Genomic DNA, 257708 nt, shown 5'->3' with positions numbered 1-257708 from the left:
TTTTTGCCTCCTTTACGTCTATATTTACTGATATTATCATTCGAAATACTTATGCAGCCCCAGAATCTCATGTTTTAATGCGATTCTGTAAACTGTAATTTTTTACAACCTTGTTTATAACCATGGCTGCAGTAAAAAAAAAAATTCACATGAAAGTAAAGATAATGATAGCACAGTGTATGTGAATATGAATTCTGCCCTTTGCTGCACCTGTCTCGCTCAGCTGTTGCCTCATGCAGACGACTGAATCAGGATACAGAGATGATCAGTCAGAGAATCTCAGATCTACCCAGAAAATGGGCAACTGTTGTTAGATGGCAAGTCTGTTTTTATAAACTCTATGTTTAGTCTACTCAGTGAAGTCAGACTACATCCTCTCAGCTGTTTGCGGCCACTGAGGATGAATATTGAGAACATTCTTGGCTTTTTGAATGACCTCATGAAATCATTTCATAGAATAGATAGAGACTTTTTCTGGACGGATTATGAGACAATGGGTCCCTGGGCACAGGGCCCCACAACATCTGAGTCGTGAGTAAAGCACACAAACTTTGCGGTTCTTTTGTGTCTTTTTGTAGTCATTTGGGTGTCTTTAAGGTCATTCTGTGTCTTATTAGGGCCCCTATGTCTCTTTGAGATAATTTTGTGTGTTAAGCCAGGTATACACTGTGTGATTTTGGGCTGCCCCACACGAAAGATGATCATCGTGACAGAAAAGTGCTGATATCTTTGGTCATGCCTCTTAAATGGTGTTCCTACGTCACACAGAGAGAGATTCAAGGATGGCCGTTGTCGAAGGCTTCTGACATTGTCAGAAACTGGGGACTGACCATCGCACTGTGTGACTGCTGTTACGACCCATGTCAACTAACCAACCAATAGAATCCATTTACATTCTCCTCCTCCTGCTCTTTTTCTGACACACATAAATGCCACTATAGAAAGGGCTCAGTTTTTTTGATCTTGCGTAGTGATGTCGATGGACATACATCATAGCCTGCAATTCAGTAGGTGATGTCATTGCACAGTCTGCATGCATCAGACTGACGTCGTACTCATTTTTATTAAGATCTATGTCGCAGAGTGTAGCTGCACTAAACTTATAAGATTGCAAAAATATCACAATAGCTTTATTTGGTTATTTTGTGTCACTTTGTAGTAGTTCTGTGTCTATTTGTGGTTGTTTTGTCCATTGTATTTTGTAGTTATTTTGTGTCTGTGTTTTCTCTTTGCATGTGTTTGTGGTCTATTTTTGTTTCTCTGGGGGCATTTTGACTCTTCTAAGTTATTATATGATAGTCTGAGTGGCATTTTGCAGGTGGGGGGGGGGGGGGGGGGCAATGACACTTTGAGCCCAGTAGGCCCATTCAGTAATCCATCCACAAGCCTTCCAACGATAAAAAATGTTGCACTAATGTGGCTGTTGGCTATGATTTTAGACAGAGAAAAAAATATAGCAAGAGTAAAATCACAAACATGTGTTTGTTCGCACAGTATTTCATGTTGTTCCAAAAGTAAATTCCCTATTTGATAAGACAGAATGATTTCTCCTGTTTAAGTACCACTTCAAATGCTAATGTAAAAGTAACGACATAGGCTTAAATGTTTTTCAGATGCTTTCATCAGCTGTTCTGGTACGAGGCTTTAGAGGCCTTGAGAGGCAGATTTCTTTCCAAAGAGGACAAAATTATATGTCTGGAGTGTTGTTTTTTTTTTCACTCCAGCAGCCATGAAAAAAGGAAATTCATGTCTTCAGAACGCCACCACAGTCTCAAAACTCCCTTAAATATTAGAAGAGTTTGTTACTGCTGCTCTCATTGCGCTAAGAATGTCGTCAGATACACAAAATTAACTCTTCTTTATGTCCTTTAGCTCTGTGTTAGTGTGTGAGCGCATTTATTTTCCAATCTGAGTCAGAACGTTGTAGCTTTTCAATACTGTCTGGACAGAAGGAGAGATTTGTGACTACTTTAATCAAAGTCAGCATATTGGGCCCTGGGCTATTTTTTTACTGTGCCAATATGTTAAAGAAAACATCATAATGGAGCTTATTTTCATTCCCAGAATGCCACAGCAAATCCAGTGTGCCATCACAAACCTCCCCTGAGTCCTTTAAATGAAAGGGCTGTTTATGATAATTAGGGTCTAATTTCAACTCAAAATCAAAACCAGTGCTTTTCTGTCAACGCGAAGGCAGATAATTCATGCTGAAGATGACAACAGCATAAAATACTATACCAGCAAATTTTAGATGTACATATTTGATCCACATGATTCATATGCACAATATTAACACCAATTTTCCAAATGTTATACATTTAATGGTGTTATTTTTTTCTCATTTGCATGTTAAGGGGAAAAAAAAGATATTTTCCAGCCATGTGATCCTAAAACCACATGTATTACCTAACACCAATTCGGTTCCAGTGCAAGAAAAGAAAAGCAGGCAGAAATGCAGTCTGATCTGGGACTAGTGTTTTTCAGTGCCAATCACAATTACAAACATGCCAGTCTATTAGAGCATGGGCTGGCCCAAGATTATCAAAATATTTTTCTATTGCTGAGCCTGCCAGTCAAAGTCCAAGACAAGGCTGATGACCAGGACAATATCTGAAATCACAGCAAAGCAATATGATGAGAAATTGTTATATTTTACCCCTGAAAGTCTGCCAGGCGGATAGCAACAATAATCTGTAAAACAGACCAAAGCCTGAGCAAGTGAAGGATTATTTTAGTGGACATATCTAATAGCATTGGACTTTCGACTCTTGGCACTGAGTCATGGATCCATATTACAGACGAAGGCAGGTGCATGAAAGGGAAGGCGATCCTAAAAATATCCCTGAGGATCCTCCTAGAGACTGGAAGACACTTAGTGTGTCCTCAGGCACCGCAGACGTGTTTCAGTGTTTCATTATATACAATGTTTTTTAAAATCTCTAAAGGGGGATTATTGGATCAAATAATTAATTTATAACTCATGCATTATAATAACAGATTATGCAGAGGTGTAGTGGTAGTTGATGATGTATACTGCTAGTTAGATGGGTATGTTACAGAGGAGAAAGTGGACATAGTCTCCTATATCCTATAGTCCTGTAAATGGCCACTGAAAAAAAGGTGTTTACCTCATATCGTACCTGTATATCCACTACACCCATGAGAATATGATAGAATTGCGCAGAATATATTGTTAAAGAATTCATACCCTTTCAGTTTTAAAACTACTAATAAATATATTACTTATAATCTGATCTATTTTTCTTCTTTAGTGGGCCTTCTTCATAAAGCATTAACATCTCTAAAATGCCATGTCAATTAGCAGCTCAGCTGTTGTAATTGCCATATAAAACTCATCCAGCCTGGCTGGAGCTGGACTCTGTGCTGCTGCTGTCAAATGACACATCAACAGTTTACAGGGAGGATATACGATACATTATCAGGTAAACACTTCCCTGTCTTGAGCCCCCCAGACTGTGAACAATGCCTCTAGGGCTTACTGGGATTATCCAAAGTATCTCCCCTCAAATAGCATGCTCGCCTTAAGTTGCTACAACTCCTCCCAGAGCAGGTTAGGCTCACCTGTGTGTGTGTGTGTGCGCGCGCGCGCACACACACACACACACACACACACACACACACTAATGTGTGCAAGGTGACAAGAGCCTCAAACTGTTTTTGCCGTTGCATGTTGTCCCACAACCTGCAACAGGACAAATTGAGACATCACAGATGAACAGGACACTGTCACTGAAATCAGAAATAATAATTTACTTGAAGAGCAAATATATCTCCAGATTTCAGCAATATTTAATATTTTAAATACTCATAATCTTACGAAGTCAAAAGACACTGGATAAAGAGTGAGGCACTACATGCTGTTTTTTGTTTCCACAGTGGTCAAACACACTGTTCATGAGTGTCATGCAGAGATTTAATGATGTGCCCATCCAGTGAGCTTCATCTGCATCTCGTCCATGCATTAAATGGCTTCTGTAACATTACCAGTGGGGAGACATTTCCGTGGGAGCTGCCTGCTTGTCCATCACATCCCATATAAAGGCGTATCAAAAGTCAAATGTTTGGGAGCAACGAATCGCAGAGCAGAGCCTTAAAAAACGCCCGGGCACCCACACACGCCCCCTCCAAAAAAGTATTGGATGTCTACAGGAATCCGGTCACCCCCCTCTTGAAAGTACATATTTGACAGGGCACAGTCAGGCAGAGCCTGCACTCCAGCTAAGTGTTCAGTTAGGCACAGACGCCCTAGCCGCACTCCCACTCTCTCCTTGCTTTTCATTTGGACGTTTTGTGGTGCCGAACAGCAATAAGCAGCCATGGATGCCATCAAGAAGAAGATGCAGATGCTCAAGCTCGACAAGGAGAATGCCTTGGACAGAGCTGAGCAGGCTGAGGGAGACAAGAAGGCAGCAGAGGACAGAAGCAAACAGGTCGGCTGATTTTTTTTTTCTTTTGTGGAAAATCCCAAAGATCCATAGAAAAAGCAGGAATACCAGCAGCAGTGTAAGGCTGCTGCCCTTTAATGGAACGCCTCCTAAATGCGGATTAATTACTTTCACGGAGAATCTCAAATAAGGATTAAATTAAGAATCCTTCCTGATTTTTTTTTTTTTTTTTTTTTTTTGATGTTAGAAATCCTTCTCTCGGCTGTTTTGGTGATGTAATTATAGCCTCGAAATTATGTTTATAATTTACAAAATTGTTTCACCCTAAAATGAATTATTGCATGTTTATTTAATATTCTGTTTAACCTTATGTTTTTTATATGCATGTGTAGTTAGAGGACGATATAAGAGAGTTGGAAAAGAAATTGCGCGTTACTGAAGACGAGAGAGATAAAGTGTTTGAAGAGTTCCAAACTGCTGAGGAAAAGCTGCTGACCGCTGAGGAGGTCGCCACCAAGGTATCGGTGCATGAGCTTCCCTAACTTTTCTTTTCTCTCTTTTTTCCCCCTGTCCTGTCCTCTCCTGTCCCGTGTGTGTGTCTCTCTCTGTCTGAATGCGCTCTTTGCGCCTCGTGCGCGCTCACGCCACTCCTCGCTGATCACCTCTGAAACTGTCTCGGCATTGACTGAAACTCGCCTCAGCTTGAGGACGATTTGGTAGCTCTGCAGAAGAAGCTGAAGGGAACTGAGGATGAGTTGGACAAGTACTCCGAGGCTCTTAAAGATGCCCAGGAGAAACTTGAGCTGGCTGAGAAGAAAGCCACCGATGTAAGTAAGGAAGGGATTCACAATGGCACCACTCCTGCACCACGCTGCTTCACACCTTCATTCTCTCATCACTGTGAGTGAGCGACAATTCAACACCACTGAGATATCACACCTATGTTCATTCAAACTCCAACATCAAAGTCCAATTTGACTTTTTGGCTCCAATTATCCAATTACTGTTGAACTGTCGCTCTTTTTTGATCACATGCACTATCACTTACACGTCTGTCCAAAGAAGGGTCATGTTGACCCATTATTTAAATCAAATCCCATAATGTCTCATAATATTTTTCCTTATATTGTATAGTCATTTTATGTATTTTGTCCCATTTGTGCCCAGTCCTATAGCTCTAAGGCTGAAAAGTCTTTTTTCACAGTGGAGTAGCCCAATGCGCACTCTAACATGGAGCGCAGAGAGCGAGCGCCTGGATAAATATAGCCCACTGCTTTATATGGTCAAGATAGAGCTCACATCTGCGGGCTGCGCTCTTTGCTTACCACAGGGGAAAAACACTGTTTCCTATCAAAATGATCCAGGAAGCGCACTAATTAAAAAAAAAAACAAAACAATAGCTCATCTACAGGAAACATTTAGCCCTTTAAAACTTCACGCCTTTTACAAATATTCCTTTGAATCCTGAGCTTATTGGTTTGATTTCTTTCAAAAATATGGAGAAACAAAAAGAAGGAAATGAACAACTTGGCAAGAAATCGCCTGCAAATTGTAAGAAACTGGTAGATTTAGGGATTTTTTTTTCTAGGAAAATACATCTAGAAAACTATGTTTATAAGTATTACAGAATTTTTATATTTTACTTACTTCCCCCAATTCATTTTTTAAATGTTTTTTTTAATTATTTTTAATTTATTTATTTACTTTACTTTTCTGAAACATTACGTTTGTTTCTTTTATTTTTTGTTAATTTTCAGGTAATTTCCAGTGTACTTTTTCCTATTGTCTTGCTAATGTTGGGGGTCATTTGTTTTTAAGTTGCTCATTGCCTTCCTCCATATTTTAAAAAATATGGGGGAAATATCTTTTGAAATATTTTCCCTTTTGCCCAAAAAAATAAGAAAAACTATACAAGTCATTTAAATGTAGGCATTTCAAATGAAACAAATACACCTTAGGTTCAAATAAACTTCTTTTTTTCACTACAAATGACCCCGTGAATGAGTTAGGGTGGTTCAAGTGCAGCAGACACTGTTCACAGGCGTAAATCAGGGGACTCAATTTACAGTGTGGCTTATAAGTGGCCTCAAGGATAACTCGTTGTCATAATCCTTTAATTGGATTCCCTCGAGACCTTATGTGACTCCTTTATAGTGAGTTTTAGCCTGTCACTTGATCTTTTATTCCCTTTAGTTCTATATATAGATGTCGTTTTTTTTCTTAATATTCCTATATGGAAGTTTAAGTTTGGCTGTAGTGGTCAAAAGAGTTTAACTACTACTTTGGGTTTTATGGCCTCGTTTTTCCCCTTTCATTCTCTTCTAGGGTTTTTCTGTGATATTTGCAAAGTCCAAACTGTAGTCTGTAATTACTGCATTCAGAGCGACTTATTGAATGCCCCTTTAGAAGTCTTTTTCTGCCATGCGTACTGCTCACAGTTGACCCGCAGAGAGCGCTGTGGCTCTGTTAGTCCACTCCAACCTTGATTGTTATAACAATGTGTTGACTGGTTGTGTTTTTATCATGAAAAAAAACATTGTTACTGTGCATCGATTATTGTGACATTTTTATTATTTCAAGGGGGAAATGTAGGCTTTTGTCAAATCATGCAGAATAGTTCTTTTATTTATTATTTTTGCGGTGTATTTTGAAATCAGCAGCACTTCCTGGACAAATGATTGCAAAACGCGTCTCTCCAGAAAGCTCGCGCACCTCTTCACGCAGCATTTTCAAGCACCATCAAGGACGTCATCTCGCTCCTTGGTCAATTTCTCGGAAACAGTTCGCGGTGAAGTCTTTAGTATATAATAATAGGTTGTACGGTGTAAACAATGGCCGGGGCTACATCGCTGGAGGCGGTCAAACGAAAGATCAAATCGCTGCAAGATCAGGCGGACGGTGCTGAAGAGAGAGCCGAGAGATTACAGAGGGACTTGCTCGCGGAGAGGAAAGCCAGGGAGCAAGTAAGCGTGTTTGTAGCGCGTGCTTATCAAATATGGAATCATCATCTTTTGGCCTTTCGTGTGTGTGTGTGTGTGTGTGTGTGTGAGAGCGAGAGAGAGAGCTCCATTTGATTGAGATTTCTCGTGATGCGCCGCGGTGGTGCAAGCTAAACTGGCTCCATGCAGTGGCACCAGAAAGCGCACACCATCGGGTTTGATAGCCTGCAGCTGAAGGCTAAAGCGCTTTAATTGAGAGCGTCAGGCCGCTGAAGTCAAAGCTGTTCACTGTGTTGCCTCACATCCCGTTCAGGGTTGCACATGCGTTTTCCTTTGATGCACCTTGCAGATAACGGTCCCGTTCAACCTGCTTTCCAGTAACTTCCGTTTATTGCGTTCTGCAGGTGAAACATTTGACACATTTGAATTAATATTTGCAGCAACCAGGAAGTCACATGTAAACCGTGGCAACAGTGAAGGTGCCAGGCTGCACTGTGCAGCTCGTGCTCTTTGACTTGCCCATATAAGGACAACAGGACTACAAAAGAGTGTGAACATAAGCAGCGGTTATCTAGACGGGAAATCAATCTTTCTGCAGGAGCTCAAAGCAGTCTGAGCATATCTCAGGCTGACAGATGCTCTTTTTTCAAAGAGGTGTTTTTAAACGGACTTGATAGCATTGCGCCATTTTATAGGCTATTAGTGACTTCAACCCAAGATTTACTTGAGATGCACTTTGATCCACCTCTGCACAGGAAACAGTCAAACCAGTAGTGGCAGTCTGCTTTCACTGAGCATTTTCAGGACAGTGTGAGTGTAGTACCTGTTGAACAGAAAGCAGAAGTAGCTACAGGTTTGCATAATCATAGAAAAGGCTATCTATATGTTGTAAATGTGATAAGTTAACCCTTTGAAATCTTAGAAAATTGGCTTGATTTCTTAAATTAAAAAAAGAGCAACCAAAGAAGAAATTAGCTCCAAATTAGTCAAAAATTCATGAAAACTACAAGAAAATTGCATGGAAATTGATTTTAAAAAGACAAAGTAAAAAACAAACAAACAAGACTTTGAAAACTGGTTAAAAAAAATAGAATAATTCTGTAACAAAATTTGAAATATGAAATTATGATAATTGTAGTTTTCTCTACCATTATATTTTTCCCCTAGCTTTAATGTTTTTTTTAAATGTCTTGCAATTTTTGTAACATTTCTTATCAAGTTGCTTAATGCCTTTTCAAAAAGTTAGGTCTTGCATTCAGTTTAAGTTTATGTGTCAGGGTAAAAGAATATATGTTGAATTTAGATGCATTTCATTTCATAATTTGCATTAATCTTTAACCCATGGAAAGAGGGCAATGACAAAGAAATAAGACAAACAAGACTTGGAAAAGTGCTTAAAAATTATAATAATTCTGTAATATAATTTTAAATATGAAATTCTGATCATTATAGTATTCCCTACTTTTTTATTTTTCCCCTAGCTTTTTGAAAAAAAAAACTTAAATCTGCTAATTTCTTGAATTTGTGTAACATTTGCTTTTAACAGATTTCCTTATAAACAGTTTTTCTCAGAGTTCAAAGGTTAAAATACTTGTGAGGGGCGTCTGAAAGCAGTACAAAAGAAGTGTTTCAGGCTTTAAAGGGTTAAATTATGCTTTAATGACTCCTATACTTGTGAAGTATCTGGGGAGGCTCCTCTGTGGTTGTATGTGTCATGTGAGCAGTCATTTACAGTTTAATTGTCCCCCTTTGACGTGAGCCTTGTTAATGTTCTCTCAGGGGCCTGGTAATAAGGCGGGGATCTTCTGTCAGCTGGGGACATTGTTATCGTAGACATAGTCAACAAGGAGTACAGGAAAGACTTCAGGGAGGGCTTTTCACACAGAGACACTTTTGACCCCCAAAAAATTCCAATTCCCCACTGACTCATTCACTCTTTGGGCTCAAGTGTTCACTCTTATCAGTTTTTCAGGTTTTTTGTTTGAGACGATGCGCTCCAAATTTTCTCCTGACATGCTCTTCCTCTCTCCCTAGGCTGAGGGAGATGTCGCTTCCCTTAACAGACGTATCCAGCTGGTTGAGGAGGAGTTGGATCGTGCTCAGGAGCGTCTGGCAACTGCCCTGACCAAGCTGGAGGAGGCTGAGAAGGCTGCTGATGAGAGCGAGAGGTGGGTTCTAATGAGCAGCGGAGACTCAGTCCCCTGATGTGTGCAGGGGCCAGGTGGCAGGGCTGTGTTTACATCTCTTTCTATGGAGCACAAGTGGGGCCTCTGTGCTGCAGGCGCTCCACAGACACACGAGCAGTGTCAGATTGTGCAGTCATTTCCTAACATTCCAAAATTCAATATTTTCCGCTTCTTTCAAGGATATTTTATGAGGATATATGAAAGATTTAGCAGCCAACACATCTAGACATGTGTGTTGTCAGGGAGATTAAAGGCTGTCCAGTCACAGCTCCTGACCTCTAACATCCCTTGACTTTTTTTTCTCGCATACAGAGGCATGAAGGTCATTGAGAACAGGGCCATGAAGGACGAGGAGAAGATGGAGCTGCAGGAGATCCAGCTCAAAGAGGCCAAGCACATCGCTGAGGAGGCTGACCGCAAATATGAGGAGGCGAGTTTTTCAGCCTCTGCCAGCCACCCCAAAACACTTGTGCAACGTCAAACGCACAGTTGCCCGTTCACAAAGTCAAGACTTGTCACAGACTTGTTACAGTTATTGATAATAGGTGGATTTCAAAGATAATTGTTAAATAATTTCTTAATTTGTTCATTCTGTATAACTTTTTATATGTTGTATAGTCCAATTAGGAAGCATTTAACCTAAATATGACAACACTTTTTTATAAAAGTTTAAGATAACATTTCGTTTTAATTTAGAATTTAGAGGCTGCATATAAACATTAGATAAAAACACACCACAATGTAACTGTAAGCAAACATTAGCGTTTATTGACCCATAGGGCCTGCTTTAATATTACACACACATATCGCTATGCGCACAAAATGAGCTTTTCAAAATCAAGCTTTTCAAAATCAAGCTTTAAGAAATATTATACATTAATATTATTTTCTACTTTCATTGAGTTTATTTTTTTCAACCAACATTAGTCCTAATCATAAATCATCAAATATTCAGTAATTTTAGACTTTTAACCCTTTAAATGCCAGTTTTTTGTCATGATGCCACTATGCTTAGATAGAAAAAAAAAACACAAAAAGAATGATTTTCAATATACTACATGCTAAGTAGGTTATTATTTTTCAATGATCACAGCCTGGGATATGTCAATGATTAGCAGCAACATTGAGTTTTATACATTATTATTTTATGCGCATTGTCCAATACTCACACTCTGCAGACAAAATGCACATTTCAAAATCAGGCTACTGAACATATTATACATTAATATGATTTTCTACTTTCATTGAGTTTATCTTTTTAAAACAAAATCCAGCCCAATCAAAAATATCAAATATTCATACATTTTCAGAATTTTAACCCTTTAAATGCCAGGTTTATGACATGACACCACTCTTATTTTAGATGAAAAATACAAACCAACACAAAAATGAATCATTTTCAATATACTACTGTACATGCAAAGTAGTTTTATTTTTTATTTTTATTATCATAGCCTGGGATATGTCAATGACTTTGACAATGACTTGATTATGACATTGCACTTAGTGGAAATAGCATGTATTTTCTCCATATGCCAAATATGGTATTTTTATGGCTGTTGGATCAAAAATGTCAGTTTGAATAGGTTTCAATGGTGCATTTTTTACACTTAATGGTATGAATATCACAATTTAGTTTCCACAGTGTATTTTAGACTTATTGTAGGAGCTGAGCGGGTATTCCAAGATTAAACAAAAATACACAATTTTACCAAAATGTATGCAATATGCATGAACAGAGTCAAAATAACAGAAAAATATGAAGAATGAAAAGTGCATAAAATGCACCAAACAGTCCCTTAGTTAGGGAGGTTAATCATATTAGAGAGGTACACTTTCACTTTGATAAAAACCTTAAACCACATCCTAGCTGTGTCATAGTCATCAAGTATCGGTTGTTGTAACACTTTGTTGTGCTGCACATAAAGGTCGCCCGTAAGCTGGTCATCATTGAGGGTGACCTGGAGCGTACAGAGGAGCGCGCTGAGCTGTCAGAAAGGTAAGATCTTTCACATTTCACGTGCACTCACACTTGTATGTGCGCTTGCATTCCACCATTTGAAGCTTTGAGCATTAATACCAAAAGTATCAGCATTTGTGTCCTGAGCAGTGTGTCCTGTGTTGTTACTGTGTGTGCTGACTATTTGCATGCTCTCCACGGTTGGAATGGTTTTGGCTTGTGCACGTTTGCCACACCCACTAACAGACGGGCTCGGAGAGCGGAAGATGAGCTAAGGGTTTTGGAGCAAAGCATGAAATCAATAAACTCCTCAGTCACACAGGTACTACAAACAAAAAACTAACACTTTTATCTTTGATGAGTGGCTCTTCCCACTTCGATTCATGCTGCTGAGTGTACCCTCTGCTTTGCTTGCTCTGCTTGTTCTTTTCCTCTTTTTTTTTTGCTCTTTTATTTTGGGCATGTTTCACGCCTCTAACATGGCAGAGACTGTGTAAGAATAACACCTCACCTTTTAGAGCAGCATGAATTTGATGCTAAAATACCATTTGCTAAATTTCTGATTTTACTGTAAGCCACATCTTTCTGTATGAGTTGCTATTCTCACATTCCTGCTCTGTTAAGGCACTTTTAAGGTACTTAGGGTTCCCTCCTGGTTTAATCCCTGTAGTTTCTTATTTATCTTGTTTCCTCTCCCCCTCTGTCTTTGTTTCCTTCATCCTGTTTTGGTTTTCTCCATCCTCGCTTCCCTCCTTTTTTTCCCCACCCCCATTTTCTTCTCCTTTGCAACCTTACCCCCTCGTCTAAAACACCAGCAAATGCTCTGAGCTTGAGGAAGAGTTGAAAACTGTGACCAACAACCTGAAGTCACTGGAGGCCCAGGCTGAGAAGGTAAGCGTGACCTTCCTGCAGAGTGCGTGCTGTCAGACCCCTCGGCTCCCTGTTAGAGCGGGTGGACGGGGAGCAGAAGAGCCTGGGGAGCCAAATTTTTCTTTTTTCATGCTATCTATCTGTGAAAATGAATTAAAATTAGGGCTATCAAACGATTCATTTTTAAAATCACAGTTAGTCACAGACTTTCAATAGTTAATTGCCGTTAATCACATTGCATAGCATTTTAAGAATCAATACAAGATATTCCAACAATAAAGCCGCACCACCCCTCCCCCACTTCTCTTAGCCAAAGTTGAGGAATAATTAAAAATAATAAATATGACAACCACATAACAACACATATTGATTAATAATAAGTATAATGACTAAGATAACTTAGTGTAAAACAGAGGAAAAAAATGGGGGAAATGGGGATACAGTTATTTAAGATAAAATAAGTGATAATAAAAAAAAATCAAGAAAAAATATCATTTAAAAATAAATGAAAAATTAATTAAGAGAGAGTAAAGTCTATACATACCAGTTGCTGTAATGTATAGTAAGCTGATTTTCAAAAGATTCAACTGCTATTGAAGGTAGATTTATTTCATTTGTCCATCATCTCAGCCCGGTAGTCGTTCTCTGGAAAGTGAGATCAGGCTGTTTACATATTTGATCAGAGGCTGCCAGTTACTGTAAAATTGGTCAGTCAAACCCTTTTATAGAGAATTCTTGAGGTCAGAGGTCAAGGAAACCCTGTGAAATAAGCACTCTGTTTTTCCGTTGACAAAATTTAGCCTGAATTTGAAGCATTATTTAGTCCCCTTACTGAGAGGCTGGTGGGACCTGTTTGGCACCACTGAATTTCGTAGGTTTTCTAATTTAATATGATACTAGTATAATCACTCTTACTTCAAAATGCAGTGCATTTTGATAGGAAAGGCAGCCGGCGATTAAAAAAAATTAACACGTTAATTATGGACCTTAATTTCATCGTGATTAATGCATTAACGCTGACAGCACTAATTAAAATTTGTTTGATTGTACTAGGATATTCATAGCTTGAATCCGTACCCAAATGTTTGACACCTATCATTCTTTTTGTCCCACAGTACTCACAGAAGGAGGACAAATACGAGGAGGAGATCAAGGTCCTCACCGACAAGCTGAAGGAGGTAAAGTTTCACAGACTCTTTATTTGGAGTTGCTGGCTGAGTCCAGAATAATAAGTCCCGGCTGCTGCATCACACTGTGAGTGTTGGACTAACTCATAAATCTGTCTCTGTGACACAGGCTGAGACTCGTGCTGAGTTCGCTGAGAGATCAGTAGCCAAGCTTGAGAAGACCATTGATGACTTGGAAGGTATGACTTTTTTGAATGCTACTCTGGTTATATCTTTAGCACTTTTTTTTGTTGCTTTGCTCTTTATCTCTTCTTCTGCTCCCCTCTTAATGCCATCATGGCTCTTTCTCATACATCATTCTTTTGTTGTGGGGACTCTTACCCTTTCTTTATGAAGGGTACTTGATTTGTTTCAAGCTAGGGAAGAATGGCTTTGAAGTTTATCAGTGATATCAGGCCTTCATGTTGATTTAGTGTTCAAGGACTCGTGAGTGCTCATGGCTTAGTGAGTGAGAGTGAAATGTGCCGGAGGCTTTTTCCATGACTTTTGTTTCACTTCCATTCCATCATTTTCTGGTGTAACTCTGTTTTCCTTTTTTCCCTCTTGTTTTCAATTTTTTTTCTCTGTCACTTCTTCCTGTCCTCTCTCTCTCTTCTCAATGTTCTGGATGCTTCACCCTTCACCTCCTTGCCACGTGCTCCTTCACCTTTGCCCCCTCATTCCCCCTGCACTCCCCCGGCCCACCAATAGATGAGTTGTATGCCCAGAAACTGAAGTACAAGGCCATCAGCGAGGAGCTGGACCACGCCCTCAACGACATGACTTCCATGTAATTTTCAACTCGCTGCTCCTGCTTGCTCCGCCGTCACCTTTTCTCCCCCTGCATCTCTCTCCCCTGTACACCAGTTACCCCTCTTCCATCCCCTCCCTTATATTTCTTTCCACCCATCAGAACTAATGCATCCAACCATTTATCTGCTCCTAAACGGTTATGCAGCTATTAGGCTTGGGCAGTATCAAGGTATTAGCGTGGTATTCAGAAATCCTAAAGGTATGGTTTGCAATTTTGTCAAAATTGCAGGCACTCCTCAGTCTGTTAAAACTGATGCTGTATTGAGGCGACGTCTTGTAGTGTACAATATGGGCCACCAGAGGGCAGTCTCTACTGGTGGAACAAGCAGCTGAGCTGACAAAGATGGCAACTGTGAGTGGTGGGGATAATGTTACAAGACCAGTAAAAAAAAAAAAAAGGAAATGCCTCTGCCCTGTTTGGGAGTCTTACCACATAGAACTTTTTTCTACAATCTGTTTATTGAATTTTTTCAAAGACAACAGTTAAAAAAGACGGTCATAACTGGTCAGTGCAGTAGATATGAAACAAAAGCGTCAGTAGTGAAACAGAAGCAATATAAAATCAAGACAGGACTAAGACATGACAGATACAACAAATGAAATCATTACCCAGACCAAGACAAAAACCAAAACTTAGTAATAAAATAAAAACTGAAAAATACAATTACAATTTTACAATGGTGGCCAATTGAAAAAAAAACTTTTATTTAAACCTTCACTGCAATACTGCAAGTGGTCACTAGAGAAAATTGGGGGCCTGGTTTCAACCCAGCAAGACTTGACACTGTAACAAAAAACTGAACTGAACTTAAAAAAAAGCTAGTGTCTGGCCTGTCATAAAAAAAAAAAGAAAAAGGTAGTCAAAATAATAAGTTTCTTTTTACAGTGCAGGCAAACTGTATATTCACCAATGACTCAGCTTCTTACACTTCTTTTTCTTACAGTTACAGTTATCTTTTTTGCTGTATTTTCTTACACAAATACCGTCACATCCGGTCCACCCGAGTGAAATGTCAGGAAGGTATGAAAAGATAGATACCGCCCCAAGCCTAGCAGTTGTGTTTTTGACTTGTCTCAAAGTTTCACGTCTTAAACAGACATTCTGTGTCTGTATCATTGAAGTCCACTTGCAAAAAATGACAATTCACATCGAGTGGTTCCCTCTCCCACTTCTGCATTAGTGTGGTTATGATGATACTGATCTCTCTTTGTATCGGTATCGTTGGTGTTTAAGAATGCTGTAAACTGGACTGAAGTCATGTGATGCATTCTTTGATTTTGTTATTTGATGCATTTTTTTTTTTTTTTATAGTTTTAAGACTTTTCTAAATATTCATGATATTTACATGGGATGTTTTAAAAAAGCAATGCATGCAAATTGCCTCTTGAAATGTTGACCGATAGGAAAGCATTTCACTGAATCTGACTGGCTCACTGTTAGGCTCACATAGGGTTATGAGTGTTTCCTCTTTCCTCTGATACTAACATGGTCCTCTTCTGTTGAGAAGAAAGGCCCCCCATGTGTTTGCGAGATCCCCTTGTTGTTCTGTACTAGATGAAGGTGTCACAGTTAAGCATCACTGTGGTTGAAACCCAAATTTTGCTAAATTAATGTTGTCCCTAAACATTTCTGTGGGAGATTGACTACATGCACCACATCGGTTTGTGTTTTAGCAGAAAGGTCTTGATGTATTCACAGGGGGAAGCTGTTCAACCTCCAGTTTGTGTTTGTCAGCGTTTGCTAGATTACAATGTATCGTCGCGGTGCATTGTGGGTTTGTAGTGTTGTGCCGTGGCTCCTGCGCATCTCAGATTCCTGTAGGTCCCACGCCAACCCCCCTGGTTCACTGTACCTCTTCTCTCCCACACAGATAAATGTTTTACACCTCATCAAAGACGCCTCCTGCCGGCTGAGCGGCACCTGTCCGCTCCTCCAGCCCTCTCTCGATTTCTCCTTTCCTCTCTGTCTTTGCTTTCCTCTCCTCCTCATGTTTCCATCCTCATGTCGAACTTACTCGCAATCCCATCACTTGTACAGAATCCTAGAATCTTTCTGCATTGTGTAAAAAATAAACGTCCTTCCTTCTATGTATGCTGTATCTCTTTACTCTGTCCTGTTTTTTTTTCTTTTTAATTTATTTATTTTCAAGTGGCTCTAATAAAACCAGGAAGCCTTGATTTTATGTTTTTTTTCATTTTTCTTTCTGCATCTCAACAAACCATTAGTTGAGCTTTTACCCTGCTGTCCTTCTTTCTTGTTCTTTTTATTTTCTTCAAACGTTGTTCTGTGAAGCTGAGATATTAGGAATATTGCAGTGGTGCTATACGCAGCACAGAAACCTTAAACAACTACAGGTACTTAACTGAAAGCTGAGCCAAGTTGTCTTCTCTCTTAGCGTTTGAGCCTGATGCATGTAAGCACTTTTCAACATTTAGTACTGTGACAGGAGAAGCCGACTGGAGAGATTTGAGAATGGTAGGGTCGTTAGTGTTGGATTGGGGGTTTTTTGGGGGGAAGATGGTAGTGAAGTTAAGAGTGTGATGGTATACAGAACAGAATGTAAGATTTGTTGAGCTTCATCTGGTTGCTGGAAAAATTGGATGAAACTGCTATCAGTGATGATAAGACATGGGCTTTGTATGATACACAGTATCCTGTCATATATTTAAATAAAAATACAAACACACATTCTGAGTCGTTTTATTAAAGTTATTCCCAGACCTGCAGACAGAGAAAGATGAGCAGAAGTGAGCATTTTTTTCTGATGTTGTGTTTTGAGATGCCAAAGTTCAAATTGGACTGCAGAAAAATTTTAGAACCATGTCCGTAAAACGACAAAACTGAAGCCACAAACGGGTAAACTGTCAGTAGCAGTTTTATGCAGTTCTGATGTTGATCAGCCATATTTAAGCATATGGTAAGATGCTCTGGAGAGAATGTTATGAGCAAAATAGCAGGTATACTTTACTATTTTTTTTTTTTTCAGTTTTGTTCCAACAGATTAAAGATTTAATTTTTAATTTAATTTTTTAACCTGAACTCTATTCTTCCTTCTTTTTTTTGGGAAGTAACTAATGGGAACACCACTTTTTGGAACTGGTCAAATACTGTGCAAGTGGCACTGGCGGAACAGGCTTCATTCATTTACAGCTACTAAAAGTGCTTGTTTTTGCCACGAACAGGCTCAGATTATTATTATGACTGTCTAATAATAGTATTGAAGGGATCCCAACAGAAACCTTTGGGTTAAAGACAAATATCCTTTTAGTTTAACCAGAAACAGCCCTTAAATCACTTTTGGCATTCCCCAAAGGCCATTTAAATAAACAGTAATTTTAGTGTGCATACAGCCAACATATTTTCACATCTAACTGAGTGAATTAAGGATTTATTTCAACAAAACCAGAGTTGGTGATTGTTGGAGGAGTGGGATGATGAAGAAAGTTGGCTTTTGTGACTCATTTCATTTCTGTTGACTTTAAATGAAGTGTGTTTTCCGATTATTAAATGACAGTTTATTTAAATGAAGTCTGGTGGGTTTGGCGATGGTGAATTCTGGGTGATTTCTTGTTTAATCATTAGGATCATACTCTGACGGAAAGGTGTATCATAGTGGGGTCCTTTCTAAAATGTTGTTTAACATTTAATAACAATCTGAGACTGTCAGTAGAAAAAACACTTTTAGTGGATGCACATTGAGGGTGCATATGCCCCAAGTGGTTATACTTCAGCCTGTGTCACAGCTACAGGTTCTCGCTCAATGCTGGACAAATTTCAAAAATTGTTGTTCCCATTAGTCATTAATACAAACATTACCTGTAAAGCTGCCGTTCAAGCCTTTAACCTTTCTGGGTTAAATCTGCTCATCCTCTGTTTTCACTATCCACACTGTCCTTTGCTTTATCTGCTGTAGACAAAAATCTAAATTGCCAAAAGAGAGCATGAAAACACTGTTTTGTGTTATTTAAAGGCCATTCAGATACTGTCAGTGTTTCATAAAGATTTTATCAAAAGCCTCTGGTGATGTGTTCCAGAGCAGGTAGGTATCAACAGGCGTCTTCTCTTTTTCCCTATTTTCCTCTAAACTCCTGTCCTCTCTCTGTTTTCCAACTTGCTCTCTGACTGCAAAGATCGCCTCCACCAGCAACTTCAGAAAAACCGCCTTCTCACTAACGAACTCCGCGTGGCCTTGAATGATGACTAAAAATTGTGTGAATGTTTTACGTTGTTAGTTTATGGTCTTGTGTTCGATATGTGTGTGACAATCTGATCCAGAGCGAGATCCAGAGCTCTTCCGTTTGCATTGTCCTCTACAATGCCTGCACTGCTTGAAACCCATGTTGCTGTTTGTTCAAATGGAATTAGTGCAAATCAGGGATAATTTCAAATATATAATTTTATAGTCTTAACATCCCTAGTATTATAATATAGAGTCATAACTTTTTATGGATTGTTGTGGTGTTTATTTGCATTAACCCTTTAACACCTGGATCGTCATCAATTCTCTTGTGCTTTTCACAAGCGTCTAAACCTCTCAGATCTGAGAAAATTGGTTTTAATTATTTTGAAGAGTTTTGGAAAAAAAAAAAAGGCAATGAGAAACTTGGAAAGAAATATCCCACAACTTGCAAAACATTGCGTCAGGTGAAAAGGTGAAAAATAGTTATTCTACAAAATAAAACATATTTTGGTTTGGTGTTTTTTAGCACTTTCTTAAGGTCATTTTAGTTTTTTCTTTTTCTTTTTTGTTGCTTATTTTCAAGTTATTTTCTTCTAACTTTTCTGTAAATGTCCTGCTAATGTTTTGGCTACTTTTTTGTTAAGTTGCTCATTGCCTCACTTCTTTCATGCCTTTGAAAGAAACCAAGCCAATTTACTCAGGTGTTGAAGGGCTAATAAGAATTTGTAACCTGTTTGCATGTTGGATTGCACATCATAATATCAGCTTGTTTACTCAGTGTGTTTTTCTTGTTTTCTGTCAGTGAAGTGTCAGTTTTAAAGCACTCACACTTGATCTGAGTGACGCAGCTGAATTGATCATTAACACAAGCAAGCTCATTTTGACTGGCTGTTGTGAGATTAAAACCTTCTCCATTTGATGTTCTAACAGAGAAACTGTCACAAGCTAAAGAAGAGAACCTCGATATGCACCAGATGCTGGACCAGACTCTAATGGAACTGAATAATTTGTGAAAGCACGGTCTGACCCCACACGCACTGTGGTTTTCGGCTTTTTTTGTACTTGCACCTTGCTTACCATAAACCCCTCCTCGCGTACCTTGCCCGTGGTGGAGATGAAACAGCCAGATGCTACTCCTATTGCACCGTCCTGCCTTCAGTGGAACTCGACCAAGGAGCACAGCTAAGGGGAAGCAAAGCTTTAACCATTCCCTTTGATGAAGCCTAAACCGAGAAACGAGATTGCTTTCGCAAGCAAGTTTTTATTCTTTTAATGGTGTCTGCCTTTTGCAATCCTTGAGAGAGTTCTTTTTTTTTTTTTTTTTTTTGACAAGTCATCTGGTGAAATGACGTGCAAGATTATTTGCTACGTCTGCATTGAAGCTGATCTGGTACGTTCCATTCCACCTTGATAATGCACAAACCAAAGGACAAAGTGGATAAATTTTGCACCAAGTTAAACCTCAGCGTTATGCACATTTTCAATTCTGTAAGACAAACTATAATTAAAAAAGATACATTCCCTCCTCCCAGAAACTTTCCTCACAAGTGTAAGTATACATTGGCCCTGTATACTGGTGCTACTCTATTCTTTAAGCAATGACCGGAAATGCTAATGCATTATAGTATATTCTTATTCTCTTATGGTTCAAAATTTTTTCATCTTGTCTATAAAGTATGGTTTCAGTCATCTGGTTGTGCATTTTTAGCATTGTATTAATGTAGATGTCTCAAGTGTTTATCATATCTGAAATGTACAGATTATGAAAATAAATAAAAGCACGTTTTGAAAGTTTTCTATCTTTGTTTGTAATATGTACTTAAGCCTTTAAAACCCAAATTGGTATCAGTGTTCTTGTGCTGCGTTCAGATGCTTTTCACCATCTATTCAACCCCCCTGAAACGTGAAAAGATTGGTTTGTTGTCTTTCCAAAGAAGAGAAAGCATGGAGAAAAAAAAGGCAATGACCAACTGGGCAAGGGACGCGCCACAAAAGAAATACATAAACAGTGACAAGAAAATTACCTTAAATTTAGTTTTTATAAAGAAGGGATTGTTAGTGTTATTAGACCATTTTGTAAAAAATAGGGAATTTTTTTTTCTTAATTTTTCTCAGCAATGTGATGGTGCATTGTATTTTTTTTTATTATATATATTTTATATAATATATATTTTTGTGTGTTTGTTTTTTTTGCTTTTTTTTTGCGTATTTTCAGGTGATTTTCCTGATTATTTTTCTTGGTGATTTTTTTTCTTCATGTTTCCTAAGATTTTAAAGGGTTAACCTTTCTGTTCTTCGTGACCTGAATTCCATGTCTTAATAGATTTTGAAGTGATTTATTAATTCCGCATGCAATGCCAAAAAAATAATATTTAACAGACTTCATGTTCCCTGCAGAGGTGTAGAGAGTGTTTAAATTTGGATCATTTATTGCATTACGCCTGGCTTGTTTTTGTGCTTGACCTTCTGTTTGACTTCCAGCTGGGAAAAATCATGGTCATGTGTTTCTCTGGTTCACTGGAGCTCACTAAGCACCACTGGACCATATCAGTTCAGTTTCAGAATAATCAGGCTGTGAAGCAATAGTGGAAAACAATGTATTTAGCTGAGTAAAAATAACACCATATTTGAGAAAAATACCAAACGTTCTTGTATTCAGTTTATGCAGAGTAAAAGACTATATGCTGAATTTAGATGCTTTCTTGTGTGGAATTATTTTTCATTAAACTTTAAGAAGTGTTGGTGTAACTTATCAGTATATTGTTGGATAGGTTATTTGAATTCCAATAATATGGGGCTATGACCTTATCATAAACTATGGCTTTATAAAGGCCTATATATTTCACATGCTATCTTCTTTTACTCAGTAGACATCAGTGCAGTTTAACATTTTGCTCTGATATGTAGTGGAGTGTAAAAGCTTACAGAATAAAACTGACTGCTAAAGTTTGAAGGCACAGCACCTCAAGACCTCACAGAGCCAGAGAAGAGAGGAAAGACAGGTAAGAGAGGTGATAGGTCATTCAAGGGAAAGCTGCAGGTGCTGGCAGAAGAAAAAAGGCTATTGTGTTAATTAGGAGCTTAAAAATCTATACAGGTTTGCACTAATGCCTGACATAAGCAAAAACATCTTTGGTTACTATTTGTCATAGAGCTTAAGGTCAGTGGCTTCTTAAATGGTGCTTTAAATGTGCTTGGCACAAGAGGCCACTATGTGGGGATAGCTCTATGCACAATGTGCAAATAAGAGAAGTTTGCCTTCATGCAGAAATCTGTTCATTTTGTCCATTTTTTTCCCTTCAAACGAAGAAATTCCTCTCAGTCGTGACAACACAAAAAATGCCATGCTCAAAGCCTTTGGCTGCAGCCGAATTGAAGGGTAACATGTTGGCATTGTATGTTTCTACAAACCACAGATACTGTACATTTCAGTCCTCCATACAATTTGGAAGTTATTGTGTAGGCCTGGTGGACCTACCTGGCTAGTTGGGAACCTTCCCACAACACTGGCAAACATTAACTACAAGTTGCAATAATGCTTTTAAGGAAACATTTTGATCTAATGCTACAACGTTTTAAAGATGTTTATCATTTCAAATAATGTCCCTATAAGGTTAAATACTGACTAAGACATAACGATATAACTGCAAAATTCTGAGGATGTTTTGTTGATGTTGAGAAGTGACAAATCATAGAATGTTCTGTTATGACATTCCCATAATGTTACATGAGAACGAAGGAAGAAGATTTTCAAAGCAACACTCAGAACATGTTATTGATTCAATGAAAATTTAATGTAATACGACATGTTAAACAGTCAATCGGTCATCTAAAACAGTAGAAACACAGCATTCAAGTGTTGCCAAATAAACACACACACACACACAGACACAAACACACACATATTTATGTGTGTTTAACATTCATAGTATTTGAATATAGGCTCCATTGTAGCTTTTTAACCCTTATGGGCCCTTTTATTATTATACACACTCTTTGCTTTGCACTGTGCACAAAATGCTTTTTCAAAATCAAGCTTTAAAAAATATTAGGCATATTAATGTGTTTCTACAATCTATGAGTTTATTTTTTTAACAAACATCAGTCTTAATCATAAATATCAAATATATATTAATTTTCAGAATTTCAACCCTTGAAATGGCAGGTTTTTGTCATGATGCCACTATACTTTTAGAGGAAAAAAAACAAAACACAGAAATGATTTTTTTTTTCTATTATTATTATTATTATTATTATTATTTATTATTATTATTATTATTATTATTATTATATTATTATTATCATTATCACAGTCTGTGTTGATTTGATGATTTGCAGAACCATTAATGGTAACAGAGCACCTAGTGGAAATGGCATGTATTTTCTTCATATGCCAAATATGGTTTAAAAAAAAAAAAAATCATCAGGTGGAAAAAAATTCCAAATGCCAAGTCAAATGCCCAGGATGACACCCAAAAATAATAAATGCATGTTTTTATGATTTGAAGCTCCTGACCCCTAATATTCCTTGACTGATTTTTTTTTTTTTGCCACACACAGAGGCATGAAGGTCATTGAGAGCAGGGCCATGAAGGACGAGGAGAAGATGGAGATCTAGCTGAGATCCAGGAGTCTGACAGCAAATATGAGGATGTGAGTTTTTCAACCTCTTACAGTCACCCTAAAACACTGCTTGTTTGATCTGTGATTCAATCTGTGACAGAAACTCTGTGACAGACTTGTTACTGTTATTGATAATATGTGGATGTCCAAGACATTTTTAAATAATATATTAATTTGTTAATTCTGTACAACTTTTTATGTTTTTTTTTTTGTCCATTAGGAAGCACCCAAATATGACAACACTTTTTTGATAAAAAGTGTAATATAAATATTTGTGTTGCTTTAGCATTTATAGGCAGCATTTAAACATTAAATAAAAAACACACTATAATGTAACTGTAACCCTTATTGACCCTGCCGGCTTTCGTATTACACTCACTCGCTCTGCACACCAAGCTCGGTGTGTCCTTAGACACACAGGACACAAACAAGAACTTTTAAAAAAGCTTTAAATGTTGAAGAACAAGCATTTTAAATGTTTCAAGGTAATGAATACTTCCATATTGTTGCTGTCTCCTATTTATCCTTAAAAAAAAGACTATGTGTTTATTAACTGAGAGAGCCTTGAAAGTGAATTTCATAGTATTTGAATATAGGCTCCACTGTAGCTTTTTAACCCTTAGGGCCCCTTTAATTATATCACACACTTGTATCGCTCTGCGCATGCGCTTTTCAAAATCAAGCTTTAAAAAATATTATACATTAATATTGTTTTCTACTTTTATTGAATTAATTTGTGAACCAATATCAGTATTAGTCAAAAATATTTAATATTCATTGATTTTCAGAATTTAAACCCTTTAAATGCTTAAAGCACTTAAAGGGTTTTGTCATAATGCCATTATGTTTTTAGATGAAAAAAAACAGCAAAAAATTGATTATTTTCAAAACAATACATGCAGATACAGATACAGATACAGTGCACCTAGTGAAAGTAGAATGTATTTTGTTCACATACCTAATATAGTAATAAATAAATAAATATATAAATAAAATCATATCACCAGGTGGAAAATAGAAAAAATGGCCAATTACAAGGCAAAACCCTGAATGACACCCAGAAATAGTACAATGCATGTTTTTATGCTTTGATGGCTGTGGGATCAAAAATTGCAGTTTGAATGGGTTTCAATAGAGCATTTTTGCTGTAACAGTTTAGTTTCCACAGTGTATTTTAGACTTATTGTAGGAGCTGAGCTGTAAATTCCAAAATTAAACAAAAATGCACAATTTTGCCAAATTGTATGCCATATGTATGACGACAGTCAAAATAATCGAAAAATGTAAGGTGCGTAAAATGTGCCGAACAGTCCCTAAGGTTAATGTGTATTACAATAAGCTAAACTTGACTTTAATACTTTGTATCTTAAATAATATGATGGTCCATAATAAAGTTTAAAAAAAAAACCTCTGTGACCTTACTAACCAAAACAAAATTTAAGGGAAAAAAATCAGTTTAGTGTAAACGTGGATATTTTCTGCACTTCTGTTTAAAAATAACTTTTAGAGTTACAAATATATGGTACCTACAGTTTAAATGTCCAGTGTGTAGGGTTTAGTTGCATCTTAGGTTGCAGAACTGAAATTTCTCTATTAAAACAAAAAGAGTATAAAGCTTTTTGAATTTTTTTTTTTTTTTAAGTAAAAAAAAAACCCTGAATCTTCTGGCTGAGTATATTTATTTGGCTACATGTATCTCTGTATGTATCTAGCTCTGTGCATCTTTCTGAAGCTGGTTTGTTTATGTTGTTGTTTATTTATTTATATTTTGGTGGAAATCACCAGAGGTGCCATGATATAATGTTATCAACATAGTAAGGTCACCATACAATATTATTATATTACAGTATATTGTTTTTGTAGTTTTGAGATATACTGAGTATTGCAATAACATACAGAAACATATAATATCTGTTTCAGCTGCAAACATTTATTGCAGCAAAATATGTAGTGAAATGAAGCAATTGATTTCATTGAATTAATTATTCTAGTTAGCTTCTAAAGTTTAATTTGTATTTGAGGACTCCATAGCACAGGAGTTCCTCCATATGTAGCTCAGATACAGCCTAAACAGCTCATTCTAAGGTAACAAAAACACAACAGTTCCTATTTTCATATGATTATAAACAAGTGAAATATAGTTTAAAATATTATATACCATTTCTGCTAGTAGATGCCATTAAGTCTTACACAACTGACCTTTAAACTTTGTAGTCTGGGATGAATTATGGTGAAGTATCCTCCCTCGCTCGATTTTGTCTGAGTCGTCATTTGATTAATTTGGTCTGGATCGATGATGCAGACGGGAAGCGGGTTGTAAACTGTAGACTGGTGCTGATCAACAAGCGGCAGTTACCGCCAACAAAAGGCAAGAGGAGTAGCACATCTAACAATGTCGCGGTTGCTTTTGCCAAATCGTCTTTGTGCCAGATGTTCCCCACTGACAGCGCGCGGGTCTCCTCTGTCGACACCGCGAGCCGCAGCGCGAGACAAGCATCGGCTGTCAGATGTTTTTATTCAACAGCAAAGACGATGCGTCGGAGGGTCAAGCACAGCCTATTTTAAGTACAAGTCAAAGTCCAGGATTTGGATATGTGGAGTTGGTGTGGGGTTTGCAATAGCTGTCGGACTGAAATATCGCGCGGACACCGCCGACAGCTCGTTCGACGACAGAGTGAGAGAAGAACCGAGTACTGATCGATACAGCTATGCCGTCAAAGTTAGCAGAGACCTTCTGGAGCGGATAAAGGTAAGCGATGAGGTACGCATGGATCTTACTGACCACTTTGCCTTTGCTCTCTCTACAACCCCGGCACAATGATGAATCACCAGTCTTGGTGGATGTTCATTCAGTTGTTTAATTTTGTGGAAAAAAAAGCAGATCACAGAAATGCCACAAAACAAAAGTCTTTTTAAGTGGCAACTTTATGGCTTTAAGCAACACTAAAAGAAATCAAGAAAAAAATTGTGGTAGCCAATAATAATTGCTTTTTTAGATCAAGCAGAGGGGATAAAAATATGGAATCACTCAATTCTGAGGAAACAATTATGGAATCTTGAAAAAAACGAACTTTCTTTCTTCAAGAAAAGTTTTCTCAGTTTTTGCTCTATGGCAAGATGCATCATCATCTTGACAAATGTCATCATCCCCAAACATCCTTTCAATTGATGGAATAAGAAAAGTGTCCAAAATGTCAACGTAAACTTGTGCATTTATTGAAGATGTAATGACAGACATCTTTCCAGTGCCTTTACCTGACATGCAGTCCCCTTTCATCAATGACTGTGGATATTTGCATGTTTTCTTTAGGCAGTCGTCTTCATAAGTCTCATTGGAACGGCACCAAACAAAAGTTCCAGCATCATCACCTTGCCCAATGCAGATTCGCGATTCATCACTGAATGTGACTTTCATCCAGCCATCCACAGTCCACGATAGCTTTTCCTTAGTCCATTGTATCCTTGTTTTTTTCTGTTTAGGTGTTAATGATGGCTTTCATTTAGCTTTTCTGTGTGTAAATCCCATTTCCTTTAGGCGGTTTCTTACAGTTCGATCACAAACGTTGACTCCAGTTTCTGCCCATTTGTACCTCATTTGTTTTGCTGTGCATTTTCTGTTTTCAAGACAAATTGCTTTAAGTTTTCTCTCTTGATGCTTCGATGTCTTCCTTGGTCTACCAGTATGCTTGCCTTTTACAACCTTCCCATGTTGTTTGTACTTGGTCCAGATTTTAGACACAGCTGACTGTGAACAACCAACATCTTTTGCAACATTCCCTGATGATTTACCTTCTTTAAGAAGTTTGATAATCCTCTCCTTTGTTTCAATTGACATCTCTTGTGTTGGAGCCATGATTCATGTCAATCCACTTGGTGCAGCTCTCCGAGGTGTGAGCACTGTTTTAATCTCAGACTAATGAGCAGATTTAATCTGATGCAGGTGTTAGTTTTGGAAATGGAAATTTACAGGGTGATTCCATAATTATTTCCTCAGAATTGAGTAAGTCCATAATTTTTTTCCCTCTGCTTGATCTGAAAAAACAATTGTTATTGACTACCACAATTTTTTTTTTTTTATTTCTTTTAGTGTTTCCTAAAGCCAGAAAGTTGCCATTTTAAATGACTTTTGTTTTGTGGCATGTCTTTGATCTGCTTTTTTTCTACAAAATTAAACAACTGAAGTAACATCCTCCAAGACTAGTGATTCCATCATTTTTGCCAGGGGTTATATATATCTTTTCCCAGTTTAACCTCAACGTGTGTGCGTGCGTGTGTGTGCGTTTTCTCTCTCAGGCTGAGGTCGGGGCTCCAGGGATGCTGGTTGGAGTATCTGTGGATGGTGCTCAAGTCTGGAGTGAAGGTTGGTGCCTTAAGTGCTTCAAACTGACACAGTAATGTTACCTCAGCATGATTTTGTGTTTTGGGCCCACCATGTTAACTGGTGCATCACCAGTTTGGCTGACCAATAAAATTTAAATTAATGTTGGTCGACATTTTGGGTTGTGACACTTTATGTCCATGTCCAAACAACCTTTAATCGCAGGGTTCACATTTTCCAGGCATGAAAATGTCATGAAATTCATAGAAATTGTCAAAAGTTTTGGAAAAGTCATTGAATTTTGATGTGTGTAATGAAACTGATACTGTAATCTTCAGTGGATGATGTTCCACGTCATATAATATAACGGCAAATGTATTTTCTGAAGCTATCGACATAACATTGCTCTAGTATATGCTGATGTGCAACAGCATTTTGTTTACCATCACTTTCACTTCTCTATTTCCTTCCCTTGTTTCATCTCTCCCTCCATGTATGCCAGCGAACTGAAATTATATTTGAATACCTTTTGAATGTGATATCTTAAAACAACAACAAAAATGTCAGGCAAGTTGGAAAAGAACATCTTTTATTATGGGTCCTTGAAATTTTGAAAATTTGTCCTTGAAAATGTGTGGGAACCCTGGAATTGCTGTTACTCTTGCTAACATAATGCTAACATTTACACAAATGAGTCAAGCAAACTGGTTGGGCCTTTGCATCACCATTTTGGCTGGTCAAATGTTTGCTCACATGACAAATTAATACTGTTGGGAACTACTGAAAGTTCCTACCCACTCCAGTTATTGTGCAACATTTGCCAGTACCCCCCAAAAAATGTTATGTCACTTCTGGTCAAAGCTGAATGAAGCTTGCCAGTCAAATCAGCAGTGGCCCAGCATTGACTCATGAGAGACCAAGGAACAATAAGTAAAGACATAACAGACAATTACATTTTAACAGACAAATAACTTTTAAGCTTTGGCTCTGAACACAAGAGGCTCACTGTGAGCTGTCAACTTTTGGGGTAGACTGTTTAATTTTGAGCTCACTGGGCAAAAAACAAAGCCCATCATAACCATGGACTGGGCGAAAACTAGACTTCCTCACCTCCTCTTGGCTCTTTTTACAGGCTTTAGAAATTCTAGGCTGTGGTAGGAAACTAATGCTGCGAACACATAATCTGTAAACCGTCTGGCAGATGGCAAACTGGATGTCATTCTAGTGAACGAGAGCTGGGCAGTAAAATTAGGCGAGATACATTTTTTTAAAACTTTTTGCCGTCCTCTGGAACGGAATTTTTAACCAGATATTGCGTACACAACGACAAAACATGACCAATCTGGAAAACGAAAGGTTGATAGTTTCTGTCCAACAACACCTGGAATTGTATTATTGGAAACTGAAATCCTACCAAGATGTTACAAGAAAAGCAGACATATGGTAGGTGATGAATAATGAATGAATAAATGATTGATGATTTTTTTCACTTTCTTTACATTTTAGAGGAAATTTTACTTTCTTTGCATTTTGGGGGGAATTTAACAATCATTTAAAGTTTGCAAAATAATATAAAGCGAAAGCTTCCTTTATATCTATGTATATTGCTATAATAATTACATAAAATAAAAGACAAAATAATGGTATTATTTTATGGCTATGTAAATTGCTACAATAATTACATAAAATAATCAACATAATAAATGTATTTCTTTATGGTTATGTAAAATGCTACAATAATTGCATAAAATAGTTGACAAAATAATTTAAATAATTTATGGCTATGTAAACTGTTACAATAATTCCATAGAAAATAGATGCAAAATAATTTTATTTATTTTAAGGCTATGTAAAATGCTACAGTAATTACATAGAATAATAGACAAAAAATAATCGTATTTATTTTATGACCATGTAAAATGCTACAAAAATTACATACAATAATAGACACAAAATAGTTATTTATTTTATGGCTATGTAAATTAGAACAATAATTACATAAAATAATAGACCATAAATATTTTTATGTAATACATTTTTTTAATTTTTTGACACATCACCATAGCAACCTGAGCAGTAACCCAATGTGTATTGTATTTTTGCTGTTCTGCCATTCCATTAGAATTTTTGTCTTTTTTTCCCGTGCCGTCCAGGAGGTGTCGCCGGTGTGCCATATTCTATGTGAACACAGCATAATTCTTGTCTGGCAATAGAGAAAGAGAGTGAGACAAAAAAAGGGGGCTCCATGAATTAAATAAGATAATTATGTATGTGCTGGTGTTCATGTGCTGAGAGGGGCCTAAAGACCGAGGGTTGCTGTAAGAGGAGAGTGTATTTTCAAATTCTGCCTTTTCTTTTTTTTGCCTTTACCAGATTTTTGCCTACCTCAGCTTTAAGTGATTAAGTGACTGTTTGGGCCATAAATTAAGCCAGTGGATTCATTTTATTTACTGAGATGTCTCACAAATGTAGTGATTGTGGGTTTTCACAGTTTATATATTAAACATATTCTTCTGAAAACACATTGACATTCTTATATGATTATATATATGATGATTCTTTATGTATTTCAGGGATCGGTTATGCTGATTTGGAGAACCGTGTGCCATGCAGCCCCGAAACAGTGATGCGAATTGCCAGCATTAGTAAGCCCCTCACATCTGCAGCCGCTGCACGGCTGTGTGAGGAGGGGAAACTCGATCTTGACGTCCCTGTTCAGAAATACGTCCCAGAATTTCCCCAGAAACAATTTAATGGACAGGATGTAAGTTACTTAAAGAGTTAGACTTTTCTTGTTATCTGCAATAATATTACGCTGTTCAGAGCTCACACGCTTATCATTTTATTTCAGGTCACAATAACCCCCCGTATGATTCTGTCCCATCTGAGTGGGATACGGCATTATGAGAAGGATGCAAAGAAAGTGAGGGAGGACAAGGAGAAAGCGAAGCGTCTTTTAAAGCCGGAAAAAAAAGAGGATGAAAAGAGCTCATCTGAAAACAAAGATAAACCTGCAACAGAACAGAACAGTAAAGGCAAAGAAGCTGCTCAGGCTCCAAAGAAAAAGGAGTTTGAGCACGAGGAGTACTACTTGAAAGACAACTTTGAAAGTGTCACTAAGGCTTTGGACCTTTTCAAGGACGACCCACTCATTTTCAAACCTGGTAAGGCACATATCTGCTCACTAAACCATTTAAATATTATTATTATTATTTTATGTTTATTTAAGAGGGACTCAGCATATTAATGAATATCAGTATAAAATACTAATGTAAATATGCAGGAGTTAGCAGGACTGCTAATGTACATGAGTAGTCCCTTGGCAGGTAACAGACAATAGCAGTAAAAGTAAGACAGAAAAAGGAAAGGGGTGCACAGCTTACTTGGTGGAGCAAGCACCCCATTTACAAAAAGGTTGACACCAGGTGGGTTCAATTCCACCCTTGGCCCTTTGCTGCATGTCATCCCCTCTCTCTCTCCCCCTTTCACACTATTTGTCCTATAAAAATAAAGGTAAAATCGCCATAAAAATAATCGTGAGAAAGGAAAATAAAAGAAATTAAGAAAAAAAGAAAAAAACAGATTCATACAGCTGACAAAAGTGCAGTAACAACAATGTAAACTGTATACCATAAAGTGCAAGGTGCCTTATATATGTGCAGTTGGCAAAATTCAGTACGTGCTGGTTGTGTGCATATATCAGCCAAGCAAATATTATACATTGTTAATGTCTTGCTGTGTAAGATTAATTTTTTAAGATTTTTTTTTAACCTTTTTTTTTTTTAACGACTGGCAGGTACCACTTTTCTGTACTCCACCCACGCCTTTACTCTGCTCAGTGCTGCTGTAGAGCGAGCTGCAGGACAGCCCTTCCTGGATGTCATGACTAACATGTTTCGGGAGCTGGGAATGCTCAATACCGTGCCTGATGAGAACGACCCTATTATTTACCACCGCTCCAGGTAATCCGTCTATAATGTCCTCAATGTCAAGTCACAATTGAGTACGGGGGAAATCTATGTTTTGCAAGCTACTAAAATTAGTAGTTACAGTTAAAGGTTACTTTTCTCAAAATTAATTTATTTTATTAATCACTGCCTATAAAATTGATAAGTTGCTGGTTAAAGTAACTTTTGCTCCACTTTTAAATATCAGCTTCAGTACTCTTATTAATAGACTCATAGCACCATTATTTTAGTGTCACTGTGGCTTATTGTTGTACGACGGCGTATTAGGGCCATTATACATTTAAACAAAAAACAAAACTGGGGGCACTATTGTGAGAAAAAAACCCTCAGAATTTCCAAGATAAATGTCGTTCATTTGTGAGGAAAAAAGTTGAATATCCTTTGAGTTTACAAAGTCAAAAGTTTATGAAGTTGTACATTTCTTAGAAAAAAAAAGTCAGACAAAAAAGGGGTGTTTTTTTGTTTTGTTTTTTGGGGTCAAAGAACCACTTCCCTTCACTTTGGAACCTCATCACCTCATCACACAGATGCTGCCACCTGACATGTATTATGCCTTCAGTGGATGAATTTATCAAATTAGACTTTGCAGTTGGATTTATCAATAAGGAAATACTCCTGATTTTAGTCCAGAATCACTAGATTATCAACGGACTATGAAGAGACATTGCCCTAGACTAAGACTATTCCAAGGAAAACAACATACTGGTTTGCAGTGTAAAATATCAAAACACATTTATGTTTGGTAACAGTAGTATTTAGTATTTTCTCTCATATTGTCATCTGTAGCTTGGTGTTTAACTCATTTATTATTATGAAGGTAAAGTGGGGTCACATATTCTGACATTCCTCTAACTGGGGAAAAAATCCAGGGAATAATATGCATTTTTCTGCTATGATTAAGCCTCTGAAACCTGAGCAAATTTGGCTCAGTTTCTTTAAAAATTTGGGGAGAAGGCAACAAGCAACTTTAGAAGAAATGATGCGAAAATTTGCAAGAAAATTTTTAAATCTAATTTTCTAAATCTACTAATTTCTTGCGATTTGTAGGACTTTTCTTGGCTAAGTTGCCCATTGCCATTTCAACCTTGTTTTCCAAAGAAATCAAACCAATCCAAAGGTTTAAAAACTTATGTAAGGCATTTGAATGCAGCAAAGGAAAAGTGATGTTGATCCAGCCTTAAAGGGTAAGACAGATGTAACCAGCAATGAGCCTGTTTAAATTTCAGTAATTGTAATTGAGTTATTTAATTTGAAAAAGTGAGATGTCTAGTTACCGTTTAAGTAGTGGAATTATTGTAAGCTATTAATCCTGACACTGGTAATATCAGTCTAGGCTTTTGTAGACACCTGTTATTTCTCTGAGGTTGTTTTGATTGCTCATTGTTTGTTTTTTAAGTGCACATTGTGATAAAAATCCAGCAGTGAGTCCTTATTTATCATTTATGCACCTTTTAAAGATTTTATCATCTCAACAAGAAAGGACGTGTTGTGAACTGCCCGTACGTCGACAACTCCTACAAGTGGGCAGGTGGCGGCTTCCTTTCCACCGTGGGTGACCTGCTGCTGTTCGGTAATGCTCTGCTCTACAGCTACCAGGTGGCTCACCTAAAAGACACCAAGGGCTTGCTCCCCGGCTTCCTCAAACCCCACACCGCCATAGAGCTGTGGGCACCAGTAGACAGGACAGAGGCCAGCTGGGATAAGGATGGACTGTACGCGCAGGGCTGGCTGGTGGTGGAGAAACTACAGAAATATGGCCAGTGCAGGAAGCGCAGGCACTACGTATCACACACAGGAGGCGCTGTGGGAGCCAGCAGCGTCCTCCTGGTGTTACCCAGTGAGGAGATAGATGAGTGCCGAGGACAGACCCCGCTCCTCCCACAGGGTGTGGTGGTCAGCATCATTACTAACATGCAGTCTGTGGGACTCAACAGCACAGCCCTGAAAATTGCGCGTGAGTTTGACAAAGCCAGAAGCTTGTAAGAGTAAGTTGTTTACAGATATGTGTGGCTATTATTTTACTGAAAAGTATTTCAGATAAACCGTAGAAATTTTGATAATGCTTTTAAATAATTTTATGAAATCTTAAACGTATTTTCTATACATTTAAGATGAATTTTAAACATAAACTCTGCTTCATTTCCATCACAGCACTTGGCAGGGAAGCCACACTGCCACTAGGTGGAAGCAGTTTACTACATTTCTACCACAAAAAGAAGGCCACAGATTTTTGGTGTCAATTTGCTGTCTTCAGAGCCTCATGCACTTCTACCTCCTTAAAGCTAACACAACAGCATCAATATAATATATTTCTGCATCTGGTAGAGATGGAAACATTTCATACACAAGAGAAAGATGTTTGTTGCTTTTTAAAGCAGCATTGTACAACTCCAAAGTCTACGTCACACGTAATGACTTTTAGGGCCCACCCGAAACAGATATTTCCTTGTTGTGACATGACACGACATGACATGTATGCTGTGCAGATTGCAAAGCCCCTTGAGGCGATTTGTGATATTTGGCAATACAAATAAAACCGGCTTCACTCGACACACTTGTGTGTCAGTTAAATACTGTCACTCTGTCAATAATCAACAGGGTGACTTTTTCAGTGTACTCAGTGTCAAAACTGACTTTAGTCAAGAGCACAATCCTGAGTTTGTATTTGGATTAAACAAAACCAGCAATGAGTGTGCTGCAAAGCTAGCCCATTGATGGTGAATAGAATTTTAAAGAATAACTGAGCTGTCAGCAGTCCAAGTTCTTTTCTTTTTTTTACCTCCAATTGGTTGTCGGCAACTGTTAGAGAATCCTGGAAGTCCATCAAAATGGAAAGACTAACAAACTATTGTCAATGCGGCCCAACAAGTTTTAATTCTGTCCTAACCTCGCTGAATTGAAGCAGATTTGATGCCACTATTTTCATTAGAAGCCTCCTGGGATCTCCTGTGCCCCTGTTTTTAGATTTAAGGGGACTGATGAATGGCTTGGGATACGCTAATTATACAGACTCCAACACAGTGTGTCACTAAGTTTGCTCCGTGTTCCTGCATGTCCAGCTTTGTGAGAGCTAGTTTTGAGTTTTAAAACTGCAGAGTGAAGATATTTTTGAAAAATTAGGTCATCCTGGCTCGTCCTGGCTGCATCAAGTGGCAATTATGGTTTAGGGTTGAGATTAAATTTAGGATTAGGTTAAGAAAAGGCTAAAAGTTGAGGGTGGGAATGAAGTGCTGATGTTGAGTGTTGCGCATGGAGAGTGACTAGTCCAATTGTGTGTGTGTGTGCGTGCATGCACGCAGTCTCACACCACTAATCACACAGTCAAATCATTCAGTAGGGATCATTGCATATATTTACACAATTAAACAAAATATTTACCAATAGCATATTGACCATATTACATAACTGATACAAGGGATAATTTTGTAAATCCATATTTCAAGTTCAGTGTTAATAATATTTCACAAAATAGATATATTTTTTTACATAGTCCAACTATGCTTCATAAATACATTTCAGGCAAAGCACATAGATTGAAATGTGATTTAATATGAGTAACACCAGTGCCAACTTCATAGCTGTGGTAGCAGTGCTACAGTGCAAGGTGTGATTCAATTCCCACCCACTCACACTTGTTTCACACCGTGCGTGTGTGTGTGTGTGTGTGTGTGTGTGTAGGTGTTTCTGTGTGTGTAAATGAATCACACCTTTCTGTAGCAAACGGCATGGACTCCAGAATTCTCATGAGACAATTAATTAGCTGGTCACCTGGCTTTAGATAAAGGCATCTTTAGCATTTTTGAACCTTGCATGTGACACTCATCTCTGAGAATTCTGTCATCATCCCACATAGCAAACAGCCAAAAGAGAAACAAGTGTGCATGAGAAGAAAGGTCATACTCTTGGTTTTACTCTCCAATATTGTTGCTGATTGTTCTGTTGGCTCTGCTGCTTGGCTTTCAACATCCTGCGTGTGGACATAAGCAATGGTTATTAGCTTTAAAAGAGTACATTCTGGCTGAAGTACAGTAATACCAAAAAAGTATAACATAAAACACTTTCACATCCTAAATGCAATTTATACACACTCGAGGAACGTTTGAATCTGTAATGTACTTACTTGTATATGTAGTAGATAACAACTGCCAGCATCACTAAGACGAATAGGGCAACAATGACCACGGCTGCAATTAACCCTGCCTGCCCTGCATCAGTGGAGCTGATTAAGAGCTGGAACTGCTCACATCGGCTGCCTTTGTTATTCTCATTGCACCTGATTTTTAAGATACGACGTAGAAAGAAATGTAGGCAGACTGTCAGCACAAAGGAATTTTTTCAGCAGCATTGTCATCTTGTGACGTCAACAACATAAAAGTTAAAGGTTTCTGAAGACTCAGAGACAACTTTTTATATTTTACTTACACACAGGAGAGTGTATTCATGGAAGGTATTTTATAGCATGTCCCTCCATTCATGCAGTAGGTGGCTTCCTGCCCATTACAAGGGTCTCCGTGATCTACACAGACATAATAACATTAAGATAGCTCTAACAGGGCTCTCACTTTAAAAAATTATTTGTTTCTTCAGATGAGTTTTTACTATTACCTGCCATCATTTGTAATGTTTTTGGCTGTTTCCTAAGAAGACAAGAAACATTTATGTCTTAGAAAAGGAAATAATTTCTCACCACTTGAGGAACGCATGGGATATCCACAAGTGTCAGATTCCAGTAATGAAAGCAAAGTGGCATATATAAACAGTTTGTTGAATATGAAAGGCATTGTGAACTAATATTGCTTTGTCAGAGGAATAAATTGTCACTGAGTGATATAAATCAAATAATGTGTCCTTACCAGCTCGTATTATCCCAGCTTTTGGTAGTTAGTGCAGGTTCCTGCGGTGAGTCATAGTGACGCCTCACAACAGCTCCTAACTGCTTTTTGTTGGACATCTAAAGACACCGTCATGTGGGCGTGTGTTCCTCCCTTGGCCTAAAAAAATGTTGTGATTGCAGTTTGTCCACATTGTAAATGGCGAGCTAAACGTTAGGATACTACCTACTGATTGCAGGTAATTTGTTAGTGTGTCATAAATGATGTCATTTAATGGCATGTGAGCTATACATAGAAAGCTAAAGGAAGTTTTAAGAGTCTCCCAAGCCTCATTGTGACCATTTTGACATCTGTGTGAGAATTTCCGATTAAAACTGTGTACACTACATTGTGTTGTATTTTCTGGAGGTTTAGTTGCATCATGCGATCAGGCACAGGATTGGTTGAGGAAATCACCTGTTGTGCATGTGAGCTGAGCGTGTCTGGGTTTGGTAAGAAACAGCTGAATGATTGGTATGCAAAGAAGGCATGAATGGAATCGTGGGGACTTTTTTTGTAGTCTAACAGCACATCACACCACCTCTTTCAGACGGATAATTACTGTTGTAAGCACAAAACCGTTAGTACACTCATCAACTGGTCATTCTTAATTGTTCTAGTGGTGGAAGAAGTAATCAAACTATTTACCTCAGTAAAAGTAGCATTACAACAGTATTATATAAATTATTCAAAATTTCACCTAAATAAAAGCTTTCAAAGTATTGGCAACAAAATATAAAGACCTCTTAATGCAAGATGGCTACTTTAAGTGTTGTTATTGTTATTAGGCAACAGTTAAATCATTGTATCATCGTGTGAGTATTAAGCAGTACTTTAATGTTGGTTTTGGTCACAGTTGACCTAGTTTTAACTACTTTATAAACTGCAAAATCTGAGAAATATATCTTTAAAAGTAAATGTAGTTATTATTCCAAAGCTATGTTTGATATTAAGTTTATAATTTAGTAGCATTTCTTTATCCATTAATTAATTTATTAATGTTTACAACTGCAGACTTGATAAACGTTTGTAAGAGAGCCAAAAAGGGGCTAAATTGCAATACACAAAATTGAAGGAACTGACAGCAAAGTGACAGATGGGTAGTTTGTTATGTATATATAACAAACTACCCATATATATATATATATATATATATATATATATATATATATATATATATGTAGATATATAGATATAGATATGTGTGTGTGTGTGTGTGTGTGTGTGTGTGTGTGTGTGTGTGTGTGTGTGTATATGTATATGTATATATACATATACATATTGGCTTAGTTGTTTGTTTGGATTTTTTTTTTTAAATTAGTTCTCGTTCTTGTTTATAATAAATACAATAAAGCTTAACTTTTTGGACGGTCCCCAAATGTGCTAGGTCTGGCACTGGGAATGTGCTGAAAAACTTTTTCAAACTGCATTGAAAGGATAAAAAAACACTCAAAGATATTTTTAATATGCTGGCAACCCAAAAGGTTCTGCCTTTAATAACTGATTTTTAAGCCATTGTTAAATTATTTTTAGACCATTGTCAAAGCTAGTAGTCACAATATACACTATAAAATCGGACAAGGAGATCTTTTAAAAAATCTAGGAAAGAGATTGCCTTGAAAAAGGTAAATAAATGTAACTGTTCTTATGTTACTTTAGCTTATATTTTTTCTAAGTGAAACTTCAGAATATCAAGGAAGTCAGACTTCACAAAACAGTTGTGTTTATTTGAAAGTATTTAGGAAACTGTTTAATAAAGTAAGCGCAACAAAATTCTAAATTCTGTCTCAACATTCTTTACACCTTGAGACAAGTATTTGTACAAAACAAATGAAATTATACAATCAAAACAAATCCACTTTAATAAAAAAAAAAAATATTCAGATTAAACCTTTTTCTCTGACTTTACTAAATATATATATATATTCAATCAAGATTTAGACAACTTCAAAATACATAATATTTTTCAGTTAAGTCAGACTAACTTCGTTTACTTACACTTAAAGTTGCTATAATTTTGAAAGAAAAGGTTAATTCACTAATCACTTGTAAGTTACAACAACTTCACAAAATTAAGTAAATACAACATACATAGTCAATTTAACAATTAGGAACAAAATATACATAAATTAAAACTAAAAGTCCTATTAACCTGCAATTATCAAAGCAATCAATTTGCAAGTTTCCAGTTTTTTAAAAGTAAGATCAACTTGTGAGTTTACAGTGTAAAAAGGTCCCTTACTAGTTGATATTACTCAAAAAGAAAATGAGGAAACTGATTGCCTAGAAAAAAATAAGTAAATATTACTATAAGTCTTAATTTATTTTTACTTTATATCTAATTGTTAAGTTTGCTCAGAATTTAGTTATATACCTAATTTTGTGAAGTTGTTGCAACTCAAAAATGACAAGTTTAATTTCAGTTTTAGTATATTCAGTAAACCAGCTTTACTATGCTATATATCTGTGTTCTCCTGGTTGCAAACAAGTCAATCATATTTGTATTTTTATGAAACAAGTTGACACAACAGGACTTGGAAATCCATTAACTTGAAAAACTTTTGCTTTATATTTAAGTGTTAGGTTTATTTGAAATTGAATTGTGAAGTTGTTGCATCTTAAAAATGGCACACTTGATTAAATTTATCTTTAAGTGTTTGCAACTTCATCAATCTAATAAATAAATATATAAATCAAGTTAGTCTGACTTAACTTGATCGTGACAATGAGAATTTTGCTAATGATGAAGTTAGAAGATCTGCAAGTTGTTTTGTTAACATATTTAAGAACATACAAAAACGACTGACTATTTTGCAACCAGCAGAATACAGATACATGGTGCAGTCACTTTGGTTTACTAAAGTTGCTAAAACTTAGAAAAATTGATTTAATGAAACTTGTCAGTTTTAAGCTTCAACAGCTTCACAAAACCAAGTAAATCTGACAGAATTCTAAGTAAACTTAACAATTAGATATAAAGTTAACAAAATTAAGATTAATAGTTATATGTACTTATATTTTTCAAGGTAATCAGTTTCCTAGATTTCTTTTTTTAGCAAAACTAACATGTCAGATTTTACAGTGTAACTTCATAAGTTACGTCAGACTAACTTGGTTTACTGAGGGTGCTAACACTTAGAAAGAACACGGTATTTGTACTTATTAAGTTAAGTAAAAACAGCTTAATTTTAATTAAACTTACACTTAAAAAAGATGATTGTTAATTAACTAATTACTTAAATTGGTAATGCGTAAGTTAAGTTTTCTCAACTTGATTTCCAAACATTTGTGTTAATCAACCTTGATAAGTTGATTTGAAAAAACTTAATTCATTGGTGTTACCAATGAAAGTTTTTTTTTAAATGGTTAACAATTCTCTTTTTTAAGTGTAACAATGAGATATAAAGTAAGCATAAATTAAGATTAAAAGTCACATATACTTATGTTTATAAGGCAATCGTTTTTTCAATGTTATTTTGGGTTCGATCATCTTGTCAGGTTTTACAGTGCACCGACAACACAGATGTGATGTTGCTATTCTATTCTCCCGTTATCCTTATTATGTGGGCCTAAATCCTGCGCTATATTTTTTATCAAGTATTTAAATACCCATCTGGGAGTGTCACAGTGACTGCAGCCTGATAAATGACATTAAATACGGTGATCTAATCTCACCACAGAAACACTTGAGGTCACTGTAAGAGTATTAGTGATTTCCCCCCCTTTTTTTCGTGCGGGTGGGTTGTTATCGCGAGGAACTCTGAAGCTCAAGAGGTGAAGTGAAGCGAGAGTGTTTTTCTACGTCGACGCTTCCAGGGTGGCACAGAAAGAGGGACGTCTGCAGGCTCTTGTGGCTTGACATGAGCATAGATTACATGTATGCTTTATTCATGTGTGTAGATCTATCCCGGTTTCCTCGGGGTTGACGGCTGCTGCTCGTCACACATCTGTAGCCGCTGGAATCCTGTTTTCAGCACCTGGACAGCTCCCGGTCGAGAACCTCTTCCTTCTTATTGTCGGGCACATGGAGTCCCTGGTGTGATTGTGGGGGAAGCCCTGCAAGCACATTATGCCTCCCTCCGAAGATGTCGTTACCCTCCTGATTCAGTGACAGCCCTCTGTAGCTACGCTGAAGGATGCTGCTTTCAGTCCGGAGTAGGTGTTTTCGTCGTGCGCTGTCTTCTGAGAGGCGATACGGGTGCTTGGCCAACGCAAATTTAAGGGGAATCGCAGCCTACACACAGCAAGATCTGAGCTTCCCTCACACTCATCATCATCATCATCATCATCATCATCATAATCGGCGAGAGGGGAGATATTACCATCATCACTGCGAGGGCAAAGGAGTCATGACCACACTTTACACAATGTAGAAAACGGAAGAGGTTAGTGTGTCTCTGTGCTTCTTTGCGATTGAAAGAGCGCTGATGCGTTAGTGTTGCTTTGAACACGAATGCGTGGCCTCAAAGCACAGTGGGAAATGTTAACAGCACCATAACTGTTTATGGAGCTACGACTTGGTTGGAAATGATTGCATCTTGATGGATGCAGAAGACAGAGATAACCCGCTTGTTTTTTGTGAAATGAAATAGGGAAATAAAATGCTGCCATTGTGGACAGCCACCTCCGCTGATGATGCACTTACTGTAGACTGCTTTCCTAACAATAAGTGGTAGATTGTTAAGATTGTGGAATTCAATTTCTCTGAAATTGTGACTTAGTCTAGAAACACTTTGTTCTGCAGAAACGATTTTTGATCCCACTTGCCTTTCTGTAAGGTGAGCACCTTACAGAAACTGAAGCACCTTATTAGGAGCTGTGGGACTTTGTGTTCATCTTATAGCCAGTTCGGGTTTTTTTGTCCTGATTATTGTGCTATAGGTCACATTTTTTGGGTGTTGCAGCAAAACAGTGTCACTATCAGCACTTGAATGACCTGGGCTGATTTATTATGAGTAGCATTTAATCTGCTGTGCTTCACTACATTACTTTGCTGAGGTTGTGAATGCTGACTCCTCACCTCTGACGGTGTTTCGCTGTGCCTCACACACACCATCCCAAATCCATTTGGGAGATATTGTGTTAATCACAAACAATAACGCAAATATATAATCATTTCAACTTATGTCTCGTTAGCAGCTTCAGTGATCCTTTTACTTTTGCAACACAGACTTTGTCATTTTGTAATAGTGAACATGTCATGTGAAATGCTCCTGTCATGTCTGTTCCCTGCAAAGCAGCTGGAGAGGGCTTTCACTGAACAGGGCTTGGGCATCAATGGCTCTCTATCCCGTGGCACAAAGAGCTAGCATCCTGCTGTACTTGCTATGCAAGAGGTGTGATGTTCCTTAGCCCCTGATTCACAGAGCGGAGCGTATATTGGAGGAGATTTAAAATCCATTACGGTTTAGTGCTCCCCAGGAAATAGTCGAAGCTGAAGTTAGGACAGGGCGCCTTCAGGAAAAGCACACGCACTGATACTTCATTGATAATTTTTCATGCATTTGTTGTATTTCATGATTTTGGGATCAAATCTTCATTTTTGACCTTGAAAACAGCTTTGGCACAAAAAAAGAAGTTGCTCTGGAGCCACCAATCAGCTCTCAAAATCTTCCCCAGCAGATGGAGTTTGCCCATGATTTGCTTGTACTTGGAATTAAAATTTAAAAAAAAAAAATTAAAAAATCACTTGCAACTCGACTTGGACTTTAACACAAATGACTTCACTTGGACTTAACCCTTTACCTTGAAAAAACTTGATACCAAAAAGAGAGTCATGAATCAATTTATTTTCTGAAGCAGCTGACCTTTTCTTTCAGCTCACTGTTCTTTCCAAGTGAGATGACACTTGATTCTCCAGATTGACTTTGTCTGAACCAATCTGACAGCGTCTATTTAAATTGCAGCAGAGAACAAACATTATACATTACTCAGCGCCAGTTGGAAAAAAAAATAGCAGAGATAATTTAGTTTCCATACAAAACTATGCAAAGGTAAACCGAAAAAAAAGAAAACTGAATGTAAAACATGGCCTGAAATTTTTAGGTGCAGTTGCCACAACTTTCAACAAATTTGTTTTAACAAGCAAATACACATTTTAGAAAAGCATTCACGTCTTTCTAGATCAAATGGTATCGCCTTGTTATTAAAATGGCATTACATTTGGTAAAGAGCACAGTATGATTCGTTTAGGACTTGAAACTGAAAGTTAAGGACTTGGACCTTGACTCAGAACCTAAGCATAGAGACTTGGAACTTACTTGGGACTTGCAAAACAGTGACTTGGCCCCACCTCTGCTAATCACTGTTTATTTTTTATGTTTTCCATAGGTGTGGTAGGAGCCAGCTCTCTGCAGTGGTGAAATCACATTTCACACTTGGGGTCATTTAGTGTGAACGTCTATTTGCAGCAACAAGACCTCAACATGAGCAATCCCCAGTAAGTATATCACCCGCCAGAGCCTTGTTTGAAACCATCTCTGAGTGAGTGTGAAATCTTAAATCTCTATTTATAAGCACGCTGTTTCATGCAAAGGGCGTCTCTGTGTGGCAGGATATGATTAGCAGAATGGGACCTGCATATTCTAATGCCCCCCTTCCTGCGAATGACTTTGAACAGGGATCAGCGGGAAAGAGGAGCCCGGCCGCGTCCGGCGTCTCAGAGTGAGTGAGTGAGTGAGCGGCCGGCCATCTCCAGTCTCCGCTGGCATCTCTTAGCATTCAGGAGGGATGTTCACTTGTCATCTTCTCTTATTAATAATTACTCTGTGTGTGGTCCTCCAGACAGCCCCAGCAGTCTGATGACAGCTAGGGTTGGGGCTAAGAGAAGGGAAAAGAGGTAACAGGGGGAATGGAGTGGAGTAGAGTGGAGTGGAGTGAAGGGTGAATGCAAAATGGGTTCAGTCAGCTGCGTCTTCTGGTTAAAGGCACAGGATGCTGCTTCCAACCAGCAGAGATCTCTGTGGGCCTCAGACCAGCAGATTAGTGCAGCTGATAGTTCAATCCATTTTGAAGGGGAACATTGGTGCAAAACATCTGCACCCAGATAATGGAGAGAATGTGTTGACTGGTTAGTAGTACAAAGGCATGATTTAATGCTGCAGAATGCCAGCGAATCTCTGTGAAGTGACAGATGGGAAACTCTCATGCAGAGAGAGGTCTTTGGAGTTATTTTCACCCCTGCTCTCTTGACTTGATGCTGCTGTAAATCCCTTCTCTCTCGCTCTCTCTGTCTCTCTCTGTCTCTCTCTCTCTCTCTCTCTCTCTCTCTATCTATCTATCTATCTATCTCTATCTGTAGCCCTGTCGCATCTCTGCTGTGGAAACAGTGGGAGGCAGCATGGGAAAATTATTAGATGCTCAAATACAACAAATTCAAGGCAATTTATCTTACAAATTTCACATAATTTAATTTAAAAAAATTATCTCTTTCTATGTCTGAAGTTTACATAAAATAAACTGTTTGCTAAGAGAAAATTAAAACCCCCCAAACTGAAACAGCCTTACAAGCACAAGTTTTAACACACAGGATGCAGAAAGACTGATGAGATAGTACTCTTACTATTCGGTCTGTATAGAGCTGTTTTTAGATTGATTTATTTATTTATTTATTTGCATTCAGCACACAAAGAGTGAACAGCACACACCCCGAGGAGCCCAGTGGCTTTGAAACGGGTCAGCTAACATTTACTGTAACTAACCTCAGTGTCACGTGGTCCAGTGCCATGCTGCTGTTAATTTCTCTCCATAATGAAGCCCACTCACCAATCGCTAGAATTTAGTCTGTTGATTAGCATGTCATTGCTAAACAGCCATTGTTTATGATCCGATTTTTAAATCTTCTTTGTTGAAATTTACAGATGCAGTCTTCATTTTTATGTTTGTCATAGATTTTTTGAAGAAATCTATTGATGAGACTTTATTGATTAAATTCTTTGAATTAATTATATTGATTGATTTTCACATCATTTTTAATTATAAGATAATTATTAATAATAAGATCATATTTACGAATAAAGGGCTCTGGATGCCATGCAATACATTTCCAGTGCATGCTATTAGTTATTTAAGCTAAAGTGTAACATTAAAGTAGCCTGTTATTCAGTGAAAGAAACATAGATTTTTCAACTGTACTTTCCTGATTTCCTGTACTAAAATAAAAAATAGTTTTTTGTTTTCCAAAACATGGAAACACAAATTCCTCTTTAAGATAATATGTTCAATTACTAAATTACATGGGCTTAAGTCTGGCAATAATCCTTTTTTGGCAACAGATCCCATAAAAACAAAAAACTAACAAACAAAAAAAAAAACAACAAAAAATAAAACTAGCAATTAATGGTTCCTAACAACATATATTGTCTAAAACAGCAAATATTGTCCAAAATCTGATAGTTATTTATCTTGTTTGTGTGTGCCATTGATGTCCAGAAAAACTATTTTAAAAATCATCAGTGTTACGCAGGATGAATCTGGGCGCTCTAGATTATACTGAGTCTGTCCTGTTGCAGGAAATACTAAGCAGTGTATTAAAAATGAAATTATATATTTCTGACCCCTTTTAAAAACTTACCTTCTCAGTGGGGATGAATACTGTACACTTTTTTTGACAGTAAGAAAAATGTAAAATAGTTACTTCCTTACCCTTAAAATTGTTCCTGTGTGCATATACAGCAGAGTTACATGTAGAAGTTACATACTTGAATGCAGCTGTTTTGATTTCTGCAGAGTAAATGTTAATGTTTTATAGGTTGACATGGGCAAACACACTCCAACAGCCCAAAATGTTGCCATAAGGAGATGTGCTGCAGCTTTAGAAACTTTGTCAAAAAAGACAAATACAAAAATCAAAAAACAAGTATGGAAACTTGCTGCAAATGAGAAAACGGGCTGCTGAAAGCCAAAACAAACCCCTAAAACAAATGCAACAAGAAAAAAAAACAAATAAAAAATCCCCTGCTGCATATCCAGTCAACACAACATGGATATGCAACACAACTTACGTTCTCCAGACCTCCAGGGGGAGCATTTAACAACTGATTGTCAACACTGTTGGTCTAATACAATATTTAAAAGACTAAGGCCAAATGCTAAAAAAGGATGCATACCTTTTAATGAAGCCTCTTAAGTCCATTTTTCTTCCCACTTGAAAAACAAACGCTCTCTCGTGATCTCTCTCTCCGGTCAAATATCTAGCTGTTCCACTGAACTCCCCCCCCTTGGAGTCTCTAGAACTTTGGTTGTGTTGACTGGTCATGCAGTGTTTTTCTGTTTCATTTGTTTTGGGGGTTTGTGTGTTTTTTACTTTGCATTGTTTCTCCATTGCAGCATGTTTGTTGTTAGTGGATTTGTTTTGGCATTCAGCAGAATGCTTTTTCATTTGCAGCATGTCTTGTTGATATATTTGTTTTGGATTTTCATATTTGTTTTTGAATTGGCACTGTTTCTGAAGGGGCCGCATATTTCTCCTAGTGGTTTCAGACTGTGGCTCAGACTTGTGGCTCGTTTTCTCTTTTCTGCTACCGTAGTTTTAGGCTTCGTCTTCTCTGCCAGCTAATTGAGGTGATATGGACACAAAACGACAGCTGAAACATTGTCTCTGTTAACAGTAAAAAGGAAGACTTCAAAGGCCAACAAAACACATTCACCCTTCATTGATGCAGTGGGATTGTGTAATTTCCCCTTGGACCTTGAAAGAGCAAGCGCTGCCTAAAAGATCTGATCTTACAAATGTACCACTGTGTCGGGAGCCTCTGTCAGGGCTTCTCCTGCTGCTGCTGCTGCTGCTGCTGCTGGGGAATCTGGACAGTGCCCATTTAAGTGATTTGGCACATTGGTCTCGCTTTCCTGATGATATCAGGGCAGTGAATTGCTGTGCACCAAGGAACAGCCAAGTGTCCGTATACAAACTTATTGGGTAAGACAGAGTGGCTGGGTTGTAGACAGCTGGCCAGAAATACCGTGACAGTGAGCACTCAGAATGACAATGATACGGATGCCCTCTGCAAACCACCAGTTCATGCTGAGGCAGCACTTTCAATGCACTGAAGTGACAGGAGCAGAGTATTTATTGCACAGAAAAGGTGATTCTAGATATAATGTGACAAGCATCAATCTAACCCTTTGTCATCATGATAAAATAGATATGTTAAACTAGATTTAATCATTGTGTGTTGGAATCACATCATACTGGACATAAACTGTTGTCAATACTACTGATATGGGTTCTGTGCAGTCACACCTCAGTGCTGAAGGTTGAGTGACTGTGCTGTAGGACATGTCAGCTACAGTTTCAGTGGGAATTTGAAGCAAAAACCACTCAGCCACAACTGCCTCTTATCCCAAAAGAGTATTATCTGCTGATACAATACAGAGAAAAATCCAGTGCAGATGTCATTCATCTTGCACTTTTCTCAGGCCTGAGTCTGTCTAAAGAAGTATTTCACTGTTGGAAAAATTGTCTTTTCATAAAACTGGGCTGTCTTTGCAGTAAAGACCAGATAATTTTTCACTGGTGCTATAAGATTTGAGAAAACAGTGAAAAAGAGTTGTGGCATTTGCTTTTCCTTAAGCGGTAGAAAACCTACAACAACCAGAATGCACTGAGCTGCACCTCCCAGTGATGGATGACGTAATGATGTAACGAATGATGTAAAATTTTTTCCCACAAGAAACAATATGGTGGCTGGCCATTAACAACTATGGTAACAAACGAATTACAAATAAAGGGTAAGCTAAAATATGTATCTAATTAGATTCTGGGTGACAAACAGGCAACACAAGGCAGGTTTCCATGACAGATTTGCAAAAAATATAATAATATTTTCAATTATTCAATTACAAGGTGACTGTGTTTCCACTGAGTGATGTTCTCCGACTTTTTCTCTGGTGATAAAAGACCAAGAAGCATGGTGATGGATGTTCAAAACATTGACATTTTTATTTCTATTGCAGCCACCATACTAGCCGTCATTATTTCCAATCCAAGGCAATGTAGGCGTGTTTTGCGAGTGATAATGGAAAGGCATGCCCCTTATACGTGGGAGCAGCCACATATGAGGAATTTCTGGGAGCTGATAGGCCATGATTTCACAGAGGAATTGTATATTTAAAATTTCCACAATAACACCTCTTCTAGTTCCTGTTGCATCATGCCTGATAGAGCCAATTCCTACTGACAACTGTATAACCATAGCATCATGTGACCCAGAAAAGCCAAAAAAGTGCATCTATTGCAGTTTTGCAAAATATGGCTTTTTCAAATCCCCTGAGATAACAGGAGTACGTTATATTTGCAATTTCAGTTGGTGCAATTTGACAGCAACAGGTCTTGGATCAAAATTATAATACAAAATTAGCACTGCCTAGTTTTACCCTTTGATTTCAGTATTTTCAGCCACCATTTTTACAATGACATTAATATTACTGATAATGTTAATAGTATAGTGCTCAACTCCTGTTCACAAAGTCTTTCATTACAGTCAAACAATGCATTAAAATGTGTTTCTGAAGACATTTTAGAAGAAAAATATAAAGTGCAGCAACATAATCTTGTTTTTTATTCAATTAGCGCTGCCTAGTTTTACAGTTTGATCTGGTCTCTGTGGCAATGGTGGGAATTTAGAGATGCAGAAATACAATCTGTTGTTTGAGCAACAACCATAGAGCTAACATTATATAAATAGCGGCAACAGTCCCAAAGCAATCAATGAGCTGAGATGTTGGCTGGCATGATGCGCTGATAAGATGGAGGGAAGTTTACCATTTCATTTACGACCCACATTATTATGATACAAAGCTAGTTGAAAATCAACAAAGTATCCCTTTATCAAAATAACAAAATGTATAAAGTAAAATACAAAATATTATGACTTGAACACATTCATTGAGCTTTTAATGTCTTTAATTGGAGTTTAAAATTATACTGAATTTTTCCAAAATATATTTCTTCTTTCCGTAAAGGAAAGGGGAAACAATACATTAGACATAACATCAGCAACAACAATAACTGTCGGAGTCCATCACAACCACAAACAACAGCAACACATACAGCAAGAAAAAACCCTACTAAACAAAAACAACTTAACAATAATGATTGTTTTGTTTGATTTGGTTTGTCGTTTCCATTCGGACCAGCACTGCTCCTAATGACTTATAATAAAATAATCTTTAGTTGAGCCCATCAACAAACTTCACAAAAACGCAGAATTCATCAAATCATCATGTCAATTTGCCAAACACAGGCCATCAGTAATGGAGTTTATCATATGTATCAAGTCAAGTCAATACTATTTATAAAGCCCATTATCAGAGGGCTTTACAGCCTGCGACATCTCTCTGTCCTTAGACCCTCACATCGTCTAAACTCCCCAAAAAAACCCTGTAACGAGGGAAAAAATATGATAGAAACCTCAGGAAGAGCGACTGAGGAGGAGTCCCTCTTCCGGGATGGACAAACATGCAATAAATGTTGTAAATAACAAATCCCATCTAATATTATCAGCTCTAACCATCAGAAACAATTTCATCATTGGAACAGTTAAACAACATTTCATCATTCATCAATTATATTGAATTAAAAAAAGGGATTAAATCAACTCTGATTTTAGTCTAAGTCTCAAACTGGTTTTAATCTTGACCTTACACACAAAAATAAACAGACTCAGACTCTGACAGTAAATTCGGCCCCATACAGTTGCAGAAGTGAACAGATTATGTCCTGATGTGTCTTCGGTCAGCATTTGAACCTCCTTTATGTGCGCTGGTGTAAGTATTCAGAGTAAAAAGATATCATTTAGTTTAACTTTATGTTGAGCTCAGCAGTATTGGACTTCAGTGGCCTTTGAGTACCTTTCCTCACTGACAGCTGCAGGAAACTGAGGCTAGAATAGATTACAAGTGAGATTCATTTAAACTCCAGATCTATGGAATCATCGCATATTGCCGAGAGGATGTTCTATTGAAAATGTCCAAGAGAAAAAAGGGTGTTCTCGCAAGTTTTTCCGAGAAATGTGTCTCTGAGAAATTAGGGTGTTAGTCAGCTAAACTCCCAGCTTCAGCTTCAAATTTCTGCTTTCATAACACCTTCTGGTCTGTACTCTTACAGTCATGGGTTTTGGACTACCTAACGCTCCAGCTACATTTCAATGGCTTATGAACATGGTGGTGAATGGCCTTGAAGGTTGTGCTGTTTACCTGGATGATGTGGTGATATACAGTGATAACTGGGAAGATCATTTGAGTCGCATTTATGCTTTGTTTGAACATCTTGTTGAAGGAAATCTGACTGTAAATCTAGCAAAATGTGAGTTTGCTAAAGCCACTGTAACATACCTTGGTAAAGTTGTCGGTCAGGGTCATGTGAGGCCAGTTGATGCTAAGGTTTCAGCTGACGGTGAGTTTCCTGTTCCGAATACTAAAAAAGAACTGATGAGCTTTTGGGCCCAGTTGGCTTATCACTGTTTTTGCCGCAATTTCTCGACTGTTGTGGCGCCTTTGACTAATTTGCTTAAGGCAAAATCGAAGTTTATTTGGTCTCAGTCTTGTCAGCAAGGCTTTTGTAATGTCAAAGCTTTGTTGTGTTCAGCACCTGTATTGTTAGCTCCCCGCTGTGATCAGCCGTTTACTCTTCAGGTTGATGCAAGCCGTGTCGGTGTAGGTCCAGTTCTTCTTCAGGCTGACAAAAGTGGCATTGAACATTCGGTTAGCTTCTATTCCAGAAAGTTTAGTTCTTGTCAACTGAATTATTCTGTTGTAGAAAAAGAAGCGCTGGCAGTGATTTTGGCTTTGCGTTATTTCCATGTCTACCTTGACTCTGGAATGCCTATACAAGTATTAACGGATCATAACCCTTTCACATTCTTGAACTCTCTACAAAATCCAAATCAGAGACTCATGAGATGGGTCTCTGTTCTTGCAGCCATACAACTTGAACATACAATACATTAAAGGAAAAGATAACATTTTGGCTGATGCTTTGTCAAGAGCACACGTTTAAGTCTCTTTAACTTTGCTTACATTCTCTTCAAATGTTACCCTGTCCTCTGTAGTCTTTTGCTTTCCTTCCTCTTAAATTGCTCCCAGGGGCCAAGGCTGCTGAGGTTGGAGATGCTAAGTGTGAAAGGGGTGGAGTTAAAAGTTTGATGGATGCTTGGTTGGGGTTATTAGTATCAACTCTTATTAAATATAACCCTTTGACCTGCAAGATAAAACTGCTGCAGATGTTCAATTGATTATTCTGGTTTGATTTTTATTGGCAACTTTAGTGCTTGATCGGGCCCAGGGTAGGAACCCTGTCTTATGGGGGGGGGTTGACCTTCAATGTTGTTTTTTTTTCTGTCTGCTGGCTCTGATCTCTGTCTACAGGTAGTTGGGGGAGGAACTGATTATAAATGCAGCACACCTGAGCAGGCCAATCACAGGAGGCAATAAAGCAGACCTGCACACTCTGCTCGCTCTCTTCCCTGGCATGCAGACTGCTACAGATTTGTTTTTCTATTGTTTTGCTGGCTCACATACCCATTCACTTTCATACACATTCAACACAGCATGCATACTGATATCCACCTGTAACTTTTGTTAAACTTTATTGATTTGCTTAATTATAATATATTGTTAAACCTTGCCAACCATGTGTTGTCTCCCGCTTTGTCACACACTATTGAGCCAGGTTGTGACAAACCTCATCTTTTTTTTTAGTATTGTATTCAACGTAAAGAGTTATTATGCCTGTCATGTTGGGAGCAAAGGCTGTAAATTGTTATAGTAAGAACTGAAAAGGAGAAATCACAGCAAGCTATTCTATTTTTATATATCTATTGATCGCTGCATGATGACTTGTAACGATGTGATGTAAAAATGCTGGGGGAATAACTATGCATCGCTATTACTCTGGGAAGTCAGTCCTCTGCAATAATTACACACAAAGAGGAAAAAGACTATTCATCTTTAAGGGACAGTTCACCCAAATTAAATCCTACATTTTTTCTCACACCTGCAGTGCTTTTAATCAATCTAGATTGTTTTGATGATAGTTGCAGAGTGTTGGAGATATCAGCCGCAAAGATGTCTTTTTTCTAATTTAATGGAACTAGATTACACTCGGCTTGTGGTGCTCAAAGCACCAAACATTTCTTTTGAAAACCTGAACAGCAATGTCTCTTTCCTGAGATTGTGATCCAGTCACTCAATAATCCAGACTTTTTTGTGAGCAGTTCTATGTCGGACCTATTTTCTTTGTGCGTTGTGGTTGCAATGGTGTTTGGTCCTGCCTGATGCCTACTACTACTGCCATTACTATTAGTCATACCTTCACTTTTGTGATACAGTTATCATTATTATTATTATTATTATTTATATTTTTTTTGCCATACACATAAACTGCAACATTTGCATGTAATATACATACTATCATACATTATTATATCTATATTTCTATATGTTATTGCTGCTATTATTGTTACTCTCTCTCTGTCCGGGGGTGGGAGGGCAGCAAGGTGGTGTGTTGAAAATTTTCTCCCTTGGTCTGTTAGCAGCTTTATTTTGTGCTTATAGCATTCTAATATAACCCAGCAAGTTTGTGTAACTACAGTCTTGACACGTGTCTGTGAGAATAATACCATGTAAAACAATGCCAGGCCAGCATTTCGAAACATAAGCTAGTGTAGCAGCATGTTTTTGTGCCTTGTGGGCTTCATGGTAAGCCTTAGCTCTTACTTTGTATGGGTGCAAGATTTCCCCTGAAGCCATTCATGCTCTATGTTAACCTTTCTGCTTCCTTGTGGCGTTTCCTAATATCACATGCCTCTGAAAAGATTCCAGCCTTTAGCATGCTACTGGCTGTCCTAGCCTGCATTTGTTGAAGGGAGCAGGGTGTTCAGATGTGAAGCCTCCGCTCCCTCCCCAGGATGGCAACCAGCCACTCCACTGGGCTCTGCACATAATGGCTCCTGGCCTGCTCTGTGATTGTCTGGAAATGTGATTTTGATGCACTAAACAGTTTGTGTCTGTCATGACTGATTAGCGTCCTTGTTGCGGTCGGACGGAGGTGCCAAATCCACAGACAACACTGGGGATGCACAGGCGTGTTTTTGTGGCGAACATGTTAATATATGGATGTTTGACCCTCAAGCTAAACACCACATCCAGCAGGATACGCATAACTAAAGGATCAGATATTTAAAGGGCGGAGGCCAAGGCATTTTATGTTGAGAGGAGAATAACAGTTTATGTTCCATAAGACAATGTAGTTCAAGTGATTGTTGGTTTTCTTTGAGAATAACAAAATACCCTTTCAAGTGAGTCCATTAAGAAGCTATTAAAAAAGAAGTAAGTCAGGAAAAAAGACCTACTTTCCTTCGCAGCCCTGCCTACATTAACATTTAACATGTAGGAGGGACTGCACAGTGATCTTCTACTAACCGTCTCCTCCCTCTCTGTGTCACCTCCAGCGCAGAGGTTGTTGAATTCACCAAGCCAATGGCCTTTGTTCGCTCTGTCTTGTAATCAATGCCTTCCTCCACTGTTAAGCACTGGAGTTATTGATGTCTCCACACTGGCTGCACTGGGACGGCTGCCAAGCCGTGTGAGACTCCTGTTCCAGGGTGACTTCTCCTTGTCTGCTATTGGCTAAGCCTGAAGGATCACAGCCCTCCCGACGCATTTAAGTTTCAGAACCTCAATGGCAGATAAAATGACACTTTGTCTGGTTCTGCCAAATATATATACCCTCACAGAGGAAATACAGAGGATAAATCAAAATCAGAAAAAAATAAGCTTAGAAGTTTTTTCTTTTTGTGCCCACTAATATAATTTATCCCATTTCAAAAATGTTGTTTTGGTCTAGGATGATATTGGTAGTTTTTGCATTTTTTGACCAGATGTAAACTCAGCCCAATCATCAGAATACATGTTGGCATTGTACATTTTTGCAAAACACAGATATGTTACATTTGTGTGTTTTTATATATAGTGAATATGTTGAAAGTTTAAGCATTGTCATGTTTTAATTTTCAGTTTTATGTTGCAACATCGTTATTGTTACCACGTGATTAGGTTAAGGCACAAAAACACTTGGTCAGGGTTAGATAAATATTATTATTTGGCTTAAAAAACATGGTTTGGTTGCTACAAATAGGGCTAGAAATGTGCTGAGCTGCTGTTGTTAAAGATCATTAAAACATGGCTGGATGTATCTCAAACTACTATTAAAAAACATGCTTTTGGCTTACAAACACTGTTGCATATGTCCCAAACTATTGTTAGAAACACCCACTTTTGTCGCTAAACACACTTGGATATGACCAAACTATAATGACAAATACCCCACTTTTGTTGGTCTCAAACACAGTGGTCTTCTGCTGTCTCCTGCTTTGGCAGCTGTCCTGTCTGTGCATCACTCAAGTCATTCTGAAAACCAATGAATGCTTTATGAATGTAGCTTGGACAAATGCAGAGTATACTACATTTGCAGTTGAAGGTGACATTCATATGTTTTTAGAAAATGTTCAATATTTCCATATGTATGGAGTGCAAGTTGAGATATTTACTGTGGGTTGAGCCATACTTGACTGCATCCTCTGCTAATGAGAAATGTAGATCAGCTTGTCATCACTTGCCAGGTAAATGTGCCCTTGTTGAAGGTGCCAGTAGACACTGGAAACAAGGAATTTCACACCATGTTTGTGTTTTCATTCATTCATCAAAATTAAGTGTAGTCCCAGCAGTTATAAACACACTCTGCTATCTGGAGCGTTTCCCAAGAAGGTGCACAGGCTAATCCAAATAAACAGCATACTTCTTTACAACCTTGCACAGCAACCTTGCCATCTTTGTGAAAGACTTAACACACCCCTACACACTGCGGCAACATGCATATACAAATTTTAGCTATGGTATAATGAGTTAAAACATGGAAACCCACCCATGGGTAATACCACACATCCATCCTCTGACTCTGACGCTGCTCTGGTTGTGGTTTGTGTGTGTTGCAGGGCTCCTACCCAGGCTGGAGCCTCAGAGCTGGAGGTGATCTCCCAGCAGGTGGAGGAGGATAACCAGTGCGTGGCCCCTGTCCAGCTGGTCAGCTTTGCCTACAGAGACTTGCCTTTGGCCGCCCTGGACATATCCCTGGCTGGATCCCAACTCATCTCGAACCCAGATGAAGAGGACAACAGAGAGGGGTACGTCCCACAAACTCGCTCCAGCACCTCCTTTCACTCTCTGATATTGCTTGACCACAGAATTTCTAGCCCTTAAATTGATCTGCACATATATACAGTATATGTATTGGAAAAATAGCTGATTGCTATTTTCTAATGTATCCAGGCTAAAATAACATAATTTAATGATGTTTTTCTAAATATGACATTTAGTTTTCAAATAAGTTTGTATCCCCTGAGATACTTGCCCATTTATGGTAGAAATTTACACTTTCCTCTTTATTGAATAATTCATTTGCCAACTTTTTCAACATTTTATAAACAATTATTAGTTACTTTCTTTCATGTTTTGCATTTAAAAAAAAAATTAAACAAATTTACCCACAAAATATTATACACATGAAAAACCTAACATGTATCTCATGGCCTTGGCCTTTGGTCATGTAGGCTTACATTTTGGATTTTGATCCAAATGATGAGTATATTTTTGAAAGTTGGCATGAAGTCACATGACCTAAGTAGTTGACCTGTCTCCCACTTCAGTGTCTCTAATGATATGAAAAGTACCAATTTATTGCCCCTCCCCCCTGCAGCCTTTTTAAATGACTGTGTCTCCTAGCATACAGAAACTTAAGGGCAAGAGATTATTTTGTTATTAATATGAAGTCATAAATGGTTGAAACAGCAACTTATGTGTTGTCATGTAGAAAACAAGGCACTGTGATTAAGAAAGCTCAAGAACAGTTCCATTGTTTGAGGCATATCAAACATCACACATTTTGAGGACGCTAGGAGCAAAGGATTATCAATCAAATATTTTTATGATTCATTAACATACTGAAAAGCCACAAAATGTAATTACATATTGATTAGTGTTCCTGATGTTTGTCATCACAGTTAAGAGGATACTAGATATATGGTGTCTGAGACGTTGTCCCTGCTTGTTGAGCGAAAGTGCTACATCCATAATTAAGGCAGAATCGCAATTACTACAATCTATAATCTACCCTGGCAGAGAAAAGCTCTGCCATCACTCTCTCCATTACTCGTTATTGCACATGGTAATTACACCTGGCGTATTGAATCACCCCTCATTCTATATTAGAGCGCTGGAATGGAGGGATATTTGGCGACAAATTTATTAGTGTCACCCTGTTAAACGGACAATGTCTCCACTGACGTGTTCATTTCAGCTCAATGACACAGCAATTTCTCACAACCAGACAGGCTTCTGCTCATAATGTTGATTCCTGGCAGAAAACAAAGAGTGTTGTTAGCGTTGTAGCTTTCCTGAAATGTCAGAGCCCCGTGGCGCTGCTGTTTCTGTCCACAAGGCCTGCTTGTTCAGGTTTCGTGTTGTTTTCTTATCACCATATCGCCGTGCTGCAGGCTCAGTCCTCTCAGGACAGGACACGCCCCTGCCAGAGCACCCCTGTAGCAAGTGTCCATGGCCCTCCACTCAGGAAGCGTGACTCACAACCCTTTGGCTTGCTGCGATGCTGGCATCCATGCAGAGAAAGTCGACAAACAGCATAAGCTTAATTAGAGCATCCGGCATTTCGCCATCCAAGCCCTGGTGTGTCAGCTGACCACGTCCGGCTGGACTTTGCCTGGTCTGGCCTGGTCCGGGCTGATGGCTCTGTGGGACAGAGGGCAGGGACAGATGGGTCCTTTCCCAAACACCCACTCTCTTATCGTACCTCATAGCTTTTTTTTTTTTCACTCCATCTTGCTCACAAAAAGGGCAGAAAACACACACGTAGCAATGCCACAGCAGAGGGCAGGATCTGGCACCCTGGCAAAATTATCATCACACTGGACACTCTCATATGGCACCATATGACACCCTGGTCCCCTGGGATTTGGCATTGCACAGTGGAAAAGTCATGCAGTGCCAAGACATGACTCTGAGGGATTTATCAAGTCAATAATGTCTGCGAATGCTCTTTATCATGAAGGCTGCGTTCATTCTGATCAGAGAAACTCCTCCAGCAAGCTTGAGAGAATTCAGCAAAAGAAACAATGTGCAATCTGATACCCATGTGAGCGTTATCGTGTCATTCAATGAGCTTTTTAGATTAGAAATACCTGATTTTCAGGTCAGAGGCATTCCAAGACAGAGCCGTCATCGCAGTTTCACACAAACATCCGTCTTTTGGAAGCACCCTTGGAATAAACCAGCTCGTCGCCACAGGTTCTGGCTGCCTTTGTGACTCATGTGTAACATCAGAGGAATGACACAAAGGCGGGATGTGTTGTATGCTGCGACATTTGAAATTAATCAAGACTATCAAAGGCCCTCATGGCAAAGCAATGAACTCACTGATTCACTTTCCTCTGTCGGCTCTGTAAACCGTTCCTCTCTTGTTTATTGGAACGGGTAGTCACGGAGACTCCTCTGCATACTAGAGGCTAATTTTAGCACTTTGTAAATGATTGTGTATAAGAATGTAAACCCACTTTCATTGTGTTGCAGTGGCTTTGTGCTTTGATTTTACTGATTAGCAGGACAGATTGCTTTATCAAGCTATTATGTATTACATTTCAGAGATATTTTTATGTCTTAGATATGTCATATTGTTGACATAACTCTATCCTGTTATATTAGATATATGAGGTGATTTTGACTTCAATTTGATCATAAAAATTAGATTTGGTCATGTTTATATTGATCTCTGGTCAGTGCTTTAGTTTGAATCTGGACATGATGAGCGTTAGGTCAAAATAATTCTAACAGTCAGTTTAGAGAGAAAGGGCTCATTATTAAATCTTTGATGTTAAGGTTTTGTTTTGTTCCTTATGGTTGAGGGGGAAAAAAGAGAGCTGAAGAATACGCATTTAGTCTTGCATGGCAGCTTCTCATGGCTCTTTATCAGGAGACGTGGGCGATCATGTAGGAGGTGGATGTTCTTGCGGACTACAAGGGGCACACACAGTCCTTGCAGATTCTGTGCAGTGGTGAGATGGATAGAAATATTAATAGATTTTGGCAGCACCATCTTCTCCAGAACTTGCTGGAAAGTCCAAGATGAGGGCAGTGTGATTTCACATCCATCTTTGTTCATTTAATTATTATTATTAGAATAATTTGAAAAAATAAAAAATCAAAGTATTATCATATTGTGGATTTTTAAGATATTTAAAAAATGGAATTTAATGCTTTTTCATGTTGCTATATTTTAATTAAATTATAGCAACCTAACCAAAATAATAGAGCTAATAGATGTATGTAACTAGTGTGACAACAGCTGTTCGTGTTTGTGCAGAGCATAAACAAAATGACTTTTAAAATATTTTTGAACTTCAATTTTTTTTTAAATATTTGGTTAAAATTTGGAAGCAACATAAAAGAGTGTACATCTGTTGCATTCAGTGTTTTAATCAGAGGTTATTTACATTTGCCAAAATTTTGTTTGGTATTTCACCAATATTTGCCAGTTTAGCACATTGGCATGTGCCAGATTTACTGTACCTCTCACTCCCACTGCCGCTCTCTTTATAGAGTGGCCTTTCCCCTGTCCCATGCGCGAGCATGAACACCCCCTGTTGCTGATTGGATGGAACAGTGTTGTGAGGCTCGCACCGAGCAACTTTGTTTGTTTCCTATTTACAGAGCCAGGGTGTATAAACACGGGATACTTTTTCACTGCACACACAGGATGGACATCTAGGAGAAATTTGGTAAAGCTGACAAAAAATGATTGGATTCCATTTGTTGACTGCACCTCTCACCTTTTAAAACCTGCTTTCAGATGCTTTTCACAAGTATGTAAACCCTTGAACAGTGAGAAAATCGGTATGATTTCTTACAAAAAGATGGCAAAAAAGGTAATAACAAATGAGGAAAAACACAGCTCACACAAAGCGGGGCTCCAATATTCCAAATTATTTAATGCACCAAGATAGACATTTCGAGCACAGTTTTCAAAAAAATATTTTTAAAAAGCTAGGGGTAAAAGGCAATGTAAAAACTATATTCATAATTATATGTTGCAATTTTTTTTAACTTATTTTTTTTATACTAATTTCTTCATAATTCTGTCATTTCTTCTTTTGTTACTCCTTGCCTGCCTCCCATATTTTTGAAAGAATTCAAGCCAATTTGCTCAGGTTTCAAAGGGTTGAGTAACTAATAAGATTTGATTTTTTAATTTTTTTATCGGACACTAAATTTTTTATGTCTGAAAAACAGTGCAGCAGCAAGGTGGTGTGTTGAGATTTTTTCCTGCCTTAATCCTGTGACCTCCATACAGGGAGGAGGCTCCTGGAGAGCATCTCCCTGACTCGCCCCCGTCTCTGGACCTTGTGCTCCACATTCTGCACTCGTCCTGTGTTATCATCCCCAGATCAGCGTGCTGCCCAAAGCAGCAGCAGCATATGCAGCTCATCTCCAGGGGCCAGGCTCAGAGGTGTGAGGCACCGCAGCAATGACAGATGGTTCATATGGGTCAACCTGCTGCTTTGACTGGAGGAGAGGGGAGGCGGAGGAGATAAAGAGAAGGATGGAGTGAGGACAACCCTCCTCCACACTTTCATTCACAAAGCTGCCGGCTGCAGATCACACAGAAATGGCGCCATTTGATGAATGTCATATCAGTCCACGTTGGACAGGAGCGTGGGATTAACCCTGGGCCACGTCGCATGGTGACAGCCACAGTTACTAGCTGATACGGGTGAAATTTCGGACATTGAATAAGCTGAAGTGAGTCCAGGCCAGTTAAGAGGGATTAGATTACTCAGCATTTTTGTCTTTTTATTGCGTCATTTTGTTTTGTCTTTTTTATTTTACCTTTTTATTTTGTTGTTTTATTTCTTTTATTTTCATTTCTTTTTTATCTATTTTACCTTTGTAATTTATATTTTTTTAATTATTTGTCGCCAGTTGAGGTGGTTCAGGCATCTATTTAGGATGCCTCCTGAGCGCCTCCCGTAAGAGGTGTTCCGGACATGTCCAACTGGTAGGAGGCCCCATGGCAGACCCAGAACACGCTGGAGGGATTACATATCTTGTCTAGCCTGGGAACGCCTCGGGTCCCCCAGGAGGAGCTGGAATGTGTTGCTGGGGAGAGGGACGTCTTGGGTGCTCTGCTCCGCCTGTTGCCCCCGCGACCCTACCCGGATAAGCGGAAGAAAATGGATGGATGGCTTATTATTTGTGGTTTTATTGCTTTTATTGTTTCTATTGGATTTTTTTTGTTCTATTTCTTTGTATTATTTTAAAATGACATTATGCATGTGCATTATTTGTTCTCTGGTTTTAATTTTATCCTAACTACCCTAGCTTCTTATTGCTTGTGTTCAATAGGACTGTTTTACTTTCCGGTGTTGTAATGTTATCTGTGTATCCCATTTCTGCTTTGCATTGTAAACTCTGTTTTTAAAGGTGCTATAAATATAGTTGTTGTTGTTAATATTATTAATATTAGTTTTATTATTAGTATTATTAACAGTGCCCAGACTTTTCCAGTAAGATAAAGTTCTCTAGACCCTGAACTGCATTTATAAAGCAGTATGTCAACATGCGCATAATCAAACCTGCAGCAGTTTGACAGGACTCAAGGTTGAAGTATAATGGAATAATTAGAAAAATCTAGCCTGCAGAATATAGCGCTGACGGACCTCACCAGGGTCTACTATGAATCTTGGCAGCCTCAATATTTCATGGGGCTTTGGAACAGCAGCCATACTATACCTGTTCTGCGTTGATGGATGTCTGAAAAGAGAGCAGGATTTCCATTTTCTCCCCCCTCTGACTCCATTTCAAACACACAGAGGAACGGTCCTCTCCATCAAATTGGCTCTCTTGCCCGGCACCATGTGCGACACAATAGATGACATTTGAGTGCGGGGTTTGAGGGTTTGTTAATATTCACAGACATGCAAAGTGTGAGATTGCTTTTTAGGCTGAGAGCGAGAGAGATCAAGTGTCCTGGTGAAAACCCATTTATCAGGGACAGCTCGTCTGCTGCTCCGCACATGGAGCCCCATCCATCTCCATTTGTGTAGTATCTGCGGCCCATTTCTCAGGCAAAGACCAGATCCGAGCCCCTTCTGCTAGGTTACACCGTGGTGTGTAGGATGCAAGGAGTGGACAGCTACTTGGAAACCAGTGGGGGAAAAAAAAATAACTACATTTTCATAAGAAGAAGGAAAAATGCTTATTAGTCAGGGAATGCCACAGCCTAAACTTTAATTATTGGCATGTGGAATTGATTAGGCCTTTTCATTTTATTTGTTAATTTACCACAAAAGTATTTGCTAATCCCCCAGGCATGAGACTGCGAGAGATTAATAGCGATGAAATGTAGAAGTAAAATGTACAATTGATTATCTATGATAACTCCACTTTATTCAGCATATTTCTTGCTTAGCTGGTTTTCCTCTCTCAGGGCTTCTTTGCCTCTTTTGGCTGTGATAACACAGATGACTCAGCATTGGTTACACAGAAAAGGATTTAGCCAGTAGTTATGCTGGCATTTGTCTTGATTTCCAAGCAATCTAGGAGGATGCTGCATCTGTGCTTTCTCAGGACACACAAGCTCTCGGGTGGAAAAAAAAAATTATTTATCACAGATTAAATGAGTAAGTTAGGGCAAAAGTGTAACGTAAAGAGTTTGGGAAGCCTGAATGGGATGAAGTCCTCCAACCTCTGCTGTTCAGTAGCCTGCAGGAGCACAGTTGTGGTCCATTTTCCCCTGCCCGAGCCTGCTGAGTTCAGCAGATTGGTGTGAATTGGTTGAAGTTTATACTGGAGGAACCACGGGGCGATATAGTTATCAGTGCAGAGAGAGAGTAATTGAGAGGAGACAGAAAACCTGAGTCGAGTAGTATCATTTTTAAAATGCTGCCGGAGTAGTATCTGACATTTTCCCTTACACCTTCAAAGGGGATACATTCAATTGAAAAGCTTTTCCCCAGTGCTCACACGTTTGTAAATAACAGTCAAAGAGATACATGAGACGTCTGCTGCTTGAGGAAAGGACATAGCTTGTCCGTGTAATCTATAAAATGAGCAGAGGTACTTCTCAAAACATATTTAGGTTAGAATTTTTTAAAATCATACTTAAGGCATGTCCTAACCTGCCTCATAAGCTGCCAAATCAAAAAACTGAGCTTTTAAGAGGACAAAAGCGCAGAGAGAATGAAACGAAAACTGTGGGATCCTGACACTCAGTGTACAGCGAGCAGTGCTGGATGAAGTATTCAGATCCTTCACTTAAGTAAAAGTACTAATACCACACAGTAAAATTACTCTGTTATAAGTAAAAGTCTTGCATTTAGAATGTTACTGAAGTAAGCATGATCAGCAAAATATACTTAAAGTATTAAAAGTACCCAATGCATAGAAATCTTAAAAAACAAAGAAAACATGACAAAACCTTAAAATTATTTGAAAAAACCAACCTAAAAACTCTACAGTTGGGAAAAACTCCAAATTTGCAAACTGCAAAAAAATTTAAAGTAAATAAAGCTATCAGATAGCTGCAGTGAAGTAAAGACTACAAAAATTATCTCTGAAATGTAGTGGAGTATTAAGTAAAAAAAAAGTATTAAGTTTAACATAAAAAGAAAATACTCCAGTTAAGTACAAGTCCCTTAAATATTTACATAAGCACAGTACTTGAGTAAATGTACTCAGTTGCATTCCACCACTGACGGTGAGCAGCAAGTGTTTTGCTAATTTGACCAGACAAACTCTAGAGTTTGACATTAACTATTACTCTCCCTCTCTGGGACCTGCTGATATCTTGTGTTTTTAGCTCGCTGCAGGCATTTTGTTAGTGTTTCAAAAAACTGCATGAGACTAGCATAAAGTGGGCATCTCTGGAAAGGGGAGACTCATGGGTACCTGTAGTACTCATTTTAATTCAGATATGTTTCCGTCAGAGGTCAAGGGACCTCTGTAAAATGACCATGCTGTTTTAACATCACCATGAAATTTAATTTTAACTTGGAGTGGTTTTAGCCCCAGAGCCCCAGAGAACTTAGACAGTGTATTCTTTAGGTCTTCTAGTTTCATATGATATCAGTATCATCCCTTTAGCTTCAAAACTCAGCCCGGTACAGCCTCTTAAAGACAGGAATGTTGGCAGGCAATTTAACATGATAAATAAATAAATAATAAATGATGTAAACCTTTGTCGTTGCAATTAATGCATTAACGCTGACATCCCTAACTTAAGATTTTTTCCCTAAAAAAATGTTTTTCTTTTTTTTAACAAAAGCATAATTTTCAGGCGTGCTTGAATAAATGAATGGCTGCCAGGCACAGCGGTCTGCGTCTTTGCCATGTAGAATTTTTTTTTTGAACTATTAGCATGATTAACAGTTGTGGAAGCAAAAGTAATTGTGTGGCAGCTGCCACAGGTCTGTACCCTAATGTGCTGGAGTTTTTCACCAGGCAAAATTTCTCTCTTGTAAATGTGCAATCAAGGCATCAATCAAGAGTTCCAATCAATTATTTAGAGGCCTAGTGCAAATCGTTCAGAGCGACACTATTTTAGGCTTTCCTTTGCAAACATTCTGAGGGAGAGGTCGGTGTTTGTAGCTATTCATTGCTTGTTGGTGTTTGTGTGTGTGTGTGTGTGTGTGTGTGTGTGTGTGCGTGCGTGTGTGTGTGTGTGTGTGCACTCGCGCATATATATAACAGGGAACATACTCATCGTTACACAGTCACCAACAGGGAACGGCAAAACTAACAGGGGACATTTTTTAAGTCCCCACTTGGACATGCTCTAAATCATCATAAAATCATGTGTTATGGCCTCTGGTGAAATTTTTCAGATTTTGCCAAGAGGGGACCAAAGTGTGTGTGAGTGTTTATATCCATATTCAGAGCTCTCCCTCCTGGTTGGAGCTGGTATTTGAACGACCCATTCACACACGTCGCTTTTAACCAATAAAAAGGTAATCGAAAAAAACAAAAATGAGTGAAAAAAAAACGTGTCAACGCTCTGCAACCAAGAAAGGGGCTTTTCAATATAATTAAAGAATTAATTTAATTGACACCAAGATAGGACATTTTCCGAGAGGGCCCACATGATTTATTCAAAAAAAAAATATATTTTTTAAACTTTAAGCTAGTTTGTAAAAACGGGGGGCAAATGATTAAAACTATATTTCCTAAAAATTATTATTGTAGATGTTGCAGAATTTTTGGACATTAATAACTTATTTTATATATTACTTTAATTTCTTCATGAAAATTTTTCTGGTCATTTCTTCTTTTACGTTTAGCTCCTTGACAAGCCTGCTCTTCCATTACGTTTTGCCGTACACCAAGAAGGAATTCAAGGCCAATCTCTTTGCCTCGACATCATCCCGCACAAAAAAAGAGGTTGATGGCCGCGAGGAATATTATCCGCGGATTTGATTTTTTTAAATTTTTTTTATTTAGGCGGACACTAAATTTTTATGTCTGTAAAAAAAATAAAAAGTGCGGCAGCCAAAGGTGGGTGTGTTGAGATTTTTTTCCTGCCCTATAATTCCTGGTGACCCCTTCGGCGCTATACTAGGTCCGTGAGGAGATCTCCTGGGAGTAGGCTATCTCCCTGACTCGACCCCCCAGAACCCTCTGGGAACCCTTGTTGCTCAAACATTTTCTGCCCCCAATCGTCCTGTGTTATCAAAATCCCCCCAGATTTCAGCGTGGCTTGCCCCAACAAGCAGGCACAGCATGCTATGCAGGCTCCAATCTCGCTGGGGGCCCAGGGCTCAGAGGTGTGAAGGGCACCGCGCGCCTCTCTGTAGACACGTAGAGTCGTACCAACTCTAGCGAGTCTCCTCAATCAAAGAAGTCAGCACTCTCTACGACTAGCCTCCGCGAGCATCGGATAAGCCACAGACCAGAGATGACGGCTCCACACAGCAAGTAATACAAATTCACTAAAACGCTCATAGTACGAACAGCCTCAGCAACAGCAACGCAGACGAGCAAACACACTTGCTCTATGAACCACAATTTGCCAGCCGTATACACATTATCATTCTCCAACTGAAATACTGTGCAAATGACAACAACGCATTGCAAGATCAACAGCAGACAAATAGGCGAGCCAATATTGATCAGACAATGTAAGCATCCAATCACACATACAATATCCACACTATTGTTAGAACAGAATAGTTTTTAGCGGGTGATTAACCCATGGGCCACTCGTCATGGTGACAGTGCACAGTTACTACGATACGGGTGAAATTCGATAAGAACACACAAACAGTATAGATCAAGATATCATCGAGCTATATCGCTAGAGAGCTCTCTGCTGAGAGAGAGCCGGACATCTATTTCATAAACTACAGAGAGAAGAGCGTAGCTTGTCTTGACACTCGTGTGCGAGCGTACTGAGCGCTTGAGTAACATTCAGACTGAATGCTCTGAGACGACGTATCGCGGTAGACAGAGGGACTAGTGAGGTGAGCTAGAAGGAAAAATAGCGAGCTGTCTCTCAACTCTCTATAAAAGTGTCATAATATCAAACTCTACTCTTCTCGTCTCTAGCTAACTGTCGCGATTACGTCTCTACAGTTCAAATACTTCACTCCGATGTTATACTATCACAATCTATATAATCAGATGTAATCTCCAAAACATACCTAGGTCTATCTATATGCATCCACATGTTAGATATCGCTCTCTATTGAAATACAATATATCAATTCACACACTCACACAGATTCATCATTCTACTTCTCTATAGACACTTGCGCTTCTACATTGTCTTTCAATATACTTCCACGAGTCAGTCAAGTAAATGAGAGTATTGCGAGTAGAATACCGTCACTTTGAAATAAGTAATTATTTCGTGGATCATGTCCGCTCCACAAACTTGATATCTAGCGCATATAGACATTGTACTTGCTTATATATGAAGAGTTTTCTCATTACTAGCCGGATGACCAAATTATACATTTCGTAACACATCTTGCTGCTATTGCTGTCACACATTGACAGTATGTGACTCTCGAGAGAGGCAGCCGGTCGTCTCTCTCAGGACTTTGTCTCGCGGCACTATGCACATTACACAGGGGACCGTAGACTGAGTGGAATACACACCGTGGAGACTTACATCTTTGAGTGTATGTCTGCGCAGGAACACTGGGATGAACCCTCTATGTTGGGAGGTGAGGGCAGCAGTGTAGTCTACACTTCTTGTAGATGGGTGACAAGAGTAGAGGGAAGATGTAGGTTATAACTCGGATAGAGGTTCAACTTTCCAGTAGTCTCGCTGTTGCCCCGCGAACCTACAAGGATTAATGCGTGCAATGTAGGTCAAAGTGGTCTAGGATGTTATAGCACTAGTTTATGTCTCTTGGTGGAGAGATGTGCAGGGATTAGTATCTAATACATCTCTGCAGAGGCACTAGATACTTACTCCTGGAGATCATTACTTTTACTCTGGTGTACAATATCATCTCGTAGTAGATCATTCGTGAGTAGAGATATACGAGCGAGAGACCAGAGTCTTCAACTTGTGATTTAATATGACAATTATGCAAGTGCATTATTGTTCTCTGGTTTCATTTTTATCCTTACTAACCTAGCTCTTAGTGCTTGTGTTCAATAGGTACTGTTTTACTTTTCAGGTGTTGTAATGTTATCTCGTGTATTCCATTTCTGCTTTGCATTGTATAACTCTGTTTTTAAAGGTGCTATAAATATAGTTGTTGTTTGTTAAAATATTATTAAATATTAGTACTTTATTATAGTATTATTAACATTTTTTTTTTTTTGCCCAGACTTTCCAGAAGATAAATGATCTCTAGACCTCTGACTGCATTTATAAAGCAGGAGGTCAACATGCGCATAATCAAACCTGCAGCACAGATAGTCTCTATATTTGTGTGTGCACTCCAAGACATACGAATACAGTTCACTGACCTCGGGTTGCACAGAGTCTACAAAGTAGCACAACATAACTGTATCATAAACACAGCACATACCACGCCGTACACCAACACACATATCGAGAGGTCTCTGAGCACATCTTTTATTACCCCTCTCTCTCAACTACTACCGAGCGCGGACCCTCTTGCGGCATTGCCATCAACGCCACTACGTGAGAGGACACTTCTTCTGGTGATCCCCAGAGCGACACACTCACCAGCATCACCGATCTATACTTGTTTTACTGAGATCCTAGTGTTACAAGTATGGACGCATACAAAGTGTCAGAGTGCATGATAGTTATACGCTGACAGTCAGCTTTCAGTACTCTCGAGCTCTGCATCCTTTTCAGTATGTGGACTCAGTTTATCGGCTCTTACTCACTATATCGCTCGTGTGGCGGACGTGTGTGCTGTAATAACTGCACTCAAATACACAGGGTAGAGATCACTCTCTTGAACTCGGGTACTCATCAATGGACACTTGTGCTCGTGTCTACTCACAAGGTATCTAATTGTGTCTGTGATGCAGTTATGAGTGAGAGATGTAGCAGTGGTATGGTTAGGCACGGCTCATCTGTTAGCATCTCTATAGTTGCAACACACGTGAGGCGGTGCTCTGGCTCAGTACTCACGAATTGGGATGTGGATGTCATATGTGGCATTTTTAGAGGATGGATGGCTGAGAGCGTGAAGAATGCATGTATTATAGTTAAGGCGGGCAGTGGCATAGTATTGTCTACCATACATGAGGTGAGCTCTATGATCTCGGATAAGTACTAGACGTTGGTAGCAGGAACTCGATGGTTGTATGGGTCGTAAGTGCAAGCAAGTTTTAGACAGAACACAATCTGATACAGCGGAGTGAGTCGGGGCGCATTGGTATCTGAGTGTGAGTGACATAGGGCATGACACTCGATTGGACACGAGACACAGACGTACGGAGTATGGGTGACACAGGGGATCGCGAGTTAAATACACAACATAGAAACGCAGGCACACAGGAGTATAATGACACGCAGAGTGAGAGTGCAGCTCAGGATAAGCGAAGTGTGTGAGTAGCTATAGCACAGAGATGTAGACAGGAGGATATGTGGTGAGTGATGATAACGATTCTGTATGTGGTACTGGGCACACTGTTAGTTCTTATGAGGTACACATATGCACACTGAGTGTATGACAGGACAGTAGTACATTCAGGATCTTATAGGTCTCTATGATATAGAACTTGGATTTCTGTCCAGGGGGGGGGGAGGGGGGGGTGAGAGATCATAGGGTGTGGGGGGGGGGGGGGGGGGGGGAGTGGGGGGGGGATGGGTGGGGTGGGGGGGGGGGGGGGGGCGGGGGGGGGGGGGGGGGGGGGGGGGGGGGGGGGGAGTGTTGGGGGGGGGGGAGTACATGATAGGTGACACACACACGACAGAGTGGTGGGGATAAGACAATTCTGAGGAGACACAAATCTATTAGTCTAGGAGAGTGGGAGAGTCTAGAGATTATAAATGTTTTGTCTCTGGCACTCTATGGGAATATATGGTACTTTTCTGGGAGAATGTAGGGGAGGCAAGTTAGTAGTCTTTTCTGTTGATGATGGTATCTTCTATATATGATAGGATCTGTAGATTGTTTGGGGTCATGAGACATAGGTCTATGTCGATACTGAGTTTTCTTGTTTTTAGTCTTTTCTATATTTACCATAGGGTTGGGGGATTGGGAGGGAGGTGAGGGGGGATAGAGAAAAAAGGAGTGGAGAGGGGGGGAGTGGTGTTATAAAAAAAAATGATGGGGGGTATATGTTGTGTGGTGTAATGTGATATGTGAGATAGTCAGGATTTTTTTGAGGTTTTTTTCCCCATATTTATAGTGCACTCATTTTTTTTCCAAAAGGGTCTATGATCGTGGGATAGGGGTCACCTCTTCCCATATTATTTTTTTTTTTTTACATCCTTTTTTGGGGTCTTGGTGTTATGATTTTTTCGACTTTGCGGCTATCTCTCTATACTTTGGTCTGGGGGGGGTTTATCTTCTAACGGGGGGGGGGTGCTTCTATCCAGTGAGTCCCACTATTTGGGGCCCCATTGTATACTGCCCCCCCCAGATAGACCCCAGTTTTGGTTGACGATGGCAGTGAGGATAAAAAAGGGAGGGAGATCGGAGGGGGGGGGGGGGGAGGGGTGGGGGGGCAAAGGGGGGCGCTGTGACTCAGAGGCAGGAAAGGTGGTTGGGAAAAGGGGAAAAGGGGGGAGGGGGAAAGTGTGTGAAGGTTAAAGGTGGGGGGAAAAGGGGTGGTTGAATACATAGGCCAGGTGGTAAAAACGATGATTAGGGGGGGGGGGGGGGGGTGACGGGGGGGAAAAGGTGGGGATAGGCGGGACTGAGAAGGCAAGAGGGTGGGGGGAGGAAAAAGTGGGGGGGGGAAGGGGGGGGTGGATTAAAAAAAAAGGGGGAAGGAGGGGGGGGGGGGGGTGGGGCGGGTGGTGGGGGGGGGGTGGGGATAGACGGGGGGGGGGGGGGGGCGCAGGGATTAAAAAAGGGGAGGGGGCGTTTTTTCTTATTCGGGGGTGGGGGGGTGGAAATGACGATGTTAAAAAGATTGAAAGGAGAGGGGGGGGATTCTTAAGAAGGCTTGGAAAAAAAGAAAACAAAGGGGTGTGAGGATAAAAAAAACCGGCAGGGGGGGGGGGGGGAAAAAAAAAGTGGGGGGGGCGGATAAAAAAGGTGACGGGGGAAAAGGGGGCGTGGGGGGGGAAAAAAAAAAAAAAAAGGCTAGAACGGTGGGGGGTGCGACAGGGGGGGGGGGGACAAAAGCTTAGGAAGGAGGGGGGGGGGGATAAAAAAGAGGGGAAAAGATCTGGGAAAATCTTAAAAAGTAAGCCTGGTTCATCTATGTGATTATCTTGCACACAGTAAAATAGGGGGGGATACACAAGGCAAAAAGTCTGGGGTTGGGGGGGGAAAGGGGTCGGTGGTTTGTGGGGGTGGAGATGGCTAGAGGGGAAAAAACTCGAGGGGACGGAGGGGGACATAGCAGGGACAGGGGGAAAAAAAAAAGTGATGGTTTTCTGGGATAAAAAGGGGGGGGGGTGGCTATCTTGTGTGTATTGGGTAGGGGGGGCACTACAGCCGAGCTGGGGGGAGGGGGGGGGGGGGGGGAGTACAATTTTGTTTTGCTCATGTATGTGGGGGGGGGGGGGGGGTGCACAGGGGGGGGGGGAGTGGGAGAGATGTGTGGGGGGGCCTATATGGGACGAGTGTTTGGGGGGGGGGGGAAAAATAATTACAGCAAGGACTCCCGCCATGGCCCCAAGTGGTTGTTTGTTGGGCCAGGGGGATTGTGAAGGGTAGGGACATAGGGCACAGGAGGAGGCGAAAAAGATGGAAGGATGCTAGAGGGGAGGGGGGGGGGGGGGGGGGGACACAACACACATCTAGGGTGGGATATGGATGGAATGATGGTGGACACATAAGGGGGGGGGGGGGGGGGGGGGGGGCGTCTACACAGGAGTTGTATGGGGTAGGGGGGGAGGGGGTACTTGGGGAATCTAGTCGGCAGGCATCTGAAAAAGCGTCTGGAGGTTTAGGGGTGGGGGGGGCAACCAGTATTGACGGGGTTATGAGTGATGGAGGGTTGGGGGGGGGGGGGGGAAGGAAAAATTGGGCCAATGAATTGTTATTTTTTGGAGTATGGGTGACTTTTTTGAGACCCCATCACGACCCACTTGTTCTAGAATAGGATGGAGGTGGAGCCCTTTTTATTATCTTAATTCCCCATCTTTAGGGTATTGTACCGAACGGTTTAAAGCCAAAATGGAGGTTTCAAAAAAATTTTTCCCCCCCCCCCAAAAAATACATTTTTTTTTAATAATAATTGGGGAGTGGCCCATATATCATATTAGGGGTGAGGAGTATATCGTAAAAAAAATCTTCTTGGGGGGGGATGGGGGGGGTGGGCCCCCTATTCGTTGCACCCCTGTGTGGGGTTGGGGACTAGGGGGCACTTGTTTTTTTGAGATCAACTTAAACCCAGGGGGGGGGATGTTTTGGGGGGCCCGGGTGAGTGGACATGGGTGGGAGGGGATAGTAGTGTGTTTCCTGGTGGGTGTTGAGTACACACTTTTCTCATCGTCACGGGGGTTGTCTTAGCATGGTTTACATTGATGTGTGAGGTAGTGGGGGGCCCAAAGTCTTGAAACAGGTTACATCTTTATGAGAGGTTAGGTTTGCGGCAAATTACCCCCATGATTGGGGTTTTAAAAAAAAAAACCCACACTAGGTAGGGGCACTAAGTATGGAGTAGTTTGTTTCTGAGTTTTTCACTCTAGAACTTTTGGAATCTCTTTGTGTTTCTTATTTAGGGGGGATAGAAAATTTGTCCCCTTTGGGGGGGGCAGGATTTCTTTTTCAGTTTTTTATATTTCCCCCCACCCCCCCAAGTATGCCCCCAGGTGGGGCGTATTGATTTTGGGGGGGGGGAGTTCATTAGGACATTAGTATAGTGGTTCTGGTTATTGTTAATTAAAAAAAAATTGGGTTGGTTATTGGAATTCACCTGTTGTCCCCCCAAAAGGTACACGGGCACCCATCCCAAAAATAAAAAACTATTAGGCATTCTGTGCCCCCCCAGTAGCTTGCAGGTGGTGCGGCCCAGGTGGTTTTGCTAGTCCACCTCAGGTTCAGAAGGGGTCATCCTGGTTCTTTTTTTAATGAGGTGGTTTGGGGGGGCCACTCCCCACCCCCCCCCCCCTTTGGTGAAGTTTTTGATAGACGGGTTTTGTGGGGGGAGTGCGGGGGGGTTGTGGGGAAGGCCATCCTTCTGGTTTGTTTGGGAGATTTTTTTTTTATTTTTACAGTGGGGGGGGTGGGGGGGGCAAAGCCAACAGGGCGGCGATAGGGACCCACATGAGTGATATGTTGATGTGACAACAGAGGGGGGGGGGGGGGGGGAGGGGGGGGGGATAGTGGAGAGAGTGACATGGAGACTGGGGGGGATCGGGGGGGGTTGGGGGGGAGGGGGGTTTGGGGGGGGGGGGGGTGGGGGGGGGGTAGGGGTAACAGGGGGGGGTTTGACACAGGGGGTTTTTGGAGTGTGGGGGGGGTCAGAGGGGGGGAGTAAGGGAATAAAGGGGGGACATTTAGAACAAAGATGTGGAGAACGACTAGTACATTTTCAATGGGATTGTTTTTTTTACACTTTCTTTTTTTTAGGGGGCCTTGGGGTAGAGTATCGATTGATAGCGGCGGCATGTTTGTGATAGTTTTTACCTGGCTTTTTGAAATTCAGGGGGCCACCCCACCCCCCCCCCCAGAGTAATCCACCCACACTGGGGGGGGCCCCACCCATCCTTTCAGTTGGAGGTAAAGGTCACTTTATGGGGATAAGTGGGAGGGGGGGAGGGGGGTACAGAAAAAACTAGGTGGGGGCCCTCCCCCAATAAAGAAGTCGATGAATACAAATAATGGGGAGTGAAGTTTGGTGGGTGTGACGAGGGTGGTGGAGAGATCTTGGGGGGGCACACACACACACACACACAAAAAATGAGGGAGGGTGACAGGTGGGGTGGGGGGGGGCGAGGTTGGGGATCTGGTAATTGGGAGGATTGTTTTGCGGGGGGATTGGAGAGGTGGTCAGGGGGGGGGGGGGGGGGTGTGGGGGGAGGGGGGGGGGAAAATTAAACCAGTTTTGTGGGGTTGGGGGGGGGTGCATCGGAGGGGGGGGGGAAGTGGGGGAGTTGGGTGGGGGGAGGGGGGGTTGTGATAAAAATAAGGAGGAGAAAAAAGAGGGCTGTGGGGTGGGGGGAATGAAGCGCGACAAGGGGGGGAGGGAAAGATAATCATGGGGTCGTTCTTCTATACAGGGGGGAGATATTATCTAAAAATAAAGGGGGGGCGGGGGCAGGGGAAAAAAAAAATGTGAAGGGGGGGGGGGGGGGGAAGACAGGAGTTTTTTTCTGGGGGGGGACGAAAAAAAAGGAAACTAGGAAGGGGGGTGGAATAGAGAACACGGGGGGAGGCAATGGATGGCGCATTCAAATGGGTGTTGTGGGGGGGGGGATACGATAGTGGGGAGGGGGGGGGGGAGTGTGAATGAAGTGTGACTCGACAGGATGTGTCAACACTTCATCTATATTGCTAAGTTAGTGAGTCTAGATGAAGATGAGTGCGTGAGGATTGGGGAAGTGAGGCACACAACTGGGCTAGAATCTCTCTGATATTGATATGAGTGTCATGTGGAGATGTCAGGATATACACTCGGTGTAGTTGTGTGCACATGTTGACATCTCTTAACACGAAAGAGACTAGAGATCGAGTGGACATCTGTGACTAGAGAGGATCTTATGTCTTACTCTTGGTGGGGGGGGAGGGGGGTTTAGGAGGAGTGGACGAGGCGGTGGAGAGGTGATATCTGTACAGGTTGGTGGTAGATGAGAGCGGAGAGATTGCTCTCTATGTTGGTGATGCTTGTAAAAGTGGTATTAGCGAGATGAGGGGTCACAGGTTGATTGACCTTTGGATGGAGAGACACGAGCACGCACATGAGTGATCAGGCGTGCTGGACACGGTAGTGACAGGAGGAGTGTCATCACGCGGCGGTAGGGATAGGCACACACAGGTCAGATAGTATGAGAGGAGGGAGAGGGAGTGTATAGTGGTAGTCGAGTCGGAAGCAAGAAAGCATAGATGTATTTGTCTCAGAGTGACAAATTGGGTACGAATTGGAGCTTCATACACATAGAGGCGGTGTGCGAGAGGTGGTGATGACATTGACTCTATAATCTTGGTGAGACACAGTGTGATACTCTCTCTGTGTCTGTGGGCATAGGCATATCAGAGAGGGTAACGTAGGGAGTATAGGTGATTGAGGGTGATGAGGTGATGATGGGTCTATACGGGAGGAGATGGTGTCAAATGGAGTGAGAGTCTATCTTATCCTGTAGAAGATTGATGCAGTTCTATGGTTCTTGGAGTTCTGAGATGATATATATCAGAGGATCAGAGCGGGACAGGTCTCTTATTTGAAAAGAACACACTTAAGAGTGTGCGAGTCGGATGAGTGATACAGTGGTGGGGGGATAATGGATTTTGGGAGAGCAAGGGGTTTGGGATGATTGGACATGATTTAGATTGTGGGAATTGTCATTGAGTGAGGTGTCTGAGGAACGTGGATGTTCAGTCACAGGTGGGAGCTGGATGTGGGCGATTCATACACTGTATGAGAGACATAGATGGAGAGTGAGGCACCATCGCGGTACTTTATGGTCACTCTATAGAGCATGACTCTGTGGAGTATGATCACGTGGGGAGTGGTAGGTGTGACGATTTGATATTCTTTGAGGCATCAGATATACAGGACAAGAGAGAGGTGATGAGTTAGGATGTCGGGCTAGCAAGGAGTGGATTAGAGGTATGAGGGGGAGATGGAGTGGGTGTAGGGGGTTGGGAAGACTGGAGTGATGAGAAGTGGTGAGAGTGAAGATAACGGAGAGATGACGAGAACTGGTGAGCAGGTAGTGAGGTCGGGTGCATAGTGTTCATGGATAGTTGTCGGTCGTCTGTGGGGGCGAGATAGGAAGGTCATCTACACACAGACTCTATGGAACATGATTCACACAAGTGGTAACAGCACTGATGTCTCAGCAGTATACGCGTGGTCTAGGGAGTCTGGAACGTATACATTAGTTAGATGTTAGGAGGTTGGTTGGTTGGGGAGGGCGAATGACGAATGGAGTCTAGGAAACATGAGTGATGGAGAGAGAAAAACTGGGGCACACGATGAGGGCGTACACATGGAACACTGCACACACACAATCACGATGGTACTCAGTGCGAGAAGGTCAGCTCGTGAGACAGATCTGGTTGGTCTGAGTGAGTCTCGAGTCAGACACTGTAGAGTGTTATCTGGTGCTAGGTAGAGGTGAGGACTTCGACGGTTAGTATATGTTGTGTGGGTTAGCACAGAGTGCGAGTGTGGGTAGGTGTGGATTGTATGGTCTGGACGACGCGTGACACGGTAGATAGAGGCGATTATGTCTGTGGTTCTTACAGATGTGTTTATAGTCTGGTTGGTGTGTGGGTTTGTTAGGGGGTGTTGGGGGAGGGACGTGGGGCACTGCGGGGAGGTGGAGGACATGAGAGTGAGGGACACAGGGGAACTGATGACAGCAGGTTGGGATATCAAGAGCTAGTGGGGACACACAGGGGAAAGTTAGTTTATATAGTGTGCAGTGGATAGTGGTTTGCAAGGACACTGTGTTTGGAAGAAGGGTACACTAGACACTAGAGTGTGACACATTGGGGGTGAAGCGACAAATGTGAGTTCATTGTCTATGACGTCTGTAACGAACCTCAAAAGTAAATTTTCAATTCTAGTTTTATATTTTTAAAATGACTGCTAATAAAGGTTCCCTCTTGGATAGTACACTTAGATAGTCCCCTATTATTCATGTTCGCATGTATGTGTGTGTGTGTGTGTGTGTGTGTGTGTTTGTCTTTCAATTTTTGTCTGTCAATCAATACCTCGGATAAGTTGATAGAGTCTTTCAGACTCATTACTTCTGAATGAATGAATTTTCCCTTTGCAGCCCTTTCCCTTCTGTCTCCCTCCATTTCTTAACTCACAAACATAAACAGAGCACTGCCTCTCTGATCTAATTTCCATTTAACTTGTAACCTAATGAGTTTACGTTGTGTTTTATCCCATCTCAATTACAGGAGACAGTATAATGAGAGAGATGCTCCTTGCGATAGGCTCCCCACCTCACTGAGAGGTTCTTAGCTGGGGCCGGAGCCAGAGCTCTGTCCATCTGTGTGAAAGGGCCCCGACAGAGCGACCAGACACCTTCCTGTGTGCCAGTCACACGCCTTTGTCAGCTCTGTCCTGTCTGCCATTCCGCTGCAGCTGGTGTCATGTACAGCATGACACCAGCTGCACTTCCATCCGAGGTCACTATTGATCAGACTCATGATCTAATCCCCTCGGTCTGCGCTGCTGTCGAGCGCACTTCGATCCTCCCTCAGTAGTGCAGCTGCCGGCCTGCTGATGTCTTTATGAACCTGTCCACAGCACATGCCACCCAGCACCTCTCATTTCCTCCACACACAATGTCCTTAACAGCATGTGTGTGTTTGATGTTAGCCCGCGTACGCACATATTTGTGCATGTCCAATCCTGTAAGGTATTGCCCGTTCGATCCGCACCTGCGGTGACCCTGGGAGAGGGCGAGGTGATTACCTTCCTCGGCTTGCTCCACCGCCGAAGCCACCTCGCTTCCTCATAAATACTTCAGGTCCTCAGCGTTCAAGGTTTAAAGTGATTTTCCTAAAATTAAGTTTCTGCGCTTGGAGTAATCCATCACTGCCATTTACTCTGCTTCCAGACAGGGTTTTTCTTTACAGGTTTATTAAATTAATACCTTTTCTGCCTGGCTTGTGGGAGAGGTCTGAATGAATTATGATTCCTCACAGTATGAGTTAAATTTTACTTTTCAGTCCTGAAGGTAAGTGAGGTGTCTCTTGGAGTGTGTGGCTGCTCATTCCATCTTTTAACTAATGGTCCACGAATGTCTGGTAACTGTGCGTTAGGTGTATCATTAGGTAAATGTTTCTTTTTCTTGGCTGGCCTCCGCTGGCAGATGGGGTTTGACATTGTTCCTTGGGAACAAATCGGTGCGAGGAAAAGTCTCCATGGTACCTGCTAATGATACCATTACCCTCCAGCACCTCTTTGTCACCCCAGGTGTTGAGCTCCTAATCTGTTGGCATTGGCTGGTACTGAGAGTTGCTGCAGAGGGCTGAGTGCAACGGTTAGCCTCTGGGAGAGCACTGACACAACGTGGCCGAGGTCCAGCCTCTCTGCTGACCTTGGTGAAGGATGGAGACGGTGTGTGGCTGTGCAGAGATTCAGCTGCAATGCAAGCTGACACCAATTTATAGGATTGCCTTGCTCTTTTTCACCTTAAAGGACAATTTTATTCTTATGTTGATATATATATATATATATATATATATATAGTTTTGGCTGTGATTTCTATTCGCCAAATTCATTGCTAATATTTGGGAACATAGTGACATTGCAGTCCTGGGCCAAGAAATAAGAGACTATCAGACACGTTATCAACGAGCCAATATTTTTTGGAATTTAATCCAGATGTAAGCGTGCCTGAAATGTCAATGATAACCCCTCATTGTAGAAGTACATTTACACCAGAAAGTCAGGCAATAAACTATGGCAGATCATTATAGTAAACAATTTGGGTAACGGTTTTATCGTTCACCTTTGTTTTCTCTTGTATATACAGATAAAATGACTCGATGATTGGTTGATTGACACAATCAGAATCAGAAATACTTTATTGATCCCCGTGGGAAATTGTGGTTCATTACAGTCACTTTGATGCCAGCATAGAGAATTAGTCGAAATAAGTACTTGCACAAGTATGTAAAAATATAAATAGAAAAATAGAAATACAGTAATAGTTAACAATTAGCACTAATATGTAAGTATTTAAATGTTTTAAAATAAAGTATGTATAATATGTTGAGTGTGCAAGTGTGTGAAAATATAAAAGTAAAGAAATACAGTAATACACAATTAGCACTAATATGTGAATATTTAAATTATAATATTGATAATGTGCAGGGTGTATAAAGTGTGTATAATATGAAACTGCTTTCTGCTCCATAAGCAACTATTCTACTGATTCAAGCTAAAGCAAAAATACCAAAAAATCCCCTATTTTTTAAGCTCCTAAAATATGCTACTTTTCATTGCCTCATACCCTATATGGATAAAAGTATCGGGCCACCTACACATTAGACCTACAGGAACTTTTATGACATCCCATCCTAAATCCATAGGCATTAACACAGAGTTGGTCCCCCACTTTGCAGCTGTATCAGCTTCCACTCTTCTGGGAAGAAGATTCTACAAGATTTTGGAGTGTGTCTTTTGGAATCTTTGCCCATTTATCCAGAAGAGCATTTGTGAGGGTCAGACACTTATGCTGGAAGGTCAGGCCTTTATGGACCTTGCTTTGTGCACTGGGGCACAGTCATACTGGAGCAGGAAAGGGCCTACTCCCACAAAGTTGGAGGCAAAGAATTGTTCAAAATGTCTTGGTAAGCTGAAGCATTAAGATTTCCCTTCAGTGGAACTAAGGGGCCGAGGTCAACCCCAGAAAAACAACCCCATAGCATTATCCCTCCTCCACCAAACTTTACAGTTGGCACAACGTAGACAGACAGGTGACGTTCTCCTGGCCAGACTCGTCCATCAGACTACCAGATAGAAAAGCATGATTCTTCACTCCACAGAACATGTTTCCACTGCTCCAGAGTCCAGTGGTGGCATGCTTTACACCACTCCATCCGACGCTTAGCATTGTGCTTGGTGATGTAAGGCTTGCATGCAGCTGCTCAGCCATGGAAACCCATGCCATGAAGCTCCCAGTGCACAGTTTCTGTGCTGATGTTGATGCCACAGGAGGTTTGGAACTCTGCAGTTATTAAGTCAGTAGAGCGCTGATGACTTTTACGCTCTCAGCACATGGCGACCCCACTCTGTAACTTTATGTGACCTGCCACTTTGTGGCTGAGTTGCTGTGGTTCCTTAACACTTCCACTTTGCAATAATATTACTTACAGCTGATCATGGAATATCTAGGAGGGAAGAAATTTCACAAACTGACTTGTTGCAATGGTGGCATCCTATTACAGTACCATGCTCAAATTCAGTGAGCGCTTTAGAACGACTCATTCTTTCATAAATGTTTGTAAAGGTACAGACACACCAAACCAACATCAAAGAACTAGCAGCAAAGAAAGCTGACAGTCATATGTGGCATATCACGTTGCCTGTGTGTTAGTCAAAAAGTTGCACTTGAACACACCCCAAGAACAGCAACTGATGGGCAACTAGCATGTATGTTCTGTGCATGTGTGAAGGAAGTAACTGCATTCCAGTAGACGGCAGTCACCTGAAATCAGCATTCAAAAAGGGCAACCAGACAACTGTTTTGATGCTAGTTGGTCTCATTAAAACCACAATCCAATGTTGAAAGAACAAAGCATATTTACCGTGCACCAGACCACAAACCACTAGGAAATGCGTCTGCTAAAGGGCTCAGGGGCTAAAGAAAATCAAGCCAACTTTATAAACAACTGTATTTCGATCTCACGCCCTCTTGAAGTTAACCTTTTGTTTGCTTTCCTCACTTCCGTTTCTCTTTTCGTGCACTGAACTGAACTCCCACATCACAGCAACTAGGGCAACAGACACGTACTAATGGCGAAATATAGACTGACGGCTAACTGTCAGCTAGGTGTGTCAGGGCCATATTATTTTCAATATTTTCTGTCCATTTATAGACTAAACAGCTGATCAATTAATTGAGAAAAGAATAGCCATACACACACAGTCCTCATACACACTGATATATTACCTAATTATCCATGATTATAGTAGTTATAATTAAAGTTATGTAGTTATTTATTTGCAATTTATTATTTTTTATTTTCCCTATTTTCTGAATGATTACACAATGATTTATGTATAAAACCATGTTAATGTGATATATGTGCAGTGTCCTCATTCCCCCCTAAAAACACTCGTCACCCTGATCTCTCGCTCACACACACTCTCACACTCACACACTTGTCCATCTGCATATATGTTTTTGCCATATCTCTGTTTTGTTTTGTTTTTTCACATTTCTTATACCCATCGGTTAAAGCCTTAGCTGTATTCCCCATTTTGTTTTGTAATGTTTTGCTGTCTTTAGTTTCATTTCATGTGTCATTGTATGTCTCTCTTGACTGTTTATATGATGTTGCATCTGTTAAGGCCCAAGCACGAATCAACCTGACAGAATGACCTACTCCCCATTTAACCACATTCATGCAGGTTGTGGTCTACTCTAATAGATTTCGTTTAACGGTGTAGCCTTTGTGCAGAGAATTTTGATCAGTTTCATCAACAGGAAACTCGCCTAAAATTAATCAAGACCACATTTAGTATGCGTAAAGACAAAAAGCATGCTCTGATCAAGGAATGAACTTGCAATACAGAGTCCCATTATCCTTTCGTCAGCCACACAAATCTGTTGTATGATATGGGAGAGAGGAAAAGAAAACATCGTTCTGCTTTTCTGGGAGCTGTTGTCAATTCTCTCTCAGCTCACAAGCAGCCCAGCAAGTCACATAGGCTGGCTCCTCCCCTTTTTCCCATACCCACACAGGCACACCGTAATGAAAAGCAACTTGACACATCTCCAACTCCAGCATCTCAGGAAATACTATTTTACTGCTGCATGCTCTATGTAGGTAGAGGTGTGAGTTCCCGTTCATTGCTGCTTGCATCTTAGTTTAGCTTAGCTTAGTTAGTTTTTTACTTTTTCTGTTGTCACTGTATTTCACAATAAATAAAAAACAAAAAAAGAACACAAAATCCTAAAACGAGAACTTTTTTTTAACATTTTACACAAACAAAAAACAAACAAAATTGTGCCTAAGTTTGGACATCTTTCATATTAAGTCGCTACGTTTGCAAAGCATTTAACTTGATAAGTGCAGTATTAGTATTGCCAACAGGAATGATGGCCAAAAGACAAATAAGACCCAAGTTATAATGAGCCGAAATGATCCTTTAACTCAATCTGCATCTTCCTCTGTTCTCTCTTTCTCATTCTTCCTTTTCCAACTCCCCCTCCTTCCTCCCTGGCGCTCTCTCCAGTTCACTTTTGGATAAGTCCCAATGCCTTTGAACCGTCTGCACCCCGCTTCCTCTCTCAGTGTTTGCCTCCTTCATTCTGAGCCCAACCAAGAGGAGAGTAGAATAAATTGCATCCACTTTTGTCCTCTGACAGACATTGCCCATAGCCTTCCTCCTGTGGGGGACAGGTGACAACGGATAGCTGCTATTTTCAAAGGAATGCACTGCCTTTCTCGGTGTTGCTTCAGAGAAAGGATAGCCACCCCTCACACACACACCTTCTTTCCTACGTCTGAGTTTGTAAGAGTGCCTCTGAGGAGTGTGTACGTGGAATGCAGAGCTGTGACAGGAAGGGAAAGCCCGGTGTGCCTCCTGGAGATTTGTCATTATTTATTGACCATAAATCCCCAGGAGTCTTAGTCAGTCACAGTCTCTGATTGGTGGGACTTGAGGAGAGCAGGGATGGATTTAAGGCAGGTCTTACACTCACATCTTTAGGCACGATGCACCTGGACAAGGAGCAAGCACAGGACGAACATTGGGACACTCCAAACATGGAAATATAAAGCAGTGTGGAGGAAGGTATATAAAGCAGTAGCTGCTGAAATGGTAACTTCAGCATTTTTTAACCTGGAATCTGTTTTCCCATGTTTTTGTGTCTAGTTGACTAATAGGAACAGTTTTTGAAGCTGTCCAGTTTTGAGAGAGAGTGCTACAGCCGACTCAGATTGTTTTTTTAAGTATCTTAAGTGTCTCTTTACTCTTTTGCTTGATCTGATTTGTTTCTTATTGTGTATTTTTGTCTCTTTATTGCAAAATGCAGTAATAACAGAACAAGTGAAAGCAGGTGCAGAGACATAGAAACAGACAAAAGAAATCATAAAAAGTGACACAAAGACACAAAATAAAAGAACAGACAGTGTAGAACATTAAGAAAACAGAATTTAACAAAAACAAAAAGGGGATAAAACAAGCGTTCAGTTTGGGTATGCAGGATGAGGCAAAAAAGATATCTAGCAGCAACAGTGTATACAGATAGGTGTGTGTGTGTGTGTGTGTGTGTGTGTGTGTGTGTTTCTTATTGTGTGTAAAGGCCATGACACACTAAATGGCAGATGGAGAATTACTAGAAAAGCATCGCCAGCAAAACATCACCAGCAAAACCATTGTTTCCTTATGACACAGTGTGCCTGTACGGTGCTCCTCTCTTTATGCAGTGCAATGCTTTTGCGTTGCTCACCTATATATACCAATATTTTCACCTATTCTGTTCAAGGCGCCGAGTCGCACCGCTCGTCAGTGTCACCATTGGCCACACACAAGCAGTATGCATATGTAGCGTTGCTCCACAGGTGCTCCTAGCTGTTTTTCCAGATCCCTCCAAGGTGTTTTTGGAGCAGTAACACCTGCTGCAATGCGTCGTGATGTAATCAGCCCCTAACCCGACATCCTAGAACTTATGATGACGAAAGCCCCCTGCTGTGTTGCCTCACAGCGCTGTGTGTCAGCCAAATAGTTGCACATAAACACACTAAACCAACAGTGAACAAAGCACATATGTTCTGCAACTGTGTGAGAGAAAATTCCCCTTCATACCAGCAGACTGAAGTCGTCTGTAATAGTCATTCAAAATGGGAAACTGGAAAACCACAGTAACACTAGTTAGCCAGTTAGCACATTAACAACACAACCCAATATTGAAAGAACAAAGCTGATTGTTGCAGACATATAACACTGGAAACACGAGTAAGAGTTGAGTAGAGTAGTGTCAGGAATAGTTTGATGTGATGAAGTAAAGAAAACAATGAAATGTTATCTAAAAGATTAGAAAAAGAAAAAAAAACAATGGTTTGTGCAGTCTTGAGCTGTGCCAACAATTAACATGCTACACTTCACCTATCTTAGACGTTATAACAAACAGACTGGATCAAGGGAAGAGTAAAGAGACACTTCAGACACTAGTTACAATCTGAACTTGTATGTGGCAAAATCACTTTTTAAGAACATACAGTGACCGTTCACAATTGCCCCATCTGGTTGACATTGTGGGTGTTGCACAGCTGACACCTGCAGCCCTCTCTTTCTCTCAAAAAATAATTTTTCATATCAGTCACTTAGAAATAAAAACGTAGGCAAATAGATTCCAAGTTAGAAAAATGCCAAAGTTACCCTTTAACCAGTGGTCAGATTGGCAGATTCAGATGTCAAACCCAAGTTTCTCCTCATTCCTTCGCTCTGATGAACCAATCAGCCACATGCAGCTGCACCCTCCAGATGGTGCACATGCAACCCCACTGTCATGCTGGCAGAGCTCCATCATAGGTCAGCCGTCATAGTCAGTCGGTCATTCAGAGCTCTAACAAAAGTAGAGCTGGTGAGCCGACAAACTACCAACCTGGCATTTATCAGTCTGTCATTTCTCACTCAGAGATCTGTCCTATCACCCAGTGAAGCAGCAGGGAGGGGAATTATACTCCCTAACTCTCCAGAACCACGTTAAATTGACTGTGAGGTTATACATGCGTAATATGTCTAAACAAACTTGGATACTGGCATCTTGTGTGAACACAAAAACAAATTATTTAATGCTTGAATGTGGATTACATCAGACGTCATGTAATCTGCTTCCAAAAATAGGCAAAAACAAACTAATGGCTGTTGTAGTAAGTAAACTACACTGGTGCACCAAATGAGAGCTTTAATTGAATGAGGAGGGCTGCAGGGAAAAAAAAGTTTTATGAGGAGATGAGAATAGGGGCAAAAAAGTAATGACACCATGAAACCATGAAAAGAATTTCCACATATCAATATATCATCTCAGTGCCAGCAGATCGAGTATTTATGCTTCACATTAATGCTTAGCGTGAATTTATTTCAGCATGCATGCTCTGAATTTGTATGCAGAATAGTGCCCTCTGCTGAATTTTTTTTAAAGGAACATTGACTGATGGGAAACAGAGCAAAGTCAAGGTTGAATACACCTCCCGATTTGTGTATCTTGACGTTTCTTGTGTTTTATTGATTTGACCTTGCATGCTGCCTGTCAGATCTACACTCTTTGCCAGTACTACATTTCAAAATAACACCACAACAAGACCCACCATTTATCTTTGCACCCCCAGCTCTTCTAACTGCCTCTTCTTCTCCTCTGTCTCTCACCTCCCGCTCCCCCCCTCCGGTCAGGTCGAACTGGCTGAAGCCATGCTGTGGGCGAAGGGCAGCACTGTGGCAGGTGTGTCTGCTGTCGGCGGGCTTCAACTGTTTCCTGGTGGCCTGTGTCATTCTGGTGGTGCTGCTGCTGACACTGGAGCTGCTCATAGACACCAAGCTGTTGCAGTGTGAGTAGAAGACACCAAGAAAATGTGATGCGTGTGGTTTTTAGGATGTGATGATGGGATTCGTTATACTCATTGTTTGCAGTCCTGGCTTGCAAATAGCATCCTTTAGATGGGGGAAAAGTGGAGTGCACAGCAAAATTGTTTACTAATTGCTATAAAAAGGCATTGGGTCGATGCAAGGACTTATGGACTCACTCTTTTGTTATAGATCTTAAGAACTTAATTAGCCCAAAGACTAAGCTGCACATAGAGCATGTACTTGAAAAAAAATCTCACAGTACAAGAATCGATTTAGGAAATGTGAACTTTACAGATGAAGGTGTGTCTTAAATTTATTATTATTATTTATTATTGGCTTTATTTTATCATAGCCAACACAGTAAAAAGTATAGCATGTCATCCAAAAATAATTTTTAAAAAAACTTCATTGTATATTATGTTGTCCAACAATCATCAAAAACATCGTAATCTAATATGTCCTCCAAAAAATATAAACAATTTCATATTATGACATTTTGTCCAAAAATGATTAAATCATGCAATATGTTGTCCATAATCATCAAAATTTTCTAACATAGTATGTCATCTGAAAATTAAAAAAGACATGACATTATGATATATCATCCAAAAATCCTAAAAAATGTCATAGTATAGTATGTCGTCAGAAAATCATCAAAAACGTCATAGTTTAGTATGTCGTCCTAAGATCATAAAAAATGTCATGGTATAGTTTGTAATCCAAAAATCATCAATAACCTCATAGTATAATATGTCGTCCAAAAATCTTCAAAAACAACATAGTATAGTATGTTGTCCAAAAATAATCAAAAATGTCATAGTATAGAATGACGTCCAAAACTCACAAAAAACTTGATAACATGGTATGTTGTCCAAAAAATGATCAAAAATGTTATAATATAGTATGTCATCCAAAAATTTAAAAAGAAATCATATTATGGTATGTCATCCAAAAATAATCGAAAACGTCATGTATAGTGTGTCATCGAAAAATCATCAAATACGTCACAGTATGGTATGTCATCCAAAAATGATGAAAAATGTTTTAATATAGTATGTCATCCAAAAATATAAAACACATCATAATATAGTATGTCATCCAAAAATAGTCAAAAATATCATAGTATAGTAAGTCCTCAAAAATTAATAAAATACGTTATAGTATAGTCCAAAAATCATCAAAACACCATAGTTTAGTATGTTGTCCAAAAATTATCAAAAACAACATAGTATAGCGTCTTTCAAAAATCAAAAAAAATGTCATAGTGAAGTATGTCATCCAAAAATCATCAAAGATGACATAATATAGTAAATCATCAAAAATATCATAGTAAAGTATGTCTTCCGAAAATCATCAATACCATCACACTTTAGTATGTCGTCTGAATCATAAATACAGTACGTCATATTATAGCATGACATCTAAAAATCATCAAAAACGACCTGGTATAATATGTCTTCCAAAAATCATAAAAAATGACATATTATACTATGTCATCCAAAATATTAAAAAACATCATATCATAGTATGTCGTCCAAAAATCATCAAAAACGTCATAGTATGGTATGTCCTCCAAAAATGATCAAAAACGGCATAGTATACTATGTCGTCCAAAAATCATCATAAACATCATAGTATATTATGACATCCAAAATCATGAAAAACGACATAGCATTGTATGTCACCTAAAAACTATCAAAAACAAAATAAAACAAAATGTCGTCCAAATATTATAAAAAATTCATAGTGTAGTGTGTCATCTAAAAATCATTAAAACGTCATAGTGGAGTATGTCATCTAAAACCCATCAATGACTTCATAGTATAGAATGTCGTATATATATAAAATACATCATACTATAGTATGCCAAAAATCATCAAAAACGTTATAGTATAGTATGACGTCCAAAAATCATCAAAAATAACGTAGAATATGATGTTGTCCAAAAATAATCAAACATGTTATTGTATAGTATGTTGTCCAAGAATCATCAAAAACATCATAGTAAGGTTTGTCATCCAAAACTCATCAAAAACACCTTAGTATAGTTTTTCATCCAAAAATCATCAAAAACGACATAGTATAGTATGTCGTCCAAATATTATAAAACACATCATATGTGGTCCACAAATATTCAAAAACCTCATACTATAGTATGAAATCATCAAAAATCATCAAAAACAACATAGTATAGTATGTCATCCAAAGATCAGAAAAAAACATCATACTATAGTATGATGTCCATAAATGTTCACAAACATCATTGTATAGTATGTCGTTCAAATATCATTAAAAAAAAAACGTCATATTATAGTATGTTGACCAAAAATCCTTAAATACATCATAGTATAGTATGTCGTCCAAAAATCATAAAATATGTCATAGTGTAATATGTCGTCTTAAACTCATCAAAAATGTCATAGTAATAGTCAAAAAAATCATTAAAAACATCAAAGTAGCGAATAAAAAGCGACATAGTACAGAATGTTGTCCAAAATCATGAAAAATATCATAGCATAGTATGTTGTTTCCCCTCCTCTGTCCCACCTTTCCTGTCTCTCTCAAACTGTCCTATAAAATAAAGATAAAATGCCCCAAAATAAAAAAAAACCCATAGTCATCCAAAAATCATAAAAAAAAAACATCATAGCATAGTATGTTATCTAAAATTCATCTGAAATGTCATTGTATAGTATGTCATCAAGAAATCATAAATAAGTCATAGTATAACATGTCATCCAAAAATCATCAAAAACATTATAGTATAGTATGTTGTCCAAAAATCATCAAAAATGTCATAGTGTAGTATGACGTCCAAAAGTCATAAAAAAAGTAATAATATAGTATGTCACCTGAAAATCCTCAATAAAATCAAAGTATAATATGTCGTCCAAAAAACATAAAAAACTTCAAAGTATATTATGTCGTCCAAAAGTCTTCATTAACGTCATAGTATAGTATGTTGTCAAAAAATCAAAAATGTCACAGTATAGTATGACGTCCAAAAATCATCAGAAACGATGTAGAATAGTATGTCTTCAAAAAATCATCAAAAACGACATCATATAGTCTGTCATCCAAATATTATACAAAACATCATAGTATTGTCTGTCGTCCAAAAATCATAAAAAACAACTTAGTAACGTATGTCTTCCAAAAATCATAAAAAATGACATATTAATATGTGGTCCACAAATATTCAAAAACCTCATACTATAGTATGTTATCCAAAAATAATGAAAAAAAACTACATAGTATATAATGTCCAAAAACTATAAAAAATGTCATAGTATAGTATGTCGTCCAAAAATCATAAAATATGTCATAGTTATATGTCATCTTAAAATCATCAAAAATGTCATAGTATAGTGTGTCTTCCAAAAATGGTCTTGACTAAAAGTAACTAGTTAAAATAATTGTAACACAAGTCCTCATTGAAAGTTAGTTACTCAGTAAGTTTTTCTTTGGAAGAGGTCTCGTGTTGAGGTGAAGGTTTCATTCTTAGTTAAACACATGTTGTTAAACAGCTCATATATTGTTATTAAGTGCCACCATAATATGGATGTAGATTAACCTGCTGTATCCTGTGGGGAAAAAACACAAATTTCTTCCAAGTATAAACATTTATGTGTTTGCATTGGGTTAAACCTTGGTTTCAAAACTCACACAATAGAGTGACACACCTAATAAAATTCATTTTCTTTAAGTTTGAATTCACCAGACTTTCTGTCAGCCAAGGTGACTGAGTTATTCCTCTGTTTTGTAATTATTAAATTAACCTCTGAATACAATTAATCCCTTAACATATAAACCCTTAGATAGACAGGCACATATGATTAACAATAACAATTTTAGGAAACTAATGAATTTCTACTTTTATTACATAGTGAATTTTCCTAATTTCCCTAAAATATATCCTTCAGTTTTCAAATCACAGTTTCTGAAATGCATTGCCCATTCGAGATACAAATTAACCCTACACCTCTTTTTTTCCCAAAGGTTCATGTGCCACTTGTTATACATATACAGTATATTTTAAGACCATTCAAATTTTGTGGTTTTATGTATATGCACATGTGCTGATATGTTGTCAGTTCAATGAGTCTGTATGCACCTGAAGTTCTGATCAGTGGTGATCTGGGGAATATCATCCACCTATTAATATTCCACAGTTAACACAAAATGTCAAGTGGTCATAACACCAGTGTGATCCATATCATCCCATTATCACCTTCACCTACATCATGTTGCATAGTGGACACATCCTCATCCTCCATAAGTGGAGGGTCAGAGGTCGCAGCCTGTTGAATGACACTGAGTGAAGAACACACGTGGCAAAGATGTCGCTCCAAATGCATTCAAGCCTTTGCTGTCCCCCTGGGACTGACTAGACAGGGCAGACAAAGGAAAAGTAAGACAAATGCATTGAAGGAGATTAGCAGACAAAGAAATCAGGCAATACAGAGCTGGCTGCTGGAGAGAGTGTGAGGAGGACTTGAGGAAGATGAATGGACTGATAGACAGATCACTGAACACGCCAAACAAAGACAGATGGGGGCGAGAGGTGGCGCGTGAATAGAAATGCCTCAGCTGACAGCCTAGTGCTGTTTCAGGCTGTCCACAATTAGCTTGATGAATAGTTGGGAAGATACATGCATGTACAGGCTATGCAGGATTCATGTTTATGTACATGTTTATGCATTAAAAACAAATCTTTCACCATCTGATATCACAGAAACGATCCTTAATGTAATCACTTATTCTGTTTTACTCCCACAGTTAATAACGCATTCCAGTTTGCCAGCATCATCCACTGGATCAGCCTTGCCATTCTCTCCGTGTTCTTCACTGAGGTGAGTGTCTGTCCTCCCCAACACAAAAACAGTCTCACTTACAGCTGATGCAGCGGCCTGTCCATTAATGCATGTTGTGCAGTATGTGAAGTACACTGACAGATCCTCATTAGAATACTAACAGCAGCATCGAAACGCCCTGTGTCCTCTGTCACAGTGTGATTCCATTCTGATTAGTGGAGGGGATCTTGTGAACGGCTTCATTTAAAGTGTGCTTAAAGGAAGTGACTACAAAATGGCACAACAAAGACCTACATCTGTATTCTTTAAAAAAACAAAAAACAAACAACTTGTGTAACTGCTGTTGTTAAAGCTGGCACATTTGTCCCCTCTCAGGTTATTCGATAGATCCGCAGCACAGACACTTTAAAATGCAGATGAAGCTTTTTTCTGCTGCTAGTTTTAAAATAATTTCAAGGCCTCAGGTGTGTTGTATTGATTACCATTTTCTCTTCAGCTGGCCACATTTGTCTTAGTTCCCTACACTTGACCAGCTCACTGCTAACTTTTGTGTAGTTTTACTTATCAATAAAAGCAACCCCTCCTCTGGTGATGCATCGAAGGCGTGGAAACTGCAGGGAGGCTGGTTGCTGCTTCAGTGTAACCTTGGATATGTGAAATGAGAATGGGGGCTCAGGGATGGCAGAAGAGGAACAGAGACAAAGGGAGAGTTGTTAGCCCTGTGCGGCCCCTGCTGCGTCAGCAGAAGGAGCTGAATGCTGTGTCTCCAATTGTTTGGATGAAACTCTATCGTGCCACCTGTGATGATTATGATGTCATTGATGAATTACCTTTGGAGTGATGAAAGAAATCTGAATAGCAACTGGAAATGCCATTTAGCAGGACTGTCAGGTTTATTATTGGATGTTACTACCCAGCGTGCGTCATGCAGTCTCACTCTGTTTAGCCATTTTCTTCCATCTCATCCTGGGCGTGACCTTCTCTCTGTCTCCATCTCTGTCCCTCTGTCTGCCTCAGACGGTGTTCAGGATCGTGGTGTTGGGGATATGGGATTACATAGAGAACAAAGTAGAGGTAAGCTCCCAAGGGTCCCATTAGTCCTGTTACTCGGGGCCCCTTTCACTGCAGTGTCATTCTCTCAATGTCATCCCACAGAGGAAGCTGCAGACGTAACAGTGGCTGTGTGTGTTTGTCTCAGGTGTTTGATGGAGCTGTCATCGTCCTCTCTCTGGCCCCCATGGTGGCCTCCACAGTGGCCAACGGCCCCAGCAGCCCCTGGGACGCTATCGGTCTCATCATCACACTGCGCATCTGGAGGGTCAAGAGGATCATCGATGGTGAGGCTGGGAGGGGCTGGTGTCCTCTGCGTCCTGTCCTTTGCTGTCAGGTCACAGAGATATACTGTATACTGCAGCATGCTCTCTGCCAGATCAGCTGCATTCAATCTTGAGCGTCTTTGCGCATTTTTTGTCGTTTTCAATTATTTTAAGGTAGGATATCATCTGCCATAATGAACCTGTGGTTTAAATCTCAAACTACAGCTGCTAAATGCAAATTATTTATCATATAGGTGCACAGAGCATTTCAATTATTGGAAAATGCTTTTTTTTAACAATGTTGCTCCCCCATGTGGGTTTTTAATATATTACAGTATATGCAACAAAAATACAACACCACAAACTAATGCTCAAAAGCTACCCACAAATTGAGCAACTTCTGACACACTCAATAAAAATTTAACATGACTGAATGCAGCATCCATTTTCAGTTTGTGTTAAGGATGAAGGTTGTAGTTCCAAATCATGTGCTTGTGAATTTGTGAATTTTCATTTAAACAAAACAGTGACTTTTCGATACTTAAAACAGTGTGTACATTAGTACACAAGCTTCAGTATCAGCTTAGGGACAGTAATTTCAATGAACTGTTAAGTTAATATTAATATCAGCAAAAACAAATGTAATGTTTCTTTTGTGGGAAAACTGACTGTAACATGATTTGTTGTTTCAGCCTACGTGCTACAAGTGAAGGTGGAGATGGAGCTGGAAATCCAGCAGTACGAGAAGGCCAAGGCGGTGAGGGAGGAACAGCTTGACCGTCTCACCCAGATCTGCCAGGAGCAGGCCGTACGTCCTCCTATCTCTCTATCTCCTACCGGCTTACAGTCTACAATGTAACCAGCAGAGGGCAGCAAAGCGCTCAGCAAGACAGACACTCAAAGAGGCATAAAAGACACTTAAAATTGATCCCAGGAAATGATTGTTTTACAAAAATCTTGTGGATATCAGATAGCCAGTGCGGTTCATTTTCTGAGAGCACTCTAAATGGTGAATGGCCCTGCAGTATAGTCCCTTTATAGTCAGTTTTGACCACTCAGGGCACTTTCACACATTATGAGTTAGTCATCCATTCACACACAAAAAGAATGGGGAAAATTTCCCCCAAACTATAGTTGTAATTATTAAAATTATATGTTTAAAATTATGTTAGAGAAATAATATGCATATGTTCTTTCTCTTTCTTTCTATTTTAGTTTAATTTTTAGGGTTTTTTTTTGTAATTTCTTGCTAATTTGGGTAATTTCTTGTTGAGTTGCTCATTCCCTTCTTCCATGTTTTTGAATGAAATCAAGCTCAGGTTTCAAAGGGTTAAGCTTACTGTGCTTTATACGTAAAGGTTGACTGTGATGTAATATGAGAAGCGAATGGAATATTAGCAAGCAGGAAAAAAGGTCTGTGTTACTCTGAATGTCTTAAGTTAAATAAGTTCTCCCATTTGTCTTTCTTTCCTCTCAGTTTGAAATCAGACAGCTGAGGGCCCACCTTGCTCAGCAGGACCTGGATCTGGTAGCAGAGAGGGAAGCAGCCATGCAGATCCACCATATGTGGGGTAAACAGAGCAGTAGTTTCCAGGAGGTGGACGGACTAGCCCCAGGGGCCTCTGAGCATCGTGGACCAGCCAAAGCCAGAGAGCCTGGGGGGCCTGCAGGTAAGTGTCCAGAACACCCACCTCAATTGTATTAAGGCTATCAAAGTGTGGACACACAGGGGGGATCTAGGTTGTGCTTTCAATGATGCATCGTGTCCACACGATGTGGACGGTTGACTGCAGATGTGTTCTCAGAGCCATTATTATTCAGTCATGTTTGGAAAACAATTGAAATGAGAAAATACTTACTGATTGATAGCAGCACAGGGTTCCCAAGGGGCATTGAAATCCCTGAAGGTTTGTGGACTGAAATTAGGGGGGAAGTCTTGAATGTTTTTGAAAACCGATATAAATTGAAAGTGCTTAAATTTTATATACCTTGTGAGAGAATAGGTCTTTTTTCCCCTCCCAATTTTGGTTATAGTGAAATCAGTCTTAAATTCCACTTGCTGCGAGCTGTAGGAACCCTGATTGACACATTCAGGTCTCTCTCTCTCTTTCTCTATATATATATATATTTTTTTTTTTTTTTTAAGATCATTTTTGGGGGATTTTTTCCCTTTATTGATAGGACAGCTGTAGAGTGACAGGAAATTTGGGAGAGAGAGGAGGAATGACAACCAGCAAAGGGCCACAGGCTGGAATCAAACCCAGGTCACTGCAAAGGCCTCAGCATATGGGTCACACACTCTAGCAGGTGAGCTAGAGGCCACCCTGAGTCTCTCTATTTTTAATTGTCTCTGAGATCCTGTGAAGTCTGCTAGTTTGCATAAAAATTCTCAGTGTTGTAACAGTAAATATCCTTGATGTTCAATTAGGCCTGGAAAGTCCTTGCAAAAGATCTTGAATTTGATGTTTCAGAAGTTGTGGAAACCCTGGCAGCAACCTGATCTGTCAGAAATAACCGAATAGTCATAATGTGCTGAATATGTGTAATATATAGAGGCTAGTCTAGTTTGAAAGTAAGAAAAAAAATGAAAGTGGTACAGCATATTTCTTCAAACCAGACATTTCTGCAAATAGTAAACAAGCCTTTGCTCCAAAGATTCAAGCTGGAGGGTGGGACAGTGTATTAATAGTGTCCTCTTCTCAAAAACATTCATCTCATAATCCACATCAAAATTCTGGGGCCACACCTAGACGGACTATAAACCTTTCATAGCGTGACAGGTCATAACTTACACAACTTAAAGCAACAAAGCGCCGTCTGTGCAGGTGAAGTCAGGGCTCAAAACACTGAGGCTTTTCCTTTATCATAGCTATAAATCATCATGTGACCTGCCTCACATCTGAGCCACAGTGTTTCTACATAGACATCCTTTTAACTGGATGTACTCAAATAATATTGATCATGTGGAGATGGTCCCTGTCGCAGTTCAGGTTGAACCATGAGCACCTCCTCTTGGGACATTCATAAAATGAGTATGTGAAACCCAAACATGAATGAATATGAGCCATTCAGCAGTCCTGTGGGACCTTGGACAGCACTTTAGAGAAACACTTGACTGATTTAGGACCTGTGAACCACATCCACAATCGTAAGTGTTGCTCAGTAATGCTTAAACAAATTGTTGATTGATCTTTGTATATATCAGCAGTGAAATAAACAGTTGTATCGACTGATTAGTTGTTTTAATTCATTTATCAAGAGAAAGTGGAAAACGTCTACTCATTCACCTTCTGTAATGTTAAGATTGTATGCTGTACTGCTTTATATGGCTGTAAAATGAATGCCTATTTTAAAGACCTTGATTGCCTTTGGCTCTGACAACATGCGATTCGATTTAGCTGTTTCACTTTGTTTTACATTTTATTGATTCAATGATTAGCTAAAAATTAAAATAATTCGTTGTGTTCCAATATTTCTTTATATATATTTATTTATTTATAAAGTGACATTTAACTTGTCAGGACCCTATTTAAAATCTTTAAGCAGTATACAAACATGTAAAATGATTAAACATTAAAAAAAATAGTCATTGTATGTCATGGCAAAAAAAGGCAGTGTGTATGTAAAAATAATACAGTATGTCATAAAAATGTAAGAAGACAAACATAGTCACAGTATAGTATGGAATAAAGATGATTAAAAGATCATACAACAGTATGTTATAAAAGTGTGATAAAAATGTCAGGGTATAGTATATCATAATACATAGTAAAAAGTCATAGTTTCAGCATGTCAATTTTTTTTATAAAAAAGTCAGTGTCATAAAATAGCAAAAAAGTCATAGAATATTATGTCAAACAAATGTTTTTTAAAAAGTTGTCATAGTAAAGTCACAAGTCATACTATATTTTGTCCAAAAAAATGTCATAATATGGTATGCCATAGAACTGCAAAATAGTACAGTAGTACAGTATGTCATACATTGCAAAAATAGTCATGGGGTGTCATAAATTTAAAATAAATAAAGTCATAGTAAAGTATGTTACAAAATTGCAAAAATATAGTATGTCATAAATTAATAAAGTCATACTATGGTATGTAAAGGTGTAAAAAAAAATGGTACAATAAAGTCATACTATGGTATGTCATAAAAATGTATAAAATAAATAAAGTAAGTCACAGTAAACTATTTAAAAATATATTTTAAAAAGTCATGAATGTCAGACAAAATGTAAAAAAAAAAATAAAAAAAAAAAAGTCACAATAGAGTACGTCATAAAGAATTGTAAAAAAAATTAGTTTAGTTTGTCAAGAAATGTTGAAGTCCTACCATACTGTCAAAATAAGAAACAAAGTCATGGAATGTTATGTCATGAAAATGTAAAAGTAAAAAAGTCCAAGTTAACTGTGTAAAAAAATATATTCAAAAAAGTCATAGTATTGTGATAAAGTGATAAAAAAAAAAAACATTCAACACATAGTATGTCATACAGTGATTAAATAAATAAAGCCATAGTATAGCGTGTCATAAAAATGACATTAAATCATACTATATAGTATGCCAATAAATGTTAAAGAAAAAGGTCATAGTACTGCAAAAAAGTCATAGTATAGTTTGTCATAAAATGTAACAAAGTTATAGTACGGTATATTACATTGCAAAACTATAACATGTCATAAATAGGTGATTTACAAAAGTCATACTATAGTATGTCATAAAAAATGTAAAAATAAATAAACAAATAAATAAATAAAAAACAAGTCATACTATACTATGTAAAATATATTTTTAAAAAGTCAGAATGTAAGAAGAAATGTTTAAAAAAAACTGTCACAATAGAACATGACATAAAACTGTGAAAATAATTTAGTTTAGTTTGTCAAAAAATGTACAATAACATCATAGCACACTATCATAAAAATAAAATACCTAGTTTACAATGTAAAAATAAATCAACATATAGTATGCCAAAAACATGTTTAAGAAAGGGTCATATTACTGCAAAATTTCATAGTATATATATGTCATTAACTTGTATAAAAAATAAAATAAATAATAGTAAAGTATGTCATAAAAGTGTAAAATAAAGATATAGTATAGTATGTTAGATATTTGCAAAAATATAGCATGCCATAAAAAGGGGATTTAAAAAAAGTCATACTATGGTATGTCAAAGTTTAAAAAAAAAAAAAAAGTCATAGTATACTATGTAAAATATATATATTTTTAAAAGTAATACAATGTGAGAAAAAATGTTTTAAAAAACTAGTCACAATAGAGTATGTCATAAAATTAAAAACAAATAATTTAGCATGTCAAAAAAAAGTACACTTAATAGCATACAGTCATGAAAATGTAAAGTAAAAAAACAAAGTCATGGAATATTATGTCATAAAAATGTAAAAAAAAATAAATAAATAAAGTCATAGTATACTATGTAAACCACCCAGAGACTCCAAAAAAGCCAGGTACTCTGAACTGCTGTTTGGTGTATACACACAAACAACCATCAGAGACCTCCTCTTAGCTACTTGCAGCCACATCGAGGCAACCCTCTCGTTCCTCGGGAGAACTCCAACATTGCGGCGCTCAGTCAGGGGCTCGTGAGTATCCCCACATCCACCTGACGCCTCTCACCCTGGGCAACTTGGAGAAAGCAAGAGTCCAGCCCCGCGTTTGGTTCCAGAGCCAGAGCTGTGCATAGAGGCGAGCCCAACTATATCTAGTTGGTACCACTCCACCTTCCGCACCAGCTCTGGCTCTCCTCACCAGAGAGGTGCATTCCACATCCCCAGACTGAGTCTGCAGAGTCAGGTTGTTGCTGCCAAGTTGTAGGGATTCTAAATAATTGAAAAAGTTACTCCTCACATACTGTACTGTAAAACAATTACTATGATTAACCTTTAAAATCAAGACGACTTACATTCAGTGGTCATTTCTATCCTCTCCAGATCACCATGGTCAAGATGACATGAACAACTACATCAGCCAGTACTACAGCGAGCCAAGCAGCGGTGAGCATTGTCAACATCCTGCTTCACTCCTTCATCAGTGCATTTAGCATCGCAGCATTTTAAGGCTCTGTGCATTATGTGTTGTTATTGCAGATATGGGGATCCCAGACCCCGCCCGAGTCATCACCACAGCAGCCATAGACGTGCACCTGCCGAACAACCCCAGCCAGCTTCCCTCTTCTTTGGTGAGTGCAGACGCGGTGCCGTCCAGTCGTTTACAGCGCACCGGCAGCTCAGTCAGCGAAGCCTCCACCACCACAGTATCTCGCAGCAGCTTCAGCGCCCGCCAGCACAGTATCAGCAGCCACACGATGGGCTCAACCACAGACTGCAGCTCCACGGTGCGCGAGGCCTCCACCTCCACAGATTACAGCGACCAGCGCTGTTACCCTCCACCCTACAGCAGCCCTCTAGCCCTGGGCACTCAGCCACGAGGAAGTCCCAGCGCTGTGATGCAGGAGCTGCTCTCCTCTTTGTCCGAGAATGCCTGTCTCACCCAGAAGGGCCTGGACCCTGTCAACCTTAAACCGCCTAGCCCAGCAGGATCCACCAAAACCAGCCCCGAGCTGGAGCACAGGGTCAACATCTACAACAAGAGGAACCAGGAGAGCAGAGTTGGGCTGCACTCAAAGCCTCTCATCCATCTGCAGGGCAACGAGCCTCTTCTTGAGGAGAAGTACAGGATGATGGAGCCAGTAGACGCTCCGGTCAACCGTCTGTCAGAGACATAAGACTCTGCCTGACATATGGAAGTCGCTTGTCAGATCAACCGCAACCGAACGCTCTACTTAACTCTGGAGTTTGTGGGGAGTCACTGGCACATAAACAGTGTGTCATCCTCTTTCTACTTTTAGAACTGAGAGGATGAACTTGCTAGAGCAGCACAAAAACAGAAGGCATGAGAGAAGCAGATTTGTTATCAGGCACCACTTATCAGGAATTGACACTTACAGGAAAACTTGAGTTTTATGAGAAATTTTACCAAAAGAAACCAGCAACAGGGCTCTAGCCCAGAAAAATAAAACTGGCTTTTCATATGTTGTGGTTTAAGGGGATGGTGCTGAGGGCTTAGTTCCTCTGATACACTTTGTAGGAATTGGAGACGCTGAACATATGACATCATGTTTTGGACAATGACAAACTGTGATTCACTTCCTGCAAGCTACACGGCATGGATTTACCACAAGTACAGGTGTACCGGCTGTTTTGATAGTCAGTCCAGTGTCTCCAAACTCACAAAGAACAGTCCTCTTTGATGGGACTGCTGCAGGGTACATTGGATCAGTTTCTTCTTTCTAATCTTTGTCTTTCTATATTAGCAATGTTAACATTTTTATCTAAATTCTATGAGAGAGAAAAGAGTGCAGTAAACTTCTGACTTGGTGATTCAGAGCGTTTTTATCCAGGTGCCATGACTGGAAACTGATCAAAACCCAGCTGAGTCTGTGTTTACTGAGATTTTGCAAACAGCATGTCCAACACGCAATGAATTAATTGAAACGCTACCTGCACATGATAGATTTGACATCATTCAGGTCTAAAATATTACCTTTTTATGAATATAACATTTGAAGGCTGTGTAAATAGTTCAAAATGGGTTAATCACAGCTACAAACAGTGAGGAATTCAAAGTGGAGCTACAATAAAAATGTTAAAGAAAATTCTAGCATGAACCTAAAGGATATGCCTCTTAAATATTAAAACTAACCCTGTTTATTGTAATGTCAGCAGGTGTCTAACTTGATTTTGGAGAGACAGTACTGCAAAATGAATCCAATAAAGAGAAAACATGGCAAAATGAGAACCAGTTATTAGTTTTCTATTTAATACTTAATTTTTCCAACAGCATCTCAGTGAGTACACATCCTCTACTTCAGCACAAAGAGCTACATCTTACAACTACGTCAGAGGTTGAGAGGCAAGTCAAGCATTCCCAAAGATGTCGTTTGCTCTACCAGAAAATTAAATACAATTACAACACCTGCATTGCTAAAGGAATAAAACACCTCCCTCTGGTAAGTACAAGCTTATTCATTTATATTTAATACATTTACAGTATTTATTAAAAACTGGCATTTGTTTCTAGATTTATAATGTCGCTGTGTTTCCAGTCAGAGAAAAGATGATACATTATTTCTGGTTACTAACACACACAGCTTTAAAAATGTTAAGGCAGTGGCTATGGGAGCCTGTGGGTGCTCTCTGTAGTGTTCTTACTGCAGGTTTCCAGCTGTGTGGTGGAAGTTTGTGGGGCCTTCGTTTCTTTCCTCACTTACTCAGTTCTGCAGTCATCTCAGGAACAGCCTGAAGAGAAAATAGAGACAAATATAATGACATGACATTTGTCACTGACAGTAAGGCAACATCAAACAGAATATGTTCTGTTTAAGGAATACTTCAACTCCAAAATGATCATTTGTAAACCAATTACTCACACCGTGTTGCTTTTTTTTTTTTGCCTCCCCTGAACGAAGTAAAGTATCAGTAAGCAAAAGGGGGGGCGCAATTCACAACAACTGAAACCGAAAAAACTGAAGTACAAGCAAAACTAGCTGATCAAGGCAGCTGTTAGAGCAGCAGCTCCTGTGTTCAGTGAGCTTCAGAGAGCACACAGAAGCTCAGCTCCTGTTGGAAAGGACTGTTTGTGAAGTATTGAGTGTACTACTAGATAAATGAGATTTGGATTATACTGCGTTAATCGTTTGTGAACTGACCTTTTGATAAAATTTTGCTTAACGCAAATGCCTTTTACTCCAATCTCTAAAGAATCTTCTCCGTTTTTGAAATCTTTGTTCACCCAAATCATGCGAGAAAAACAACATTTTTCTTCACAAATTTAACATAGCATGTTGGTTTAGTATTACTTTAACCCTTTGAAACCTAGGTAAATTTGCTTGAATTCCTTCAAAACATGGGAAAAAGGTGATGATCAATTTAAGTAGAAATTACCCAAATATTTGCAGAAAATTTGCAAAAAACTACAAGAACTACTACATTTTAAGTACATTACTAAAATTACTATTATTTTTCTGTAAAATAATTTTAGATTTCTAATTCTGATAATCAGTTTTCAGGACATTTTTCCTTAGCTTTTTAAAAAATAATTTTGTAAATCTACTAAATTCTTACAATTTGTGAAACATTTCTTCTTCAACCCAATATCTGAATTTGTTCAAAGGTTTTAATACTTGTAAAAGGCATCTGAACGCAGCACAAGAAAAGTGATGTGGATCCAGGCTGCAAAGGTTAAGCATATACTGCAGGGAGTTTGCTGCAGTCCTGAAAAGTCAAACTGCATGTCTGTAATCACTCCAGTGTTCTTAAAAACGAAACATTTGTTAACTGCACTTGAGTACGCTGTGGACATCTCTTATACTTTTAGATGAATTTGGGTTCTACATTAACAACTGCTGATATCACTTGATATATTCCCAGCCTTTACATTTGGGGATAAATGTTCTCCAGCAACTGTCATTTTCATCCCCAGCATATTCCATAAAATAAGATTAATGAGATTATTACACAAACCATTGTGCATGCTGGTGCCTAACAGTATAAATGAGCATACTGACTTTCATCTAAGGTTTATCTAGACCGCAGCAGGCTGCAAACATTTATCACATTGTGTCCAAGGTTGACAAATGCAGAGCAATATTCTGCAGAGGGGGAATCTGGTCCATAAATTAACACAGTGATTGTGCCAGTCGTGTACTTTTTAAGGAGACAAATTCAAAAAGCCTTGTATTGTAAATATGACACAAAATTATTCAAATGGCTCTCTGTGAGATGAGCAACTTCAGAACTGAGTCATCAGTCACTGTCTGTCTTGTTAGTCCGAGGTATCAGCTGTCCATTTGGGGGGAAAAGTAGAAAGCCCATCCATTTTAATCAGCTATCTGAGGAGTGATCACATGTAAGGTGATCTCATCCAGTAGGTCACAACTCTGCTGCCACTAGCTATTATTACTAATCACTTCAACAGAGTTTGTCAGGACACCTGGGCTGCTCATGCACTCTGAGAGGCTAAATAAAACATGACCAACAGGACACACATGAAAATATAACCTACTAGCCTTTCACAAGCAGCACTGGACTCCTGTGTTAGTCGTGCCAACAGTCCTGGCTCACTATCCTCAAGTACCAGCCGCATACAAGAAAGCAACTAAGCGTGAAAGAAGCCTAGCGAGTATAAGCTGAACACAAAACTGAATCCACCTTTTAAGTAACAATTGATCACTTTTTATATAATCTCTAATGTGTTTCTATCTTAACTGCAAGCTCCACCATAAACCCCCTTTGATTAATTCAAGAACTTAATAATTTAGCAGTTGCACATTTCCATTAGGGGGAATAAGGTATCGTGCAAAATTTATCAGTGAGAAAGCAAATGTTATATTTTGACTGTCAGTCTGGCCTCTTGGGTGTTAAACCATACAGAGAAGGTGCATGAGTTGTGTTTTTGACTCACTGATCAGTTGTTTCCCAGTGTAAGATCATAGTGACATTAATGCAACAACATCAATCCCAAACACTTACCTTGAAAAGATCAGCGACCAAGCCGTAGTCAGCCACCTGGAAGATGGGAGCCTCTGGGTCCTTGTTGATGGCAACAATAGTCTAGAGAAAAAGAAAAAGAAAACTTTTTTGCATTCGTACGCAACAGAATTATAAAGTAACTGCCTGAAATGTCTCTTGCTTAACCAAACACAGAGAAACAATGACCATTCAATTAACCCTTAAGGACTGCTTGCTGCATATTTTGCATTTTTCACACTTTTCATTCTTGAGTTTTTGATAGTTTTGGCTGTGTTCATACATATGGCATAAGATGGTGTTTTTTGTTTAATTTTGGAATTTCCAGCTCAGCTCCTTCAATAAGTCAAACATACACTGTAGAAACAAAATTATTACATTCATACTGTTAAGTGCAAAAAATGCTCCATAGAAACCCATACAAATTGCATCAAAACATAAAAAAATGCATTGTATTATTTCAGGGTGTTGGAATATGTAATTTTTACTATTTTCCACATGATGATGTCATGTTTTACCAAATTCGCATCTGGAGAAAATACATGCTTTTTCCAATAGGTGCACTATCACTATCAATGTTGCTGCAAATCATTGACATATCCCAGGCTGTGATAATAAAAAAAAAAATCTACTTTGCGTGTAGAATATTGAAATAAATTCATTTTTGTGTGTTTGTTTTTTACCACGTAAAAAAAATTGGGGCATCATGACAAAAACCTGGCATTTAAGGGGTTACAATTATGAAAATTAACAAATATTTTATATTTGTGATAAGGACTGATGTTGGTTGAAAAAATAAACTCAGTGAAAGAGTCATATTAATGTATAATGTTTTTTAAAGACTGATTATAAAAGGGGATTTTGTGTGCAGAGCGGTATGAGTGTGAGTATTTGACACTGCACAAAAAATGTTTATGTATAAAAATCAATGTTGCTGCTAATCATTGACATATTCCAGGCTGTGACAATCGAAAAAACTTCTTCTTAGAAACTTCTTTTCTAATCATGTTTTTTTTTTCTCATCTGAAAATATAGTGGCATCATGACAAAAACCTGGCATTTAAAGGGTTAAGGGTATGAAAATGAATGAATATTTGATATTTATGTTTAGGACTGACATTGGTTAATAAAAAATTAACTCAGTAAAAGTAGAAAATAATATTACTGTATAATAATTTTTAAAGCTCAATTTTAAAAAGCACATTTTGTGCACAGAGCGATAAAAGTGTGTGTGCGGGCCCAAAGGGTTAATAAAAATTGAATTTCAACATATGTAGAATGTCAGAAGAAACATCATAGCAAAGGTATGGTATGGCAAACAGAGTTATGTTTGTGGGGGAAGTCTACATATTCATATTTGATCTTACTTGGTACTAATTAATTTGTTGCAAGGCAACATTTGTTTTTACAAATTTTGTTCTGCCAAATGTCTGACATCAAACTCAAGACAGTCAGGCTACTTGCAGGGTAACTTTGATATTTTTCAACCTGGATCCTATTTTCCCATGTGTTTGTTTGTGTTGTCTAATTGACTAATGAGGACAATTTTTTTGAAAACTGGTCCACTTTTCAGCAAAAGGGCTTCAGATGGCAGCAGTAAAACAAGGTGCAATGTCACCATTGTATGTGTTCCCACCATTTTAGAAGGGCTTGTTTTTCTACAGACAGGCTCAGATTATTATTCCAAGTGTCTGACAACTTTTAGAAAAGATCCCTACAGAGACAGACCTTTTTGTTTAGGTATAAGATCCTTTTTGTTTATCTACTAAAAGCACAGAAATCATAATCACTAATCCGACCTGACTTATGTTGAACAGTAATTTTATTACCATAAAACACACGTCACTGAAAGTCAACTGACACAAAATAACACAACAAATAATGTCTTAGTTCATCTTCAAAGTTTCAACAATCAACAACTCGGGCTTAATTGAAGCAAACCCTTAATTCCTCCATTAAGATGTGAAAATATGCTGGCTCTATACAAGCTAAAATCACTGTTTATTATACAACAAATAGTTCCAACCAAGAAATCTGATTGGTCCACAAGGCATTTAGAATATGCTCAAATATGCATGACAGCACACCTTCCTCGCCTCTAAATGAATTACTTCACCAATTCTTTATCTTTGCTCTTAAGGAAATCATATAGTCATCATACCATTTCAGGCAGGGGACAAGGGACATTCAAGAACAGTTTTAACTTACATCAATATCTCTACATCAAGAAGCTGATATTACCTATGAGAGATACAGCTGACCAAATGATAAGTAACAGCCAAATCACATAATGTGTAAACTATAAACTAAAACAAAGACAACCTTAACCAGCACAAACCACCATGTTCTCACTGCGCACATTATAAACACTGACACAAAGTGACATTTGCCTGAATTAATGTAAAACAGAAAAATTCACTGAAAAACTAATAACTACTCAGTCAGATCTAGGCATGATGGGAAATATAGGCTAAGTGATTTAGGACTGCAATGAAACATTGTTTTTGAATGACTAAATAGCATCAAGAGGCAGAACGAAGCAGAGTATTTCGTTAGATAACAACAGGTTGTGAATTCTGGAAATGATGATACCTCTATCTCTTTTAATTGATTTTGACTTTTGGACTTTACCATGCTCTTGAGTTATTGGATATGTTTGTCATCCTCTGACATCCTCCATCAGCTGTGCCGTGACACAGAGCTATTAGCTTTAAAATACAGGTAAAGTTTGCAGATGTATAAGGTACATCTGTATACCTAAAATGATTTTTTGTCAGCAGATTCGTAACAAGACTGAGTAAACTGAGCATTTCTGTGTTAATATCTGGTGTTTTTACTTAGTCTGGGATACCCCACGATGTCTAGAAAGCATAAGCACAAGGTGGCCAGTGGACTCAGCAGGGACTAGAAAATGTGTCGGTTGCAGGTAACTACTAAGGGTTTTTAAGAGCTGATTTAACAATTTGATTTTGTTGGTAATAGTTGTATGATTGCAATAGTATATTAATATTGCTTTTAATAAATTGAGTCTTGTGGAATTGGTGATAGCAATTGTGTAGCTTTTTCTGCCTCATCAAAAAATATCGTTCTCTTTAACAAAAAGTTTATCTCCAAAGGGATTCTTTCCATAATGCTGTCACACACTTATTATAATAATCTGGGCGTGTCAATGATAAAAACAAGCATTTTAAACATAAACATAAACTGACAGGTGAACATACATTGCAGCCTGTTCTGCCACTGCAGTGCAATACTGGACCAGTTTTAAAAGTGTTGTTCTTATTCAACATTAGAACATGAAAATATGGGAAAATAGGGTCCAAGTTAGACAACACCACACATACCCATTCAGGCTCACCAGTTTTCAGAAAATCTATATCAAAAGTGGAACACTGTTTGATTTAATATATGAAAAAAAACAGGCAAAAGAAATCGCACTGGGGGAAAAAAATCCTCAATGGCACAAAAGGAGAGCTTGGGAAATCCCTTCATGTGGTGCAGTGACTTTACCTTACTATCCTTCATGCCAGCCAGGTGTTGAATAGCTCCAGAGATACCAACAGCAATGTACAACTCCTGTGGACACAAACAGAGGACAACAAAACCAGTGTTACTTGCTTGTGGACATGAAGTGTGATCTCAGGCCTGTGGAAAAAGTATACGTCAGAACTACAGCGCAGCAGAGCTGACTGATGGTTTAATGACCACGGGTGTAATCTATCAGAGGGTGCTGGGGCGAGTGTGCAAAGGGTCAGCCCCCTGCATATCCTGCCGAATCCACTGTAAAAAGCAGCTCGGTCATATGAATATTTTAGTGCTTATTTTATGTTGCAGCTGAAGTCTCAGAAGAGCACAGCATCAATGTGTGACCATAATAGTATATATAATAGTAATAGTAATAGTAAATTGGTATTTTTTCCTGTTTTGTTGCATTAGAACCTCTAATTTAATTTGATTTGGATTTCATGCAATGGACCAACACGAAGTAGTCAAAATTGGTAAAATTAAATGAAAAAAAAACAAACTGCTTTTTTTTAATTCTTAACAAAAAAAAAAAACTTACAAGAGCTGTGTGCATCTGCATTTGCACCCCTAATTATGAAGACCTTAAATAAAATCAGCCAATTACGTTCAGTAGTCACATCAATAGTTAAATGAAGTCAACCTGTGGGCAATACAGTGACAATTACTAATGCAAAAAAATAAGAAAAACACAGAGGGGTTAGTGCTTTTGCAAGGCACTGAACATCAATTTATAAAGTACAAAATTATCTTGAGATGATGAAATCTCACAGGAGAGGGCCAAGCTTGGTGGTTTCAGCCATTTCACCTTTCCTTTTTTTTTTAAAAATAAATTATAATGTAATGTGTGTGGTTAATACAGTTTCTTCTTCACATACGTTTTTACATCATTCCTGGATCAATTGAATCAATAAATACATCTCTGGATTAAATCATCAGTAGACAGAATATTAATGTGATGGCAATTGATCAGTATATTTTTATTTTACTGCACTCCAACACTGCCAAGCTGTTTTTAAATACACTTTTCAGACTAACCTCTGTTCAAAAACACTTGATTCTGATGTTTACACAAAATTTTGTAGCAACAAACAAGGTAGGAGGGCATGCACATTCAAAGGATACTGAAAAAATTAAACAAAGGTAAGAATCAAACAAAAGATCAGATCACACTGTGCTTAAACCACCCAATAAATTTCAATTTTGCAACGTTTCGATCAGAAGTCGATAAAGGCACAAGCACATTCATTTTTTAGGTGATTTCACCGTTGCAAAATTTTGCAAAATTAAAATTTATTGGGAGCTTTACATACAGTGTGCAGATCTTTAGTTTGATTCTTACAGAAAATTTTGTGACAAAATTGTGGCACTTTATTCAACAGAGAAGAGATTTTATAACATGCAGACATGTAAATAAAATGTGATTCTATCATTTTACTTGATGCACATTTTAGGATTGGTGGGGTAAATACAATAAACTAGATTTAAATCATATTTAATCTACTCAGGCAAATTCAACAAGCTTGTCATAACATTTAGAAAAATCCAATTTGGACAGTCTGGCCCGGCCGGAGACTCTGACCAGACATCCACTGCACTCTGCTTTAATGGATCAGCTAAATCATTTAGGGCCCTAAATGTGCCATCAAGTACATTTTGCAGGGCCTAATGTGTGGATAATCACAGCTGGGCTAACCCGGCTGAATCACATAATGGGAGGTTAACCTTTTTAAAAGGGCAGAGCGGCCGCCCTGATCATACTGAACTGGAAAGCATGCTATGTGAAGGCAACCAGGGATTTGTCAAAAGCAACAGATTTGTCCACTCTGACCTGAGTAAAAGCATTTCCTGCCTTGCAACAGGATTTTCAAGTTAACATTTTGCTATTTGAAAATGTTGTATTGATTATTTGCTTAAATTTATTATATAAGATAAAAAAAAATCCACAGTAATACTTCAGAAAAAATGAATAACTTACTGGTGCTACAATCTTGCCTGTCTGTCCGACCTGCATGTCATTGGGGACATACCCAGCATCCACCGCTGCTCTGGAGGCACCAACTGGATAAAGACCATGCAGTAAAAATCATACGTAAGTAAAAAATAAAGTAAAAATGACAGTGGTTAATACAATATGAAAAGCTTTTCCTACCTGCAGCATTCAGCTTGTCAGCAAGGTCGTAAAGCAGCTTGAAGTTATCTCCACTCTTCAAGCCCCTTCCTAGGAAAGAAAACACTAGATTATCCTACAGAAGTTTTAAAAAGTACACATGCTGATGAATTCTCCACAATGCCTTCTACAGACACAGAATATGGCTTTGCAAACAAATTGTAACATTGCTTTAGCTATAATTTGACATTCAGCACATAAAAAGATTTCTCACCTCCTGACACCACAACTTTAGCGCTGGTCAGCTCTGGACGGTCGCTCTTTGTCAGACTCTGCTCCACCCACTCAGAAATTCCAGTGGGAGCAGAAGCAGCGACTGCAGTCAACAGATGAGAGGATCACAAATTACAAGGGGGAACATTTCATGAAAAAAATATTTGGAATGATGAATAACATTTGTAGTTGTTTATTTGTGGTTATCTGTTATTGTCATCATGAAAACACCATAAGTGGCTGAACAGTTACCTTAGTATAAAACATACAGCAATACTTTAATATCAGTAATATCAAGTTATATCTTAGTATGCACTGTCTCAGAGCTCTGTGGATAATTCTGTAAGCTACTGTACCATCTTCTGATGCAGCACTTCCTCCCTCTGTTGAAGCAGCCTCAAAGGATGTCCCTCTGACCGTGAAGATTTTGATTGGCTCATTACATTTCACAGTGCTGAGTGCATTCCCTATATAAACAAATTATTATTAATATGCAGTATTTAAAAAGCACAAAGAAATCATCAATGCATATCTGCAAAAGTAAAAACTGAGTAGTGCTGAAGTTACACCTACATTATATCAAAGAGTGCCAAATCCAGGCAACATGATGTAACACTTCTTAGCAGGTCAATACTACTTAAGAATTTATATGGGAAAAAAACGTGTCCTATTTTACTGTAATAACAGGGCTTACCAGCATAAATGGTTCTGACAAAAGTGTCTGGAGACTTGATCTCAATGATATCAGAAACCGGAGCAACATCCAACTTGGCGGCCACTCTGGGAAGCAGGTTCTGCAGAACAAAATGATGAATATGCAGGAAAATAAGCACTGATCAAGCTTTTAGACAGATCAAGAGAGGAAGGAAGGACTTAAGTTCACAGACCAACAGACTGACAGAAAGTTTTGTAGATTAAAGAATACTGTGTAAAATTCGGATATTTGAAGCAGCTTCTAAATTTTCAGAATTGATGTGTATATGGTACAATGGAAATTTATCTCCTCTAAGTGATCAGAAATTACATAAATGCAAATTATACAGGAAGCATTCTTATTCATGACTTACCTTTCCAAAGGCGGATGCACCGGCACAGATGTGGGTGAAATTGAATTGCTTTTGTGTTTGCAAGATAAGTGGAGTCAACTCCTCTGTTGGAAAAAAAGAGATAATCCAAAAGTCAAAACACGTATCAGGCAATAGCTGCCTATGACTGAAACTGAGCGATTTCAAGCCAACTTTAATATGAGCAGGGAGCAAAAGAAAAACTCTTCCCTCCCCCAGTCATTACTGCCCCCAAGCGAGTTAAGCACTTCATCATCCAACTATGAACATGTGGAACTGTGCAAATATGAAACATTTTATTGCTACAAACAACAACAGATACGTTGAGTATACTGTATATTTGCATTAAGTCTGTTTCATGTTACATACCTGGCAGGGCACCTTTGTAAGAATCATGTTGGGCGACCAGAACCTTCTTCACACCTTGTACTTTGCTAATTTCCTCCACAACCTGAGAAGACAGAAAACTATCAGATGTATCAAGGTTTCCTGGTGATCTCCTTTGTTGTCTTCTTATCTCCATGTATGTTCAACCCTTAGGGACTGTTTGGCGCATTTATGTGCTTTTCAGTCTTCATTTTCTGATCATTTTGCCTGTGTTTATGCATATGGCATAAGATGGTGTATTTTTGTTTAACCTTGGAATTTCCAGCTCAGTTCCTACAATAAACCTAAAATACTCAATGTTTGCTTTTCAAATGTTTACATTCATACTATTAAGTGCAAAAAAAATGGCATTAAAACCCAATCAAACTGTAATTTTGATCCCACATCCACCCAAGCATGAAAACATGCACTGTATTATTTCTTTTTTTATATACTTTATATACTTTTTCCCCATACCATTTTAATACAGCGTTTCAGTTTGCAATTTATTACACAGAATTTTTTCAGTCAAAGTCAAAATATATAATTAAAGACAAATAACAAATATGTCTGCCTTTTTTTTAAAAATACGAAAGAGGGGAAAAAAGTTGAAGACATGCAGACAATTTAACAGAACTAATGACTACTAGATTCTAATGATAAGTTAATCAGTAACAAGGTCACCTGTTTGTTTAAATATAACAGGGCAGTATAACCACCTTTTGTCAAACACATCTTCCATATTCCTTATTTTCTGGGTCACTTCCTCCAGTAATTTTACTTTTTGAATCATTTTATTTCATTTCATTGAGTCTGGAGGGTTGGGTTTTGTTGAAGAAAATCTTGTTCTCTTGATGGAGTGATGAACAGTGAAGTAAACTTAATAAATAATAGTATAAACTCGATGTATACTTAAATAAACTTGACAAAAAAAGAACTATACTTGTATAACGAAAAGAACTCTGTGAGCCTCCATTGTCCTTACTTGAAAATATGTTTATTACACAAATCTGATCAGAGAAGCTTTTAGCACAACACATGTACATGGACAGAGACATACCAAAAACTTAAAGGAACAGAAGAGTAACTCAACTTTTACTACTACATTTTATGTGTCACATAGTTGTGCCTGACAATGCAGACAAAACATCGACAAGGTCTCGCTCTGGCAGTATCTTAAAACACAGACTTAGTGGAGACAGTGAAAGACTCTTAAGTCCTGATGGCATTATTGAATCATATCACAATGTACAGGTACTCATGAGTACATTTGCATTATTAGAAAATAATTATTTTCTATGACAGGTATTTTCCACCCTTTGGTAATCTGTCTCAGTGCAGTGATTCTCAAGATTCTGAACAGATATTTTTCATCTTGGTAGAGAATAGCTGGGGGTATCCAATTAGAGGATGATACGCTCTACCTCTGAGCCACAACCGCCCCAGTATAAGTGTGAGTATTTGACACTACACAAAAAATAATAATGTATAAAAAACAATGTTGCTGCTTATCACTGACATATCCCAGGCTGTGATAATGAAAAACAATAATCTACTTAGCATGTAGTATATTGGAAATCTTTCATTTTTGTGTGTTTTTTAAACTAAAAACAAAGTGGCATCATAACAAAAACCTGGCATTTATAGGGTTAAAATTCTGAAAATCAATGAATATTTAATATTTATGATTAGGACTGATGTTGGTTAAAAAATGTACCCAATGAAGTCAGAAAAAATGTCAATATATATACTATTTTAATTTTTTTTTTTTAAATGCGGGCCCGAAAGGTAAAATACACTACTCACATTCCCCAATGTGCTGTGCTTTTGTTTGTCCACATTTTAATGTAGTATGGTCAAGCTAAATAATATCTACTGCATATCACAATACAAAATGTTTGGTGATCCCTGAAGCAGATCAACCTAAAGTAGCTATGCCTACCTGAGCGCAGTTTGTTCCAGCAACCAGACAGGACACCTCCCCACCCAGCTTACTGGCAGCAGTGATGGCATTGAGGGTGATTGGGGTCAGTTTGTCATTGTTGTGCTCTGCAACCACCAAGGTGCTTTGAAACCTTTGGAGGACGCCCGTCTGTTGGAGAAAAAGTCAACATCTCATTATTCAATGCACTCACGCATCAGTAAATCAAAAGATCTGGTGATACTGCAATTTAAAAGGCTCAGGGCTGAAGAATAAGGATCGACCAACTGACTGGGGCAAGTAAAATGCCACATCAGGCTAATAAAGCTAGATACTAACTTTTCTGATCAGGTAAGTGGTAAAAAAGAATTGACCACATTTGTTTCTGTAGCTAATGGTGGAAGTAGCTCAGGAGTGAGCCATCTTGCTTCCTTCTCATCCCTGTTGGGAGTTGCACAACATGCAAAGAGACCAATCAGGCACTATGAGCTGAGAGCAAGTGAGCACTTTATTAGTCACAGAAACAGAACTTCAGTTTGGTAGAAGATGTGGACTCCAATGACATATTGTGCAGTTTGCCACAAAAAGAGCAAGGTGGATAAAATTGGGTCATTTATCAAGACAATCAGCTCAAGTCTTTGTTGATGTTTGATAACCACAAATTGATTAAAAAAAAACAAAAAAACAATTTGCATAGGGGCAGGTCAAAATTACCTTTGGACAAGATGATTTCTGACCAACTTGCCAAACTGGGCAAGTGAAAAAATAAAACAAAAACACTGATATTGAACCCTGCAACCTGCCATGTTTGAGATAGTTTATAGACATTGCTTAAAAACTTTAAAACTATTGTATGGATTAAAAACAAATAGCTGTATGTCATTCTTTGGCAATACCAACACGTTTTTCTTGATCTTGATAAGACCTCTTTCTGCCTGTTTGACAAATTCACAACACAAAAAATATTCACTGACAGAACATGTTTAGATTACTGAGTTGCCATTTCTGCTGGCATGCTTGACCATTGACGTCCGCATGCGATCATGGATGTGGTTAGTAAAGAGTAGTTAAATTTTTGTACTTTAATATCTTCTCCCAACCATTTGTTTTATATGATTACACGGTGTTTCATCAAGTTTTAAGATTACAAACTGCGGTAGTGTACACATAAATTAATGCAAACACTCTAACGTAACAGTGCAACCTCTGTGACAGCTGCATCAGGTTCTGTCAGAGTAAAACAGGATATTACCAGCCTCACCTGGACAAGACTGAACACAAACAGTTTACGAAGGTCATTCAAATAAAGTCAAACAATTAAGAGAAAACATTTAATACCACATGATAGCTACTGCACGTCTTGCGGGAGTTTACATCTTTTAGGGGACACTTTGGTCACACCTGCTGTGTCAATGACCGTTTCACAGTTTTGTAACGGCTTGTCATTACGAGGTTTCATAACTGCTAAGCTAGCTATGCTAACACCAGCTAGCACTAGCGTTAACTCAAATACAAAAACTTACTGTATTCTTGTGATATCACGATGTATATATAGAGTTGTTATTAAGAGTAAGTCAAATGACGCGGTAAAAACACATGAAACTTATGTCACGGCTTGCCAGACAAGCACTTGGGTGACGTTAGCGTCCAACTCCAGTCAGCTAGCACGCTCGCAGCTGGTGCAAAGACATGCATGTTAGCAAACACGCGTTTCATGCTGTCAGTCTGCCATAAAACACTCAAACACTGTCTGTGTGTGATGTTAAGTTATCACTGTCACCCTCTTACCAGCTGTTTTAGACTCGTTTTGTTGAAAGCTCTGTTCATCTTCGGACCCTTGTGGTTGCTCGCTCCTCGGTGCTGCAGGAACAAAACTGTGTCAAAGGTAATGTGTGTTGGTGAAAAGTTCTCGCGAGACCAAGAACGATAACTTCCGCTCATCTCGCTCTCTCTTTCTCTCTCTCTCTCTGTCTCTCTCTCTTTACCCGACAGTTATCTTGCAACAAAATCAATAATTTTGAAATTAAGAGTAGCTTGATGCTTTATTGTGTTTTAAACTGTACACAGCCTTTTTAAAATTAGATAAATAAATAAATACGTTTCAAATTTGGATTTATTCACGATTCATTGTCTCTTAACATAGTAAGGAACTCATAAGAGGTCCTCTGATGATTGTTTTTGGGTCCAATTTCTCCCACACAGACTTTGGAAAGTTTATTTTACCTAGATATATTTCTTTTTCAATTATACTGCTTCTGTTGCAGCAATTGTAAACAAGCAGCAATTAATGACAAGCAGCCTACATTATTAACTGTCAATAATGTTACATAGGCCCATCTGCATACATTTAGTTGCAAATTAGCTTACTAAAATTGAAAATCCAATATGTGAAAAAAGAGCTTTCCTTGTCTGAAGGTTTTTTTTTTGTGCAGAAAGTGGCTAACATACTACAGTCACAACGTCACAAACTGTGGGTGTAATTAAATCAAATATTTCATCTAAAAATGTAAACATTTTGTCAAAACAATTATTTTACGGCATAATCTCTCTTTTAATACTAGGCTGTATTCAAAGAAATATTTGAAAGCCTGCACAAATTCTTTGGTATGTTGGATTCAATTTGATATAACTGGCTCCTCTCTCTCTCTCTCTCTCTCTATCTATCTATCTATCTATCTATCTATCTATCTATCTATCTGTCTATCTATCGCCCTCATTTCCTCTCTTTCTTTTACTCTAATGACTAATAAAGGCTGACGATGGAATGGTCATCCATCGAGTCCATTATATTTGCAGTATATATTGTTGTTCAGGCATTCCATCAGCTATCACTTGCATATAACCTATATACCGCAAGTGTGCGAGTTTATAGATAATCCATACGCAAAAGGAAAAAAAAGATCTAAACCTATGCCTGCCGATAGATACTATATTGGTGTATTGATCGCTTAAATGATGTGTTCTCCAGTAGAGGGCTCTCTACAGTAGATTATTGGTTAACTATTCAAGTTACTATCACAGAAAGAGAACAACGAAAACAAAAGGAAAACCCATAGTTTGTAATAGTTTTACAATTAACACTCAGACTCCTACCCCCCCCCCCCCCCCAAAAAAAAAATGAAATAATAATAATAACAATTACAAGTTAAAAGATATTAATATCGTTATTATTATTATTATCATTATTACTATTGTTGTTATTGTCATTGTTATTATTAGTAGTAGTAGGCCTAGTAGTAGCTAGTAGTAGTAGTAGTTAGTAGTATCAATGATTATAATAGAAGTAACAGGCAAATTCATTTTTCATTGCCAACAAAATCAGAAGCAGTGATATTAAGCATTTTTACATATTCAAATATTCAACGTTGTATCATGGAGGGAATCACACATGATATGGATTTACAAAAAAAAAGATAATCAAACAAACTACACTATAAAATACGCATCCTACTGATGAGGATAAGCTTGCCCGAAACATAACGCATCATGATCCATAAACCATATACATGTTAAGGGTATGTGACGCAAAGGAAAAAAAGAAGCTTTTTAAGTCACATTTGATATGGCACAGTAAATTCCCTATAATTGTCTGTTGGTTACCAGGGTAATTGCTTTCACTGACAGGGAAGGGCCGGCAGCTGGGGGGGACAAAAACACGAGAAAAATACTCTCACAGCCAGTCAGTCCAAAGAGTCGAGAAAGAAAAAAAAGCGCAGGGGTCCAGAAGCAGATTTGCATGGCACCCTCTCCTCGGACCAACAGAGGTCCAGGTTTGCAGACGTCACTGGTCGAGGATCTTTGTTTTCTCTCCACCTCTCGGTGGAGGAATACAAGTTTATCATCCAGCCAAGGACGGGACGGTCTCCTCTGCCGCTCCTCTCCTCCATCTGTCGGCTTGCACTGGGCTATTTCTCCTGTATGGTGGATATTCTGCTCAATACTTCTTTCTTGGATGATATGGGGGATCATTCAAAAAGTAAGGCAAATTCCTTTTTCTGTTTCTACATACTGTAATTTTGGGTTTGTTGTGAGTTTAAAATTTTATTTGTAACTCATAATCGGCGCTTAGTATTTTGAATTTGATGTTTAATTGCTCGATTAATTTGCGGAGTAGAAAACTGAAACAAAGGCGTGATCCACAGACCTATCCAAACCAAAAAATAAATAAATAAAATAACTTTGAATTTCCATATAATAGAAACTTATATTGTAACTGTGCTTCTTGTGCGTTTGAGGTTACTTGGTGATATTTTTAGCTCCCGTGGCCTTATTATAATAATTCTGTAATATTCCTGGAAGCACGCACATGTTTGTTGCGACGCGAGCGCAACATTTTCTCTCTTTAAGGTGAAGGGGTGAAAGGGGGTTTAACAGGGATGTCATGGGGATTAAAAGAGCGCGCACTGTGTTGCATTAACGCATTCCCCTCCTCACGCAGAGAAGTCGGGAATCGCAATGTGTGTGGGCTGTGGAAGTCAGATACACGACCAGTACATCCTGAGAGTCTCCCCGGACCTGGAATGGCACGCAGCCTGTCTCAAGTGTGCAGAGTGCAGCCAGTACCTGGACGAGACCTGCACTTGCTTCGTCCGAGACGGAAAAACTTACTGTAAACGAGATTATACAAGGTAGGAGTGCAGCAGAGTTTTTAGTATTTTTTTTATTCTCCTGCATTTTAGAGTCAGCGTGCTGGTCCTACATAGTTAATAGTTTAATATAGTTCATTTACAAATGCGCAGGGTGTGCAAAAGTGCACAAACATCACCTGCAGATTTTTTGTTGCATTCAGATTTTTATTATTTTCTGTGAGCAAAATTCACATTTTTTACGCTTCTTTAGACATGAACTGAGATCAACATCAAATTAATTTAATTCAACAATAACTGCAAGACACCAACGCAGTCTCCGCGCTCCTTTTTCAGGTTATTTGGCATCAAATGCGCAAAGTGTAACATGGGCTTCTGCAGCAGCGACCTGGTGATGAGAGCTCGGGACAATGTGTACCACATGGAGTGTTTTCGGTGCTCGGTTTGCTGCCGTCACCTCCTGCCCGGGGACGAGTTCTCGCTGCGGGACGACGAGCTGCTCTGCCGGGCGGATCACGGCTTGCTGGTGGAGCGGGCCTCTGCAGGGAGCCCGCTCAGCCCGGGGAGCATCCACAGCAGACCGTTGCACATCTCAGGTACGAACGGGTTTATTATGGAACTAAATGCACTTTAAAATGATCTGCATAGGCCTAAAACTGCGCATGCTATATTATTATTATTATTATATTATTATTATTATTATTATTATTATTATTATTATTATTATTAACATGTTCATCAACACACCTTTCTTGCAAAAGTTTAAGCAAATTATTTTTAGGCAAAATTTAAACAAAATAAAGTGAATTATTGTCTTTACATATAGGCCCAGCCTAAAAATGATTTTCGGGGCATTCTGGAATTTTTAATTTTCATTATTTTTATTTTTGAATTTTATTTTATTTTTTGTTTTTCTATTTAGTTTTATGAAAGGCCGACATATCGTAGCCTATTTTTTTGGAAAGCATTATGTGAGAGTATAAACCTTACAGCAGCCTAGCAATATGTGGTATTTCTGTGGCCTTATATTTAATTGCAGGTGTGATGTGATTAATTGTAAATACATGCTATTTGTTGCTTTATTTTCTTAATTGAAGATAAATTTTCAGATGTAAAGAATTTATTTTCTAATGTAATTCTTACCTTCGTCTCAGAACCGGTTTCTGCCCGTCATCCTCCTCATCATCGGAATCACGTCCACAAGCAGTCCGAGAAGACGACCCGGGTCCGGACGGTGCTGAACGAGAAGCAGCTCCACACCCTGCGGACCTGTTACAACGCCAACCCGCGACCGGACGCTCTGATGAAAGAGCAGCTGGTGGAGATGACCGGCCTGAGCCCCCGGGTGATCCGCGTCTGGTTCCAGAACAAACGCTGCAAAGACAAGAAGAGGTCCATCCTGATGAAGCAGCTTCAATCTCAGCAACACAGCGACAAAACCGTGAGTTACCTTATGAGTAATGTGATTTTATACTTTCATAATAAAACTGAAAAAATCATCATCATTGTATTAGGCCTAGGCTACACTCGTCTCCCATTTTACAGTGCTATTTTGGCAACAAATTCTTTTCAGAGCATTAGTAAATTAGAGTAAAATGTACAGTGCTTCATTGCCCCACAAAATGCTGGTTTAATTTTTCTGGCTAAGAAGGAAAGAAAACAAGTGTGTTGGAATAATCAGGGAACCAAATAATGTTCATGAGCTGTCATTGGCACATATTGCTCGACAAACTAAGAATTTAATAATTAAATAGTAACGAATAGTGCCAGAGAAAAACCATGCAGAACGTGGAAAAACTGTAATCAGGTTTTGTTTTTTTTACAGAAATTGCTGACAGCACAACATAAAGACAATTTAAACGGAACATTGTAAACAAAAAAGGCAAAAATATAAGCTTCACAACACTAAAGAAAATAATATCACCAAAACAACCGCTCCCTTATTTCCCATTATAAATATATGTTACGCTTTCATAAATCAGAAAACGATTGTAAATTGAATCACTGGAGTGAAATGTTTTTGATTTGAAAAACAATTCCGTTTTTGGCAAACAAAAACACACCATTAAACCCACTTTATTGTATAATAACTATTGCAGAATTACATTTAGGCAATTTTACTGGCTCATATGACTTTAATAGAGATTTTTTACAGGGTGGAGGTTAAGTCAATGACAGTAAAGTTCAATGATTTTTACACGTTTTTTTTTGTTTGTTTTTGCGCAAAATTGGCTGTTGGATCTTTACAAATTATAATCTTCATTTTTCTCTGCATCATGGGGATGAACAGCAGGACATCTTGTATCCTAACTACATCACTTGTCAATATTTGGGGCAAACTGAGTGTTTTCGATACTCCTGCAGAATCTGCAGGGCCTGACAGGCACACCTCTGGTGGCAGGCAGTCCTATCCGGCACGATAACACCGTGCAGGGGAATCCTGTGGAGGTGCAGACCTACCAGGCTCCGTGGAAAACCCTCAGCGACTTCGCCCTGCAGAGCGACCTGGACCAGCCCGCCTTTCAGCAACTGGTAACATCACATTCGATAGATTATACAAAATAAACTGGAAATATTAGAGCTGCCATTGAAAATGTTGCAAAGGGAGACTGACAGAGAGGACAATGGAAATATGGATTTGTAAACTTCAATTTGGCCTGTAGCCTAATAAAGAATAATCCAGATAGCCTAGAATTAATAAACTGATGTTCTAAGTAAAAAGATTGTGATGCTGGGCTTCGTTTAAAAAACGTTTAGAAACTATTGTGTCATCTATAATACTGGGACCTTTGATTTCCAAGAGATTCAAGTGCAGACAAGCTGTCTCTTGCACTAAAGTGTTTCTCAACCTTGTTGGCCCCCCAAGTGGGGTCACTCGATATGCGACGTGGTCTCATGAGATTTGCAATACTGATAAAATAATTTGTTTTTACATGTTTTTAATGGATTGGCCTAAAACGTGAAAAATGTATATACATATATAATTTTTTCCAAATTCATTTGGAGCTATCTACTGGCTCTGGATATGAGTACTTTCACATGTTGTCATGTCTTTAACTGCCCAGCTAGCAATTTTGACTTTAAAAACGCTCATTCTCTGTTTTTAAAAACATGAATGAATGATGAGTTTTTCTAACGTTCAACTAATATTCTCTATAAACATCACAATACATCACAATTATCACAATACATTTTCATCTTTAAATACATTTTCTGAATGTTGCTCTGAAAACGTTTTTCCTTTGTAAGCATATAACATGGGAACCTTTTCTAAAAAGAGCATTCTGTCACCTCTTAACGTCACAAAAACATCCTCAGAATGTTGCAGTTATAACGTGCGTCTTTAATCGTACAGGAACATTATTTGAGATGATAAGCATCCTTAAAATGTTCTTTCAACATTAGATTAAAATGTTTTCCCTGAAACATTATTGCAACTTGTAACGTTAGCCAATGTTGTGGGAATGTTCCCTGCTAGCTGGGTGGGGGTCATGAAAAGTTCGGCACAAGCAGAGATAAATTGTTAGGTCAAATCACCTTTTTTTAAGTCTTTTGTTGTTGTTGTTGTTGTTGATGTGGCTCCCTGTGTTTCCTCCGGCAGGTGTCTTTCTCTGAGTCGGGCTCTCTGGGCAACTCCTCGGGCAGCGACGTGACCTCTCTGTCGTCTCAGTTACCGGACACACCGAACAGCATGGTGCCGAGTCCCGTCGACACGTGAAGAGGCCTCGAGGTCAGCTGGAGCTACCCGAGCGCGCACCCGTTGTCCTCTCCAGGGGACGCGCAGAGACCTCGGTGACATCCAATTAAAGCAAAATGAATTTAAAAAGGACCCGGATGGATTATGCACGAGGATGCATTCAGGTGCCGACTGGAGGAATTGGAGATCTGACAGGACACACAGCTGATGGACAGCTAATGGGACCCTCTGTCATGATGCCAATGCCTCAAGTGGCCATCACGTGCTGCATATGTTATGGGATTCAAGCACGCGCGCCTCTGGATGTCTGAAGGTTATGTTTATCAGGAACTGAGTACATGTGCATGATTTGTAAGTTTCAATATCGACTCTTGTAAATTAATGAACCAGATGAGATGCGCTTTGTTCGCGTTTTCTCTAGAAAATAAGTTATTATTATTTATTATGAGGACAAACATAGCCGATCTTATCAATAAAATTAATAGTTCTAAGTGATTATTGCATGGAAATCAAATTTGTTCCTTCAAACATAAGGATTTCTTCTTTTTAGATTATAGTTGGCAAAATAAATCCGATTTGAGGTAAAAAGAAATGCTGCTAAGATACTTGGTACTGAAGAGCTGGAGGAAACGCATAAACATACACATTTTGGGCATTCAGAAATGGAATATTCAAATGTTTATGAGTGCCTTTCTATGCCAGTAAGCTGCAGGCTTCACTTTGCAAAACCCTGCTTATATTTAGGCCAGCTCAATTTCTGAGCCCAGTGGATCAGTGACTGATGGCTGACAAGGTATTATTAAGCATTTGGCCCATGTGTCAAAGGTCGCTGCATGTGACACACTAGGCTGAGCTCTGTTTAATTCCCCTCCTCATATAATTTTGCTTTTTTAAAATCATGCCTCCAAAATCAAAAAGTCAGGGGCTATATTTATGAAATTTTACATAATGTCCTGTTCCCATCATACAAGGTTAAACTGGCCTTATTTAGAAAAATGTCACAGTGCCATACCAACCTGAGGCCCATGCGTACAAGTCTAGACAGAGGACAGGCAGCGGCGGCCGCTTATCTGCATCTGGCATCACCTGCAAAGGATACACTGAATGGGCCCAAAACAAAACGCGCAGCCGCGCGCGCACTGCTGAGGGGACTCCCAGCCCGCGGACGCATCCTGGCGTGTCTTGAGTTTATTTTCATTCCAGTAGGAATCCTGAAGGGCAAAATAGCCGCTGGACAAAAAGAGCATGCAGGTCAAACCGGGACTGACACATGACACCTCAGCAATTTGTTGGGGAGGATCGGCTTCTATCAGAGAGGGAAGCGGAGACGCATTGAAATTCAAAATCCTGTTAAGTCTTTAAGACATGCTCAGATACTCATCTTTAAACAAAGCAACAAATAGCATTTTCTTCTCAATAAATCTGAGAAGAAAGGTGCCAGTTAGAGAAACAGACCGGGCTAGAAGCAACACACGTTCATTATTACTCGCGTAATAACACGTCCGAATTTGAACAGGAGTCTAACGTGTTGGGGACTTTTACTCCCAAATGTTCATCATCAACTCTGCCTTCAAACTAAAACCAAAACCTGATGAATGCTTCAACAGTTTCATAGTGTGTAAAATGCAAACAGCAGTTTTGTAACTGTGATTATTTCTTTTACTAAAAATGTCTTTAACTTCTTTCTAAATTCTGCCTGGACAAGCGCGCACACACACACACACACACACACACACACACACACACACACACAGAAATACGTTTCTTTGAGATTCAATATTGGAATTTGAAATTTTGGAATTTTCGACAAATTGCATTTGTACATGAAATCATAGGGAAATCATAAGGAAATCTTCATTGCCATAGGAACTTTATTTCATATGATGAACGTAAATAAGTCAATAAATTATATTAATTTGTAAGTGTCTAACAGAGAAAAAGAAAGGAAAAACATGGGAACATGAAAAATATAACTCTCAACACAAGTTTGCGCTCAAGGCAGGTCATGGAACTGGCGTTATGTAGACTAGAGAAAACATTCTGAATATTCACATTCAAAAATGAGAAAATACAATAAATTAACACATACAGTTTTGATGGAAACACTTGGCATATTATAAATTACAGTATAAGTAAATGTTTCAGGTTTAGATCATCACCGCTTTGAAAGCGGATCCATTTTCTCTCTACAACAGGAACAAAGAGAAAAACAAATGACTTGTTTAGAGATGAAATGGAATAGCTGTGCATGTGCTCAAACTGCAACGTACAAACAAAACATTTTGTGCAAATTCCTCATAAACATCAGTCTGATTTCAAAGAAATCAAAACTGTTGCACCAACATACCACAGGATAAGGCTTAACAGTCTTTACATTTGACAGTATGGAGAACATATCAACTCGTGTGCAGACTTCAAGTCAGTAAAAAGAAAAACAAAAATCCCCAAAAAGCTCCTCGTGTCACATTTCTTCTGAAGTGTTTATAGCGTGCTTATCTGTTTTGAAGACAGTGTGCAACTCCATCACTCCTCCTGTTTCTTGAGAAAAAACTGCAGTGCTGAGTCCCACTGATCTCTTGGAAAGCGGTTCGACAACTCGCAGTAATCCAGCGGCTGGGAAACTTTGCACATCCAGAAAAGAAAAAATACATTATACCACGGTTCAAAAAGAAATCCAAATTTGGCAAATTTCACTCACACAAGTGCAAAATTTGTGTAGAGAAAATACTTTGTCTCAATACGCCTGTGCATTAATTATATTGGAAGCTATGAGGGAACCTACCTGTCAAAAATAGCTGTTTTTACACGAGTCAACCAGTTTTTTTTACATAATTAAAATAACTTAAAAATAAAACAAAAATGAAACCTAATATTTTGATATGCATTTGATACAATTATTGGAATAACTTACCTGTGTGCTTTGTTTTGTTGTCGGAATCTTTTTCATTTGCAGCACAGTCCTGCAGGAATTAATGAGGAGCATTACTTCAACAGTATACTGCAAGTACTTGCTGTGTGCACAAGTACACGCAACAAGTACTTTCTCATCTAAGATTAGTTAAACCTTTGAGCCAAAAAGAAAAATGTTCAAGCAAAATATAAGGGTGCAACTATCATTATAACTTAGTAAATAAGCTGAATGTTTCTAGTGTAATGGGTGATAAAGAATCCTCCTCTGTGAGGAATGTTTCCTGAGGTTAACTCAAATACGAGGGCAGCAGGGCAAGACACCATGCATTATTGCTTTGTTTGAAAGAAACGACAATAGCTTGTCTCCCATTGAATGGAAGTTAATCTGTGTCTAAACAGTGGTGCTTGCAGAGTGGTGAGGGGCGGGCTGTCAGGGGAAGATGAAGGAGACAAGCTGTTTACTGGGAGTTGCACCAGTGGCAGGTAAATCCACTGAGAAGGAAGCCATTTATCTTTGTAAAAAAGATGGCCTGTTACAGATTCACCAGGGCCCACATGAGCGACGTTAATCAGCCGGAGCAAACAAGAAAGATGTGAAAGAAATATAAAATCATTATTTATGTATGGGTGTTTTCTTTTATTTTATTATTTAATTTAACCTTTATTTAATCAGGTTGGTCCCACTGAGATTACGAATCCCTTTTTTAAGACAGCAATGAAAACAGAGGTGCAGACAGAGACACAAAGGGAGACAAAATAGAATTCACAAGCACTAAAATTTGAATTAAAAGAGAACTATCTATGAGTCAATAGAGAACTTTCTCAGAGTCAGTTGTACATCCAGGCAGGCAAAAACATCCACATCTTACACAACATTTAGATGCATGAAACTGTCAAGACAAAGAGGATGTTTTTGATTAGCAATGATTAAATATTTCATATTTTATTCTTTTGATAACCTGTTTTTTTGATGCAACAATCCTGAACTTTTTTTTCTTGGCTTGTCATTGTCATACACATATATCTGTGTGTAAAATAATAATCGCTTTGTGCTTGTGCATGTACTGCGATCATGTTCCCGTGTTTACCTGGATGAACGTAGCCAGCAGCACACAGCTCATCTCCTGCTGCAGAATGACCTTATTTTGGGAGTTGTTGTAGCAGGCCGAGATGAGGGAGGGGAAGAGCACTCGGATGAGGCGCGGGTGGCTGAAGTACTGGAAGGGCAGCTGACACAGTTTCTGCAGCACGCTGGGCTGGCGGCCAGACTGCACGATCACCTGGAACACACAGGGAGCGGGGCCAGTCAGTCACAGAGCCAGTCAGCAGCACTGCTGCTTGTAAATCACCGCCCTGTATCCCTCCCACATGTAAATCTGCCACTAAAACAACACACAAACAGCCATTAGGAGGAGACCTGGGGGGCACAGCCTCCCACCACGCAATTATGGGCTGTAAAACACAATGATGGGATGTTTTGTTGTTCTTCCTTTGTAGCAGAGCTGCTGTAACACAAGAGGGAAACGTGAACTGATGTCATTATCAAAACTTCACTTTCAAGTTTTGTGTCAAGCAACACTGGAGGACAGTCTGTGCAAAAACTTGTTACCACCCCACAGGAGTGCAGCTCAGGTTGAGAGGGCATCCACAGTGCAGCGAGGGGGGGGCAGGGTGAGCAAACCTCCGCCAACAGTGTGGCCACCCCCACTTTAAGAAATGAGCAATAACATTAATGGTATTTTCACTCTGCTGACATCCTGCTCTCCATCACAGCCCGTCAATCACACACCATCACATCCGGGGCCACCGGTATTAAAAGCTAATCACTCCCAGCTTCATATGATTAGAAAGGGGACGGCTGCAAGAGAAGGGGTCCCGGCCTAATGCTCTGGTCATCTCCCCTGAGCCTGGGAATGAAGAAAAACCAAAAAAAATCACTGCACTGCTTTAGAGGTACAGACTACAGGAGTGGAGAGCTCAATGCCAATGGAAACCAGAAGGGCAAGGTGAGGTCCCCAAGTCACTGTGACATAAATTCACCAGATTTACAAGATTTTAAAAATACACTCTCTAATACTCTTCCACCGGCTTTTCCTTTGATAGTGCACTCCAAGTTTGAGCAGCAGGATAAACAAAGCGATAATTCATCGCTTTTATCAGTTCAAGGTGAAGCTTCTCAGAGCCGCCGTCTACAGCGACGTTCAAAGGGACACAAAACAGCGCCACTTCCTATCGCCCTCTGTTTAAAGGATCCATATGCGCGGGTCAAACAATCTGAACTTTAATGCATTGCAAATACTTGAAAATGTGAAGGGCACTGAATTTGTCAACTTGAAATGTAAGAGTTGATTTTTGAAGCTCAAAAAAAAAAACCCCACAAACTTTCTTTACTGTACTGAATTAAAGGAGCAGTGTTTTAGATATGGTGGCATCCAACAGTGAGGACTAAAGATTGCAACAAGCTGGAACTTCTCCTGTCTGCTGCGTTCATTGTTCATTTCTGTTTCTTCATCATACTGGGAGAGGAATTATCGGCAGAGGTCTCTTTCTCTCGAAAACAAACACTGTTTGAAACCTGTAAAAACATTGAATGAGGCAGATTTAGGTAAAAAATAAATAAATAAATAAATAAAACCCCCAAAATAAAACAAAACAAAACAAAATGAAATAAAATAAATCAAAACAAAATAAAATAAAATAAAATAAAATAAAATGTTTTCCTGACGCTGCTCTTCGTGAAGAGGCTGATAACTACAGTGGCCAATGCAAAAAAACATATGGTCAGTGTCTGGTTTGTCTGTTCTGGGCTACTGTAGAAACACGGTGGTGGGGGTGCCCAGTAGCTCACCTGGCAGAGCTTTAGCCACATGTATAAGGGCTACAGTATGTCCTTGCTGCAGCAGGCTCAAGTCCAACCTTTGCCCTTTGCTGCATGTAACCCCCTCTCTCTCCCTTCTGTGATATGACTGTCCTGTCATAATAAAGGCAAAAAAGCCCAAAAAGAATCTTAAAAAAAAAAAAAACATGACGGTTATTATTTTCAGTTAAACACTTAAAAAACACACTTATTATATTCAATTTTTGAATTGAATTCATTACAAAGATGTAGACCTTGCTGTGAATATGTGTGTCTAACAGTGAAAGAACAAAATCCCCACAGTTTCTCTGACTCAATAAGTGTTTTTCACAAAGGAATGTGGGACTCGGACAAATTCGTCCACTGATGGAAGGAAAAAAAAAAGAGGCAAGCTCTGGATGTTTTCAAAAGTAGAGCTGCTTATTTTCAGTGCATGTAGTTTTAGCATTTTCATGCTCCTCTCCACTAAATCCGACATCATCATATTTATCTTGTCTGTTGCAACACTGCCCAAAGACAAACTGGCATTGGAGGGGGGTCATAAATTCATGCAGCTGAATTCATTAGAAAACCATGATTCTGCAAAAGCTAAAGATTCATTCTTGGGTTTTAATCCAGAATATTTATGGTTCAGGTATCATAATTTAACACCATACCAAGTGCTGGATGTTGGAGCCGGGGCTCTGAGAAGATCCAACCCACAAATCACCCAGCGATCTCATAATCCTCCACTACGCACAGCTCCATCTTCAGCTGCCTAAACAAATTGTCTACCCTCAAGTGCCTGACACAGAGAGACATAAAACAAAAACCTGGTGGCAGCAAGACTATGGAGGTTACAAAGACACCCAGGTCCCCTGCCAACTTTCCACGCCTCCACCAGGTGAAGAGCAACACCAGAGCCTGGAACAGTTTCCAACCAGAGATTATGCCGCAGCGTTACCTCTCCCGGCTCCTCAGCTGAAGTATCTGCTGCTCAAAGCCTGACATCATAAAACTAACAACAAGCATCTGAGGACATGCATCTGGCCACGAGCACAACGCAGACCCAGTAAAAACTCAAGTGTCTTGGCTGTTCTGTTCTTTCTTAAGTTCAGGGACCTGGCATTTTCAAACAGCGCCCAGTTTTATGACGCCTCCGTTACATAACTTCCTCACTGTCCTCAATGACAACAAAGAGTGTGTAAAGTTAATGTTCCGAAACGCAAACAAAATCCTGGGAAAAAACGGCATCAGAGCGGAAACCAAAGTTAAAGCAGATTTAGGAACAGAAAGGAAGTATGAAAAGACACAATCTGGCAAAAAGATCTAAATTGTAACATCAAGGTTCATGCATGGAAAGACACAGTGATACAGGACAGTTTATTAGGGATGTCCAGGGTAAATTATTTATAATATAGTCAACAGATTATTGGTCTAGCTGTTTGTTGGGCCCAAAATTTGGCATTTTGCTGACTATCTGTATTGGCATTGTATTTTAATGATGGCAGATAAAAAAACTGATAAATGAAAAACTTTGTGCATTACACTCAACCAACATTAGGGAAGGCAGTCTGCTATTCATGCAAAGAAAGTGTCAACATGGGAGGAAATTTTACTTTGTAAAACCTCAAGGAGCTATCTTCATTCATTGATTTTTTTAATTTAAAATTTAACTTAACTTAAAAAAGTTGCAGGGAACTTGCTATATATGTTAAAAGTTTCAGTTTCAATTAAACATTTGCTGAAGACATTTAAAAAAAGTTTGTTATATTCCAAATTCTAAATTTTGACAGAAATATTTTTTTTTACTGTAAATGCATATTGGTTCCAAATATCGGTTACTGGTCTCATTAAGTAATAATAATCCATATCGATATCGGCCCTGAAAAGCCAGTATCGGTTGACCCCTAATTCATAGGTATTACTATACACCATTTAGACTTGACAAAATGGGTTTGATATAAAACAACTTATGTTGGAAATGTAATATAGAGGAAGGAACCTTCTTACGTTCATTGTGAGAATTTGATTTTCCTTTCTGGAAAGAGGTTATTATTGGAAAACTGAGTGGCATGAAAAATCCTTACCAGAATCACACCGACTTTTACTGTTTGGAGCCAGGTCAGACGTAGATGGTTATATTGTTTATACTGAAGTGTCTGTTTTTCTTCCTTCATATAGACTAAAACTTCAATGACAAGAACGGAGACGAAAAAGAGGAGGCAGTCATCATCCAGCCGTGTAATAAAGTGTAAATCTCAAATAGCATCATCAGCCTGTGTGCATGAGGCTGCAGCACAGAAGCAAAGATATGTTATTAATTTCTTAATGCAAAAATATAATGAGTGATTTTTAATGAGACACAGAAGACACGTGACAATCTTGAGAGGAATCTCCATTCATGGTAGCACCTAGACAGCCCAAACACCTCAGGAGGAACCAGCGTCAGGGCAGGGCCATATATCTGACACTCGAATCCACAAGACAAACCAGATCCATCAGACTGGAACTGCCTCACTGATAAGACAAGCAGCACAGCGCAAACAACAAAACAAAGTCAGTTAAATTGCCTCTTTACATTTACAATGGCTGATTGAGATGCCTTGCATAAATCACCTCTGGACGACGACGCAGACATTGACATAGACCCTCCAACTTGACTTCTGAGGCAATTGTCAGTTGTTTTAAAATCCTGTAAAAACTCCCTGTTTACACAATGAAGCTTACTAACTCTTTATTTATCTCTATGAGCTGACGCTGTCATTCCATCGCAGATCTCCCCTGCTGATAATTCGGCTCTGAAACTAACCTAACGACCGTGCTACAGACAAATGGAAACTCCTCGCTGAAAGGTTTGCAGGGATAAAAATGTCCTCAGCTTCACTTAAAGTCAGTTGGACCTGCGCTCACCCTTGAAGCGGAGTGTAAATCATCTACCGAGGTAACAATCAGGCCCTCTCCTGCCAGTCGCTTGAGAGCGTGTCTGTCTGTGATACTCTGCCTCTGTTTACTCTGCTGGGTGATACAAAGTGTGCATTCCCCCGCTGCTGGCTCCCTATGGTCTGCACGAGCTGCACTTACCCTGCAGGCAGTGAGGGCTTGGCTGTCTTGGCTGTAATGGACTGCTGAAGGGAGCGTTTCAACATCAGGTTAACAGGAATTACAGGCCTAAAGCTCGGCTTGGGTCTGCGGGGCAGAGGAAACGCCCTTGTAGAGAATGGGAAGAAGGGGGATGACCCGCAGATAAGGCTGAGCTCTGGAGATGTGTGTGGGATATGCACTACAGAGGTAATCCAAAGCTTGTGATGCTTTTATGAAGAAAACAGTTAACATAATTTAAGCCCAGAGGAGCCAGGTAATCTCGGGAGGCAGTGAAGGTAAAACATTACACTTTTGAAATTAGCTACCTGAAATTATACATGCGTCTATAGGCAGGCTTCCATTACAGATTTGTGAAAAAAACTTAAGCGATATTTTCAAAATGTCGATAAATACAATTGCGAGATGACAGTGTTTACATTGAGTGATGTTCTGCAACTTCTCCTCTCAGGATAACATTCCAGGAAGCATGGTGATGGATGTTCATAACATTGGCAGCTTTATTTCTATTGCAGCCACCATACTAGCCGTCATTATTTCCAATCCAAGGCCACGTAAGCGTGTTATGGAGTGATAATGGAAAGACGAGCCCCTTATACATGGGAACGGCCACGTATGAGGGATTTCTGGGAGCTGATAGTCCACAATTGCATAGAGGAAATGTGGATTCAAAACTTCCGGACAGGGTTCACAACTTCAGGCAAGTGGGATTTAAGACTTTTAAAGACTCTTTTAATGCCACATGAATTGAAATTTAATACCAATTTTTCAGTAGCCAATATTGAAGCAAAAAAACCCAAACATGTATCGACATCAATTACTTGAGGTTAAAGGGGAATTTTCTTTTATTTTTTCCATATTTTTTTTAAAAAAATGACTCTTACCCCCTACGTATTTTGAGCTTTTGCAATGCATTGTCAGACAAAAAGGTCAATCCTACCTCCAATATCTAAGCTTTTGAAAGATTGATTTAAGACATTTTTATGCAAATTAAGGCCTTATTTTTAGATTAATGAATTCAGTGCCCTTCAAGACTTTTTAAGGATCCGTGGGAACAGTGCTTTCAGATGATCCGCTCAACTTTTGAAGAGTTATGTGTTGCAATAACACATCTTGTAGCTCCTGCTGCATCATGCCGGAGGGAGCCAGTTCATACTGACAAGCAACTAGCTATAGCATCAAGTGACCTAGAAAAGCCAAAAAAATGTTTCCATTGCAGTTTTGCAAAATATCGCCTGAAATACCACCTCATGCAAAAATTAAAAACTTTTTTTGTGATAAATGGGAGTTTTTCAAAATTAACCTGTTTCCATTAGACATATTCTATATTCGCAATTTCAATTTGCACAGTTTGGCAGTAATGAAAACCTGCCTTGTGTGCCTTTTTGTGCTTGTAGCTCACTCTGCCTGCGTGTGTGTGGCCATTTTCCACACACTCAAAAGTTTTCTTAAGACTTCCACACTCTCAAATTGCTTTCCTTTCTAAAATAGCAAGCAGGAGTCACGTGGGTTAACGTGTCAACAGTTTACAATTAAAGTCTCGTCAGCTCAAAGATTCAACATCCCAACACATGATTCACAAATGAATCACTGTATCCAAAGACAGGGAGATTACCGGCGCATGTCTCTTCAGGGAAAAAGGAGGTACAGTTACATGTCAGTTGCAAAATAGGTGTCATTTGCTCGGCTTTTTTTGTCAAAAGGTCTTTACGGACGCTCCCAGCAGACAATGAAACATATGGCTACACGGCTCAGTGGCCCCCACGAGCAGAGACACACTTGAAAAACACACAAGCCTACATATGTCACTCTCCCAATGGCTTTTTGTGTGACAAGGTGAATTATTCATGCCCCGCAGAGCAGAGGGAATACATCACTACGTATAGTGCTGCTTCAAAGTTCTGCTTTTTATGAGCAGCCTTATTTCTAGAGCACACACACACACACACACACACACACACACACACACACACACACACATATATACACACACACACATATACACATATACACACACACACACACACACACACACACCCACACACACACACACACACATACACACCACACACAACACACACACACACACACACACATATACACACACACACACACACACACACACACACACACACACACACACACACACACACACGATATATAATATATATATATATATATATATAAACAAATATATATTATATATATATATATAAACAAAAGCTGGTGCATCGACAGTGAATCAGCAGTCTCCGCGACCGCACAGGCCTCGGGTCGGGCTGCTTTTGTGTCCTGCCAATGCTTACATTAGCTTGAGAAAAGCTCAGGCTGCTCTAAATATTCTCCTTAACGCCATCCATCTTGGTGCGGAACTGAATGGACGCATTCCAGGAACTGGACCACTGGCAAAGATCAACTGTGTGTGGAGGTTGTGCGGGATCTTGTTTCCCAACAATATATACTTGAATTTTAAAAAACTAAATCCTTAAGCTGTAGGCAATGTGAGAGGATTTTTTTGTTGTTTTTGTATTGGCAGTGCTCTGGTTGTGGAGGAATGAATTTTGCATCAAATTAGCAATGTATTTTTTTTCCCCCTCCCAAATACAGTCAAGCATGACTGCTCTGTTAGCGTTGCTGCGGTTGTGCAAAGACTAATCATCTGTCACCCACTTAATTTAATCATCAGTCCTCATTCAATTATTCAATCTAATATGTAAATTGGATCTACACCAACAGATGCTAATTCTGTCCATCGGAATAATTAAATTGCATAGAAACTGAGAACAAAGGAAAAGTGCCATAGACTGGAGGAAAATCCGTTAATTAGAAGTAAAAATCTTCTAAATGAGAATAAGTAATAAGCCTATAAATTGTGGTGATGGGGGTCGACTGCGAGCGTGCGGACATAAATGACATATCAGAGGTTTGAGACTGAAGCGGTGGCTGCTGCCTGTGTGGGTCAGGCTTAACATAATCAAAGCCCAGCCAACTGTAGCATGGCTAATCAGGGGCCCGGTAGACAGGCCATGCATGACAGCCAATTACACAGCAGCCAGGTCTGCTCCATCACATCCTGCTCACTTCCACAGAGCCCCCTAAGTAGTTGTAACACCGGGGCCAGCACGCCGCTCTGCTTTACCAGGAGGAACAATGGGTCACTCTGTGGCACAATAGACGACACAGACCAAAAAGCAGCAAGGTGCCAAGTAATGAATCTTTGAACAGGTGCTTTTTGTTACGATTACAAAACTACACCTACTTTTTTATGACAAATAATACATGAATAGAACAATAGTAAGATGATATTACCACCGGGCTCCTTTAACAGCAAAAGTTTCACCACTGAAAGCATTAAATGTAACTGAAAGAAATAAACCGTTAGCAGGCTGATAGATGTGTTAAATAGATTAATGTATTATTATTTAATATTTGATGGACAGAAAATTAACAGGCAGCTACTCTGATATCCAAGTATTTGATTCTACGTTCTACAATTATGAGGATTTGATGCTCATTTTTATTAATATATGATGTATAAATATCTTCAGGTTTTTAGACTCTTGGTCATAGAGCTGCAACGACTAATTGATTAGTTGTCAACTATTAAATTCATCAGCAACTAATTTAATGATTAATTAATCAGCTTGAGAATTTTTTTAGGAAAAAAAAGTCAAAACTATCTGATTCAAGCTTCTTAAATGTTAATATTATCTGGTTTCTTTGATAATCTACAACAGTAAACTGAATATTTTTGAGTTCTGGACAAAACAAGACATTAAAGAACGTCATCTTGGGATATGGGAAAAACTAATCATTATTTGTTTTGTTTGTTTTGTTTTTGTATATTTTATTTTTTTCATTTATTTGAACTTCTGGTCTGATAAATAAAAACAAATACAAATCACCACTTTTGGTTATTAGATTGGAAATTTGCCATAACATTTTCTATTTCATATACCAACTAAATCAACAAAACTTTTAGATTTTTTTTAAATACTAAAAACAACTTTAACAAATAATATATTTTAATGTTGAGAGTGGTTTGGTTTTGTTAATTAAGAAAATGTGAATTTATTTCTGTACAGTAAGTGCAGGTTGAGGCTGGTTTACCTGGTTGTCCGGGTGGTTGATGGTAAAGTATCCCACACAGATGATGACTTCGTGCAGCAGCTCTTCAGACGAGTGCTGGGTGCAGTACCAGAGCAGCGAGCTGACGATGTGTCGGAAAGCCAGAGACAGGCCCTCAGCTCCTAAAACCGACTAACAGATCACAGACATAACATGTTAGTGTGTTTAGCAGTAAATTAAGCATAAATTGTTCACAAATGCGATTACAGAGAGCTCAATTCAATAACAATACAAAGCAATGAAGGACTATATGTTTTGCTGGTGGGAACATACATGGTGTAAGAGTATAAACAACTCAAGCGGGGTCCCAACATAAAATACCCCAATCCCGCTCGGAGATGAGATGCTAGGAGCAGCTCACAGACAGTATTTATTAAACATGTCAGTGTGACAGAGCACCATAAGATCATCGCTAGTTCGCTGGAAGTTTGGGTAGCATTGTAACGTCCATAAAGGCAATACCTGAGAAGCTAAAGGCTGTTTTCAAGCCTCATTATTACATATTAAACTCACTTAATCATGTAAGCAAATGCAACAAAAGCAAAATGTTATTTAACGAAAAATAAATACAAAAAATGAACTCGCAGTTTAAAAAGGAAAACAGGAAAACCACTAACCAGGGAGGGTAAACTGCATTACTGGTTTTTATTTTTGAGGATTACAGATTTGATGTTACATATTGTGCCAAAATGCAACCACAGCAAAACCCAGTTATTTATATTCCACTACATCCTTCTGAAATTCCTCTCTAAACACATTACTGGGAGCTGATGCGGCAGCCGAGAGCATTAACAACCTAAATTCTGATCATCCATCCACCACAACACATATTAGCTGGTGCTGCGGGTAATGTGAAACACAAGGTGATTACAACCCCCCGCTCCAAAAAAAGGAACGTTATTTAAAATGTTCATAAAACTCCGGCGGTGAAATGCTTTCATTTCCAGCTGTTTTGAGTTGGCTGAATGTGGCGGGCCGATGAGAGGAAGCTGCTTCAAAGTAATTACCACAAGACATTAAAATAATTAACAGCATTCTCGTGCCTGCTCCCGTGCCTTTCCGTCTATGTGGTGACTTAGCACAGTGAAGCTGTCGGCCTCTCTCCTCCTCAGCGTGGGTAATGTACGGCCCTGCATACAGTGATAATCACTCGTGCTCCGTCCTAACTGCTGACCCACCGGGCTCCATTCAACCCCAACAACTGACCCGGGGTCAGAGGGCTCTGCTGTTTATGTCCGCAGGTCAGCTTTGTCCTGAGGAGAGTAACTCCTCTTCTAATGGCTCTTAACAAAGGAACTGGCATCAATCCGATCATGTATACAGACTTATTAAAAGGGAGCATAATTTAATTGTTTGTAAGCATTTTTATGATAGTCTGCCGTTTCTAATAAGGGTCAAGTCATTTAAATTGCTCTTTCATCTGTTTATTCATTACCACAGGGTGTCTGCATGTGTCAAACACTTAATCTCATGCTTTTTTATACATTTTCGAGGTAATTTTCAACTAAATTTAAGTCTGATTTTTGGACAAATTATCTTTTCTAATTCAAGAATCGCAGGTAAGTATAAAAGCCAGGGTTCCCACACAATTTAACTGACAAATTTTTAAAAAATGTTTCTACAACTTTCAAAGGACCCATAATTTAATTTCAATGACCATTCAGAACATCTAACATGAACAGAACTATATAGTATACACCAGATATTATTATTATTGTTATTATTATTATTATTATTTATTATTATTATTATTATTATTATTGGCACTTCACAGATAGTTAAGTTGGCGCATTGTTTAATTTGTCAAAAGTGCATATTGGTGCTCTGAGAGACAATTAAATGCCTAGGCTGCCCACGTCAGTGGCTCCATCTCAAAAATGTGGTACAATTTAAAAGTAGAAGTGGTGCAAGAGGATTGAAACATGTTTAATACCACTGTCACAACATTATTTTTCTTGTCCCATTTGCCTGACATTATTAAAACATCAGATTCAAACTCTATTCAAACATTGTTCCAGCTACCTGATGACATGGGGGGAGACGAAATGCTGGGAAAAATATAAATAAATGTACATTCACAACAACGTTACCTCAAAAGCTACAGAAAATAAGTTTGCTGTTATGTTAGATTGCATAGAAGGTTATTTGCTATTAAATTTCATGCACACAACAAAATTTCATGACTCCAAAACTTGCACAGATTTAATGACTTCCATGACTTTTCCTGGAAACAATAACAATGGAAAATGAGATGATGGAATTCCATGACCGTGGGAACCCTGAAAGGTAAACAGTATATATGTGGTCCCGGGCAGAGGTAGATTTAATGTAGGAATATGGCTAATAGAGTGAGTTTAATCTATATTATGCCAACAGGTAAGTTCAAGTATTAAGTAAAAAGACACTATAAGGTTTGGTAGCAGGTTTTAAGATTGGTGACATCAGAAATGTGGACTTTCATGTAGAAGAGTTTGACTTATTTTGAAAAATTAAAAGACTAATAAATGAAATTAAATAAAATGTTTAAATGCAATTAAGAATTAAAAAATTCAAATTCAATACTATTTAATGACTTACAGGCCTGATATTTGCGAACTTGTGTTAAAGACCTTTTAACACTTTTTAAGCACACACCACATGCCAATTCATTAACGTGGACGTACCAGCTATTTCTCCTATAAACCATGTGATGTGAATGTCATTCTATGAATAATAATGCACCTACAATCCAGAAAACATGCTGACACAAACAATGGAGAACTCTCTAAAAACAAAAAATTCAAACCTTTTGTCTTTAAAAGCAAAATCTGCAAGATCTCCGAAGTTTTTTTCTCATGTGTGAAAAGTGAAAACAGATTATATTTTGGATAATACCTGGAAGGCAGAAAGGTCAAGCAGGGCAAAACTGTTGAGGAAGCGGATGCCTTGCAAAGCCACCTGGATGACCCCGGGGCCGTAGGGCTCCTGACTCTGGGAGGAAGACTCCGGCGAGAAACTGTGCAGCAGGATGCAATACAGAGTGTGCACCACTCCCACCAGGTCTGTGGACTGCAGCAGGGCTGTCAACCCAGTCGGGTCCTGGCGTTTATTGTCAAATATACTGGGAGCACTGGAGAGGAAGAGAGGCAAAGTGTATGGTCAGTAAAACTAAAACTAAACCTAAAGTGTGCAAAAACTAAATCTTTGTGTTCATCACATCAGATAGCACTGGAGTCTTTTTTTGTGCCCTAGTTCTGCTGATGTCATGCAAAAAGACAAATGTGATGATGCATGTGAGATTTGAACGTAGTGGTCCTTTGCAGTTGCCTGAAGTTTTTGAACTCCTCTTAAAAACGGCATAGTATAGCATGTGGAAAAAATGGTTGAAAACTTCATTGTTCCAAATGTCAACAATAAGTCACAGTATAGCATTTTGAATTATAGTATACAATGTGAAAAAAAGGGTCCACAAAGGGAACATTAAAAGTGTAAGGACAGCCTCTAGCTCGTCAGGTCCAGTGTGCACCCCAACGTGCCTAAGGCACTATAGCAGGGTAAGGGTTAGGGTTAGGGTTGGGGTCAGGGTCGGGGCTAGGCTTAGGAATTCATAGTTTCAAATGTGAAAAAAAAATCATAGTATAGTACTTTGAAGAAGCTTTTGGGGTAGAATTGCAAAAGAACAATCTAAAAAATCAACATTTAAAAGGTTGAAAAATGGCTAACTATAGTGGGGTAAGGGTATGGAGGTGGGGCTAGGGTTAGGGTTAAGAATTCATAGTTTCAAATGTCAAAGAAAGTCATAGTATAGCACTTCGAAGAAGTGTTTAGTGTAGAATTGCAAAGGAACAGTCCAAATGGTCAACATTTAAATGGTTAAAAAAAGTCATACTATAGTATGTTTCCAAAATACCATACTATGGCCAAATGGTTGAAAAATAAATTGTTCCAAATGTCCAAAAAAGTCATAGTATAGCGTTTTGAAGAACACTATAATATAGAATGTGGAAGAAACTGTCCAAAAAGTCAACAATTCAATTTTGAAAAAAGTCATACAATAGCATGTAGTAAAAACGGTCAAAAAAGTATTCGTTCCAGATGTTGATAAAACTTATGGTACAGCATTTTGAAGAAGTATAGTGTAGAATTTCAAAAGAACAGTCCAAAAAGTTAACATTTAATACTAAACTGTAATGTTCTGTTCCACATGAACTGATTTTGGGTTTTATATAAAGTACAAACAATGAAAGTATGACATGAATGTAACAATATGGGCACCCTGGAAGAAGAGAGAGATGACTGGTTGATCTGTAGACTTTAATCAAACATAGGTCAGAAACTTGTGTTGGGTGCTCATGGAAAATGGGAAGCAGCAGGATAAACAGGTATGAAATCCAGGCACTTCAAAAATGTGAAAAACGAGGAGGAATTACATTACAATTTATTAAATGTGGCTAAATTATTTTTAAAAAAGCCAACTTATTTCGACCACTGCCAGCCTTCATCAAGTTTGTTTATTTATTATTATATAAATTATATTATATATATATATATATATATATATATATATATATATATATATATATATATATATATATATATGTGTGTGTGTGTGTATAAAGTCTTATACCCAGCAGAATGAATGGTTAGGTTTAACTTTCAATGTGCATTATAAATAACCCAATGGTGTATATTATATATATATATATATATGAATGTGTTAGAATGTGTAATGAAACTATTATTTAGTACTGCTGTTATTTTCATTATTGCATTTGTTTTGTTCTCTCTCAAACATCTGACAGGGGAAGATCCCATTATATTGTTGGACAACAAATTCTGTACTTTCGGAACTCTTCTAAAGAAGAACACAGCTGCTTCTTTGTTTTTAAAAGATATTTGAAAAATAAATAAAGTTGTTGCTGGAAAAAATGAACATCAGACTTTTCTCTCACTGCAATATCGCAAGACTGAGGATGCAAATAAAAGTCTTAGAAATAAAAGGATTTTAGATTGAGCTTAGATAAGAGATACTACCCTGTTAGAGCTGCTGCATACCTGACTTAACTGACTGCTGCAAATGGAAGCGCACCAAGTTTAAAATGTGTTGCATATTCACATACTGGATCACAGCTGCTCCTTTAGTTCATCTACTGCTCTTCACGTGCTTTTGTATATTTATAGGATCACAGTTTTTCAGTTTTTGCATGCAAGGAGCTTCAAAATCTGTTCCACTTTCTTGACTTAACTTGTAAAATTCACCGCCAGCCAGTTTGGGTGCAGCCCAAAAGTGGAACCTCTGAGATTTAAGTTCAGCTCTTCCGCTCCCACTCCAGCTACAGTAAACACAGTAATGCCGTGACGTGAAGCTCATGGCAGCGACTTCAAGCTGGCGAATAGTTTTGAGCTGCCTGACAAGGTGCTGAGTGCTCTGGCACATTTAATCAAGGCCCGCCTGAGAGGATTCAAGGTGATATGTTTGTTTGGTTCCAACAAGATGCCACCTTGCTGGTTAAAAGGGATTGGTAACATCATCCTTTCATTGAACATCACATTCAACAACAAAGCTGGGGATAACGCTGCTTGGAAAGAGGAGGTACTTTGGACAGAAGCTTGACAGAGCTGAGAAAAGGCTTTAGTAAAGTTCCAGTTTTTTTTTTCTTTTAAGCAAATTTGTCACGGTTAGAGCTCCAAAGCAAAGACATTTAGGTGGAGAATTCAATCTCAGAAAATAAACAATTACAACATTTTTAAAATTACATGAAATAGGTTAAAAAGTATTATTTAATCATATCAGTGTCTGCAGGGTCAACCGGACTACAAACTAAACATTACAGCGTTATTTGAAATAAAAAACCTTGCAATGCTAAAGAAAAGGTTATTAATTCTTTTCAGTCGCAATGCAGAAGACTCTGGCAAAAACCCCTCAGCTCAACGGCAAGACAATTTAAGACTACCGCAGCAGCACCGGCTATGATTTGCAGCCATGTAGAATGGAGGGTGTGTGACCTCTGGATGGAACCTACAGTGCATGCTGATACTTGATGTTAGCCAACAGGCTCTGCATGAAATATGCTGCTAGGCAAGAACACAGCCTCCTAATGCCATTATAATCCCCTGACACAGCAACTGGCATGGCCCAAATATTCTACAGGCCCACTGAGCATTCTTATATATGACACACGGAGAATCTTGGCAGAACTGAGCTCGCTGGCCGCAGCGCTGATCATAACACTGGTCTCATTAAACCTGCAGAGTCTGACGCCATGTTTTCTCACAGATATTCAGTGACAAACATGCGGTCTTGATGTAACCGTCTGCTAGTGGGCTGGTGTGAAGCAGCTGGTTGTTGTCACTGCAGCACCTTGCAGCTGGCAAGGTGCTGCAGCGCACTGGGCGACACTTCAGACGCTATGACAAGATGGTGGAGTAAAGAGGTGGAGTTGTTATGGAAGAAAACAAACTGATACCAAGTAGGGCTGTGCGATATGACCAAATACATTGTCTGAAGATAAAACGTAATAAGATAAAACATCTATTGTTTCATATGATGTTATACTGCTATACTATTTCGTTTAAGTCATCTGATAACGCTTTGCATACATCCGTGTGGCCGAGGGGGCATCTACATAATACACACCACCAAAAAAGATGAACATGGAGGAGCTGGAAAGCAATAGTGAATGTGGAGATTAAGCACGAGACACTGACACTGACTGGCCTACAGAAAACGAGGAGGAGCTCGTACCCAAAAGAGGGACTCCTTTTGTTGTTGGCATGGTTTGGGTATGAAAAGTCAGACACAGATCCAATACAACTTGCAAATACTATTAATGTATGAACTGGAGAGCTGCTAGTTTGTTTGCAGCTTACAGAGAACAAATCATCATGTTTAATGGCGCTGCCATAACAGCTTAACTTAATGAGTGGTAGTGGCGGTAGGTAGTGTGAGCAGGTGAGGCTTTGTGTTTTTCTATCTGCAGAGCTCTTATCGTGACTATTTAGTCCCATTTTGCGACCACGGAGCACAAGTGCAACTTAAAAATCTTTGCAATCTATAAACTGGAGTTTGTTTCCAGCTCGCAGTGCATGAATCCTCATACCACAGTTACAATTTAACTTTCTGCTAACGCTAACATCCAACTGCTGACCGGAAGCTTCTAGTCCACAGCAGAAACACCAACACTTTCGGCCGGAGACGAGCTGGGTCCTTCAAAATAAAAGCACCATGGGTTCTCCTTTGATTTATCTAATTATAACAATACTTTATCTAACTTTACTATAACAGTGCTTTATTGAACTGTATATATTAGCATTATAACAGTATTTTATTAAGCTTTATTACAGTAGTTTATGTAACTTTATTACAATACTTTATTTGTAACTATAGTTTATTTAATAATTTTGTATTTTAGTATTTTACAGCAGTTTAGAAGAGATTTCAAAATATATATCGTGTATCGCAATATAGCTTTAAAATACTGTGATATTATTTTACAGCCATATCGCCCAGCTCTAACAACTAGATTAAAATGCATATTTTTTTTATTGCAATGTATGGCATCAAAGCATATCTGGCCCTGCGGCCATGGTCAGCATTTCTGCTCCTTTTAATCGCAGTAATGATGTCCCTTGGTGTGACTGTGTGCCGCCTCTGTCAGCGGCGCCACTGAACCTCTCTGAGTGGAGGTCACTGTAGCACACGTGGGTGGGCTCCCCCCACGCTGCAGGCTAAGGTTTATGGTGAGTGACAGAGCACTGGGTCAAGTAGATGCCTATCTCTATCTGCAGTAACGACAGCTTAGCCAGCTAGCCGGCTGGAGGAAACGACCTGCCGGCTGATTGCAGAGGAACCACAGCCTTTGTATGAGTGTGCGCGAGCCCCGTCTTTATGGATCCTCGTGACATTAAAGAACTGACAGTGACTCAGTCTCTGTCATTACACGTACAGAGAAAGGTGTGTGTGCTTGTCAGGGGGAAGATCACAGAAATGTTCAAAGTGTGTAATAACATAAGAGACATGCTCACCGTCCGGTTACGACAAAACACAGCTTGCACATGCTGTGTAGGAGAGCGGAGGCTTGCTGGAGGAAAGCAGACATCTTCGGGTGCTCATCTACAGGACCTTGGATCGACAAGAAGCACCCGTACAGCTTGTCAATCAAACCCATGTTGACTACATAGCTGGAAGAAACACAGGAAAAAAAATAACATGCAGTGGTTAATGGTACTTTCCCTAAATGTGAAATGTACTATAGGATGGCAAATTCTTTTTTCCTCTTTAGTTTATAAGAAGCTCATATTGCAAAACTGGAAAATAAGCAAGCACCCACACTTCAAAATTGGGAAACATCAATGATATATCACCTGCGTATTTAAAGCACAATGTCAGAAGAAAGCAACACAGAGACACAATTTGACAAGATCTGGAGCTCAGTCTATGACGCTCTAAAGATTGAGTCGCAAATCACCCAGCACCCATTAACTCTAAGGAACCCAGTGTAGCATATTTATCCTGTCTTGTTCATCATGTGTCTGTGTTTGTGTGTGCCTTTTTGGATATGTATGTATTTGTCTGTGGGTGGAGATCAGGCAGGGGTGTGTCTGTTTGTAGTGGACAATAAGAATGTATAAATTTGTGAGTGGGGATACAATATCTCGTGTGACGACCACTGTACATGAATAAGTAACTCAAACATAATTATGTAATGAAATGTAATTTCTTGAGGAAACAATGATAATGTAACATGGATGATGAAATGTACTGTATTCAAAACAGCGCTCATTTAATTAAAGAAATAATTAGAAATAAATAAATAAATATATTACGGGAGACTTTTTTGTGAGAAGCTCATCTCACATAGGCAGACAAAGGCCTTTACTGTGCATACTTCCACAGCTCTGCAGCTGAAAGCTGATACCTCACCTAAGCCCTCCACCCCCTGCTATTACCACGATATCTCCAATTTGTCTTTGCCAATGACAGGTCTCATGATCATGTTCTCTGTACTCTTTCAGCCACAAATCACAGCTAATAGTGTCATTACACGGCTGTTGTGGCCCCTGTGCCAGCCCAGCTCTGGGCCCTTGAAAGTGTGCTGACCTGGGGCCGTCTTCTCATAGCTACGGTATGCTTGGACCTTTGGGCTCAGCTCAGGCACCAACAGCTTACGAAAATCTATTGAGCAGTACAGCTGCCAATCAAGGCTCTTCTACTAGCTGATGAGGTGACTCTGAAGAGGCCTGTCACGATTTCATGTTATTGCAGGGTTTCCCACACATTCACTCATTTGTTGCGAGCCGCCACAACTAAATCATCTGCCGCCACAAATACATTTTTTGAGCTGGACTCTTTACTACAAAAGCTTTACTGCTCTTTACTGCAGGGTATAAGACTTTTCTCTCTTTCAAAAAGCTCCTCTGATCACCTATGGACGAATTGAAAATATTGATCAACCCTGCAAGTGACAAACAGCTGCTGAGGAAAAAGAAAGACGTCATGGAGTGCTCTGCCTACTGCACTGCATTCATGGACCCACAAAAACCTCCAATTTTAGAGAAGACTTATACAAAGGGACACACAGGCATTTAAAAGAACATTGGTAGCTATCCACCACACATACACTGTGGGAAATATTGTATCATCTAAGTTCAGTAAAAATGATCAAGGTCATGTCCATGTAACTTATTTTTACATGCATGTTTGTTTACATTAGAATGTCACCAAAATTGACCATGCATGATGCCAGAATAAAAAGCAGACTTTCTGCTAAGACTTTGACACAGTGCCTTTTTCATGGGGACTGAAGCCTCATTCCCACTAACAACTGGCTTTTTAATGAGAATGCGTACGATCGGCATTCACACCTGGGTCAAATGACTCTGCAGTAGACATGACAACGGCTAGATCAGCATTGATGGCAACACAACACCCTGGTGAATGAAATTATTTCAGCTCCTTAACCAGCGAGATGTAGTAATGCGCAGTTACTATTTATCCGTCTCCTCCTAAGCAACACTAAAACATTATTCCAAGCTAGTCTGCACCGAGTTTGAAAGAGAGACTGAATAAGTCAGAGATATATTAAGAGAAAAAAACACTGAATAGTTTTGAAAGACCTCTGTTCCTGCTGCTGTCTACTGTTTACCTGTTCTCCTGCCTCTTCATGGGGTCAAACTGACACAACAAAAAAACAGTCCCCACACACAAAATCTGACAGAAAGGCAGACTTGTCCACTGCAACAATGTGTCTGAAGGCCGCGGGGAAAGCAGTCTATCTAGCTTTATGTTTTAATTTTGGTGGAAAAGGGGTGTAAGCCAAATGAACGAAAAAAAACATGCTAAGACAGATTACTGTAATTTCTTGTTGAATTAAAAGTTTATGGCTCTTTGAGAGGGTGTACTTGCATTATTCTGCTATTGTATTTTCATTATAACAGTGGCATAAAATGGCCTTTACATGACAGTAATATTGTTTATCACAGTTACTTCTGGGACAACATATCCTCCAACAGCAGCAGCTATTTTTACAGGCGTAACTGCCATGGTTCCTCATTTTACCACTGCCTTGATTCTTGGCTTCTTTCACATACCTTTATTGTTAGACTTGTCACTCATTGAGGTGCTCTAAAAACAGGTGATTATGACCATTCTCAACCTCCACTGCAGGTCATCTGACACTTGAACCGAGTCCCATTGTTTTGACTTGATCCTCTTCCACAACTTTACTCGAGCTGAAAGGATCTTTCCTCACACCGACTGCTTTGTTCAGTGCCTGCTCTCTGTTTGACAGCCTGCTTGGTGGTCGAACTTGCCACTCGGTGCCTCAACATTTCTGACAATGATAGGGGACTAAAAGCACTAAAAATCCAAACAGAGAAACTGGTAATGAGAGGAAAGGAAATGGCGATCTCCTCTCTGTGATATATGGGTTTGCATGATGGGAGAGTGTTGCAAAAGCCAAAAATGTTTGATCTTTTGTCCTTCCTCACGAGCATATACATTATATGAGGCAGTTGAGGTAAATCTTGTGCTCGTACTTGGGATTACCAGTCTGACGACACCATTTTTCTCAGGCCCTCCCCTGTCTCCAGGGTTACGACTGGGTCAGTGGATGAGAGTGGTGGGCCTTTGCAGCTGCTCCGTCCAGATGAATCATTGCTTGTGGGAGGGATGGTGGAAAGACTGCACCCTTCCACAAGTCTTCATCAAGCCTGGCCTGCCTTTCCTCACAGCCCACATTTCTCCAAAGCAGCTCCGACTCCTACAGCCCAGCCCCGCATGGCAAGCTCCGACGCCAGGTTCAAGGAGACCTTTCAAAGCTTTGGAAGTGCTCTGTGTTTATGCTACTTTGTGGCTGCCCCCTGGAAACTGATTTTACTTGAAATGTGGCGCTGAATGTGTGGAAAAAGTACAAGCTGGACGAGTGCCAGAATACACCCTCATTCTCACACTACTCCCATTCTAACAAGACACCAGTTGGACCATTTCCAGGAAATCTGACATTTTGTCAGCTTATTCTTTACAGAAGGCACGCTGTTGAGGAAATCAGAGGTTGACCAACTCTCAAACTGGTGAAGAGGAGTGGAGGAGGGATGTACTACAGGAGGTAAAAAGGTCGTGAGATGAGAAAAAGAGGTGCCATATAGGAGGAGAAGCAGTGTGAGAGTCAATGCAGAGCGCTGGAAAGAAAATACCTGATTAGGTCTTGTGTGCGAGTGTTGAAGGATTCTGTGGCAGAGCTCTTGACCTTGGCATCTGGGGAGGAAATCCATGTGTTTTCGCCTTGTCCAGACTCGGAGATATGCGGCCACAGGGAGCCCAGGATGGTAGCGATGTTCTGCAGCAGGCCTGTCGTCAAACCCTCAAAGACTTGTTTGTTCACACTGCGCCCAAAAATAGATTTGTCCTCATCTGGGACATATAGCTGCAAGAATAGAAGAGAAAAGAATCTTTACTTAAGGAAGTCTACCTAACAGGCTTTAATAAACCTATTAATAAACCTACATTTGTTTGATAAACCCTAATGCTGACATGCTGCATTAGAAATCTGACAGCATCCAAATACCATAAGACATAATAACAACTGTTGATGGCGATATAAACAAAAGACAGGTCCATTTGAAGGGCAACTTTGGTATTTCTCAACATGAACCCTATTGACATTTTTTTTGTTTGTTTGTTGTGTTTTTTTTTTTGTCAAAGTGACTAATGGTAACAATATTTCTTAAATTAGTCCAGTATTGAGTGAGACTTCTGCAAAACAGGCTGCAATATAACCACTCATGCCATTTGTGCACAGTCAGTTAATGGCACTTTTTGCCACTGACAGGCTCAGGTTATTATAATAAGTGTCTGACAACAGACCTGTTTTTGTTGAAGAGTAAGATCCTTTTTTAAAACCATAAACAGTCCCAATTGGCCAATTCTGCCAGACTCCATTTAAATAAACACTTATTTTGGCATTCATAGAGCCAGCATATTTTCACATATAATTAGTTGAATTAAGAGTTTAGTATAACTAAAACAGGATAGGTGATTGTTGGAACAGTGTAAAGAAAAACCAAGATGGTTTTTGAAAGTTTTATTTTGTTTTCTTTACTGTTTACTTATATGAAGTCTGGCAGGTCTGGCAATAGTGACCTGACTCTTCTCCGCTTTGCCCTTTGGGGTAAATTAAGTCAGAAGGTCCAAAACCCAGCACCTAATGATTATCTAGCACTGACAAAGTTGTGTGATGTTGTATGTTGACTGTCATCATAAGTAGTGATACTGAGATTGTTGAATCTCAGATGCTGAGATCGCTACTGGTTATTACTTTGGTTTCAAAAAAAAAAAAAAAAGGGGGGGGGAAGGGGGGGGGGGGGGTTGTGCGGCACTTCTTCTGCCACTAGACGGCAATACCTGTGACCAATCACACCTGAAGCACTTTTTGCACTTACTAAGGGTTTTTTCCTTAAGTCTAAATTCTTGCTTGCGTTGTACGTCGCTTTGGATAAAAGCGTCTGCTAAATGAAATTGTAAATTGTAGAATTGTAGTGATTTAGGGAAGGTTTCTGGTTGAACAAAATGGATCTTATTTTCCCCTGTAGGGATCCTTTCCATATGTTGTCAGAAACAAGAGTAATAATCTATATATAACAGTGGCAAAAGCAAGTACATTAAGAGGATGTAAATTTGTGGTGCACATATGCCCCAAGTTGTTACATTGCAGCCTGCTTTGTGGTCACCATCTGCAGCCCTCTCATTCAATACTGGACCAGTTTTTACTACTGGTCACTGAGACACAAAAACATGGTAAAAAGGGTACAAACTGAAAAGAAAAACAAGGTTATCAATTAACTTTAACCCTTTGAGACCTGAGCAAATAGATTTGATTTCTTTCAAAAGCAGGGGACATGGCAACAAACAACTTAACAAGACATGGCCAAAAAAATAGCAAAAAAGTTACAAAAAATACCTGAAAATAAGTTTAAAAAAAAGTGACAAAAAAACAAAAACAAAAAAACAAACAAGATGACCTAAAAAGTACTCACATTGAAAAAAGTGAAAAAAATATTTTATATTTTATTGTATTTTCTTTTCTATATAAAATATTTTATAATATTCTATTTTTTTGATTATTTTCTAATAATCCATCTTCTTTAAATCTAATTTTTAGGTCATTTATTTTCACATTTTACTAATTTCTTGAAATTTGTGGGACATTTCTTGCCAAGTTAGTCATTGCCTCTTTTGCCCATGTTTTCTAAACCTGCTCAGGTTTCAAAGAGTCAAATTGCTTGTGAAAGGCACCTAAACGCAGCACAGGAAAACTGATGTCCATCCATTTTTCAAAGGGTTAAGAATGCACATTAATAGCCACTGAATGCAAGGATTACCATTACACTCTGTGTTTTTGTTAAGAAAAAGGTTTTCCCCACATTGTTGGCATGACACACAGTTTAGTGAATTTTTCATTCACCATGTATAGGCCAAATATTTGTAGATTACCCTCCTGTGATTTGTAATAGCTACAATAAAACCATATAAAAGCTGTTAAACACATTTCCTCAGCCACATTCATGACAAAAAAAGCTGATGTAAACAAGTCAAGATGTGCCATGAACGAGCTCCATGCTGACATAATGGAAGCCCAAATAAAAAGGCTGTAGTAAGAAATTAAGCAGTGCAGTAAGACTTTTCACATTTGCATTTCCCCACAAACTTCATGAGACACATAAGCAGAGTTTCACATTTAAAATATAGTGCTACTGGGTAATGTGGAGAACCCTGCAAAGGAAAAACCTTCTCATTTGGTCTAATGGTTGGGGTGCATGCTGACAGCATAGGTAAATCCACCGACATTCTCCACAAATCTAATTAAAAGGGTACATGCTCATATGGTGCTACCCCCACAGCTCACACACATGCATACCAGAACATAGACATGTATACGCACTCAGTCAAGCAATAAAACACAATAACAAAAACAACTAAATTTAAAACTTCTGACTTGTAAATGAAATTACAGCTTATTAAAGCATGGTTTTCAGGAGCATGAATAATTTTGGAGTCTGATTCTTAATCCTCATTGAACACATGGAGAGCGGTTAGTTTGTCTCCTGTAGTGCTGTTGGATATGTCAGTCAGCAGAGCAGCTGCTGGGATATGTTTTATATAAACTGAACCATACAGGCGAACCTCTCCCTGTGTGCCCTAAGGAAATATGACTGCTTTGGATTGGAACTTGCTCACTAGAGAAGGAAGCCCCAGAAGAGTTCATGCATGTACCACAACCCCTGTGCCTGTGCCTTGTCCTGTCTCTGTTGTGAGTGTAGGCGGCCCCAGCAAGCCGCCACCGTTAGATGTTTGGAGTGGGCTGATGTTTACAGTCCTTCTTACAGAGTGCTGAAGGATATGGGCTGACATGTCGCCGCAATGCAGCCTGCCTGCCTGACTGACTGACTGCGCTCTCACATTCCCTCAGTCAGGAGGCATCTGTGGAGAGGTTGGGCAACGGTTTGTTACACGCTAAGCTTGTGTCTCGCTCTGTCTTTCATTAACACTGTGGCAGGAACAGACACCAACAAAAAAGACAGGGTTTTCTCAGCGGTCAACGCACTGTATATCAACAGATGAACGTAAAGAAAACAAGGAGGGTCTAATAAAAGGCTAAATGAATGTGTGGATACATTAAATAATGTTAGTTTGATCATGCCTTGAATACCCTTTATCTAAACATATTGAGCATCTGCCTTACATACGGTTCCCACTGTCAAGAAACATGAAGTCCTCCTGAGCCAAAGACAAGGACACAAGACCACGATGAATGAGGCTTGGGTTATAATTTTGAAAAAATCTAGGTTCCCACAGCGAATTGCACCTGCAGTAGGTAGCCTCTTATTTTTTGTTGTGGGGTTGTAGCGAACACAGTTCAGAGCTCTGTGTTATAATGTTAGCTGTTATGCAATTATGTGTCCTAAATTCAGTCAACAAGATCAATAGCCACAGATGTCACCGGTTGCTCTGAAACAGTTGTGATCCTGTCGGGATTCTGTAGAACTTGAGTTTGCCATTGGAATGTCAATTCTGACAACCGTATACACAACAACCAGACATTCTGATGCTGGTAACAGTTTTTATTCAATGTCTAAAGCTTGCCTCCACATGTGTATTGGTTCTGGATGGCTAGCAAACAATGCCACTTCTGTTGCCAAAATGGGCGTGCATGTTTTCAATGACGTAGGCTGTAAAGGGATCTAGGTCTACCAAATTTTAAACTACTTAAATAAAGTCATGGAAATGGAGTAAAATATTGTAAAAAGTTTTGAAAATTCCTTAAAAATCAAATTAAAAATGTGTCGGAACCGTGTTTAGATTAAATTAACTTTATACAAAATTTAAATAATACCAGTCACAGAAATATTGAATCTCATTACATCATTTGTCAAACATCTTGTATTTGATGGCAAATCATGTCTCAGTTATTTGCCAAGATGAATAAACTTACTGTTAACTGATGCAGCAGCAGGTCCATGAGGAGCGCTATCTTGTTGCTAAACAGCACGTAGGAGCAGTTGAGGGGGCAGCAGGAACACGCTAGGTAGTAGGTATTTACAGCAGCACAGAGGGATCTAGCACAGAAAGACAGAAATGTGAAAAATAGTTATTAATCACAAGTTAAAGAAAAAAGAACACACCTCAAGGCAGGCTGCAATTCGTTAAAGAAACACTACTAATGGGATGTAAAGGCCTAGCTGTGGGCATTGACAAGACTATCTGCAGTCATCAGGAAACCAAACACACTCCTCTGTATTTGTGGTTCCTTAAGGGTGCAGTTTGTCTTCACAAGTCAAAGGCATATCTCGCTGACAGCGCGAGTAAGGAAGCTGATTTGAGGAATAAAACACTCATATCAGCTACTTAGGCGGAGACTCCCCTTGCTGCAGCCACCTTGAGAGGAGCGGAGCGCAATCTCAGTCCCATCTTGGCTGAGATGGTGCAGCATTTCCGCTGGAAAGATAAAACTACTCCTCTCAGCAGCTCCTCACAGCCGCCAGGCAGCCCCAGGCAGCAGCGGCCAGTACTGAGGCAGTCAGCGTGCCTCTGTATTATGTCTGCTCTAAAACAAGCCCCAGAGAAGATTAATGCCTCAGATAACTGACCAATGGTTCTGCTGTGACTACTACTCCCCCTCGCCCCCGTTTCATCAGTTAATATTTTCTGACAACTGTATATTTTAGCCATTGGCGGAATGGCGTGTCCTATCTGCTCGCTGGAAGAAAGGAATCTGCCTCTCCAGTGCCTAAAGTAGGCCATGTTTATTTCAACTGGTAAACATTTTGATATCTACCGAAACCTTCACATCTGCTGCGCGTTTTCGGTCAAACCACGTTGGCACAGGAAAGGAAAATAGATTAGGCTGAGGCAGACCCAAGTCTGTCAATAACTTCCTCCACTCTGTGCTCTGCATTTGCCAGTGGGCGGATCAGTCGTTTTGCTGTATCGTTATTGACATTGCAGAGTAAAGCTGTCAGAAATGGAATGTGGTGTTAATGTGAGAAGCACTATATTTCGAGTGATCGGATAGTGTCCAAAAACGACATCAAAGCTCACTTCCGTCCACCTGAAAACAATAACAGAGCCTCTTGCAAATTGTTAATGTCCTACATGGCAGCTATACTGACAGTAATTTTATTAAAGCATAAAGACGGAGAAAAAAAGTTAAGCCATAATGGTTAAGAGCAGTGATTGAGCAGTCTATTTGGAGCAAGAGGTGAGGTAACATGAGATCCGGACCAAACTATGCCGTGTGCAGCCACGCTGCATCAGGACTCAGATTATCCAGTGAACACAAAGATCAGCTTCTATGCAAATACCAAAATGACGACTCAACTGCTTTTCCTTCAAATACTGTTTTATAATTATATGCTTGACACAGCTTATGAAATTCAAGCTGTAGTGACTGACATGCACATTCCTCCAAAGGACAGGAGTTACTTTCGGTGCTTTAAGTCACTATCCAGGTATTTAAGATCATGTGCCTGTTGAGTAAAGTAGAGCACAATAGTCAGGATATCATATGACCTATCAGAGATAAAATGACTGGGCAGGACTGACTTGATTACTGTCAAAGAGCTGTTTCAGAACGGCCAGATAGAGTTCATCCTGGTCAATGGTAGCAGTCAGGTTACACCGGTGACAACTGAGATTTGGTGCTCGCTTCATGATAAATGTTTGTGTCTTTACAAAGTATTCCTGAGAAACAGTGCTGTCACCATTTTTTTTGCTTCAGTCTTTCTTGGAATGCCGCCATACAAGTCACCAAAATGGGATATTCAATCTTCCCTTCAAGAAGTAATGAAGAAGGCAGTTATTTTCTTCGAACTTTGAAAGTTCTGGTAAAGATTTAAGGAAGTTTTAGACCATTAGACTAGAGAGACAATGCAAACTTTCTGACTCAATAAAGGCAACCATGCCCATTCTCCTATGTAATGTTCAAAAACTACAACAAGAGTCAAGGACAAATCATGAAGTTGTGCATATATCATGTTGTTTTGTTTGTTAGATTTGTTGCAGGCCAATCTTGGAATCCCTCGATTATTGTCTTAAGATGATAAAGCCTCTGGGATAGCGGCCCAGGAGATTCAATGTAGCCAGAAGATAAACAGGCCAAGACTTCATCATCTGTGTGCCGTTCCTTGTTTACAGTTTGATTTGCAACTTAAGACAGGTCCTGACAAAATTTCAACTAATTTCTATATACAAATAACTCCATAGGAAGGCAGATAAACTAGAAAAAAAGCGAATAAAAAATCTAAATCGTCAGCAGATAATAGTTGATGGGCTCCGAGATTGTATTTTGGCCAATGGGTTCTGCATTTTTTGCTCGCCACACAAACTGTTTACCTGCAGGCAACCAAAGCCCGCTCAAAACTGATTGGTCAATACTACTAAGACTACAAATGGACACCATGATGCTTCCAATACCAATATTTTAAATTGCTGTCTACAGATTCTGCATGCACATACCTGAAACGCTCACTGTGACTCCTCAACAGGGAGCACACTGTATTGTAGAAGTCACCATGAGGAGCGCTGCAGTGGCAGCAAACAGGTAAGGGAATTGAGAGGGCATCCCTATTAACTGCATACCCTTCTTACTAGGGGTTAACTTTAAAACATAGCAATTAATAACTCAAAACTTAACTCTCTATGAGGGCAAAACAGCTAAACACACAACAGTTTGTAACAATAATAACTGTACATTTACAAAATTTGTTTGTTGAAAAATATTATTTTAGTCACAACTGATACCATGCAAACTATCTTGTTAAATAAAAATTTCAAAACGTAAATGCCAGTTGTCAGGGGATAAAACTAACTATGTTTTGATCCTTACAAATCAACACTTGATAGTCCAGCAATGGTGATGCAGTGCTAAAAAATTGTTTAAATCAGAAATAAATTAGTACTGTGATCTTAAAATCAAAAGTCTTAGATTTAGAGAATCATGTGTGAACTCCTGACAGTAGAATAGGGCAATACAAGTCTTAAGGGGGGATAAATACAGTGATGTACCATGAAACTGTCAGAATCTTTAAAAAACCATGATTCAAATTTTAGGTCATACTGCCCAGCACTACTACAGATTTAACACTGCTATTGACATAAACTTGCCAAACTTACAATGAAATGAAGCAAAAGGTGTGTTAATTCCATTCTGTTTTCAATGTTGTTAAGGTGGTTTTGTAATGTTAAGCCACATTAAACTGTCTTTCTATCTACTTTAGAGACTGTTTGAATAATCTTTCAGATGCAGTTTGACCATGTTCAGCATATTGTGCAAGAGACAAGGAACTGTAAAAGTTAAGGTTTTAAAGATAAAAGTGACATTTAAAAAAAAAAAAGGACTAATAGGAATGTAGTTTTACACGCCAGTGATATTAGGGTTTTCTACATTTTAATTCAAGGAACGGCTGTATTTTCTCTCTACAACCTGATAAGTATATTCTAATTAAATCACTTGACTTCTGTCAAGACAGATCGGGCCCTCTGGCTTTACAATCGACTCACTCAACTGCTCATGTAATGAGCATGCAATTGCTGTGTAACACAGCTAATCAGGCTTGTCTTTGGTCGTCTCTGAACAAATGAGGAGGCTGTCACAGGCATGTTTGAGTTATGCCCTTACACCAGAACGTACAATGAACCATCACAGTGATCTGTCTTTGGTTTCCTCCCACCTAATTGAGCTTGATGAGCACGACACCTGATAGTCCGCCCTCTCTGGGAATCTCGCTATCTCAATACCCCTCAATGACAGCTCCAGTCAAAGATTTTGCGGAACAATTTGTTAAAGTGCCACGCCACCCTGTCTCATGTTACACAAAAAAAAAAAAAATTTTGTGGGGACTGATGTGTGCCAGTCTATCTGAGCGGGTGACATTCCTCCACCTACGCCACAATGGGGTTCTCATTACACAGATTGTGCTTCACATCCCATCCAGTGCATTATCAATCTGAGAACAATTCTGCTTTGAAATTGGACTTGAGAGAGAAAAATAATGAGCGATGTATTCTGCCCACCTACACAAAACAGCTTAACCTCACGCAGCCGGGGAATACTATTTTACCTGTATTCAGATCCATAAAGACATGAGGCCAAGAGGTAGCGGGATGGAGCCCATCTGATCCTGCCTGCCCCCCCCGCAGCCCTCTCGGGGCCCTACCTGGGTGGCCAACAGCCCTACACATGATAAAGTGGAGGCTTGGTAGAAGAGAGGATTGGGTGTACAACTAACCTCTGAATTAGATGCCTAGTATTCAATTATTGGACAATTTTAGGGGAAGGCTAACAGACAAGGCTAAAAGAAAGCATCCAGATTTCATTGCTGTCAGCATAAATCACAATTAAAACCTGTGATCAGTTGCATCACCTCAAAGAGATTTAATGTTTACTCCGCTGATCACAGATGAGGCATTTAACATCTGGTCAAAGCATGGAATAATGTCAATGTATGATCTCTTCTGTGACAATGTGTGTGGCTCTTTTGAGCAATTAGTACAAAAATTTAATATTCATAGAGCTCATTTTTATAGAAATGTGTAGCTTAGAAATTTTATTGACTGTAATAATGACCTCTTTCCTTCGTGTCCATCTCCATCACTTTGGTCTACATTTTTAATTGTAAACCAGATGCAAAACTAGCTACAGGTATAATTGATCAGTTTTTGAGCAAATATAAGCTGATGACACTGGAGTCACTCAAGAATAAATGGGAGGGAAGGAACCACAGCCACCTGTATATGGACATTGGGTGAGAGAGGTCATGTACTATGTCAAACTAGAGAAAATTCAATATACTATAAAGGGCTCAACTCAGGAATTTTTTGATGCTTGGAAGCCTTTCTTACTCACTTTGGAATTTTAAATGCAGATAAAATGTATTTGTAGTGTGTAATATGTGAATAATATTAATTTTCATAATAATATATATAATAATATATTTTGTCCATCTTTCAACACACAGCCATTTATCATAGTAAACGACCAACTCTCAATCCATTTGACAACAGGACAACAAGCATGTAAAAGGCTCTTTATGCTTTTTGTCACTGCCTTGACTTATCAACCCTGAGATCTGTGCTCCTCAACCTGAGTCTCACATTTCTCGCTCTCTCCGTGCGTTTCCTATGTGCGCAGTGGAGCCTGACTGGAGCGACGCTGCAGAAATCTGACCAACTTCCAGATCAGGTTGAGTCCCTGCCTCTTAAACAGGGTAAATTTGTGTTCAGGGGAAGAAAAAGAATCCTAAGCCAAAATAAAAGGTGAGGAGCAAAATCCATTTCCTTGTGCTGTCAAACAATCCCTTCATTCACTGCCATCTAAATGACATTTAATTTGATTCTGCTGTTGATCTCTCCGATACCCTGAGTGCTTCCAAGACATCTACCCTGGCTGTCGTGCCACACTGGCCAGGTATGAAGGGGGAGAAATCTGATGAGCCGTCACACACAGCGCGCGCACGCACGTACGTACGCACGCACGCGCGCGCACACCCACCCACACACACACACACACACACGCACACACGCACGCACACACGCACGCACGCACACACACATACACACACACACACACACACACACACACACACACACACACACACACACACACACACACAGCGCGCGCACGCACGTACGTACGCACGCACGCGCGCGCACACACACCCACACACACGCACACGCACGCACGCACACACATACACACACACACACACACACACACACACACACACACAAACAGACTTTGACAAATGGTGGAAAACATCCTGAAATAAAACCATGGCTAGCAGGTCTGATTTCACAGGATACACCAGGTCATGTGAGACAGTGGTGGAAATACAAATTGGGTTAACACGCAACGTCCAAAGACTCCTAAACTCGTCACCTCTTTAACTGATCGTCACAGCTCTGCTTTTCTTTTTAAATCACTGGAAACTGTCAACATACAGTAAGACCAAAATATTAGAATAGAAACTTCTGAATTCGATTTTTTGCAAACAAAATTAGCATAGATGGGCAGGTCTGATCTATTAGTTTTACATCCAGTACATAGGTTGTTCTTCCTTTCCTCTGTTCAGTGATGCCTATTAGAAGACAGTCTGTGACAAAACAGCTTCAACAACATCATAGTGGTTATACTGTTTATGTCACTCGTAAAAAAGTCTGTACATATGATGAGTATAAAGACTACATATACAGATATCAATTGTGAGGTATAATTTTCTAATTTTAATTTGCTTGTTGTTGGATGAAACGGTTAATGCATCTTAATATAGTGGAGAATTTTATATTCTTATTTCAATTTTAATAAATGCTTCTTTTTTTGTTTCCTTTTTCCCATCTGTGTAACCATTAAAATAAGTGTTCAATTATGAGAAATATGTGGGCAATATATTGATATTATATCTATATCATAATATGAGTGGAGATATCATTTTAGATTTTGGATATGCAATTTCCTCAGTGCTGTATTTTCCCGGTTTTAAAGTAGCTGCATCGCAGTAAAGCGATGTCATTTTCTGAACTTACCAGACTGTTGGAGCCACTTAATTCTATCCTCTTTACTGATAAGTTTTGATCAAAAATCTTTTTTCGCATATCATCCAGTCAGAGTGGGAAATACACATCAAAATGGATGTGTAAGGGTACTCTGCTTGCTCTAATACAGACTCCTCCATCTGAATTTGAACTGAGGCCAATGTGAACCGCATAGAAGCAGACAGACATGACCTTGACCCCTTGTGTTTCTCTCTGTTGTTCCCCTGGACCTCTGTGTGGATGGAACCTTACTTGGCATCCATTACCTTTTTTTTGTTTTGGATCATCAGTATTGATATAGAGGTGCACTCAAAAAGGAAGATGTGTCTACAATTTGATGTATACAGGCTAGCAGAGCAGCTCTCAAAGCTTTGCAATGTCACAGCCATTACATGTGTGATGTTAAACTGCACCACTCTGATCCTGTTTGTTTTATGTCTGTGCCTTTTATCGTTCATTCAAAAAATAAATACAATTTTAAAAAGTTTAAAAAAAGGTCACCTAAAAAATAGAGCTGAAACAATGAGTCGCCTGACAGAAAAGTAATCTGCAGTAAATATTTTAAAAATTGAATCACTGTTTAGGTTAAAAGACATCACCCTAGGCTCTGGGGGCTTGTGACGGGCATCTTTCATAATTTTCTAGAAATGTATTGACTGAAATTAATAATCATAAGCTGCAGCTCTTAATTATATTAGGAGACAGATATAAATAACGATGGCGCTGAACGATTTAAGCATATCAATGTGGATGAATTACTGAGAAAAATAATTAAAATAATGTAAATTATCTTGCTTAATAATTAAATGTGAAGCAAAATTAATTGTGTTCACAAAAGAAAGGCATGCTAACATTTAAGATGTGGATTGTGTGAGATATCAAGTGAGCATCTGAAGTTAATGACAGCGGCTGTATAAACCCTGATCGAGACATTCCAGTGACCACAGGGTTACACCAGGACATTAGTGGAGCCTCGCAGAGGAATTAGCTCATTAATGTAATGGTAACAATATGGAATCAGCCTCCCCAAGGAGAGATATGGCAGGGGCATCTCCGCAGCTGCCTTTTTTGTAAATCACTCAGCTTATCTGGTAGGAGGAGGTGATCAATATGGCAGCATCACTGTAAACAGATAATGTAGCGCACTCTGGGGCTAGCGCCTGTACAGCAGCCCATTAGGTCACACAGCCATCCAGATGACGGATAGTGATAAGTAGACAGCCGGGCTGCATCCTTGTGTTGCATCTCGTCACCAGCCCGACTACACAGACCTGACTGAGGTGCATTACAAGGTTAAAGTGTGACCTCTCATGCATTTAACATGGCTTACAAAACAGAGAAAAGAAATCTGCAAAAAAGATTCATAAAAATAAACAGTCCTTTGGAGAGTGCAGCAGAGTTAACATTTATTTGCAGTCAAAAAAGCCAATGGTAATTTTCTATTGGAATTTGGATCATTGCAGAAAATAAGCTCTGTGGCAAACAAATGTTTGATGCTTACATGTTTTGTTTAACAAGATAATCTTCACAAATTAAAACCACTTTTATGATTTTTGAAGCCTAACTGCAGAAGTAAAAAGCTAACATTAGGCTATTAACGAACTACACTACAGTCATATGACTTAATGTTGCCACCATAAGCAGGCTGTAAAGCCGTGTTCGGCGTGATGGCATTCTGTAGTCTCATGTAGTCACTTGTTAACAACCATTTTTTTTAGAGACACATAAAAGTGTCAAAGTTTATGAGTGAGAATTGAACTCTCTCTTGCCTGCTCAAATAAGGCCATGGTAAATAACACTGAAGCTTTGGCTAAGGCAATGGAAAAGCAAAATTTATCTTAATGAATCAGGTTGGAAATACTTCTTTGATTCACATACTAAATTGATACATCCGTTTCTGCTTTATGTGGATATGTGTAGGTATGTTTAAACATACATATTGAATATATGTACACGCAGTGCATTTATTAGTGACAGTCTTATAAGTATTATTATCTGGGTAAGACCAAATTTTATTTATTTATTTTGTAATAATTAATCAATTAATCATTTCATCATACATATTTCTGTGTTGTTGTTTTTTAAAATTATTTATTTATTTATTTATATTTTAATTAAACGACTTGGACATCACAGGTCATTCTAAGCCAGCCGGGGTGGGGAGGAGAGGGAAGGTTTGGAAAAAAGGTTAACTTTTCTTCTGAAGTGTCAATACCCACAAAATTTGGGAAACACATGGGTACATATGGATGTGATGCGGTTATGTATATATGGTTTATTATTATTCCCTGCACGAAAATAATTAAAAATTTGATCACAAAAAAAATGATTGAGTTGAGATGTTCATGATTGGGGTATTTACTGACGTATTTGTTATCGTAGAACAAAATGTCAAAATCTCTTGATCGTTAACGGCAGATCTTATTTCAGGCATCTAACCAAAAACTCATTAAAAAAAAACAAAACAAACAATAGACTTTGAGAAGGGGAAACTGGGAGTGCTAACATGCTGACTCATTTCCAGGTGTTAGGACTCATTTCTGCATCACTCTATTTGCAAACACAGTTGTAGCCTGAAAAATGTTAATTAATTCACCCTAATTTTAAATTAATTTATGGCACTATGGTTCTACAAGCTCCAGAGCAAGCTGTCTGAATGTACACTACAGAACATATTGTATATACATACATATATGAGGTCAGGATGAATGTCTCCACTGTGCTGGACTGATGTGTTCATCAGGGGCTTATCTCTGGTTCATTTCTCAGCTCTCAGCTGGCAAATCTCTCAAGGGTCCAGCACAGGACTGACTGACAGAGAAGCCGGTGAACTGAGGTAGCAAGCCCGACACTAAACAAGCTACTGAAATAACCTATTAGGCCTTGAACATACCGCAATGTGACTGCTGTTAATCTCGTGCTCGTGTAAAACTCCTCTGCAGAGAAGCTCATTTAGCCATGTGGCACAGGTTTGGTTATGAAAGAAAAGCCAAGCCAAATTCAAGACTGTTTTTTGATATAATTATTCTAGTGTGCAGAGAATCACAAAAGCCTAATCTCCACCTCCTCTGCCTTCACCACAGCATGTCAAGGAGATGCCTTAAAAGCCAAGGAGGTATTATGGGCACTTAAGCCAACACACGGTCATGCATGGATGTGCAAACAACCTCGGCAAACAAAACGCTCTTTCCAAGAAGACAGTCTCTCCATTTAGGATAATATCATTACTTCCAATTCAGAAGTCTGCTTGAAATTCCCTCAGATTACAATGATTGAGGAAGAGAGAGTACAAAAAATCAATATACATGTGATGCCCTTTAAAAGCCTTATAAATATAAGAAGCATTTGTCCATTAGCAGAGATTCAGAGACCAGTAAATGCTAATGAATGGGAGTGCAAGGCCATTCCAGTCCATTACAGAGTCCCACTAGTGAGTCCGGCAGCCTCTCTGAGGTTATCTACTGGCAGGCCATGCAAACGCCAGACCCACAACTCAAAACTACTCTGCACTCTAAATGATAGATGGGACACGTGTGCTTTTTGTGTTTCAAGAGAAAGAATGAGCTTAAATTGATTACGGGAATGGAAACACTCTCCATTTGTAGAAAAGCAGCGCTGTTACTCATTAATATATTTTCTGTGTATTTATGGAGATGAAAAAATGATAAACAGTGATACAGTATGTTAGCTGAGATTAGCACTTTGGGCAAAAACAAAGAGAGAGGAAATAAACAAGAGTGCTGTCACTGGGGTCAGAGAGAGGATACAGTCAAAGAGAAGTCACTGGGAAGAAGGACTGTAACAGCTGTTTGAGGCCTGGAGAATATTCAGCACAGAGTGGACACACATTAACCAGAGAGTTACTGTCTTTTAAGTTTTGTAAACACGTTTAGGAAATGCACAAACGAAAATCTGCTATTCTTTTAACATTTATTCCAAGTAACGTTAGTGTATTTGCGCATGGCTGAGAGTAAAACTGAGCTTGTATTTAAAGCCGATCTTAAACAACTAGAGGTGGGACTCACCAGAAGCCCTGCGATACAAAATGATTATGATCCTTTTGTCACAAGACAGTATTTTGCAAAATGCTGAGTATCAAAATCACATGATTTTTTATGATTTTTATTTTTAACTTTTTTAATGCAAATCATGTATGCAAGGAAAACTTTGTCAACATCTGTTTTATTTAATAACAGAGTTTTTAGTCTGTTCATCTCATTTTATTTATTTATTAATTTATTTGCAGTAAAATATATCGAGTGGACTGAAAAAGCAATTATTCTAGAAGGCTTCAGAAGTTTAATTTGCATTTGCAATATTAATAATTTACGTATTTAAAGAAAAATGGCTATTGTTATGTTGAAATAATAATGCCATGCAAAACATTGATACTATATCTATTTTCTCCACCAGCCCTACAGAAAATCTATTATGTTCACGTTTTTTAATATCATTCAACATTCCTAAGTATTAAATACTTGTAAAATTACAAATAGAGTTGAATTTTTTTCTAAATAAATAAAGCTAGTCCATATGTGTTTTCATATTCTATTTGAGTTCATCCTTTGATATATTGATGTATTTAGTCTGATAAGAGATTGCATCAGTATTTGAGAGAACAATTGATAACCACTATGGATGGACATCTATTCAAACAGTTTCTTGTGCTATTTTAAAGCAAGTTCACAAAAACAGAGTGTGTATTTCAGCAGGCTCATCATGCAGGTGCTGTTCATCACACATCATCAATAAATGCAGGCTCACGGGGAATGTCTGTCATTACAGAACATCTCTCCACACCTGTTCCTATCCTGACAATAAACCTAAACTTAGACTTACACCTAGTCATCGAGATCACTCTCAGTTGTGGCTACTGTCACGACTGATCTAAACAACAACTGGCCAGCGATTAAGAAATCAAACAGTTGCTATCATAAGCTAAAGAGACAGCTCACCCTGCTGGCTTCAAACAGAAACGTGATAAATTCATGATAATGAGCTGAAGGGCACAGCTATTTTTTTTTTTGTTTGTTGTGTGTTAAAACATTGTAATATATGTGAGCACACCTGCTGTTTTCATGTATTAAAATATATGATTATGTTAATTAAAATGTATATATCTTAATTTGGCAACAGTACTCACTTGTGAGGAATACGAGGAACTGCAGTGGGTGTGGAGGCAGCAGCGACGACCTGCAGAATTTGTTCCAGAGCCGACAGGCCGCCGCCCACTTGGAAGGCCACTTGGTCTGCATTGTTCTGTTGAGACAGAGAGAGAGAGAGAGAGAGAGAGAGAGAGAGAGAGAGAGAGAGTGTGTGAAACAGAGGTACAGTCAGGGGGACAACGAGCCACAGGCTGGACGGGGGGATTACACGGCTCTCACCAGAGAGGGAGCTGCTCTTTCTCCTGCAGGGGCGAGGGATTGAAATCTGAAACAAAGTGATCCCAAAAGTATTCCTGTTTAATCTCAAAAGTGCACAACCCGACTCCGCCCCAAAACAGTCGAATTTCAGGGAGAGGTGAATGCTTTGCAGGCTCCAGTTAGCACAGGGGGTGGTCTTGACGGATGATGAATAAGTGAAACTGAGAAAATGCCACACGGCCAAACAAAGACAGGAGCAATTAGAGAGCTTTGAAATAAAACAACTGTAGCTACACCGGTCCAAAAGAATTAATGGCCACGCCTTGTACTGATGTTTTCTGAAGAATTATTTCCATCTTTGTTTCCTCAGACACCTCAAACATGGTCAAACACTGTGAAAACTACTACAAAATTTTCAAGTCACTCTCTATCTAGCATATCATTAAGCAGTCTAATTAGTTTAACAGAAATGTGCTGCAATAAAACAAAATGACCAAAAATGCACCACTAATGTCCATGTAAAGCACATTAACTACATAATACACAATTAGCATGCACAATTCTTAAGTGCACTGTGTTTTGTGGCACTTTAGGACTTTTAATGATTGTAAATGAGTGTGATCACTCTTTTTATTAACATTTCTATATTTTCATTACTTTTTTAATGGTTGACTGAGCCCACTCCTTTTTAAGATGATCTTCATTGATACCTTTACTTTTACTGCTGATCTGGGTTGCTTTTAATTAAGTTTGGTTGTGTGCTGCTTTGATGTTCTATGTGCCTGTTAATTTTGTTTTTAAAATTGTTTTTTACTGCCAACTGCAGATCAAATTTCCACTTGAGGGACAGTAACTGAACTGATAAATAAAGGAATAATTAACGTGTGGTTCTCTAGGACCACATGCAGAATATCGTTACTCTGGAGTCGTACATTCATCTTCTGAAGCCATGTTGCTCTTACCCACAATGCTACTGACCTGTGACCTCACCACTTGACATCATATTGGCCACAATGCAATCAACTAAACTGGAGTGGTGTTACTCTATGCATTAAGACCTTAAATTAATGACAATACATTTAAGAAAACATTTTAAAATATCTCTGAGACACATTTTTATCATACTTTTTTTTTACTGCTTATAACACCTTATTTATTATCCTTTCAATGGCCTTTTAATGCCTTTATGAACTTACATCAATATGAATTTATAACTGAAAAATATACAATAACATATTGATAAAACTCTCTCTGAGACATCTAAAAAATGATTCTAACAGGATAGGAAACAGAAAAGCATTAGCTTCTGATCATAATCAGACCTAAGTTTATAATGCATTACTGAGGTAAGAAAGATGCAGCATTTACATTGCTCCACCTATTGTGTCAGCATTTACAGGGATTAAAGAGCTTTGTAATCCTGTTCAGAGACTTTTCTTCAACCTTTAACATGATGCAGCCTCACAAACTTGCAGACAAGCTCCTCTTACACACTTGTGGTTACTTAAGATGTGAAAGTTTTGCACTGATAGCAGACTTTTCTTACAATCCGATTTCGGTGGGTTTGATTTAATGGTCCCACTTCATAGTGGTGCCTTGGCTCTAAAAGCTGCATTCAGATTCTTTCATTTTTTTTCTCCTTCCATTGTCTTGTTCATTTTATTGTAGACTAAAGATCTTAGTGCAAATGTTTTTCAGATGTATGAATGTGTAGCAGAGTGGATATTTCATAGACTATTTACTAGAAACTAAAGGTTATACACTCTAAAGCCAAAAATAAACCAATACATTTCAAAAGGGTACAAATCCCACACTTGCTGTAATTACATGGCATTAGCTGGTTGACAACCAGTGCAGTCAATGCCTGTCTTATACAGTTTGACAGATGCAGCATGGTTTCTAAATCTCATGTAACAAGTAGAGCTTTTTTTGTAAATATGAAGGAGGCTGTCTACACCTGGTATTAAAATGCATTGCCATCATCCAAACACAACTGGACAGCTGAGACACCATCACGCCTGTGTCTGTCATGTGTCTCCAGCTGACAACTTGAGCTCTACACATGGTCATCACATCAACATCCTCGTTTGCATACTCGCTTGCCATGTTGGTAGCCGCATTTACACAGCCTGTTCAATGCAGGAATATCACGCCTTTATGCCACTATGTACATTGCGTCCGATCACGGAAACGAGGGACAGAGTGGTCTCGCCTCTGAGCCAGGAACAGAGGTTGTAACAGTGTTGAAATTAGGTCTGTGTAAAATGTAAAGCTGGAAAGATGTGACCATGAGCGGCACAACAATGTGTTTATGTATGCGACCTACCACAGGAGATTTAAAAAGCACCTGTAGCCATTAGCAGCTAATTCAGAGAAGAAGAACAGCGGCCGTAAATGTCCTCAAACTGAGGAAAAAAATGAGACTCAGGAGCCCCTTACACTCAGCAGAGGACGAGATCAGCTGCCATAGCAAAGGTTAATGATTTTGACTGATACGTTATACCTTTGTTATTGTTTAGAAAGTGCTGCAGACGCATATTTTAGATGTCACGCTAGAGGCGGACCCTCATGTGTTTAATGTCACGCCTTTCATGCCTCCTTTGATCGAGGGATGCCACGATGCAGTGTATAATCACACACTGGAGCGGTATGATGCCACTGTCAGTTGGTTCTGTGTAAAAGTGCAGGGGCGGTATAAAGAGGGACTATGTCAGCACAGCTGGATAATTCGATGTCAGTTTGTTTATTAATATCCCCATCAGCTTTTACACTGCAGCAGCTATTCTTTCTGGAGTCTAGTTGAATCCAACACTTTTCTTTGACTTGGTGGCTGTTCACTCTTAACACTGTCCACCTGTGATCGGATCATCATTAACGCATGTTAATACCAGCTGTAAACACGCTCAAGCTTCAACATTTTTTAGCTTTCAAATGTGACAGATTTAATTAAGGCAATTAAAATTCAGCTTGGAACTTAAATATCAAATATACATATTCAGTCAGGAAAGAGCAGCTCAAATATTACAGAAACGTGCAATGAGGCAGGCTAATGTCATTTCACTTCCTGCTCACTGTCAGAAAGGGAACTTAAATGCACCTTGCAACTCCAGTAAAACTACCAATAACATGTTTACAGGTTTCTCAATTAAACTGCTTCATTTCAGCATTAAACTGTTTCTTAGGTCCATGTAAGGACTTAATTTTGTTATTTTGAATTATTGTGTTAGTCAGACTAAAACTGGGCTAAATCAAATTTCTCGAAATCAGATAATCAGATAATTTGATTGGAAGTTGAGCTCCTCTGTCATGTAAACACCTCAGTCATACTTTAAGTGGAATAGGCCTTCTGTGCGTTGTCCTAGGTGCTGCGCCAGCTACCCGCAGTAGTTACAGATATGTACTGTACTGGGGGGGGGGGGGCTGAGGAGGGACTTGTGTTTTTAATTTTGGCTTAGGTGAGGGATGTAGAACTTGAAAACATAACATTTTATTTTCATTTAAAATTTAAAAATGTTACACCATAGCCACCCCCCTCCTCTGATGAATAAAGTACAATCCCACAATAGTTTTCATGCAATGGTGTAATAAACAAATAAGATCAAGTCCGTACCAGTGCCATGGACGAGTACATTGGTTAAAATCACTTAATTTTGATACAGGTACTAAGTGTTTTTTAAATACCAAGATAGGTCCATTGGTTCTTCACATTTTTTAAGATATGTTTTACTCTCACTTTACTTCTAATACAAAAAAAGATTACACATAAACTAACTTAATAGAGGGAAAAATGTCAGTCCGGTAGATTAGATTTATGAACACATGTAAATAGTTAAGTCCTGCCCTCCTGTGATGATAGAGTAATTGGCAGTGGGTCAGATGCTGTTGCTACACTGTCTTATAAATCAACAAGTACAAAGCCAGGAGCGAGCGCTGACGATCAGGCATGTTTGTGCCTGGGTCGACAGGGAGGAGAGGGGCTGGAGGGGAGCTGCTGATGGAGGGCCCTTCTTCACACGACTGCAGTGGGGGCCGTGTTACACCACAGGTCACTCCTCCACCTAATGAGGTTACAGGCTCCTCAGCGCTGTGACAGCACTAAAATCCAGCCACTTCACAGTGCTTTTGTTCCGCAGATGGGAAGTTGCCAACAAGCCCGAACACATTGAGAGAGAAGCGCTTTTCCAAATTACAGATAAGCTCTTCATCTGTCATTCATGCTCGCTGCGGAGGTAACTGCTCCTCGATTCCGGTGTTAGACGCACACAGAAGACGCACTGAACAATCAGTTAAGGCGGGGTTTGGGACAAAAAACATTAACAAACACGTCAAAGACCCTTTTTCCTTTAACATAATGAGAAATGTCTCAAAGACAGTTTCAAGAGTCTGAGCTGTATTTGTTAAAAAGACCTCATTATGACTTCTTTTCTGCACAGGGGTTTCCATGCTTAATCAATTGGGTCTCAGTCACTGAGCTTGGCTTAACCCTTCTCTTAACTCTCCCATCAACACACCTACCTAAAAGCTTCTAGGCTAAATGAGAAAAGGCAGCTCTTTCATAGCAGCTTATCAAATGGTATTAAAGGGGGTAAACTGGGACCTGCCCAGTCCTGGCTGCGTTTCTTGGCTAGCTGGTGCCTTTTCTGCTCTGCTGACAGATTTATCTGTTGTGATGACGGAACAATGCGAGTGAAGAGGATTTAGCTCAAACTACCTGACATACTATCTTTAGGTGGTCTCCGCATGCAATGGTCCACAGAAAACAAAGCCAGCACAAGAGTGTCACCGTGAGGACATGCATTTCACCAAAAATGTTTAAAGCAAAGGTTTGTTTTGCATAATAACAGCTCTGAGGTCTGTGGCTGTTGATTTTGGTGCTGTGCAAAGCAGATGACTTTCTAAGTAAATGGGAAACAGCGTCTGCTGATGACATATCCTCTTTATAAACCTAACAACCGGGGTAACAGAAATCGTGTTTGTATATTGTTACAGAGACAGTGCATGTACACAGTAAGATGAATCTGCATACAAACCAAACAGGATGGAAACAATGTTGCCACCTGGTTCCACCCACTGTGCTCTCAAACGGATACCCTGACACTCTTTGAAATACACTTGGTTGCAGTCAAAAGTGATACAAGTTATCCGTGTCCTACCCATGCATTCAGGTGCTACCTCAGGACAAATGTTGCAAGGGTTGCACAGTAGACACAGTAGACAACAAAAAAATCAATAAAATAACCACATTCTCACCCACCACACTAACATCTATATGGCGATAAACAAATGGGAAAAAGACTGATGCCAACTTCTAGAATAAAATCTGTGATAACATCATCAGCATGCCCAGGAACACTAACATAAGACTAATATAATAGAAGACGATCCACAGAACTCACATCACACAACCCAAGACGAACATGATGGGATTAACGGAATCAGACACATGCACTCTTTGTACACTGAACACAACTGACAACTACCTCCATGCACTCAGGCTCTGTTCACCAATACAGCATTTCTGGCAGCAAGTAACCACCACAATATCCAAATTCCTTGGCAATCCAGATATACTCAACACATGTTCAGATCAAGTCATAACACCCCTACTTGTGGCCCTTACAAGAAAACAATACTACTAAACTGGGAAAACAGGAAAAAGGTCAATATCTCACAATGGTTAGATCTCCTAACACAACAGATATCACTGGAAAAACTACCAGCTCTGCAAAAAATAAAATAAAATAAAATAAATATTTTCAACAATTCTCAGCTCAGCTAACTAGAGGTACTGGTAATCTAGCTGGGTCCAGTTGGGCAGATAAACCTAAAAGGAAAAATAACTGGCACAGAGGAAGTATGGTTAAAAGAAAATTAAGAGATTACACTATTACAATGAGTGTTTTAATGAGATCATATTTTGTGCAGTTTTAAGGCTGGTTGAAAAATATTTTTCAGTTTACCAGCCCTTGGAACATAGACTAAAGAGTTCATTTTGGACCCCCTGCCTAACCTAAGATGGTGAACATGGCAATCCTTCCATACATCAGCATGTTAGCATTGTCATTAGCTGGGTCTCCATCACAGATTTGTGCAAAAATTAAACAATATCTTCGAAATTTTGATAAAACACAATTGCGAGATGACTGAGTTTCCATTGAGTGATGTTATGCAACTTTCCCTTTCGCGATAACATTCCAATAACCATGGTGATGGATATCCAAAACATTTCTATTTCTATTGCAGCCACTCAATAAAGCCAATCTAATATCGCTGTAATTTCTTTGTTTTTCTTTGTGAAGAACATCGTGGTCTCTTCCTTCATTCACACATACAGCGCCATGTTTTGTAGAATGACATGTGTCATGTTGTACTTTTTCTTCTTCCTTGGATTTAGTGGCGATTGGCATCCATAAAGTCGCATTACTGCCACAGGGTGTTGAACATCATATGAGCTATTAAAGCGAACAAAAGTGTTTCCATTGCAGTTTTGTGAAATATGGCTTTTTCAAATTGCCTTAAACCCCCCCTAATGCTAGCGTAAAAACTTTTTTTTGCGATAAACAGGAGTTTTTTCAAAATTGACGCTTTTCCATTAGGCATAATTTGTATTCGCAATTTCATTTTGCGCAGTTTGAGGGTTAATGGATACATGCCTAGTTTGAGCATGGTGGCATGCTAACCTTAACATTTAGCTCAAAGCTATCTGTATCTATGAACACATTTGCAGAGCTGCCAGTGCGTCTGTAGACTCTTGGTCTTATTTTACTCTTAGTAAGTCACTGCACAGATTTTACATGTCAAACTCAATTTACTTGTCGTCACACGGGGTGCTACTCAGCCTTTAAAAACAGCTGCATAATGTCTTCAGTGGAAAAATGACTTAAGTGCCTACTAATTTGCTATTTTAATGTACGCCTACAGTCAGAGCTTGCTCTAATTCTTGGCACTAAGCTAGGTTAAACATGGCCCAGACCTTCAGTATCTCTGTACTGAAAGCACAAAAATGAAATTCTTGTTGTCACTGTGGGTAAATGTTCCTTTAAGTTCCAATCTGTGCCAACAGAACCTACAACGAAACACAGTAACAGGATGACCATCTACTTTCCCCTAAAAAAAAGGGGGCAAACACTAAGGACTGAGCATTAAGACATTAAGACACAAGCTAAGAGGATGTCTCCTGAATTATACAACAGGGGGAATCTTATCCAATTACCGTCCAGGATGACCACTGTTACCCAGCTGATGGGAGGCCCGAAGCAGCTGGTAATTCCTGCAACAGTGTCCACAGAGCAACAGAGCAGCCAGATTGCACTTGGTCGTCTCCTCCCACCAGACACTTTAATTAAAGCAGAGGAGGAGGAGGACATAGCCTCGGTCCTGCCCCGCCAACAGATGGACAACAACTGGCAGAGTTCATTAAGGACTGGCTTCAACTTTGATCAGTACCTTCAAGTCATGCGTCGACTTCTTCACAACTAAAACCACACAATAACAGAAATGGTCACCCTCTCCTCACATGAGTTTCATCATTTTACAGTCTTATAGAAAAGCTTGAAAGCGGTAAACAAAGCTCTGCGGGCTGAGGCGACTGTAAACCACAACAAGGCTGCTGGAGTAAACATCTAAAGGTCGAGTATAAACTTGTGTGTTTACAAGACATAAAGGCACATGATTTAGTGGACTGTGTGAGTGCAGGGTGAGCATGGAAATGGATAATTCTACAAACTGTGTTTATTCTATAAAATGAAGATTAATCAAAGGCCAGTGTGGCGCATAATCAGACCTTCCACAGAAACCACAGACAGCCTCTAATACACCAAGAAGCTTAGAAACCATTTCACTCCCTATTTGTCTTGTGGTGGGGAAACAAACATGAGGATTCTTTGAGAACAAATGAAGGCCGACAATGAAAAAACACAGTAGAGATGACTTATGATTAGTATGACTGATTTGTAGTTTTTCAAATACGTGAAGCTAAGAAAAGCAGATTTATCTGCAGATCTACAAGCTCTTACGTGCAAATGTTGGTTAGTTTCACTTGATAAAGGACTTCAATGATTATCCATTTATTAAATCTGACAAATTGATTAATCATGCCAGCTACACAGAATATTTTAAAAATGACTAAAACTAAACATGCATGTGTTAATATGCATAAAAGTTTAAAAGGGACAGTTAACCAAAAAATCATAAATACATATTTTTCCACTTTTTTCCACACGCGCTATTTATCAGTCTAAATTGATTTGGTGTAAGTTGCAGAGGTTTGGAGATATCGGATGTAGAGATGTCTGCCTCTTGTATATAATGGAACTAGATGACACTTTGCTTGTGGTGCTTAAATTGACAAAAAATTCAATCAAAAATAGCAATTTCTCTTTACAGAGATCATGATGCAGTTACTCAAGAAAATCTGGGTTCACTGGCAGTGGGAATGCATTCAATCGCCTATGTTTAGCAGGTATACCCATGTTTGAAAAACCTGCGTGCACATGCTAATTTTGGTGGGAAAGGGGCAAATCCATATATATGTAAATCTCCAACACTCAGCAATTTGCACCAAAATAAATAGCTCTACAGGTAAGCGGAAAAATCTGTACGTTTTCTTTTTGGGTTGAACATTCCCTTTGAGATAATGTTAGGATTGACGCTTTTAAAAACCTTGGTTAACGGTCCGTGTCCAACACATACTTCAAACAAGGAACATGGTATTGTTTTTGACAGATAGCCTCATCAGCTTTTTTTTTTTTTACTCTGTTTTCTCAGAACCAGTAAGTTATGTACAACTATTAAATTCAAGTGAGGCAGAAGAATATTTTGTTCATAAACTTGCTCACATTTGCCACCTCTGACAAAGTTCTGACTGTGCTGATCTGGGCTGTATCTGTCAGTGTGCTAGAGGCCCAAGCAAGAAACCTTATTATCCTGCCACTCTGCTCCTCACCTTCCCCCAGGTCCCCGGATACAACTCCCACCAGCCCCACTGCTCAGTCCAACCAAGCTCTGACAACTGGCAACTGAAAATGTGAAGTCTTTGGTTTTCAGTTCCCTACCTGTCATACATGTTGCTCTTTTCTAGACAGGCTTTAACTGAAAGCAGTGGTAAACACTTAATGCAATATATAAATACAAGTCCTCAATAGTAAGGCAAGAAAAGAGCGGTGCATTGGGAAAATTGATATTCTCAATCACGGAGAGTAAAGAAAAAATCAGGTTTGACACAAAATAAACCATTAGAGGCCACAGAGGGAGAAACACACTGGGGTCAGAGACTAGATGCAGCCTAGAAAGCAGAGAGGGAGTGGGGGGGGGACCCACACAGCAGTGCGAGAGGGGGAGTGTCGGGTGTTGTCTAAGGAATTAGCAGAGAAAGTGGAGACTGAATCAGATATGGGGGAGAAAAACAAATCTGTAGGTGAGTCAATGACACGAGAGATGCTTGTTAGGTCAAATAATCTAAACGGTCCTGACTTGATGTGACTCAGGGGCCAGACAGCCATGCTGACGGAGACTCTATTTATTTGACTTTGTCCAGGGATTAGAGTGGGAAGTGCTCCCCAGGCTGCCTCATTGGCCAATAACACTGCTCCACTCAGCTTTGGGTGGATATTTCTGTAAGAGGCTGGTGAACTTGACAAAACAGTTCAAAAATGTGCTTTTGAACTAAAAGACAAAGCAAACGCACCCAGACGGAGCTGCCTCCTTCCCAGCGACACTGCTGTTGAATAGAGCACATCTCCCGTGGCCCACTGACCTCTGACCTCCCACTGGGAGTATGCAGAGCTGAGGGGAGGAGCCTTCATGTAGTGACAGCTTGTGAGCTACTCACATCACACTGGTCTCCTCCTCTCTCCTTACAGGACGCTATTCCACCCACCTCACCCACCTCTTTCTTTCTGTCTCTGGGGAAATTCGGTAATAGCCTCTCCGAGCCGCCCCCCTCGCCACTGATGGGACACCATAATCTCTCTGTCCTCGCGCCCAGAGGCATGCACAGTGGGATGTTATGATGGCTCCAACCACAACTTGGCAGGAAATTTATGCCTCATTACAGGAAGTGGGCTGTATATTCTCCTCATCATAAACACGGTGGCAGGTGTTTTAATTCCTCCTCTCAGTCTCAAATTGATGCAAGTTTTACTGTTAAAAAAACGTCATGCAACAAAACCTCTGGGACAGATGTTTCAAATCAACTAGAGTTATAAATGTTTGCCATTATATCTGACAATTATATATATATTTATACAGCTGTAAAGAAGTGTAAGAGAAAAGCCAAAAATGTCAAACTTGCTTGCCTTTGTTCAATAAAGTCTTGTGCATCCATGGCATTTCATCTGGAAATCCAATTTACCATTGTCTAAACCAGTGACATCTGAGTGGTGCAGGCCATACAGACACGAGACAATGGTTGCTCTCGTGCAAGGAAGCTCCTCTATTGGTACCATGTGCACAATGAAAACAGGGTTAATCTGGTCTTCATTAGCCAATAACCAAAGGCAAGTTGGTATGGAGTAAGTGATACTCTACATTGGGAGGGCGAGACACAGGGAGACACAGCCAAACATAACTCATCACTGAGGAGACATGCCAAAGGGCTGGCATGACCTGTGCACTGCTAAAGACTGTTCTGTCGACACACAAGCAACAAAGCAGGCCAGCATATTATGCTAGTGGTCGACAGATTTTTGACCTGGCTGATTATTGGGGCCGATATTTGGCATTTTGCAGATTATCTGTATTGACGTTTTATTTTAGTGATTGCTGTTGAAATTACTTAGTTAAAAAGTGCAAAGAAAGTGTCAGCATGGGAGCAACTTTTACTTTGTAATACCTCAGGGAGATATTTTTATTTATTCATTTTTTATTTTAATCTTCACTTGATTTCACCAAAAAAAGTTGCGATGAACCTGCTGTATATGAAGTTGAACATTTACTTAAGTCATTTAAATAAAGTTTTGTATTGGAGTTTGTTATAATAAAAAATGCATAATGGTTCCAAATATCGGTTATCGGTTTCATTAACTAAAAATAATCGTACTGGCCCTTAAATTCCAATATCGGTCGACACCTACATTATGCACCGAAAAGGATGTGAAGTGGTATCAGGCAACTTCAGATCATTGTGATAGACATCTATGGTAAAAAGAAGTTAGGGTTTAGGTGCACAAAAACAATTGCATCATTAATATACAACACATTACATTAAAATAATGATCACTACACCAATAAAAGATACAAATACATCAATCAGTGTGATCTATATGTTGCCCTACCTGTTTCTCTAAGATGCGAGAGATCTCTCCCAGAGTTCTGTCCAGACCCGACACTTTATTGTTGGCCCACTGGCCGCTGTCCTGGCCCTGCAGCTGCTTCAACAGGTCCTTCACCAGGCGCTGCAACCTGAACACACACGAGCCAACGGTTACTATAACTCTGTTTACAAACACCATCTGTTAGTCTGTGTTTCCATGCACACTCAGCCATGTAATATCCACCACAGAAGAGCTGAAACTATTTGTCAGTTAAATGAGTCAATCAACAGAAAAATAAACAATTTTCATGCTGAGTTTAAATCATTTTACTAGTGAGTACTACAAAAAAATACTGTTTCAGCTTCTCAAATGAAATTTTCTGCTTTTCTTTGGTCTAGAGCTACAATTTCTCAATAAATTGAATAGTCAATCGACAGAAAAACAATTAGCAATTTTTTTTAAATTGAATAATTGTTTAAGTCATTGGGACAGTTAAAAAAACAAGGTCAAACATTTACTGGTTTCATGACTCTTAAGTGAGATAATGTTATGCTTTTTTTTGATCAAACATAGTTAATTAAATTAGGATTTCTGTGCTTGTTAGGAAAAAAAACAAACAATTTGAAGGCATGTTATCAACAAAAATGCCAAGAATTCACTATTAAATGTAAATATTTGCATTTTTAAAAAAAATCTTTTAGGTATGTTAATCTAATGACTTAAAAAAAAAAAAAACACTCACTTGGCCTTGTATGGGGAGTCGGGGACCTGTGTCTTTGCCTCCATCGACGTCTCATATTCCTTTGCCCTGCAGAGGAAGAAGAAGGAAAAAGTCTCTGAAAAAAGTATTTGGCCTGCCAGAAAAGAACACAACAGATGAAAGTGTGAAGAGAGAGAAAAAGTTCAAACTGAGTCTGTTTATTTGGCCTGTCAGTTGCTCATCAGGTAACCTGGCTTTAAATAATCAGTGGCCGGCTCTGTAGGGACGGCTGTTTTGCTGCCATCAACTCATATTATGAAGACTTAAATCTACCTTTAAATTTGCCTTTCTTTGAGTCGTTTATAACAAGGCGGGCTCAAGTTCTTCACTTCACTCATCAAATTAACAGTTAAAGGGGATTACAAGCACACAGGCAGTATTTTTAATGTGTGACCTCTAAAAGGTCATGGTCATCAGGGGACGGGTATCTGCGTGACATTACTCCTACAGCCAGACTCTGAGTCTGAGAAACACAAACTGCATGTGTGTGTGTCTGCGTGTGTGAAATTGGATGGCGGATTCTATCTGTCAGTCATGTATTCCCAGACATGATAAGTAACTATTGATCAGAGTTAGATTGAGCGCCTTCCGGTTACCCATCTGTACACTGATAGGATCAAACGCTTCCTGGAACATGACAGGTGGATTTGTCCTGGCAGGACGGACATGGGCCGACCAAAGCCTCGTCCTCTTTTCACAATCTCTTGTGTTCAAGGGCAATCATCTAACAGCAACTGATAACTCGCCTCAAAGTAAGATCAGGACACAAACATACAACTGACCTTCCATGCTCATGCGGGGCATATATTCTACTTATTACTAATGTGTTGTTTCATTGTTTTAACTGTTTATTTATTATCTGGGTAAATGTGGCTGTTACAAAACTCTCGTTAAGACTGGAAAACGCAGCCTTGTTTTATCTAATACTATTGTCTTTTTTATTCAAATTTAATATTAAAGGTAAACATTATAAACATAGAATTCACAAGTTCAGCTTTATTACTATGTGAGCTTTGATTCTTTGCCCAGACTCGAATGGGCCCAACCCCTCAGGATTGGGCCGGGCTGGGCCAATTTCCTGCTTTTTTGGTTTTGTTTTTTTTTCATTTTGTATTTTTATGCAAACCTAGACTGTGCTAAGTTATAATGAATATATGGGCTGCGTTGTCATCAGCCCTTGCTGACTTCTGCCTCCTATTAATGAGAAGATTTTTTTTAATAAAATCTCTATTTACTATACAAGACATATGACAGTTTTTGAGCTGTGTTAAACATTTGTTAAAAGAACGCGCGTGTTTCAAATCATGTCACAAATGTCTGTTAGTGTTAGCTTGTACTTAATGTTTTAATCTTTTTTAAAATTATAATAAATAAAGTAAAATAAAATAAATAAACAAATTCAAAATTCAGGTGAATCGAACTCGGGCCCTAAAGTGCTGCTATGGTTTTGGCTCATGTCAGGCTTGGACAGTAACTATGTGCGTTCATGTAAGGTTGGGCCTGAATTTTTATGCTTGATCAAAACTCTAACTTTCTAAAGAAGAGAAAAAAGATTCACTCTTAATGCATTAGATATCAGTCAACAGACCAAGTTGTGAACAGGGGTAACAACATACATAAATTCTCAACATTTTCTGTGTCCTGTGAGCAGGATAAATGGGTAGCACAGATTTGCTTTCAGAAGGCCCTGAACTATAGCCACCCTGTTTGTCATTCATGATATTACAATAATAATCTCCGACAGGTTTATACCTAACCAGGTTAAACAGGGAGCATTATGCAGAACAATTCATTTATTGTCAGAAGCAGCTCATGTTATATGGGCCTCCTGCAATAAATATAAGTGATCAACAATAAGAGAGAAGGCACAAATCTATAGTGCAGGACTACTATACACTTCCCTGTTTCTCTAGCAGGGACACACTCTATAACTCCGCAAAAACACATTTAAACTACAATGATGCAGACCTAGAAAAGGAAGCCAGGCATCAGTTGAATTGTAATAAAGAGTAGCAGAGCCTACAAAACTTAAAATTGTAATAATACTTCAATAACTCAATGCCCTTAAAACCCATTTAGCTTGTATATGCAATGTTAAGGATGTAAGTTTATTTACGACCTTTCCCCTTAATCGAGGGCAGCAGACGGTAAAGTGAGTTAAGGCCATGCTTACCACCTCAAACTCTATACCATACTTCATACAGGAGTGTCTTTGTATACACACCACCATCTGAGGTCCACACTCACACACACACACGCATGCACACACAGGCCACTCTGTTCCCTGCTGAGTGAACCACAAGCAACCAGCTACAGTCAAGCAGATCGTACCAGCAGAGCATAAGTGTAGACTTTGGTTTCCAACTTCAGATCTCATACTGACACTAACTGACGAACTACAAACATGAAATTTTTAATAGCATTTTTTTCCTTCCCAAAACACTTTTTATTAGATGTTAGCCAAACCGCGGGAAACAACCTTGTGGTTTCAAATGTGTGTTCACTGCTTTATGACAGAGCGAGGCTGCTATGTTGGCCTGCTGAAAAGTCTAGTGAGAACCACTCGCGTTTTTACGGACACCATACCACGTTCCAATAAAACGGTTCATTTCCACCCGGCGGTGAAGCAGCTCACCTTTATGTTTACTGGGGCTCTGTGTTATTTATGACCTCTGAAAGCCTGCTGCCTTTGAGTGCTAGTCTCAGCAGGGCTGATGCAGGAGTGACGGTGAACAGAGACAGATCATGTTGTCACTTTCTCAGTACCGCTGAGCCCCACAAAGCCAAAAACAGCAGCGCTGAGAATAAAGCACTGTAGCAGAATGAGACGAGTGTTTCAGCCTGCAGCTGCCTCTTGTTCCTCTTTTGAAAAAATACTTTCTCTTGGTAGGCACAATAATAATAATAAATTCTCTATTTAGAAATCTCACTCAGGGTCAAATCCACAGGTCACTCATGATAAGAGGCTGGAGGCTCTAGTAGCATCATTAAGTGTGCAACACTCACAGGAGGACATTCACCTCCGGGAGAACAAAGGAAGAAATGATCTCCACTGCAGTCAGACTTAAACTGGCAAGATAAATGCACAAAAGTTTGATACCAAAGTCTACAGATGATCAGGTTGTTTAGACAGGCTTGCTTGTCAATTTCTCTTATTTTTTTTCAGGTCAGTACAATGCACACAAAAAAACACAATGGAATTAACAGAATAAATAGTACTGCAGGTAAATAGAAATTGACCTTTTTTTGCAGATTATATGCACAACAGATGTTAGAATGGAGTGGAGTGAAGAGTGCATGGGTCATCACTTTAAAAAAAACACTTTTTAATCTTAACCCTTTGAAACCTGAAAAAAATGGCTTTATTTCTTTCAGAAATTTGCAAAAATGAGCAATGAGCAACTTAGATGACCCAAAAATTACCTTTTTTTTAAATGTTCAAGAAAATTACCTTGAAATGAAAAAAAGGAAAAAAACCAAAATAAATTACCTTAAAAAATGTGTTGATAAAATAAAAGTATTCTTTGAAATAATTATGTAAGTATTCATAATGATAATTACAAATTTTGTTTTGTGGACATTTTTCCCTAGTGCTTTAAAAAAATGTAGTGATGGCAAACAACATCAAAAGACTTCTTATCTTGCACAAAACAAAAAAAAACTTTTAAGGCCATGACTTCAAATTCATAAACTTTCAAGGATTTCAAGGATGTATGGGAACCCTGCTATTAACATACTGTTGGGAGCATGTTTGAAATGTTTTACTGGGAGTTGGTAGAGCAACTAAACAGTGATTAAAGTAACAGTATACACTGTATGAAACGGAAAGTGTTGGATATAATTTTAGAATAAAAAACAATATAGTAGTTGACAGCAAATTTTTGGACTATTTATGTTCAATCTTTAAGACCACATTATCAACACACTCTCCATTAAATCGTAAATGGTAAATGGACTGCACTTAAATTGCACTTTTAGACTTGAGCGGGACGACAAAGCTGCTTTACAATTCCTCTCACTCTAACGCACACGCACACACACACACGCACGCACGCACGCGCACACACAGGCACACACGGCCTGGGCAGTGGGGGCAGTTTGGGGTTCACTGCCAGGGTCATTCAGCCAAGAAGTCAGTCATCGAACATCCCACCCATTCACTGTCAACCCCCTTTACTTCTCAAACCACAGCTGCATTATCCAGTAAGTATATTTTTTTCTTTATATGTGTATGTATTTCAACACTTGGGCTCTTGCTGTGGTGCAAGTTAGCACTGTGTTATATTGTCACATGTTCTATTGCAAAAACAATAGAATAGGAAAAAAGAAAGTGTTGTTTTGACATGGTTCCTGTAACCTGACCAACACAAATGAGTTTCTAAATTCACTTTCAGGGCCAGTAATCTATTTTCCAAGGCAGATTGTGATTGATGCCTCCTGAGGAGTACCGCCCCCAAAATATTCCGACACTAAAAACAAAAGAAAAAGCAGTGTTAATATAAAAGAATCTCATAATGCGATTAACATGTCTGGACATTTGTGTTAGACTTTTACTTTTTTCAGCTTGATATCTGTACTACAAAAATGTTATTAAATAGACTACTGTACTTTTCTAGTATACACATATTTATTGTTTATAACTGCATTATGTTAGTGATTCCTTCACCACTCGCAAACACCTCGCCATTTCATGCAGGAAGAAAGCAAACTCTGGCAGATAGAGCACAAAAAATAGCCCAGATATTCTACAAGTGATCTCGTAGCGCCAAGAGGGGATGAGATTTTTTTGCACGCCGATTTGATTTCACTGTCTTCAAATGAGTAAGTGTCTAAGTTCTTTATTCATAATTAATTTTCTTATCTTCTTCTCATTTCAGCTAAAACTGTACATTTTTGTAGTTTGTATAACCTGGTAAATGAGTCTCTCTTCATTCCTGTTTACTTCACACTGGAGGGAGAACAGAAGCATCAAAGACATCAGGACACCAGCTCAATTTTGACCAAAGAAAAAAGGTTGGATGTGGAGCAGGTGCAAAAAACTTTGCAAAAATAGAACCAAGGCAAACATTTTTTCAAGAAAGCCTGTCTGTCAATGCAGGGAGCAGGTTCGGATATCTTCATTGGGAAAAAGTCAAAAAATCTGACGTTCAAATTTAGTCCAGTTATGAAGAGGTGTAGTATGATAGAGGCCATATTTTAAGATAAGATAAAATAAGATTAGCCTTTATTGTAATTGAGAAATTTGTCTTGGACAACCGAGAGACCCAGGCCACATGGCCACACAATATACAGCCAAACTACAATTAACACACAGTATCCTCCTCGGATCGACACATTCGTCTCCAACTCTTAGCATAAAAATATGACTACATCGGTGAGTAAAACAAGCACTTTTGATGGACGAAACTTTGCCACATTCAATTGCCTCTTGGGATTACATTAAAACTGTGAAAGATGTGTCGCTGCTTCCTGCTCAGCTGATCTACTGAAGCAACATGTAACATGTAACCATAAGGCCCAGGTTGAAAAATACCAGAATTCCCCTTTAAATCTTATAAATGTGCATGTTCCTGTCTTTAGCACATGTCTCGGATATATATGTAATCCTGTCTGTAGTGGAATACTTCCAATAATCTGCATCAATAACATCTTACAGCATGTATTGTCAACATGGTGTCTCTTCCCACTCCTCTCCCTCCCTGTTGTGACAGCCGGTTAAATTGATTGAGCTCAGGTCCAGGTTCTGACACACAGCAGCCCTGCCTCCTATTTGTTGATTACTATTGATTTTCTTTGATACTTCATTTAAAAATCAATATCTCAGAAGAAGAAAAATAGGCACTGCTCATACATACTTTAACATACATCCTGTGCGCAGAGGAAGGCTTCAGATTTGGCAATGCCATGGCAGCAATTTGGAAGAAAGCTCTTTACAGGTGAAAGCCGGGGGGAGGGGTACAGATCGATTTGCAGTTTTGCTCCCCAATCACAGAAAGTGGTCATAAATTAAGCTCATCAGTGTTACCTTGTGGACAGTCAGGATGCACATAACATCTGCTTTCCATCTCCTTGTCACTCATAAAAAAAGTCCTGGCACAGTTTTGTCCTCTGTGACTCGGAAAGCATGCCGAGAGAGAAACAGAGAGAGACAGAGAGAGACAGACTGATAGACAGAAGAGAAAATGGATGTATTACCTGGAGTTCATCCTGGCGCGGAGCTTCTTTGCTTTCTTCCGTGCCTTCTGCCTCTCTTCGCCATCCTTCACGCTCTCAGAAGACACAGAGCTGTCTGTCACGATATCCACAATGTATTTTTTCAAGGAAAGATGCTCCTAGAGAAGACAAAATCAATACATCAGAGAAATTGCTGGCAAATCTTTGTACCATTACTTATAAAAAGCTTCTAAAACAACTATGGCTGCTTTTTTGGGTGCCAGAACAAGCTCATAAATCAGTGGTGGAAAGTAAATAAGTACTTTTAGAAAAATAAAGGAAATAAGGAGATCTTAGGTACTTGTAATTGAGTATTTCCATTTTACTTCACTACATTTCAGAGGGAATTACTCCACTACAATTATCTAACAGCTCTACACTCTTGTTTCTCTGTAGATCAGGTCTCAACAATACGCAGGTTTTGAACAGAAATTTCATTTCTATTATGTTTTTTACATTACGTAAAGGGAACGTGTTTGGTGATTTGTGTTCCCAGAGGCTTTAAAATACTACCTTTTCATTAATGTATTTGTAATAATATTCCTACGTAAAATTTCTGAATACTTCTTCCACTTCTCAGACAATTGCTGTAACTGTTCATTTCAAACCTATTTTGGACATTGTACAGCAAATATAACATGTGTTTAATGTCTCTAAGTAGTTTATACACTTCAGATGTGCTACTGGATATATTGTGTGACACAGATCTGCACCTCTCAATGACACCATTGTATCCTGTAATTACCTCCAACACTCTGCAGTCTTTAGAAGCCACTCGGCCATGGACATGCTAAAAGGCTGGAGGTGTTGCCTCATGTCTGGCCCTGTCAGATGATTCTGATACTTCCACCAGGAGACAGGGGGATGGTAACCCAATTTGAACATCATGATGCATGTGCAAGAAACCAATTACCTAATTATGCTGTCATCCAGCACCCCAAAGGATCGGACGGCCTCACAGATAAACGCTTTCCATTCAGCAGTCGAGCTAACCTGTGTGTGGGATGCCAGACCCAATGGTCTCAAGTGTTGTCAGTGCACCTGCTGCCTGAGTAGAGGTTAGAGTCGATGGAAACACGAGTGTCCATAGGTGGGCAAAAGTGAATTGATGCCACCATTGTCTCAATGAGCTTTTTTCTATGTGTTTGATCAGTTTAGGTTATTTTATATTGCTGATATTCTGTGTTTCTGTTTTTTTTCAGAAGTTAGAAGTAGAAGGGACTCCATTCAGAAAAGGTGATGTCAAATATTTCCATGCACCAATTAATATCTGAATCAATTACACTCAACCAACACCAGGGCAGGCAGTCTGCAACACATCCAAAGAAAAAAGTATCAGCATGGGATAAACTTTTGCTTTGTAAAACCTCAGGGAGCTATTTAATTTATTTATTTTTTACTTCAATTTTGACTTGACTTTATACAAAACATTTCCAGGAACTTGCTGTATATGATGTTAAAAGTTTCAGTTTTGAGCAAACATTTGCTAAAGGCATATAAACAAATTTTGTGTTGGCATTTGTTATATTCCAAATTCTAAATTTCATCAGAAATATTAATAATTTTTATGGTAAATGCATATCAGTTCTCAATATCAGTTATTGTTCTCATTAAGTACTAATAATATGTATTGGAATCAGCCCTGAAAAACCAATATCAGTTGACCCCTAATTCATCAGTCAGCAATAAGAATTTGCAATGGTTACTAAAGGTCTGGCGTTGTTGGAACGCTGTGAAGTGATGTCTGTTCCACACAACGTGATTGGTTCATTGGTTGTGGCTTGAAAGCTCAGAAAAATCTACCTTGTTTATGGAAAAAAATTAAATCCCTTTTACGCCATGTAATATTTATGTTTTGTGTAAAAGTACTCATGGCAAAAACAACAGTTGAACTTTTGAATAAATTGGTAACTAACTGAAGAATTACCTATGTCTTTTCTTAGAGCCTAAAATAATAGTAAAATAGTAGGAAGGGGATGATGATATCTGTAAGCAAGACTTTTACGTTTCCCTGGAAGGATGTGTGGATTTGTACACGCACACCTCTGCCCTCTCCTCCATGAGACTATAGGTCAGTCATGACTCATGACCGTAGCTGTCCCTCTCCCGGGAGGCAGCTGCTCAGTAATCTCTCTGAGAGGCTGTCCAGTCCACAAGCTGCTTGCTTAATGAAATTGTTTCGGTAGCACATCCAAAACGTCTCTGTGAAATCACACCGGTAACATAAAAGGGTACCTGAAATATTAAGCTGTCAAATATAGTATAATGCTGACATACAAACTATGAGAGCAAAAAAATATATATATAATGATTACATCCCGTTTCCTGTTGCTAGGAGCTGAGTCTGAATGGAAGTTGTGGAGACTTTGAGTGAGACAATCAGGCTCGATGACAGACAGGTGTCTACCACTAAAACATTGCAACAAAGCAGCAAAGATGCTGGCCTAAGAGCATAGCTACCGCACAATATCACAGATTGCCTCTGGTGGGAGTAATGTGATACCGCTCTGCACATCTCCCCCTTTTCCTTACACACAAAAAGAAAACCTACACAGATCTAAAAGGTGGCCAACACAAATACAGATTACATCGGATATGTTCATCCACTGTGTCTTTGTCACATACAAAGGCCTGAGAGGTAAGCTTTCCATTTGGCGTGAAGCAAACAGCTGCATTTCATGTAAGACATGATACTACAGTGTAGTCAATTACCATCACTACATGACATTTTTGTATTTAAGTGCATACTAACAGTGACATTTAAGGAGGGGACAAGCCACACAAAGACAAAAATGTGAAAACTATTCATTGGTTCCTTCTTTCAACAGCAGCTTCACTGCAATAACTAGACACATCTCAGTAAACAGTGTGGGGTGGGAGAGGCTCGCTTCAGCTGGCAGTCTGGATATTTCATCAAGCTTCTCAATTTGTGGCTATCATCGCAAGCTTTGACTACAGGACCTTTAAGACTGTTCAGTGCCTTTGGGAGCCTGGTGATCCCTCTACTGGTCATGCTTGCAGAGCTTTACAGAAAAAACAGTCTTTCCTCTGAGAAGCCACCAGTTTTCTGAGCTGTCGTGTCTAAAGGTGAATCATAAACTAAGTCTTATGTCAGAAGCCATGGATCTTGGATATTACCTGCAACATATTAAACCACTGCAGACGGTGAGTGATTGCAATTCTCACGTTCTTCCCTCATACACCGATCCTATCCTGTTGATAATCATTGTATTTTTAATTTAATTCACAAGTCAAAATGAGAGAAAATGACCAAATATGAAGGCATGGGGCATGTGCCGCCCGCTTCCGCCAGAAAACTATGGAGTGACCTCTGCACAGTTGAACCAACCGTCTTCATTTTAATTAAAAATCTTTCATTGCAGGAAGAGTTATGGAGCCCCAGTCTGGAGAATAGTTGGCAGTGGTATGAATAAAATAGTGGACACCAAAATGAGGTTTGATATAAATAACAAGGGGCCACATAAGTCTATCTAAACAACGTCTCCAGGCAGACAGCTTGATGTACTTTCACATAGGATAAGAAAAAAAAAAGGTTTTGCACATCTTCATATTATCTGTTAGAGATACTGCAGTGACTAATGGCCCCATCCAATAATAACACACTCAATACAAACTGTTAACATTTAGATTGAGCCAGATGCAGAATAGGACATGTTTCATGTAAGCCTCTTTCAGTGTTTTATATTCTGTTTTGTTTTGTTTTTGCATTTGATGTAAACGTCTTTGAGTATTAAGTAAGTTAAATGTATTATTATTTTTACTACAATTATTGTTTTTATTATTATTGTCATTATTATTATTATTGTTATTGCTAAGTTATGTTGTATGAAGTACTTCCCCATAGTTAGTGTATTACCTATTGTAGATGAGTGTCAGTAGTGGAGACGTAGTGCAAGAGCGCTGCCACAGAAGCAAAGCAATGTACTGCCTTAGACAGAAGCAGCAGCAAAATGCATTTAGACACCTTAAGAAAGTCCAACATAAAACTTTTTTAAAAAATGTAAAAAACAATACAAGTTCAGGTGTATACTATATTTACATTTTCACTCCCATACCTTGCTATCAAACAGTCCTTTTTAATGGGGAGCCAGAGCCGTTATATCCATCTCCGCTGACTTTAAAGCCTCCAGAAAAAAAGCAGTAATTTTACCTTGCAGAACACAGGAATTGCTGGTCTACCGCTGCTTTGACTGGTCAGTTTGTTTGTGTCATTGTATCACTTTGGTGAATCTGAACTACACATTTAAAACACCAAAGTCACACAATAAAACAAACTAACTGATCAATCAACAACTCCTGTCTTCTGCTGGGAAAAATGACATTGTTTTTTTGTCAGAGGAATTGGGCGGCTTTGAAGAGAGCATAGATAATGACTTTAGTTCCCCATCAGTAAGGGCAATCTGACACCAAAGTAAAGAGGTAAAAATACTCTAAATATTGCATACATTCAAACTAATATTGATTTTTTTAGGTGGCTAAAATATGTTATACTGCTGCTGCCACCGACAACAGTACATGGCTTAGCCTCCTTGGTGATACTTCTGCCTGCTTTTCCAAACTGTAGGCATGCAGACCGTCATCTGTTTTACAGTGGAATACACTGACTATGGATAACTATCCCTTTAAACTTTGACTACAAATATTGACAATAAGACGATATGAAAAGTGGGAAGTGAACAATGAAGCCTCAACATTATGGATATCAGTAAAACTATATTGTATGGAAGGAGACATATTGCAAATGTATATGAAGCCGTGCTCATATATGTACTGTTTATAGTGCCATATTGGTGAAGTGCTTCTCTCCATTGCCTTGTTTATCATACTGTCAAAGAGAAAAAAAATGTCCTGCATTTGGAAAGGAAATGATTTAGAGGAAAGAAAGGAGGGGGTATCAATTATTCCCAGCTGAAAAAAGCTTTGAATGAAGGAGCTGCTGGGGCCAAAGGTGCCGCGTATAGCACCAACAGTTGTCAGCCTCACAATGAGTGCTGCTGAAAAGCCAATCTCATATTGCAGCCTGAGAGGTTACCTTGCATTAACGAGCTGCCTTCCCATGGAAAAGCGCTCGGTGACAAAAACAGCCTGGAGGCAAGGGGGTGATGTCACCCCTCCACTGAAGCGCTGAACCCGAACTGTGTACACTTCAAGGCCCATTTGTAAACTCACAAAGCCAGCTACAGAGCCATGGCAGTATACAAGGGGATGCATAAATAACAATAATGACCATGTCATAAAATACAACTAAGGTGTCTCTTTGTCTTTTTAAATTACACATGCAGCAGTAGGGCAGTATTCTTTGACAGGGTGAGTGGATGTTTGTTCCTGACAGGGTGTAGGTGATACGCACCACTTCCTCGTCGGACAGCTCCCGTCCCTGGATGCTGCTACTGTCTCGCACGGCCTGCTGGTGCCTCTTGCCCTTGGTGTGGCTGAACAGGTGCACCTCTGAGGTGATCTACAAACACAAACACAGTGGTCAGAGGTCACTGCTGCGGACACAATGGAGACAGAGGCAGAAAAGGGTCAAGGAAGTCCCATGGGACTCTGATGAAACGATACACCACATGGACTTATCAATGTGACATGATGAGCCTCTCCTGAACCTCAGTTTAAAGCAAAGGCTGAGGGAAGGAAATTCAAACCACATTTTTTTCAATTCCTGAGTCATCAAAGCATAAAAACACACATTGTATTATTTCTGACTGTTATTCTGGCCTTGTTCTTTGGAATTTGTCATTTTTACTATTTTATACTTGATGACATCATTTTGACCATATTTGGCATATGGAGAAAATAAATGCTATTTCCAGTAGGCACACTGTCACAGTCAATGTTGCTGCTAATCATTGGCATATTCAAGGCCGTTAAAATAAATAATTAAAAAAAGAAAACAACACTTAGCATGTAGTATATTAAACTTTTTCATCTAAAAACATAGTGGCATCATGACAAAAACCTGGCATTTCTGGTTTAAAATTCTGAAAGAAAATTACTGAAGATTTGATATTTATGATTAGGACTGATGTTGGTGAAAAATATATTTAATATATAATATTTTATAGCCTGATTTTGAAAAGTTTATTTTGTATGCAGAGTGGTATGAGTGTGAGCATTTGACACGGCAAAAAAATAAGAATGGACAAAAATCGATGTTGCTGCTAATAACTGACATTAACCTAGACTGTGATAATACAATACCTAAAAACAGTCGCATCATGACAACAACCCTGCATTTAAAAGGTTAAAATTCTGAAAATTAATCAATATTTGGTATTTAAGTTTGGGACTGATGTTGGTTAAAAAACTGCATCAATGAAAGTAGAAAATAATATTAATGTATAATGTTTTTTAAGCTTAATTTTGTAAAGCACATTTTATGCAAAGGGCGATAATAGTGTGCGTAATATTAAAGTGGGCCCTAAGAAATGTAATGTGATGTGTATGGCTTAATTAATCAATTATGATAAAATAATAATGATAATTATGATTGTGGCTTCCCACAACTAAATGAACACAATCAACTACAATATTGATGCTTAATATGTGTGCTTCGCTAAAAAAACCTGCAAATAAGCCCTTTCTTACAGACAGCCTCATTTGACAGCCTCGGCATGACAGCAAAGAGAGAAAATCGATTGTAACTCGCACAACTCTGAACCGATTTTCATGAAATTTGTTTTATTATAAACACTGGAAAGTGAACATGACAGTGGTTACTTGTTTTAATTAATTCCAGTTACTGGAGGCAATCAAATCAGCAAAACAAACTTCATGAAAATCGGTTCAGAGTTGAGCTTTTTTAGTGAAATCTGCATCTCTCAATAGTCAACGAAGAATAACATCTGTGAATACTGTAAAAAACATACAACAGTGGATACATATTCATCCAGCTCTCAAAGATACACTGAAATAACCAAAGCAATCACATTTCATTTGGACAAAGGTATGTGTCCAATAAACTGTGTTTTCATTTAGTTGCATTCTTAGATGGTGTATTTGAGTTTAGTTTGGTTATATTTTGGGTACAGTTTTATTTTCATTTTGGTTCTCGGAGAAGTGTATTCAGGTGGAGAAGAACCTTATTTCAAGTCTTATTTTGACGCAAAGATTTGTATTAGAAAGAATGCAGCACAACTTAGAAGTGAAAGCAGCTCTCCGTTTATGAAAATGTTAAAGAGCAATAAATACATTTTGTCTCTAAAATAAATGAATCATTTTGTAAATAATCGTGACCTCCATGTTCATAAAAAAAAACAAACAAACATGATTATCATTTTGGCCACAATCATGCAGCTCTACAAGGATACCTTTATGTTGCATTTTATTGTATGTTCTTGTTTTTATGTGACTACTGGCACCTACAGCAACAAGGCCTAGTAGGGACCTCCAATTTTAGTTTGGCTTTTAATTGAACTTTATCAATTTCTCTATTAAAATTTTATTTATACGTTTAAGTCTGTTTCACAGTTTTACTTCTTCCCATAATATTTTTTAAAAATGTATTTATTAATTTACTTTGTGCTTTTATCCTTACATGTTATTTACAGTTTGAGTACTTTACTAATTTATTTTATTACTATTAACATTTTATTTATTTGTTTATCTATTTATTTTTATCTTTCTAGTTACAAAAGGGTATTTTGGTTTTACTGTATTAAGCACTTTGTGTCAAAGTTTGTTAGTATGAAAAGTGCTACACAAATAAAGTCTGATTGACTGAAGAAACCGCTCAGCACAATAGCCCTCTTCTGGGATCTTTAGACTAAACAAAGAAAAGTTCAATATATAAAAACATAGACCTCAATATGCTTCCAAAATTTTCAATATAGTTAATTTGTTTGCCCCACAATGCAACAGTCATATTATCAAAGAAAAGTTTTGGACTAGATGTCTAAATAAAACATCTGAGAAATGGCCACAACAAGAGGCAGGTGTGCAGCGAGCAGTGTTGTTCTCTCTGGAAACAAGCCCATTTCAAATGGTTTGTGTTTAATGTCATTAAATTAAGTGCTTGCTGCTGACCCATCCATGATCTCTGGTGTCAGATGCTGGCCAAGGTCATCTAACATTTTAACAAGATTCCCTCTCTCACCCCCCAGCCCTCCTCTTTATCTGATGCTGCTTTGAAGACTCAAGGTGTCCCACCCCTTGTTGCCGTGGTAGCCAGGCGTCTATCAAAGATAAATGTGTCTGCTTGTGGATTTGTTGCCTGACACTTGAGAAAGCATAATCATGCCCAGTTATAAATCTCTGCTAATTAATGCAGTTAAATTCTAATTTAAATGTGCCCTCTTCCAAAAAAATCCTCTGAATCACCTTCCTCAGCATTTTTATGTATAAACAGTCTGCCAAATAACACAGGAGTTTGCCCGGAGCTATTCTGCTGCAGCATGGGTGTGTTTTTCTTTTCTCACAGCCATGTGTACCAAACTCACACACATTTTAGTTAACAAGAGTAACAACATGAAATAATGTTAAATGAATGCTTGAGGCACAATTAAATTACTTCACCCACAAAATGACCATTTAAATATCAATTGCTCATCCTGTGCAAAAAAAAGGCAAAAATTCTCCATGCATTAAGTCATGGGGGCCGTGTTTAACAGCAGCAGAACATCCGTTTACAAACTCTCACACAACTCCTGCAGTATAATCTCATTTATCCAGTTGTATGCTCAGTACTTCCCAAACACATGCTTTTTGGTAAAAACCTTCCTTTTGGGAACACTTCCACTGAGACAGTCTCATGCACTGAAAAGTAGTAAGGTTTTAGTGAAAAAGGCCAGTGTTTGTGAAGTACTTAGCATACGACTGGATAAATGAGACTTGGATTTTACTGCAAGAGTCGTGTGGGAGTATGTAAACAAATGTTTTGATATAGTTTTTCTATAGTTTAAAGCAGCCCCCTTTTACTTCAGTTTATTGAAGTACTTCTTTCATCATTTAAGCATGCAAGAAAAACAAGGTTTTCTTTAGAAATTCAGCCTAACAGGGAGTGAGTAACTGATATACAGTCATTCTGTTAGTGACGTATTCCTTTAAAGCCCATTTGAAAGTAATCAGGACTTAATCACACCCCATCTCTCTATAATAAATTAAGGCCATGGAGGTTGTACTCTTAGGCCCTACTAAAAACAGAGAAGTCTTTCCTTTGCATTTTAAAAAAAAAATCTGCATTTACATGGTAACATTGTGAGAACGATCACATGAACACGGATCCGCAAAAACAACTGAAAGTGCTGTAGTGTGCATGCCAGGCCAGTAGTTGTCAGTGTAATGACACACCATAGAACAACACGCGCATGCGCAAAGTGCGGCCGTGACTACACCGTTCGTATGCTCAGTTTACATGCCACAGAATGGGTTGAGTTTTAGAGCGATTACGCTCTGGAACCCGGTTTCAAAAGTTTGAGTTTTCAGGCCCCCAAAATGTGTCAGTTGTCAAATGAACGAAAGGCCAAACCGCAACAAAAGTTGCAAGAACGGTTGCCATGTAAACGGCCCCTTAGATGCAACACAGTGTACAGAGGTTACGGACACCAACTTTAAGCCTGATAGGATGAAAGTGTACATACCACAACGCAGCAAAGGGAGCACTGTTTCTTGCGCTCATACGGTGTCAGTTTCGGCGCGTAGTCTGTGTTAGCATGTCGACCACTGCTGAGCTCAGCAGCCTTTTCCTTCCTCTGCTCGATTTGCTCCATATGCCTACGGCTGCTCTCGTCATGCTGTGGAAGAAACAGGAAACCAGGGGTTGTATGGGAAACTGTTTGAAACCCGTTTGGTGTTCACTGGGGATGCAAGGCAGCACAGTATAAACTTACCTTCATCTGTATTTTCTTCTGCAGCTCCTCCATGGCCTCTTGTTGAGCAGCACTGAGAGCAGCCAGACGCTCTTCTCGATCTCTTCAGATGGCACAGAGAGAAGCTGTGTCAAACAACTGTACACACAAATCTCGCATGCATCAAAGTCACTCAGCCACCTGTGTGTATATACTTTAATACTAAAGGGATTTGGATCCGTGTACCTGGCCCTTTCCCGTGCTGCATCTTCTCTAGCTTTCTCTTTTTCCTGTCGCTGCTGTTCAATACGGGCCTCCTGCTCCTTCCTCCGCATCAGCAGCTCTTCCACCCGTGCCTGCCGCTCTGCTTCCAGGACCCGCTTACGCTCCTACAGAGGGAGTAAAAGATTGTTGAAGTTGCACTTAAATATGAAAATTACAAGTGGAAGAATTAAAAAGTGAACTGAGCATTTGGTTTTTGGAGCACCTGCACAGCCTCGTCTCTGGCCTGCTTCTCCTCCTGTCTCCTCTGTCTGTCCTCCTGCAGCTCGTTGAGGCGTTGCTCATATTCATTTAGCTTGGCCAGAGCGTCATGCCTCTTGTTTTGGGCTTCCAGAGTGTTGATGAATGCGATTTCGTTCACCTGCACAGACATATATACTTATGGACAATGATATAAACATACACGAGGTACAGCTGTGGCTACGCTCTCCGTTCACAGAACTTATGTTCTTATTGTCTTTAGCTAGGGTTCGACCTGAGTTTGGCAAAAGCGCCTTTATGTATGCAGCTCCGTAAGTGTGGAATCTTCTGTAGAAAGACTTGAAGTTGCACTTATTGGTCGCTGGAGGCCCTTTCAAAGCACAGTTGCAGGACTTTTGCATGTCATCTTCTACATGCCAATGTCAGGCTGTATCCTAGCTGGTCTTTTAATTGTCTTGTTTTTATGGTTCATCCATAGTGCATATTAACAAACTTTTTATTCCATATTTGTGGTAACTTTATTTTGTGTTCCTTTTGTTGTTGTGGAGGTGTATATTTTGATTTTGTATTTCTGTTCCATGTTGTTCGTCTGTAACTTTTGTTGCTGCCTGTCTTGGCCAGGGCATTGTTGAAAAAGAGATTTTTAATCTCAAGTGGTTTTTCTGGTTAAGTAAAGGTTTAAGAATTACATTTACAAAAATAAATAAATAATATATTTTGAAAAATACATATACAAAGAGAGGTTTGGAGGTTGTCTCTAGTGTAAATATCGTAGCCTAAAACAGGAATGATATTTTGGCTAGAATCAACCAAACTGACACACTGCTATTGTGTATGTATGAATGTAGAATGAATGTAGTAAAGAACGACTCTAAATGTCACACATAATTCCGAAAATCCCTCAGCAGTCACGTGCATACGTTTACTGGATTTCCCTTCTCTACCTTAGCCTCTTCTTCTTGGGCCTTCTTCACGATCGCCTGCAGCTGCAGCTCTCGCTTCAGCTCTGCATGTAACAGCTTTTCCTCCATCATCCTCCGCCGCTGCTCCAACAACTCCTCCTTCCATTTCCTCACCTCCTTCTCCTGCAGAGAGTGAAGAGTGAGAAGCAGGAGCGAGTGAAATAATTATAATAATAATGTACATTCTCCAGGACAACACAGACAGTGGATTCTTAATCTGTCAGTCGCTACCCACTCACATGGGGATTAATGCGAATATACACCACTTTGTGTTTTTATGTGGTTAATCCTGATTTATTCTGGGACTCACTCGTCTTGCCATAGCCTGCAGAACAAAAACAAACTTCATGAAAGGCTGTTGATTTTGGCCAGGGGTCTCTCTCATGACTGTCTGCGGCCAGCTGGCCTGGATGCGACTGGAGGGGGTTAGAATATTTAGTGATTCTATCAGGCGGTGTGCTGACAAAACCTCTCGTTATGAGCCAGGCTGGGCTCAGCTCGCATGGAGTTTCTTCAGGGTGCTTTCCGTCAACTCTGCGCTGCTTACTCACCCTCTCCAAGAGCTTCTGCAGCTTGAGCGTCTTTTCCTCCCGCAGTTTGTCCCTCAGCTGCTGCGCCTTCAGCTGTTTCTCCTCATGTTTCTTCTTTGACTCTGCAATGGTTCTGTCAAAAACACGGAAACAAATCATTCATCTCTTTCTGTTTCCTCCTTATCAACAAAAGGCACACACAGACTCTGATAGGCACTAGGGCCTGTTTAGACATTCTGGGTGGTAACCTAAAAAGAAAGGAGAGGTCATATTCAGTAAGTGGGCCTTTCATTTTCAGGCTGCTGAGCTAAAAATCCTTGTCAAAATAACGCGAGGGGATTGAAAATGAGTAGACGGAGGTGCTGTTCAGGAAAGCAATAAACAAGTAGAGTAGATAACATTGGAAGGAGAATGTGTTTGTGAGGGGAATGTGTGTGGTGTGTTATGTGGGGAAAATGGGTTACTGTGTGAGTGATATGTGTGTTGACTGTGCATGGCAGATGTCTTGTTTATTAATTTTAACCGCATTGATCAGGAGTAGCACTCCACATTTCATTGTATCATGAACAATGACAATAAAGCTTTTTATTCTATTCTGTTGCTCTCGCATGGTTAGGTATGTGTCCCCTTTCACCCTTCTGGGGATCAGTCAATTACTGAATGTATTTATTACTGAATGCAGACTATGTTGCTGACCTCGTCTCTTTACAGTACAGACATAATATTAATAAAGGGGCAACAATTCATGTCATCTTAAAAATATGTCAGCAACACACCTAACAGTGCTTTTCCAAATTTCTTTAATGTTATCACAGAAATCAGCAGGACACAAAAACCTGGCTGACGTTGGTGATCTAACCTTAGGCTAACTCCTCTTAATGTAGCTTTACGTAATAGGCTAGTTAGCAAGCATTTTGCTAAAGACCCAGGCACACCAAACCAACATCAAAGACCCAGTGACAGTGAAGGCAGACTGTTGCATCACCTCAAGTCGCCTGTATCAAAAAGTTGCACATGAACACACTGCAAAGCCTACAACAAAAAGCCAACTAGCATGTACGTTCTGTACCAAGTAAAAAGGAAATTACTCTCCATACCAGCAGGCAACATAAGTCTGTATTCATCATTAAAAAGGGAAACCTGGAGACCTGTATGATGGATTCAAGGCGCTAGTTCGCCAGTTACCACATTAAAAACACAACCTGATTGATGAAGAAAGAAGGAGGGATATTGGAGAGTATATTGGATATTGGGTGTGCGCTGCTGGACAATAGCACAAACCATTTCGGCCGCAGAGCTCACTGGCTAAAAATATAATAAAAATATAATAAATATAATACCTAATATATCACATCTGTTTCAATCTCATGCCCTGTTGACTTCAGTCACTTGTTTCTTTTCTTCACTTAAGTCTTTCATCTTGCGCACTGAGTCAAACTGCCAATCAAAATGGTTTCACTAACCAATGATAATGCATGCTGAATCGCTGAAAAAAATACCCACACAGGCTGTCAAGTACCAACAACACGGAACACAACACAAGAACTACAGTGCCAGATGATCACCAACAGCCTGACATTTACCCACAGCCGACCATTGGCTTGGTGTGTCAGGGCTCTAAAATTTAGATGTGACTATAAACAATGCAATGTGTCATTAGGACTGTTACAGTCTCCAGCCACATCTTTTAACCATCTTCAAAATGTGTTTTTCTTTTCAACATAGATGAGCCGAACATAGCTAAGTATAAAAGGGCAGAAAAAGAGAAAGTTGACAAAGGTGCAACCGTGTTCAAAGCTTGCTCAACTTTTACTGGAGAACAGAACAGACTTAGGAAGGACCAATTGTACTGTGTGAACTCTGTCAGTGTGTCTTACTATAAATGAAGCAAGCAGTTGAAAAAGATTTGCTCAATCAATTATTGCAGAAAGAAAATGCTTTGCACCTTTTTCGTGACGGTGAGGACAATTTTTCGTGCATATGGATCCCATGTCCAGGAGGTCGAGCAGGTTCCTCTTCCACTATGTCCCCCCATGAGGTACTCTGACGCCACGGCTCACGAGCTACAGTAACAGATAAGCATGGAAAATAAACAGATTTCAGCGTAATGTCTGTCATTATGAAGATTGTGAGGTCAGTTTTGATTTCAATATTGACCTCCATACCATCATAATCTGCCAGCATGTCACTCCAATCCATATTGACTCCACAGCCTCCGTTGCCGATGCCAGCCTGTGGTGTTTTTATAAACATACAATAAAGTAAAAAGTCCAACTTTATCTTGTACTGAAAACAAGAGGTGCCTATTATCTACAGTTTAAATGAGCATGATTAATCTCACAGAGAAGTCGCTTTCATTGTCAGTCTCCAGGTCGATGTTCTCGGCCTGAATCTCTCTGGTTAGCTGCTCCTCCTCAGCAATGGCACTGGCAATCGCCTCCTCGTTGGCCTTCTCCAGTCGGTCGGCAAGCTCCTCCTTTTTGGCCAGGACCTCTGCCATGGACTGGGGCTGAACACATGGCACAGATAACCTCACACACTCAGCATTTCACACTTCATAAATGTTTGAGTTCATACAAACAACCACAGAAGAACCAGAAAAACAGAGCCCATGTAATCCCACATTTTAACTTGTGTGCAGTTGGTCTGATTTATACTTGGGGTGCATGATCCAAAGACTGAGAGGGAACACCATATTAACCCAACCACAATTTCTACATCACAATCATCACAAGAATCACAAGTGAGGAAGCATTCAAGAGTCATGCAGGGCACATTTACCGTGAGGATGAAGAGATGGTGGAAGGAGGCGATTGATGGTTCTGCCATAAGAAACTGTTTACTCCAACCTTTTAAGTATTTTTTAAATGACATGAATATTAAGGGGATGACTAACAGATTACTCCAGAGCAGCAGCTACACTGGCTCAATTATAAAGCCTTCTCAATATGTGCCTTTTACAAGTAGTATGCATGGAAAGTTAAAAAGTACTGGATCTAAATTTTAAGCACACAAGTATTGCCCAGACAAGGTCAAAGTCTAGACTGTTGTAAAAATTTAAGGCCAAAAAGCCTTCACTGCATATTTCAGTTGAAGTTTTTTCCATGTTTCATTCAACACCTGTCAGAATCCGTCCCACTTAAAGGTGTAGTCATCCTTCATCAAGTATACAGAGCTCTGTGTTTACTCACTCCATGATGCTTAATAATAGTACAACACCTGATGAAGGCGGACCATGTTGCCCGAGATCTGATGCTGGGTACAAAAGCAGAACAGGTTCTGCAGCATTTTGACATTTCTGCACATAATTTGGTGGCCAAAATAACTAAAGCAAGTTGATCAGTTTTGGGCAACACCCTGGGAGCACTTGCTCGAGTGCAAAAGTCATCTACTTGCAGCTATTCTTCACAGTGAACGCCGCTAGAACAACACTACACAGAGCTATGCAGTCTTGCCTGCACATTTGGTCTGGAGGTTTCTTAAGATTGACTTTGTTTAGGCGGTGAAGGACCCTTAGGGATCCCTGCCCTCCCCCTTCCCTCCCCCCTTCCCTCCCCTCCCTCTGCTCCTCCATCTCTCAGCACTCACAGTAGAAAGCTCTGTGGGGTCCAGCACACTCTCCAGTTTCACCGCTGCCATGGGAGTCTCAGTCTGTCCTGCGGCAGATGTGGCCATGCCCTGCGACGCGCCACCCTCAGCCCCACTGTCCCCCAAGGCCAACAGTGCACCGAGCCCATCCGTCTGGGGAAGGTCTGGGGGTGTGGAGAGGGCCAGAGCAGGGACTGGGACTGATAAGGTAATGTCTGTTGGTGGGAATGTGGCTGAGGATGAGGGGGGCTCTGGGGCTTGGGAAGGGGTAGGAGCTGGTATTGGGGGAGGCGCGTCTTCACAGGGTGCGTCGACACACTGCCCCGAGTCTTGTACACTCTCTGCTGGGGGCTGCACCGACAGTCACACACAAACACACGCAAACTCAATTAAAGACATGCATATTTCAAGCAATTCATGAGAGCAATAACAAAAATAAAAAAATCAAACCAGTCAATACTCAACAAAACACAAATCATGCAGGAAAGCTGGTACTGACATGCCCTAAACATCCAATTATAATCTAAATAAGCTGCCAGATTGAAAATACTGATCTGTATTTCAAAATCAACCGATGGTTGTAACACACACTTACCAAGTGTGTCTTGAGGCATCGACAGAGTATTTATTTCATGAGAGTGAAAATGGCTTTTCTGCCTCTGAAATGTCAGCGTACAATCAATCGCCTTAAAGTTGATATGCCTGTCTGGACAGTCTGTCTATGAATACCATGGAGCCCAAAACAAAAACAAATGTGGCTGATAAAACAGTCTAGTGTTACTCTACTTTTCCTGAATAATTGATATCCAGGGACTGCTCTGGGAGAAAGACGTCACAAGGTGCTGAGCCTCAGTACCTCCATCATGTTGCTATTCTCTGGACATCCGACCTCCTCCAGGGGATTGGGCTCTGCTGGGATTCGTTTCTCAGTGTCTTTCTCAGTCGTGTTCTTGTCGAGGGGACATTGAGGATGGAGCTGTTGCTCTTCTTTTGGCTGCAGATGTGACTGGTTACGCTTGGCGCTGTCCTGCTTCGGGGCGACATGAGCCACGACGGGACTGACCTTGGCAACTATGGTGGCAGAGCGAGGCTTGGCAGTGCGTCCTCTCTGGACCGTCTCCCAGCCCTCAGCATCCTTTTTACCTGGAAAACATGAGAGGTACCGTGATGTTGAAGGAGAAAAAGATGTGTTTCTGTGCTCTAAATGTTAAGACAGAACCGTGTTCACTCAAAGTACATATTGGGTCTGTGCAGGAGGAGAATTGTTGTTAAATTGGCAAACCTGCTGCTAATTTGCCTTATGTCTTCTGCCCGTTGCCAAGCAGCCAGCTATAGGTACATATGAAATATCTATTTTATTTATAAACTGCCTAACTTTGTGTTGCATGTTACATTGGAAAAGTCCCAATCCTCCTTCTACCGCATCCTAGTTATTGGATCTAAGGTCCTTTTTATCATTAGAAAAGGTGAAAATATTCTCATTGGCTCATCTGCCAGTTTCTACAAAAGAAGGCAGCCTGTAATTTCCTACGTAAATACTCTTACCTCTCTGGACCCCATCTGATCCTCATTGCATCAAATTTCTTGGGGTAAGCATCTTGACTATCTTCCTTATGGTGTTCTTCCCCCAGTATTTTTTTTAATCTTTATCTTTTTTTAAATTTTTTTTATTCTTTTAACTAATTTATTTTTAGCTATTTTTGCTTTAATTACTTGCTGAGGTGTGAGGTGTGTGGGTGGAGTGTTCATATAAGGTGGTGTTTTGTTTTGCTGTTCTACCACACCATAAAAAGGGGTGGGAGGGGAAAAAACCAACAAAAAACACTGGAACGTATTTGTACTTTGTATTTAAAATTTGTACACTACTGGTTCCTCATTAAATCTTTTAACATTTTATTAAGGTTATGGGTCTTGTATTTTATCTCTAATTCTGTATATTGCTGTTTTTTGTTACTCTTGCTGCTTTGCATGTCTGCATGTGATGTTTAGTTGTATGTTGTTGCTTCATGCTGCGTGCATGAATGTTTGTGCTAAAATGCTATATGTTGTTGCTGCGCTACTGTTTTTTTTCTGTTGTTCTGCTTTTTCTTGTTGCTTCACATGGCTTGTGTTCAGTCTTGGGAGTTGCTGTTTGTTGTAGCCGTCTTTATGGTGTCCTACTGCCATTGTCACGGGAATTTTTATCATTTTATAGGTTTCAAAACATCTTGTCAAAGGACTTCAGACTAGCCTCGTGGCTAACACTGGCACATTTACAGAAATGTTGATTAATGTGTGTTGTCCTTATAAATAAAATAAATGAATTGAAAATGAAAATTCTTACCCAGCTTCTCTACTGGGGCGCTCATCGGTTGACTGGCACTAGAGACGGACTGAGTGCACTTAACTCGGTCCGCCCAGCTGGGGCCTGTGTGGGAGAGCCGGGCTGCAGCCAGTGTAGATGGGGGACCACTGAATAAGAAACACACACATCGTGCATAAGAACAAACAAATGTGCACCTACATGATAAAGCCTTCACTATCAGAAAGTAGCATTTTTTAAATTTTATTACACCGTTACATCTAATCTCTGTGCAGCTCTGACTGTGCTGCCCGTCACTTCAGCAGTCTGAAGACAGTGCCTATCTAACACTCCAGCACTCTCCACTCTGAGATAGCATGGGACTGTATTGGACAACAGGCCTCTGTCATGATCAATATCCATTTCCTGCAGCATCCGATTACAGAGCAGAGCACATATTGAACCGTTGCAGTTTCAGCAGTCTTTAACTGACACATTCATCTACACCTTCCACTGATTCTGTGGCCATAGAGTGAGAGACTCAACAAATTGCATTAAACAAATGCTTTACCATCGGAGATCAATGGCTGTATTGTTAGATAACGCAGTCTGCATTTTCTGACCCCTTAAAAACAGTTATTATGCATCACTTAAAATATTGATTGGTTAATAAAAGGATGCCTTAGGATAAAATTTTTATTAAAAAAAGTGTAAAAATGGGGTTTGGTGCAGTACACAGGCCTGAAAGCACAACTTGGGATATTGCCAGAACTTACCCAAAGTTGAGGGCACGACGTGCACCTGGAGAAGGAACCATTCTGTCCGCAGAGGGGCTTGGCATCACATGACGTCCTGGAGACATTTTGCGTACCTCCCAGGCTAAAGATGTGGGCCTGAACAAAGTGAAAGTGGCAAACATTATTTAACTAACACTAATTACACTTCCTAGTTGCCAAACACGCACACACTTGGCTCACACTTTGGCAAATCAGTTAAATGGCCGATTCACTCGCAGCAATTTACGCTACAAATGGAGCGTGTAAAAGTTTCAGGTTGTCGTATTGATTAACAGTACGCTTTAAATGAACAAATTGTGAGGCAGCGCTGGGAATTTCATTTCTTAGTCAATTTACAGTGGCAGTGGTCACTGTGTTAAGGAGAAGCCAATAAACTCATGGATCTCTTTGAATTAAAGCCAAGGCTATTGATCTGTTCTGTTTGTGACTCAAAGCCAGGGACCAGACACCGGCACTTCCAGTTTCACCTCTGGGAGCAATTGAAAATGGGGAGTGAATGTGAGGGAGCGATAAAGTGTGAGAAAAAGAAACTGCCAGTCACCTGTTCTGGGCGTCTGTTTTCTCCAACTTCTCCTGAAGCTGGATCCAGTCTATGAGAGCTTTGAAATCCCGTACGTAGTTGTCCAACATCATCAACACCTCCTGAAGACAGCAGTTACAACAGGTTTGGGAATGATGACACAAAAGAAACACAAAAAATAAATAAGTATTTTTTTTATTCTCACCAAAGAATATTTGTTGGACAATATTAATGAAAAGAAGGGTTGCGTGATATGATGAAATCGTTTCACATATCGTTTATTTTGTTTATATCATCTGATAACGCTTTGCGTATGTCTACCAGGCTGAGGGGACGTCTACACAATGCGTGGCACCAAAACAAACAGATATGAAGGAGCTAGAAAGTGATACTAAACGTGGGGATTTTGCACAAGACACCAGGAGGAGCTCGTATCCAAAAGAGGGGCTCCTTCTATCATTTGGACATGGTTTGGGTATAAAAAGTCAAGACACAACAGAACTATATTTTGTTTCATAAACGTAAATAAGTACAAAGACAATTTCTAGTTTTTAACCCTTTGAAACCTCCATATCCCAAATATGGTAAAAATGATGTCATCTGGTCGAAAAAAAGTTAAAAATGACAAATTCCAAGGCAAAAGTCCAGAATGAAACCCAGAAATAATATAATGCATGTTTTTTATGCTTTGGTGGCTGTGGGATCAAAAACTGCAGTTTGAATGGGTTTCAATAGTGCATGTTTTGCACTTAACAGTATGTATATAACAATTTAGTTTACATGGTTTATTTTAGACTTATTGTGGGAGCTGACCTGGAAATTCCAAGATTAAACAAAAATACACAATCTTTCAAAAATGTATGCCATATGCATGAACACATCCAAAATGATCAAAAAACAAAGAATGAAAAGTGTGTAAAACGCGCAAAAACAGTTCCTAAGGGTTAATTATATCATATCAGAATGTAAGCATGCAATAAAGCATTACATTTTTCTGTTAGCAGTTTCCACTCTCCACTATTTCTGGGATCAGTTGCTTGTTGAGAGCCCAAATCTGCCATTCAAGTCAGTTTGAAAACTGATAGAAAGCTCATGTAGATCAAGAGTGTTGCTGGCAAACAACAGCTGGCCCACACATATTCAAAGCCAAAAGCTTGACTGAAAAGTCTGAGGAAATACAGAAAAGGCAAATTCCTCCCAGCAAATGACTATTATCTACACTTGGACTGACTCACAGTGTTGGTTATCCAGAGGTGGTGGGCCGTCTGTTTGGAGCTTTTTTTTCCCCAGAGCTCTAATGAAACGAACACAGCTGATTGATGGGGAGTGTGAAGGGAGTGGTAATTGAGAGTAAAGCTTCACAGTGCTTTTAGTTAATAGACAAGTCAGGCCAGTGAAAGATGTGTCCAGCAGCAGGTCTGCTGATTAGGGCTGGTTAACAGGCAAAGACCACCACGATGCTTGTGGTGTTCATTTGGTAATGAAGGCCGAGATGGAGAGAGGTTGGCTGCTCCTCTGACAGATAAACCAACAATGAGTGAAGGCACCATAAAGTGGCTTTCAACATGTTAACAGGCCTACTTACCTGAATACAACCCTCACATAACATTTCATGAGGAATGACAAAATGTTTAACCTTCCAGAGGCATTGCCATAAAGTAGGATGGGCAGTAAAAGCTTTTGGTGCATGCATGGAAACAAGAAGGAACAGGTATAGCATGGGTTGACTGACCGCAAGTAAATGATTCACAGTTTTGATTGTTTTGTTTTTCTAAAGTTAAATAATGTATAGCACGAAGGCCCATTTTGGTTCACTTTAAAATAGGGGTTGACAGATTATTTGCCTTACTGGGGCCGATATTTGATATTTTGCCAATTAGCTGTATTGTCATTTTATTTTAGTGATCGGCAATAAAATTAATTTATCAAAAAGTGCAAAGGAAGCGTCAGCATGGGAGAAGCTTTTACTTTGTAAAAACTAGGAAGCTATTTTTATCTATTAATTTTTATTCTAATTTGGCTTTATTTTATGAAAAAAAAAGTTGCTGGGAACTTGCTGTATATGATGCTGAAAGTTTAATTTTTGATTACACATTTGCTAAAGGCACTCAAACAAAGTTTTGTGTTGGAGTTTGTTATATTTGAAATACTGTCAGAAAGATTTTCATTTTTTTTGTAAATGCATATTGGTTCCAAATATCAGTTATCAGTCTCTATCTCTAACTCTATCTCATTAACCAGTAAAAGTCAGTATCGGTATCAGCCCTGAAAAATCACTATCGGTCGACCCCTACTTTAAAATAGATGAAAAAGAAAATAAATTCTGAATCTTAGCTGCCTCTGAGTAAAGAGGAACACCAAGTACCCCTCCTGCCTGCTCTGGGTGATATGTCTAATAAATCAGGGATGGAATAAAGGAACAGTTGATAGGAACTAATTAGGCCTGGGGCTGTGGGTTGAAGAGGCATTATGAATAAGCATATATGAATCATTCTGCTTGGCGAATAATTTCCATCCGAGTGGGAAAACACATCAGCACTAAGCTTCTCATTAAAAATTACGCAAAGCATTACAGTAATATCTGAGAATTAGGCATCACTTCCTGACGATGGTTATGTTTATGTCCATATGCTCCAGGGTGGAAAATTGTTAGCGATTTGTGTGAGAGTGCACAACGCAGATTGGCCACAGCTACACCGGGGGTTTGCGGCTGGGGGCTATCAGAGCACTCTGCTTCCCCTCCAGATGACTCCATCATCTATCAGTGTCCATTAAGCCCGAGCTGGGTGGGATGGGGGATTATGAGCAGCACCCAGCTCTACAGCCATTAGACAGCATTAGGGTGTAGAGCGATACAGTGGTATGAGAGGGGGGGAAAAAAACTACCTACCACCCAGATAGCTGACACAAACCAACAGACAACATGCTGATCACACCTCTGGGAGCTGCGCTGTGGCACTGACAGTAAGCCAACCACAGCACAGGGAAGTGGGCGACGGTACTGACCGCAGAACGTCACCAGAACCATGCTCAGCATAATGCAGCATGGCAGAAGAATCAATAAAACACAGGATCAGCAGTGTCATACCAATATGCCCTGGAGCAACATCAGAGTTGTGTCACAAATGCTGCACCAAAACAACACATCCACAAAAAAGATATCAAAAATGTTGTTCATTTTAGGTACAACATGTAGACCAAGAAAGGAGCCGAACTGGCCCAGTTTCAGCAAATGCCTGACGACAAACACAACGCATACACAATATGTTTACAGTCTGTCATCAATATTCAGTCCAGTCAGCCAGGCCCAAGAGAGAGCCCTGTGATAATTCTTTCAGCAGTGAGCCGTCACAGAGCCCCTCTGACACAAAGCAGAAATCAAGAGGAATGTGAGCTGAGAGGCAGGAATTTCATTATGATCTAAATGTCCCCCTCTAGTGTTCATAAATCCCAACAACCTTCAGGCTCCACAAAAAAACAAATTCATGTTCGATTAATTCAGATCATGAAGCTATGGAAGCACATTTCTGCCAGTGTGGTAAAAAAGTAAATAAAAAATCCTGTGAGTCATTACAAAGAGAGACTTTTTCAGAATACTGAATCAGAATTTTAAAATAATGACTTCATATCTTAAAATGATATTAAGCTTTCTCATAACAATGACTTATCTCAAAAAATGACTTAGTATCTCAAAATACAGATAGATCTCTCAAAATAATGTGAAAAAATCTCTAAAATAATGAACTATATCAAAGTGATAGCTTAGCATTTTAAAATAAACTTTCTCAAAATAATAACTTTTATTTCCACAATAATGACTTCAAGAAACCTTGATAGTATCTTAAAATTATAAGTTAATAACACAAAATAATCTGTATCTCAAAATTCTAAAAAGCTTTCTCAATATTATGACTTTTTTCAAAATAATGACTTGCATACCACAAATTATTGAGAAATGATAAGACATTTCTTGAGAAAGTTTCTCATTATAATGACCTACAGATTCTCATTTTTTTCCCTTCACACTGGCATAAATAGGCCTCCATATAAACTCACTGATCCTGAGACTATAATTTGCATTTCTACCTTGCCCGTTGTTTTTGACTAACCTTGCATTCTACGACGCTCTGATCAGATTCACAAGTGACGTAAATCTCGTCCACAGCTCGGCGCAGGTTGTCGAAGAGGAAAGCCCAGTAGCGTGCTCGCAGATCCACTTTGCGGGGCTGCCTGGCTTTGGTGGGGCTCTTCTCTGCCCCCTTATCCAACGAGGTACCAGCTGTGCCTTTACTTTCCACACCAGCATTCTGTGGCGACAAAGCGTGGACATTATGGTAACAATGACAAACTTATTGCAGTGTTATTTAAGTCTCAAGTTGTTCATGTATACAGTAGCAGCCACAGCACTTATTCCTGCTGGAAAGGTGGTGCAGCTATTACCTTACTTTCCCATTCACGCATGCACAGCATGGGGAAAAAATGAAATTTGGATCCGTTGTGGCTATGTTGGTGCCACACTTTACACACTTAGTAACACCATTACATAATGTCCCATCCCATAAAATTCTTTTTGCCGCCCTGTGCAAGAATATCTAATGGACTATAGATTGATAATGAAGTTAAAAGATATAAAGAAATACACAGGGTATAAAAATGCCAGAATTAGCCAGGATGCTATTTTTCATCTGTAGTCCCTCGGCCAAATTGTTACACAAGGCTTCCTAAAAACAACAAAGCAAAACAACAACAAAAAATAGAGCATACACTTTAAAAGACTTCTTTAAATACATCAGCAGGAGAAAGAAAAACAAAATGAAACAAGGCAAAGCAAATAACAGCATCATAGAGATGGTGCTGGCACATCACACATCACAGATTAATCACCTTTTCCCTTTTTCTTTGTGAACTCAAGCTTTTCCAAAACTAATTTACACAATGCAAAAACAGGGTTCATGACCATCACAGATCTACTTGCAGAGAGGCAAAAGAAAGATGACTTAGCTTGGTAAATGGTGCCCTCTAGTGGACGAAAATGACACACCAACCTGTTTCTTATTCCTTTGTTGACCCGAATTGATCCTCTGAGCCCTGGAACTGCTACTGGAGTTGCTTTTGGACTTTGCTATGTGGAGAGGAAAATATATAGCAGCTGATGAAATAAACAATCTTTAATGATCCTAATGAAAGTAACAATGAAAATGCATACGTTTATGACATGAAACCACTCATAGTAGTGTGGTCGTAGTTGTTAATAAATACAGATGTACATTTATGGAAAAGTGGACAAAACAATAACTGTAATATGAGTGCTGATGGTAAATTATTCACGTTTAAGTTGCTGAAGATGCATATAAAAAGAGAAACTTATATAAGACCTAGAATCTGACCTGTGCAGTTTAGAAGGAGTAAAGTAAAACCTGTGGATTAATTTATACTGACTTTCCCAGAATGCTTCATTATAATTGAAACTAAGAATGTGTAAAAAGTCTGACAGGCAGTCAAGGAAGAAAGAAGATGTGCATGTGCATGTGAGATTCTCCGTCTGGTTGCATTCTTTTTTTAACACCGTAGACAAGCAAATGCACAGGATATCATAACCGTCAACATTTATATCCACCTGTATACCACTGCAAACCGATCATTTAATTAGACAAAGAGTTTTTTGGATTAGAATCACAGACTCCTCCTTTAAACTGGGAGATTTCTGGCATTCACGGCACAAACTCAAGAGCAGCAAATAAGCCTTGAATAGAATAACTGAGCTGACCCACAAAGAAGAGGGAGAGCGGGAGCAAAAGTGAGAGAGTATGAGAGGCTGTGGTGAGGGTTTCTGAGTAGGCTGGTCTTAGAGGGGCTTTCTTTGATAAAGTGATGGAGCGCTGCCATGCTACACAGGAAACTATATTGTGTAACAGACAAGTTGAAAGTTACCATCTTCCCAGAGGTGTTTTATTTCTCAAAACTGAGTAAACAAGTCAAAGCCTGTTACATAATATTCTATTGACCATCACGGCCCACCACAGTGTAGCAGTGACCTGTGCCACCACAAATATAATGTTCTACAAACAAAGGACCAGACATTGGTGTGAGATTCAGCCTTCATAGGCGATTCTCAGTACTTATCATTTATCAGTCTCGCCATGAAATGAAAAATGATCATTGTGTTCCAGCTGATATTATATTACAATATCAGACAGCATTCACAGTCTGTGATCACAGCCATACCATAACATGTTCACTATAATGCTCCAAATAAATGACTAAACATCTTCCCAAAGATATTAAAAATACAGTTAACATCCACAAAAACACCTATCGCTGCACAATGAAGACCTAAACAATACAAATATGATGTCATAATCCATTTACTCTTGTGATGTTATTATGGCAATAATGTGAAACTGTCACAAATCAGAACATAAAAGCATGTAAGCATGCACAAACAGTTTGTTTTGCATGCAGCTACCAACCTTCCTCCTCTTTGTTCTCTAGCGGTACACTCCAGGCGATGAGGTTTCGAGCAGCACGGCCCTCTTCAGCAACTATCTTCCTCACTTTGTCATGGCTGTTGGAGCGCTGAAAAGACGCCTGCACGAGAAACAGATTCAAATCCTTAATTTTGCACTTTATCCAAGAGCCAAAGAAATAAAAGATAAATAAATAATATATATGTGTAGAGCAGTACAACATGGCATACGTGACAAAAAGATGTGGGTTCTATAAGGGGACTTTCAATTAGTCTAACATCACAATATGCGGTTTAGTATAGGACTAGTATCTAGGACTACACCATATGGTTAAAAATGTTTGGTCGGTTGGCTGTTTTTTTTTTGCTCCTGAGGGAAAGTTGGCAGAACTTTACTGTTAAATGTAGTTTATACTATTTATTGTCAGAGCGTGACATTTTTTTCCAAAGAGCAAAATATTTCCCAAATCTGAAGTTGATCAAAAGCAATTACAGTAAAAAAATAATGTTATTAAATAAAAGAAAAGACATGGTAATCTTAATTCTGATCAGCAGCATGTTAAACTCTTTGGACAGATGGTTTTTAAAATTTTGTATGTGTTTTGTCTGACAACGGAAACAAAATAAATAAATAAGACAAAAATCTCAGCTGTAATCAGGATTTTCTGTATAAGTTTTACACCCACAGTTTTAATTTCTGCCATTTCTCAATCAGAGACTTTTTGAAAACTCAAGCAGATATTAAAATGAGCGTTGCAGTGTTTTGAATTATTTTAAACTGTATTCATAAATTTGTTTTTTTCCCCCAAAACGAAAATGTAAACTCTATTAATATACTGTATACCATAATATTTGCTTGATATATTCTCTTAAAAAATATACATATTTAATATAAAAATTTCTTATATTAGTAACAATCACATTGCATTATTTAAGCATTAAACAACACACACTGTTGCAATTCAGCATTCACAATAAGTTATTAAGTGACATTTGACATATTCTGAACACTTGGTAAGAGTTTTAGTTATAAACTATAGCTCCCCAGCTTTAGTCAAGGAGGTTGGCGGTTTGAGCGCAGGCTCCTCCAGTTTGCATGTCAAAGTTACTGGAAAAACTCTGATGCTAATGAGTAAAAAACATGAAGTAGCAGGTGGCATCTGTAGATTCAGTCTACGGATATATGGGCGAGTGTGACAAGCAGTGTGAAAGCACTTTGAGTTGTCCATATACACAATACATATACACTGACCGACAGGATGGACAGCACAACAAACACAAGATGTCCTTACATTTGCAATAAAGCCTGGTCATATTTTTGTTACTGTCAACAAATCCTAATAAAAAAATCAACATGTATTCCCTGTTTAGCCACAGTCTAACATACTGTAACGTATTCTTCTTTATGCCATATAGCTCCTTTTTTTTAAACTATTAAATTCAATGAGCCACACAGTTGCTTTGGGTGACATGTTCATTTACTATGATGAACATTGGCACAGTAGCGTTTTGAGGCAATCCCAAATACATTTTTTGGTGGTAAATTTTTCTTAAAAGTACAGTGCGGTATTAGGAAATTACTCTGCATTTATTTTTAAATAGAACTGAATCGTTTTTAAATATTTCCTTCTTGAGTAGGAATGAATGGGCTTGGGGTTGAGTGCCCCAGACAGGGTGGGGAGGTTGAAAAGTATTAAGCAGCAGACTAAAACATGTTGGTGTTGGTCACCTCATGAGATTTTCTTACAATAACAAAAATATTAAGTATTTCCAGCCTTATTCTTTAAACCAAGTAGTTTGCTGAAGCACAACTTTTCTACAATAGATAAGCACTTATCAACATCAGGAAAAGTTGTGTGGGTTTTGGACTGAATGCAGCAGACCGCGAGAGGATCCCTACCAGTGGCATGTGCCAAGCGGCAAGTCAGACCAGAGGGGAGAAACGAAACCGAAAACGCCGTTGTTGACCCGAAGCACAAAGAGAGGGAGGAGAGCCAGCATCAGGGTAAAGCTGACCCGACTTGGACCGGGAGCTGTTCCTCTACCAAGTCTTCCTCTGGCTAATGTCCGATCGCAGGAGAGTAAAGCGCATGAGATGCAATTAAGGCTCACTCAGCAATGGAAGATCAGAGACTGCTCTGTGCACATCATCACAGAGACATGGTAAACCCCTGGAATCCCGGATCAAGCTGTTGCACTGTATAGGCAGACCTTGTGGAAGCCATTTGGACACAAGACTCTGATGCAAATTCAAAAAATGCACTGCAGGAACTGAATGATGCCACCAGCAGCAACATGTCTAGTGCACTAGAATAGAGGGCTCTGAACATGCCCAAGGAACGGGATGGAATTTTCATAGTGGCTGCTGATTTGAATCATCTCATCCTTTCAACTCAAAATATGTAGCAGGATCAAGGACAAAAGTAACTTTGTTTTTGGTTTAAAAAATGACCAATAAATCTACCTTCTACCTTCTTATTGGTGAGCTAACCAGTTACACAGTCTGAAGCATGAGTAGTGTTGCTATGGTTACCATCATTTTAATACACCTTGTACAGTGATTTGTAAAGTGGTTCAAATGTTATGTAAAGCAGTACAGTGTATTATCATAGCCCAAAAAAATATATTTTAAAACAAGCAATTGCATTCTGCATTCATTTGACAAGTTATACTTTAAAGGTACTCAACATCAAAAAGTGTGTAAGATTCCATTTAATACACACTATTCACATCTAAAACAGACATAAATGCCACAAAACACAGCTGTTCAATGTTTGTACAGTAGCGAGAGGATACACCTATCCTGGCCCTCATAGTAAAACAGACATTTCCAGTATCTACAAAATCAGTTTAACACAAAATTCAAAATTAATCAAAAGTGCTAATTGCTATTGATAACTATATTAAATCTATGGGTCGACAGCTATTGGCCTGGCCAATTATTGAGGCAGATATTTGGCATTTTGTTGATTATCTGTATTTGCATTTTATTTTAATAATCGCTAATAAAATGTATTCATTTAAAAGTGCAAAGAAAGTGTCATGGGAGGAACTTTTACTCAGGGAGCTATTTTTATTTATTCATTTTTATTTAAATTTTCACTTGACTTTACAAAAAAATTGCTGGGAACTTGCTGTACATGATGTTGAACATTTCAATTTTGATTTAACATTTACTAAAGGCATTTAAACAAAGTTTTGCGTTATATTTTTGCTATTCCAAATGATAAATAATGACAGAAATATTTTCATTTTTATTGTAAATGCATATCAATTACAAATGTCAGTTATCAGTCTCACTAACTACTAATAATAGGTATCGGCGCTGAAAAACCAGGTCGGTCAACCCCTAATTAAATCGCTAATCCTTCCATTTAGTAAGTAAAATAGTAACACTCAGGAGAGCATTTTGCAATGTGCTGTTTCAGTTATTTGTCCCATCCCTGGTGTGTTGTCGTGAGCCGCTGTTGAAGCCACAATACTGCTAGCAGTAAGTTTATGAAAGAGGTCTAACATTAGCAGCACTGACTGTGACAAGAAACAGCCAGAGGCACGAGCTCTAAACCCACTTTGTGCCCAGCATGCATCATGGTTGACCTACACATTGACTATGCATCAGTGAATTTGACTCAAACCTCGGGTGAAGCAGACACTGTGAACCAAAATAAACGCTGCAAGAAGTCACTCATCATATCCATAATCCTTCTATGGAACATTAAGATGCCCAATGATGATGAAACATGGCATCAACATCTCCCTGCATCCTCAACTCGCAGAGAAACATGCTGTCACATCACAGTTTGGTCAAACGGCTCATGCATTGATGCAAAGACCAAATCCGCTACAACTCAATTTTGCTGTGCAACGACAGAGAGAGAAAGAAAAACACAGTGTACCCGACAGTCTACTTGATTTAATTTGCCTTTGTAATCTTACATCACTTAATATTCTGACTTGTGGAAATCTGGTTACAAAACAACACAGAAGCTAATACCAAGAGGCTTATCACTCTGAATCTTCCACTCTTTGTGTTCCCTCCACAGAATAGCCTGTTGTGTACTCTTCATAAATGATTTAATGTAATGTTGACAGAGCAAACTAGAATATTTTAGTAAGACAACTATAAGAAGTGGTTTCAAACTTAAAATACATTGTTACCTGAAACCAGCAACAACAAAAAAAGTGAGCCAGTTCTCCTCTTAATAGCAAATGAGTCATGGAACCAAACGTTCTCTCTTTTCTTGGCTGTCTCTCACTAGCAACACTATTATTCCAACAAGAAAGCTACAGCTAAATCACTCCTCTTTTAACACTTGCAACTAAAAGAAGAAGGATACAGTTTATTGCTCATCTATTATTTTGAGAAAACAAGTGATAATTAGGCCTTGATTTATGTAACATAACATGTAACAATCTTTGCAGACAATCTTTCAGTGCCAGCAGAATGTGAGCATGGCTCATTAGGTGTTACACATGCAGAAACAGCATGCGTGCATTGCTCTGATACTATTTAATGTCCCTAAGGGAGATACCCAGCTGACCTACTTTTAGTGTGCAAAATTCTTTACATGTTGAGTGGCCTGGGCTTTATTCGGCCAAGAAGAAAAGGGCTACAAAGAGATAAAAGAACATCAAACAACAATGCTAAAATGAGCAAGATCTAGTCATGTAGGTCAGCATCGATGCACCATCTCCCCATCTACAAATTGTAAATATTTACTCTATGTTTACACGGCTTGGCAGCCATTTGCTGACAGACGAATGTTGTGAGAATACCTTACCTACTTACAACTGATAGCTAACTATGTGCAGCAGCCTGAAGCAAAAAAAGGCTTACAGCAACATTCTCTTGATCCACTTAACCAGCTGTAAACAAGCTGTCTCCTGGGCTGCGCTGTAGCAAAATAAGATACATTGTGGAGCAGAACTTTTGTTGTATTTCTGGCCAGGCGATCCTTCCCCCATGCACCGGATAGAGAGCGCTTATTTTCTGGACTGTGCTGAGTAAGAGGCAAGTGTAAGGTTTCCCTTTTGGCAAGGTCTACAAACAAATGCAGGCAGCAAGACAGAGGGGGTGGGGGATCGAGCTCATTAGGTGAGACACAGATAAAATTAAAAGATAAGAGGATACATACAGAATAGAAGTACAGTCTGTAAGCAGGTTCCTCGTCCTTATCCACCCCTGACATACTTTTGCAGCCCACTTCAGGCAACCTGTTCCCCCTCACCAGCACTGCCACTTGTGCAAGGTGACATCGTCATCTGACGGCAGGACCAAAATAGACTCCTACTGTGTAGTCCACACTGCTATAGCAACTTGCCCAGCTGTGTCAACTCCTCTCCCAGTGGCGATTGAGAGAGACAAGTGCTCAGCAGTCCGCTGGTCCTGCCTTTAACTTGGACTATGTCTGTAATCTAGCCTGAGCCCTCAGTGCTCTGCTGAGTTAGCAGCCACTTCTTAGGCCTGACTCTGTGCCTGCTGCTGTCTATCTGCCTGCCTCTCTCCTCTGCTCTCCACTGCATGCAGCTTCCTATATTTACAGCTCCTCTTCTCTGCTCTCTCTGCTCTGCATCAGAGCCCCCACTCTCCCTCTGTTTCTCAGCTCTCACTCTCCTTCTGCCACAACACTGCGCAGTCATGTGCACACGGCCGGCCTGCCGCTCTGCCCCCCATCCTGTGCTGCCAGTGATGAGAGTATAGCTGCAGGCTCAGAGGCAGTGTGTGTGCTAATGCAAGCCTGGCCCGTGCATAAGCCACACAGGGTGATGCTCTAGATCTGACTGGACTCGGTGTGCAATGATTCACAGGCTGCTGGGGGACTGAACACACAATCCCATGTGGTTTGACTGCCTACAAATGGCACAAAGTTAAAAGGCTGCAAGAAGTTAGAGCAATCAGGGAGATACCTTAACATCTGATACAGACTAGTCCCAATTACTTTGGTCACATCCACCGTAACGCTTGTCTTGCTGCTACATTCTTGCTATAATGATGATATGACAATACATGTGTACACATAAAGCCCATGATGTACTAGCATCTTCTTACAAAGCACACAAGGCCATTTATCATCACTTAATGCAAAATGCACTGACTGCTGGGAGGGGAAGCACTTCCGGACCACCGCTGTTGTGTCGCAGACTGTTTACCCATCAATAAGCCTTTCCTTCAACCCTACACCCAAAACCTGACCACCAAAGGATTCACTCGCACTAACACTGGTATTGTGTTGAAATGTGACATGTGCCTCCCAAGGTATTTAGGGTTAGGGACTGTTCGTTACTTATGAGTGGGGAAGGGGTGGTGCAAAATGGATAAGGTATTGAAAAAAATTAAGCACCAGGGAGGGACTAATATTTTTTTTATTTTGACTTTAGTGAGGGACATCAGACTTTAAATGGCAGTACTTTGTATTAATTTTCACAACCTCTGAACCCCAAATCCTGCAAGCGGGTTGGAAAGGCATGTTTTCTTCAAAAATCTGCAAAATTAAACCATTTATCTTTGCTATGAACTGTTAAAACAAAAATTCCAAAGGTGCTTTAACACATTATTTTTAGGGAGTATTTGCAATTTACTTAAGAAATTGGATGTTTGTTTTGGTGATAACTAAAGACTGCACTGTTTGTTAGTTGCATTGGTTCCAATACAGACTACATTTGATGTGAATACCAAAAAATGTTAAAAGGTCAAGGTAAAAAAAATAATAATTAAAAATTAAATAAATAAAAACAAGACATACGCCAGCTACACCCGCCATCTGATAAATATTGTACAGTCCCTTAAAGGGTTTGGGTCAAGTTTAGGTTGGGGGGAACACATATCGACAGTCTTCAACATTCTTGTCATGCCCTACCTAACACTCATCCTGCTACCACATTTTTGCTTTAATGATATGACAAAATATGTAAACAAAAATCCCATCATGCACTAGCATCTTCTCAAAAAACCCACAGGGCCATTTATTATCATTAACTTATCATTAACAGTCACCCATAAATGCTCCTTTCCTGCTGAACTGTCAGCTAACTGAACCCATTTTCAATGATCCAGTCACTTAGCTCAGGCTAGCTAGGTGTGAATAGGGATTACACTGCTTTTGATTTAATTGACTGCTGTATTTCAGCTGTTAGCAACAAGCTTAGGTATCATTACGTACCTTCAAAGCGCTTATGGATGCATTCTTGCTTTTGCCTCCTCCATGCGAGGAGCCTGAGCTGTTGCTACCAGACCTCTCCCTCCCGTCCCCTCCTTGGCTAACTCTCGGCCCGAGACGGTGCTGCCCAGCGCCACGCCGTCGTCCATCATGGCGGTTGTCTTTGGACATTGACCCCGTGGTAAAATTCAATTGTCAGTCTGCGGGAAATAAAAGTCTAAGGAAACGGTCGTCTTGTTGTCAGAGTTGATGAAAAAAACATGTCAGATAAAACATGACAGTGAGGACAACCTAACAAAAGCAGGAAGTCTGTTGAGTTTACATTTTGACCGGCAATAGGATTATCCAATGAAATCGTCTTCACATTGACACTTCATGCTCGCCAGCCAATCACGTACAGTATAGTTTAGGTCAATGGGCGGGACTTTAAACTGTCTACCATGGCAACCATAAGGCTCGGGCGGGACGTTTGGTTGATTTGTCAGTGATGTCAAGTCATCTATAGCCAACAGGAAACCAGGAGGGAGAGGAACATGCCTTCAAAATAAAAACACTTTAGAGCAGCCCTTTTACTCCACTCAAACGATCAAAACAGACACACCACAAGACTTTCTAGTTTAATCCATTTATAAATTGTTGTTTATATTTCTGTTTTCCAGCTACTTTATTATACATGTTTGTTTAATTTCTGTTTTGCTTTGTGCTTATGTAAGGCCTTGTTGTATGTTTATCTTCTTGTGCAATGTTTTTGCTGCTGTGTGCTAAGCCTGGCCTACTTGTGCAATATGAGACTGCAAAGCCACTAAGATGATTTGGAAATAGTTTACTTTCCACTCATAGAGCTATGAAAAAGATTTGTGCAGCTTTTTTTAGTTATATGCAACAAAATGGACCCTAACAGAAGCTCTAAGCTATGCCTGCACCGCTCAGAAAAAGCAGGTTTAAAACCTAAACTCAAATCATCTTTATCTTTATGTTCTCTATTCAACTCGCGCTTCCTCTGAAGACTGTGCTACTGTAAATAAAAGTGCCATGCCTTGCCTAAAGGCTGCCAGATATACACAGAAAACTTAGTGTTTGAGACAGGCTGAATAAGACATCAAGAAAAAGTCTGTCCAGTAATCCAACACCCAAAAATGAAAAAACACACTCATATTAATTAAGAGACAAACTCTCAGTGTCAGCATTTTACTCTAGCTTGCCCTATGTGCACACAAACTCACCACTGTCATTCAGATTACTCATAAAACAGGCCCCACAGTAAGCCAATTCATCCTCCTAAATATCCAGGTGAAGCACATAATATTGTCTCATTGGACTAACAAGGTTATTTTAAATCTTTTTTCGTTCTGATATAGACTATTAACCTCTTCCCTCTCCACACAAGGGTGTAGATGATGATGATGATGATGATGATGATGATGTCACTAAAATTAAGGCCACCAAGCTGACACCAAGACTAGAAAGATATTCCAGTGAAAGTGAAAGTTATCTCCAGCTTTGTATCAAGTACAAATATCAATTTTGGGAGGTGGATGACAAATACATGTATTGGCACAACACACACATCTACCAACAGAATTCATTTTCCAATTGCTCCTATAAATTTACACTGGAAAACTCAGAAATTATTCATATACCCTGTGATTTTCATAGATGAAAGCTGCAAAGCCATTTTTTTTTTCAAAACCAGTATTCACATAATATACAATGAACACCTGTTTTCATAGGATATGAGGAAAATTCAGCGTGTACATTTTGCTGATTTGTCTTTGTATGTTTTCTGCCCTGTATGCTTGTTGGTATCCTATTATATTAGCAAGGCTGTGAGCATCATGTAATCCAACTCAAATCCAACTTTAACTGCAAAAATATTTCCATTAATTACTGCATGCTTTCACAGAAGTTACCTGGCTATCCAGCTTATTGCAATATCCAATACATGTATATATATACATATATGCATACACACACACACACACATACATATATATTCATTCAAAACAAAAAAAACATATTCTATATGTCTATAGAATAGACACATATTCTATATTATATCATATGCGGCAAAATTGACATCCACTGCAATAGCAGGACGACTACTTTGAAATGTGTAGCCGGAAGTACACGTATCCTCAGGCGTGCATGAAACTGTCGTAACACTTGTACGGAGTTTCCACGGTAATAACATCTTCTCTTTCCATTATTTGTCACTTTTGTGTCAGTTACTTTATAACGGTGTCTTTTGATTTTTGCCAACGCTGCTGTTTTTGTCCTCGATTCTGCCTTTACCTCTCTCTCTCTCTCTCTCTCTCTCTCTCTCTCTCTCTCTTTTAAAAACATTAACTACAAACAGGACTTAAATGAATCTTCTAGTGTTTGTACCAAACTTTTGCGCATTTCCTTTATCTTATACGCTCGTGTTCCGGATAGATTTGACGGGTGTCACCATGGTTTCATCACCATGCAGGATGAGGCTCCCACACAAAGTTTAGTTTGTTTGTCAGAACAGCTGACCACAGGGTCGCGTGTTTGCATCGCAGCAGCCGTGTTGGCCATTTGAGTTTTCAACTGGGAAGCTTCCCTGGAAGTTCACAAATACTTTCTGGTTGGTGTTTTTATTAATTTCCTCAATAACTTGTGTTACTCAACAGATGGCTCCCTCTGCATTGTTAGTATTGCTGATACTTCAGTTTGGATTTGTTCAAAGCTCTCACAAACATCTCCATGAAGATCACTATACTGGCCAGCAGCACAACCCTGAACATGACATGAACATCCTGCTGGGAGATGAGGTCTCTAAATATTGTATTTTATTATTCAGCACAGTCTCCAATCTTTATCTATCACCTGCCCACTCTTTGCTCTACTTATTTTATGCACCTCTAGGACACTGAGGAGATTAAGAGGCTCAGCCCAGCAGAACAGAAGGAAAAGATGATGGAGATTGTGAAGCGGATTGATACCAATGGTGACAATCTGCTAAATTCAGGTACATGTCTCTCATAAGATTAAAAAAGAAAGCAAAGATAAACAGAGGTGATGAAAGGTCATACTCAGTCTGCTGTTATTTGTTTGTTTCTTTTGTTTTGGGTTTTTTTATCGACAGAGGAGATCACACTATGGATTCAGAAAGTCTACAGAAAATATGCTCTGGATGATGCAAAAGAGCGCTTCCCGGAGTTTGACACTGACAAAGATGGTATTGTAACATGGGAGGAATACAACATGGTCACTCATGACCAGCTCCTTAGTTTTGATGAGAGTGCAGTACAAGATGATCCAGAGCAAGAGTCTCTCAGACACGTACGTAGACTTTTATTGTCCTTTTATGAGTCACTTTAAAGGATCAGTGTTTAAGATTTAGGGGATTTAGTGGCATCTAGTGGTGAGGATTGCAGCTAGCAACCAGCTGATACCTCTCCCAGTTAGAATTCCATCAGGGGTCACTGTTAGGAGGTTTTTACCAGAAGCTGAACTACGCACAGAGATCGCTTACTCTCCAAAACACACACACCAGGTGAATAAAACTAGTAAAAACACTGAATAAATCAGTTTCAAGTTACAAATCTATGTTTTCCCGGTTCCGAACTAGCACGTCACAGATAGGGTGTTAGTCCAGCGCTTGCTAGTGTGTGCTCACCTTTTTTTCCTCTAAAACTGAAGATCCAGACTTTCAGGAGGTTTTTCTCGGGAACCTAATTATCCGCAGAGGTCTCTCCATCTCCAAAACAAACCAACCTGGGGATTTTTTTAGAGCCAGCATTTGATTGTCCTTTCTGGGCTACTGTAGAAGCACGGTGGTGCACCATGGCGATCTCTATAGACGAGGACCTGTAATGACAACACAAGGATTCTTATTTTGAGTTGATTATACGTCAAAGAAAGCACACTTATTACAGTATATTCAATTTATGACAATATAGTCATCATCATCATCATCATCATCATAAACTTCATTTACAGAGCACCTTTCATACAAGGGATGCAGCTCAAAGTGCTTCACATTATGAAATACAACACAAAAAAGACAACAAGGTTAGACAATCAAAAGATCCCCGTAACTCTTACACACTGGACCTTTAAACCACAGCCGGTTTTGTCTGTTATACTAACATTGGCTCATATCCCACCAGCTCCACCTGAAGGAGAAGAGGCGCTTTGACTTTGCAAACAGGGACGACACACCCGGGCTTAACGTGTCAGAGTTTCTTGCCTTCACACATCCATCTGAAGTGGATCACATGGCTGTAAGACGAGTTCAGCTCCTGCAAAACCTGATCTGATAACGTGTTCTTCAACTCATCATAAGATTGTCTTTCATATCTCATGTCAAAATTGAATCATTAATACATTTCTTTTTCCCAAATAGGATTTTGCCATTGAAGATGTGCTAAGTGAATATGACACTGATAAAGATGGATTCATCAGTCTGAGGGAATTTATTGGAGATGTTCGTGGTGATGGTAAGACTACAGAGATTATTTTGTGCAAAGTATTTTTTTAAAAAGTTTTTCTTATTATGCAGAATGCAGTTTGATACATTTAAGTAACTCTAGCCTATAGCACCGTTACACATTTACAATATGCCATGTCAAAGCATAAGTTCAATGGTAAATATGATAAGTGATTCATAAACATACAAAGAACACAAATGAAAGATGGGGACAATGAAAACCTGGTCTAGAACTGGTTGCCAAATGATGTTGAGGGCACAGCCTCTTGTATTGTGAGGATTTCTTTTTTCCAGATTCATTAGATGCATAGGATCTCTAATCCATAAATAGAAAGTTTGGAGGACTGTTTGGTCTGTCTTTCCATTTAAGCATTCCAAATCTCCTCGCTCAGTGCGTAGTAACGGCTGAGATTATATTGACTCGTAGATTATGATCTGTTTGTTGTTTATTTCCTCGGTTATACCAAATTCTTGTCCCCTGTGCAGTATTGACACTATTTTTTCTTATCAGAGGAGTCCCCGTCACAGTGGGAGATTGAAGAAACAGTGCGGTTTAAAGACCTCTATGATCAAGATAAGGACGGCAAGCTGAATCGAGATGAGCAGCTCCGCTGGGTGGCGCCAAATAGCTACGGCTCAGCAAGAGAAGAGGTGAGACTGAGCTGTCCAAGTATCTGCCTGGATTTTGTTGGCATTCCAGATTAATATTAAATGACCAGTGTGTATCATTTAGTGGCCTCTATCGTGTATGAAGTTCAAAGTTGAGAGATGAGAACCTATGGTGGCCTTCAGGTAACATAAAATGTGAAAGGTCGTATCTAGAGCCAGTGTTTGGTTTGTCTTTTCTCCACCACTGGAAGGACACGAAGGTCCAAAATGGTGGGTTTTGTGGAAAAAGACCCGCTCCCCATATAGATATGAAGGGCTTATTCTAAACTAATGAAAGCACAACTATTCTTAAGTCTCAGGTGATTACAGACTCATGAAAACATCTGTCCATTTTCATCCACTATTGCCGGGGCTGGGTTGCGAGAGCGAGGACGTTCAGATGTCCCTCACCGTAACAACGTTTTCCAACTCCCCCTAGGGGACCCCGATGACTTCTAATCCCTTTTAATAGGGACGTATCTAAGGAGCGGCCTCAGGGTGACATGGGCCACCAAAGAATCACATTGGCACCCCAGATGCCACCCCATTATGATTGGCTATCTGCCCAGTCAGTTTGAACAGTTGGACCAGTTACTGAATTTCCATTAATAATGCGCCAGAGTTGTGTCTAGTCTGACTAAAACTTTACATACAAATAAACTGATGCAACTGTTTAAAAAGATTGTTCATACAGGCTTATTTATTCTAAAATTTTTGGCATTTTTTATTTCATCATTTTTTTATTTTATTATTTATTATTTTAATATGAAAGCATTATTTTACTCTGTTGTGTTGTGAGTGGTGGGTCTATTTATCTTTTAAACTAAACTATAAACATGAATTTAAGACACTGCCGTGTAAATAATTAAAGTAGGTGTAGTTGAGACAAAAATGGTAAATTAAAGCTATTCTGACGCGTGTGCCTGCAGCAGCGCTCGTACTTCATGTCACCCCTGCATAAGTCAGTGCCCTACTTGGGCCACCCCCGTAAGAAAAAGTCTGGACACTCCACTGCCTCTAGTGTGTTGTCTGAGCTCTTCACCCTGTCTCTAAGGCTGAGCCCAGACAGCCTACAGAGGACATTCATTTCAGCCACTTGTATTTCCGATGTAATTCTGGTGATCACTACCTGAAGCTCATGACCACAGGCGAGTGTCGAAACAAAGATGCATCGGTAAATCGAGAGCCCTGCCTTCCGACTCAGCTCGCTCAATAGTCCTGCACAGTGCCCGCATCACAGTTTGCAAACCACCTATCTTTATTTTACCCTCCTACTTAAATATTATGATAATATTATCTTGTATTTCTGCCAATAGATCCCCCTTAATTTTCCACGCTGCTCTTTTAATAAACAATTCTTAAATATAAATACATGAGCAAATAGATGCTTCTTTAGTTATTGCTTGGTAGAATTATATAAACTGTCTCTCCATGTTGGCAGGGCAGCATATTCACTAATTTACTCATGTCATCAACAGGCTCTTCACCTCATTAAGGAAATGGACCATGATGGAGACGGGCAGATCTCAGAGGCAGAAGTTTTGAAAAATCAAGAAACGTTCATGAACAGTGAAGTGACAGACTATGGCAGACAGCTGCATGTGTCACACGACGAATTATAACTATTATTTTAACTTCTTGTTAATTGTTAAGTTCTTGTTTCTTTTTTCCCATGTTGAAATGCTGTTTATTTCCTGTGTTGCACTTAACAATCTATTTACGCCATTGTTATCGGTCAAAAACTGTTTGAAATACTGACATGGACAAAATATCAGGAAAACACATATTGCAAACCAAACATAATACATCACCAGCAAGTTATGCACCTGTGAAATGATCACAGTGTTTGTCAGTAAATCAGAAACTTCACAAAATACTATGTTGGAGCGTCGCTATATTGGATTGCATAATATTGTAAGACATGTCTGTTGTTTTGTCGACTCTAACGTGCACATACTCCCTGAAAAAAGGAGATTTATGTTGAAACTTGATTTTAACCACTTTTTTAAACAAGAAATTATTTTGATCACATTCATACAACAAGTTCATTGAACTGTGTACCATCATGATTTGTCCTCTCACAGTGCCAAATATACACTGACACAAGTATCAGTCCAGTTGTGGTAACTGCTGATATGTTGCAGCTCTTCCTCATTTAAATCAACTGAGTAAGTCAGTGAGTGTTGCTGTTTGAAGGCTGGTTTCCTGAATGTGTCATGATCCATTTCACTTGCAGCAAAGCAACAGCCTGTGACACTGCCAGGCGCTGGAAAGTGACTTTAAGTTGAGTCGATTCTCTAACAGGGACTATTTTTAACCACCGACAAGATGAAAGTAGAATTTAAGGATGCTTTTTGGGTGAGTTAGTCTTTTTTTGGGATGTTTATGTTGAAAGCTAAACTTGACTTGACTTGAGTTATTACTGGGCTGTGAAGTCACTGTTTTTGTACTTAGTATCTTTACTGAAGTTTTGAGGTAATATCTTTCCATGTCTACTGTATTTATGCTCAACGTTTTGTCTGGACAGTATCGCTGCACCATGTAATGTATTTGGTTATCTGAAACTTGTTTGTGACTTAAGTTTGCTTAACACTCTATTTTGTCCTTAGTCTAATAATAATTTCTTTTTTTAAGAAAATTCTGACTATGAAACTCACTGAACAGTTGCTGAATCATTGCATGAATTAAAGCATTAACTTTTCCTTTATTTATGCGGTCTTGATAAGCAAACAATTGCTTTTTATCTTTGGGTTGTGTACAGTTTTATCTAAAATTTGGTGTGTCACACAAACTTAACAGCTCGGTCTCAGTGCAAGTATTTTGTTTTTAGTTTTTTAAGATAGTTTTATGGTGGTAACTGTGTCTTCTGTGCAATTATTGAGGGTTTCCTGTTCATGCGCTTATTCAGATCTGCACAGAGCCACATGTGTGTGGAACAATGCCACAGACCTCACCTCAAAATGTTTATATAACCATTTGCTAATACAGCAAAGTATCAGGAACTGGTAATTAAGAAACAACAAACAGTTGGACTCTGCAGTAGCTTCAGTTTACATGGTGAAGTTGGGTGCTTCCCTTTTCCTCTTTATCCTCACACTGCTATCAGTGATCTTATTTAAAATGTAACCTAGTACGAATATAAAGCCAAAATTTTTGCATCAGAAATTTTACCTCTGCATGTGTCAAATTTCAGTTAAGCCAAGTATGCCTTAACATGGGAGGGGTTTTGGGTACTTTTCTCACTGAGCTCTTTCCACTCAGACCCCTGCAGCACCATGTAACACTTTCTACTCTTGATGCCATACCACCTCCACGGGGAAAAGTCATCCATGTACAACTTGTGGTCTGAGTATCATTTAAACCAGGGGTATCAAACCAACGGCCTGGAGGCCAGAACTGGCCATTAAGGGTCCATTCTGGCCCACTGGGTGACTTTGTACCCCTAATATTGACGTTCTGTGAGGGCTTAGAGGTGCCAGGATTCAGAGGCAAGATAAACAGAAGCCCACTATACAAAAATTCTGCTTTAGAGGCTTTACCACACTGAACAATGAATACATACTATTGTGGTCAAATTTACAGATATTGAACACTGAGAAATATTGTCAATCAGCATCTTCAGCACAAAAGAATCTGTATCAGACTTCTAAAAAGAACGCAAGCCAATTTAAAGGGTTAAATACTTGTGAAGGTATCCAAATGATGAGTGATGTTGATCTGGGTTTTAAAGGGTTAAGACATCTCAGGGCTGTTGGTCATGTTTTGTAAATAGATTCCCAGTTTTAGAATGGAGCTCTTTACAATAAGAGGGAACGATTTAAAGACGCTGTCATTTATAGGTTATTAGGAAATTTTCTGGTGCACCTGAGATCAAATTGAAATACATGTGACCCCTGAATTACAGTGAGTTTGACACCCCTAATTTAAATCATGGGCTTTTTCCAGCAAGGTGATCATTTTGTGATATTTTAAATACTGAAGAACCAAAATGTAACATTGTTTGTGGTATGTATTAAGGTTGTTGTACTGAGTATTTTGATTTGGTATTTATGGTTTCAGGGAGCGGACTTTATCAGTAATATCGGGTATGAGACTATCAGTCAGAGACTTCATGATGGTCGACGGACGTGCAAAGACATGGAGGAGCTCTTGAAATTGAGGTGGGCTCACACACTTCTAATAAATCGTACTTGATGAGAGATTGAAGTTAACTCTGTTTAATGTGGTTGAGCTCTGTGTTGGTTTTGTTCATGCAGGGCATCAGCAGAGGAGAAATATGGCAAGGAACTAGTCACAATCGCACGCAAGGCTGGGGGTTTATACGAGATCTGGTGGGTGTTTATCTTTCGAAGTAACACGTTTATTCTGCAGTGCTGGAGGTGCAGAAAACACTGCATGTAAAAAAAGTCATAAAATTCTATTCATTTTGTTTTCACAGCACTTTGAGAGCATGTTTTGATGAAATGAAAACACGTAAGCACCAGATATATTTTCTACATGATTTTCCCTGTATACTTCATACTCGTCTCAGGCACTTCTGAGTTTTTTAATGTATGTTTTGGTGTTATTTCAGAAATTGAAAATGTAGGAAATTCACACATTCAACTCTCTGCAGCCCTAAGGGAGGAGGTGAAAAGAATGGAACAGTTTAGAGAGCGACAGAAAGAACAGAGAAAAAAGGTACCAGTGAAAGGATTTCTCTCTCTCTCATTTGCCTTCAGAGGAAATCTAAAAAGAGTCACCTCTCTCATTGTGGTTTTCTGATGACAGTGACACCATTGTGTTGTTCTTTACTTCTTAGTATGAAGTCATCATGGAGAAGATCCAGAAGACAAAAGTCTCCCTCTACAAGAAAACAATAGAAGTAAGGCCAATTCATATTATCATGATGATCTGTATGATCAGACCTCGTGTGTGTGGAGGCGCTTGTTATCAGATGCAGCTACAAGCCAAGTTATTTCAGTTTTAGTGTGTGTATTTACACTGCTCTTTATATAGGCCTAATGGTGGCAGTGGTGAACAGCATGCATCATCTCAGCTACATCCTGCTTGTATAAAGAAAAGTGCAACCTGAGAAGACTTTAGCAGAGAGACGGAGCTATTTATTTATTTAAGATGCATAAGAGGAAGGCGGTTTTGCAAGATAATAAGAACATACCAGTCAACACATAGGTACAGTAGACACATTAAGGATCTTACACTCACATTTCTCTTTGGTCAAAAGAGGGAAGTGAGATCTTAGTTGATGCACTTTGTTTTTCCTGCAGATAATTTTCTTAGCAGAATCCCCCCCCCCCCCGATTTCCTGTCAAGGTTTCAAAGAGCAAGATGAACAGAGGATGGGTGTTGCAGTTTCATATGAGTTTCTGTTGTTTCCTTCCTAGTCTAAAAGATCCTACGAGCAGCGCTGCAGGGAGGCAGATGAGGCAGAGCAAACCGCTGAGAAGACGGGCAACGCTCCCACAGCCACTCCCAAACAGATCGAGAAGGTAAATCTGCGCTTTGGTTTGAAACCAGTGCATTCATATAAATTCAGTGATGAAAAGATATTGACATGATTCTCTAAAAGTGCTTTTTTTTCACTTAAAAAATATTTATTAGAATCACTGAAGATCCCCTCTGTACTACTATATGCCCTCTACACCAATGGAGAAGTCTGCTCTTATTACCGATAAAAACACTAATTTAAGCTGTTTCTTGATACAAATCAGCTTTTCTGCAACACTGTTCAGCTCATCACAGATGGGCTGCAAACTAAGCACCAGCTGATGTGTTCACCTTTTTTTGGTCCAGACATTCGGAAGTTTTTTGTTTTTTTTTTTACCAGGAGCTGAATTACCTGCAGAGGTCTCTTCCTCTCCAAAACAAACAAACCTGTCTATTCAACCTGGCAAAAACACTGAAAAAGCAGTTTCACATCATAAATCCATTCTTTTCTGGTGCTGTTTGACTTGTATTGGAGGGGCTGCTGACTGGTTGCCCAACGTGAAAACACAACTGGATCTATGCAGAGCGGGCGTTTGGTTTGTACGTTCTGGGCCACTGTAGAAACGTGGCGATGCAGCACGGCAGACTCCGAGGACGAGGACCTGCTCCCTGTGTAGATAATAATGAATGATTCATTTTAAGGAAACAAAAACACATTCTCTTAGTTTCGGGTGATAATACACCAAAGAAAACATGTTTATTATATTCCATGTCCCCCCTTAACCCTTTAAAACCTGGATCGACATCAGTTTTCGTGTTCTGCACTCAGACACCTTTCTCAAACATGTAAACCTGTAAACTGAGCAAATTGGTTTGATTCCTTAAAAAAAATGTGAGAAAAGACCATCTGCAACTTGGAATGATATGTCCTGTAAACTTCAACAAAATAAGTAGAAGTGGCAAGAAAATGACCTGAAAATGAGCTAAAAAAAAAATCATTATAATCCTAAGAGAATCATTCAACTATCACATAACTATGAAAAAAAAATCAGAAAACTAAATTAATATATATTATATTTATATATTTAAAATAAGGTTACAGGGGAAAATTTGTTAATTTTCTTGCAATTTCTCTTTAACTTTTTTTTTTATCATTTCGGGTTATTTCTTGTTAAATTGCTCATTGTCTTCTTTTCATGTTTTTGAAGAAATCAAGCCAATTTGCTCAGGTTTTTAAAGGGTTAATGTTACACACTGGACCTGCTGCATATTTGGCTGTGATTAGTTTCCAAATTAGTTGTAAAGTCACAAAATCCTGCTAATTGGTACACGTATTAAACTGAGATTGAATTGTGGACACAAAGATAGTTTTCTCCATAATTTAATCAGGGCCACCCGGCAACCTAAGACCAGCTAATTTCTTGCAATTTGAAAAACATTTCTTGCCAAGTTGCTAATTGCCTTTTTCCCCATGTTTTTTGGAAGAAATCAAACCATTTTGCACAGGGTTTTATTTTTTGTGAAAAGCATCTGGATGCATTACAAAATGCATTTGAGTTTCTGTTTTGACGAATGTAATTTTGAAAGATTATGTTAAAACTACAGTGTTACAGATATAAAGACAATGTGTAATTTTTCTTTTCTTTTCCAGATGAACAACAAATCAAAACAGTGCAGAGAAGCTGCAGATGAAGCTGGTGAGGACAGATAATATATCAAGTGAAATGCAGCCATTACATGTAGACAGCTGCTATGTTTTACCAGAATTTTTTTGAGGATGGTGGTTACATTTACTTCCCCTTCCCCTTTATATTGAGGATTTCAGAAGTAGAGTTAGATGCAGTGTATAAATAAAACCTCAGTGTTTATTTACGTGTTTTGGGTTTTTTTTTTCAACAATGAATTATTTCACTTGTCCTCAGAGAAACAGTACAAATCAAACATTGAACAGCTGGACAAGACTCGACAAGAGTGGGAATCAACACACATCAGCACATGTGAGGTAAAGTGGAGCATGACACGCTGTATTTCTCCTCTCAGCGTTTATCAAGTGAGAATTACACACTGCTGCTTGATGCATTTCAAAATGTACAAACTTAGACCAATAGTGGTAATACCCCTTGGCCTGCTCTGTCAAAGAGGATGTGCGATACTTCCTATAAGCAGAGAATAAAGTGAGTCACCAATCTGTTTCCCTGCAACAAAGTCTTCCTACATGAGATAACATCTACAATACTGAGCCAACCGTTCAATTACTTCATCATTGTTTAAAAAGGTCAATAATACTTTGCAGTACAATTATACACACACAAAACAAGGAGACAAAACAGGAAATAATACATTTAACATCATGAAGCAATAAAACAGATGTGCAGGAAATTGCCAGTTGCATCAATATGTTTAACCCTTTGAAACCTGGATCGACATCAGTTATCTTTTGCTGCAGTCAGACATCTTTCAAAAGCATTTAAACCTTTAAAACCTGAAGAAAAACAAGGTTTGATTTCAGTAGAATAGATAGATTTGATTTTATTTTTAGCACACCTAAGTAAAACATGACAAGAAAAATATCTGAAATCTTGCTTAAAAGAAGTAAGAAATGTTGAGAAAAACTATATAGATTTTTTTAAATTTTAAAAATCATGTTACAAGAAAAATACATGCTATTTCATTTGATTTAACTTTGAGCATGTTTTGTGGTTATTTTCTTGTTTGTTTTTCTTATTTTTCTTCTCCTATTTTATTTTCGGGTATTTCCTTTTACTTGTTAATATCTTGCTAATTTCTGGGCCATTTCTCAAGTTGCTAATTGCCTTCTTCCCATGTTTCCAAGCCAGTTTGCACAGGTTTCAAAGGGTTAATATGTGTATAAACAGTGTCTTAAATGTATTATGCTTCAACATTCTCTGGTTTATTTACTATTTTTTACAATCACAATGTTTTGCAGATGTTTCAGCAGCAGGAGGAAGACCGCCTCAGCGTGCTAAGGAACGCTTTGTGGGTGCACTGTAACCATTTATCAGTGCAGAATGTCGCAGACGATGAGGTGTGTGCAGCTGTTCTCATACATTTGTATGGGATGTATTGTGCTGTATATTTTAAACTCACTCTGGACAAACTTCTTACAGTGTTACGAGGAGGTGAGGAAAACTCTGGAAAAGTGTGACATCATGGAAGATAACAACTGCTTTGTGGAGATGAAACGCATCGGCTCGATCCCCGCAGGTTTGTGCCGGCCCTGCGGTCTTCCTGATTTTGATTTGAATATGTACCAAGGTGGAAATTTTAATATTATCTCTCTGCTGCTGCTTAATCACAGAGCAGAACTGCCTTTGGAAACAGGAGATGGATTGTGTTTAATCAGGGCATTTTGTTTTTACACACACATAATTTTAATGATCCCTCCACAGCTCCAATTGAATATCAGAATTACTACGACAGAGATGATACAGGTGACAGAAATGGCAGCGCTGGATTTGTAGGAGGAGTGATGAAAAGGTCAGACTTACACAATGGAAAGCACTGTTACCAAATAAATGATGATGAGTATTATGTAACATTCTTTATGCTCTTCTTACCGAGTACTTTTCCCAATTTGTAGGTTTTCAAATCTTCTGCAGTCAAACTGTTCCAGTGGCTCCAAACTGAGCATCAATGAACCAGTTGCACAACCTACTGGTAAAGTACCAGAGTCATTAAAGCAACACTGCAGTTTCCAAAATGATGGCATACGACTGTGAAAGCCACTGGATGCAACACAGTGTGAAGCAACTATGATTTACATATTGTACTTATTATTCTTTCCACTCGGGATTCAGATGAAGTGGTCCTTGTACTCTAGAGGGAACTTCAGCAAAAGGTGACAAGGAAATGTTTTGAAAGTTAGTTTTTAAAAAGGGGGTGGAATTGTTGGAAAATTAAGAAACAGCTAGGGAAAAATATCCAGAATTTGTGTATATATACAAATTCTGGATATTTTTCCCTAGCTGTTTCTTAATTTTCCAACAATTCCACCCCCTTTTTAAAAACTAACTTTCAAAACATTTCCTTGTCACCTTTTACTAATTTCTTGCAATTTGAGGGACATGTCTTTCCAAGTTGTTCATTGCCTTTTTGCTCACATTTTTGCAAAACACAACACATAAAGGACTATAAATTGATGTGAGGCATGGAAAACATTATATTAAAACCCATTTTTATCGAAAGACTATATATAGCATGATGAGGAAAAAGCCACAGCATTTGTTCTGATTTGTCTAGAGATACCTGACTTGCTTTGCCCCAGGGGCCACTTATGCAAATGACATTACCATTAATACATATTTACCAGGTCATATAAATACACAGGGCAAGTTCATCCGCAGCAGCCCTGTGTAGGTGAGGTGTACACAGGATGTTGCTAGGATTTAAGGACATTAAGGGCTTAGCCTGCATCTATATTGAGTAGTCTGGGCGATCATCCCCCAGCACTTTGTTTTTAATGGACAAACAATAGACAAACCAAAATTTTCTTGCACTCAGGTACCTTATTTACATGCAAAGTACAAAATAATTCCCAGTGTGAATCTATATATCTTAACTGTGAACTAGAAAATGTTTATCAGAGCCACCCAGCACCCTATCACAGACCAGATTTGCATTGCAAGTTGACTATCAGTTGTCTTAAGTCTTGAAATATGGTGTGGACATACAGTGGACAAGTATCTAACAGTGCCAATTTTACATTTTTATATTGCATGAGAAACATACTTTTATCAAATATTCAAAGTCAGGAATCAGGATTTTTGGAAAAATGAGGAAAAATGCCAACATTGTCTTCACACAGACGGTAAACAAATGCTAATTATGTCTGAAATCATGTCAGCAGAGACATCAGAGGGATTATACGCCTCCATTCCTGGATACCCGGGCTTCCAGCAGAGCAATGAGGAGTACAAGGTCATTTATGACTATGTGGCACAGGTAAACTTTGACATGAGTATCTTCCAATGTTAGTATTCTTGCTCATTTTAAGGGATATCTTTTGATCATATGTTTTTGTCCTCGTTCAGGGGGATGATGAGCTCTCGGTGTCTGTCGGGGACATTGTTGTTGTAACAGATCAAGGTGAAGACGGCTGGTGGACGGTGAAAAGGAACGGCTTTACTGGATTGGTCCCAGGATCTTACCTCGCCAAAGAATGAGTTAATCCTTCATGCATTATTTTGTGCTGGCATTGTCATTTCAAATTCCCGTCTCTGAACTTCATATATATATATATAATATTGCATGCATCAATGAATCCACTATGAGTAGGATTTAAAATTTCAAACTCTTCACCCCAGTTATATGGTAAAAGAGCACAGCGACAGAGATTTGACCCTGAGACCATGTCAGTGAAGAGCTGACCCCTAGTTTTCACAGGGCTTGTCTCATGCCGTTGGACTAAAGAAAGACACTTATCGCATAATGATAGAAGCTGTCACATACAGTAGCACAAGACATTGTTAAATGATGATTTATTTATTACTGTGGCACATATTCATATTACTTTGCCCTGACTGCTGGTGTTTTTTTAATGCTCCTCTCAACAAGCAGGGAGTTTGAGTTATCTGTTGCACAAGATCACTGCACTAATTTTGATGATATACTGTGGCATTCTTATACATCTGCAGTCCTAAATGTTGGGCAGAATGTTTTATTCTCTGTTGTTTGACTGTATATAATTTCTATGTGTAGTTATTGTTCATATTCTGAATGCTAAAAATGAATTGTTTGTGAATGGGCCTTTACTTGTATTTATTCAATATTCAATTATTGTTTTTAATATGGTCAGCATTGTTTTTAGATCAACCCTTTGAAACCTGGATCAGCATCAGTTTTCTTGTGCTGCGTTCAGACCCTTTGTGAAACGGGCTGTATTAGAACCCAGATGCAGTACGCCAAAACTCAGAGTTAGTTGGTAATGACTTTTATTATAACCAACACAAACGAAGATCAGCTCACAGAATTTCGGTTCGTTCTTCGGGCGGTAAGCCCAAACAATGTCTCTGGGAATCCCACGAAGCGAAGACACGAAGCTTGAACCTACTGTGGCTGGAGAACAGGAAACCCCGTAGCTCTACGAGCCGACAACACGTGTGGGAACGTTGTCGGGGATAGCGCTGGGTCGGGGACAGGCAGAGGATCCGTAGCCGGGAAAACAGTCCGAAAGAACAACAGTACCGTCGAGGAGCAGGCAGGAGGATCGTCGTGGTCGAGCGGGGAGGTCTTTGCCAGTGAAGCCGTCAGATTTCCGGAACGCCGGAGCGAAGCACGTGGTCGGGGACAGAAGGCAGGTAGGTACACGGGGAGTCAGGCACAGAGAGCAGGTCGGGAACAGGCTGGGTCGGCAACGGTAAATCTGGCAGGAAAACGCTGGAGAGTCGTGCATAGTGCAGAGGAACAATCTGGCAGTGAGTGAATGTGTGGGAGTGTCTTAAACACCGGACTGATTGGAGATGAGCTGCAGCTGAGGGCGTGGCTGGCAGGTAGAGCAGGTCAGAGTGAGGTGAGTGGAAAAACACTGGCGGTGGCGAGGAGGAGAATGAAGGAGCCATGACACTTTGAAACCTGAGCGAATTGGTTTGATTTCTTTCAAAAACATGGGAAAAAAAGGCAATGACCAACTTGGCAGAAATGTCCCACAATATGCAAGAAATTCATAAAAGGTGAAAAGAAAATTATCAAAGAATTTGTATTAAAAAAAAAAAACAGGGAGGATGACTAGTAAGTTTGTTTATTACTATAATAATTTTATATTTTAAATAATGTTACTATAATACTTTTTTAAAAAGACATACGTTTATACTTTTTCATTTTGGTCTTTTCATTGTTTGATCTGGGGGGTTTCCGACTAATTTTCTTGTGAAGTTTTTACATTTTTTTTTTTTTTTTTTACAAATTTTGGGCATTGTCTTGGTAAGTTGCTTGTTGCCTTCTACCCATGTTTTTGAGGTCTCCTCCTCTCAAAAACAAACAGACACTCCAATTCAAACCAGTAAAAACACTGACTACAATAGTTTCACGCCACCAATCAAGCTGATCCAAATGTTCTGGAGGTTTTCACAAGGAGCCAAATTATCCTCAGAGGTCTCCTCATCTTCCAAAATAGATGGACCCAGTGATTTAACCCTTTGAATCCTGAGCATTTTGACCTGATTTCTCTAAAAGAACATAATAAGGTGGCAATTAGCAACTGTGCAAGAAATGGTAGCAGAAGATAAGTCTAAAAAATAGAAATGTCCTAAAAATGTATTCAAATAATATCTAAATGTATTTCTGTGACGTACAAATTTATGCATTTCTCTTTACATTTATCCCAAGTTTTTTTCTTTTTCTTTTACTATTTTTCTTATAATTTTCTCTCTCTTTTTCTTGTCATTTTTTACTAATTTTATTACTTTTTTCCATTTCTTGCCAAGATACACATTGCCTTCTTCATGTTTTTGAAAGAAATCAAACCAATCTGCTCAAGTTTCAGGTTTAAATAGTTGGGAAAGGTGTCTGAATGCTGCACCAGAAAACTGATGCTGATCCAGATTTTGAAGTTTTATATCAGTTTAAAAAAAAAAAAAACAAAACAAACAAACAGTAAAGCTGTATCATATTTAAAAATCTTTGTTTTTCTGATGCACCATTGCAATGAGGCATGTAACTATAGTGGCCGATGCAAGAGTGTTTTAAGAGTGTTCGGTTTGTCTGTGCTGGGCCACTGCAGCAATCCCCTTAAACAAGGACCTGCTCCCAATGTAGGTATAAACATCTCATTCTAAGGCAAGGAAAACACAATAATTCTTATTTTCAAGTGATTATACAATAGAGAAAATGCACTCATTTTCAATTTCTGCCACTAAATCCCCCTAAATCTTGCACCCTGGACCTTTAACATAGATTACAAGAAAACAATCCACACAAAGTATCTGAAATGCAACCTTACTATGTTTTTGGGTCATGTGGCTGAGAAGTCCGCCCACTGTGGTTCAAACATATCTGGTTTCTCAGGGTGATAATTTTACTGACTCGGTGATGATCAAGTAACCAAAGCGAAGGCTATAAAGGTTCCCATTGGCTGGTCTGTGGTGACAAGATGTTCCAAAAGCAAACACATCTACATCTAGAGATTGCAGTAAGAGGTGTAATATTTACATTTTGTAAGTTTCAATTTGAGTACACAGTAACCTCGACCCTAATTTGAAGACGTAGAGCTACAAAACATAAAAGATGAGACACAAACAAAAGCATATGACTAAATGTGTGAACCTCCTCCACCCCTCCCTCATGGGAAACACCTGAACTTTAACCTCTAAGTGCAAGCTGACTTGTTCTTCCAAGCCTGTGAATATGAGCCTTGTCTGGACAGAAAAAAATTCCCATTTGGTGCAGCAGTTTCATCTCTTTTTTCTCAAAAATTCTATCAGAAAATAAATCAGCACCCGCTTAATTTCAAACTTTCCCCACATTTTATTTACATTCTTGAGTCTGCTATTGCTACATATCAGAAAATCAAAGTCTAAAACTATCATCAGTAGACTTTCAAGACAAAAAAAAAAACAAAAAACAAAAAACAAAACAGCTATAGGTCAAAGTCTATCTTGAGAAATCCCACATACTGAAGGGGATTAAAAAGCTTGATTTTTAAAAAGAGAGACCAGGTAAGCAAAAGCCTGTTAGGTTACACAGTTCATACGCAGCAACTTGCCGTCACTTTGGGCTGTTTTGTCCACTATGTCTTTACAGAATACTGCTGGTGAAAGGTGAAGTTTTAACCAAAATCTAGCTGTAGTAGAAGGATAGTAGCAGTTGCAGTAATAGTAGTAGTAGTAGTAGTAGTGGAGGTAAAGGGTATAATTATACAGTCTTTCAGGACAGATTTAAATACAAAATATTCAAAGCCGTACACATAGTGCAAACTAACATATGAGGATATTATCCTGTCCACATTTTACTCCAGAAATTAGGTCTTTTATCCTCGTGTCATCCTCAGAGCAGCAGAACGTTTCCTCAACTCATTTACATCGACCATTGAAGAATTTGGTCTCTAGCTTTTTTTTTTTGAAAAACAGGTAAAATATATAACTTTAGTGTGGTTGGTGTTTTAAGGTTAGTGTGGTAATGTATTATTTTCATGCTCTCACCAATGTTAGCTCTGAAAGTGTTTTTATGGTGAGAAATATGCTCTCCTTTATGCAACGGTACCCCCTGTGATGAGCAGCTCGTAGGCAGGATCTCGGCTTCTGCGGCACAGCACGACACATGCGCACAACATCCCCAGCATCTACAAGAAAGACACAAACACATTACCACATTTTCATTTGTGTTTGTCAATCTCTTTTAGAATTGTTAGTCAGTTACAACCCTTTAGAAATGTTTGGGAATTTCACTGTAGTAGTGTAATCCACACTTCTGCCGGACTTTAGTATTATAAAACCAATATTGAGACCAAAAACAAAAGACCTCAAAAATTAGGAAGAGTTAAACGTTTCGGAAATACACTTATTTCCTTTCTTGATAAAAGTTATGCCTGGAACACGCTGTCTGCATTAGCAGTGCATGAGCGGAATCTGTGCTTTTAAATGTGGAAATACAGTCCTCATAGCAGCAGCAAGCCCAGCAGCAACACAGTTTTGGCAAGGTTTCGATCTTGCACACATGCAGTGTGTTCCAGGTGTAATCAGAAGCTTGTCGTGGTTTCCATGTGCAGTATTTTCCTACTACAAGATAAATACCAATCTCATGTCTTAAATGTGGTATTAGTCTTTCAGGCATGTAGAAAAATTGTACAAGTACTGCTTCAATCCTACCGCAAGAAATCTCTTTTGCTGCTGACATTTATCTCATCATTTCACTACTTCACCTGGGAAAGTTAGAAACTGAAAAAAAAAAACCCCACAAAGCCTCACACCAGCATTTTAAGTCCAGATGAAACAGAATTTCAGGAGTTTCTAGCTTCAGTATCTTGACATATTTTCTAGTAAAACAGGATAAGCAGGGGATGTATCAATGGTAGGAATTTTATTTGATTTCTGAAAAGTGGGCATGCCATTACAGACATGAGGAGGCAACCACGGTGCAAATTAGACAGAGCAGCAGTATCCATCAGTGAGAGAGAGACGAAGCCCAGTGTATGCTCCATATAGTTGCTGAGGTAGTTCGCTTTTTGCACATAAACTGGAGCTACCATAGCTACTGTTTTCCTCAAAGTGAATCAATTCTAGCCTGCCATTTTGAGGCAATAAATTAAATGTAGCATGCTGTTGCTCGCAAGATAACTAATGAATCTTGCCTCTATGCGGCTAATAGTTGCAGATTAATGTGTGGATATCATGATATTATTGGTTGAAATTGGTTGGTACAAACTTTGGTTAAGACACATCATAATTCACACTGAGCACAGTGTGCGCAGAGCAAACAGCATCATAAGATACTCCACTCATCCAGCTCAGCTCATGCTTACACGCGTGCAGTCCAGGAAAGGATACAGAAGCATCACATTTAGGACTACTCGGCTGTTAAACAGTTTTTTTCCCACAGCAATTAGACTGCTTAATCAAAGAATGTGAACCACACATAGAAGAATGTTCTTTTAGATTATTCTTAATTCTGAAATCTTTGAATTAAAACAATTTATTTTATTCTATTTTAGCATAATTAGAGTTTATTTATTAGTGCTCCTATTTATCAACTTTTTAATTTGCAATTTTTAATGGTCTTGCACTGAATTACTAAGCGGTGGATGTGTGAAACACAATTTCGTTTTTTATGTGAAGCATAAAAATGACAAATAAAAGGAATCTTAAATCTCTTGAACCTTGCATTTGTTTTACAGGAAGGAAACATGATCAGATTTGGATATCAGAATAAGAAGGAGGCATATATAATTAACCAGGTGCAAAGTATGACTGGGTATGTCATCCAAAAGGGTAAAAAAGCCTGTTTCATTTCATCTTGATTTTAATAGGGAAGCCTGTTGCTCAACTTTCTATAGAATTACAGTAAAAATGAAAATATAAAGTCTTCATAAAGCTGGTCATTTGAAAGTGACATACCTGGATGGCAGCAAATGTCAGCGCAGTCCAGATGACGTACATCATGATCTCCTTCAACTTCTTTACAACAAGAGCTTCACATCCCTACACACAAAAATACACATGCAAATATATGTTCAAACAATTCAAACTCTGACAAATCACTCCTAAAAATAACTTTTTTTGCAGTGAAAACTTGACGCATTTAAAGGTTGATTTACTTCTTGGTAAAGATCTTCAGGGTGAGCGAGGGACCCTGTGCAGCTTCTTCCAGTGTAAGGTTTGCAACAGCTTATGGGGACGCTGTTGTCTTTGGATTCTTCAAACCAGTGTGTGTTCTGCCAGTCTGAGTAATTGTGGATCCCACAACACTGAAGCTGTGAAAATGAAAACAATAAAAACTCAAGATCCCTGTCACCTACCTGCACAATCAGAACAATTCAAACAGAAATATGAAAGTGAAACAGCAATTATGTCATTATATCTAATTTACGGAGTAAACAGGGTTTCTGTTCTCACCTGTTTCTGAATATAGTCGATGGCACGGCTCTGGGCATTGCTGTTGGTGCCATTGTATTCATCATACACTTTCTTGATAGAAATATTAACTTCATTTTCAACCTGCCAATGGTTAAGAAGGGGTGAGACTAAACATTTGATGACACATCTCCTTGAACTGTACAGACCAACGTGACTGTGTGAAGATAAGGCTCAGGATCAAATAAGGCCAGGACAAAACAAACATGAACTGGCTTGGCTTTCTCACCTTTGCTCTGTAAACATATCCGAGAACCACAACTGCCACTTCCGTCACGAAAACCAGCAGGAGAATGACAACAAACTGTGGATTAAATTTCAAGATTTAAGATGCACAGATAACAAGACACTGGAAAAATACAGTGCAAATAACTAAAAAGTAGATAGGCTAACACCTATGTAGTAGCAGTAGTAGTATTTTATTCAGTCATCACACACAACATAACAAGGACAAAAAGTACCTAGAATATACACTCTAATGTACAATAAGTGTATACATTTTAGATAACAGCATAAAGTAAATAACGTACGGTGGTAATGACTAAAAAAGGTACAGGCAGAAGCACAATGCTTATATATATGCCTATCCTAAATAAAATTCCTGCATTAAATTAAGCTGCCCACCAGAAATTGATAATAACAATGGGGGGAAAGAACTACCTATTTTAACTCTCAAAAATAGCCTTATAAGCCATTCGTTTAAGAAAATCAGTAGTGAGTGTAATTGTAATTTTGACTTCTTTGTGAGACACACAACCTCCCACCGCCTCACCAAAATGTCAGAATTCAGTTCCTTTGCATTTCAACCACGTGAGACATCCTTCTCTTCTGTCTCCTCATCAAGATTCAAATTTGTTTGTATTTTGAACTGTGATGAGTTTAACTCACACCTTTGATAAGAGACCGAGGGGTGTGTTTCTCCACAAGCATAAAATGTCCAGTTTTCCCCATGCTCGGGGTCTTTCTTCATCCTGACCGCTCACATGTTGATTGACCTTTTCTTTGCAAAGGAAATAAAACCTTGTCGGCCGACAGAAGTCTCTATTTCATTCTTCACCAGCAAAAGCAGCAGAGAATTTCCACCACAATAAGTCACACATTCATAACTTTAAGTTGGCATCATTCCAAAATCTGACCCCAACTACAGAAACACATCTCCTTTTAAATCCCTTTTATTTTTAGCTTTTGAAAGGGTAAACTTAAAAATATCTCTTAAACCATATCTACACTCCTGCACTGAAAAGAATCTTTGTACTGGATCCGGCATGCATGTTCAAGTTACAACAAATAACTGCCACTTGTGAGAAAAGGCTTTAATGACAGGCTTTTTGTGCCGTTATCTAAAATCCTTAACAGCCTCTAAAGAGCTGTACTTTGTTGTGTCTGATAAAGTACAAAAAATGCATTTGCCAAATTTGATATGTTTATGCTCTGTTGTAATGCATCCTAAAACCCAATTTCTCTATTCATAAGGTTTCAGTGTTCCCTGCACAGGGGCTTTAGTGCCCTCATCTATCATGCTAAACTTGTAAACTGGCGTACTGACCGTCGTGAGGCCACAGTAGCTCTCTCGCACTGTAGCGCAGCATCCAATGAGTCCAATAATGAAAAGGAGGGCTCCAACTGCAATAATGGTCACTGCTGGGATGAAAGTGTACACATCTTCGAAGAAGTGATCGTAGTCATCATATGTAATGAAGACATAGGCTCCAACATAGCACAGGATACCAGCAGCAGCCTGTAAGTAACAAGAACATCAATATTTCACTTGAGCCTATCAACAAAGAAAAAGCAACAGCGCAGCATGAAACTCCAGATAATGCAATATTGTAAAAGCAAAAGTTTAATTTGTATTTGGGTTCTGCTTCACACTTGATATCTAGAGCAATAAACAGTAAGCTGTGATTTTTGGATGGCCAAGGTTTAGACCCAACATGCAGCAGCATACAGCATACCATCATTTCAATATTTCCATGTTCTACTTTAAACAGCACTGCATGTCAGAGAAAAATACTGTCCTTAAGATCCACTACATTCATTTGACACCTATAGTTACTGGCACTGGCAATAGTATTAAAAATTACAATACCAGTATTACCCTTAAAGTGATACAGATACTGACAGAGTGCTTTATTTGATACCTTTTTCAATTTCATTCCATATTCATGAATGGAAAACACTGAGCTGTGTATAATGCCTCCACACAACACCAGCGTGGAGTAAAGCCATGCTTTCTAGTGTTTTGGTGGCATCTCTGCACACTGAACTGCCAACTCCATAAAACTTTACCAAATCACATAAAATATGGATTGTAGCTGCTGCGGTACTGGGCCACTCACACATTACATTATATCAGAGAACACTTGTGGGGATTGGCTGCAGGCAAAACCATGTAAATAGTCATCTGTCTACGTTATTCAAACCAAGATGGATAACTTAGTTCAAAATGAATTTTAAAACAGGTTAAGCAAGGTGTCTTCTAGTATTTACATGCAATTATCAATAATGTAGCTGAATCATATTCTCTACTGCTATGAATTAGGTTTAACCCAGGGGTCGGCAACCTTTACTATCAAAAGAGCCATTTCTGGCCCAAAACAACAAAAAAAAATCTGTCTGGAGCTGCAGGTAACACAACACATACAGTCAAACTAGCCTATCAATATTATTAATGGGTCTACATGAGCATTCATCAATATGTTTGACCACTATTTATTATTTTTTGTTACATTACCTTTGCAGTGTTGGTGGTAAAAATTAAAAGATCTATCCATGCACTGTTATTATTACCTCTATGCACCAATAACTTCTCCATTTTCCTCTGAGACTTCTCCTATCTTAGATTTGGAATCCATAGCTAGTCAGGCTTTTTTGATCCAGGACCACCCACCATTTTTTAAATTTGGCAAAATTTAGCAGAAAAAGCACCAAGGCCACAGAAATATGATGCATATTTTAGTTAATGAAATACATTTTCATATTCTGTGTACAGGCTACATATTTTTGCAATTGAAAAACTGAATGAAAACTTTTAAAAAATAATCGCAATTCATTTCCATATAATTTTTAGTCAGAGACACAGGAGCCACTTGAGAGGGGCTAAAGAGCCACATGTGGCTCTAGAGCCTCAGGTTGCCTACCCCTGGTTTAACCTATTACTCCCCACTGTGAGGTCAACAGGGGTAAAAACTCAGTTGTAAAATAAGTACTCAGATTCTTTACTTCAATAAAAGTAGAAATACTATACCTCCAAATACCAAAATACCACACCATTTAAAATTTTACCTAACTAAAAGTTAGGCTGCAGGATAATATCGTCATGTCATCACGTCATCACGTCATCGGTTAATTAAATACCAGAATGGGCCAACATGCTGATTTCTGCCGATTTGATGAACATTTATGTGTGCAGATAGATAGATAGATAGATAGATAGATAGATTGATAGGCAGAGAGATAGATAGATCAATAGAAATTTAAATGTACAAACAGTTGAGGTATATTTCTTATTTTGCAAAATAAATTACTACATACACTGAAATAAACAGAATTTTATGTCTCCATCTGCTGGTGGGCCCTCACATTAAGAGTCCATCCATAATCCATATCCATAATATGATGTTAATTCTATTACAGAAGACACTTAACATCACTAAAATTAGGTGGGGCAAAAAGTGGATATATCAGTATTAATATTGGTTATCGGCCAAATGAGTTGTTATATATCGGCGTACGGAATATCTGCAAATATCCAATATTGTGCATCCCTACAAAAAGCAAATCAATTTATCAGCAAAGTGTAATATTATTAGACAATATAATATAATTCTGTTTTTTTACCACTGGCTGAGTACATGTTTTTATGTTGTGCCCGAATTTAAATACTTTGTATACTACTGTACAGATTACTATTTCAGTAGCCTACTGCAACATATGATATAAGCATAGAGGTGGAGGGCATACAATTTATATATATATAAATATTTATATATATATATAACACAGAGAGAGAGAGAGAGAGAGAGATTGCAATCTAAAGGGAAATTTCTTTTCAAGTTGGTCACTGCCTTTCCCCCCATATTTTAGCTAGAAAGTAAACCAATTTGCTCCGTTTCAAAAAGGTGTTCTAGTTTGCGAAAGGCGTGTGAACGCAGCGTAGGAAAAATGATGTCGACAGGTTTTAATGGTTTAGTGTAGCTGCAGCTGGACACCTGCCATTACAACTCTCTATTTAAGTGTAGTCCGGCAAAAGGTGCAATGTTTACCTCCAACATGTGATAGAGTTGCAACAGAAAATAGCCTAAAATGGAAAGACTCAAGTACAGTGAAAGTACCTCAAAAATGCGTATATAACGTATCGTTATTTGAGTAAAGGTAAAGTTGCAAGTTAGCTACATTCCAACACAGGTGATACTAATGATAAATGTTTTAAGCCGGCACGGGCTCTTTATTTACCCTAAAACGTAATAAAAGGTGTTTCATTAAGCAATGTCTTGTTTACGGTAAATCATTAAACATTACAAGTTATTTCTCCTAGGTAATGTCTTTCCTATTGACTTTTTTAAACTAATCCCTCCCTGGCTGAACAAAGGTCGGCTGCAGCTGCTAGCCGAGCAGCTGACTGCACACACAGCTAACAAAGCTAAACACAGCTAATGTTAGCCAGTGACGCACCTTTCAAACTGTCACAAAACCTCTAACTCACCCAAAATATCAGGTTCAGAAAGACCAGAACCGTCTTTGACGACGTGATACCGCACTGTCCCATCTTCAACACGGGGGTTTTATGCTGTTCGTGTTGGAAGACAATGCAGGTTTCTACTCAGACATGTCCTGGTCTGCTCTTCCACTCATCCCAGCGCTGTGTCACTGGATCTGGTTACTGCACCGGCGGAGCGCCGCAGCGCCACCAGCACAACCACACAACAAGCGCGACACACAAATGATTTAACCACTGCAAAATACAGTTAATATTAAAGCTCTAGATAACACAATATAATGCATACAATATATTTTTGTTAACTATTAGCCTTTAACATATGCGGTTAACTATTAAAAATATAAGTTAAATTAAATGGAAACGGCATTTGGAGTAGCCTCCTTGTGGACATCTAGTGGTGGAAAATATGACTTGACTTTTACTTGTCCCTCATACATTAAACATTTTTGAGTATCAGGACAACCAGTGTCACCAGTCTGGGATCACTGGTCAGATTACATGACCTAAAAAATACAAGAGGCATACTGGTGTCAACATAGAAATGCAGAAATAAGGTCATTTTTACTTGAAAAATAAAAGGGAAGACCCGCAGTAGATGAAGTAACTAAAAGCCATACTTGAATAAAAGTACAGATTTCTAACCAGAAATGTCACTTATAAGAATATTACTTTAGTTAAAGTCTTAAAGTATCTGATATTTACTGTACTTAAGTGTCAAAAGTAATTTTAAAATATTAAATGTACTTAAGTATTGAAAGTAAAGCAAATGCTGGAAAGGCTTTAATAAACAAAATTGTTTTTTCCTTCTCTCCAATTTCTTCATTCGTCTGTTTGTCCCCTCCTTCCCTGTTTTATAGTAAGTAACTAAAATGCTTAGGAAAAATGTAGTGGTGTAAAGTATACATTTTATTTACTCCCAGAAAAATACTTAAGCACTGTAACAAAGTATTATTTCTTTGTTATATAACACCACAGGGGAAGACATATTAACCCAGAGTCAGTGGTTACTAAACCATCAATGTATGTGCACTTGATATTTTGATGTTGTGGTTTATACTTTCAGGCCTAACAACAGACAGATGAGTGAATGTGCCTGAGGTGTCATGGAACCCACTGGCCCTCATCTGCAAAATGTCAATGAAATAAACATGTACTCAAAATGACCACAAAGAGATGCGAAGGAACTACAAAGACACACAAAATAACTTCAAAAGGGGAAACAACCACAAAAATACACAAAATGACTAGAAAGAAACAAAACCTAGAAAGATACTAACTGACCCCAAGGAGAAACAAAACACAAAAAGATGCAGAATGGCTACAAAGAAAGACAAAACACCAACAAGGACAACAAAAGCAAGACCACCACACAGACTGTGTCTTGCTATCATTGTTTTAAATGGATATGTTGTCAGTTTATTTGATCCCTTTTGTCCACCCCTTGAAATAAAATAAAACCAACTCAAAAGAAACATTACACTGGTAAAGAGTGGAAAAGTGGCTCAGATGACGCAATATTTATATGTATTGCATCCCATGTCTAGAGCTCAGATTTACTTTCAGAGTGAAAATTCAGGCATTATTTATATTCTGCATATCTTTAAATGATATGATTTTATCAAATTGGATTGGCAGATTTGCCCATTATCATCTCTATACCACTGCAGGAATATCTTGTTTTGACAGTGTTTGTTTCAAATACAACAGTGACATGCCTTGTGTATAAAGGAAAATGTAGTCTCTTAGTTTTGAAAAAAGCAAACCAGACACAAAAGCACAGCTCTACCTAACAGAGGTCTAAAGTTCTATTTCATAGCAGCAGAGAAGCTGAAATCAGCATGCGTGCCAAATATTTTATCCCAGTGGCTGAAGTGTGGTGCAAAGTTGGTATTGGGTTTCTGATGGTGCACGTCGTGTTTGCTGGGCCCTCCGTAGATGCCAAACGGTATCAGGCGTGACATGGACCAGGGGAAATCATAACCACAGTGATCCTCAATGGAAACGTAGACATGCAGCACCATGAAGGCCCACGTGGTGAGAAGGTGGCATCTCAGGATCACAGGATTCAGAGTGGTCCAGAAGCCCACTGTGACCAACTCCCAGCCACCGAGGCACTGGGTGGCCAGAGCAAAGGGAGATGAGTAATTATGATGGATGGCATGGAAGGTGACGTACAGCCAGCGGATCCTGTGATGGAGCAGGTGCCAGATGAAGTACTGGAAGTCAAAGAGCAGGAGGTTGGCTATCACCCCACCAACAAACTCCAGCAGGGACGGAGCTCGGTCTGGCAGGTCCACAGGTGGCCTCCATGCCCATTGGGCCACTGATGCCGGGAGCACAAGGAACACATGGTTGTACAAGGTGACACCTGCACAGTGCAGCAGTGTGGAGGCTGTAGGACAACAGCTGGGCTGGATCTTGAACTGCTGGACCCATGCCCACCTTTCTCCCATGATGTCGCAAAGAAGGAAAGGGAGACACAGGACAAAGTAGGAGGACACGGTCAAAACAACAGGGAAGAGAGGAGATCTCAAATAGTCTCTGTAGTTGAGCCTCAGACTGTCCCACAGAGGCTGCAGCAAAGAGTCATTTCCTAAGCATCTTATCCAAATACCTGCACTAGAATCCAGATCCATCCTCGAGTAAAAATCACAAGGTGAATATGTTATAAAAGTCTAAAGAGTGTACTCGTTGCAGCCAGAAACAGCAGCTTTGGTAAAGACTTTGAATGTGTGCTTCACTGTGTGGTATCAAGTGACAGCAGTGTGCAACAATGCAACAAATTATTCATACACACTGTGTTCCTGGTAACATATAGCTCCCCACATGATATATAGTTCAGCAAAGAAAATGATTTCAAATCCTATTTTTTTCACTCTCTCAAACATAATGTTCTTGTCATACCTTTGCTTGAGCTCAGGAGAATGTATTTCTCATTTTACACAGATACACACTGGAATTCTTGCATTATTTACGCAGTCGCTTCAAGAAAGAAAGACCAACAAAGAACATGTAAAAAGAGTGACACAAAAAGCACACATGTCACCAGTGTGGGGAAGAACACTTTTCAAATATAATAGGTTACAGATTTTTACCCTGTAAAAAAATGTAATATAACTATTGCAATTACTTCATCAGAGTAATATAACTTATAACATTTGATAAATTTTTGATTACTCTTCTAAAAATGTTCTAAATTGGGAAAAAAAAGAAAAAATGTGCATAAATAGGCAATGCTAAGGCATCCCTGCTTGATGAGGTGCAAAGCAGCAGAATGAATGCTATATTCTGCATGTTAACATTTTGCAAAAAAAGTAAATAAATAAATATTTGGATGTAACCCCTTTGTAATCGCCAACATTTTGACAACTAACTGTAATTTAATTACATGTTTTTCTTAGTAACTGAATTACATTTATTTTGTAAATTAATAACATAGAACTAATTACTCCCCAACATAGTATGTCACACTGTAAATAGGCTATAAGGAAACACCATATATCCATAACACAAAACTAACAAAAAAAAAATTAAATGGTGAATCACAAAATACAATTAAAATCTTAAAAATATAGTATATGTTAAGCTGATGTGTTTTGGTGTCCTGAAGTGGACAATGCAGACCAAGAACACAGTCTGGCCTAATATTTAGTGTAAACGAAAGATGCCAATATTTCTTTATATATATAGTTAATATTGAGGAACAACAGCTTTAATTTGAATCATTCTGCTGTTTTTGGCACATCAGCAGGCCCATTGCAGTTGCAGTTTTACTGTGAGAGAGAGGAAAAAAATGTTGAGAAATCAATCTCACAGCAAGGTCAATTTAGTGGGCTTAGTTATTAAGGAGTTTTCAGTCATATCCATAGACTGTGTAAACAGGATATCATATGTTTTCATCAGGAGAAGGAGTAGGGGTTTTCTGAGCACTTCAAGTTTTATCCATGTTGGCTTAACCCTCCGCAACTTGAGCAAGTTGACTTGATCTCTTTCAAAAACCTGGGAAGAGGATGAAAAGCAACTTAACAAAAAATGACCCCAAAATTAGTAAAAAAGATATAAGAAAAATAAGCAAAAGAAAAAGAAGAAAGGTTTATTAAATAAAAGAAAAAGAAAAGACTTTAAGAAATGCCTAGATAATAAGACAATTATAAATATAGTTTTCTGAACATATGTCCTCAGTTTTTGATCTCATCTAATAATCCCCCAGCTAATATTCAGATAATTTCTATGTCACTTTTTATTTACTTTATTTCTGAATTCTGTGGGACACTTTTACCAAGTTACTCATTATGTTTTTACTGTGTTTTTGAAAGAAATCAAACAATTCCTCAGTTTTCAAAACTTTCATGTTTCTGAATGAGGAGAAAAATTAATTTAACAAAAAAAGATTTGATCCAGGTGTTAAATGTTGAATAATCTTATGATAAAAGGTCAAGAAAAGCTACTAAACTGGCCTGTCACATGAGGTGTCAGTGTTGTCCCAGCTCAACAATGAACTTTATACCTCAGCCTTAAAGATTACATGGGTGTGTAGGTAATAATGCAACTCTAGCTGTTAAGGGTCATGTGATATAACAAAATCTCCATGGTTTTCTCAGCTGGTCAAGAATAAACTCTGAACCTCTTCACTTCCGTTTCACACTCCCAAACTGCAGAGGGCGACAAAATTACCCAACCGAGTAGGATCATGGATGCATTATAGGGCCCCGCCGTCGTACGTAATGACGCAGGATACGATTCCTGTAGCACGTAACGATTTAGTTTATTGAGAGATATCAGCAGGTAAGGCCACTTCGAGAGGTTATTTGAGGTATTTCAGCACTTATGTTTGTATCATTACAGTGAATATACTTTAACGCGGACCCTTGTGTGTATCTGAGGCGATTTCATCTGAAATCAATAACTCATTTGATCTGAAAAAACACTCCCCGTGTCGAGTAAAAGTCAAGTTTACCTAGCTAACAGATAGCTAATGTCTATTTCTGCCCTGTTTAACAGCAACTAAGAGTAAAATGCACAAATGTCACGGCATTGAGACGATATTTGAATACAAATTTAGAAAATGCGGACGATCAATGGACCCCGCGTTAGGCTAAATGTAACGAAAACAAAACATTTTTGGGGTGTTAATAGTCCCTTTTGTATAACATACTGGTAGATCATTCACGAAACGTTAACATAGAGCAATAAAACAGGCTCAATACCATCGGATTGACCTTTGAATATGTGAAATAGCCTATTAAACTGAGGCACATTTAACACTGAGATTGTCCACGCTATCTGGCCAAAGGTATATGGACACACATTCTGTTTTTCAATGGTTAGGCAGTAAAAACGTGTTTTAAAAGTTGTTAGTAACATTTTATTTGTGTGTGATTGAAAGGACGAAAAGGATCTTTGAAGAAGTATCCCAGCTGGCTGGAGGGGCATGTCTGTCTCTGTGTTGGGTTGACAGCATTAGGTAAGTAAACAAACCTGAGCTGTAGCCTACATATCATGGGTAAACTGACCTCCTGCAACTTGGTTTAGTGTCTCGTTCAACAAGCTAAGGTGCGGAACAAGTGAGCGCTTCCTTATTTTAAAGGGGAACACCAGCTAAATTAAGAAAAACAATATGTTATTTCCATGAGCAGTGAAAAGACGATTTAACAGAGATGTTGATGTGAACTGTATTTTCTGGGTTGATTGTACCAAAACTGTTGTGAATCTATTTTTGCATTGCCTCACTGTGAAGAATTTCTGGCTTTATTCATTAAATTTTATTTCTTAAAATAGTGATGAAGCCTTGCTCTGGAGGATTACATACTTGAGGAAAGCCCCTTACAAAATGAACATGATTAATCTTGTTGTTATGATGGGCAAATTCCATATCCATGAATGTAAATTCACATTTAGAAGACTATGCTGCATTGCTATTAAAAAAAGCTATTAAAACTGTAACTGCGTGTCAGCTGTTCAGTATATTTTTATAGACCCATGTCCTCCCTAGTGATACACTTTGTGTGGAAACAAAAAAATAAAAATAAATATAGGAGCAATAAAGTTCAATTAATATTTTTGAACACTACTCTCTCTCAAAGCCAGAAACCAGAGAGGTGAGTTTTGTACTTGTGATGTCATCAAGTATAAAGTCTGGAACGGCTCCATAGACAATGAATGGGAGCTTGATTTTGTGGACACACGTTTCCTTTTTTATACCCAAATGAGCTTGATTTTATTGCAGTGTTCTCAGCTCTGAAACAGAAAATGTTCCTATACACTCAGATCATTGCCCTGGCTGCTCTGAGCTCCACACTTTGTACCCCATGACGTCACAAATTTGAATTATAGCACTTAAGCTATTGGATTTAGGAAAAAGTTCTTCATATTTATAAATATATTTTTGGACTTTCTAAGACCATAAAAAGTATGAATTTTTAAAAAAAATATATGTGTAGTTATGAGCCTAAAAGGCTGGAACCACTGTTTATGAAGATGGTGTTTCACCTTTGTTGTAGCAGTTTGGAGAAGGTTTTTGTCTGTTTTAAGATAACGTTGCCGCTGATCGCTAAGCATTAACATAAACAAGTGTTGTTCCCAGTTAGGTATGGAAGAACTTTCCAGCTTCAGCGTCTTGCTACGACTTTTGTGGCTAAACGAAAGCAAATACCTGTATCGAGGTTCCAAAATCTTATCAGAGGTCTTCTCAGAAGAGTGGAGGCTGTAACCACAAATGGATGTTTGTGTATGTGTGCCATGAGTGGGGCACCTCATCACCGTCTGTCCTGCTCTGAAAAGAAAAGAGCAAAACAATTTGGTGGAAAGTACGACATGTGAACAGTTTGTATTCACATATCGGATGGCGTTCTGATGTGCTGTTGGTATCTGCACTCTGGTTTTACACACGAGTCTGCGTGCCATTTTGTTGTGCCACAGCTGTTCCGTCCTCAGATGCTGAGTTTAGCTCATGACCATAGCATGTGTCCATGAAGCAGGTGATTCATGATGTTCGTGCCACATGTGCTGAATACTTTTGTCCCTCTAGTGTTTACATATAAGTCAAAGAAGTGGGGACTCTTTAATGTGTGTTAATGTATTCATTCATTCAGGTGTTAATGATGGAGAATGGTGAGGGAGAGGGGACGGGTGAATCAGAGCCTGTGCTTGATACACGGCAGCTGTGTCGCTTCTTCTCTCAGGGAAGACACTGCAATTTTGGGAAGAAATGCAAATTCCTACACATTAGAGATGATGCCAGAGCTCATGAGAAGAAAACAACCAGGACGCACAGCCAGTCAGATGTCACATTGCCAAACTCAGAGGTCCCTGGAGGAGATTTGGTGCACAGGCCTCCCAACTCCAGGGCTGCCCCAGCAGCTAGCCGCCGCCCCTGTCGCTACTTTGTCTCAGGCCACTGCACCATGGAGGACAGATGTCGCTTCTGGCATCCACCACAGTTCCCCCCTGTGGACGACCAGCGTGCTCCTGGCAGTTACCCAAGACCTGCGCAGAGGATGCCACCAGTGCCCCGTCCAAGCATCCTCCAGGAGGTCAAGCTGTGTGACCTGACAGAGGATATGTCCAAGCAGCTGCGGGACACAGAGATCAATCAGTTAAAGAAGCGTTTTCCCAAAGATCAGCTGATTATTCAGGAACGAAGTGATGGAAAACTTACGTATTACAGGGCAACTGTTGAGGCCATGGATCCAGACTGGGTAAGTATTTTAATTATTTCTCCTCTTCTCCACTGCAAGCTTTAATAGAGCAAATATCCACCCATGTATTATTTTGATAATATAGCAAAGCTCATTTTTAATAAATGAGAATGAACAAGTCTCTCCATGACTAATCAACACGAACTACGTATATTTTGAGACAAATACTGAAGTCTCTCCAAAGACAGTAAATAAAAGAAACATTCCTACTTTGCTGTGACAGCACCCATGGTGATTTTACTGTGAAAGGGTAATTGTTCATTAGTAGGGGATACATGGGATTTGCATCACTTAAACTGCACCACTGAGATTCAGTTAAGCCTATTTGTTTTATGAGAAATGGGGTGAAGTAGTGATTAATCTTGGCTATTTTGGCTCATTTGAGAACAACTAAATACAAAAAGATATATTTGCTACTCAGCCATTACCTTATGATGTTTCTAAACCACTAACCCCCAGCATACAGTTAAATATAGTAATTCATTTGACAAAATAAATATTACTGGCACATCAGAACTGTAAATCTGCTTGATCAGCATTGTTGTAGAAGCTATAAACTACAAGTTTCTCTTGTAAATCATTAATAACCTACTTTAAGTTTAATGTAACCAACCATACGTTACATTGATGAAAAATCCTACAGGATTATCTGGAAATAGGCAAGGCAGCTTTTATGCATAATACATTTCATGCAACAGGGCAATCCAAAGTGCTTTACAGAGCAATAAGATATAAAACATAATAAAGGATGCAGATTAACAATAAAAGAGTAAAGGGATATAAAAGGTAGAATTAAATACTAGATGTTTTAACTTTTTCTAACAAATTTACTAACTCTGCGTTTTAACTTTTAGCCTTTTGATTTAAAAAAGGTCGACATCATGGTGAGCTTCCCAGACAGTTATCCTCATGAGGTAAAGACCACTGCTTCCATTTAAACCACAGTCTCTGTAATATATATACAATAAATGGTTGACATGGAATAACAGTTCTCATCATCTTAAAATATTTTCTTAGGTTTTCACTATAGACATACCGCTGGACCAGGAGCTGCCGCCAGTAATGGCGAGGTAAATCATGTAGTTATAGTGAAACTTGTATGTTTAGAGTTAATGGTGTTGCCATTTATATAAATCTCTGTCTACATAGACACGTACAGCAAGCGTCATTGGAGTGGCTTCAAGCCAAGCACGCAACCAATCAGCTTCTGGGAAAGATAGAGCTGCTCTTCCGGCCTTTTCTACGCTGGCTAGATCGAAGTTTGGAGAGACTCTTTACGGAAGGAGCCCGGCAGGTGAGACTGCAGTGTGCAGAAACTGGAGATCATTTGTATTTTTTCTCTTTGAGCTTGCTGAAATAACCTTAAATTTACTGCTTTTAATCTAATTTAATCCTTTTTCTTTTATTTATTATTATTATTTCATTTATTTATATTATGCTGAAAGATTTTCTCTTGAATGTTTTGCAGCTGAAAAAAGACATTGATTTAGAAAAAGCTGGATTGCAGTTCATATCATACCAGGAGCTTCAGGCAGCTGTGTGTAAAAAATCTGGAAATTATCTTTCATCTGACGCCGCTGCTGCAGGCGAGGAGGTCAGTGATGAAGGCAAACTGGAGAAGACAGAGGATGAGAGGACAATGGAGGAAGGGACATTAGTGCAGCAGGAGGGTCCAGGTTCTAATGAAGGGCAGCAGCAGGGGGAGGACACCAGTCATCTGGTGGAGAACATTAAGATCAGCGATCCCCGTAGAGGCACAGAGATGAAGCTGCTGGGACTGAGACTGGGAGAGAACACAGCTACTGTCGCAGCCCAACAAATCACCGTTTGTCTTCAGTGTAACAGGCAAGGAAGAAAAGCTAAACGCATATCATATGTATCATAAATTAGAGTTAATTCATTTCGAATGGCACACAATTGAACTCTTGACTGTTTGTGTGCTGTCTGCAGGTGTAAGGTGACCGCAGATCTGACGCTGACTGGAAGGGCACCCTGCACAGCTCAGTGTGAAAAGTGCAGTGCAAGCATCAGTGCTGCGTTCAGGCCCTGCCTGCTGCACCATTACAGCGATGTCCTGGGATACCTGGACCTCTACAATGCTACACCCGCTGACCTCGTGCTTCAGGACTGTGACCTCATCGTGGGCTGCCTCAGCTGCTCCCAGGAGGGCCCTGTGCAGGTGGTTTTTCAAAATTAGCACTGTGATTTATCAGCAGAAGTGAAAAATTGAGATCTGGCCTGGTCTGAAACTTTTTTTGTCTTTTAATTTTTACCAGAACCTTTCCTATGGTCAAACAAAGGAGTTTAATTGTGAACACTGCCACAGCAAACTAAATCTTATGGCTGAGAGCACAAGATTTCAGTATATTCCTCCACGCGCCAACAGAACAGGTCAGAGCTCACCTACATTTGCTCTTAAAGGGATCAGCAAAGATTCAAGATCTTAGCAAACTGCCACAGTTGGCTCCCTCACCAGTGTTACCTCACATTGTTATTTAAGGAGCTACACAGAGCACAAAAGCCTTTAAACACCAGCATTTATGCATCTAAAAATGTAAATGTTTGTTGTATCTAAACACACCAAAAAGGCCAACATGTTTTTTTTCCTTGGTGCAGGTCGAAGTGCTGCTACTGTTAATTACAAGACAATAAGAGATCCTGCTGTGCAAAAAGGGAAGCCGCTGCCAGAAAAGGGATCATGCAAGCATTACAAACAGAGCCATCGCTGGCTAAGGTAGCATCATCATGCTATCATCGTTTCATGTATCTGACGTGGAAGCTCCAAAAAGCACATTGTGAAAACTTTGCACCTCTGACTGCCCTCAGGTTTCCATGCTGCGGTCGGGCTTATGCCTGTGATGTGTGCCACGATGAGGACCAGGACCACCCCATGGAACTGGCCAATAGGATGATCTGTGGCTACTGTGCCAAAGAACAGGTGAGCGAAAGACTTGGCGTGACATTATATTTTAGCCCCTGAGATAAGATGAAGGTTTTTTTTATACCGAGGGAAATTGCTTAAACTGTTATCCAGGCAGACTTCAACTTAGTTCACCAACATTGAAGGTAATACTAGCAAAGAGCTAGGCCAGCTACTGGACGCATGAATGCATACTGCTGCATTCACATGGAATCAGGTAGACGGCAGACGGCAGCTGGACAGCACCTTCTGTATGGCATGGGAAAAACAAAAAAAAACAACAGTTTGACAGAATGGCAAAATGGCAAAACTGATGATATGACAACATGCTGCGATGGTGATATTGTGTAGTTTACAAAGAATTAGTGAAATATATTAAATACAACAATTGAATAGTTATTACTTTATGTAATTTTTGAAGTAATGTCCAGTAATTGTCCAGAGTGCCAAGGTTTTCACCTTGTGTAAAGGAGCTATTTAAGATGCGGACATAAATTAAGTTAAAAAATGTGATCAGTAATGCCGTCCACACTTGCAGATACATGGCATGACCTCACCTAATTTTACCTTTCTCCTCTTGTCCACTAAAATCCATAATAAATCCAAAATAAATATCCAGTTGGCAATCTACTTCCCCCTTGATTCTGTGAACGCAGCATAAGGCTGTTTTTAATATTATTTTATTTCCTGTGCTTTTATAGATACATTTGGATTCGTATGTGAGACTTTGCCTCTGAATGGAATTTTTAAAAAAAAAAAAAAATCATCCTTACCTTGTTTGTTGTTGCAGCCATACAGCAATGGAAAGCCTTGTGTCAGCTGCGGCAGCATGATGACGAGAGGTGCACGCACCAGCCACTGGGAGGGAGGACTGGGCTGCAGAAACAAAGTCAAAATGGCAAGGTACATCTATAAGGTCCACATTTTTTAAAGTTTATTTTTAACATTTCTTGATTTATTTATATTTGCCGGGTTAAAACAAATTGGTAGTAATGTTTTTATTAATTAAAAAAATACTTTTTTTTGTGGTGCAAAGATAAAGAGTTTGTTTTTTCTTTTCAGAAATGATCGCCAAAAATATGCCAACACCAACAAAACCATTTCAAGGAAGGCTCTGGGTGAAAATAAGTAGTTGGCGAAGAAGAGCATTATTGCCTTAATTTGTGACAACACGTGACACGATTTCAATGAAATTTTTGCACATTTTCACCAATAAATCATGTTGTTATGATCATTCAGTGTGAGACATGTTAATATTTAAAATCTGGACATTTAATTAGGACCCCCACAGAGGACCCCCTCCCTAAAAAGTCTTACGGGGCACTGAATTCATTAATGTAAACTTAAGGCAACTTTTTGATTGAATTTGCCTTAAGCTGTAGGAATCCTATTTAATGTGGATTGAATTGGATGACATTTTATTCTAAAGTATTGAGAGATTTCTGCAAAGCAAAATGCCTGTCTTCTGCAACTCTGAGGAGAAAACATTTATATTTCACTTACCAAAAACATGTCCTTGTCCTCCTTTCTTCCATGCATTCAGCGATTTAACCTTGTACTGGTTAAACGGATGAAAGCGTATCAGTTTGTTGTGTCTGATGCATGGTCCTGAGTGGCTTTGTTAATCTGCTTGTGAAGGTCTGCTCGTTAACATTGAGCTGGAAAAAAAAGCAGCTGGTCTGTTCTGACTGAGAGAAAAGCCCCTTCTGTTGAGCTCCACTATATAAAGGCAGAACTTTGTGTTGATCCTGAGACTTGCAGCAGCAGCAGCAGCAGCTTTCAGTGGAGCTACAGCGAGATGTTGAACATCAGTGAGATGCCTCTGCAGGTCCTGCCCTCCAAGGCCTCGGACCGTCTGCTGCAGCCATTCTGGGATTATTTGCTTCTCTACCACCTGCCTCTCATCTCATCTCCTTTCTTCCCAGTCCTACTAGCCTTCTCCAGCTATTTCTTCTTCAGCATACCTTTTGCTGCACTGGACCTCTGGGGAGAAAGACTGCCTTTCCTCTATCAGTACAAGATCCAACCAGAGAGGCAGCCAACAGTGGGAATGATGGCTAAGAGCTTCATGACGGCGCTGTATAACCACATATTCTTTGTTTTGCCAACTGTGATAATCAGCATGTTCATACTGCCTACACCAACGCTGCCACAGGATGCTCCAACATTGTATGAGGTATTCATTGACGGACTGGCTGTGCTTCTCCTCTTTGACACTCAGTACTACATTTGGCACTTTGTACATCACAAGCATGCACAGCTTTACCGCTGGATTCATGCAATCCACCATGAATACATGGCACCTTTCTCCTGGTCGACTGAGCAGCTCAGCATCCCAGAACTGATGACTGTTGGACTCTGGAGCAACCAGGACCCCATTCTTTTAAAGTGCCACCCTTTGACCACGTGGTGCATCACAGTTTTCAGCCTCTGGCTCTCTGTGGAGGACCACATAGGTTATGACATACCGTGGTCCCTTAACCATCTGGTGCCTTTTGGTCTGCTGGGAGGTGCACCGGCTCATGACATGCACCACCAGAAGCCAAGCAGCAACTACGCTCCTTTCTTCAGCCACTGGGACAGAATCTTTGGCACAGCCGTTCCTCTGAAGAAAAAGACAATGAAGTGAATGCAATTCTGTAAACACTGCATATGTTGTGGGTTTTTTTTCTTCATTATTTTGGCACTGTCACATTCACAAATCATGACTTTTCTATCTTTTATTTTATAGCACTTGTCAGTGCTTTGCTGCTATTTTCTTTGTGGGGCTATGTGAGTTAAAAGGTGTGAAAAGTTTATTTTTTTATGGCTTTTCATTCAATAAAATAAATTTTACAAAGATTCTTGCACTCATTTTTTTCTATTGGTCTTATGAGTAAAAGTCATATACATGTTGACACATCCAGTACATTAGTCTCCATGCATGCTATGTGTGCACTATCACACTGAAATCATTCCAGTAAAGCAGCCAAAAGTACGTGGCTGAATTTGTAAGCAAAGCAAGGGCACATTCCTGCACATAACTTCCTGTTCTTTGCTTTTCTCACAATCTTCTTACATAATACCAAGTCTTTAAAAGAGCCTGACACAGCAATATTTTGCTTACAAATCCTGCACAGGAATAAGAAGCTTCCAAACAAGAAATCCAAGTACTGTTTGTTAGGTCTGTCACCACAAGGTCAAGTACAATACCAGCGGGATTAAGGATAACCCGTACTTGAGAAAGTGCTGAGCTTTGACTGGGCAAAGTCTGACTTGAAAGTGGAATTTATTACAAAGAATGACACAGCAAAAAGTGAGTGAAAAGGTAAAAAAGATGGGAATTAATGCATGTAGAAGCCACATAATTAGGTATCAAAGCATGTGTTATGTTGAGCTTGGTGGTTCATAACTGACTTTGGAAATAGAAACTTCAAAAATCAAAAATTCAACCCAAAGTTCTCTAATTGAGTCATCACCATGAAAACTGAGCAGCGCCATCTGCTGAGGAAGATCACAAGATGAGGCTGAAAGCTCAAGAAAGTTTAAATGGACCTTTTGATGGTCAAGTCAACAGTTCAGTTTTGCCAAAATGTCTCCATGGTTTCTTCCAGAGGTGGAGCCAAGCCACTGTTTTTGCAAGTCACAAGTAAGTCTCAAGTCTTTGCACACAAGTCCAAAGTCAAAACTGACAGTTCTTATGTCCAAAGTCCTGTTTCCAATTTCAAGTTCCAAATGAGTCATTATGTGCTCTTTAACAAATGCAATGCCATTTCAACATAATACATTAAATGTACAAAAATCATGTTTGCTTTTTAATGTATTTGTCAAAAAAAAAGTTTGCTGAAAGTTGTTGCATTTCCGCTGTTTTTTCAACCTGCACTTTTTGCATAATGTAATTCATATTTTTTGTTGACCAAAGCATAGCTTTTGTACAGGAATGAAACTATCTTCGGTATAATTTTTCTATGTAGTGCTCAGAAATGTTTCCTGCAGCTTGATGGGATGCTGTCTGATTGGTTCAAACAAAGTGAATCAGGGAGTCATTGTTCTTAAAGGAAGTTATGAAGTATTTTCACGTCAAAAAGTTCAAATCCAAGTGAAGTCATTAAACTTCAGCCCCAAATTTCTGATAATAGCCCCAGATCCGGATGTATAGGCTACACATATTTCTCAAAAAAAAAAAAGAATAGGCCTAACAACGACTACTTTTACAGCTCAAGTCAATACATGTTTAATGATAGCATTGTTAAGTATCCTGTACTTAATAATTACTAACGACTACAATATTTTTCTGATAAAGTTAAAGGTAAATGAGGTGCCAGAGTGCTTAAAAAGAGCATCACAATAGAGCATATTCATAAAAAATTAAAAGGTCCCAGGGAAGGCTCCCCCTGGACCACCCTACTAAGGTCTAAGCTATGTCCCCAATGTCCTCAAACCCCAGAAACACCCCTGGTCCTATGTCTTTCATGTTTAAGTCCAAGTGGAGTTTCAGGTGTCACTGCAAATGTCCGTGCTGCATAAGTCATCAAATTTGTGACGTGAGTCCACACCTCTGGTAGAAACCTTTGGCTTTACGTGGTTGGGCCTTCACAGCTGACATGCTTGTGTCTAATTTGTATAGAATTTACAGGTACTGCACATGGCTTTTCTGCTGTAAGGACACTTTTTGTAAAGATCAATTTCTGCTCATTAAAAAATGCAGTGCTTTACTTTTAAATTCCAAAATGTTTTGTATTTTAATTCTCTAAAGTGGCCAATAACCCACAACCATGCACCAAATATTTAAATATATTTATTTGTCTAAAAAAAAAAAAATCATACCAATGCGATAAAATGTCAGTGAAGGCTCTTATTTAAATACTGCACAAACATGTTAGAAATCTGCCCTGTGTTCTCTGTTGGATGCATCTTTGTGTAGCTGATGAACTGGCGCCGTAATTTCCTTAGCTCTGCCATGTTGATGTTCCTGGTGAGCTCGATGTTAAAAACATCAGGTTAAGGACATTCAAATACAACAAAGGATACATATATTTCTAAAGTAATCCTGAATAGTGATAAGTGTAATGTGTGATAAGTTACTAGCCAGAAAAGTATCAGAAGGAAACAGTGTCACACCTCAACCTTTAAGGAGAACACGAGGCAACAATACAGAGTGCTGAATGTTACTGACGTCATCCCAAATGATGCACCCGTCACTGAAGTTTGACCAGCGCAGAAATGTCCTTTTAAGTGAGCTTCTGCCCAGAAATTCATTTCAATCGAAGTGGTTGCTTCTTAGAAGGTCTGACACGTTGCAGCTGCCAATACAAATCCGCTAATCTCTGTCATTTGGCTTCTCTCTTGTATCCCACAGCATGTCATTACAGGCAGGACCTTTACCAGTGATTGGCTGCTGTGCCTTTCATTTAAACGTCTTTGATGGACACCCCCACCCCCTTTTTCCTTCCTTTCTCCTTCAAACAAATCATTTGATGTTCAGTACTTTGCCTCCTGCTGCTGAGGGAATATGACTCTTTAGCACAAAGACAAACTGCAGACAGTCATTAGCTGTGAAAGGTCACTGCTATGTGGACACCTGACAACCCACATGCCAACACATCACCAAAACCTGCAACGTATGGACGTGTAAATGTGTAAAAAGGATATCTTTTCTGTAGCTCCTGGAACTTGAATCAGATCCCCAGGAACACTCGTCTTCTGTGCATTAAAAATTGCCTGAAATGACATTTGTCAAACACATTACATACAGAAGAGTGTTTTTACTGACAAATACAGCTGCCTGGCAGAAGCACAGTGGGTTTGCACACAGAGTTAAATGGACTGATGAAGCCAAATTAGAAAAGAACTTCTAATAATTCATTTAATTTATAATGGATTTGTTGAAAAATATTTAAAAATGTGCACGCAATGGCATTTCATTTGTAGCTTACAATGAGGTTTTTAAATGAAGCTTTGAATGTCTATAAGCATTTTGTCATCACCTCAAGATTTTTTTTTTTAAATCCTCAAAAAAAAAAACAATCAAAAAATAACCTCAAAATAGATGAAGTGATTTGTCTTATTTAGTCTTTTTTTTAAAAAAGCACAAAAAAAAATTATGTCTTCAATGAATATGTCATTTACATTTTTTTAAATTTAAATATGCAACACGGCAACAACCATGGATTGAAGCTGAAAATGTCCTACATGTTATGAATTTTGAAAATGATTATCTTTATACAAAAAAATTGTTTAAGTTATCAGATTTTCAATTTAAGATTATCATGGCCAAAAGAGTTCTCAGTAACAATATTATTGTGACATGTACAGAAGATTTGAAAAAAGAAAAAGAAAAGAAGTAGCATTACACTCAAAGTACAAGTGTAGGAATGTGGAAAGAGTCGGTAAATGTACAAAAGCATTTAAAAAGAGCAAAACGCTTAATAGATGGTGAAAAGGCAACACGCTGGCGTTTGGGGAGGGAGACTAAGTGAGAATGGAAAGAAACAGAATGTTTTAAGAGGCACTGGATTATTTAAACAATATTATCATATAAGTATTATAACCATGATAGCAATATTTCATCTTTAAATATCACAGTTATTGTCACTAACTTTATATATCACAACACCTCTACGTTTGGACTTAACAATGCTCTGTAGTTACTGGAAATGTCTAGATCACATGAGTTGAAAACAATCCTTGCAGCCACCCTGAAATCTAAATCTAAAAACAGTATAATAATACTAATAATATTAGTGTAGCCTTATTTTTATCTGCAGTGGTGCAGAAATATTGTTTTTAAACAGAATGAATAGACACGTGTGATGCCCCTGTGGTGTCATCATGAGGACTGACACCACAGGGGTGTCAAAAAAAAACTGCACAGCATTCAAATGTTGATTTAGTATTTGAGTGATATTATAGAAGATGTGAAACTCGAAGTGAACTTCGAAGAGCAGGAGATTTCTTATTGGCTAACAGCAATTAGCAGACACAACCGATCATATAAAAAGGCAGATAAATAATTACAGGAGCAAAGGTGCTTAAGTAACAGGACACGCAACCTCATGTCAATAATGAACCTTGACATCACCCATTTACAGAGGGAGGACATAGTGCTGATTGCAACGCATTAGGCACACATTATTGTCTTTTTGCCATTTACCCATTGTCCAGCTGGTCCTTATGTAATGTTAATGACTTCACCAGTTGTGTCTCTTAGGAAAGAAGGCTCAATATCAAAATCAATATCAGAGACCTGTGGTACATGTTCCAAACACTGTCATATACATAACATTTCAAACAACATAAAGAGAACTGCTTCTCATTGAGTCTGATCAACAAATGTTGCACATATTGTGCTCCGTCAGAGGCGTTCTAAGTTCAGGGTAGTCTGTGTTGAGATTGCTAAGATTAGTTCCTCAGCATCGCATCAGCAGTGTCACACCGCCAAACTAAAAATGCACACTGATCCAATTAAAGGCATTAAAATGTTACCTATTGTCTTTCATGTAACAGATATGGCCTATAAATGGATAAAATAAATTGTCAACTCCAGTCTCTGAATGAACATAAGCAGACATCCTGACATTCTGTTGTATTGATACATTTCTCCCGAGCTGCAGAAAGGTGAATTTGGATGACTTCAACATTTGTGCTTTGCATATTGAAATTTAAAGCAAGTGTTTTTTGGACTAGAGGCGGGTTTCTACAGATTTGTGCAAAACTTAAGCAATTTTTTCAAAATGTCGATAAAATACAACTGCGAGATGACTGTGTTTCCATTGAGTGATGCTATTCAGCTTCTCTCAAGATGTTATGTGACTTCTCCTCTCACAAGAACATTCCAAGAAGCATGGCGATGTATGTTCAAAACAAAACTGGCGGTCATTATTTCCAATCTAAGGCGTTGTAGGCGTGTTATTGGAGCGATAATGCAAAGGCAAGCCTCATACGTGGCCGCTCCCACGTATGAGGGATTTCTGGGAGGTAATAGTCCACATTTTCACAGAATTGTGGATTCAAAACCTCTGGATGATCTGCTCAACTTTTGAAGAGTTATGTGATGCAATAACAGCTCTTGTAGCTCCTGCTGCATCATGAGGGAGCCAGTTCCTACTGACAAGCACATAGCCATAGCATCATGTGACCTAGAAAAGCCAAAAAAGTGTTTCCATTGCAGTTTTGCAAAATATGGCATTCTCAAAATCGCCTGATAAACATATGAAGACATACCATTAACACATCTTGTGTGATCTTGTCCAACTCGTACAAGAAGTTTGCAGATGACAATGGTTGCTGCAGAAAAAAAAATCTCAATTACTACTGACAAGTCAAAAAGGCAGCATGCATCTACTGAATATTACATGCTTGTTAAATAACAACACAGCATGTGTCTTACACTCTGGGTAGACTGGTTAGGTGGGGGTGCTTTTCTTTTGAAAAGTGCGTCAGAGATGGCTTCAAATGGAAGCATGTCATCTTTCAGGATGGTGAAGAGAGGACTGTCCCATCGGTTTCTGGAGTCTGGAGCTTCAAATCTCAGCACTAATGCATCAAAGCTATAAGAGACAAACCAGATGCCACAAAACAAAAGTGGACACTGTTGATTTCCACAATTACAGGCACAGACATATGTTTTAAAATCTATACAAATATGCACCTCCACTGCATGAGTGGACTTCTCACTCACATGTCCTGGCTGTACTGCTCAGCAGCATCTCTGCTGGTATTCCACGTTGAGCTCTCTTCATCTGATGTCAAACAGTAGACCTTTAACAAAAGAAAGCATCTGATTTTGACTTGTGAAAATAATGTTTAGGTCATGTTTTTTTTCTTCTAGATATTAAAAATCTATTAGTTATTACTCTAGTACACTCACCAGGCAGTGTGGTGTCTGTGTGTGTTTGATGAGACAGAACAGTTCATAGCGGTAGCCTGTCAAGTATTTCAAGTCTTAAAGTAAAAGCATGAACAAATAATATTTCAGTACAGAATCTGCAAAAAGAATATTATTAGCATGAGTTACCTTTTATGTAATTCAATGAATCCAAAATCACAATGTCATCCTTGTTGACTTTCCTAAACAGAAAATAAAAGGTTAAAAAGGATGTGACGGCTGAATATCAGTGATAAATCTAGTCCAAAAACAGATTTGATAAACTCACCTCTCTACCTCGGCTTTCAGAGACGCTCGGACATTTTTTTCCTTTTGGGAATCTGCAACACATCCAATAAGGTTTAGATGATAGCAGGAGTATGCAAAAGTAACGGGTCACTTTTATAACTCCAGTCTTCTCTGTGACTTGTCATTTGGGATACCAAACAACAGATGCTAAGCTATTCGCAGCACGAACGTTATATATTTCAGAGAACATTTCATTGAATATCAGACAATTTGGGAAAAAAAACAAAACAAAAAAACCCCCAAACAAACAAAAAAAGTAATAAACCAGTATAAATTTAATTATAAAAACATGTGGCTTGTTCTAGTAGCCGATTATTTTAATGGTATTAAACTTTAGCTGCTGAAACATTCAGAAACCTATTAGATGTTAATATAAGGCATTTTGAATTGTGCCAAGCAAATGGTTTTGCAAACCAAACATAACGGTTATTAACAAGTTATCCACACATTTAAGTGGTGTATGAAATATTAATTATCAGGTATGCAAATATAGACATTATGTGCCTTCTGCACACCAAAATCCATTCAAAAAGTTAAAACATTAATTCTAACCAAACTCTCGATAATCCGTAATACACTGCAATTCTTGATTCATTTGGTAGCATATTTTATTTTCAGTCGGCAGCACACCGCACAATAACATGACAACAAAAACGAGTCTATTGTTAGAAACGTTTATCATCACATCTCTTTTCCAGTTCAATTATCCTCGGTTCACCCAGTGACATTACAGTGAAATACTGCGGTTGTATTAAGATAATATGACCGCGTTGGTGTATATCTAACATGTAGGGGAACTGTGACTATTAACAAACACTTCTATGAAGACATAGCTAATTTAGCTAGCGTAACTTGCCTGCGTAAACTGTGTTTTTCTCAACGTCCAGAGCTCCGTCTCCGACAATATGAACCTTTCTGTCGGTGCTTCCTTCAAAATGCGCCTTCAGCTCTTCTGCTCGTCGTGTTTTACCGCTACAGGGGTAACCACACATCACTATTAACGGCATAACTACAGAGAGATAGTAACTCAACTTGCCCAAAACGGTGTAAAGCACATTGCCACTTCCACCCGGATGTGATAACTGCAAACATTTTTACAGACGACCTACAGGGGGCGCCAAAAAAGCTAACTGAACCATGACGGACTGTGGCCATACTGCCATATCCGTTAGGGACTATTCGTTATTTATGAGAGAGGAGGCGTGGTGGGAGGCATGTCAAATACTTTTAAACACTGGGGAAGGACTTTTATTATAATTATTATTTTGACTTCGGGTAATACTATTACTACTACTACTAATACTAATACAAAGTGCCTTACAAGGTTCATCCCAAATTTAAAATAATGCAATATTTAAAAAAATAAATCAGGCAAGAAACAGTGACCCCAGCAATAAAATAAATACCAACAATGAAGCAGATATATTACACAAAAAAGGCAATCTTTCAGGCACTTAGCTGCAAACTTTGCTTGAAGTGTATAAAACAGACAATTAGAATAGTACACAAAAACAACAATACATGATAACAATATAAGATAACAATAATGATAACAAAAAAAGACATGTTTAAAATGAACAGTGTGCTAAAATTATCAAATAATTTTTTGAACATATAACTTTTAAGGAGTGATTTAAAATATTTTATTTTGGGGGAGGGGCATGTGGCATTAAATGACTGTATTTTGCATTAATTTTATTGGCAATTTTTGAAGAAAATATGTCCTCCAAATCCACAGGTGGGTTTGGAAGCATGTTTACACCTC

The 257708-nt window shown here is 39.1% G+C and overlaps 14 protein-coding genes across 27 annotated transcripts; 8 read left to right on the top strand and 6 right to left on the bottom strand.

Annotated features, from left to right (window-relative positions):
* The first annotated feature begins 4221 nt into the window (after positions 1–4221).
* Positions 4222–20315, top strand: tpm1 (tropomyosin 1 (alpha)). 6 transcript variants are annotated; one of them, XM_042496346.1, is made up of 10 exons: positions 4224–4451; positions 5108–5233; positions 9380–9513; positions 9844–9961; positions 11460–11530; positions 12307–12382; positions 13477–13539; positions 13658–13727; positions 14239–14317; positions 16212–16428. In XM_042496346.1, the coding sequence occupies exons 1-10, from the start codon at positions 4338–4340 to the stop codon at positions 16213–16215; spliced, it is 855 nt and encodes a 284-aa protein (XP_042352280.1). In that variant the 5' UTR covers positions 4224–4337; the 3' UTR covers positions 16216–16428. The 6 variants fall into 6 exon arrangements, with proteins under 6 accessions (XP_042352282.1, XP_042352281.1, XP_042352284.1 ...); XM_042496348.1 differs by lacking the exons at positions 5108–5233; positions 14239–14317; positions 16212–16428 and adding exons at positions 4799–4924; positions 19452–20315 and having other exon boundaries at positions 4222–4451; XM_042496347.1 differs by lacking the exons at positions 14239–14317; positions 16212–16428 and adding an exon at positions 19452–20315 and having other exon boundaries at positions 4223–4451.
* Positions 20316–25472: 5157 nt separating this feature from the next.
* Positions 25473–34000, top strand: lactb (lactamase, beta). 2 transcript variants are annotated; one of them, XM_042496527.1, is made up of 7 exons: positions 25473–25905; positions 27438–27504; positions 30036–30226; positions 30314–30626; positions 31259–31424; positions 32888–33415; positions 33582–34000. In XM_042496527.1, the coding sequence occupies exons 1-6, from the start codon at positions 25537–25539 to the stop codon at positions 33411–33413; spliced, it is 1632 nt and encodes a 543-aa protein (XP_042352461.1). In that variant the 5' UTR covers positions 25473–25536; the 3' UTR covers positions 33414–33415; positions 33582–34000. The 2 variants fall into 2 exon arrangements, with proteins under 2 accessions (XP_042352461.1, XP_042352462.1); XM_042496528.1 differs by having other exon boundaries at positions 25473–25893; positions 32888–34000.
* Positions 34001–34764: 764 nt separating this feature from the next.
* LOC121950509 (U-actitoxin-Avd12a-like) lies at positions 34765–36635 on the bottom strand. 2 transcript variants are annotated; one of them, XM_042496529.1, is made up of 5 exons: positions 36284–36635; positions 36036–36067; positions 35853–35946; positions 35551–35703; positions 34765–35397 (listed from the first exon to the last, which is right to left on the bottom strand). In XM_042496529.1, the coding sequence occupies exons 1-5, from the start codon at positions 36379–36381 to the stop codon at positions 35325–35327; spliced, it is 450 nt and encodes a 149-aa protein (XP_042352463.1). In that variant the 5' UTR covers positions 36382–36635; the 3' UTR covers positions 34765–35324. The 2 variants fall into 2 exon arrangements, with proteins under 2 accessions (XP_042352463.1, XP_042352464.1); XM_042496530.1 differs by lacking the exon at positions 36036–36067 and having other exon boundaries at positions 36118–36635.
* A 3491-nt stretch (positions 36636–40126) lies between these two features.
* tmem266 (transmembrane protein 266) lies at positions 40127–97252 on the top strand. Its single transcript, XM_042496465.1, has 11 exons — positions 40127–40686; positions 42632–42740; positions 54292–54480; positions 83231–83385; positions 88184–88257; positions 89236–89292; positions 89417–89555; positions 90227–90342; positions 91012–91204; positions 95487–95549; positions 95643–97252. Exons 2-11 carry the CDS (start codon positions 42727–42729, stop codon positions 96278–96280), a joined length of 1638 nt encoding a protein of 545 aa, XP_042352399.1. The 5' UTR covers positions 40127–40686; positions 42632–42726; the 3' UTR covers positions 96281–97252.
* A 99-nt stretch (positions 97253–97351) lies between these two features.
* etfa (electron transfer flavoprotein subunit alpha) lies at positions 97352–111242 on the bottom strand. Its single transcript, XM_042496466.1, has 12 exons — positions 111127–111242; positions 109360–109509; positions 107421–107502; positions 107055–107137; positions 106682–106781; positions 106344–106454; positions 105989–106090; positions 105757–105825; positions 105583–105665; positions 103593–103658; positions 100086–100166; positions 97352–97853 (listed from the first exon to the last, which is right to left on the bottom strand). Exons 1-12 carry the CDS (start codon positions 111163–111165, stop codon positions 97818–97820), a joined length of 1002 nt encoding a protein of 333 aa, XP_042352400.1. The 5' UTR covers positions 111166–111242; the 3' UTR covers positions 97352–97817.
* Positions 111243–113074: 1832 nt separating this feature from the next.
* Positions 113075–117675, top strand: isl2a (ISL LIM homeobox 2a). The gene is given in 7 exon segments (XM_042496872.1): positions 113075–113240; positions 113243–113314; positions 113777–113966; positions 114261–114520; positions 115079–115365; positions 116289–116456; positions 117526–117675. Coding segments are annotated over 7 exon segments (1260 nt in total). The 3' UTR covers positions 117643–117675.
* A 1799-nt stretch (positions 117676–119474) lies between these two features.
* Positions 119475–209655, bottom strand: scaper (S-phase cyclin A-associated protein in the ER). Of its 3 annotated transcripts, none has more exons than XM_042495952.1 (31): positions 209343–209655; positions 202187–202304; positions 200762–200838; positions 199826–200023; positions 195738–195838; positions 195176–195292; positions 194442–194569; positions 192975–193261; positions 192119–192469; positions 190872–191039; positions 190696–190762; positions 190476–190593; positions 188552–188663; positions 187983–188123; positions 187043–187198; positions 186802–186944; positions 186598–186679; positions 186349–186501; positions 182121–182228; positions 176732–176868; positions 170519–170584; positions 169798–169924; positions 158305–158420; positions 146566–146689; positions 142271–142500; positions 138602–138757; positions 133472–133706; positions 130580–130729; positions 121620–121811; positions 120533–120581; positions 119475–120242 (listed from the first exon to the last, which is right to left on the bottom strand). In XM_042495952.1, the coding sequence occupies exons 1-31, from the start codon at positions 209508–209510 to the stop codon at positions 120145–120147; spliced, it is 4473 nt and encodes a 1490-aa protein (XP_042351886.1). In that variant the 5' UTR covers positions 209511–209655; the 3' UTR covers positions 119475–120144. The 3 variants fall into 3 exon arrangements, with proteins under 3 accessions (XP_042351886.1, XP_042351887.1, XP_042351888.1); XM_042495953.1 differs by lacking the exon at positions 209343–209655 and adding an exon at positions 207318–207574; XM_042495954.1 differs by lacking the exons at positions 119475–120242; positions 120533–120581; positions 121620–121811; ... (1 more) ...; positions 133472–133706; positions 138602–138757 and adding an exon at positions 141943–142173.
* Positions 209656–211467: 1812 nt separating this feature from the next.
* On the top strand, positions 211468–217150 carry rcn2 (reticulocalbin 2). 2 transcript variants are annotated; one of them, XM_042496196.1, is made up of 8 exons: positions 211468–211520; positions 211994–212134; positions 212229–212331; positions 212449–212645; positions 213476–213589; positions 213712–213805; positions 214307–214446; positions 215922–217150. In XM_042496196.1, the coding sequence occupies exons 2-8, from the start codon at positions 211994–211996 to the stop codon at positions 216063–216065; spliced, it is 933 nt and encodes a 310-aa protein (XP_042352130.1). In that variant the 5' UTR covers positions 211468–211520; the 3' UTR covers positions 216066–217150. The 2 variants fall into 2 exon arrangements, with proteins under 2 accessions (XP_042352130.1, XP_042352131.1); XM_042496197.1 differs by lacking the exon at positions 211468–211520 and adding an exon at positions 211669–211947 and having other exon boundaries at positions 212050–212134.
* pstpip1a (proline-serine-threonine phosphatase interacting protein 1a) lies at positions 216717–225636 on the top strand. Of its 2 annotated transcripts, none has more exons than XM_042496195.1 (15): positions 216717–216801; positions 218503–218603; positions 218700–218774; positions 218882–218916; positions 219017–219123; positions 219245–219307; positions 219828–219932; positions 221522–221567; positions 221793–221872; positions 222818–222916; positions 222999–223095; positions 223281–223368; positions 223472–223548; positions 224738–224832; positions 224922–225636. In XM_042496195.1, the coding sequence occupies exons 1-15, from the start codon at positions 216772–216774 to the stop codon at positions 225051–225053; spliced, it is 1230 nt and encodes a 409-aa protein (XP_042352129.1). In that variant the 5' UTR covers positions 216717–216771; the 3' UTR covers positions 225054–225636. The 2 variants fall into 2 exon arrangements, with proteins under 2 accessions (XP_042352129.1, XP_042352128.1); XM_042496194.1 differs by having other exon boundaries at positions 224735–224832.
* A 2695-nt stretch (positions 225637–228331) lies between these two features.
* On the bottom strand, positions 228332–236326 carry tspan3a (tetraspanin 3a). The gene is made up of 7 exons (XM_042496423.1): positions 236158–236326; positions 232999–233190; positions 231682–231756; positions 231435–231536; positions 231137–231292; positions 230937–231020; positions 228332–229165 (listed from the first exon to the last, which is right to left on the bottom strand). The coding sequence occupies exons 1-7, from the start codon at positions 236218–236220 to the stop codon at positions 229073–229075; spliced, it is 765 nt and encodes a 254-aa protein (XP_042352357.1). The 5' UTR covers positions 236221–236326; the 3' UTR covers positions 228332–229072.
* A 1651-nt stretch (positions 236327–237977) lies between these two features.
* Positions 237978–238808, bottom strand: ch25hl1.2 (cholesterol 25-hydroxylase like 1, tandem duplicate 2). Its single transcript, XM_042496422.1, has one exon. It carries the CDS (start codon positions 238806–238808, stop codon positions 237978–237980), a length of 831 nt encoding a protein of 276 aa, XP_042352356.1.
* A 2101-nt stretch (positions 238809–240909) lies between these two features.
* On the top strand, positions 240910–248023 carry si:dkey-24l11.2 (uncharacterized protein LOC100034462 homolog). 2 transcript variants are annotated; one of them, XM_042496574.1, is made up of 13 exons: positions 240910–240957; positions 241559–241636; positions 243264–243869; positions 244724–244783; positions 244887–244939; positions 245019–245163; positions 245338–245714; positions 245820–246048; positions 246146–246260; positions 246486–246603; positions 246696–246807; positions 247580–247692; positions 247852–248023. In XM_042496574.1, exons 3-13 carry the CDS (start codon positions 243270–243272, stop codon positions 247919–247921), a joined length of 1992 nt encoding a protein of 663 aa, XP_042352508.1. In that variant the 5' UTR covers positions 240910–240957; positions 241559–241636; positions 243264–243269; the 3' UTR covers positions 247922–248023. The 2 variants fall into 2 exon arrangements, with proteins under 2 accessions (XP_042352508.1, XP_042352509.1); XM_042496575.1 differs by lacking the exon at positions 240910–240957 and adding an exon at positions 240969–240985 and having other exon boundaries at positions 244742–244783.
* Positions 248024–248116: 93 nt separating this feature from the next.
* Positions 248117–249630, top strand: ch25hl1.1 (cholesterol 25-hydroxylase like 1, tandem duplicate 1). Its single transcript, XM_042496576.1, has one exon. It carries the CDS (start codon positions 248588–248590, stop codon positions 249416–249418), a length of 831 nt encoding a protein of 276 aa, XP_042352510.1. The 5' UTR covers positions 248117–248587; the 3' UTR covers positions 249419–249630.
* Positions 249631–251564: 1934 nt separating this feature from the next.
* kti12 (KTI12 chromatin associated homolog) lies at positions 251565–257005 on the bottom strand. 2 transcript variants are annotated; one of them, XM_042496206.1, is made up of 9 exons: positions 256800–257005; positions 255924–255975; positions 255785–255837; positions 255638–255711; positions 255449–255528; positions 255158–255317; positions 254992–255054; positions 252421–252489; positions 251565–251754 (listed from the first exon to the last, which is right to left on the bottom strand). In XM_042496206.1, the coding sequence occupies exons 1-9, from the start codon at positions 256948–256950 to the stop codon at positions 251611–251613; spliced, it is 846 nt and encodes a 281-aa protein (XP_042352140.1). In that variant the 5' UTR covers positions 256951–257005; the 3' UTR covers positions 251565–251610. The 2 variants fall into 2 exon arrangements, with proteins under 2 accessions (XP_042352140.1, XP_042352141.1); XM_042496207.1 differs by having other exon boundaries at positions 251566–251754; positions 255638–255693.
* Between the last annotated feature and the right edge of the window lie 703 nt (positions 257006–257708).

This window comes from Plectropomus leopardus, chromosome 11 (assembly GCF_008729295.1).
Source record: "Plectropomus leopardus isolate mb chromosome 11, YSFRI_Pleo_2.0, whole genome shotgun sequence".
Classification (NCBI taxonomy): Eukaryota; Metazoa; Chordata; class Actinopteri; order Perciformes; family Serranidae; genus Plectropomus; species Plectropomus leopardus.
The sequence above is the reverse complement of the archived record's forward strand: the minus strand, read 5'-3'. Positions and strand labels throughout refer to the sequence as shown.

What these genes read in the sequence shown, in the direction of transcription:
- tpm1 (XM_042496348.1), top strand. Translation starts at nt 4,338, where the DNA reads ATGGATGCCATCAAGAAGAAGATGCAGATGCTCAAGCTCGACAAGGAG. An exon ending in GCTGCTGATGAGAGCGAGAG is followed by an intron (nt 9,514 to 9,843) that starts GTGGGTTCTAAT and finishes TCTCGCATACAG; the next exon opens with AGGCATGAAGGTCATTGAGA. An exon ending in GACCATTGATGACTTGGAAG is followed by an intron (nt 13,728 to 19,451) that starts GTATGACTTTTT and finishes ATGTTCTAACAG; the next exon opens with AGAAACTGTCACAAGCTAAA.
- lactb (XM_042496527.1), top strand. Translation starts at nt 25,537, where the DNA reads ATGTCGCGGTTGCTTTTGCCAAATCGTCTTTGTGCCAGATGTTCCCCA. An exon ending in GGATAAAGGTAAGCGATGAG is followed by an intron (nt 25,906 to 27,437) that starts GTACGCATGGAT and finishes TTTCTCTCTCAG; the next exon opens with GCTGAGGTCGGGGCTCCAGG. An exon ending in CCCACTCATTTTCAAACCTG is followed by an intron (nt 30,627 to 31,258) that starts GTAAGGCACATA and finishes AACGACTGGCAG; the next exon opens with GTACCACTTTTCTGTACTCC.
- LOC121950509 (XM_042496529.1), bottom strand. Translation starts at nt 36,381, where the DNA reads ATGTCCAACAAAAAGCAGTTAGGAGCTGTTGTGAGGCGTCACTATGAC. An exon ending in AGCTGGGATAATACGAGCTG is followed by an intron (nt 36,068 to 36,283) that starts GTAAGGACACAT and finishes TTGTCTTCTTAG; the next exon opens with GAAACAGCCAAAAACATTAC. An exon ending in GTTATCTACTACATATACAA is followed by an intron (nt 35,398 to 35,550) that starts GTAAGTACATTA and finishes GTCCACACGCAG; the next exon opens with GATGTTGAAAGCCAAGCAGC.
- tmem266 (XM_042496465.1), top strand. An exon ending in AGACACCAAGCTGTTGCAGT is followed by an intron (nt 83,386 to 88,183) that starts GTGAGTAGAAGA and finishes TTACTCCCACAG; the next exon opens with TTAATAACGCATTCCAGTTT. An exon ending in GGTCAAGAGGATCATCGATG is followed by an intron (nt 89,556 to 90,226) that starts GTGAGGCTGGGA and finishes TTGTTGTTTCAG; the next exon opens with CCTACGTGCTACAAGTGAAG.
- etfa (XM_042496466.1), bottom strand. Translation starts at nt 111,165, where the DNA reads ATGAACAGAGCTTTCAACAAAACGAGTCTAAAACAGCTG. An exon ending in CTGGAACAAACTGCGCTCAG is followed by an intron (nt 107,503 to 109,359) that starts GTAGGCATAGCT and finishes CTGTCTTCTCAG; the next exon opens with GTTGTGGAGGAAATTAGCAA. An exon ending in TGTCAGAACCATTTATGCTG is followed by an intron (nt 106,455 to 106,681) that starts GTAAGCCCTGTT and finishes TTGTTTATATAG; the next exon opens with GGAATGCACTCAGCACTGTG.
- scaper (XM_042495952.1), bottom strand. Translation starts at nt 209,510, where the DNA reads ATGTCCAAAGACAACCGCCATGATGGACGACGGCGTGGCGCTGGGCAG. An exon ending in TGCAGAAGCTCTTGGAGAGG is followed by an intron (nt 188,124 to 188,551) that starts GTGAGTAAGCAG and finishes CACTCTCTGCAG; the next exon opens with GAGAAGGAGGTGAGGAAATG. An exon ending in TCAACCACCCGGACAACCAG is followed by an intron (nt 121,812 to 130,579) that starts GTAAACCAGCCT and finishes TGTGTGTTCCAG; the next exon opens with GTGATCGTGCAGTCTGGCCG.
- rcn2 (XM_042496196.1), top strand. Translation starts at nt 211,994, where the DNA reads ATGGCTCCCTCTGCATTGTTAGTATTGCTGATACTTCAGTTTGGATTT. An exon ending in TGACAATCTGCTAAATTCAG is followed by an intron (nt 212,332 to 212,448) that starts GTACATGTCTCT and finishes TTTTATCGACAG; the next exon opens with AGGAGATCACACTATGGATT. An exon ending in TGGAGATGTTCGTGGTGATG is followed by an intron (nt 213,806 to 214,306) that starts GTAAGACTACAG and finishes TTTTCTTATCAG; the next exon opens with AGGAGTCCCCGTCACAGTGG.
- pstpip1a (XM_042496194.1), top strand. Translation starts at nt 216,772, where the DNA reads ATGAAAGTAGAATTTAAGGATGCTTTTTGG. An exon ending in GGGGGTTTATACGAGATCTG is followed by an intron (nt 218,775 to 218,881) that starts GTGGGTGTTTAT and finishes TTGTTTTCACAG; the next exon opens with CACTTTGAGAGCATGTTTTG. An exon ending in AGAAAGAACAGAGAAAAAAG is followed by an intron (nt 219,124 to 219,244) that starts GTACCAGTGAAA and finishes TTTACTTCTTAG; the next exon opens with TATGAAGTCATCATGGAGAA.
- tspan3a (XM_042496423.1), bottom strand. Translation starts at nt 236,220, where the DNA reads ATGGGACAGTGCGGTATCACGTCGTCAAAGACGGTTCTGGTCTTTCTG. An exon ending in TCGACTATATTCAGAAACAG is followed by an intron (nt 231,293 to 231,434) that starts GTGAGAACAGAA and finishes TCATTTTCACAG; the next exon opens with CTTCAGTGTTGTGGGATCCA. An exon ending in CTGAAGATCTTTACCAAGAA is followed by an intron (nt 231,021 to 231,136) that starts GTAAATCAACCT and finishes TTTTGTGTGTAG; the next exon opens with GGATGTGAAGCTCTTGTTGT.
- ch25hl1.2 (XM_042496422.1), bottom strand. Translation starts at nt 238,808, where the DNA reads ATGGATCTGGATTCTAGTGCAGGTATTTGGATAAGATGCTTAGGAAAT.
- si:dkey-24l11.2 (XM_042496574.1), top strand. Translation starts at nt 243,270, where the DNA reads ATGATGGAGAATGGTGAGGGAGAGGGGACGGGTGAATCAGAGCCTGTG. An exon ending in CCCAGGAGGGCCCTGTGCAG is followed by an intron (nt 246,049 to 246,145) that starts GTGGTTTTTCAA and finishes AATTTTTACCAG; the next exon opens with AACCTTTCCTATGGTCAAAC. An exon ending in AACAAAGTCAAAATGGCAAG is followed by an intron (nt 247,693 to 247,851) that starts GTACATCTATAA and finishes TTTTCTTTTCAG; the next exon opens with AAATGATCGCCAAAAATATG.
- ch25hl1.1 (XM_042496576.1), top strand. Translation starts at nt 248,588, where the DNA reads ATGTTGAACATCAGTGAGATGCCTCTGCAGGTCCTGCCCTCCAAGGCC.
- kti12 (XM_042496206.1), bottom strand. Translation starts at nt 256,950, where the DNA reads ATGCCGTTAATAGTGATGTGTGGTTACCCCTGTAGCGGTAAAACACGA. An exon ending in TTCATTGAATTACATAAAAG is followed by an intron (nt 255,712 to 255,784) that starts GTAACTCATGCT and finishes TTTTACTTTAAG; the next exon opens with ACTTGAAATACTTGACAGGC. An exon ending in TTCCAGGAGCTACAGAAAAG is followed by an intron (nt 251,755 to 252,420) that starts ATATCCTTTTTA and finishes GATGTTTTTAAC; the next exon opens with ATCGAGCTCACCAGGAACAT.